This window comes from Athene noctua, chromosome 3, assembly GCF_965140245.1.
Source record: "Athene noctua chromosome 3, bAthNoc1.hap1.1, whole genome shotgun sequence".
NCBI classification, from domain to species: Eukaryota; Metazoa; Chordata; class Aves; order Strigiformes; family Strigidae; genus Athene; species Athene noctua.
In genome coordinates this window covers 53,828,637-54,098,485 of record NC_134039.1, presented here as the reverse complement: position 1 = coordinate 54,098,485, position 269,849 = coordinate 53,828,637, and the positions used below count along the sequence as shown (strand labels likewise).

The following is a 269,849-nucleotide window of genomic DNA, read 5'->3' as shown; positions in this document are numbered from 1 at the left end:
CCTTAGTTAGCAACCAACCTGTGCAGGGCCATCCAAAGGTACAAGCTCAGGTCCCTGTGAGCTCTATGGCTATCTCAGGTCACTGCACCTGAACAGTTAGCCCTGTTGTTCTGAAGGGTGTTACAAAGACACAGTGTAATACTGGTCTGACTAGACTTCAGAGGCATCTAGTACGTTTGGGTGTATTTTAGTGCCTTGCAAAAGGCACATGAAGGAATAAACACAGATAGCCCAAATGTCCCTCCTGGTGTTTTGATGGATCCAACTTTACATCACAAAAATATCCACCATCTCTTTGGAGAAGTGAAACAGACAATTGACAAGACCTTTCCTAGAGACTTTGCTGCTCCAACTTCTGTTGTCTGATGGAAAGATGTACTTTATTCAAACTACCTACTCATCATATTGCTCTTGTTACTATTTATATCACAGTAGCATGTAAACACCTTAACCAAATAAGACTAAAAAGATTGAAAAGGAACTACTTGAAGAATTTGCAATAAAAAAAGACATACAAAAGTAGAAAGTAATTAAAATGCTAAAACATGAAGTCACTTGCCCAAGTTCCCAGAAGTTGGGTATCCCACTGCTTGTCTATTTTATTAGGACTTTGGCTTTTCAAGTTTGTTGCTGTCAAATATTTTATTTTCTTCATGAGATTCATACACACACACGGCATAAAACATCCCAGGAACAGGATTAGACAACATCCCAGGATTAGACATATTTCACCCTGGCATATATTCCATCTGGAGAAATGAAGTTTTTAAAATCAGAAGACAGTTTTGCTAGCATCAGACACCCATTTTCTCCTGCCATGAAAATGCCTGCAGGGTGACTTGTAATGAGAAGTGGAAATAGCTCACTTCTTTCTCAACTGCCTTCCGGAGTTTGCTGATCTCAGTCTGGGTTTAGACATTGTGAGTCTGGAAAACAGACTTCAACAGTGCTTCAGATCCAGTGAGTAACATGCAAAGAAGTTACAAAGCTGTTCTTTTATCCCCCCAAATGTTGACATCCTATTGTTTCTTTGGAAATGATATTTTGCAAAAAAGAAGTAGTTAAAATACTTCTCATAGTAAATGCAAGGACAACCAGTGTTTATGTGATGGCAGCTTCAAACCTTATATGGGGTTGTGTTTTTCCTCCAGCTTTATCAGGTATCACTGAGAATCAGGGCTGGAAGTTCCAAAGACAAGCAGTGAAAAATATTCTGTTCCTGTCATATGTGTTGTGAATGCATTATTTTTTTCTTGAATGATGAAACAAGGAGACATGTAAAACAACAATCTATTTGTAATGGGATTCTGGACATAGCATCCTGATATACAATCTCGTCTGAGATGTGAAAGAGCTCTGCCAGTGTCAGTGTGATAAATACTATTTTTAGGGACAAGATGAGGGGAAACATTAGCCTGGTGAGAGCACATGTGAGCAGCAGAACATGGCAAGTGCTGTGCCGTGTCTCAGCCTGGGAGCAGCCAGGATGGGTGTTTTGTCAATCAAGGCCAATCTGTGCACACACAGGTGTGGTAAAAGGCAGGCGGTGGGAAAAACGCTGCATTCCCTCGATGTGTCATGCCACATGGCGCTGGCCACGCACCTGGGCAGCTATGGAGATAGCTGTGGACATGCAAAGCCCTGGGCTGCGGCTGCCTGGCAATTTGCTGCTGAAAGCATATGGGAAGTCACCACTAACAGACCTGCTGCTGCTGTAAATTGAAGTTGGACAGTGTAATTTCATTTCTAAGCAGTCCTCATGAATGGGAGGAGAAAGCCAGGGCTCTCTGCGAGCAGGGGGCCTGGTTGCAGAGCAGCACAATGTCTCTCCCAACAGCGGGCACCTGTCACCAGGAGAAGGGACATCACTCCCATGTCTCTGCCCTGGTCTGGTGATGGGGCAAGAAGGTGGAGCAAAGCTGCACTCTACGTCTTCTATCCCATTACTTTATGAGGCACAGACAGAAAAGTTTCTTTTTCCTGTGCAATTCACCGGTGAAAACTCTGTCTCATGCCAGTGTCAGCACACTTCAGCAAGGGCGAGACGCAACATCCCCCAGCATGGGGCCCTCAGTTCTGCAGGAGTAGGATGCTGGCACAGATCCTTTGCTCCCAGCCTGTCTGGTGATGGCTATTTTGGTCTGGAGACCAGGAAAGGCTTTTGGCTCTTGCCAAAAATAGCATGTCAGAAGGCAATGGTGCAAAAGTGCAGCAGGTGGGCTGGAGGTGGGGGACACTGAGATGCATGCAGGTGTTTAGTGGGGCCAAGCCACAGGGGTGAATGGTGGTTTCTTGGTCCTATAAGGGCTGCTGGGTATAGGAACAGATGTAAGGAAGGTGACCCAGGGGCACCCGCTGGTCTTCAGCTCATCTTCCCCACTCCTCACTGTCCTTTCTGTGGAACAAAATGTAGAGACACGGGGTGTGGGACAAGAAGGTTCTGCTTGCGTGCAAGCGTTAGTCGAGGCCACAGCTGCACAGTTAGGTGAGTCCCACCAGATGACTGCTGCAAGAGCCCTGCTGTGGGATTGAGGTTGTGCCAAGGGGTGATGGAGGCCAGCTGCCCTGCCCATGCCCCCTGGAGAGCCTGGGGACAGGTGGGAGCCCTCAGGGGGCATGGGCAGGGCAGTCCTCCTGGAGTGGCACCCAATGGGACAAATCACAGCAGCAGCCTGCTGCAGGGCAAAACTGCTCAGCTCATATGGATTAAATCACATCAGGATCAATGATTTATTCAATTAACAACACCTAACTGGCCAGCAATCAGTGGGCTATACATTCAGTTTTGATACCAACAATACAGCAGATAAACCACAGTAGTAGACACCTAGTAAATGTTTATAAGCATCCTTCTAACCCCAAAACCATCTGGTCGTTCACACTGACACACATGTGTGCATGGTTGCAGTGTGGGCTATACGCATATCATGTCCCCAGGACCAGATGCTTTTTCAGCTTGCCCGGTCCCTCTGCATGGCAGGACAATTGCCTGCTGTCCCAGCCTCCCCCAGCACCACACCACCCCCCTGCTCACTGAGGGTGTGCTCTGCGTGGAGCTGTTTTCCCATGGACAGGAGCAGGGCCACCCCTTGGGCCTGAAAAATATCCCCTCTCTGCCTGGGGCACTGCTGAGTCTCCTGCTCTTCCTTATCCAGTTATCAGGTGTCAGTTTAACAGAATTATGGGCTCCCCTTATGTGCCTTCCTGACCTTGGGCTTTGGCTTGTTCCCTTCTTGTTTTGGGAATCGCTGGAGCGTTACTGCAAAAGCAGGCTCCTCCTGTGAAAGCATACAGCTAGTGTGTGTGTGCAGAAAAATCTTTTATTCCATGGATCTGCTGGCAATTGCTCCTGAGTCAATCTCAGAAATGTCTCTGTGGAGACTCACCCCCTTTGAGATGTCACCTCATTTCATACAGAGTCATTGTGCTCTGCTCTGCAGAGAAATGCTCCGATGTGGCTGCTATGATGATGGGCACCCTGCCCATGATGGTGGATGTGGTACAAGAAAGGTCAGAGGTGCCTACCAGCTCATACCTGAATGCCATGATTTTATTTTCCATGAGAGGGCTGGTGACAGGCCTAGGCTTTGGCAGAACCAGCACAGCGGTAACTCTCATGGCCTCAAAAGGAGCTGTGTCTGCCTGGAACTCCAACCTTGTCACTTCACTTTGGTCTTCCAAGTAGTGGTGTTCCCCCCCTGCTGCTGAAGCCATGATACAGGACAATGCAGTGTACATCAAAAACAATGTTTCTAATGTCCTGCTGGCAATATCTGTCATGAGGACAATGGTTTCTCCAGGGCAAAATATGCCCTTCTCCAGGGAAATCTGAAGAATCACAGAGCCATGGCTGAAGCAGCAGAAATAAACTACATCCTTTCTAGCTTCCACCACCACTGAGGCCTGCATGGAGAAGATGATTGGAGAGCAAAGCATGGTGAGTTCTTGTTGCTGGATACCAGGTGATTCCCAAACTCCTAACATGCGCAAACTCCTAATGCACAACAGCTGAGGCTGTTCAACTCTCCCCACAAGCCCCACCATTAACCCAGAGGACAGTCTTCCTCGCTGCACCAAACATGATACGGCTGAATTATCACAATCCTCCTGAGCATCTGTGGAAAAAAATCATGTGTACACATGTAAATATTGTCACCTCTAGCTATCCATACCCAAATTTAGACAAAGGCCACAAATTTGTTAGAATCATCATGTTCTGGCTCTATTGATGACCTTTGACTGACTGTCCCAGTCTAGGTAGAGTTCAGTGAAAAAGGCACCTCTTATTTGGTGATGCTTGCCCAAGGCTTAGACTTCAAAACAAGAGAATAACCTCCTTTTTCCCTCATCCTGGATCTCAAAGCACTCCCTGTATGTCACTCTTGAAGTCTTACAATGCAACTTGTACGCTAGAAAAGATACACCTTTGTGCAAGCCCTAGGACAAAGATGACAGAAGATACTGAAGTGTCATTTGGATGCTAAAAAGAGGAGGCTCAGAGCTAAAAGTTTGTGGACACTCAGTAGTAAGCAGTTACAGATCTTCATGAGAACAGGGTAAGTCTGTGTCTCCAACTCAGATAGCTTGTTCCCCGTACCTTGTCTTTCACATGTCTTCTGTGGTCACCAGCAGTTCCTTGCAACAATAAACATCTCTTTAGCTAAGACAATTTGGCGGCTGCAGCAAGTCCCTTGAAGAAAGTAGGAGATGCAGCCAATTTTGCTGGTGAATGTGGAAGGAATACTTGGAGGAAAGCAGAAGTGGAAGTCAAAGGTGTGGACCCCAGAATCCAGGCAGATATCTGAAAGTCAAACAACACGCTGCTATCAGAAGCCTTTTAAACATTGAGGATTTTGTACCTTACGGTAGGTAACCTTGATGTTTCGCCCAGAATGCAAGGTGTTCTCACCATCTGGTATTGCACCCGAAGTGCCATAAAGGCATGGTATAAGGTGGATTTTGCAGGTCAGCAGGAGATATGGACCCCTACCAGTCAGAAGTGAGAACTTATAATCTGCCTCATTTTAACACAAGGTCAGCAAACCTGCAGTTCCTTGCAAACCGTTTAGGATTTTCACCTATCAAAATGGAGTGCCACAGGCTTTTAACTTTGCAGATGAGCACTAATAGGCTTTGAGGGAGTAAAGTGGTGTAATACCTCTCCTCTTATCATTGTCTACAATACTTGTGCATATGATCTGAAACTTTTGTTTCACCTGTGCAAAAGACCCCACTCACAATATTTGGCACCTTTTCTGCACAGCTGTGAGACAGGAAAGTTACGATTCATTCCTTCTAATGTCTTTGCTTCTGTGCCACTTGCTCTTAATCAAATTTAGTTTTGTGTGGGTGAGGTCCCACTGACTGTAATGAAAGACTGTTCCACCTATGCAAGGATAAGTTTGGCCCCTTCTGACCAGACAAGACCAGCTCTAGACTCTTTTCTTCATCAAAGACCTATTTCTTTTAAACACTTTTATCTGTTGGCAGCTTTATCATCCAGACTTAAGCTTTCCTTCCTCCTATTAGCTTGTGCCAAAACTTCACTTTGAACAACAATATTAGGGGATCTGAGACCGATAGAATTTTGTCCTGCTGACTGTATCCTTTTGCAGATTAATTCCATGATGCCTCAAGTTTTAATAATCTAAACTGGATGTTCTTGTTGTCAGAAGAGCCTGGACATTGTTTTCTCACAGCATGGGAGATTTACCAGATGGCGTAACAGCATTTTCAATCAGAGTTGTAACTCTGAAGAAAAGAAGAGCCTAAAACAATCTGAAAGGGAGGAAACTAAAATTCACCAGCATCTTAGATAACTGCAATATAAGAAAGTCATGTTCTTTATTCTGACAGTTTGTAGAAACCTGATATTCCCAGGGCCTTATCTCACATGATGTTGTCTTTAAGTTATTTTGGCAATGTTCCTGTTTTGTTAGAAGGAAGGACTTTGAACTGTGAGCAGATCTGCAATTTAATCTTGAAAGAAATCACTGTTCACCTCCTGGAATGATCTGCAGTTGGGCACTGGCATGAGTGGTCTGTTTCTCAGCCCCAGCAGTGTGGGGAACTACTGAAAGAGTTCAGATTTCTTAATCCCTGAAGCAGGTATGGCCCGAGAGCCTGACTTTGTGTGTAGGGCTGAAAGAGGCCCTGTGGTGCAAGCCTTGGCTTGCAGATACTTATTTCATTCTATGTACAGATTTAATCTCACTTACTTTGACTTGTTTTGCATCACTTCTAAAGAGACCTCTCTGAACTTTGCCCACTTGCTAAACTGTGCTTAACTTTCCACACAGGTCAAAAGGACAGCAGCCTTAAACCCTGGAAGTGAAGGTGCGCTCACTTTACTTTGCTCCCCATGGCTGCTGAATGTGAGCCCCATTGCACAGGAGCACCAGTCTTCTCCAAATACCTTATTCTCCTGAAACCATGCAACAGAATTAATTCCACTGGAGAAAGTTTCCCAGCAGCTGCAGGGGTGGGAGGGTGCTCCCAAGAGTTAGCTTCCCGGAGGCACCCAGGGATACCACACACTTGGTTTTCAGCAGAACTTGGAAACTTTGGTCCCACTGAGAAAAGTAACTCAATTTCAGACAATTTATTGTGTTACCTAATTCAAAAAGTGTTCCATCTTGTATTTCCCAGCAAGGGAGATGATACCTGCAGCTGTGGGGAAAGTGCGAAGAGGCTGCTGTAGGAGTGACTTGAGTGGTGGCCTTTCTATGAGGGACACAAGGGATTTCCTGGGGTGTGACTGACGGTACATAGCAGTGCTTAAAGAGTTTCAGACTGCCCATGGTGTTGTGAGTTCCTGCCTCTGGTTTGCTCAGACTGGGGGGTTTCTGTTGGTGATGAGGATAGTTATCCCTGGTAGCACTGAAACTCTTTTTTTTTTTTTTTTTTTTTTTTTTCTGGATCTAATTATCCTACAAGTGTTACCAGTCACATTCAATGACTGCCAGGAGTCAGTTCCTCCAGCAGGCCTCCTCTCACAGAGAGACAATACTGAGTTTCTTGTGCAGTGGCAGGGTTTACCAGGGTTAAAAAGAAATATGCCAGCAGGCATCTGGATCCATGTATATACACTTCTTACACATGACCCAAGTAGGGCATGTGGTAAGATCAAATACCAGATAGTAACATGTTATCAAGAGCATATTAGCAGCTGAGTGTCAAAAGCTGCCACAGGCAGCAATCTGTTCAAACATACACTCCTTGTACGCCAACAGCAGTGGGGGGTACAGAGTATTCAGGGTAAGAAGGGTCAGGTCTGTATCTTCTTTCATGTTTTAAAACGGCTTTCTTGGACTTGTTAAAGCACTTCTACAGGGATGTAATCAATGCTGGAAAACGAGGAAAAAGACTGAGTTGCGGTAGTAAAAATCTGTTATTAAACTGCACTGCATTGGCAAGTCTTGATGGATGTGGGTGTTCAGCTCTTTTGAAAGATACGTGTAGGTGGCAGAACATGGATTCAAGTGTGTCTTTAAGCAACACCAGATTGAACTTTAGCCAAAAAGATCCAGAACCAAGGTGCTTTACAGGTACTTGTTCTTATAATGGCAAAAATAATTTTTCCAACACTCAGCCTTTCTCCCTCTTTTCCATCAGGGATGTAACATCTGGTAACCTACAGGAAGCATCGACATGCTGCAGTACATCAAGGCTAATAGTCTAATGCATGTGTAACTGGAAAATGACCTTTGGGTGAGATAGAGCCTTTAAGTCTGAGAGGAAATGAAGCCTGACTACTGCAGGTGGTAGCTCAGAAACACAATTTCCACACATTGGCATACTCTAACTTCAGTACTAAACTAATATAGGGCATCAACCACCGATGATTTGTAGACTAAATTTTCAGGATTCCGGACAGATCCTAAGATAAAGGAGCTGAGAACGGGGAGTGCACCTCCTAGGAGGCTTCTGTTTGCTTTCAGTATCCCCTGGAATAATTCACTGTCTGAGGTGGTCATTACATCCCACTGACTTTACTCTTTTTAATAAATCTGTACATTTTAATAATTAGCTCTGCATTTATGTGTGTGCATGTTGGGATGTATGATATCTGAAGAGAAGGTGCAAAGAAGATAGAGCCAAGCTCTTTTCAGTGACAAGAGGCAACGGGCACAAACTGAAACACAGGAGGTTTCCCTCTGAACATCAGAAAATAATTTTTCTCTATGAAACAGGTTGCCCAGGGAGGTTGTGGTGTCTCCTTCCTTTGAGACATTGAAAAGCCATCTGGGTATTGTCCGGGGCAACAGGCTCTAGGTGGTCTTGCTTGAGCAGGGGAGGTTGGACTAGATGACCTCCAGAGTTCCCTTCCAACCTCATCAATTCTGTGATTCTGTGATTCGCTGAAATAATAACACTTTTGCAGGTATTTTCAGTGTATGTCTCAATTTTTTTTTGTCTCTCAGTAAAGATATAGCAGTAACTCTTAATAATACTTCAACTATAGTTGCAAATATAACAAAGCCTTTATATGCAGTGGATACTTGCTGACATATAAGTCAACAAGAACACTGTAGGCAAGCATTTTAGATGACGAAATACTACTTCAGTGATGTGCTTGTAACTAAAGTTTTCTACCTGCTGCTACACAGGTTGTGATAGATTTCTATGTGACAAATATTCACTTCACAGATATAACCACCAACTAATGGGGGACTGCTCACGCTCACAAATACTGCTTTCTGTTCAACACAATCATCGCAAAGCCCTGGTTGCCATATGATGTAGTGACAGGGTGTATGCCATGGTATGGAAACAGTGTGCATGGGCACTGGCAAAAGGAAGACTTCCTCCCCACTTGAGAAGATCTGAACCCACCTTCCCTAGCCCAACACTAAGATGCTGTTCAGCTAACCAGTGCCTAATTCCAGTGTTTTACCCTCTATGTGGAAAGTGATCCTTGGAGACATGGACAGCCTGGTTAGTGTAAGGCATGCTGGTGTTGTAGTCCAGTTCAGGATTATCCTCCTCAAGCCACCTCAGAAAACCTCTTCCCACAAGTTCCACCTTCACAACAGGGTTCGCCAGATTACTCCTGAGGTTCAGAACCAATTGGCCATCTATGCTGGAGCTGGCCAAATACACCTCAATCTCAGGCAGCACCAGGTTAATTGCTCTCACTGTTGACATGGGGGGAAAGCAGAAACTGGGTGCTGCTGGGGTCCAAAGGCTGGATTGCAAGGTTATCTTATCCAACCATGGAAAACTTCAGGCTTCGTGAGGTCATGGCATGGGAGATGGGCACAGGGTGTCCCACAGGGAGACAGCTCAGCTCTGCAAGCTATGTCAGAGGGGATAGGAGACATTTGTCTGATTATTAGCAGCACCTAACTGGTAAGCATTCAACTACACATTTAGGGTCAGTATCAGCCACACAGCAGATAAACCACAATTCACGACACTTAGCAAATATTGATAAGCACATAGAAATTTCTAAGAGACTTTCCATGACTAATCCCCAAAACTTCTAAGCATGCACACACACACATGCATGGTTAGGTGCAACCCCCTCCTCTGGGGTGCTGGTTACCCAACTCATGCACCTCTCCTTGGGGAGATGTGTGTGCTCTGCATGCACCCTACCCACTAATCCATCCACCAGTGAGAACACACCCCACAAGCCCCCCACACTCCATCAATGTCAGCATGTTGGCTGCATGCAAGCTGCTCACACCCCCGGCAGCAGTATGCTTCTGCTGGCAGCACAAGCTCTGGGTTTGGTGGCTGATGTTTCCCTCATTCCACTCCCAGGCCTTGTCCTGGCCACAACCTTTCAAACTTCCTTGAGATTTCTTTCCAGGGTGACTCTTTCTACCCTCATAAATCTCCTGGTAATCTCCTGCCTACTGTTTAATTCAGCTGATCGTTGTCTCACAGTTCCTACTTTCCTCATGGTGTTACCAGTTTTGGTAAGACTGGTAACACCATGAGGAAAGACAGAATGAACAGTTTTGTGTATTGTGTTCACACCTGCTGTGCACACTCACCTCACTACTACTTTAGCCATTGTTATCTGGGAATGCTAACGAGAGGGGGCTGTGTGAACCCCACAACAGACTACTAGCAGAGGGTCATAGATGTGGCAGATATAGACAGCATAAGCAGTGGCCAGAAGACTACAGCACGTGCCAGTAAGATCTGAGGACAGCAGGGCAGACAAAGAGCCACCACATCACCCCTCTTGGCATCGAGGTCCTGCAGGTCTGGCTGAACCCAGCAGGGTCTTGTTCACCAATGTAGCGTGATTGACAAGATTTCATTGTAATGTAGGAGGCTCCAGTGAACATGGCTAAAGGCAAGGGACTGAGATGAAACTCAGCCCATTTTGTGTCCTGAGCTAATCTTTGTCATATCAGAGCAATTCCAGCTAGCTGGAGCTGCTGCAACTTGATCATAGCATTAACGGGAAAGACATATTCCTTCCAAAAAAAAACCCAAAACACTGTAAGGCTGATCTGAGATAGAACTGAAATGCTGTTGGACACTTGGACCAAACGAGTGTGCCATGCTCTGACCCACATATATGTGAGAAAGGCAGAAAAAAGATGCATGGGAGGTGAGCAAGACTTCTTCAACCAGGGAAACAGGGATGAAGACAGCTACAAGGGCTGCAGTGAGGACAGGTCTGTGAGCACAGAGTGAAATCACCGGCACCTGCTTTTCAGAACCCAACTCCAGAGGAGATACTCTCAGCTGCAGGTTGAGGATGAGGGCATGTACTGAGAAATACTGAAAATTAACTGATCGAGAAAGCCAACAGTTTAGGAAACAAGTCACAGCAACACACTGAATTTTAAGCCTTTCCTCCTCCGTATTAATCACTCTCTTTTTCCAGCATTGTCAAGATTCTCCCTCACAGCCTCTGTACCCCGTTCTTGCTTACAGTATTTTCAGGTGTTTCTTTTTTAAGGAGAAAGGTGTTGAATTAGCATGCTGACTGCAAACTGTCACTCAGTCTTGATTCTTGGCTGCTGCATCTCGTTCTCTGAGCCTCTGTTTGCCTTGCCTTGTTAAACATTTTGGGAAAAGAACTGTTCAATGCCCTGGGTTGTAGTAGAAGGAACAGTTTCTCAACTGGGCACAGAATTTCCAATAACAAAAATATCTTTTTTCTTATTTATGCTTGGCAGTTTTCAGCAGTCATCGCCTTGTGCACAAGTTGTGTGGTTATGGGTGGAATAAATAGCTTATAGCTGCTTGCATGAGTGATGATATACCGTCAAGTAAAAAATTATAATTAGTGATAATATATGAATTGATTTCTAGTCTCCCATGGTTTGGTGCTCAGGCACTGATTTATGCTCTACAAAAATAGCTTATATCTATGATCTACATGCTGCCGTTTCACCAAACCAATATTTCATATCAATCTGTAAATCCCTTGAGAATTTTAAGTGCAATCTGGACATGCAATCGTCCAGAAAAGGAGGAAGCATTGCTTTAATGTCATGGTTTGTGCTTCTTCCTTAACTCCAATTTCTTTCTTGAAGTTAGACCAGCTACAAATGAGTTCTGCAAATGTTGTTTCTTTGCACTTTGTGACATCTCTGACAAAATGATCTTTAAATTCCATTTCCAGAGGAGTAGTACAGGGTACTTTTAACAAAAGTAGGCTTCCAAAAGTACAGTGGGGAACATTATATTCTCTCTTTGTCTATGTTGATGCGTGGTGTCATTGATTTTGAGCTTTCAGTTGATATCAGCCAAACCAGAACTTTTCGTGTGAATCAGCTACACTTCAGAAGTTGCAAATGGAAGGAAAAGGGAACCATGCCTCGCTATATTTAATTCTGCAAACCAAAACCTGCCTTCAATAGCTTCCCCTCAGTCATTTAAAAAGCTTTTTGCAGTCCCACTATGTTTCATAGTTTTGTGCAGGCATCAGGGAAAACTGTGTCATTGCTCCTGCTTTCATTCTCTGAGACTCACATGAACATTGCCTTAGGTTTGAGCCTCCTGGTTCCAGCTGAAAATTTTGAACCTGAAAACTCAAGGGGAAATGAAGGGCCAAACTCTTGAGCTTACAGAGTTGCACTGTACTAGAACACATTGATATAGGGTTGTGCTGATGAGGCCCCAGAGTAGCCAAACTCAGCCCAGGGGGGTGACGTTGTCACTCTGGGTCTGCACAAGGACTGGCTTCCCCAGAGACTTTGAGGTCTGAAGGAACTGGATGTGCCAAAGCAGAGGGAAGACCCAGGCTTTTGGGTTCATCATAGAACTTGGACTGGTTTGCACTTTAAGAGGATTTAATATAAAATGTTGCACAGATCTCGTTTGTATTCTGCTGCTTTCCACCACTATATGAAGGGCCTGCATTTGCACACAAATTCCTTTTGTGAGTTGAGCTGCCTCTGTAGCTCTCCTGATGGTGACATGAGGAAAATGGAGTACCTGCATTTGAATTTTAAATTTATTGTATTACAGGGGAATTAAGCCGTACTGATGATAGTGCTTTAGATGCACTAAATCCTAGCGCTAGCTTTCTTGAAGCCAACTTCACAACCATCTCATAGGCAGTGACACAGCTATGAAGAAACTGTTACGGAGGACTCTTCATACACTCAGCCCCCATTAATACAGAGGTCTTACAAGAGAGCATGAATCAGGCAAATGACTGCTACTTCTTTTGGCCAAGCAATGTCTCTCTATGAAAAAAATAATGTGTAATAAGCACTGTGAGTGGGATGGCCAAGCAGAGCTAAATAGATAATTCTTCTTTGGCATTCCCTTACAATGACTGATTCACTTGGCAATCACAAGGGCCAATTATCTTTTAATACTCTTTTTGGATGTGTTTATGATATATTGTGCATACAAGTAGAAAATCAATGCTTTCACTAACAATGCTTTTAATTTTATTAGGGAGTGCATTGAAAAATACAACTTTTTTCAGGTCTCTTCTAAGTTTGAAGATGTTTTTATATCAATGTTAGTATTCTCCCTAATCCTGATATCAAAAATTACCTGTTATTTTAATGTGTTCCATGACATCCACAGAGCAGAAAAACACATGGTTTCTACTGCCACTTGGTTCTCCACCAACAGATATAAAGAGCTGTGCCATACAGCCGTACAGGGAAACTAATTTTGTCAGAGGGAACGGAAGTGTAGTTGCCAGCTTTTTGCAAGCCAAAATCCCATGATGCATTTTTTTTTTGTGAGGATCAGCATAAGTCAAGCTGACCATAAATTCAGAACATCTCCTTTATTCCTTCGCTAATCTCAATATTTAGCAAGCACATGCAAAAGAACCACTTTAAGAATTTATAACTGTACTTGGCAAGTGAGGTGGAGTAAGAAATACAGCAGAGCCAGCAAGACTTTAAAGGTCTACCATGATAGATCTTACCTGGAGAAAGTACTGCAAAGCTGTCGATAGCTGCTTGTAAACAGTAGAGCTTCAAATAGGGAAAACATGTTTCTTCCCTGTCAGAATGGCACAAGGTCTTGGCTGAAGCCCTTGCCTGGCCTATCTATCTGGTTGATGTGAGAAATGAGATATCGATTTTTCATATACCATACGATCGGAAACTTAGAGGATCCACAAAGCTAGCAAACAACGCACAGTTTATTACACGCTAAGTGAGATGTTGGAAAAATTTTGCAATACACATCTTTCTATTTACCAAATGCAACTTAATTCACATTATTAACTGAAGAAATATAGAACACACACTGCTAGATTTGCTTCTAGTGAGAATTGATGTAGCCAGGAACTGGCTTATGTGCAGCAGCTTTCCATGTTACAGATGATTTGTTCACTAAAAGGTAATAATTCCTTTCTTAAAAATAAGCTGTAAATCTGCAATTTTTCAGAATCACCACATTAAATTAGAAACACAGTTGCCACTCATTTCAAGGAAATGTGTGCATCCAAATCCATTCTGTATCCTTGGAATTATCAATCTAAGCTCCCAGAATGATCTCTTGTCTAGAAAATACATGAGGAAATCACAGTGGAAAATTTTATATATCATATATTGTATAATATATATATTAAAAGAAATTACAAGGTAAAGTCAAGAGTACCTGTAGGTACTTGCATGAAATTAAGATCTCAGTATACAACAACATAAGATACTGATTTTTTTCTACTCAAAGTCACTTACCTACAAGAGCCAAAATGGAGAAGTCTGAAGATCCAGAAACATCAGTGGAAATGAGAAAGACAGGCTGCTGGCTACCATATTTGGCATCAATAGCAAGTTTGCATTATTTTACCCCTGCTAGTGAGACACAGTAATTCAAAACTTTTTTAATAAGCCAAAAAGTCCCAGAGGGCTGCAATTTCCCATAGGAGGTCTTTTAATGATAGACCAGCACTCACATCCTAAGCATCTGTTCTGCTGACTGCCATTGCTGTAAACAGCCACTGCATTAATCTGTCTGCATTTAAATAAGCAAGGGGATAAATAGGCCTATTTCGATTTCAGAGTGTTACTCGTGAGGTGGACAAAACACCAGCGGGTCAGCCACAGTGAAAATCATGAGCGCAGGCCCACAGACCTTGCTCACCTCGTGGGCTGCATGCTGTGAGCAGCTTTGTTAGGAGCACAGAAGAAAACATGGTGCTGTTCCTGACGAGTGGCTTGCTGGGGTTTGTTTCAAAGCAAGCCAGTTCAGAAGTGGGAATGTTCCACAATACTCCCCATAAAAACCAAACAGAACCATAGAGTAAACCTGACTCTGCAATCATGAGAGGAGATATGAAAATCCCAAGCCCTGCAATTAACATAACCCTCAGAACAAAAGCACAAGAAACCAGCCTCTTCATCTACACAGGTATCTAATGTGAGGAAAACATAAAAGACAAAGTCCAACTCTTGACTAGCACTAAGCTGAGCCTGCGGAGTGTCTGCAACCCCCTTCTCCATGCCCCAGAGGCTTTTGGTCAGGGCTGCGTACCTCATCCTGCAGCCTACGCTTCCCAACCAGGGCCTGTGGGTACCTCCTGGGCACATCATGCAAAGAGCTTCCTTCCCCTGCGATGTTGTCGGAAAGCCCACTGTCCCTTCAGACTCTGTGCCTTTTTGTGCTGGATGTCGCAGGTATGTGCCCCATGAACGCAGATGGGGACTCCCTATGCCTGTACTGCCCTGGGAATATCCACTCAGCAGCGGTTCACAGGCAGGCATGGGGGCTGAGCTACCTCTTCTTAGCTGGATTGCACAGTTAGAATGGATTTTTTGGAGGTAGGTCCTCCTGTCAAAGCCAAGGAAGACCAAGGGCATTCCCAGGAAAAGGGGGATAGAGTTGCTCTGATTTTTACCTGAAATAGTGTGTCCAAAACACTTGCTGCATTGATGAATACCCCTTCTACTCTGTTTTTCTGTTCAGGAGAGTGTAACTGTTTTGCTACAACTTGCTCTGTCCTGGAAAGCTCTTCCTTCTACAGAAGCATTTCCATTCTGCTTTAAATACTCATTTCATCAATGAGACGTACATAAGAATGTCTTGTCTGGCTAATTGTCAGTGCTATTGGTTGTCAATACAGTTTATTACAACTGACTCCCAGTGAGAGCTGTTTGCTCCAGAATCCCCACTGGAAGTCCCTCTGAGCCAACAGTCACCTAGCATGCTCTTGGATAGTGGAGGGTAGGAAATGTTGGATTACATGACAAAATCTGCACACACACCTCCAAAAAACACCAGAGCTGGGGGAACCCCAATGCTCCACTGCCCAGCTCTTCCTGGGACCTCATGGGGGCCACCAGCCCATGAAAGGCTCATCCCTACAGACCCAGGCATGATGGAAGGGGGGAACCCAGTGTCCCAGTCAGAGACAGGAGCCCTGGATGTGCCAGGGCCATCCTAGGGCAGCCCCAGCACCAGGAGTCAGTGGGGCCGTTCTCTGAGTCACCCCAAAGACCCGGGACACTGCTCAGGGATACAGGGCTTGCTGTGGTGCGCAGGGAAGAGAATTTTAGGACTGCACAGGACTTACTGTGGGATATTTAGGGGAGGTAAGGGAAAGGAGGGATCATGGTGGTTTGGGGAGGAATAATTGTGGAAAAACAGAGGGAGCAGGGGGGAAAAGGAGTGGTCCTGTGCAAAGAGGCACCGACCAGGATGCAGTCAGTCCTGAGTTCTGATTAAACTCCATATCTAGCGACTTTCCCAGGTGCAGGGCTCTCTGGGCTATGTGCATGTGTGTATGGGGATTCTGAATGCCAGTGTTGGACCAGGGGTGGGAGTCCTGTGTGCCCATGGTGCCAGCATGGGGCACAATAAGAGTGTGCTGTCAGTGCATGACCCTGGCCAGCACCAACCTAGACATTTTCCAAGCATATCATCAAACATAACTGATGAGTTGTTTGTTTTGGCTCCCATCAAGGCTTCAGCAGGAGCAAGGTGCTGAGGTGTCTAGCACATCTAGTCCAACACAAGTTAACCCAGTCTATTTGTTTGAGAGGTATGCATGTGTTTGCGTGTGTCGTAGCTGTGCATCCAAACAGCATATTAAAAAATACATCAGGATGGTGTAGTTTCAAATGAACATTTCAAACAATGTAAAGAAAGCAAATGCTTTACAACTCTATGACTTGTGGTCCAATGAAGGCCTGCCAGGAAGATATCTCGGTATTTAAGGGAGCCTGTATTCCCCAGACTGTTGTTGCCTGCTTTTATTGATTCGTGATGCCATTTTTTCTCTTTTAGCTTTCAGATTTAGGCCTAGAAGTATATTTGTTCAACTAGGTTTAGGGTCATAAATAATTGAAATGCACTAAGAAGTGGTAGTTTTGGTTGGCTGATTTATATAGTGAGGAGAGAAAAGTGTCTGTGACCTTCTGGGTCTACCTTTGACAAGCATATAATTGGATGACAAGAAAGAGGCTCAAAAGCATGCCACTACATGGAAAACAAGCCACTTCTCCTGATGAAGACATGAGGTTGTTCTTCTAAAGTGCCTCTCATTTATGCAATGCATGGTTTATATATTTGTCTTTTAACAGCCCTGTTGGCTTTTCCAGAGGTGCTGCATATTTCTGAGTGTCTTGTTTGTTTACATTTGGTTTTAGTGGTCAGAGAATACAAAAACAATGCAAGCCTAATGAGAGAAGTCATCGAACCAGGAACCTCAGGAACACAGAAAAGCAAGAGCAAGGAAAGGAAAAGGGAGGAGGAAAAATGCCCAAGCTGAACCTTTGTTTTGTTTTTCTGTCTCACTAATGAAAGAAGAAATGCAAGAAATTGTTCACACAGAAGTGAAGGGAATATGTTCCTTTGGTTTAAATATGGTGCAGAATCAGTTCCTTTCTTGGTCACTTGTGTTGCCTGTGTGTGTTCATGCCCTCTGCAGGGTTCACTGGCTTTAATTCTTCCATGTCAATGTAAATCACTTGTGATCAGAAAAGGAGGACCAGGTTCCTTACCTATCTGTTATCACCTAAACATGGGAGGGACTCTACTGTACCATAATACACTGTTTCTGCTCATCTGCACTGATCTAATGCTTTCAAACAGTTCATTATTTATGGAGACAATTTTAGGTCTAGTGTAAAATATGTTGTACTTTTTGAAAAAAATCATACCACAGTATATTAAGCATGAATTGTATGGAATTTTTTATATTGTTAGCTCTTGATGCATACAAGGAAGTGCACTTTGCATCAGTTCTTGCAGTCCTTAGTGTCATTTTTTTATTAATGCTTCCCTTGTATTTCTGTATTTGTTTCTAGTGTAGAGGGGGATAAAATGGGAGCTCTTCAGTGACTAATATGACATTTTTGAATTTTCATGGATGTTAACAAAAGACTGTGCAGTCCAGTGAATAAAAGCTACTTACTAAGTTAAAAATGACAGTGAGATTATAACCCATGTGGATCATTGTTTTTATTAAAAATTATTCATTAAAAGCTTGTTACTTTCCTGTAAGGCAATATTTCAAAAAAAGATTTAGCAGTCCATAAATGAAATGGGCATGTTCATGATCAGTTGTCATTCTGTTATTTGATTAGCTCTAAATCTGTGTGGGTTATGAGCGCTGACAACCTGTTATCACCAGGCCCTTGGTCTGGAACATTCAGCTTTCTGTCTCCTAAGAGGCACTCACTAAAGGACATTTGAGAGGCCCAACTGCAGGGCTTGGGAGCATGTTGATGGTGGGTCCTTCTTCTCACCCATCCCATGCCTTGTGGTAACTGGCCATCCAGGAATGCAAGGGTCCTGGGAAAGAAAAGAGACCAAGCTAAAGACAGCATGGTGAGGCTCAAGGCTACAACACTCAGCTAGGAAGATGGATGGCTTTTTTAATTGGATTAAAAAGAAGCATAGGGACAAGGTGGGGATGAGACCAGAAAGGTGCAGAGGGTAAAGGCAATTGCTTCCTGGGCAAACGAAGAGGAAAAAAGAAAAGGGTCGTATAGTCCAGGCTCCTCCATCCCAGAAGAACACTGAGACGTGCCACTGCAATGAAACTCAGCTGAGTACAGCTTTTATTTAGGGAATTAATTCTCACTTGTCCCAAGGAGCCCTTGAAATCAAGCATTCACCTGATTCATTAATGCTCTCTGAAAATTTACAGTGTTGAAGCAAATATTTCAGCAAAAATTTCTCAATTTCTATTCATTTCTTTGGGCTAAACATTTTCTGATATATACCTTACAAATTCAGGCCGTGATAAATGGCGTTCTTTAAAGATAGGCTTTGGTTTGACATATTATGTCATCATCCCCTGTCAAAAACATCACCAGTTCTAACAATACACGTTATCTAGTGAGCTTCTATGTTTTCAGTAAATACATTGAAAATATATTTGTTGCTTTAATAGTGTACATATGTAAAACTATAGCATAGGCCAAGTATGAAAGAAATACAGATTTGAGGAATTGCTACTGTGCAGAACTAAAGGTTAAAGTGATTAAGAAGAAGAAATTATATTGAGAGCTAAAAAGCAGTTTTGACCCAGAATAAATACAAATGAGCTTTCCACTGCCTTAGGGTTTTGGTTTTTTTGTCTGGGTTTGAAGCTACTATTCTGACCATAAAGGAGGGAAGGAAATTATATGCAGTTGTACAAACAGGATCAAAAATTTGTTCCATTTGAACTTTAGCCTACGAACTAACTACACAGGGTGTGGATTATCTCAGGCTGCAAATCTGAGCAGCATTAGGAAATGTCAGCTATGTTAATGAGCAAGCGGACATTTATCAGGGAACCACTGTGAAAGTAATTTTTTTGCTAAGCCGTTGAAGATACGCCAACAAGTTGCATCTGTAATTGGGGGCAAAAAGGTGCACAACTGGACAGACTGGATCCCTCTTTTCACAGCTGTGACGTTTCAGTGACACATCTGCAGGTCTTTCTTGTTCTTTGTGTCTATAATTTTTTCCATCGCTGCCCCTAATTGTGCACCCTTTGAAAAGCTGCCCTGTATTGAATGGATCCTTTCCTTTGCAGCTCTTCAAGGGGCACAGCCAGGGCCTTCCTGATGTTACCAGCCCAAGCTCCCTCTCAGAAACCAGAGTAACTTTAAAACAGATTTGACTTTTTTTCTCTTTGCCTCAGTCAAATAAAATAGACTAACTTTATTTCTAGTTGACATAGTTTTCAGGTTCATATATATTTATAGCTTCTTTGAACTTCATCCCTGTGGAGAAAGGGATGGAAGAGCACATCTGCACTGTGTCAGATATGATGAGTAAGTGCTCCAACGCTACCAAAACCGTGGGTTAATAGCACTCTTTCATTTAACATGTGCATAAATATTTCAGGGCCCGAGTCCTAAGATGAAGGAAAATCTCTGCTGACTTCCCTGGGCCTATGATCCACTCCGTGATGTCTGTTTGGTGTCTTCTTGGCCAGAGGTCATCCCCCCTCAAGACAGCAAGCTAATGGCTGGCAGCGTCTTTGCCAGCTCTCCTACGGCTGTGATGTCTCCATAACAGGAGGTTTCTTTCAAAACTGGGTGCATTTAACCTGAACTGGTACTAAAAGTATGGCTAGACAGCCATGAGTAATGACAGGAATAGGAGTTGACCACCAGCACAGTAGCTGTCGTGTGCCTGCTCCTAACCCCCTGTAAGGAGAGCTACAGAGGATTCAGCACTACCACAGCAGAGAGGAGGTGACAGCAGCATACCTGAACTTCTCCTCCATTATCATCTCACCATGTGTTCAGGAGGCTTTAATCAGTTGTGCAACATAGATCTAAAGCGCAGCACTTTTCAGTCCAGGACACCTTTTCTTCCCGAGGAAGTTTTTTAACAGCTGACCAATATCTGCACTATTCATCCAGTGCCGTCTCGTGTAGAGCAGTACAGCACTCAGTAAATACACTATAAATTCACATCTAAGATTTCCTCTGATCTTGCTCTCACTAAACCTGGGGAAAAATTTATCACCGAATTCACTTGAAGCCATTCTGTATATTTATTTTTGTACATGAAAAGCATTTTGGTTACAGTGAAATCTCTGCTTTTCTATATTGTTACAAATGTCCATGTGTCTTAAGTTTTGATTCACACCATGCAGGCAATGGCTGCTGTTGACCTTGTACTGATTGATTGTTCAGAAATCCAGGTTTATACTTATAGACTAGATTAATGCAAAACTGCTGCAACACAGCTGAAGAATGTAATAAAACACAGAAACTATTTCAAATACTAAATCAAACAGAAGTTTGCCTTCACTATTATGTGTGCTGGGCCAAAATCTTCTCTCTGTAGGATTTGGTTCTGTTGAACAGGTGTACACAAGGATATATTTCATATATGAACTTTAAATTCTAATAGCTCAAGAAAGTCAAATGCAATAGCTGAGGAAGATTTATGTGCAAATAGATATTACCCACAAGAAGCAATTCAAATACATGAAGCATGCAAAAATCATTTGAAATCCACACAAATGATGAAAACTTGCTATATAACAAATAAAATGATCACTTCAATGGGCTATATAAATGTCTGAATATCTATAGCTTTGCTGGGAATTGATGAAGCATTTTAAATTTTTGTGTGATTCAAGAATTTGCACCTGTGAGCACTGTGGTGCAAACTGGCCTTCTGGGCTGCAGATTTTGGAAGCTGTTAAAAAAAAACAAACAAACTGGATCCTTGGTTTGCTTTAATCCTCATTCAGAAGAAAACCAAAGATAATTAGGGTTTCAGCAATCACTTTGTCAGTCTGGTTCAAGTCCCAGAGCAATATGAAATACAGATGAGTCTGAACAATGAAAATCAGGACTAAAGTAAGAATTTGACTCCAAATTTACCTAAATTCAGTGATGATAATTTTACACCTTCCTGGGAACATATAAAATGGGAATGCATATATTTTAGATTTTATAAAGAGATGGTTAACACCGGCTGAAACCTCTAAAGCAACACGAGTGATCTCTAGGAGTAGCATATGAATAAAATACCAAGCAGAGGGTAACGTATTTGAAAAACCCAGTATGTTGTCCTACCTCCAATCTATTTTCAGCCAGAGAAAGCTAACCCAATAGTTTTGTGATGAAGGAGTGAATTTCTTATGACAGGGATGTTAAAAATAAGTGCTCTTGCTGTTAAGGCTGGAGGGCTGACCCCAGAGCAGGCAGGGACTGGTCTAAGTGCCATGTGTGTTTCTGCTGAGTTGTGCTGGTTTTGGTGGGCTCACAGGCTCAGTGGGTTGCATCTCTCCTTCCTTTGAAGGCAGCAGCACCTGAGCAGCCTCTCAAGTTTACCAAGTGAGGAAAGAATTATTTCTTTCTCATCCACTGTGTTCTTCAGAGGAGCATCAGGACCCATCAAATGTAATTATTACCCAATGGAAACCTGAAATGGCAAAACAAAGTAATTAAAAAAAGATCATTTAAGCAATATCAGTATTACCCCTCACCTTGCCACTGGCAATGTCTGCAAGGCCAAATTTTCACACCATCTGCATTACCTGGGCTTTGACATCCATTTGTCACCAGCCCGACGTGACTGGGCAAGGGAAGAGGGGCTGCCCAGTCCAGGCCCTGCAGGCCCCAGCTGCACAGAAACATCCACAGGCATCTCCCTGAAATGCTGGGGTTTCAACCCCAGGTCCCAAATTAAGGTTGACATATGGGTGATTCCCACAGCCCTTTCCAAAGGGGGGGTGAGTTTGCCTTTAGGCTTCCCTCCAGGGTGGTGCCGGCCCTGCAGGGAGAGCCTTTGGGTAAATGAGCCCCGGGTGTCCCACATTAAGTAAACAAAGGTCAGGTGTCCCACTTGGGGATAAAGGCTGGGACCACTTGCAGGAGGGGGCAGTGTCTGTCTGTGAGGTGGATGCACTTTGCAGAGTTCCCTGTTGGGGAAGGACCTCCTGCCTCCCTGGGACTGGCCTCCAGTCAGGTCTGGCTTTTGTAAACGTGGGCTGTGTAGAGATTCAGTATGTGGCTTCCTTGGTCTTATGTGTTTGGCTTGTTGGCTCAGTTGTCTCCTGTCCCTTCTCTGGGAGACTGCATTTCACCATTTATTCCACCCATTGTTGGTTGTGCGGTGTCGTTGTTGGGGTCAGTGGGGTTGATGTTGATTATGTATAATCTGATTGACTTGTTTGTACCCCCAGTGCTCACCCATGTACTGACCCTTTTATACCGAATACAATTTTGTTATTGGTTCATCTTTATGCTGGCTGTGTCCTTTATGCTAGGCCTAATAATTGGCAAAACACTCCCCAAAAAGGTCCTGCAGAGGGAAAGATGGCTGTGGGAGGGGGCTCGCTCTTAATTGACTAGGGTAACTTCTGCAGAGCCATATGACCACAGAACACCAAAGTGGTGACAAGACTGCAATTTGAGGGGTGTTTGTGAGCTCTCATGTTTTGTCAGTGGTGATGAAGTGAACACAGTATTTTTGCCTTGGAAAGCAAATAAAGGGCCTGGCTTCTTGCCTCTTCTCAGGAGAAAATATTTTTCACACAATAAGACCTTTTTGTTTCTGACTTGAAAGCAGACCTTACCTTTCCTGGGCTGTGGGCTGCATGCCTTGGGGTGATATGGTAGCTCCTGGGACAGTTCCAGTCCTACCCCTGCATCCCTTTGCACTGACAAACCACTTGACTTGCAAAATCCATGTAAGGCAGGCAAAAGAGGAGGTTTTGCCTTGCACGGTTGCAAGAGGAACCTGCTGAACTGGGTCATTCTAGTCACAGCTTATGGAGGACCCAACAACACACAGCTAATAAAATAGCAGGAGTGCACACAGACACCTTCAGCTAGGGTGCTGTTCCTGCCACGTGTGGAAGTGGTGCCTGCAGCTTGCCTGAGGGTGCAGTACCTAACTTCTTTGAAGTGGGCCAGTCCCAACCTTGGGAAAAAACTGCTTGCATTGTGATAGTCCTAAGCATTTTTTACATTTTTACCACGAGCACTAAGAACATAAACAGGAAAGAGCTGTGGCCTACTCAGTCAAATGAAATACTCAAAAGCAGCATCAGTTGAGCAGCTTCTTGTAAGAACTAAGGTAGCCATGCGAAAGGCTGCATCTACCTTCTTGTTCAGATCGGAAGTCATTAAAAGAGGGACAGGATCGAGTTAACAACAATAGGATTGCTGTTTTTCAGTTTTATTCCCCTCCCCCCTCAACGAAATAGCCCTCCCCGCCACAAAATTGCACTTGAGTCAGTACTTTGGTTCTGCTGTTCTATTTAGATGGATGCTCTACCTGTGGTGATGCAGTTCTAGGGCTTTTTTTTTGTTTTCAAATACAACTCAGTCCTAAAATAAGCCCTTAAACAATTTTGGTTTATGGTTCCAAGCAATACTGCTGATACATAAATGACATCCTGGGAGTTACATTTGAAATCTAAAACAGTAAAATGCGATTACAGATAAAAACAGATTTTTAAGATGAAGCATAGTTATTGAGTTTGGCTCTTTTATGGATGAAATATTAGGTGATCAATAGATTATTATGATTTGTAGTAGTTAAAGTTTCATGTTATAGAAATAATCTATGAACAGGTTAGTAGAATATGGGGTTGCAAATCTCCTGTTTTAGTAAACAATGCCTGTTTGGCATTTTACAGACTGTGTAAACTCTGGCAATAAGAAAATACTGATTAGTGCAGACCTAAATGAGTAATTGATTTTAACAATTGATTTTTTATTTTTATCATTTTGCATTAGCACCATACTGCAAAACCAAAAAAAAATTAAATACACTGATGTGCTAGTGGCCACTCACATAGCTGATGAACAGACACAGAGATCTGAGAAACAGGGTTTTTATCTTTTCTGGCCCTCTCTAAACATTTCTTACTCAAAAATCCAGTGGTATGCTTTGTATTTTCTCCGAGGACAGAGATTTGGCCACCATGCTAAAGCAACAGGTTTTAAACTTTTAATTAGAAATTAAAATAGCAACAGAAGAGATGGCCAGGATTGTGACTTGGCAAATACAGTTGTGCCTTGGGTAGAGAACATGACTGCAGTGGGCTTTACTGGTGCACTGAAGAAGAGATGCTTCTCCATGGGGTCACCCACTCAGGAGATGCCAGAGCTGCTCCAGTCTTCTTACTTGTATTACTCTGAAACATTTTCTTTATATAGTTGGCAAAAGCTATCTGGTGATTTTTAACTTATTAACTGGTTTGAGGACAAGATAAACTGCATTTGCCTGTAAGTAAGTTTCACTATTAAAAAACTGATAACTGAGCCCTCCTTTAAAGCTGCTGCTTTTTTTTTTTTTTTTTTTTTTTTTTTTAATTACAGAAACCAAGGGAGTCCCTGCCTGTTGAGAGGCCATGTAAGCTGAGCACCATCACTGTGCTGCAGCAGGAGTCTCATCCACTGTGGTGGTGACCCACGAGTGCTGGCCCATGCAACCTACTTCACAGCTGAGCACTTCCACACAGCAGAGACACAAGTGACCCATTCAAGGTGAGACTCACCGTGTCCGTGGAGGAGGACATGCCAACCCAGACACATCCTGCATTTGAAGTCAGCAGGAGCTGAGATCTGGGCTCTCTGGTTGTGCTTCTCTGATGTGCCCCACGGTGAATCTGCTGCAACACAGTTAATGGCAAGACCTCATGCTGGCACTGAAGGAGTGCACTTTTACAGCACTCCCTGCATAAATACCCACTTTTATACATTATAGAAAAAAGTAATGGCTAGTATTTCAGCTATGACTTAATGACCCTATTTCACCTGTTGCACTGTTAAAGGTGGAGCTCTCACAGAAGGCAAAGATGTCCTTAGACATAAGGAGGACTGAGGCAGCCAGCCCCCTGTACTTGCCCATGGAAATTTGGGAGCACCAGAATGTGCAGCTGCACAGTTAGCTCCCTTTTCAGTACTTTACTTTTTGTAGATTTGTTTCACCATAGCACTGAATTCAGCATTGTAACTGAAGACATCTCTGCTTTTATATCTGTAAGTCTATTAATGTAGGGTAATTACTCTGCAGAGGGGTGACAATTCCTTTATGGAAGTTATTGAATTCTGCTACTGCAAACAGTGCATCAGTAATGAAAGGCCAGTACGAGAGCACAAACGTACCTGCATCATACAGAAATACTTTTTTTTATGGACTATACCATCTGACAGATAATTTAAGTCTGAAAATTAGACATCCATTTTTAATAATATTTATTTTTCAAGGAAAATTAAAAACATGAGCCACAAATTACTGGCTTGACTGAACAGAATGGAGATGGGAAGAGGAGGTAAAAGGGAATGAAAACAAGGGTCACCAAGATGTCTCAATTGGAGTTTGCTGACCTTTAGAATAACTTGCAACTGATTAGTAACATTGAACATTGATAAATCAGATAATATTCAACTCATTCTTGTTTTTCATTTAGCAGAGAATTCTGGCTTTGTTCAGCAGTATGACCTCTGCTCTTTACATACATGTAACACTGTCTCTTCCAAGGATTTGATTCCAGGCTTGGCTATCACGTTCTGTCTCAATTCTTGGCTTTTTAGCCTGTTTTGTAGTCTATTGCACTGTGCTTCACGAACCCACAATAGCAGAAAGATTCTATGACACTCAGTTCTGAGTAGGCAACAAAAGGAAAGACATGCTGGTTTTCCATCTGTACGCCATATTAGTTTTGATTAAAAACTGGGATTAAACACCAATATTACTCTGCCTTTGAGAAAGGATTGAGAAAAAAAATAGAGATAATTTTCCTTCCAGTTCTCATATTTGTTATAGGTCTAAATCCGATGCCAGTGGATGCACTGAACCAGATTAAGAGCAGGGACATTTACTGTACACTTATCTATCCATGGACCCAAAATATGAGTGCTTACCACTGTTCTGTGGATATCTGCCCTTCTCTCTACCAGTTACATTACTTCAATTCAGAGCTTTCCACAGCCTCTGCTAGAGCCTGAGGATTCTGCCCTTAAAAAATGTTTGCTCTTTTCAAAAAAAGAAGCCTGGTCTTCAGGTATTTCCTATGTCTATTTTATACCTATTCTTGAATGAAATTGAAGTACAATTCTTAAATGGCAACACCTTCTGCTAAACCTTCTAGAAATAGGTATGCAGCTCCCACTGAAATCCACTGGAGATGTGCCTCCGTGTCCAAGGGGAAAACATGACCTCCTGATAATTAATAGCAGGCAAGAAAACACTACAGAGAAAGCAGCTTCTTTTTCAAGGAGCTAACACTCTTCTTTAAAAACTTTTGATTGCATCTTGCCAGGAACTGGACAATGCAGTAAAACCCTTGAGTACCTGTTATTTATGGACTTGGTGAGGGAAAAGTTTTATTTGGTCTGAAAAGCTTCATAGCTTTAATGGTCCAGTGTAGCCTAGCGGTTTGGGGCATTTTGCATTTTCTTCAGATTTCTAGTTTCTTGGTTTTGTTTGTATTATTGGCATTCAGTGGCCTGGCATGTCTTGCATTCCCTACTCCATAAACATGCCATACTCAAGCAGGCACTAGGGCTCAAGGGAATACCTACCAGATATATGCAGTTGCATGGCATTCCTTTAATCTCCTGCTCTAAATGAAACACTGTGAAGTAGCATCTGTTTGCAGGAAAATAATTCTGTTTTGTAAAAAACATATACATGGACTTCCTTATAACTTAAAAATACACAGGAGTAATATTAATGGAAGTTTAGACTATCCAGGTTGCATGATAATCTACTGAACTGGTAAGAGAGATGCTGAAGAGCAGCAAGGCACTTTGAAAAGAACATGAGTACAAAGCAGTTTTTAAAGGATGCTGTCATCTTGGGCAGTTTCCTCATCTCCTATTTTGCCTCCACTCTTCATGATGCATTCCTTAGAAATTCAGCCTTTTCAGCCCATAATTTGCAAGCACTGCTTTATTCTTTATTTCTCTTCCAGAATAACAGCTTCAGTCATGTAGCCGCTTTTATTTATTGTCCCAACACTACAGTAGTGAAACCAGGGTTTGCATACTGAAGTGATACCCATGCATTAAGATACTTAACACAAAGAACAAAGCAGTGGAGCTTATAGAAAGACAAACCAACCCGGGGCAGCTGGAGAGAGGAGGAATCTGGAGAAGACCCCCTGTCAATCTGAACAGATGCAAGTCACACACAAATGGCCCATACCCACTCTGAGTGGCAGCACCCTGCTGGCACATAGGGTCTGATCTTTAGGCACATAAATTCTCTGTTCAATCAGCTGTAATGACTCAAGATGTATGAAGTTAGTTATGTTCCAGAAGAATAACAAAGATAAGACATGATAGGCATATGGCTGCAATGGGCAGAAGCTCCCATACGGTAGAAGAGCTGGACAGACCTGTATTGCCCAGCTGCCCAGCACGTGGTGAAGAAGAAACAGTAACAATACACATGAAAATTACATCCTTGAAAAGGAAAGATAGCACAAACAGAAACTTAAGGTAAGAGAAATATTTATTTAAATTTGCACAATAACGAGCTTATACTGAACAAATTCAATCAAGAAATAATAGTAAGTGCAGTAAAACAAGGAAATATTGATGACTTTTCCTATCAGAAAACATTAAGAAGCCATGCCTGTGCATCACGGTTTTACGGTTTTTCTTTTTGGGTTTTTTTTACAATAACTTCTATCTTTTTTTAGCGCACATACTGTACATATCACATCTTAGCTGCTAGGTTCTTTATTCCTGAAGTCTTCATCCTTTTACTCAAATATCTGCTAAATTCTGCAGTGAGCAATCAAACGCATTTTTGCAGTTCCAAGTATGATTAGGTAAAAATCTCTGCATCTGGTCAAGTGTTGGGACTTTCAAAGCTTCGGAAGACCCTGTAAGAGCTCCTAGCTGATTTTGGATCTTGACATCGTTATGTACAGCATTACAATGTGTCACTTTACACTAACCTAAATATTCTGCATAATCATGTCAGACAGACAAAGAGCCAGAAGATTTGGGCCTAACTTCATATGAAGGTTTACATATCTGAGCTTGTCTTGTGTCCCATAAATTTCACTCTGATTCAGGTAACTGAGTTCATCCTATACCTGCACTTCAGATGGACAAAACCAATCTAATTTTAGTTTCAAATTTGAACAATTTTTGGTCTAAAGGGTTTTTTTTGTGAAGGAAAATTCTTTAACCAGAAACTGCTTGTGGGAGATGGCTGTTGGTGTCACAGTTCCTGAAGGCACTGTGGGTCCACTGAGCAACAGACGTGGCCATTCTAAAGGAAGGAAAAACACAAAGAATTGAAACAATTAGCATTTTGTACAAACAAAGTAAATTTAACAGCCATTTGCAAACACCCATCAAATCTGAACATACAGATTTGTAAAATACATGACATGTACAGATTTTGATCGGATTTATGACACTGTCATCATCTCCTTCCTTTGTCAAAGGGAACAGGCTATTAAAATTCCACTAATTGGTTGGTTTGCTGTAGTCTGTATCCCAAAGCTACAAGAGTCAAACTCAAAGAAGTTGGTATCAGTGGAAGAAAAGCCCCTGACATAAAGGTATCAGGCATCTGCTCAAGTACACAAAGCTGTTGAACAAGACACTTGGGAGTTTCATTCATATCAGGCAGAAGGGACTCTGGGTTTTATTTAGCCCTGATTGCTTCAAGTTAATACGTCCTGGCAAACACACCAGCAAACATTAATCCATAAAGTTCTTCCTAATAGTCCTGACGTGCTTCTGAGATTATCAGCAATTAAGGGAACAGATTGCCTATGGACATCATTAAAGTACTGTAGAAATTGTTTTCTGCATCTCTACTACTTCTTAAGTCTGATTCTTACAGTGCAAATAAAAGGTGTGTATTATTTATAAATTACTCCAAATACATTCAGTTGGCTAAACTGCCAGGACTGATTAAAGACCAAGGTCTGAATCATTCAAACATTTTCTTTCACTCCTTCTGTTACAGGGGGTTAGATAATCCTACTGTCAACCTTCTTCACTTGTGATGTGAAATGGTTTTGTGGCTAAGTCCGCTTTAGGTTTCTGAATTCTTAAAGGATTTGTGTAAACCTATTTTACTATAGCTTGCTTAGACTGGAGCTTTGACCTTCCATGTGATGTTCTGCAAGAAAAGAGTGGGGTGACACAGGATGAATGAGGCGGAGAACTATACAAATTGAGCACAGCATTAACCTGATTGGGAGGGAGCAGGCTGCGTGTATGCAGAACTACAATATTAGAATGCTGCCAATATGAACAGACAGTGTATTTCAAACAGATAACCACTCTATAAAGAGAACTGAGTAAGATTTGGCTTGCTGAAGGATAAAGTGGTACCTCTTCACTGTTACACAGATTCACATCTGAGCCATATTAAATCTATGGGGTTTGGCAGAGTATCTGTTTTAATCTTACATTCACAATGCAGCAATGGATTTTATTCATCTGTGTATGTGTTTACAATGAATACAAATTAGTTGACACTTAAGGTTCAAACTTTGCTTAAGAGAAAAGGGCAGATGGGAGCAGCACACAGGTGGCCATCAGCAGAACTGATGCATAGCTTCTTCGTGGCCATTGATTAGCAGTACAACAATGTGAACACATTTTCCATCACTGAATCCCGAAAGTGCTTTAGAGAAGAATCACACATAACTATTTGTTTTACAGATTGGGAAGGTGAGGCACATAAACCTCAGCAACTTGCCCAAGCAGAAAGTAACTTCTAGCACTGGAATTGCTGTAACCAGCTATGGGCCCCAGAAGTACAGGTTTCTGCATGTTTCAACATCCTTTGGGCAGCAGCTGACTTTCTAACTATTATCCACTCTGTCAGGTCACACCATTTTCTTCTAATCACCAACCTGTTTTGACATCAAGACAAGTGCCTATGCTTACACAGCACATATCACTTCCCTTGTAAAAGAACTATGCCTCGATAGCAGCAACTGCTGTTGCACACAGTATTGCGTCAGGCAAAGTGGAGGATGAAGGTGGTTCTTGACAGCTTCTGCTACTCCTCATCTCTCCCAGAAGGAGGTGTTGAAGTTAGACTGTTTTTGAGAAGCACCTTTTCAAAGTAGCTAATTGTAACATGTACTAGAGTTTGAGAAGTATCTTCCTTGAGAACGACATAGGATAAAGATCAGAATCGACTGTGAATTTCAGTAATAATTAAAGATCTCTGGATGAATCCTGCTGTCTCTCCCTGGCTACTGCAGAAACACTCTTTGTCATTCTTCAGTACTGGATGACAGAAAATACAATTCCCCATACAGGCTTATTTTGAATGGAAAAACTTATTTCAACGTCCTTTTCTTCTGCATCTTTAAAAAGAGACGCCAGAATTCACATAAGCCCATAGTCATTAATTCTTCTCCTCAGACAATTAATTCCTTTAACTACAAAAAATATTAATTATTCTAAACACTGTATTGTGGCATTATAAATAAACATTGTATTAATTTTAAAGAAAGCAAGCTATGTAACCATGTAACTAGTCCTTTAATTTTCAAAACAATTACTATTCTCAAAAAGCAATTCAAACAGTTCTGATAAAACCATAGTATCACACAAAACAAATTCCTTGAGTGATATCTATTTGTACATACCTATTCATTACTGCATATGTTTCCAAGATAGCATGAAGCTATATAGAAAAAACTGTGATCAAAATTCAATTGAGCTATCCTGGTGGAAAAGCAAAGCCCGCTACCATGCCCACAGCACACTGAGCAAGGGCTGTTGTCCTGTTTCTGCTCTGCTAGCACATTAAACTATCCTTCTAGCACATGCAAGAATAAAGTTAACTAAACTGAACAGTTTTACTGTCTTAGAACAAGTGTAGACACCAACTATCCACTGACTGGACTCAGTGCATTAATATTTATGTGCCACACAAGAAGCTGGGAAAGAAGCATCTCAGCTTAATTTTTATGCTCTTTACCTTGCACTGGCAGAGGGTGCACTCTGTGCCATGCTTAATCCAAGAAGATCCAGTGAAGCGAACAACATTGGTTTCATCCAGACAGGTTTTAGTGATGTCATTGCGAACAGTGTCTGCTTGGCAAGGGTCAGTGACACAGCGTGGGCAGCACTCGTTCTCGGGAAGGATGCTGAATTCACAATCCACCTCTGGGCATGGCAAGGGCCAGCAGTCAACTTCGCCTTGCTGTTTACAAATATGACAAGAATGACAAGAACAAAAGAAGATTATTAGCTCTTATTTTCTTCCATTACCCATTCTTCTGACTCAGCATTACATTTCTTAGATGGCTAGTTTTATCCATCTGGTCCTATCCAGATGTCAGGGGAGAGAACACTGATATTCACTGCCTGTGGAAGACACAGCAAGTTGGACGCTTTTTTTTGCTTGCAATTCAGGAAGTGTATTAGATTTAACTTATTTCAACATACTCTGCATCAAGCTGCAGCCGAAAATTCTCCATAAATGTCATGCAATACAGACTATGGACATATCCTTGTGAGGTCCTACTTCTGCAAGTGACAGAAGCCATAATAGGGTTGTACTGCAAAAATCTCTGGTTTCACCTGGTTCTTACTTCTATTTGTACTGTTGGTTCACCATAGAAAGCTCCCAGATTAGCTCTGGATGGGCTAAAGTTTATCTTTGCCACAGTTACAAATGCACTGGCTGCACTAAAGGTATCAAGCTACCAGCAGTCCAGTCCAGCAGGGGACACCAGCACATTTTCAGTGAGAGGACCTCCACCCATTCACCCTACATTTAGATGTTACAATCAGAATACATGAACTTCCAAACTCAATCACACTTTCTGCATGATGGGTTCAGTACAGTCAGGGTATGAAAAGGTTAAAAGAGAGACTTGTGTTGGCCCAGAATATTCTTAGGAGCAGTTACTGTATTCCTGTACACAAATCTAAAGATGTCTATTTGTGTCAGTTACGAGAAGCTGGGGTCAGCTTCCCTTCAACTCTGGATAAGGGCCAAAGTTTCAGATCTATCGGTCAAAGAAAAGACTTCATGGAAGTCTCTTATGGAGCAAGTCCACCTCTGACCTCCAACTTCTTCAGCTCACTTGAGTACAGACTGAGTAGTCTGGATTTAAGGAAGAAAAAGCGAATAGCATTTGGACCTAGAAAAGAAGTTTTTTCACAAATACTGTATCTGAGGCTTTGAGAATTATTTCAATATCTCCAAAGCAAAAGCTGAAAAAAAATTCCCAAGGATTTTCCACAGCTGAAAATTTACTCCTCTTGTTAGAGAAAGTATTGTGAAGTTACTTTTTTACAAAATTCTCATCTGGGTCAATTTTTGTCTTTTTCATTCACATGAGATAATAATGAAAACAATCTCAAAACTAGCCACTGATCCTGATATTTCAATTTATTTTTTGTAGTGATGGACAGTACAAGGAGTAGAAAGTATGCTGTCACCCAGAAAAATCCCTGACAACTGAAAGAAAGCAGGCTTTAGTTATAGAAGTAGCATCTTGAAAAACTGACATCTATTGAGATCCCGAGCTACAGCTGGTGTTGGTTTGGTTTTAAGACATTTAATGAAATACCTGGGAATCTGTTTCACTGGATTTTAGCAGTGGTAACACTGAAAGCACAGTGTCTACAGAAACTGGTTTCTGGCTGTTATTTCATGATACTCTGACAAGGGAAAGCTGCTAGATGGACTAGACTTTACACTTGGAGATAACCTGTGATAAAAGTTAGTTGTTTTTATCTTGGGATTTTTTCTGTCACAGAAATTTCCTGAGTGGCATTATGCAGAATAGTTTTTTCTCAGACTCTGAAAGACATGCCTAGGAAGAAGGTCACAAGCTTTAACAGATTTTTTTTTTCAAATCTTATTTCCCTATTATGAACAATGCATCAAGTCTTACTATATTTTCTGTTACTTGGAATGTCTGAATGAATAGACAAATTTTAGTCTATCAGCATCTTTGAAATTATCAACTGTGATAACAAATACATATTTAGAATTTCCTTATACAACTTCATCAGTCTTTGAATGAGTGAACACATGAGCGTTGCTGTGTAGGTGCCATATCCAAATGACCTCCACTCTTTGCTAAAACTACCTTCATGATTAAATAATTTCTATTATGTCTATTGTGTCAAAATGCATTTTTGACTGGAACTTGACAATACTGAAAAACAGATTTCAATTATATACATACTCCAGGGGAAATTAAATGGATGCTAATGCATGAAAATTAACTACTCATAGATCAGAGTATCTCATATCCTTTTCCCCTCCTGCCTCTGCTGCTGTAATCAGAAGCCTTACCAAACAGCGACACTGCTGACAGTTCTGTATCCAGGAGTCACCACTGCTGTAGGAGAGCTCGCCGCTCTGATGTAAACATTGACTGCTGAGCCTTGGGTCACATTCAGGACAGCAAAACAGGTCAACAGTGGGATTTTCACAGTCACAGACCATTCGCCGGCACATCACATATCCACTCTGTTGTTGAAAGACAGGCATAGAGCAATGGCAGAAATGTGACCAACTCCAGCAGTACTTGTACCCAAATTAATTTTTTTGGCATGATTCTAAGCCACTAGCAGTTCACAAGCTTTTCCACTATACAAAATCTTCTTCAAAATACAATTCAAACAGAGGCAGAAACCAAAAAGTTCCCCTTGCTGTCTTATATACATCCTTCATACAACCAACCTTCAGACAGCTCTCATCTAAGCTGATGAAACCCAAGGGTGTCTTTTCCCAAGGGTCAAATTTTAATGGATTGCACTAAGTTTATGTCATTCTCATATGGATGCTAGTCGAGTCTTGCTTTAAACTTCCAGATCAATCCCTCTCTTCTGTAATTATTCACATAAGGATGATGATAGGTAATCTGAAATTAAATTCATGCCCATTAAACTTGAGCTGCTGGAGTGCTCAGGACTTTGTCAGTAGTGTATTGGCCTTCAATCTCCATCAGTATTTAGCTGGGATCAAGCTTCCCACAGTAACATTTGAGAAAGTTAAGATTAATTACTCTGCAGATACACAACCTACTTCTATTTACAGCCATCTGCTAGAGACACTAGTGTCAGTCACCAACCCCAATATCTGTCTAGACAGACAGTTTCTTAGCATGAAAATGCTTTTTACTCCCACCCAGAAAACACAGGTGGTATCTCTGCTAGCAAAACGGTACTATCATCCTTCTCCCAGTATCATATAATAAATATACCACAGAAGTTCTACTCACGCAAGTTGGAGAGACAAACTCTCCCCTAAAACTCTATAAAATATGTAATTCCATTTTTCTGTAGCACCGCACGCACACCTGAGAAGGCAGCTAAAATGGGAATTTCACTTGAATCATGATGCTCTTCTCTTCATCCCTACCACCATCTTGCAGAAGCAGCTACTTCTACTGACCTGGCATGAGCAGACAGAGCATCTGTCATTCTCCAGCACCCAAATCTGACCGTTGTGCTTGATTTTGTTTTCATGGATACAGTCTCCTGTGCAGTTCTTGCCATGGGGACATCGACAGTCATACCCACCATCCAAGTTAAAGCAAACAGTGTCATTGGCACAGCTATGCCTTCCAGTTCCACATTCATCAATGTCTGCAAAAACATGCCATGTAATGCTCTTAGACCACATTCAATTAACAAAAATGTTCTTGTGGCAGTCAATATAAATGATTCTTGGCCATTACAGCCTTCAGCTGAAAATTAATTTGCACTTCAGCAGAACAGAGAGAAATACAACTTACAAGTTCACAAAAAATATTTTTAAAGTCACATCAACTTTTAAAACGTTATTTCGAGTTTTCTTGTACATCTTTCTAAATGAATGCTTCTATGTAATTAGAATGAAGAAATCACAGGAAACATAAGAACAAAGATAATTCTCAACTCCCTAAAGAGCATTAGTGTGTGGCAGCCATTCATGAGACATGTTCAGTGAAAACAAGAAAAGCTGCAGAATCTTGTTTTGAAAATGCTTGCTGGCTCTTAAATGTGCTCGTTTGAGTTCACTTGCTGAGAAGTTAATGTGAAAGGTAACATCTGACCTGTAAACTCATTTAAGCAAGCACACCATGCTTTAAGTTGCATCATTTACTAGTGTGCAAACTAGAATATTTTAGTTATTCAAGTTGCAGTGACAACCATAGCCCTTGTGTCTAGCACAGAAAATAAAGAAAAAATATTAATGTCTACAGTGAATAAAGGTAAATGACTTCATAACAATCATACCTCAAACAATTCAAGGGTATCTTTAAAGGTCTGCTTCACCAAGGTACACACAATTATTTTGCAAGGGCAAACTAGGAGCACACACTGCCTTCTACTTGAATAGCCTTTATTTAGCTTTTTCAGCTGTCCACATGGAGGAAAGTTATCTGGGAAAAAAAGCTTTGAAAGGGGATGAAGTAAACAGCAATATGAGGTAAAATGTGGAAGACACTAGAAGAGTGAAGACTAGTTCTATGGTGATTGTAAATATCTATACACTGAGTTCAGCTCTAAATACAATTTCATAATTGTCTGTCCCAAGCTCTTGATTAGAGTTCATTAAAACGTAGTGTTGTGATATTTAACTGTCCAACAGATCAGTATAAGACAAAATAGGCAATATGGTCATGCATGTATCTTTCACCATCAGCATAAAAATTTAATAAAACACTCAGCTTTGGGTTCAATAAGGGAAACTAAACCTCAAGCACATTCAGTTTAAAGCAAAATAACTCAATTATCATTTCAATTCCAAGTGTGGCTGCCATTCAGAAAAAGTAAACTAGTTGCTAACATGAATATGAATTGGGATGAAAAACAGCAGGGAAATTAATTGAATTCCATTGTATAAAGCAGCATTGTGGGTTTCCTTCAAATACTGTGCACAAGAGTGGCACCATCTCAAAAAAAAAAGTATTGCAAAACTACTAAGGTGTATGGGAAGGATAAGGCAAATGTCATTTAAGAAGAACTGAAAAGAAATTGTTAATCTCTAAAAGAACATCAGCAAGAAGGGATATAACAAAAAAATAGGATACTCCAGAGGAGACATGTTGAGAGCTTTTGTTGCCTAACACACAAGATGGGACAGTCAATGAAACTGAAAGACAACAAATTTAAGCCTGATAAAAGGAAAATAACTTCTTCAACAATGCATAAACAAACTATGACACTCACTGCCACAGAATGTTAAGAGGGGAAAAAAAATGCACAGCTGGAAGTGTATAAGGCTAGCAAGAATATTCAATTTGCAATGCTAACAGATTTTGGAAGACAGATTACATTTCATGCATTAGGGTCTATGGTGCCTTTATTTATATATCAGATAATCCAGAACAGGTGAATCATCTCAGATCTCCACGTCTTCTACGTCATTATCTTCTGAAGCATCTGAAATCAGGCTCTGTTGCAATGGGGGCAGAAGGTAACTGGGATCATGAACCTAATTCAGTGTGGCTGTTCGCATGGACCTGAACAGCTGTAACGTCACAGGCACATCAGACAGGGAAACCCACCTGACAGGAAGGATACATAATTAGCAGAGCAGACAGCCCTGCAGAGGCTGTCCAGTTTCTAGCCTTGAAGGTTTTTAGATGAGTAGGTATTAGGAATGGTTTGAGGAATGCTGGTCTGGGCAGAGCAGAGGAATATAAGAGATGCTCTCTATTTTCTCTTAAATCCATAATGAAAGTAATACAATCTGGCAATTTAAAATTAAAATCTCCATATACTCAGTCTAACTGGTTTTAAGTTATGCAATAAAGAGAAGAAACACAAATTCTGTTTAAATATAATGATTCAGATTAACAGCAGGATTCTTTTTATCATTGAAGTAATTTTTAATAAATTATCCCCACCACTTGTGTTCATTTGTTTAAAACATTCTTTTGTATAAAGCTTTCAGACAGCTAGTGTCTTAAATGAATAACATCACTTCTCAACAACCTGGCCTTTTAACTGAAAGCAGCCATATTTAATGAGATACTTGGACAAAGCTCAGCTGTCATGCAAGTAAGAACAGTTTCCTTTAAACAAGTGGCAACCCTATAAACATTAAATCTGCCTTTGACACTTATGCGCAAGTGTTATTTCACAATTTTCCCACAAGAAAAAGGCTTCTGGGGTTTGTTTTTCAACATGGAAACGGTTAGTGCACCATTACTGAAAATAAGTGAGGTTTCATCACTGACTCAGGTATTGAGCTGAGCTTATCCAACATTGAGAACGGATGAAAAATCCCAACCTTGGTTATTTCAGTTTTTTCATTCATGCAAATAAATGTTCTGGATAGGGCAATTTAAATTATCACTGGTCAAAGCATGAAATTCTCATCTACATTATTCATCCACATCCAACTTCAGGCATTATCTGCAAAGAACTTGCACACAAATCATCCATAGCAAGCAATACTTTGTTCGGCTTTTTTACTTTGGATTTGTAATGGATGGTGAATTATGTTACTGACATTTTGTTTACAGCCATAACTAGCTCTCCATTTCTATAACCATATGTAGAGGGTACACTGGCCCCTGCATCATTTGTGTCTGAAAAAAGGAGAAGATTACAGGTTGCATATTTCCAGTATATCCAATCATAGAGGCATGTTATTATCGCTCTCATATTGGTGTTTTCAAAACAAACAACAAATAATTCACTTTAGGCTATTTACAACACACTGCTTAGGAATCAAGCAGCATGAATGTTATAACATTCGAACATTAAGTCTCAAAAGACTTGGAGGTTTGCCTCAGAAAAAAACAGAAACAAAATGTAACTACTTATCTAGTGCTAAATTAAGGATCTGTTCTTATTTATCTATCACACACTAATAATTACAGCAACTTTGGTATGTCACACTTTTAAGGATTTTCTTATCATCATCCCTGGGTACAACTTAATGTGCAAGGACAAAGGAGTACCGTGGTTGAAGAAGTAGTGATATATGTTACAGAAAGCTAGGAGTTAATTGTATCACAAGAAATTTCATGTCTACACAGGAAAAATACTGGACTAAAGTCATACAAAATGGTGACTGTACCTGGAATGACTAAACTTCATTTATAATATTTGAGACACTGCAAAGGCAGTAAACTCCATAAAAATGGGAATTTCAATTACCCCACCAGGTTGTGGCCAAGGCTGTATTTAACAGATTTACTGACTGTTCTTGCAACAGATAGTGAAAGAATCCTAAAGAGACAAAGCATCATTTGACTTGGCCCTGAGCAGTGCACAGGCTGGGATTCAACATGTGTCAACTGAGTAACTACTCTGTATTGGTGACCATCAGTAACCACAACGTATGAAAGTTTAATATCCTTAAAGGAATTTAAAAGGCTGCAAAAAATCTCTGTGGTAGTGCTTAGTTTCAAAGAGGGAATAATGTTAAAATGAAGTTTTAAAGATGAATTAAAACTAGCAACCAAAAGGATAAAATGTCTTCAGATAGAAAGAAGATTGTTTAAAGATATTATATTATAGATTCAGAGTAAATGTACACTATGCTAATTAAAAATACTTTAAAAGGAGGATACATTTAATATGCTGTAATACTTTCATTCAAAAACTGCATGAGCTCCCTTGCACGATACATGCTCTTAAAGCAACTGTGTGCCATGAAATAAAAGAGGTCATTGACTCACAGATTAAGAGCAGGTTAATTAGTAAGTAATAAAAGGCAGCAACAAATGGTCAAGTTGTCACAATGAAGACTTGTCACAGGGAAGTCCCCAAGAATCTGTGCCAGAATGTGTGCTGCCCAATATACTTAGACACCTAAGGGGAATGGATGAACAGTGAGATCAAGAAGACGGTTGAAAGAAGTATTAAAACAAAAAAATTGACAGTGAAATATAGACTTATTTCATGCTATTGACTGAGTAAACAATAATATGTCAGATGAGATTCAATTGCAAGGTGCATGGGGAAATACGCATTCAAAAATCAAATCAGTCTTTTAGATCTATTCTGGAAAGAGATCTTGGAGCTACTGTGGATAGCTCTAAAAAAATGACAGGTCAATAAAATTTTGGACAAAACCCCACAAATACAATATTGATAATGACAGACGAGAAAGCTCGCAATAAACTCACAAGGAACATGAACAAGGCACAGTTAGAAGAAAACACCTGTGTACACCTTGTTAGGAAACGACAAAGGGCTCAGAGACCATTCTGATATAGCTGATGGAAAGTTGCAAATTTCCCTCCTCTGATGAGCTATCCAGATTTAAAGCAGGACATTCAGATAATGCCCCAAAGGTCTTCCTCAGACATGATTTCCAACCAGAAATATTCTGATATCAGTCAAGAGTGTCATCTACATAAAGAAAAGATGAACATTTGTATCGCTGAGAAATACACTGCTGAAGAGATGGGTTGGGAGGGTGGACAGTTCCTTTGCTCTGAAGCAACTGAAGTTTCTCAGTTACCTTAGCTCTGACGAATAGCATTAGCTCATCAAGGTGACAGCATGAGGACACCTGAGTACTTTTACTTAAGGCAAAAAAAGAAGGATTGCATTGATAGGGAGCCCAAGCTCTTCTGAGCAGAGTCTGGTTTCTGTTCTTCTTTGTCCTAAGGAAATCTATTGGCTGATGTAATCATTCTTCAAAGAGCAAGTGAATTGTGAATAATTTATTCGTGACTTCATGCAAGCCAGCTGTCAGAGTGCTTTAGCAGATGTGGAAGATGAAGAGCTTAGACTTCAGATGCCGGCAAAAAACCGTTGTTTCCTGATACAGTAAATGTGTTCAAATCACTGTCTTATAAAATGTAGTGGTTGAGTTTCTGTTTTATTTGTCCTTTTATAAAAGATGAGAAACTCTGCCAGTTTGTACTCTGCCCACACTCCATAATATTTAAATACGAAAGTGTCTCCATGTCTGCCTTCTGTTTGGTGATGCTTAAGTTGGGTTCCCAAACTCAATAATGAAGCCTTAATGACTATACCTCTGTTTGGAATGGATGGAAAAAAAGTCACTTTATTTGTTGACCTTTTATGATCATGAATAAAAGCAAAAGGATTTTGATTGAGCTTTGTGAGTGCTAGTAAGATTTCCTGCTGGAGTAGTGATTCTTTACTTCCTGTCTCCTTAAGTGCTATCAATAACAAAGCTTCTGTTAAACATTACCAGCACTGTAGAAAGATCTAAGTGTAGGACTCCAAACTGGCAGCAGTTCTTCAACTACGAGAAATTTCATGTACTGGTTAAAATACAGGATGTACTGTGAGATAAATTCAGACAACCTGACCGCCAGCAATTCCTCTGCCTTCCAGATCCAGAGACATGGATGCTGAAGTGACCATTTTGGACTTTGTTCATTCATTAGGGCTGTGGAGGCTTGTAATATGCCTCCACCCCTCATTATCTTGGATTGTGGAAAATACTGTTCAAGTAGAAACCCAGCCCTCTGTGTTGTCAGGCAGCCTGCTCTATCACACAGAGAGGGAAGCAATTCTACTTCTTGGAAGCAGGATGTCAGAAGAAAAATACAAGACATTTCAAAACAGAAATCCTAAACTGTGAGTCCACATACAGGTAAATCTTCACAACCAAAAAAGATCCTGTTCGAAATGAGCATTCCAGACTGATGCTTACCAATCCTTCCATTTGCATGTCTCATTTAAAGAATATGGCACCTGCTGAGAGTGAAGGTATGTTGAGCTCATACTCTTGTATCAACAACAGCTGGTACCTGCCAGATAGATACTCTTGGTAAGTCCTAAGGGAGCACATTAATTAGGTGAGCTATTCTTTGGACGTGGAGGTATGCAAAATGTCCAACAACTGATGAGGTATAACCTGCACTATTCTGGTACAGACCAATACAGCCTCTCTCTTCAACTGATTTTGGAAGCTTTTAAACATTGTAGGGGACAAATTCAAAGGAATCAGGATCTTACACAGAACTGCAGACCAAGTTTTAACTGGGTCTGAACATTCTTATTTTAGAATTTTACGCTCAGTGGTTCCAGTTTTCTAACACAATGAAGCTTGAGACTGCAAAATCTGCTATCTTAGCCTATCTCTCTTTTATGAAATGGTACATGAGAGACAACCTTCAGAGCACCAATAAGACTGTGTAAAGAAACTATAAAGAAAAGCTGTAGGGGAACAAAGAGGAAGGTACCAGGTAATACACCATGCTGAATGCTGTATTTACATATATATAAAATGTAAGACTTCCCAAATCCATGCAGTTCTCAAAGACTAAGGAGCTGGTCTTTCACTACTTTTCTGGAAATATGATAATAATTCTATTTCCAAGGGAAAAGCAGCAAGTGCTGGTAAGAGGTTGAAGCCCTACAGCTGCATTTCCCATCATTATTCTCGGTTAATTGTTACAGAGGCCACAGGTCTACCCAGCAGTATAATGTGTAGCAAAACTAATAGCAAAAGAATCTCTAGATCTTCTATTGCTTGTAGGTACAATAATATGGGATTATGAATTTCTGTGTTCAAATACATTAGTCAAAATACTCAATATTCTCCGTCATGCTGAAGAAGCAGCAGTAACTAAGGTCAATATATGTGTAAAAGAGGCAATTCAGCAACTCTTCTTTTATTACCAAGCACTGACAAAGTCTAAAGATACCAAGGAGTCCACCTCTAGCTAGGAATACTTAGTACAACATCGTAATGGGACCATTTTCTGCAAAATGGGTAGATTCAGATTTGGTATTCTGTTAAAATAAGGTTTTTAATGAAATGCTCCTGCGCCTCTGTGATCTTAACAGATGTGTTTCCACCTGAATTTTTAGAATTGAAGGCTTTGCTGCAGAAAACAAGTAACTGACTAACACTGATCACAGAAGTGCTCTCTGTCGTACTATCAGCATGTGTCCAGGGGACACAAACAGACCCAGATTTGAGGCAGACCATATAGAACAACCAAGAAAGAAAAGATTTAACCCACAATGCCTTGGATTTTAAAGGTTTTCTCCACTGAAAGGGGGAACTTTCTTGAAAGGAACTAAAACTTACAAAAGATGAGCCAAAGACAAGCCTAGGAAGCTCTCTCTATAAAACACTACTTTGAAGTAGTCCTCTTAGAAAGCAAAATGGACAAGCCCTTGAAGTACGTTTCCTAATTCTCATGAGGTTTAAATTCTTTGTTCCACTAGGACCTAAGTCAGGGCCAGTTTCTCTTCTGTAGAATTCTTCACCATTCCTTCTACAGCTCTGCAAGCTGTAGCACTTGCACAAACCAGAAAGTTTCAGAGCACGCTGGTCCTGAATACAGCAAGAAGCTCATACAGATGAAGGGGAGAAGTGAAGAACTAAGATTTGAAATCTGAGATTAGTATAGCCTGGAAGCTGCTCCCCCATTACAATGAGTATCTAAAAGACTATCCACCAACAGCTCAATCTAATTACATCCAACTAAGGGATACTGAAGAAGTGCCAAAAGAAATAAATTTTCTTATGTCTTTAAAACCAGTAGGTGAATCACTCACAGTGGAAAGATATGACAGCAGAAAAGCCAATTGCTTTTGTGCTACTGGAAGTTCAACTTTCCATACTGCAATGGATTTTAGGCTGTTTCTTCATACCTTTTTGGGTTTTATTTTCTGTCTGAGACACAATGTCACAGGCTTTAATCCAATAAAAAATGATGTAGTAAGACTAATAAAATATCTAACCTTCCTCCCCATCTCAATTTGCTATGCATTCCAAAATTTGGAGCTGCAATCAATCAAACTGAAAATGTTCCCCTGTTAGTGACTAGGGTTATCAGCAATGAAGATAAAGTTTCCTGGCATCTGTGATTTAATTCTAATTACTTGTTATCCTCTGTGTATGTTTAATAAAGAGCTGCTGGTGCTTTGTGGAAAAGGTCAAAACATTCTAATAATTGCCACTTCTGCATACATGTAGCAATCCTCATATTTCTTCTTCCTTTGCTTTTCACTTGCTTAGAAATTACTGCCTAATTGTTGCTTGTTTGCACACATCTTAACAGTGTCACTTTGTATCACCTCTATCTCTTGAGATACCATGTGGCAAACCACTATCTTCAACCCACGAGACAAATGTTATACTGACATTGAAGATAAAACTTGGGATATTGAGAATATTTCCATAAATGCCTGTCTAAAGTATTACCTGTGCTGAAAGTGACAGAAGGACAACTATAATCAGAGAGATCACAACTTCTTCTTTGCACCTTCTTGTCCTAACACCTGGCCAGCTAACATTGACATTTAGTTAGTTCTTGACAAAGAAAGCTTGACTTATGAAAGCAGTGGCTGACTCAAATCGCTCATTCCTCCTGGGAATACAGGCTTTCAGCTGTGGTGAAAATGTGTTGAACTAAAGTATTGATGATGGGGATACCGAAAAGGTCATTCTTGTTCCTGGAGAACTGTCTGTGTGTCTGCCTTAGTGAAATTAATTCAATTGCTTCCCTTTGGGACCAATGCAGCCCACCAGTGTGAGTTTAAACAGCAAGGTAGGAAAGCTTACACTGTCTGAGCACTGAATATTTCAGCACTCAGAGACAGAAGGGAGAAAGACTCCTAATTTTGCCCTGAGTAGTTCATGGTAAAACAGACTGGTTTGTTCTCTTATTTAAGAGCAACAGCATGCAATATCTTAAGAGCTGAATAACATTCCATACTAAGAGGTCTGCATCTGAAAATAACTGTGCTCTTACTAACCTGCTGTTCCCTCTAACATCATTCATAAACAAAGAAAAGCTTCCCATCTCCTTGTTCCCTCCATCACTCTTTTGTCCCCTGCACCTTTCCCCAGCCCTAAACCCACTGAGCTTCCTAGTTTGTAAGGTTGTTCTTCAAACTGAAACTTTCTACAAGCAGCCAGCCTATGCACAGGAGAAGCACCAGAGTATTAACCCAGCTGTGGGTAAGGGTGTCAGGGCTTCATAATCATTCTTTGCAATGGGAAATATTTTAATCACAGAATATTTCAGTGTATGAGGAATGAAGTGGAGGAACTGAGGTCTGGATTGAGGCCCATTTTGACATATAAAGAATCTGACATATAAACAGGTTACTGTGGAATGACAGATTACAGTGCATCCTATCAGCCCACGGGAAATCACTTATGCAAGGGCCATGCAAAGAAACATACATAGGGGCAGAAAAACTGCATTTTAAGCACCATGCCTGACTTCACATATTGTCTTAGCAAATCATAGAAATGGCCACTAATGCTCCATCCATACGTTAGAAATACCCACACTTTATATTATTTTGCCTTTTGTTTACAATTGCTTTTGGTCAAGGTTTAACTTTCATTGATACAGTGTCCAAGACAATACTTGACCAGTACAATCAGAGATACTAGACATTATTGCAATGCGAGTCATAACACTACCCCACCTTTTTTAGATACCGACCTTCACAGGATTCTCCACTTGGTGAAAACATCCCATTGTCATGGTAGCCATCTCTGCATTCACAGTGGTACCAACCAGGCAGGTTAATGCAATTAGCACGGCTGTCGCACTGAACAAAGCCATCTGAGCATTCATCAATGTCTGTTTAGTGAGAACAACAAAAAAGAAGGAGAAAGTTCACACAGAGGAAACCGATATATTAATCCGATGGAAAAACAGCGTCTCTGGTATTCCTGAGTTGCGCAGAAGTATTTTCGTTACTGACACTGGAATTTCCAGAATCATTTGCAGTAAGGTTTTGAAGCATTTCCATAGAAGGACTTGGCTAACGGTGTTGGCCCTGCCAACAGTAGAAGTTATGCTGATCCCAATTTACTGTTTACATATCAGCAACTCATTTTGTCACAATACATGTTAGGTAAGCTGACATCAGTGTAAGTTGCCCACAGTACGAAGAAAGGAATTGGATCCCAGTTCAAATAATAAGATGTTAACCCTCTGAGTAGTGCAGGCTGACTGATAAACAAAGATTGTTTCTAGGGGCATATCAAAATGTTACTCACTCTGGTCCTTGCTTATGTTCTTGGTGACACCGATTTTAGGTTAGTAGGGCTTCCCTATCTTGTGGAGTTCCTACTGACCTAAACCAGTGCCTCTGATTCTCAACATAACTGACAGCAGTCTCACTGTCCTGGGTTGCAGTGTATTCTATTACCATCCTCATGAGCTGTCGAAATCAGGTGGGGCAGTGTTTCCTTGCTTTCCCCCCCCCCCCCCGACTATCTTTCTGCTAATGGCCCATCAGTGCCATGCAGCATTCCATCCTGGATATAACCTGAGATTATGAATACCAGAGACGCTCTCTTTTCCACTGGATTTCCAGAGGACAGGAGCTACTTAGCCACCACTGGACTTTTCTGAGGAAGAGCAGATCTTTTTTCTTCTACAGGATCACTGCTTCGGGGGGACTGCAGCCACCATTATACCAGACTGCTACCACCACCCTGATTAACAGGGTGTCAGGTTGTATCCTGACTCTGTCAGTTTAACCCAGTGTTATTTGCCTTTATAAATTTTTTTTCCTTATTAAATTGTTATTCTGACCTGGTGTCTCCCACTAGTTTGTTTTCAAACTAGTACACTCACCATCAAAGAGAACATCTGGATTCCAAACAAATGCTTAGACCCTGAAGAAGAAATACAACACATTCTCTGCCTCCTGTTAATCCCTTTGGGATGTGTGTTTCTTAAAAGATCAACTTCCACTGACTAAACTTTACAGTAACAACACACCATGGAATGGATTTCTGGATGCACTTGCTAGATCCATAATCCACCAAAGCATGTCCTGCAGACATCCGAACCCATGAACTTAGCAGAGATGCAGAGAACTTTGTGACATGTTCACTTCCAGTGCCTTCAGTTATGCAGTAAGCCGTATTAAAGAATAGGTCCAAGAGTATGGGTGTTGTTAACAGTTAGGGAATACCAGGAGTATGGAGACAAACAGGGTTAAAAATGTGTCCTTCCTTATCAGATTCCTCTCATTATCACTGTGTTTTATAGCAGAGGTAGCATACCTACTTGACCAGCAAAGCTGACTGAGGGGTGACTATGGAACTGGCATAGAGGGAGACATAACATGTGCAAACTGTCTTCAGAAACAAAAAGCTCTAAATCTCCCCACCATGAGTTTGAATAATGAATAGACCCTCAATGTACTGGCCATTCTGGCCAAAGTAGGGATTCAACCTTTCTTTAAAAGGTTGAATCTTTAAAACTAAGAATTAAACCAACAAGTTAAGACTCAAGACTCTTAAAAGTACCTCAGCAGTTGACCTAATATCCTCGAGAATGCAGATATGAAGTACAGGTGTGATGTGACCACTGAGGCAAATGTAAAATATGTCAAAATTCTGCCCATAGTCCCTGTTAGCTCCCATTTATGTCATCTGTTATTGTCATAGGAGAAAGTAGTAACTAACTCAGAAAATCAATTGTGAGCTGCAGTAAGGTAACAGACCTCTTTTCTGAGAATACTAATGTGTGCATAAAGATATACTCACTCTAGTCTCTTATGAAATCTATTCAAACACAAACATTAAAAAACCCCAAGGCTTCCTTATCCATCGAAAACACTTTGTTCCACATTTGAAGGTAAGACAATTATTAAGTACGTAGGGGACACCTACATATACTATAAGGTATCGTCAGTCACCCACATTTGGTTTTGAGTTGCATTTTTCTTATAAATGCCAGGGAGTAGGTGGAATGTGCTCTGGGTATTTTATTTACATGCTAAATAACATGACTTTGGAATCTCTTTGGAATAACCATACAACCAATATTAATATATTTGTTTTTAAAAGCTTTACAGATACTTACTGACATTTCGCTAGAAATTTTCATTATTATATCTCAGTCTGATTTTCTATCAACAGTCTCTCTAACCAGGCATGCCTGGTGTACATTACCAGGATTTATGATGATGCAAATTACCATACATTACTGCTGGAATACTGCACCAAGCATGTATTTTGCCGTTTTGTGTAGCACAAATTAAGCCGTAAGTCTCTACTGGTTTAAAACACAGGATTTTCAACTCCACTATGAATTCCAGGATAATCATCTAAGTAGCCCTGCTGCAGGACTGAGAAATGAGAAACCTTTACAATCTTCTGCTGTTCAGTGTATCTCTCTCTAAATCAGTATAAACTCTGGCCTTTTTCTTGTGAGCAGCCAGGAGCCAGTGGGACCTCAGAGGTGTTTGAGAGATCAGAGGAAGATCAATGAAAATTATGTTGCTGTAGTGAGAAAAGGTTGGTTTGCAGTCTGTGCCTTATCTACTGCTATTCGCTCACATACCTGCAGATTACTTACAAAAAAGGAAAAGAAAAGAAGAAAGGTCTGCAATCTAGAAGTTCCCTTACCACTGGGCAATGTGCTGCCTAGGAGAAAGCATGCCTGGCAGAACAGAATCTAAGTGACCGTGCTAAGCACTTGGGATCGTCTGGTCAGGGTCAGTACAGAACAACAGCTTGGCCAAAGCTACAGGTCTCAGACAATCAATGAACCATGTAAACTCAGAGTCTGAAAGAGAAGAGCTGTTGTTCAGACTCAGAATGAATCTTCATACTGGCTACTTAATAATGTGCATTAAGATACTGGATGCCATATATTTCTTCTCTGGGAAAGCGGAATGTATTTATTGCTGATGAGGTGAAGAAAAGTGTAATTTAGGTCAAAGTAACAGATATGAATTAAAGAAAGCCTGTGTTCCTCTCTTCAGAACAATTTATTTCTGAATCTGTAAGTTTTATTGCAGTATTGCAGGCACAGGCTGAATGCATTCTGAGGAACTCAATGATTATTCAGGAAAAACAAGCCTTGAATGTCACATCAGCATTGGTAAACTGAGAACAAAAGCAGCTTTTCTGTATTTATTTGCAAACTAGCTGACAAACCTACATCGCAAGAAATATTACTTAGCATGATATGCTTTTATAGATGCCAATAAACAAAGAAATACATTCTTCTGGTTTTGTTATGGCTGTACGCAAAGTTGAGTGGAGTTATGTAAGAAAGCCTATCATAACAAGCATGGATAGAAGCATGCTGCTGGTCTTTAAGAAACATTCTTGACAGATTGTCTTGCCTGAAACCATTGCATTGGAACCACTGCTGCATCAATGCTGAATAACGCATTACTTCTTACATGATTTTGCAGCAAACTGAAGAAAACCAAAACAATTCTCCTCACCACTAAGTTTTTAGGCAAACAACATTTTACAGCATGTGCCAGTGGGTTTCAAAATACAGGTATCGCTTAAGCACAGAATTTTGTGGTACATCTCCCAGCTAATGCTGTTCATTAATTTTAGTAGAGACTTGCTCTGTAACGGGACAGAATACAACTGTTGCAACTCTGTTAAACAAGAAAACACAGCGGAAATGTGTCTTGTGGAGCCAAAGCACTGATTTTATGGAAAAATTTATTGGATAAAAGGACTTCTATTTTCAAATAGGCATAGCATGGCTCAGGAAGTGCTGCAAAATATCTACAACTGAAATTATCTTGGTATGGGAAAAGCAGCCAGAAATAATTTTTCTCTGTCCTATGGTGAAACCTTCTCTGATGAATCATCTTGCAGTTTCTCAGTCAGAGGTGTGAGCTGACAAGAGAAGAAAAACTGATTGAAGTTTTGCTTGGCCAGTGGCTATGGTATATCAGTGGCCTATATGGAACATTAACAGCACTAATGAAGTCCTGTTTGATGCTGCACTAAAAAGGCATGAAAAATGAAATATACTCTATAGAAGGAAGTTACTGAAAGGCTTTATATTTTCACTTATGAAAAAGTTAAACAAATGTTTAAGTACAAGGAAAGGAGGGAATGTGGATTTTTCAATAGCAGGTGATGACATTTTTAAACAAATAGACCAAACACACATTCTGAATATGCAAGTTCCACTTTTTAACGGCTGTAAGAGTTTGTGGCAAAATGGGGAGAGAATGAAAAAAAAAAAAAGAAAAAGAAAAAAAAGAAAGGATCCACATCCAGGAAATAAAATGAGTCACATACATGTGACGGACCACAGCCAACAGTCTCAGACTGGCCTTGCTCCCATTTATGGCAGAAATCCCATTGACTATCACAAAGGTGACATTTTATGTTTTTCCTTTTCAAAAAAAAGAGCACAATCGTACATACCAAATCTGCCACCCCACTGATACGAGCAGCCAGGCCTGGAACAGAAAGCAATACCAAGACAGACACTGGAAGTAACCTTCACCCTAAGCTGGAGAACAGCTGCACCACTGTACTGTAGCACTTCAGCACCGCCTGCTCTGGGTGTGCTTCCATCCTAAGGCATTTGTGTGGCAGAAGATTTGTGATTTTGGCTCTTGAAACACTGTGGCTGCAGAACGCATAAACACCTGTGAGAGCCCACAAAACACCAGGAACACAGGGACTCTCTCTACCCTATATAATTCATGGATGTGCTCATGGCAATACTGTACACACCCTATTGCCACAAAACAGGTGAAACCAGGACAACACAAGAACTGATTATTACACACGTATGTTGCACATAATTTGGTTTTCAAATATTCAGGTTTTCTCCTGTGCATTTTTCTTAAACTGAAATTAGTCATCCTGCTTATTTCCATATTTTGTTACCCATTTTCCAAATGGAAAAAAAATGTTGTTTTTGCTAACTGAAGCCTCACTAATAAAGTAGACACACAGTCACAGACATTTTGAAAGTAAGTACTGTATACATTTAGCTCCCCTTGACATGAAAAATCCTCGCTCGTTCAAATCAAATTCTTTATACCTCAGAATCACTCATTTCATGAACTGTGGCAATAGTTTTAGCTATTATACCCCTTGCTCTTGGGGACACCAAGAAAACTCTGCTCCTTGAAAAGTAAAATAAGATCATTAGCAAATTATCCACTGGTACAGTAAGAAAAAAGGAAAGCTAGCTGTCTGATGAATATTATTAGAGAATTTCTGTATAATAAGAGCTTTTGAAGATTGAAAGTGGGATAAAATTGTCAATTTGAAAGATAGCAGTGCTCTTTCATCCAGCAATAGGACCAAGGTCTCTAATGTGGTCAAGCTGCACTCAACAAAGAACCATGGTGTGGGGAGAGGGGAGGTTTTCCTCCATTTTAGATTACTCACTTCAAGACTGAAATATCAATCATCAAATCCTCCTCTCAGAAAAGCCTGTATGCCACTATTATGCACAAAGTTATAGAGACATAGAGTACACCTTACTCCAAAAAGCCCTTTATAAACTGCTTTATCCAGGTCAATACAAGCCAAAGCCCCAGCAGCCCCCTCCTGTCAAGAAGGGAACACCACAGATTGGCAGCTGTGAATACTTGGAATTTAGTTATTTCCACCCTGAAAGTTTTTCTGGGACAGTATACTACATGGCACTCAGCTAAGACTGCCCAATTGCAAGAATCTGTCCTAGTGCTAATTGTGTCATTATCACCAGATATTTTTATAAAGGTAATGAGAAGCCAGTAACTTCCATAATGTTCAGTCACTACTACTGACTTAGTCTAAATTTGAGCTCTCATTTCAAAGGCAACAGCCTTTCCAGCCTAATGCTAACCTCCAGGGCCACCCACATCCCAGGCCCATATACATTATAAATAAAGGGCAAACACTGAAAGAAAAGTAATTTCAGAAACAGAAAGAAATGGTTTAGGGGACTATGTTTAAAAAGATAAATCTTCAATTTTTTTTTTATGGATACATTTGGGTCAGACTCTAATATGTCTTTGCATATGTCAATACATTTTCAAGGATATTATGTCTGGGTTGGATATAAAAGACCATGTCCCAGCTATTGAGACTTATGCTCAGATAACAGAATGCCCAGTAGGATTAAGATGATGTCTGGGTTATCTGATTTTAGTAAATACAGATGCAAGGGGGAAAAGGCCTCCTTCATTAGAACAAAGCGGAAGTTCACTGTACTGCATACGTATCTGCTGTTAAAACTCAATTTTATGGAGTAGTTTTGAAAAGGGTTCGGTATCTCTAGTGCAAGTTCTAGAGTCCCATCTCTCACATTTAAGAAGAGAAAAGGGTTTGTGTTGGTTTCATGTGACAGCACATTTCTAATATGATGATACTTGAGAAGACCCTGCTCTTCAATCAGACCTTTGATTTGAGATCTCAAAAACAGGTCCCAGTGGAGAAATGTAAGAGCCTGAAACTAGTTCAATATGCTGGAGCTATCTTGTTAAAACAAAGTATCAGCTTTTGGGATTTCCATTCCACTGCATTCCCATATACCAGATGCATATAAGTATTATACAAAGGAATAAAAAAAAAAAACAAGAATACAGAAGCTGAAACTGCTGAAATAATCCAGGAAGATATCAGTTATGACAGAAAACCAAAGTTGTTTGGAATGCCTTTTAGATCTGTTCTGTAAAGTCTGATCAGCATCTTTTTTCTCAACACTGCTGCTGATTCCCAAAGGAACTTTCTTCCTTGGTCAATAAAAGTCCTAGAGCCTGGTTTTGTTTACAATCTCTGATTTGTTCAGCCTCCAGTAACTCTTCAAAGATATGATATCGCTTCATGAGTACTAGGACATGCTTTTCCACTGTATGGGTTCTCACATCAAGGTTTCCATTAAACCACAGAATATTCTTGATTTTAACTGTATTCATGTCCCAACATCTCGTTCAGTTACAAGTTTAAGTCTGAAGGGCCAGATTACAGCTGTCCTGTGGGGCAGACTAAAAAGAGCCACACACAATTTTAACCTAGCATAACACAGTTTCATGAGCAAAAGGACTTAATCTACACAGCATTAGAAACATCAGCTATATAAGATACAGCCTTCAGAGAAGAGTGAAGATCATGGCCTTTCCTCTCCCCACTCCCTTGGATAATGAATTAAGCCTATGATGCAAAAAATGCATTTTGAATGCATTTGGAGTTGCTGCTTCAATCTCCACACCTACTAGATCTAGCAGAAATTCTGGCTGAGTCACTTTAAAACCATAATCCAGCTCAAAGGGCAGGAAACTGGAGCTGGCACTATAAATGTCATGTTAAAAATTGCTTCAACAGGTTGAGTCAGTGCTGCAGAGATGTTCTTCTCTGAAAATTTCAAACTGTCATGTTGCATGAAAAAATAACTGTTGTTAAAACTGGTCTCCTTTTTTTTTTTTTTTTTTAAATCCTAGCAAGAGCATGATTGCATTTTTTAAAGTACCTTGTCCATGGAAAACTAATTTAGTTCCATTAATGAAAAGGAAGCAAAATGTGATTGAGGATGTAATATGGAATTATACTTCATTAATTCTTCAAGTATGTAATTTTCCAGACTCCTGATCCCCCATTGATTTCTGCACACCCCCATAGGTCCTGCTAAATGCCAGCAAAAAGAAATTCAATCGTGTTGTTATTTCATGTGTGGCAGTGGCCGGTGCTCCAAAATTAGATAGAAATGTTATGAAAAGGATTTTTCCACTGACTGCTTCACCATGCAGCCCTGTTAACAATTCTTTGTTGTCAACGACTGATCAATCACAGACCCCGCCAATAACTGAAACTATGACAGTCTCTCATTACACACCCAATATCATCAAAGGATGTGGTATTTGTAACAATTGAAGATGATAATTCAAAACACCTAATTAGCCATGATGAACCATGAATACTGTAAAAAACCGATAATATATTTTTCAACAAGATTCTGTGAAACTCATTGTGCCAATCTCCATTAGAAAGACTAATTGGGAGGTATTTGGCCTCTATTTCTAGTCGTTGACAAAGATTTGATTTTGATTTCACTCTGTCCATCACTCTCAGTACAGCACCTCATCTTAACTGTAACACATGCTTCTGTTTCCTTGTTATCCCTATTTTGAAAAAGAAAAGTAATTATTTTCTTCAAGATAACAAAAGCACTTTTATACCTTGAAATACACTAACAAACCCATTTTAGATACCTACCAGTGTTTGAAAGTTACATAGCTCCATTTGCACATGTCAGAAATAGGATTAACACACTAGTGCTACTCACTAAAGGTGTCAGTTGTTGGGTAAGTAGCCAAGTCCTAAACAAGAGAACTAATTTGTCTGAAAAGAGCTAGTTTGGCCAGCTGTTATCTCTTTTCTAACAGGTGGGAAGGAAGGCTTTACTTGCACAGTGTATTGGTGTATTGACCAAAGATCTTGAGTTTCCTCAAGTGAGAAGTCAGTCATAACCATGAGTTATGACTTTTACATGTATCAACCAACAATGCAACCAGCAAATTCTCAGCTTAGTTTGGGTTCAGCTTTGCAAAAAGTTGTTACAGATCAGCTCCGATATGAATTACAGTAAATTTCCAAGTCTTTAGTTCAGAGGCTATTTAAGGAAAACAAACAAAAGAACCCACAAAGCAACTCAAACAAAGCTTTGGCTAGGAATTAATTTGACATCCTGATTTGAACTTGGTCTTCTGCTGTGGTCTTCTACCCTTTGATCAGGATATCACACATATTATACATGTGCTTAAGTTTAAAATATTCTTACCCACATTTTCTTGTCAGTGGCTTGTTATGACTCTCAGTCCATCGACTAGTGACCATTAATTTACACTGCTGCTCCTGAAGTGTAAAGTCATGTAGAGATTTTTACAAAATTGCTGAAGCACAAAAAAGGAAGAAAACCACACTATTCTTTTGCTTGGGCTGTAAACATATCATTGGCATACATCTGCAGAGACTGCAGATTTCCTTATGTTGACAGCAAGAGGAAGGGCTCCATAGGGATATGGGGCAATGATTGGCAGTATTATAGATTTTAATTCCACTAATAGTTGAACGGCTCGTAATTCATAAAAGAGCTTACAGTGAGTGATGAAGGTCATCCCTATCTCCCTTATATAACAGAAGGAAATTCTATTATAATGCTGCCCAGATGCACTATTCACATTCTATTTATAGCCCACTGTATTTTAAGAACCCAACTGAAATTTTAGTTTTCATATTTAGTAAAAGAGGTTCTTTCCTGTAGGAAATAATAGCTAAGTAGTGGATGAATTTTGATGTTTTTAACAAATAACAAAACCCCCCTGTTTTCTCAAAGCTCTTTTGTAGCCCTCTCTCTTCCCTGGTTTCTCTCTCTTTTTTTTTTTTTTTTTAAGCTGCTACATATAGGGTTGTAGTGTTGCAACGAGCTAAAGAAAATATAAAGAGAAAAAGGTAAGTACTAGTATGTGGCTCTTCAGCAGAGAAAAAAATCTTTTTGTTATTTAAAATTGACAAGGACACTGAGGGAGGAAAGTAATAATATGCACCCAAGAAACTGTCTCAGGCAAGGAAAATGAAGGGAGAAAAAGACACAGAAGGATGAAGCAGCAAAGCATCTTAAGCTACAAAACACGAAGAATGAGGTAAGTAGGGTTCATGCCTAAATCCAGAAGGCTCACCAAACTCAGTATGGGCATTTTTTGCTTGATTTCTGTCAAAGATTTACTTTGTGAATAAATTTAACTAAAAAAGTAAAGCAAAGTAAAACATTCCGAGCTTCTAAAGTCACCAGCCCTTGTCTCACTGCTCATTTTTGAGCTTATTTTTCATATATGAGAAAAATTCAGGTGATAATGTGGATTAAGGTCACCTCCCTTCCAGACGCTGCAGCCAAGCAAAAAGCATCTCATCTGCAGAATCCCAGCTTTCTTTTTGGCTTGCTGCAGATCTCATTTGTTTACTTTCATAGACAACTTTTAAACATTTTTCTGCAATTTAATGAGCTAGCCATTTTAGAATATGCCCTTTTTGAAAGTCAAAGGAAAAGTATTTTCTTAGGTTTTATGAACTGGCTGCACTTCCCACTCAGAAAAAATATGATATAAACCCCATCATGTCTTCTCTCAGCTACTGATGTATTTGAAGAGATGAGCAACAAGAGCAGAAATGAGATGACCTATTCCTTATCTGGACTTTTGCCACTGCCTTCTTACGTAAACCTTGTCACCTACTAAACTTTCCCCAAGTGTTGAATTCCACACCTGTAAAATGGGGAGAAAGTAATTCTACCAGCTCTCATTTTTTGTAATTAAACAACTCTAGGTGAAAAAGTTTAAGTAACAGTTCTGATTTGGTAAATACCACATGTGATGATGCCAAGACATGGTTTGGGAAACAGCAACACACTGAGAAGCAGAACTACAGAGGCCAACATGTTTTGGGGAGAGGTGAAAGGAAGAGCATTGAGCTGTAGAGATGGATGCTCCCTTGCCTTTTCTCCCTTGCCTGCTTTATTTGGTAGCACAGACAGATCATAGAAGTCACAAGGACACTCACTGATAGTAATTTAAGTCTTGCATTATTTGTTTCAAACAGATGTCATGATGCAGAACATGAGTGTTGCTTTTTGCAAAAATATAATAGTCTCCTGTACAGTTCTGCCACACTCTAAGGACCTTTACTTTTTATGGATATTTGAAGGACCGGTTGGATGTAACACCAGCACATGTAATTAACTTCATATGATTATACATGTTCAGGGAAAATATTTGGAGAAAGGGAGGAGCAGGAAGCTATTTCGTACACTGGCACACTGAATTTCAGAATCTCACTTACAGCTTACCTATATCATACATGCCATGTTTGTAACCCATCTGCTGGTTGCATATGTCTATTTTTCTGTAGCCTGAATCAGCACTTGGAGCGTTGTTAAAACTGAGCATTCCTTGCAGGAAAGGCTCGTTCTCCAGGGGTTAGCCAAACACATCTCTACTGCAGTTTCTGAGACTGCCAATCATGTTTTCTTTCTCTGGTATGAACTTCCTTGTAATAGTAAATGTGAAGACTTGGCTTTTACTGGCACATGGTTAGCTGAACTTTGCTGGAATTATTAATTACAATCACAATTCAAATGACAGTCATTAATTCTTTGCTAGATTTTTATTGGTTTTGTGGAATAGGCAGTATTATTTCTCTTCTCAGCAACAGTCCTTTCTGAATCTAAAGTTATTCTTGGACTGTAAATATCACATGCCCAAGTTTCTTAAGCTTATTTATGACTACAGTCCTTCAAATCCATTGATTTTTTTCCGGGGAAAAAAAACCTTATGCAGATGCTCTTGGAGAAGTTTCAGCAGAAACTCTCTACTAGAGTTTCTTGTTCTCTCTGAAAAGCATCTTCCAAATTCTTTTGGGCTGGGGAAGGACAAATAAACATTAACAACTTTATACCTTTTATACAAATGAATGGAGAAATCTCAGACAAGACAAAGGGGACAGAGGTGTCGTATTGGGTTTGTATGGCAAAGTTTTGGTGTGGGAGGGCACTACAAGAGTGACTTCTGTGAGAAGCTGCTAGAAGCTTCCCCCATGTCCGACAGAGCCAATGCCAGCGGGTTCCAAGATGGACCTGCCGCTGGCCAAGGCTGAGCCCATCAGCAACAGCAGTAGCACTTCTGGGATAACATATTTAAGAAGGGGGGTGGGGTGGAGCTGCTCAACAGCAGCAACTGCAGCCAGAGGGAGGAATGAGAGTATGTGAGACAACTGACTCTGCAGACACTCAGGTCAGTGAAGAAGGAGGGGGAGTTGTTGCTCCAGGCTCCGGAGCAGAGATTCCCCTGCAGCCCGCGGTGCAGCCCGTGGTGAGGCAGCTGTGCCCTGCAGCCCGTGGAGGCCCATGGTGGGGCAGATCTCCACCTGCAGCCCATGGAGGACCCCACGCCAGGGCAGGTGGATGCCCCAAGGAGGCTGTGACCCCGTGGGAAGCCCACGCTGGAGCAGGCTCCTGGCAGGACCTGTGGCCTCGTGGGGGACCCTCACTGGGGCAGTCTGTGCCTGAAGGACTGCACCCCCTGGGAGGGAACCATGCTGGAGCAGTACGTGCAAAACTGCAGCACATGGGAAGGACTCATGTTGGAGAAATTGATGGAGATCTGTCTCCCATAGGAGGGACCCCACACTGGAGCAGGAAGAAGAAGCAGCAGAGACTGTGTGATGAACTGACTGCAACCCCCATTCTATGTCCCCCTGCAACACTCAGGGCAGGAGAAGGTAGACAAAATCAGGAGTGAAGTTGAGCCCAGAAAGAAGGGATGGGTGGGGGGAAGATGTTTTTAAGATTTGGTTTTATTTCTCATTATGCTACTCTGATTTGATTGGTAATAAATTAAACTGATTTCCCCAAGTCACGTTTGTTTTGCCCATGATAATTGGTGAGTAATCTCTCCCTGTCCTTATCTCAACCCATGAGCCTTTCGTTGTATTTTCTCACCCCCATCCAGCTAAGGAGGGAAGTAACAGAGTGGCTTTGCTGGACACCTGGCATCCAGCCAGGGTCAACCCACCACAGATGTGAGGGCAGCCTGAACAGCCTGCATTTGTAACCCAGTTCCTACCAGATTATTGCTCAGATTCTACACAGGGTTTGTAGTTCATCACTTTCCCAACTGATTAAGATCCCCATCAAATCTGGGTTGTTCCTCCCACAGAATGTAATCATTCATGAGCTTTCATCTTGTGTCTGGATGAATTGTCCTCTTCCTTCAACCTTCACCTTTTCGTTTGAGCATATTTGTTTTAGATGGAGTGAGGGATATGCCCTTTGCCACCTAGAATCTCTGGGAGCAAAGATGCTACAGCATCATGCATTCCACACAGTGCTCTCTCTCCCTTGCCTCCACAGGACTTCAGCATTAAAGGAGAGGCCAGTTAAAAGAGAGGTACAATCAGGAGAGAGTTAAAATCTTTGTCACTACTTAGCTTCTGTTGGTGTTGCTCTCATCTGTCTGCCTATGTTCATAAGAGCAACTGAAGCCAATTAAAAAAGTGGAGATTGCAGTATTTGCCTCTTTAGTGCTCAGTGTTCCTTAAGATGTAATATATCAAACGTTTTTCAATGACTTTAGACTTAAGCAAAGTCAACATATTTTTAATGAACTCATTTAAATAGCTTAGAAATATGCATCACACTTGAGATCATTCTGCGTGTCCTCTTTTGAAATCAACCTATCTTGACTTCTTCAAACCATGGTACGCCGATTACTTCCACAGGTACACACATGAGTAGCAACTTGTTTTATTTTTATGCATGTTGGACTGGGAAGGTATTCATCTAGAATACTAACTAGTTGTGGGGGAGGCAGACGATTTATGAATAAAGCTATGAACACACTGCATGTTCTAGTTCCTTCAGCTGTACTCTAACTTAATGGGATTCCTGCTCACCCAAGGCCTGACTTCAGAAATGCATTGAAGAGTGAGACTACAACAGCATGGTTCATGGTTCTTGTTTTCCTTAGGGTTGGTCAGAGATACCAAAATGGTCCTGACCATCAGTGGCAGAGACATTTTTGCATCAGCACAAATGGACATTTGTGAGAGATGAGAAACCAGGCCTGTGAGAAACTAAGAAAAACAGCCTGGGAAAGCAAAAGTTGAGGCTGATCGAAGAAATGCCTCAAACACTCACAAGACAAAACTATGAGTCACAGGGTGCACTCTGGGTGTCAAAGCTGACAACACTGCCTGAATAACACAAGATGCATCTGGAGGAAGGAGTCCTGTCAAGACAGGACAGCTCTGCTTTGGGGCACCTGGGCAAATTTCAAAGGCCATCTGTCCAGTGAATGAATTTGGCTTCATTATCAACAAAATGCATATTAAAGTTAACACCCCTCAATATGCTAACGAAGGCTAACATGATCATGCTAATTACATCATCCCATGGAACACCTTACCCCTCCCCATACATGGGATACCTAGGTATGTGGGTCGACCTAGGGGATGGACCCAAGGAAAGTGTGTATAAACCAAGGGGGGGAAGAAAGGGGGGCCCCCGCCCGCCCGCCTGGAGAGGGCAGTGAAGCAAAGAAGATGGATGCAAGCGAAAAAGACAGCCGCCTCCTGGAACCCTCGCTGGCAGGATCAGCACAGGAACCCAGACTGGTGATCTGTATTCCCCCATTCCCTCTATCTCCCTCTTTTCCCTTTCCCATTAAGAAACGCAAGGCATATTGTATTGCTCGCCACAACTTGCTATACACTTAGCCAATTATTGTGTGTTCAGTGAGTACATTGTGGGTAGTCAATGAATGCTTGGACTTGGACACTTGTTGTTCGCTCCATTGGGGATATGTGAATCTGAGACTTGTCCCCCTCATCTGAGCGGGATGTGACAATATTTTAGAATGACTCATTACAACTTGTTATTCTTGCTCCTTAATAATAATAAACAAGATAAACTGTATCATATGCAAAGGCAGATCATTAAAAGCACATAGCTGTGTATGCCACAAAACTATATCAATTTGTACCCGTCGAATACAAGGTCCAATTTTGGTGAAATGAAAGCATGAGAAGGAGATCAGTTAGGAAAAGTTATTTTTATGAGGTTTGTCTAGAAACCAAAACAGATGAGGAGAATGTCAAAAAATAAAGGCAAAATAATCACTAATTTTATATTACTGCAAGATGGTTCAAAAATACATACTTTTAATAAAATACATAAATTATACTAATAAAATATATAAACTACACTTTTAATAAAATATCTTTGCCTGACTACATAAGATCATAACTAAGGAAAATAAACTATTTCATCAGCAGAATTCTACAGGACTTTCAGTACCTTTTCAGGACTTTCAGCAGCTTTTCAGTAATACCCATACAGCTTCAAGCTGTGAGGTACACAAAAAGTCCCCCCCTTGCCCTGCTCAGTCTTGGGGAACTGAAAATGCATAAATATCAAGGCCATAATTTGCTTGCTTTATTTTCTTTCTCTATTTCACCAGATGTATCATATGAACAAAGCTCCTGACCAGAACAGAAGCTGTGAAGATGGTGGCTCCTAACCTCATGATTTTATGTAAAGCATATCAACAGGAGTGCACAAACAAAAATATAGGAACTAAAAGCTACTTTGCAGTCTCTGCTCTAGAGCAGCCAAACAAGATTTTTCAGAGACTTTCTAAGAATTTCAGATTTGACAGTACAAATTAGACCTGACTGCCTGGAACAGTCACCCTCTATTACTGAGGATATTTCTCCCTATTAATCATCAGTCAGAAGCAGATACAATATATTGTGTCCTAAGTAGTTCATCAGAAAACTATATTAACCGAAAAAACCAATGCAGAAACATGTAAGCAGTGCAGAGGTCTAAATTCCTAGAATTCAAAAATTAATTTATTTGAAATTGAGGTGAGCCAAAATAATGGATACACTTTCCAAGTACTGAAAGGACTTGGGGACACCACCTAGGTCCTGGATTAGATGGTTCACTCGGGCACAGTTCAGTATTTGAATCATTGCTCTTAGGGACTATTTGCCTACAGTAGCTCAGAAGGTAAAATTTAATAGCTTTCACTCTGGGCAACAAGGAAATTACATTAAGTTGACCATGCAAATTACTGTGTCAATTCTAAACTACTCCTTACTAGTGATTGTTAAAATCTCTAAAGTCATCTTATATATTGAAAACATTTAAAAATTTTGAAACCAGAAGAAGAGCAGAAATGTTGTCAATCAGATGACTGATAAACTGGTATGGCTTTGTAAGGAAATAACTCATATAGTCATTTCCTGCTAACTTCTCAAGTCACCAAAAAAATTCTGTATGAAGAAGCTTGTTTCACATTGCATAATAGTAGTTCAGTGATAGGACTGCAAAACAAATAACATCTTTCAAAATTCATTATTAGGGTTCTGTATCAATTTATTGAAAAATTATCAGTGACATATTAGTCTTTTTAAGTTGAATTAGCTTTTATGTTTAAAGAAGAAATAGAAGCTGACATTGTAGGATGCTTCCCACAAGTTTGCCCATGATTCTACTATCTGCTTTTCCTACAGCAAGACAGCATTTAAAATGGAATAATAGAGAGCAAGATGTAGCATCACTAAACATACTAGTTATATGCATTACCTCAATAAACTAAGGCTAGCTTAAACAGCACTGGTCTTGCCTCTGAAATCAGTAAGTGACATTCAAAAGAGCCATCTTTGAGAAGGCCAAGACTGACACAGAATGCTCATTACTCAGCTTCTGCAAGCTGAGTAGTGACTTCATATAGCAAAGCTGCAAGTTATAACGATGTTTCAGCATACTCAGCAAAATCATCACATTATTTTTAGCAGCTGGGTCCTGTCTCTTTCCGCTGAAATGGAAACCACAGAAAATATTAATTAAATGCAGGTGCATGCAGTAATTCAGAAGTGTTCTCATTTCAGAGATTCAGCTCCCGAGAATCAAAAGTAGAATTAGATATTTACTGTTAAAAGTTTAAGTTAAACTTGTTTAAACATGATACTGAGAACTCTGTGTCTCCACCTACGTTTGAGCTATGGCTGGAAAGGCCAAACGTATGAACCCAACATGTCACACACGCAAATTTCCATAGGGCAGGAAGCCAGGAGAATTGTCAAGTAAATGGAGAGCACTTGGAAGGACTCAGAGAGGAGAAATGACTGTGGTTCCCCAAGGCTAAGGTAGCTAAGTCCAGGGATGAGCTGAGCATGTCAACTCCAGCATCCATGCCACATCTCAAGTGCTTGCAAGCCACAATTTAGCTTCTTTGGGTTTTGTTCTGGGTGATTTCTTTTTTGCTTGCACCCAGGGAAAAGTTTTGAATAGCCTACAAACTTTTGAAGTTACTAATGTTGAAATGCCAGACTCGAGTGATTCTGAAAGGCCTGTCTTTCAGAAGATGATTAATTCCTACTGCACACTGGGATCTATTAAAATGTTTTACACTGCAAGTCATGCTCAAGTACTATTTGTTTGTAAAAATTTTATCCAGGCTCTCAACATTTTCTTATTTCTGTGAATTGAAGTCAGCCCTCTAATGTAATTAAAACATCTCCTGATGAAAGTATTCTCTAAGTCTCAAACTTAGGACCCTCCCCAAAAACGGGAGCCTGAATTCTCAGGACACCAGGATCCAAGCAAGCTAGGTAGGCTGTGAAAACTAATGACCTATGGGAGTCATCCCTTCTTCCTACAGCTATTACTCTGGACAGTCCATAGCTATGTTGCCTTCACGTTTGCTCCACTTTTCTCTTGCTCCCTTCTTTTAGTTCCACCTTCACTAAAAGGCCCAGAAACCTCTTAAGGATTTCAGAATATAAAATTATTAGCCCTAATATGCTCTCTGCCTAAAGAGTTTGTGTGTTATATTACTCATTTATCTCCGTACACAACCAGCTTCCACAGGTTAGATTACAAGTACTTACTCCGTTAAGTACTCGCAACACACTATTTTTGTTTGAGCTTCCCATATGTGGGAATAAAAAAAGGGGGAAAAATACAGAGAAGAGCCAAATAGTATATTTCCCTTAGATTTGGCTATTTCTGATAAGAGATCAGATAAGAGAGGGTGATCTCACATACCTGATGTTCACCTTTTTTTCATAAATTCAGTTACACATTTAATTAAGCCAACTGTTAGTACTAATGTATGGCTGAATTAATGTAGAATCTGTAAGCTAGCGTTCTTTTCAGCAGTTCCTTTCAAAAGTAACAGCTTTGTGTATCAGTTATTTTCAGCAGTTTGCCACAGATTTTTTAATAACAGGTGGACATGATTCCCCTGATATCAAAGGAAAGTTCATTATCAGGAAATGCAAGTTACAGCCAATCATCCATAAAAAAGCCATACACTTCCAGCCAACCTGTTAACAAGAACTACATCAAAACACTACTAGTAGCAAAACTCCGCTATTTGATCTCATGCATAATTAAAAGCGGTCCAGGGGAATAGTCAAAGCACAAAATGAGTGTAGGAACTCAAAAAAGAAGCTGACAAGCAGCAAAAATGCAGTAACCTTGTACACATGCACTAGCAGATATGCATATATAGCAGGAGAACAAATCCACTCTTCAAGCTCTGTCATCAAATTAAAGGGGAGTTACAGTATCATCGAGATCTAACAAAGTCATCGTGTGCTGGATTCTAAAATAAACCACTTTTCAAACACAATTTAAGATAGCATTTAAAAATACCCATTGAAGGATTCATGATTTTGCAAATAAGACAGTTTTAAGTCAGGTATTTTTAAAAAGTTTAACAGGCCCAAATATATTTAGATTGTCTTGACAGTCTCAGCTCTCTACATTGCAGGAGGCTGCTCTACTGGGTTAACTACTACTGTGCCTTGTAAGACTTGAAAATCATTTAACACATAAACCCCACCTCCCTAAGACAAAAAATGCACCCCCAACATTAATAATGCCTCGATCCACATCCTTTGGGAAGAGAAGTAGGGATTATCCCACATGTCATTTTTATGTCCTATTACCAATTTTTAAAAAAAAGGTGCTGAAGGTTGATATATCTGCATTCTTAGATCTGCTTCCTCATTGCACTGATCCATTTCCACAGGGCATGGGCTATCATTAATCTAAAAGGCTTCCAACAGACCATTCTAAAATGCTGCAATAGCTCTGTTACCTGCAAGGCACTCCACAGGAAATACCTGACTAGCAGGAGCAGTTGATTCTCCTTATGTTTCTGTGGCTCCTACTGCCAGCCCAGAAGCACCCATTTGGAGGCAAAAAATTTTATGAAAGACATTATGCACTTAATCACATGGGGCTTCGCTTTCTCTGCAAAAGCTGCCTATTTTGTTTAGGAATCTGACATAGCCTTTCCATGGCAGCTGACAGGAGTTATAGCTGTGCCCATAAATGCATGGAAGTTTCTAGTGCTAATCCACCAGAACCAGGAAAGCTACTTTGAGTTCTGCCTGAATGGGTTTGCCTTGAAACCATGTTTCAATTTCAGGATAATTTTATCAGAAGACTTCTGACCAATCCCATCAGTAGCAGACTGCCTGCTTCCTACTCAGCAGTGCCTTATCAGTCACCGTTTCCACTCATTCCTGTTCCATTGAAAGGACTGAAGGAGCTGTTAGTCCCATCACATGGAACAGCACATCTCCCCAACCAACCAAGGAAACAGTCAAAGGTCTTTGCCACACAGTAGACAGCCTCATCAAAAATTTAGGGGGATGCTCTGGACACCAACAATCCCAGCTATTTCTGCTCCGGTTTATTCTTGTTCTTGGTCAATGGCTTGTTCTACAGCATGAACCTAGCTCCACTGGCAGGACTTACGCATGGACGGCATCATCCCTCGCAGGCTTTGGGAGGAATACAGTGACACTGATCACATGTGCAGGAAAGGACATGGAAAACAGTGAGGTATGCAATGCCTTCTTCATCTTGGTCTTTACTGGTAAGATTTGCCTTCAGGAGTTCCAGGTTGCCAAGACTAATGGGAAAGTCTGGAGCAAGAAAAATGTACCCTTGGTGGAGGAGAATCAATATCTAAATAAATTGGAAAAAACACAGGTCAATCAAACTTGATGGGATGCACCCAGGAGAGCTGAGGGAGCTGGCTGATGTCATTGTGAGGCCAACCTCAATTATCTTTGAAAGGTCATGATGACTGAGAGAAATTCCTGAGAACTGGAAGAAAGCAAATGTCTCTCCTATCTTTCAGAAGGGCAAGGATCCAGGGAACTACAGATCAGTCAGCCTCACCTCCATCCCTGGGAAATTGATAGTATTGTCCTGAATACCATTTCCAAACATATTAAGGACAAGAAGGTGATTTGGAATAGTCAACACTGATTTATTAAGAGGAAATCATGCCTGACCAGCCTGAGAGCCTTCTAAAACAAGATAACTGTGTTGGTGAACAGGAGAGCAGTGAATGTGGTTTATCCTGACTTAGTAAGGCTTTTGTTCATAGGCTCGCAACATCCTGAGACAAGCTAAAAAGTGCAGGCCAAAATAAATGCACAGTGGTGTGGATTGAAAACTTACTGAACAGCTGGGCTTGGAGGAATGTGATCAGCCATACAATGTCCAGTTGGAGGCTAGACACTTGGTGGTGTATGCCTGGGTAAATTCTGGGCACTGGGCCAGTATTGTTTAACACCTGGACAATAAGGCAGAGCATACCCTCAGCATGTTGGCAGACGATACAAAATTTGGAGGAGGGATTGCTACACCAGGTAGTTGTGCTGTCATTGAGAGGAACCTCAATAGGCTGGAGAAATGGGCCAATGGGATTTCCTCAAGTGCAGAGGGAAATGCCAAGTCCTACAGCTTTTAAAGAACAACTCATGCACCAGTAGAGGTTAGGGACCAGCCAGTGGGAAAGAAGCTTTGCAGAAAAGGACCCAGAGGTCTTGGTGGACACCAAGTTGAACATGAGCCAGCAATGTGCCCTTGCAGAAAAGGCGGCCAACAACCTCCAGGGCTGCTTTAGGAAGAACATTGCCAGCAGGTCAAGGGAGGTGATCCTTCTCCTCTATTTCATACTGTTGAAATCACATCTGGGGTTCTGGGACCAATGCTGGGCTTCCTCGTATGAGAGACATGGAGTAAATCCAGTGCTGTGCTGTGAAGACGATCAAGGGACCAGAGCATCTGTCATATGAGGAGAGGCTGGTAGAGCTGAGATGTTCAGCCCGGAAATAAAAAGGCTGAGGGGGATCTTATCAATGTGTATAACCTGACAGTGCTAGGGGAAACCAGACACTTCTCAGTCATGCCCAGGAAAGGGACTAGGGGTATGGAAAACTGTATTTGAACATAATGAAATTTTTTGTACTGTGAGGGGGATTGAATACTGGAACTGATTGCCCAGAGAGCTTGTGTAGTCTCCAACCCTGAAAACACTGAAAATCTAACTGGGCACAGTCCTGAGAAACCAGCTGTATTTGACCCTGCTCTGATCAGGGGGATTAGGCAAAATGATATCCAGAAGTCCCTTCCAACCTCATCCTCTGTATGATTCTGAGAAATTATTTAAACAGAACTATTAAACCACCTTTTACAGAACAAACCAGTAAGAACTGGTGATTGTATTTTCTAGGTTATTACTGGGGTTTGGATTCAATCTCCTGTTAATTAATTCATAGGTTCAGCAGCTGCTGACAATTTCTATACAACTGTATGTTTCATTTTAACTTAAAAATGCCAAGATTCTTCAATAAGCAGTTTTTAACTATATGTAGCATAAACAGAAATAAGTAACATGTGATTTAAAAATAGATTTGGCATCTTTACATCAATCCTCCTCCTTCCTTGTATGTGATTGTAACTAAAGATGTCTGCCTAGAAAATATTACACCACCTCTGTAGATAGAGTGACTGTTCAAAACGGGACACTTCCAGCATAAATTATCTGTAGTATGAATGTCCTGAATCACTTCAAGCCTAACAAGAAATACCCTCAGGAAACTGTTGCATTCATTGGGAGTGAATATGTACTGTCTGAAACTCAGGTTTTCTTTTATGGCTGCATGCAGCACCATTTTTCTGACAATGCAGTCTCAGAATGAACCAGCTTATGTTCTTTACCGGCAGGATACCTCTTCCATTTGCCACTCTGACAGTATTTCAGACTATGTTTCAAAGCCACGTGCAAGTAGATTACAATCCTACTCTTGCACATTAATATCCAAATGAGGTTACCAGACTTGTACCCCTGTGTCTGATCTCTAGCATTACTTATTTCAACAGTAAGAAATGGTATGATGTCCAGTGGAGGTCCACCAGGACAGAGGGGCTTCTTCTTGCAAAGCTGACCTAGGAAACTGGTTTGAGCCTGGCAAACTGGATTCAAATCATAACAGCAATATCACTAGCTATGAGATATCAGGTCACTACCGTACTAAGCTTATGTTAAATATTAAGATTGGATATTCAGAAAGGCATCAGATCTGGTCCAAGTCTCTGTCTGCCCTCCCATATATTTCCTGAAGGGCAGGAAGGATAGGCCGTTGGGCCAGCAGTCTGTCTGCTTTCAAAGGACGTTTGGGGCTGAACGTACTTAAGCTAACTTAGTTTAAAATGTCTTAACTTTCTGAATTGGGAACAGAGTGTCCCTGGGTTCTCCTCTAAAGAAGGAAGCAGAGGCAGGACATTGAGGGGCAATTCAGAAAAGCCAGTAAGAACTCTCTCCGATAGCGGCTATTAACACTGACTATACATGGAGACTAAAGCAAATATGCTTCTAGACTACACACTTCAGATAGGAGTACAAAGCTGGAAAATATGAATGTGGGCCTTGAAACGACACATGTTACATGTAGTTGGTAACATCAGAATGCTGCAAGGGGTATGTAAGATAGATATTACTAAAACAAAGTAACTGTTTTAGTACTTGAACATTATCTTAGCACACAATTTGTTCCAAGCAAAAACACAACAGTGTTCCATTGAAAAGACCTTGGTGTTCTGTACCATGTTATTTGTAGTCTGTGAAACAGTGAGGAATACTTGAAAACTTGCTCTTTTGGCATTTTTCTAGAAGTAGATGAACAATCAGCATACTACTTTTCACACAGCATCCCTCTTGTGCACTGTGGTAATAACTGTGCAAACACAGAAGAATGAAAACAATCACATTTCTTCCCTCTCAAATGGTCCAGATAATACAGAATTCAGATCAGTCTGTGTTTTTCATTAAACTGGACATGTTTACAAGTCAGATGAAAGCAATACTTGCTCAAATGACCTCCTTTCCTCTGTTTGGAAGATTTATTGAAGGCAATATAGAACAGCAACGACAGTCAATCATAGGTGGCAGACTGCCCTTTTATTAGGCATACTGAAGCCAATTAATTTAAGCGAGCTTTCGCCCTTTACCTCCTGGAGGCATGTACGGTTATAGAATGCATTTAAAAATTCTGCAGCAATAAATAAAGGTGCTGAAACTATTCGTTTGAACTTTGAAAAATTATTTACAGGTATGTGAGATGCTAAATATTAACATTCTGCATACTCTACTCAGCAATATAATTTGACTAGATCCAAGACTTAAAAAATAAAGTTCTAAAGCAAGGCTTTGTGGTACTGTCATCCTCAGGGGTAGCAGGAAGAGAATGGAATGCCTGTGAAAGGAGGTAGAAACCATAGGTAGGAAGACTGAAACCTGCCTTAACACTGAGTAAAGAAAGTTGAATTAAACCAAAGTCTTCAAATAAGGTTGCAAGGGAAGGTGGGCTACTGACCCTGTGACACATTTACAGCACAGAAGTAATCAATTATTGGAAATTATTTATAGATGTTAGATTATCTTCAATTTATAGGAGATACCAAAGGCCATTTGAGGTGAAAAGCAAGTTTATAATAATCTTAATAATTATGAAACATCAAAACCCAAGATGTCTTAATTCACGTACTCATTTTTGCAGAGCATGTGCTTCCAATTAGAACTGCTGTAATATATTCTCTTGAGAGGCATATAAGAAAAGTGAGTAACTTTAGTAGCAGCTTTCTCTTTCAGGGTATACACTTAAATCATCCTTTATTCTTGGATACCTCAGATATCTTCCTTGGACTACCTTCATCGTAAATCAAGTTATAATCTTACCAGTTTCACAGCTGGGCCCAGTGAAGCCTTGTGGGCAGGCACACACGTTGGAAGCAATACAGGCTCCTCCGTTCCTACACCCATCTTTGCAAAACGCTGCAAAATGAAAAATCACAATATATGGGTAACAGAACTATACATTCAGCAACCACACAGGTGGCCACAGGCTGCTGGCAGGCTGATATGAAACGCAGTCCCTGCAACACTGAGTGCAGAGACTGCCTTCTCCTAAGGATAGAGGTCACAAAGAGATGGTTTATGGCCCCCCTACCTCACTGGCCAGACGGGCTGACAAGCTACAGAAGGAGATTAGAGTAAATCATCTGAAGACAACAGCGCACAAATGTGCTCCTTCACATGCACTGGGAAGCAGTGAAAGGCAGCATCTTCCCTGGGAAAAAACTTCCTAGGGCAGTGCTGGTCTTCTCTGCTGCCCAAATAAAGGCCTGGGCATAACAGACACAACTGAATACTAAACTGTCTGGCTACCTTATTTAAGCAATTAGATCGAAACAATAAAAATAGTAATTTTGTCTCAAGGGATTCTGAAGAACTTAAAAAATTTTAGCATTTACAGTTTGAAGCCAATCCCTGGATTTATTCTTTGGTACGCTGCAATCTGAGAAGCTGTGCTGACGTATTCCGGTGCAGCATTCTCCAGGTACAGTTGTGAATATGTGTATAGTTTAAAGAGTCCCTTCTGTGGACACAGAAATGTAACCAGCTCTGGTAGAAAACACAGTAGCTATTAATTGCTTTGATTTGCATCTGCAATATGGAATCAGAAATGCTCTGGTCACAAGAAACTGTACGCGAAACTAGACAGATGGAAGTTATCACCAACATAAAGAGTTGCTCCAGGGCACTCATCTAGCCCTGCACTTGTAACCAGCCACCAGAGATGCCAGGCTTTGGTTTGCAGCTGCTCTGTGTAACAGCACCACTGATGAGGTCTTAAGGCTCATCTGAAAGAGAACATGAGTGTTATTGATCTGAGCTTTTCAGCTCTCAGTTTCCAGGCACCAGCCTTGTGGCATGAGACCCCTAGCACTGAGTGAGACATCTAAGCTTCCCAGTGCAGGATGACACGGTGCAGAGGAGCACAGCTGGCAGCACAGTGCAAGAAAAGCTGCCAAAGGCATTGGGACAAGAGGTACATCCAGTTCTATCTCAAGGACACTGGCATCCAAGCCAGGGTTGCAGAGAAAGACATTTCTCAGACTGGGATACACAGGCTCAGAGCCTTCTCCTGCATACTGTCTTTTCAGTACTGAAAAGGGAGGGACGGAGGGATGTACTTTTCTTTCACAGTGGGGATAGGTGGCCTCTGAAATATCAGATCTGCAGTCAGAGCTCTTATTTAGTGAACAGAAGAGATGAATGCAGTGCTCTAGGGTTATGCACCTTCCCTTTGACCCAAAGAAATCTCAATTACCTTTTTTTTAAGCTGACCCACCTCCAGCAGAAGTATTGGGGAATATTCCCAAGCACAGAAGAGGAGTGAGCTGTGCAGACAGAGCTCACTTCTGAGAGGAGTGGCTCTGGGTTTGAACCTCCTCAGGCTAAGACTTCTTTCCCATTCCCCAGAGGAGGCTGTCCAACATAAAGGGGTATATTTGCTGACATCTCTCCCTCTACCCATGCGTATGACTGGAAATGGACTAGGCTGCCATGTTTTACAAAGAGCTTGTTCATGTTAGGAATATTTAGAAAAATTGTCCCGTGACTCAGGTGAAGGAATAACCAGTGCTAAGGTCTTAATCAGGCTTAGCAATTAAAGAAATTCTGGGTTGCTTGGCCTTGATAATACACAGCAGCAGAACTTATAGTATAGAAGGTATAGCACAAGTGTAGTGAAGACAGGGTGGAGTGTCTTTGTGTTAGAATCAGGGGGAAGGCCAACAGGGCTGTGGGAGTCTACAACAGGCCACCCACCCAGGACAGAGAGGTGGATGAAATATTCTGTAGCCACATAGGAGAAATCTCATGATCGCTTGCCCTTGTTCTTGTGGGAGACTTTAACTTCCCAGACATCTGCTGGCAATACAACACAGCAGAGCGGGACCAGTCCCCGAGATTCCTCGAATGTGTGGCAGACAACTTCCTGATGCAGCTGGTCAGCGAACCAACCAGAGAAGGTGCCCTTCTGGATCTTCTTTTTCTGAACAGAGAAGGACTGGTGGATGATGTGGCAGTCGGAGACCAACTAGGGCACAACAATCATGAAATAATAGAGTTCTCTATTCTTAGAGAGGCCAGGAGAGGGGGAAGCAGAACTGACATCCTGGACTTCCAAAGGGCTGACTTTCACTTGTTTAGGCAACTGCTTGACAGAATCCCTCAGGAGATGATCCTGAAGGGTATAGGGGTCCAGGAAGGCTGGACACTCTTTAAGAAGGAAGTGTTAATGGCACAGGAGCAGGCTGTCCCCAGGTGCTGTAAGAGAAGCCAGCGGCAGAGAAGACCACCCTGGCTGAACAGGGAGCTTTGGCTGCAACTCAGGGAGAAAAGGAGAGTTTACAGCCTTTGGAAGAAGGGGCTAGCCACTCACAGTGATTACAAAGATGCTGTGGGGCTATGCAGGGTGGAAATCAGGACCTCTGAAGTCCAGCTAGAAATTAATCTGTCTTCAGCAGTCAAAGATTACAGTAAATGTTTCTATAAGTACATCAACAGCAAAAGAAAGACCAGGGAGAGCCTCCATCCCCTGCTAGACATGGAAGGAAACATGGTAACAAGTGATGAGGAGAAGGCTGAGGTGCTTAATGCCTTCTTTGTCTCAGTCTTTAATAACAAGACTAGTTGTACTGAGGGAATCCAGCCTCCTCAGCCAGAAGACAGAGACTGGGAGAACGACCCCCCCACAATCCAGGAGGAATTAAGTCAGTGACCTACTGCATCACACAGACACACACAAGTCTATGGGACTGGATGGGATACACCCGAGGATGCTGAAGGAGCTGGCTGGGGTGTTCGCCAAGCCGCTTTCCATCATTTACCAGCAGTCCTGGCTGACCGGGGAGGTCCCGACAGATTGGAAATTGGCCAATGTGACACCCATCTATAAGAAAGGTCAGAATGATGATCTGGGAAATTACAGGCCTGTCAGCTTGACTTGGGTGCCCGGGAAGCTGATGGAGCAGCTCATCCTGAGTAACATCACACAACACAGTGGGACAACCAGATGGTCAGGCATGGGTCAGCATGGGTTTATGAAAGGCAGGTCCTGCCTGACAAACCTCATCTCCTTCTACAACAAGGCGACCTGCTTACTGGATGAGGGAAAGGCTGTGGATGTTGTCTACCTTGACTTCAGTAAGGCCCTCTAACACCATTTCCCACAGCATTCTCCTGGTGAAACTGGCTGCTTGCAGCTTGGATGGGCACACGCTTTGCTGGGTAAAAAACTGTCTGGATGGCCGGGCCCAGAGAGTTGTGGTGAACGGAGTTAAATCCAGTTGGTGGCCGGTCACGAGTGGTGTCCCCCAGGGATCGTTTTTTGGGCCACTCCTGTTTAACATCTTTACTGATGATCTAGACGAGGGGATCGAGTTCACCCTCAGTCAGTTTGCAGATGACCCCAAGTTGGGTGGGAGTGTTGATCTGCTCGAGGGTAGGGAGGCTCTGCAGAGAGACCTGGACAGGCTGGAGCCATGGGCTGAGGCCAACTGTGTGAGTTTCCATAAGGCCAAATGCCGAGGGCTGCACTTGGGCCACAACAACCCCCAGCAGGCATTGGAATGGGCAGCCCAGGACAGTGGTAGACCTCCCCATCCCTGGAGGTGTTTAAGAGTCACATTGACATACCATTTAGGCATATGGTATAGCTGGGAGCAGTCACTGTTAAGTTAATGGTTGGACTGGACGATCTTCTGTTGGGATTCTAGAGGGCTTTCTGTGAGAGAATGGCCATGTGAGCAATCCTGCGTGAGAACAAGAGTGATAAGAGCCTCAGCCGAGCAAGAATGCGATAAGGATGTGACCCTGAATGAGGGGGGAGAAACTCAACGAGACAAACAACCCCCGGAAGGGGTTGGGGCGGAAGAGGAAGTTACACCAGGCAGGAAGCCTGGCAAGGCTGATGTGGCACTTTTTATCCAATCATAAAAAGGTTTAAAGCGCGGGCTAAGTTAACTGTCCAATCTTGAGGACTTGTACTGCATGTTACTCACGTGTGCGGGAGAACATTATAAAAGGGCTTTCTTAGCTGTAATAAACGGGCATTGGTTGATCACATTGGTCGTGTGCGTGCTCAGCTCTCCCACAGTCTTCGAGGTCTTTTCCAACATAGATGATTCTGTGATTCTGTGTCTATGGTATATTCCCAGTGTTAACTCCAGCCCCTTAGATCCTGACATGTAACAGATCAGGAGGACTGAGGCACAATTTCAAGGAATGCTGGGTATGCTATTGCTGCAGCTGGACCACTTCTCTTGTTTGAGCCGGTTCCCCTAGAGCTATACTACTTTTATTTTCAAACATCCTCTAAATCCCATGCTCAGAGCCTGAGGTGCTCCAAGAATTTGGGCCCAAGTACCAAGTATCATCTCCTCTGATGTGAAATGCAACGGGAAAAAAAGCAGCATTGTTTCTCTGGGAAAGCATCTTTCTAAGATGAGAAGTGTAACCTAATGTTTCCTAGTGAATGTTAAAAAACAAGGCATCACTTCACATGCAGCAAAGTTTTTGTACATGCATATCTACTGTTCTTCTCATTTACAATAGAAAGACACAGCATACCAAACAACTTCCAGTTAATTCAAGCATAATAACAAGTGATTGACCGTGAACAATGTAGATCTGGCAACATTTTCACATCTGTAACTGTTGGTAACTGTGAGCTTCCCTGAATGGTGTAGCATGTATGGAAACTGTTAACTTGACACAAAAATGAAACATAACTATTACAAATTTTAGAGCGTGCTATCTATGCATACATCATGCTCAAATTACTGTGAACTCCGCAAAGTCAGTGTATATCTGCCTATGAAAATCTTATAGGTGTAGGACCCAGATGCCTAGCCTAGCATTTCATATGTCTTTCTCAAGGCACATGACCAGATTTGCATCAACTATGACAAAGCATCTCACCCAGTCCAAACACTGCCAAACTCCAGGGTTTTCATGGCTTACCTTTGCAGATGGTACCATTTCCCGTGTAACCTGGTTTGCAGACACAGTTGTGCCCACCCACAGTGTTGAAACAGAGAGCATTTTCATCACAGTTGTGCTGGTTCGTTATACATTCGTCATGCTCTGAAAAAGGAAACAAGAATGAGACAGTCCTGAGTTTTTAAAACACAACAAAATAAAAGCTTTATATATGTTTCCAGATTAAAAAGAGATAAACACAATAGTAGTTACTGACAATAGAGCTATGTGAGCATGTAACCATGGGATAGTCAAGGTATATATTTTTATCATACCAGTGTACGTGATAACCATGCTGCAGCATAATTCCACTTTCATTAACAGAGAGCCACAATCATTACACTTTCGATGTAGGCTACAGTGTTCTCATAAATGTTTGCCAAAAAGCTGGCTAGCATACAGAAAATCCATATGCTAGTTCTACTGTATAATTTATTCATGCAGGTTTATCTTATGAGGGATTTATAGGGTTTCCTTTACAAAAATGACTAATGGTGTGAGACACATGCTTCAAACTGCAAAAGATACAGTTAGCAGAAGGCAGGACTTCAAAACATAGCCCTTCAGTGTGTACGCAGCACTTTATACAGATGAAACAAATAATCCAAAAAGAAAGGTCTGCCTGCTGTTCAAGGGACTTTTAGCATGGCACTTCCTAGCACTGGAGTGCAATGGATGAGACTCCCCAGTCTGGTGACCTGATGTAGACATACTGGGAAATACTCCTTTTGAGAATAAATGAAAAGTCTGGACAATATGATTTTGTGTTAACTTGCAATGCACTGTTTAATCTGAAACAAAAAGTTATTGTATAAATGTTAGGTTACTGAACATTTTAATAGTTTAGTTTGTGATTTTTAATAAATAGAAAATGCAATTTCAAAATAAAATGCTCTAAAGTATAATTTCAAAATGCTACATGAAATGCTTTGCATTTTCAAAATGCAAGATCTTAGTCTGTAGGCATCAAAATGAAATGATTCTGTCTTCTGGAAATATTCCTTGCATTTTCTTTAAATCAACAGTATTCATCTATCCATAAATCATTTCAGACCCCTGAAATTTCAATTTCAGGAAAACCAACTGTTGAGGAACATGAAGGCACCTAATTTCAATCACCACACATGGACTAACCTGCACGTGAGCTTTTCACCATCATTCTGTGCAGGTTTTAGCAAAATTTATTAGGGCAGCTTATGCCAGTTCTGGCTGACACAAACCTTAAATCTGGAATTGAATGCTCTTTCTTCCCCAGATTTGGGTATGTCATACTGCTCTGAATCTTTCCCTTTATAAATAAGGAGCTGAAGTCTGCACATACCCCACAGAGTTGTCAGGAAAATTAATTTCTTAACATTTGCAAACCACTATGGATACGTTCAACTTGCTATTTCAATAATGGCCATAAACTGTAGGAGTATAAAACTGACAGAATGGCACATCTCTAATCCATCAGTAGATGTAAATTGTCCTCAAGTAATGGCAAGTACCTGGTGTTTAAAAGGGGAAAAAAAGTCACTGCAACATAACTAATCAATTTTAAACACTACACAGGTTTAGATTATTTTTTTGGTGGGTTTGTTGTTGTTGTTATTTGTTTTTTAATAACATTAATCTAATATCCCTCTTCTAAATAAGCACTTACATGTCTCTCACATCACCAACAATGCTCTCAACCCTCAGCACCGAGGCACCAGCATTTAGTGAGCTGGGTCTCTCACTGGATATAGCAGAATATGGGCTGCAGGCCTCTGCCCTGAAGCACGAGATTTAATTACTTTGCTCTCAGCATGAATAACTAAAATTATTATTGTACACCAAATGATCCAGCCCCTCTAAAATCCTATTACAATATTTGACTCTGACCTCCTAACATAGTGAAATTTCTTATGCTGGCTGAAACAGTATTTGTGCTAAATCAGTTCATGAAATAAAAGAAAAATAATAAACATGTAAATTAGGTAAAAAATGTTATCTGTACTGTAACAATAGCCTGGCTTTCTTAGTTTGTGTTAATATTATGATATTGTTTAAATATAGTATGCTATTTAAATATTAAATATAAATTATTTTCTCATTTTTAAAGGTTCTGTATAACATACAACAGGAAAATAACTATGGAAGTGTGTAACATTATGCATTTTGCAGGCCAAAATATCTTGCAAAGTCATTATCTTGGTATCTCAGGAGGTCTGTGCAACAATACATCACACTGGTAAACTCAGCTCAAATAACTTAATTTAACAAATTAAGCATCATCCTCAGTGAGGAAGTGTAGCCATCCACCCCATGCCTTAGGAATGCAAAAGCATCCCTGGCATGTACGGCAGCTCTTTGTTAGGGCTAAGAGTATATTAGAGGAAAGCAGGTGATCACAGACTGTCACAATAAAAGGAATGGCTCGATGCATGTGGCTGGAGCAGCTCTGAAAGCCCACCAAGGCACCCACTGGCAGGGCAAGTGCTGTGGCCTCTATGCCAAGCAAACCTGCTATCAGTATTCTGCTACAACAAGGTATTAAACGTATTTCTAACACCTTGCAGTACTGGGGCCTTCAAGACCATTTGCACAGATGTATGTCCTTCTTATAAAAAGATGACTGTCACGCTTGAGTGTGCCTTCCTAACATTTACTCTCTGGGCTACTGAGTCTTTTGGATTTTTCTTAAAGTGTACAGTATCAATAAATTTCCATCAGCTAAGTAATGGAGCTCGGATTCAAAGATAATATGCCTGGTTTCTTACCCTACGTAAGAAACTTCAGTGTTTCTTATCATCCTGCAGGAAAGTTCATGGAGGATGCCTGCTAACATTTCAGGAAGAGGGTCCAGCACATAATCCAAACTGTCTCAAAACAGCCAGCACTTCTACTTCTGTGGTTATCTGCTCAAACTTCAGGTCTATTTTTATTTAAATCAAATATTAGTGACTCATGAGATACTCACAGGTCTGATAAATGATTTTTGGACTGAAGTTTACATGTCATTTTTTAGGAGGAAAATGTCAGATTAAGAGGAAATTTTGATTCAGTTAAAGAAGCAGAGATTTTTAAACAATACGGATGGAAAAAATCTACAAAAAAAGAATCAGGATGTTTTACAATCCATCTAGATTTTTTGCTCTGTATCATCTGATCTTGGCTTCAATAACACAATTAAAATCATTGAAACATAGTACTTCTTTGTATTCCTTCTTACAGTGACACTTGAACAGAGCAGTCAGCCTATACTTCAGAACTAGCTCTTTTATGGACTGATTACAAATGGTTAAACTACATCCAAAAAAATGCTGTACATAAAGCATCTTACTACATTCACTCTTCCAGCACATGGCACACTATCCACACCAACTTACAGAGACCACCAGAAACAGCTTCTTACAGAATTCTCTATTAATAACAAGATAGACTGTCCAGCTTTATTAAAGATAGAAATATTTATTGGTAATAAAAAGGGTGGTGCTCTGTTGGTAATTCTTCATTAATTCATGCTTATCATTTTGGTTTCTTTTTTTAATCAAACACTTGGAAAGTCACCTTAAATAAGGAAGACACTGCAGAGACTGAGTTCAGTAATCTTAAATACCAAACCAGGAACTGTAGAAGCAGACAGGACCGTGCATTACAAAGAAGCAAAAAGGCAATTTATAAAAGAATCATTTAAAGAGACCAATTAACATGGTTGTTAAGTTCAAAAAACAGTATAGAAACATTATTTGCATATTTATAAATGTCAGTACTGCCCAAATGTATTTCTGATGCTGCAAGAAGCAACGCTGATTGCATTTATTTCAAGCACCTTTAGAAATCATGTGACACACATTTATCAAAAGTTTTATACTTATTTCACTGCACACCATAATGAAGATGGGGACAGGCCAGGTACAATAGTATTACAGAGACAAAGAAATAAAAATTACTTTTGCAAAGACATTTTAATGTTTAACAAACCTGAATTTTTATAAACATATATAAAGACCAAATGCACTGGTTTCAATGATTACTTCTAAAGCTTTATTATCTAATATATCTAAATTTCATATTGCACTGTTCAGGACTCTATGCTCATAAAATTCATAAAACCTCTGTTCTGGGAAACAAGTTTTAAATACAGTATTTATGTTGACTCAACTATCTCTGGATTAAGGTCTTTCTAGATAGAAAATAATTTTTAACTTCAAAATTTGCTATTGTTCCATGGTAATAACAACAATAAGTGCTTAAATAATTCTTTTGACACAGATGACTTAGAGATGCAAAAATTATGTAACAGTGCAATTAATTCACTTATGCATATTTGGGTGTGCAGCAAATAGATTAAATACACACAAATATATATATACACATACATACATATATATATATATGCACATACAGTAAGGGTGATGTACTTAATCTTACTTTGGTTCATTTTGAAATACTATTCTAGAATATTCCATATGATTTGCTTGACAAAAATGTTGTTACTTCAGAGGGATATCTCGGGTGAAGTAGTGCATTTTAGAGAGACTGATAGTATAAACTGATCAGGACCCACTTCACCCTGTGATATACCTTAATGTAATGACAGCTGGGGATCTGTCTTATCAAGTTTATTATCTGCGCAGAGATTCTTGCAGAACTTAGTAAAATTTAACATGCTGTCCACAAGGTGTGCCACCTGCCTCACTGTCATCGTCCTAGCACTATGCAACATCAGTCCCTATCCTTCCTACTGTGTATTTCATGATTAAAAATAAACAGAAGTCCGTACATTTCCTACTTGCATACTGCGAGCCTTCCCAATATTTGCCGTGCACATCTAAATTCTGCAAATTACTAAGAAAAAAAACAAATAACAGAATCCAATCCAACAGCAAAAAGGAATGATGACTGGGTTGCATCACTTACTTATGGGTAAAGAATATTATGCAAATAGTTTTCCTCAACTATCCATTACCAACACTGGAAGATAAGAGCTGAGATCACACTTGAGGCACAGGAATGCATAAAAGTTCACAAAAATGTAAATAAAATACACCCCTTCAATTGTAACCTTGTAACACAATGCAACAGATATTCATTTCTGAGTGAGAAACTTGTGGACCGGGATTAAATTAAAATATATTAGGTATTTTCTTCTTTCGATGACTCTGCATTCTTGAACTCAAACTACTTTCAGCCTCCTGTCTCCTTCCCACTGATATGGTATAGAACTGTGGTGACCAGATAGCCATCTGATGTGGCAGTGACAACAGGTAAGAAATACTTAAATTATCAACAGATGACATACTGAAATGCCCACTTACAGTTTATTTTAATTACAAGCTTTTTTCCCCTCATATTGTTCACGTACAAGACAAAAATTAGTAGTAATTATATGGGTAGTTTGGAAGACTTATTCCATTAAGATCATTTGGGAAATGACAGATGGTTAATTTCTTTAAGACTTCATATTAACTAGTTTAAACTCTAATTAGCAGGGTTACTTGAAGTCTCATTATATGCACACTATTTTCGAAGAGCGAACACTGTAAATTTATTGACTTATACTATTTGCTGGAGCATGTCCAAAGAAGGGCAACAAAGCTGGTGAAGGATCTAGAGAACAAGTCTTATGAGGAGCAGCTGAGGGAACTGGGGTTGTTTAGTCTGGACAAAAGGAGGCTCATAGGAGACCTTATTGCTCTCTACAACTACCTGAAAGGAGGCTGTAGCAAGGTGGGTGTCAGTCTCTTCTTCCAAGTAAAAAGCAATAGGGTAAGTGGAAACAGACTCAAGTTGTGCCAGAGGAGGTTTAGATTGGGTATTAGGAAAAATTTCTTCCCTGAAAGGGTTATCAAGCATTTGAACAGGCTGCCCAGGGAAGTGGTAGAGTCACCATCCCTGGAGGTATTTAGAAGATGTGTAGATGTGAGCTGCAGTGCTTAGGGACATGGTTTAGTGGTGGACTTGGCAGTGTTAGGTTAATTGTTGGACTCAATGATCTTAAAGGTCTTTTGCAACCTAAACAATTCTACGATTCTATGTTTTCCATATATTTATGTTTAATTTGTGGATTGAGATTCCCCAATTCATGTATATCCCAATTAATTTTTCAACAGATATTCCTTAATTCAAATGCAAAATGGAACCCATGCTTTAATTACTCATAGAGTTACCATCACACAGTTTACCATTAGTTAACGCTTAAGTCATTACTCACTAATTAATGACCACCAGCAGCTGTCCTCAGTTCAAATCTGGGGATATGAAAAGCCAGGTCTTCCTAGAACAGTTCATCCACTGCTAATACTGCTACTTAATTGATTTTCACCTTCATCCATTCCCATATATACATGCTGCTCTTGGTCTTCATTTTCTAATTCTTTCTTCAGTGCAGCCATAAACAATTTCTGTAGAACTATGTCCAGAATTTTCCTACTTTTTTCTTGTCATTATGTTGATGATAAAAATAGCTCTGGCATCTGCATGTTCTATTTTCAAGGTCTGTTTAGAGACAATCCTGCTTTCTGAAATGCTGTTTCTGTCCGTACTTTCTTAGTCCATTGTTGTTCTTCGGGGAGAACAGCTGCTATCATCTTCTCTTCCAGATGTTTACTTCTCTTTTTTATCTATTAGCTTATTTATTTATTCTATATTTGGTGTTAATATGATACAAAAGGAAAACCAATAAAACCTTAGGAAGAAAATCCACTTGGGGATATGACAAAAATCCAGTGTTCCTTTTCATACTCATTATAAGAAAGCTCCAAGACTACATCTTAGTTATACTACTAAGAAAATATAACAGGAAATCTATATTACTGGCAATTATTGAGGCAGGATTAAAAGCAGCTGAAAAAAACACTTTATCAAGAGAAGGAACAGGCACTCACTCTCTTTGCATCTGCTTGTAAGGCTGGGAGAGCTTTGGAGAAAGCACTGAGGTGGCTGTAGCTCTGATGAGACTCTAGACAGTCATGGACTGAGTTGGACTTTTGGAACCGATATAGTTTTACAAGACAAATCCTGACACTGAATATGATGATGAAATCCATCCCTAAAACACCTCCTATTTCCAATTGCAAAGTTATTTTCTCTCATAGAGAGCCAAAACTTTTAATGTGTGCATGTTCTTTACCAATGTGGAGAGCACAAGAAAGAACCTGGGACCAAAAATTCCTAGAAAAATACTGCATATTTATATGCAAATATAACTTCCAAAAATACGGGACATTGTAATCCTAGTCAACACTAGATTATCAAAAGTTGTTCTAAGAAGATTTTCAATTTTACATTTTATTTCACAACAGACTTCCATCTAAAGAAAACTATTTCACATGCCAAAGCCAAAGAGACATATACTTTTTTTTCCTACCCTTTAAGACTTTTTGCTTTACACAAAATCTCTTTTATTTTTGGGTTATTCCTGATCTGGGTTTTTCTCCTAGACTAAAGGGATACATAAATCTTAGCTGAATTGTTCACTAGTAATTCCAAATTCTGTAGCTCTAATAATGGATTTTATGGCAGGGTACACTCTCCTCAGCTTGAAAAGCTGAACACTCAATTTGAATGTTGACCGGTCCACACTTCCTGTGGTACCTGCTCACCAAGAAGCCTGTGCCAAGATCTCCTGGAACTCAGGGAAGACAAAGATATTCTCAGTCTCCATGACAACAAACAAGTTGATGGATAAAATACATATTTCAAGGCAGGCCTATCATTACTCCCTCCATCTTCCTTCACAGCTCTTCAGCAAATTATTTAAACTTTCTTAAACCTACCTAAGTTTCTCATCTTCAAAAGGTATTGTAATTGTGATTTCCAATTTCATGGAACAAGACATTTTTGTAAAATACTCACACTCATCTCGTGGAGGCTTCTATTGTCATTTTAATCAGTTACTTCATCTAACATCCTGCAAATTTTTACACTTTTAAACCAGTTAGGCAGAGGAAATATATTGAAGATTATTTAGTATGACATCTAAAGTTAAAAAAGCTTCAATTTATCCCCACTTTCCTTCATGTGTGCCATTTTCTATATTCCTTCTTGAACAGAAAAGTTTAACGGAAGGATTTTCTAAAGCACTTAACATAGGCCTAACTGTTTCCCCTAAAGGAAAATCTGTAACTCCCACTGATTTCAATGGCAGGACTGTAATGCAAATGCAAAATGATTTTGAAAATCCCATCTTAAGAGATTTCAGTCTAGACATAAGGTCTATGACCTTGTCACCTACTTCTTTCTTGCCTTAATACAAACTGATCTCTTAGTATCTTGTCTCTTTTACCACTGACATTTTAAAACAAGGTTTCTATCTTTTAAAAGGTATTTCATTATGTAGACTTTCTCCATAAATTCATCTTTTTTAAAATCTTGCCAGATGCATTATTTGTTCCTAGGTAAATCTTTTTAAATTTCAACTTGCATTGTGCACAAAATCTCACAGGCACTTACTATAAACTCATGCTTTCAAAATCTTCTATTATGTTGTCAAAAGTGGCAATGATAGCAAATTCTACATCTATAGTAGTGCTCCCTACTTTATTGCTAGTAGAATTGCCAGACTAGAGTTGTAACTATGCTACTCCCATTTCCTCAGCCAAGTAAAAAGTGTTTATTTTACTACTTCTCCTAACGCAAATCCTTTTAATTTACTGCTTCCTTACTAAAAGGCTCTGTGTTATACAAGTCTGCCACCAGCAACAGATATATGTTGGATATATGGCCTCCATCCTACACACACTTCTGTCATACAAAGAAAGCAGTAAGGTAGCTCTCCAACTGCTGCTGAGGCTCTTAATTTGCTGCGTGTTCTCATATTTCACTAGTAACAACTTACAGACCATCTACATAACCAGAGGGCTACATAAAAACACCTCTGAACAACACTTTTTCAGCACAGAGTTAACAAGATGGATATACAATGGGACAGCAGAAAGATGTCTCAGCAATCAAGTACTGGCCAAAGTTGGTTTGATTAAACATAGACGTATTCAAAGCTCTCTAGAGAGAGCTGGTGCCTCTCCTATTTTGGGGGGAAAGCATCGTGATCAGGGTTTGCCAACTCATTCCAGGGCCTCCTAGGAAATCACAGTACAACATGCAGCAACATTATCAAGGACACTGCTTGTCAGGTGAAGAAAACAAGAAACAACACAGTGATAGATGAAATGCTGCTGTTGCTTTGATCTTGGTCTTGTCTGCAGGAGTCTGGAGCAACTTACCTAATCATAAGTATTAAGAAACAAATGGGTTTTCTGTCCTCTTATGCAGCAGAGAGATTTCTTAATGCATGAGATGGTTCCTCCTACTTCCCTGGCAGTACTGTGACACAGGCACTCAGATGACTTACTGGATATCAAGTAAGACAGTACTATTTTTGATAAGACAACTGTAATGCTTGAGCTCTATGGAGCAAGGAGTCCTTCCTTCAGTGTTGCTCACCTGATTCTGAACAGGGCTCTCTACTTGAAAATGGGGACCAAAATACGTTTCCATGATGGTAAAGCAGAACAACATTGATGCTTTGCCCTTAGGTCAGCCTTGATACCATCTCTAGTGATGCTCCAAATTTTCCCTAGGGTGCATCCTCCCTGATAGTTTATGGAGGCACACCAAAACAGCACAGCAAACGTATCCTTCACAAACTCTGCCACCTAAGCTGCCTGCCCTGGAAACAAAGCACTTGGGGAGAATGGTACAGACCGTTCACACCACAGCATAGTGTCAGGGAAGAGCTAACACACACACATTGCCTTGGAAGCCAGCAAGTGCTCCTGGCTTCTGCAGTTCAGACATGGTACTCAATGCCACGAGATAATCTGCAGAGTTGTCCGCACTGCTTCTAACACAAAACAGCACAGCACAGTAATGGAGATGCAATGAAACTAGCTTTCATCTTTCCTTTCCCACCTTGCAATGGTACAAAACTTGACCCTGGCTAAGTTACTTGTTTCACAGGTAGATTTTCTAGCTCACACTATGCTTTTGTTGCCACAGTCCAACTGCTAGGGCAAATCAAGCCTTCCAATAATTATTTCTGTGCTTACATATATGGATAATTATGTGCAATTTATACTGATAAATAAATATTTGCATAAGCCCATCTTAGCAAACTTTACATATCTGAAAAATTCTGCCATGACATTCGCTCTTATTTAAGAACACCATGAATTGCTCTAATAAGCAGAACCACAGATAACATTGTCTTCAGTATTGTTCAGGTCTCAAATACTCAAAATATGAATTTAGAATCAAACTACAGAGCTAAGAAAAAAGCAAGCCTTGACCAGATATTCAATCTTCCTAATACTACTGTCATCCCAGGATGACTTCATTGGTGTAATTCTACTTCAGAATCACAGAATCATCTAGGTTGGAAAAGACCTTGTAGTTCATCTAGTCCAACCATTAACCTAACACTGACAGTTCTCAACTACACCATATCCCTAAGCACTATTTAAGTTGAGATGCTGAGATGGAGGACTTCAAACTAAGATGAAGCCCACTCCATGGAAGGTGTACAAAGTGAATAAACACAGAGTATTCAAAGCAGATTGGAATATCTGTTCAGGCTAGCACCAACCACAGTCTTTATTTACGTCCCAGACACTAAAGTGATGTAGACAGAAGTTAAGCTGAATTTTACATCCATTTTCACCTTCTGAAGGCTAGGAATAAGGTAATCAATTCTTCTCACCAAGCATGTGCACACTCCAGACTTGTTAAAAACATGGGAAAAAATTAAAACAGATTATTCTTGATGGACCCTTACTTACCCAGATATCAAGCCTCTTATCTTCAAAAGAATTGGTCGTTTATGCCTGCTTTGAACAGTGTGACTGTCATTAGAAGATTCTACCACAGGTTTCTAAACCCTGAATATCAAAGTTAACACTGTGTGACAGCTGGTATGTTCCAAACTCATCGTATTTACTGGTCTGTAACAGGGTAAATGACACAATTACCTGCTGTAATTACTGTCTCTGACAATATATTCTCCCTGGTGATTGATCTGTGTGACTCAGAGCTGCTTATCTTTGTCACTCCAGTCCAAATCTCCATTTCCATGTGACTTGGACATTAACTTAGAAAGTATTTACAAATTAGCCCGAATATCTGCCAAGACAGATATTTGGGATAGCATAAATTCATCTTTTATTGCTTGATTAAACAGTCTACCACTCTAATATTCTTTTGCATTAGGAATGAAGTTTTCACAATGAAATTCTGTTCCCCATTTAAATCAAATACACATTTATTTTATTAATATATTGGAAGGGAAACACACTGAAACAGATAAATAAAATGAAGGAATAAAATGCAAATAAATAAGTACATTGACATTTTCACAAAATGCTCATTCCCAAACCAAAACATGAGATAAAAAATATTAAATGATAAAACATCAAGATACTTAATTCTCATTGCCTTGTTGTGACAATTTTAAAGAACACCTACAGAAAACAACAGTGACTTTTGATTTAGAACAATGTGAGTTACAGACCAATCAAGCCAGCTGACTGCAAGGGTTTCCCTGAAATATCTTTTACTTTTAAAACATAAAATAGATACAACTCCTTGCACCATTTCTCCTAAGAATATACTTAAGATTATGTGAAAAGATTACAGCATTTAACAACAGTAGGAAACAGCTACAGCCATTTTAAGATGATTTGGAAGCTTGTCAGAAAGAAAAATACTCCTAGAAATACTCCTACAAACCATTTAGGTAGAGCAGCCTCCTATTTTATTGCTAAGGTTGTTGACAGAGTTCTTGGTTCTCAATAGAAACATCGAGATTTTCACAGGTTTTTGTTATTTGATGGGGATGGCCTCAATTTTTGCACATCTGACTACATAAATTGTAAAGGGGACTGCTTTCAAGAAAGTAAATTGATTACCATTTCTGAAAATAATTTCTGTTTTCAGTTTTCTACTTCAGCCTTGAAGATGCCTCAAAACCACTAGTGTTTTCTTAAAAAAAAAAAAAAAAAAAAAAAAAGACAAGACAGAACAGTTCTGTATATTGAGAATGTCCTCAGGAAAAATATCAAGTATCTTTTATAGACACAGTAGTTTCAGAAACACTCTCACAATATGTAACTTCACTAAGAAAAGTGAAATTTCACCCAGGAACCTTAGGATTATGTTGTACAGGAGCACAACATAGACAGCAATGCTGCCCTTTGTATCAGTGTGACTTTTCAAATTAATGATGATTTGGCCAGTCCTCCTTGGGGCATCAGCAGAACAAAACCCTAAGGATGGGTTCCAATATTTTCTCCATAGGTAGTATTTGTTACTTCTTGTTGGCCTGCTCTTTCTGAATGCTGTAGAGAGGTCCTGCCACTCTGTCTTCTTTATTTATTTAGATGAGCTGGCAAACACAGACAGAGCAAATTTGGGAACTGAAACTAGTTTTAGACAAAATTACAAAGGCAGAAAAAGTGTGAGTTTAGCTTCCATGCTACGCATTCATGCAGGACCAGACACAGCCTGGTTGCAGAATTGTCAGCACATTTCAGCGTGAATCAGAAGTTACATGCAGAACTAAAAATATAAGCCTTTCTTTGGGATAACACATAGGAACACAGACACCAGATGAGTCAGTGAAGCGGATAAGCTCAATATGTTTACTTTGCGCACCAATGCATTCCAGGGTAGATTTCAGCATAATCTATGTGCAAAGAAGGACTAGCAAGGATGCAACTCCTGCTGTGGTTGAGGGGTCTGTACCACAAGTAAGGCCACTACTCAAGAAGAATACCTGGAAGAGAGAGTTGCAACCCAAAAGGCCACTTCTAAATCATTCTGGCTGTAGAAATTAATTTCTTATTTGAAGAAGCAGTTTGATGCAGTGAAGTATGGTTTTGTAAATCAATAATCATAAGTCCGAAAGACTGACAAAGGGGAGTAATATTGATAAAGATTTATCACACAGACAAACCCAGGAAGGAAGGATTTGTCAATTAAGATGATAAATACTAAATTATAGTAACTGACAGTATAAAACAGGAGCTAAGGAAACAGTCTGTCATTTAACATAAAGCAGGTTTATCTCTTATAAACATTTCAGAAGAAACAAAGGACACTTCTAAGTTGTTTCAGGAGTCAATGATTATCGGACATGCCATTTGGCATGCAGTGGGAATCAGTTTATAAAGAATTAAAAGTTTCCATGCTCATAGATTGTCTGAACAGAAATAATTCAGGGATTCCTATCTGTCTAAATGAGAAACTTCCATATTCATTCAAAGAAAAAAACTGCAGCTATAACATTAAAAGAAAAGGCTTCTGAAGCCCTGGACAAAATTTAAAAATGTTATGTCTCCTCTTATGAGCCTTGACAGACAGTTATCTTTCTTACCATCTGCCTTTTCTTAAAACTGTGTTATCTTAAGATTGGAAATGTTTTCCAACAGTAGAACGATGATAGACAGACATTATATCCATATACTGCCAGCTGTATTCACTACCCTTAAAACCTTGCTAATTTATATCATGCCCATAGTCACCTTGATTTTACTGTGAATGTGTAGAAAACTGCTGACTTCAATATTGCATGACCACATAGCCTTAAATAACTCCACTATTCCTTTTTTTAAAACTGTCCTGCTTCATACAGTAGCTCCAGTTTCTCACTGACCTTGGCTGCAGTCCCTCGGAAAACAGGCTATGCTCTCCTGGCATGGGACAATCACCAGCTGGCGCAGACACGATAGATGTGAGCTATCCAACTTCCTTCACTTCTGGCTTGCTCAATGAAACAGCAGCAGACTCGCATCTCCTGAGCCAGAAAGATCCTTACAACTTCAAATAAACTGTTCTCCAGGCTACCTACTGTGTTTCCTGATCTTTGCAGTCTATCTTTTACAGTCTGTGATCATCCACAGAAGGATGGTCCACGGGAGGCCCAGCCGTGAAAGGATGTCATGTTGCAGTTAATTAATACCAGCCATCCTCTTGCTACCATCATCCTAATTCACACAGTCCACAACTACCATCCAGTATTGGGATGAACAGATGAAGTTTCAATCAGATAATACCTCATGTACTCTACAGTCTTTTGTACATAAACTCTTCTAAAGAAAAATTGCAGCTGTTTGGTTTCTGGTAGTTCTGGGTGCAATTCAGCTCCAGATTAGGTATCTAAATTCAGGTGTCTATGTGCATATTACTGGTCAAGATTCCACTGCATAAACATATACCTAACTAACAAGTCACATCTGACCTGGCACCTCATGGATATCCAAGACATCAGCAAAGGTTCTAACACAGGGCTCTACAGGAAGCCTGTAACAGCAGTTGGAAAGCAAGCAGGACACACCACAGAATCTAAAAAGGCACTAGACCTATAATTAGGCAACCAGATCTTGCTATAGATATCTAAATTCCCGTTTCCGTCAGTGTAACCTGCAAAACTCCGTAAGTGTAAAATATATACCTAACATGGGATTCAGTTGCTCACAGATAAGGGGCTCAAACCTATGGAAAGAGGTAACTTACTCCACTTCCATCCAGCAGAACTCAAAAAGTGCAAGACCCACAGCATAGGTCTTGTGTCGGATCTGCTAATTCTGCGATGACAACTGCCTAGAACCTGTAAATAGACAACCAAGTTGAGTCCAGCTGAATCCTTGACCTCTGCTGATTACAATGTGAGCTTAGATGAAGACTCTACATTGGGGGTGTCCTAACTGCAAACTGAATTCCACCTCCTGTGTAAAATTCTAACTTGAAGAGTCAATGTAATTAGCTATGGAAATGAATAATTCATTCAGTGCTGTATGGTTTGTTAGATTGTCTACTTTTACAATATATTCAGTTAATTTTGCTTTACCTCCACCTTTCTAATTTCCAATCATATTGTACTGATACAGCACATAACTGCACTGTAGAAGCTGTCAAGGGATGCTCCATGCTTGAAAGCCACAGAGGGTTTCAGAACACTGAGAAATAGGAGGTACACTGGATGTCTGTCATAATACTGTAAGATAAACACTAAGCAATGCAAGTGTTTGAAAGTGAAAGTACTGTAATTTCAGAATTTTTACATGAAAGAAAAATCTCACTCTCTTCTGAGGTATTGTTTCAAACTGAGTATATTCTCAAGTTGATAACTGTACTTCTTTTATATATTGAAAAATTCCTCATTGCACTAAGAATGAAAAATATATTCCTTGTAAAACAAAATAATCAATTACGATATCTGCTTCTGCAGAAAACTAGATTTTAAAAAGTACACAGAAACTGGAGAAATGCAAAATAGTTAGAGACTTGCTTTTGATATAATACCTTTTACCATCCTCAGGCCTAAGGCCAATAAGGGAATCCAGCTCCGTAATGTATTCATAGATAGAACTACATAGATACACATATACACACATATACCAAATATATATACACTTGGTAAAAGAATTATTTCTGCAAGAGAATTAAGCATCCAGTACTTAAGATCATACATTCATGTTTGTGTCAAGGGAATACATTCCCTCTTTAACAACTCAAATCATATTCTGTCAGGGACTCTTTAAAAATGTGTTGGATTTTGATCAGCTGAGAAATCAATCTTGCTATAATTGCATATCCAGGTGAACAGTGGTTATGAACTGGGTCAGTAACCAAGGAGGAAATGGGACCTAAAAAGTATCCTCTAGAAAGTAAAAAAAAAAGTCTCATTCCAATTCGAAACCGCCTCAAAACTAAGTTGTCAACAATAACCCCCTTCAATTCAAATAAAGCATAAATGAGTTCCACTGTATAAGATACAGCAGATAGATAAAAATGACTTGTGTTGTTATCTTAGTAATGCGGTCGCATAGCAACAAGCTCAGTTTGAATGATCATTCCTTTATTAGCTTTGTGAATTATCTTACAGCTAGAAAGTGGATATTGAAGAGAATTTATGAAAGAGGATTGAGAGCTTCACGTAGGCTGACATACTATAAAGCAGAACGGAAACTGGGCCAAGTGATTGAAATCAGAATCAAATAGGTTTTGAGTTTAAAATGCTCTGTGCATACAAACTGACTTCTAGAGCGTTTATCCCTAACAGCAACCCTGACAGTATAGCTGGACACCATTGCCTCAGTGGAGTTTGGATTAGACTGTGTGATAATGCATGTGCATGCATGTTACTGTTAATATAGCTGAGAGAGGATCACCAAAATCAGAGACGGAAAAGACACATGGTTCACCTTGCCCACATCATTACAAATCCAGAACCGAATGCTTTCTCTGGTGGTTTGCTGACTAAAACATCTCCCATTTCAAGCCATGGTATGTCACTCCAGTGATGGCAGAACAAGCTCCTGTCAGTATGCTTGTTTATTGCTCTGTCCCTTGCACCATCCTGCATGATTGTTCTGTCTTTATTCAAGCAGAGTCAATGAGCTCAGCTATTGAACAAGCTGCAGAACTTCAGGAAAACTTGAAATGTTCCTAAATTCATCAAAATAAGTCAAGGGAAATAAACAGGAAGAAATTAGCTTTTTTATTGTCATAATGTCTCACATTACCATAGTTTCAAGTAACAAAGCTGGTATACTATAAGGATATGAAAAATCTGAGGTCACAGACTTTTTTTTTTAACTTCTTTGCAGCAGTGAAGGGTAAACAGTATATAGCAGTGCTGAATAAAGTTGTATCTTGTGGCCATATTTAGTCACTTACTAAAATGTGGCCTCATTTACCATTGTACCAAGTACTATCAGCTCTTAGTGTCTTCAGGATGACTTGTGGATGCTCCCGTGTGTCTGAAAAAGCAGGCCGATTGTATACCGTTAATTAAAATGAGGACAAGCATGCAGCTTTAAACACAGAAGCTGGATGGTTTCATTCAACTCTGGATTACATCAGCTTTACAGTAGCTTTCCTTCATGAAAACTCAGGCAACTATACCACTCTTAAAGAGGATGGTGCAGGTGCTAAAACACAGCCCACATCCCTCACATGTAAACTAGATTTTATTCTTAATCTTAAATAAGGAGAAGAATTCCCTTTCAGTTCTCAGAACTCATTTGTGGGAACTGAAATGTACAGTTGGAACAAAAATAACTACTAATACATGATAATGCAAAATACCCACACATCGCAGCTAGCTGGAATCCTACCAAAGTACACTGGTGCACACCCATTTCCTGCCCCACATCAGAACCTATCAATGAAATTTTCCTGAATATCTGAAAGGATGTATTGAAAGTCTGGAATTTTACATAGTTTGTGCCCTAGGGATTAAAGATGGATTTTACCTTCAGCATCCTCACAAGCAACCCAGCAAAACTTTTTCTCAAGAATCCCTGCCATTAAACGTCACTTCTGCTGCACAGTATAGAAAAAGAGACTTCTTAGACTACTGATGTCCCAAACAACTGATGGATTTACAAGTCAGAAATAAACCACTGAAATCTACACAGAAGCCAACAGGCAGATGCACTTTTATGAACTTGAGTTTCTAGATGCCAAGAGGAATCATTTATCGAAAGTGTGTCAGAGTACTATGTTAATAAATAAAACACGTGACAGGAGTGTATTCCCCCCCCCCTCAAAAATATCTGTATCTTAAAGAAGCAAAGGGTAACAACTGTGCAGCCAGCAAAACCCCTGATAATCTGATATGAATCATAAAATATCAAAGTATATGAGCTACGTTTTCAACAAAATCGCATGGCATTTCAAGTCCATCCAGATACCAGACTGGTGATTCTCACAGTGGGGGCATCTGTGCTTGAGGGATAAGGGTGGGCTGCATTAGCATTGTAAAAAAGCTGCCTCTGTTTCTTCATAAGCATCCTCAGAAGACTTACACTAATGAAGGAAAAAGAGGCAAGAGGTGGCAAAAAGGCTGGCAAATATGACACCCATCTACAAGAAAGAAAACTATAGACCTGTCAGCCTGACCTCTGTGCCAGGGAACGTCATGGAGCAGGTCATCTTGGGTGCCATTAAAAGTCATATAATGGACAACCAGATGATCAGGCCCAGTCAGCATGGGGTTATGAAAGGCAGGTCCTGCCTGACAAACCTGATCTCCTTCTACAACAGGGTGACACCCTTATTGGATGAGGGAAAGGCTGTGGATATTATTTACCTTGACTTCAGTAAGGCCTTTGACACCACTTCCCACAGCATTCTCCTGGTGAAACTGGCTGCTTGCAGCTTGGATGGACACACACTTTGCTGGGAAAAAACTGTCTGGATGAGAGTTGTGGTGAACGGAGTTAAATCCAGTTGGCGGCCGGTCACGAGTGGTGACCCCCAGGGCTCGGTTTTGGGGCCACTCCTGTTTAACATCTTTATTGATGACCTAGACGAGGGGATCGAGTGCACCCTCAGTCAGTTTGCAGATGACCCCAAGTTGGGTGGGAGTGTTGATCTGCTCGAGGGTAGGGAGGCTCTGCAGAGAGACCTGGACAGGCTGGAGCCATGGGCTGAGGCCAACTGCAGGAGTTTCCATAAGGCCAAATGCCGGGGGCTGCCCTTGGGCCACAACAACCCCCAGCAGCGCTACAGGCTTGGGGAGGAGTGGCTGGAGAGCTGCCAGTCAGAGAGGGACCTGGGGGTGCAGGTTGACAGTCGGCTGAACAGGAGCCAGCAGTGTGCCCAGGGGGCCAAGAAGGCCAATGGCATCCTGGCTTGTGTCAGCAATAGCGTGGCCAGCAGGGACAGGGAAGGGATCTGACCTCTGTCCTCGGCACTGGTGAAGCCGCCCCTCGATTCCTGTGTTCAGTTTTGGGCCCCTCACTACAAAAAGGACATTGAATGACTCGAGCGTGTCCAGAGAAGGGCAACAAAGCTGGTGCAGGGTCTGAAGCACAGGTCGTACGGGGAGCGGCTGAGGGAACTGGGGGTGTTTAGTCTGGAGAAGAGGAGGCTGAGGGGAGACCTCGTCGCCCTCTACAGCTACCTGAAAGGAGGTTGCAGAGAGCTGGGGATGAGTCTCTTTAACCAAGCAGTAAGCAATAGGACAAGAGGGAACTGCTTCAAGTTGCACCAGGGAAGGTTTAGACTGGATATTAGGAAGCATTTCTTTACAGAACAGGTTGCTAGATGTTGGAACAGTCTGCCCAGAGAAGTGGTGGGTCCCCATCCTTGGAGTGTCTATGAGTTGGGGTGACACAGCACTTAGAGATATGGTGTAGTTGGAAACTGTCATTGTTAGGTTAATGGTTGGACTGTCTTTTCCAACCTAGATGATTCCGTGATTCTGTGAAGACCCAACCTTTGGCTATAGACCATACCAAAAATCACAGATGTGAGTTTATTTCCCAAGCTGATAGGATAGTGAGAACTGGGCACTGGCATATATAAAGCAGATTTTCTTATTGTAAATAATACTGAGGCTTCCAAAGATGGGGACAAAAGAGAAAGAAGCCTCTAAAGGTAACTTCATTTTCTATATAGACTATAGGACTATAACTATACTTTCAACACTTCATGTTCAAAAGCAGTGGAGGAGGTTGGGCAATTCTAAAAGAAAAGAGTCCATCATTCTCTGGAGAACATTATTAGCCTGTCATCTCCTGACCCAGCACGAGCATGGATATAGAAGCATTCCAGAGATGTTTCTTGAAAATCCTTCTTCATACACACACACATAAACACACACTCAAAATCCCCACCATGTATCAAAGTTTAGCAATACACCAAACTAACAGGTATCTTCTTAAGTGGGGCCAACTTCAGTGACATTAGCTGAAATTTAAGCAGGTGTGTAGTTTGTTTGGTTATCCACAAGAATGGAACTAGCTATCCACAAGAATGGAACCAACCAGAGGGCCTAGGAAGGACACCAGTTTGACTGCTGTGGGCAAAGCAAATGCAAAATAAATCATAAAGAAGTGGCCTGTTGGGAAATCAAAGTGGGAAAACATGAATGGCTGCATGGGAAAATAAGCACAAATATAGGTGAGAGAGTATCAGAGGCATGAGTGCTGAATGGGCTAAACGTGACAATCAGTCTTCTATGCACTATGTTGAGGTGGATTTGTTTTGGTGACCTCACAGTATCATTAAAGATCAAAGAACATGGGTCAGACATGAAAAACTAATGTCAAAAAGTACTGGCCTGAAGTGACTCAGGCCTTTCCCCTACATTTTCCCCTTTACTATCGAACCCCCCCAAGTAATTATTAATTAGTATTATTGTTATAATAATTTCTACTTTTTGCACATTCATCATCATTATAAATGTGTCTTTTTCTCCTTAAATCTTTAACCCACATGTCCAGTCAATCTCCCCAGACCCTTCATTATTTTAATGTTGGTCTTGGAATTCCTTTCAATTTGCAGCAGATTTGTGATTTAATTTGAGTTGAAAAATATGCAGATCTGCCAGTATTCCAAAGAATTAACATTTCAGGTGTCACTCAACTTGCTACCTCCACGTTTCTTGGTAATTTGTGTGGAAACAATTATTAGACTTCAGTTTAGTGTGAGAGACTATTGCAGAAAAAAATTAAATGCTGCTGAATGCATTGACACCATTTTCCGAAAAATATTGTTAGAAAAATCTCTGAGACTTAGGCTGGGGTGGAGGAGGAGGGAGGCCTAGCAAGGTCCTGTTGGATACACCTAAAGCCCAAGGAGTTCAACTCATCACTCATTGCTTTGAGTAGGCCTTCCATACAGCCAAGTCAAAAAGTCCAAAGACCAAAGCCATTTATCTATTCCACTCAATCCTTTTATTTCTAAAGAAGTACTCTGTATCCCTTCCATTTATTTAGTCTCTGAAGAAAAAACCCTGCAAATGTTCCCACCAGTCATGTTGTGTTATATAAAAATCCTTCACAATTTTATTTAGAAGTCAGAAAACAAACCCAGGAGCACGAACGTGACAGTACCAGGCTGGAATGCAAAATAACAGCCTCACAGACATAGAATCTCCACCTATTTTGCCATCTCCTTTGGCTTCTGAGCTATTTCTTTCTAAAAATAAGCAGCAGCAAAAAATCAGCATGACTTGGCTTAAGTGGAAATGAAAAGGAAAGACAAAATTTTCTGTTATGGATTTAGCAAAATGGTTATGAAAAAAGTTACAAGGTTGGCATGCATTTAAAACATGTACGTGTGTGCCTAACTCTGCATGAGGGAGCGGTCCCACACAGCTGCAGACATTGCAGCTCACGTGGCTGGACCACCACACTTGGAAGAAGTAGGCCACGATTTGCAACATGCCTGATATGCTTTTAATAATTAATCAGTTAAGAGTTCACATGTATTTTCTGCTGAAGTACAGCACAATTGTAAAACCTCACTGGTGTAAGGGTACAAAGTTGTAGATTACTCACTTCTCTCAAAACAAAAAATAAATAAAAAAAATTTTAAAAAGAAACAAATAATAGATAATTTACTAAACCACATAGGTGACAGTGTGTACAAATATTAATTCAGAGTCTGGCTTACATACTAACACAGTTCATACTTAATATGTCTGTCTTGCATTCGGTCGTTTATCATCTTACCCAGACCACATGTACAGGGAGAGTCAACTGAAGACACCATCCTAGGGTACCCATGGAGAGTCCCAACACCTCCCTCTGTAATAGCGCTAAGTGTGAAACATGAAACAGCTCCCAGGGAGGAGTTCTCTGTGAGGGTAACATCAGGTGTGTTACCTTCCCCGCATCATCTTGTGGATTTCCACCCACAAGAGAAGCAGAGCACACCACTAGCATTTCCATGTCACTTCCCTCTTTTATGCTGACTGGAAAACAAGTAAGAGAAGGTGGCCCACGAGACTGCACAGAAACAGATCTTTAAACATCATCTGGGGGTCAGAAAATCCATGGCTTCTCCAGATCATGGCATGCATCTTCCTCTGCCTTAATACAATCTAGGGAGGAAGCACTAAATCTCACAGGGTCTTCTTTCTTCTGTTCCATTTTTGATGGGTTACGTAGAGAAGTGAGTGGTCCCAATGCAGGAAACTAAAGGCATCTGTTCAGACTAAACTTGATTAACCATCCACTGTGGCTAGGCAGAACTCCTCAGTGTTAGAGCCAAGCATGAAAAAGAGAGAGCTCTCATCTCTCATTTCCTAACTTCTCCCTTTTCCGTTTAAGAAAAAGAAAAAAATGAATAGTGCAGGGAAGAGCATGTATTGTGCTGTTCAGAGCACAGCTACCAGCTGCAATTACACAGCAGCCTGAAAGACTGAAGGTGACACTGGATGCATCCTTGTTCCTAAAAGGAAATATGTTTTCCAGCCAAGAAAACAGTGCATGCAATTTTGTAATCCCAGGTATTGTAAGGATGTAAGTGTTACTATTCCAGAAAAATAATAAGGCATTCAGATTTAATCATATCTAACAGTGATAGTGAAACATACTGCTACAACATATAAACTACCCCAGCAGAGACTCATGCCATTTTCTGCTTTCCTTCCCCCAGCGCAACACCATTACATTTCAGGTTCTGTGAAGCAAAGTGTAAGGGGAATGAGACAATACCAGTGTAGGGAAAACATGGTACCCCAGGGCATATTTTTTATACCTTTAATTTGCAGTTTGTGCACCCATTTGGCATATGGGTGCATCTTAGGACTCATTTCTCCCCTTCTCATAGCTATGATTGATTTCTGAACATAAAATCGGTCACGAACAACAGATTTCTGTGTAAATACGGTTGTGACTAACTCAATCTAACCCTGTGAATCTTGCTTCTAAGATGAATACAAATAACAAAATCTGAAATTGATGTCTTCATTACATCCTTTGTTGAGAAAATCAAAATGTAATTCAGATCTATTGTAAAACTTGCAATAAACATGCCAAGGAAGAAAGAGGCTGGAGCTGTTCTGGAAGCAGCTATATGCTGTCTAAATCAGTCTTTTGTGCCCAGGACTCTGACAGAGGTAGATAGCACAGATTTCTTTTCAAATGTCTCATGCAGGAGAAAAACCTTTCAATGTCACTGATTTTATGTCTCTTTTCTATTTTGATCAATGACTGCTAAATTATATATGTGTGTGCAGAATTGAACAATAAGGCATTTTATGTTACTCTGCCAGCAAGTTGCGTGGACATCACTCACATCATAACCTGCCTAATCAAGGTTCAGGTATAATTTTTCAACATCTCCTTCCTGTGCTTCAGCTATCCTGTGCAAACAATGACATACTGCACATGACATATGTAGCCATGCTACAGAACATCTTCCTCCTGCTTAGTAACATTCCCAAGGATGTGCTACCAGCTTCTGCTCCAGTTTACACTAATCAGCTATTTTATGCAAAGCTACAGTTCCATAACTGGATTCAATTATACAGCATTGCAAGTACAATGCAACCCGAAATATATTTTTTAAATTTAACATTTAGTTACACGTGAGGTCAGTTGTTGATTGTTTGTCCTAATCTTGTTATTCTTGAACTGGTTTAAAAGTCTGACTCCTTTTCAGTTTCATTGATATTTCAGCCAGCGAGTTAAACACAGGATTGTCAATGAGGAGATTTGCCAAGAACTTTAAATTCTTCAATAGGCAAAAGAGGATTAAATGACTAAATTTAGTCGCAAACATTGGCAAAAACCAAAGTGCATCGGACTCTCTGTACATGAGTACTGAGAGGTTTGAACAGAATTGCATACCATACAATCACACCAACTTAAGTCCTGGAGTCTTTGGTAGTTTTTGTAGTAAGCTTGCAGGACCAAGGTGCCCCTAAAATACTCAGGATTGCCTCTGCACACAAGAGATGTGTATGAGGCTTCCACAGTCTGGCTCTTGTGAGTAGCTGGCAAGAGGTATCTTTATAATACCCTTCTGCAGTAGATGAGAACTGATGCTATCAAAGCTGATGCAACCAGCTATCTCAAGGAAAATAGAAAAGAGCAATGCAGAAGTTATGTCCTACAATACCCTCTTTTTACATGATTTACATAAAAGAGAGACTATCCAATGTCATGAATGTAAATATATTTTGCATATCAGTGTTTGAATTAGTTCTAAAATACCATTCTTTTTACAGACATCTTTCCCACTTTTCATTTTTGCCAGACGTAAACATCAGGTTTTTGTACAGACTATGGAATACATCAAATATTCTGTGCAGCTTCTACAATAAATCTAGTTATTAGATCAAAAAAGAAATATGGAAAACCCTGAAAATTCTGTTAAGGACAGTGCACAGCCTTAATTTCAGAGACATGCCAAGTTAAACAGGGTACTCTTCACAAAACCTTTCAAAAACATCCTTAATTAGCAGAGTTCTGTCTCTTTGGTCTACCATGACTGGTTTTCTCCTACTGTCCTGCTTTTCTGCCAGATAAAAAGGCTTGGTTTATGCCCTTGACTTCAAGAACTAGGACCGTCATGACAAGAAAATTGAGCTTAACCAAAATAAATCCCAGCTGCAGTGAATGGGCCATGAGCTCGTGATACACAGCGAGGTGTGCTAGGCACGGACAAGGTGGCATCTCGATTCTCAAAGCACAAAGATTTTTAGTTGCTGCTTTCTACAATCATAAAAGGCAGATTACATTGGTGGACTTAAACAGATCAGATGCAAGATTGGCTGAGACAGGTTGAGCTCCCTAACACACTTTACTGCCTTGATTCTCTAAACAAAACATATTTGGAAAATACTTTTCCTTCTCAAGTCCTAGAGATCATTTGTTTAGTTGAATGTCATTAAGGCATCACTTAAATTAAAAACAAACAAACAAACAAAAAAAAAGACAATAAAGGGAAGTATAATGAGTTCTCTTGTAAACTACTTGCTTTAAAATATTGCAGTATGCTGTAAGAGAAAATCATGCTTATGAAAAGTCAGCTATACTCAAGCATAACAGCCTAGACTAAACCTCTTGGTCTGTCTGCAGGATGGCAAAGTACTGTCATTAGCATCATGAACCCCTTCCCACTGTTATTTTGCACTGATTTATTACCATACACATCTTTCAGCAATGTCCTGAAAACACAGTCTGTATTTCTACTACACCAAGCTTCTGCTGGTTCTCAGAACAGAGCACGCCTCTTAAGGAAAGACAACACTAAGCTATCTAGTAGCTCAAAACTTCCACAGACTCCATATTAAAGACACAGCAACATGCCCTCTCTACTTGTGTTCACTTTACCTCTTAGATTTATTTCTGGGCAAACAGGTAGACATGAAAGTCTCCAAAATCAGGAGCTTTAATAGATGGCAAAACCAGCAAAGAGAAAATAATATGCTGAGGGACAGTCTCATGTACAAATATATACGCTTGCCACCTGTTTTAATACAGTACTATAATGTAAATGTTCTCAATGTCACTCATAGAGACTAAAACTAGCATGAAATTCCATTTACTGACCAAAGCACATGACTTTGAATGTATCTTGTGTTTCCGTCTATTTTTACAACATAATTAACCTTTCACTCACTAGTTGTTTGATGGAAATATCATGCAAGAGTCTCGTAAGTCTATGCACTTCAGTAACTGACCAGTGCCTCCAGTGGAGGTGCCTCACACTAGTTGTGGAACCAGAACAAAAATGCAACTGTTTTGTGACTAAATTATATTATGTTGCCATTCATAGAAATTCTACCACCCAACAGGCACTGCATCCTTCTGGTTGCCTCTCAGTACCCAAAATTCACTATAATTTTAACTTCAGAAAAACTCCAGGTCCCAAATAACAGCGAGTGGCATCACTCAGACATACAGAAAGTCACTGCATGACTTACAGTTCATCTGGCCTAGCGAGTCTTAAGATTTGAAATCTTACAAAACGATTTCACCTACTTCACTTCTTTTTCCATTAACTTTTCCCAGCTTGAACAAGAGAAGGTGGAAAAGAAATAATTCATTTTGTCACCCATCAGGCTGATTTCACAGGAAACTACTATTTACAAATGTGGAGTCAAACTCAGTTCGGAATTTGACATCTGTAATGGATTTCCAGCAAGTTTTACACCAGTTTGACTGTCCAGAGCTCTTGAACTACACTGAATTTCACAACAGTACATACATATCAGCAAATAGAAGGAATGCACTGTGTGTCGAATGGAGTGTCGAGAAATACCTTTATTTCATTATAGGCACTGAATTACCATTTGGAGAGTTCAATCAGAACACACGTTAAGGGAAGCAAAGCAGAAAAAGTATCACAGTGATTTAGATAAAGCCAATCCTAAAATAATCCCAACATTCACACTCAGTAGGTAGTGAAACAATTGCTTTACTCAACTGAGAGTGTGGGAAACATGAGAGAGTGATCAGAAACATACTGGTTGCTTCAGAAAGGACGTGCTGCAAGCAGCCTATAACTTGGTGCTTCAAGAACTGGCTTACTGCAGTAAAATAGTGCTTGCCAGTGTATGTGAGAGGAATGTCAAGTACAGGTAAGACAGTATACACAAAAACCACACATACGTGGTTTCAAATCCATGCCCCTTAGTGCTGTGCATGTTTGGTCAAGCAAATTATGGCAGTTTGTGAAGACGCTGTTTCTGTACCAAGACATATCATTGATGCTCAAAAATGCCAAGACATAATGGACAGAATTAAATAAATTTAGAAGTGAACTTCTCAGTGCTGTCTCCACATTCTGAATACTCTCATCCATTTACAGCCAGCCTTACTGTTAGATAACATGAACTCCAAATTTTAGTGAAGAAATATATCCTCTTATAGAAAGCTAATGCGTTCCCCTGTGCACACAAAATAGTATTTTGTTTACACATGTTTTTCTTCACTGAGAGAATGTGCCACATCTTTGAATCCTATTTGACGTATCTGTCTAGTAGGAAAAAATACATTCCTCCCAGGAACATTTACAGTCAGTCTGGCTCTGACACAGAAGGCTGTTTTAAATGTTCGGTTTTCATTCCATAACCCTGAAGTACCTTACAATAAAAGATGACTAGAAGACAGAAGGTCAGTATGAACCCAACTCCTCCTCTAGAGCATCCACTGGCAGTAGAGCAAAATGGAAGATATAGAGATAAGACCGTTGTTGTCCAGTGGCTCAGGGCAGGCAGAGCTCCTGCCCTCTGAACTCAGGATTCAGTTGAGGAACCTCCCTGATGCAGGAGAATTCAAAGTGAGGAAACAGTCACTTCTAATATGCAGTAAATTTAACTCCATCAAAAGTCTGCAAAAGAGTCATTATACTTCAAGTGAAGTTGTATTGGTTTGCCATATGGAAACCAAATAACCCATCGCACTATTTTTGCTCTCTTATTTTTCCCTTCAGCCTCCTCCCTTCACCTTTTCGATCAGCTTGCAAAACCAAGCAGACCTATGAGACAACCCAGACTGCCTTACAATTTCAGGCAAACAATACAACATACCCATAATCGGTAAAATGCATTGGCTTTTCTGCACTGTATTCTTGTAACTATTTTGGTGTTTATTCTGTTTAACATTTCACGTAGACATTCTGTGACTCTAACAAAGATTAACTTTAGAAGAATCATAACAGGTGCTCCTAAATAACCATCGTCCTGTTACCCCCTTTCACAAATATACAGCTCTTACCTGTACATGAATAATCATCAATTCGTATATATCCTGTCTTGCAGATGCACATAAAGGATCCTGGTGTATTTACACACATGGTATTCTCACGACAGTAATGCCGTCCTTCAGCACACTCATCAATATCTGTGAATAAAGAAAAAAGGAACACAAATCAAATTCAGCTGTGTTCTTTGCAGTCTCTCATTACACCACTATTCACTCCCATCAGTAGTTAGACGAGTTACTTGAACAATGCATTTTGTAAAGTTTTTTTGGCTTTCTCCTTTAAAAAAGCTGCTTTAAGTGTTCAAACAAGAGAAGCAGCATGAGCTTTCTGTGAACAGCTGTTAGTGGAGTTACAAAGAAGATTACACTGGCTTACATCTTTCCTTTTGAAGTGCCTATGATGTTATTCCTATGACTTAAATAATAATTAAAAAAAAAAACCTGAGGTTCCAAACAGCAGACCAACTGCCTCAAGCACTGCAATTTCATCCATCATTGTACCTATACAGTCACTGCAGTCATCAGTATACAAACACATTACTATATGCATACTATATGCCTTTGATCTAACAGGTACTGTTGTTTGGGAAGAAACTGTAAGGAACATGGTAAGAACTGAAAAGACACCAAACTTATAAGTTTCTCTTAGAAATATAAAGTAGCCAATCGGTAATTTTAATAAAAACATATATCTATATCTATGCATATCTACATACATATATATATAGAGATACATATACACGCATCATATCTGAAAGGAACCTGAAAATCTGATTTATATAAAGACCTGCTCTGACAGGAAAAAATTGCAACTTGCTAAAATACTTGTTGGATTGGAATACCTCCTGCAGTATAAAGTCTCAGAGCAAATTCCAGACATAAATCACTGTAAGCATGGACTTCAAAACCTGATTGGTTTTGGTACTCCCTTGGGCTGCAAAATTATACCTATTTCTTGTAGCAGGTTGTACTTCAATGGTAAGACAGAAAAAGCACCACAAGTAACAAAAAAACTTCTGCACACTATTATTTTGCGACAAAGAAGGAAAGCTAATTTGGAAGCGCTTAATAGCACACTGTTCCTGTAATACTAATGATAAAGACAGCATTACTGAGATGCTCTGTACATCTAGTTATATTGTCATCCAATGTGTCACTGAACCTTGCTACAAAAGTATGTTAAAAAACAAAAAAAGGTGGATCGTTGGCTTGGTTTTTTCTCTGCTCATCAGTTTTGATTTCCTCTCTGTTTTTAATGATGTTTACAGCTTTCGGAGTTGAAAACAGAATCTGGATGGAAAACAGTGTTGTGTTCCAGAGTCTGATGATAGTTCAAAACGATAGACTGGATAAATAAACTCAAATCAGGGTTGACTTCTTAATGCTGTGACGCTAAATACCACTAGCATTAACTTCTGTACTTCTGTTTAGGTTGTATACTTACCTCCCAAAACTTCCTCTTCCCAGTGTCTTTAAATCAACAGCTACTTACCAACTGCACTCATTGCCTGCCTTTTTTTTCCCCCTTTACATTCCCAGACGAAAACTTGCCTTCCAGCACAAAACAACGTGACACACTGAATATTAGCAATTCTGTAGTCATTTCCTAATTTCATTCAGTTTTGAAAAAAACTTCTGTTTTTCCCAGTCTCTCTCTCTGTTCAGTGCAACTGTTCTGCTGGATTCTGCTGGAGAAGCTGGAGGCGGTTGGCTACAAACCATGAAGCTGTCCACATCAAATGCTCAGGGTGGTGAGCCCAGCCTGTTTTGCACAAATTCAGTTCCTAAGAGTTTCACAGCCAATATACTTTGGCTGGTTTCCTTCCCTGCCTTTCCCTGTAAGCTCTGCAGGCATCAAAGAATCGTAGCTCTATTAGGGTGTTGGTTTAGAAAAGCTAATTTTGTAATTTTCATGCACATACACACATACACAAATAAATGTGTATTTACAGTGAGCACAGTAAGCATACTAAGGCTCAAAACACATTTTGTGAAATTCATCTGAGAAAGCAAAAAAAGAAGTGAAGCTATCACAAGACTACCACAGAGGCAGCTGGTTTAGAACAGAAAGTGGAAAACGGCACTGATGTACAGATGTTCTGCAGAAACTTAAATGTGCAGTTCACAAAACCAGTTAACAGTTACAACATATGCCCCAGCTACTACCACAAATGATGCAACTTGTGTTTTTCATAATTTCAGTTCACAACTCCGTCTTAAATTAATAGTGTTGATTTGTATTTAAATAACAACATCAATCTTCAAGTAACATTCTTGGAATCAACAGACTGCCTAGGAGCTGCCTTTGGCACCCTCAGAAAATTCTACTTACAGATCCAAAGCCTCAAAAGCATTAAATAGAACTTTCTGAAAACTATATTAATTATTGCTTTGGTAGGTAAATAGCCACAGGAGACCCAACACGCTAATGGTTTTCATTTTGCAGTGAAAAACTTAAAGCCAGAGCTACTTTGATTCAAACCTTCTAATTTAGAAGTGTTCTAAATAAAAGCTTTCATTCTGCCAACATGCCACATATTGAGGCTTTGCAAAATGTTTTATTTATAATTGCCTTTATTTCAAAACCTTGCTTGTTCAACTGTGACAAAACAAAACAAAAAAACCCCAACTCGCAACTGCTCAGGTTAACTTTGAAATGTTTTATTTGAACAAATCTGATTTTTTTTTCGAACCGATTTGCAAAGATAATATCCACATTTTTTAAACGCTCACTGAAAAACAAAACTCTTTTCCACCCAGCTCTCTAGAAAACCTATTCAGAATGCAAAGGAATTAAAGTTATTATTATTGCTACTATCACATTATTGTATTACGCTGGCACCTAAAGACCCTAATCAAGTGTCAAAACTCCATTGCTCTACACCATGGGTGCACAGCTCGTAATAAGCTGCTTTTAGAAACAGTTTGCAACTTTAGCACTAAATTACATCACCACTGGATGTAAAAGATAATTAATACAAAAAGGATAAAATGACAACTAGTTACACAAAGACTGACCACACTAAAAACATGAGATTCCATTCCCCCTTTATAGCACTCCATATGCAAGCTTCGTATACATTAGATTAAGGTATTACGGAACAAGGAAGACTGAACTGGGGCAGGGAAAGAGTCCAACATCTGTTCTTTTTCAAAGTTACCAAAATAAAAGCCTTTTCATCTTGCTTACTCGACAAAACATGGGTGTAGCATTTTATTCACCTTCAGATACAAATGTACTAAGTACAACAGAAAACCTGATGCATTTCAATATCTAAGAAAGCCTACAACATTTATCTTAATTTCCCCTTTACAAAAAGCCTAGTTAGCATATTAATGCACATTAATGTCTTACTGTTTAGCCAGTAAGATGCTGAAGTTAGTTCAATAGGATGAATGCACCACTCCAATGGTTCTACATACACAACAATAAAGACTTGTGTGCTTGAAGTCTGTGATGTGATACTGAGCCACCAGCTGTGATGTACTGACAACAATGTAGTCATGGAGATCATCAACCTGCTCTATTCCCAATGGAACAGATAAAAGAGGCATCTCTGGGAAAATTGGTTAGTGCAAAAGTGTTCGGAATCTGCACTTCAATGACTTATTTATACTTGCAAAAACATCAAAACAAAAAAAAAAAAAAAACAACCCACACAAAAAAACCGCTTTTCTTTATCTCCCCAAGCACCAAAACAAAATTTATGCAAAATATATAACCCAGGAAAAGTTTCCCTGTATCCCTTCCTCCTGCACCCTAATGAGTTTGCTTCCCCAGAGTGAAACTCCCAGTTGTGTTTTACAATTCCATTAATAAGAAAAGCATTTGACCTGCAATCTATAATTCACTGTTGACCAAAGACTTGCACTAACGAATAAAGTGTCTCCTACGGCCTCACTATTCATCATTGCCTTTGTCCACCACAAAAGCCTGCCAGAACAAATGAGTCTGGTACTAAGTCAGTAAATCCGGGATGTAAAGAGAAGAGGCTATTTCCAGAACTGCGGATCCTTTATGGATAGTGTCCTGCCTCCAGCTATTTCCTTTAAAACTCAATGGTATCTAGCATCAGTGATCCCCTGGTTACACTTACAGAGGCATATAGTGAGCAGGGAGATGCTTTTGCAGGATTTTTGCAACAAATAATATTAAGTACCTAGAAAGAGAGCAAACAGGAACATAAAAAGATTTATAAGAATTTATTTCTTAAGTGCATCAAAAATTACCCTGAACACAAGATCAGATTAGATTAGACCTACAAATTAAAACCAAAACAAAAAAAACACCCTTTTTTTTGTGTTAATGAAAGGTTCTGTCTTCACAATCCATAAATATGAAGCCCCACATTTACCTGCTGAAGAAGCTAATGCTTTTTCACCTCTCCCACATAACTTTATCAGCAAATCTCCATCCTGACCCAAGGGCTCCACTGCTAAGAGCAAGGATATCATTTACCCACCATTCCTGTGACTCTTGGACCTCTCCGCTGAGAATCCCAAGGATGAATGCCAGTAATGACGGTCACCATAAAGGGCCTTCAGCCCCTTACTTTTACCACTACTGAACAGACTCATACAGAAATAGACAAGATGGGAAAGGCTGAGACTTTCTCATCTGGTCCCTGACCTAGAAAAAGGGCATCACAAGATCAGCAGATGTTCCTCACCAATTAAGGGACTATGAAAGAGAATGAACAGTGATCAATCACAGCAACAAATACCACTGAAAAAGGTAAATGTGGATTTACAACCAACACAACCTGTCCTGCATCTTGGACAGGGTCACAAAGGAAAAAAGGTTCTATCCATTCTTCTTTCTCTCTGAATTGCCTCCAGCAACAATAGCTCTTCTTTTTGCACTTTCTACCTCTAACATCAAGCTTCTCTGCTGTTTTCCTCCCTCACCCACTTTCTACCTAAGTTTGGTCCTGTCTCCAGATCTTAGTCACCTTGTCTCTCCTGTCTTCAACCCATCCCCTCACCAGCTCCTCCTTAACAGAAAAAGGACAGACCATAACTTTGAAGCAAGCTTACACCAGCCTACCCATCTGTGAAAGTATTAGGTTTTTTCCTTTCACCACCAAACACACTAACTCATCCTCAAACTCTTCCTTCCCAATTGCTCAAGTGTTTAGTATATTAAAACTTCCCAGCCCATTGCTCCAACAAAAATGCTCTTAAATAGAGTCTCTTCCACTTTCCTGACCATATTTCTGAGCTCATATTATCTCCAGGTTCCCTTCACTTTCAGCTACAACCTGGTTTCATTAAATCACGTACTTCGGTTTCCACACCCTTCTTGCGTATACCTTTACTCACTCGCTGAGGATGAAGTGTCTTGGGGCTCTGGCACAGCCCTTGCTCCTTCTCCTTGCACTACTACTTCCAGGTTGTTGATCACCAGGGAAGCCTATGGTTTAACTGCTACTGTTTCTCCAGTCAGTCACAAACCAATCACTGCAATTTTGTTTTGCTTTCCTCTACCAAATCCAGTGCAGCAGTTTTTTCCAGCTGACATATTCCACAAAGGATTCCATCAACTTCAACCAAAATTGTGTATTTTATCACAATGTCCCATGTTACTTATTCCAGCTGACTGCACCATCACAGTTGTCATCACTCATACCCTCTATAATCTTTGATTTTTCTTCTTAAATATATATAGTCCTGCGCCTTCTGTGTTACCAATAGCCACTAAAAGGCCTAGCCCCAACAGAAAAATTACCCAGTGGTCATGTGTATATGATCTGCCTCTGAAACGGAGTTTTTTGGTTTTGGTTTGGTTTTTTTTTTATTTTTGTCTACCTTTCTGCAGTTATGTGTCTCTCCTCCCCCAAAAGAGAAAAGCAGTAAAACCTAAGGAATCAAAATATAACTAACCTTGTGAACCAGCTACAACATACCCCATGTATTGAGTTAAAAGACAAAAATAACCTCAAGCATACACAAAGACCAAGGAGAAAAAATGAAATAACCTTCCACCATCCCCATCATGCTGCTCCCAGCAAAGAACCTGGGCCACTAACAACTCACTGTAGCAATGCATAGGGAGGGTAAAGAAGAAATGGGCAGCTACTTAGGTCTATTGATTTTTATTGAATTATTAATGGACCTTAAGAGAAACTGGGTGAGTTGGATTATAAATGTTAGCACTGTTGTAATTGAACTAATAAGCAGTTGTTATATCTTGACTAGACTGCTAAAGCATCGATTAGACTAAAAATAAATTCTAATTATTGGATCTTCACACAAGGTATGTTCTTTCCTGGCCCATAACTAAACTGCATTGGTAACACATACACACATTGTACACATCTTGGTGCTTTTCCCTTCATATTATTTTAAATCTCTAATCTTTGCTTAAGTTCATGATTTCTCTGTCCATCTCCTGCAACCTAAGAGGAGGCTATTAGGACAAAAATGAATAGGACTTAAATAAAAGTAAAGTCACTCAGGGTCTGCATTCCTTGACAGAAGCTCTATATAGCTTTCAAAGAACACTACAACATTAAGCATTTCAAAAATATCATTTTTAAGAGTACAAAGAGTTGTCTTTATTTCAACTTTCCCTAGTTCTTGGGAGACAGACTGTTGAGATAAAACTGCCCTTGTTAAACATGCAGTAGGAGATACTGTTCATTACCTGTGCAAGTGAGAGTCTTAGAAGAAAATGAAATCTTCATCTCAGCCACATGAAAACATCACTGGACTCCACATATATTATGTAGTTTTAGATATATATATATATATAGATATATATATATATATATATATTGCACAGGAAATTTTTGAAAACAAATATTGCCTGCCATCACATAATGTTTTACTTGGCAAACTGCATCTTCTTACTATTTAATATCTTATAATTAATTCATATGGTAGTGTATACATGATAAAACACGTAATTATATATAGTTATCTGTCAGACATGAAAGCATCTCATGGGGCCTTTCCTTAGGCACCAAACAACTAGTCTGATATAGCTGCATACTGAGAATAAAAAGGATGTTGTATATGATTAATTAGTGAATTCCAAAAGTCAGAACAGCTTACTGAGAGTCCAGTTCATGATCCACCCTCCTTCAGCACTGCATTCGGTTAGAAATAGGTCTTTAAATTTGAATTGCAAAATCACCTTTTTATTTCTTTTTTTAAAGTATGGTAGCTTTTCATCATTTTGAACTGTGAATGTCAAGAATTTAGAAATACTTGCCACTGTTAGTGTTTTTGTTTTCACCTACTTTAAAAGTGGAATAAGGAGCATTAATATTTTTATACAGAAACTACAAAAATATACCAGATTCTCCTCAGAAAGAGCCGGCACAGATTGTACTGCATGTGTGTATTTTAAAATTCCTTGTCAGAAGACAGATGCACACATAACAGGAGAGTACCTGTAAGCTGTAGTAAAGCCCCTGTGGTTGGGTTAGACTGTATTTAGAGTTTGCGTAAGGTCTAAAGGATGTAGCATATTCCCACAAGCTATCCAGTAGATTACTGCCTGTTCTGCAGAAATATGTGACAGTATCAGCTGTCCCTCAAACGATGCCACACTAGTTAAAAGTACCACAACAGATATAATCACTGTGGCTGCTATTGCTCTGCACTCTAATGCTGAGCATTTCTGTGTCTTTGTTACAGCTCTTGGGGATACAGCCTCTACATATTGTTAAGACCTGTCACACTTTTGGCCTGAGGTTTTGAAAGTTACAAAAGAAAACCAACCAACTGGCTGTGGTTACTTTTCAGCACAGTGACACATCTAATTCTTTCAGTAGAGACTTCCCAGCTACTAGTGAAAATTGGAGAGAAAAGAAAACAAGAATGAAATTAAGGCTTTAGTTTCTTTTGTCTTTTGGTTTGAGGTTGCAGATTTCAGCAATTTGTATGAAAAGCTTCACCTTAATTTCTCATTTAAAACCAAAACGCAACATATGCTTTTATTGCTGGTGGAAAGGGCTGCTCTCAGTACAATAAAGCATCTCCTTAACAGGCACTGGTAGCACAGAGGAGTTTGAAAGATTTTCCATTAGACTCCCTTTTATGAATAGTTTCAGCTGTTTTTTTATAGTAGTAACATCACTCAGTCCTGGCCATAGGTGGATGATAGAATCAGTCTGAACATACTTCCTGTAAAAGTAATAAAAATCAAATAACACTGAATCACATCCTGCAATTGTACATGAACAAACTATACCACTGCTACAGGTGGTGGGACTATCTGTACCCCAGTATGCACCACGCTTTATGAACTGGTGTCAGGGATACTACTTGTACACTTTAAGTTAGGAATATGCTTTATTATTTTCCTGAATAAGAGTCATGGCAGACAAGAAGGATTTGGCCCACTCTGACACATTGATACATTAGAACTGGCCTGATAATTCTTCATATTTAGGTTTCTCAGTAACACAATGATGGAAATAAGATGACTCTTACTGCCTTTGCTGAGAATAAATATTAATAATTGATAATTTAGTAATACTGTTGAATATTAATGTTTAATTTTAATATTAATAATGTTTAATTACTTTTTAATAGCGATTTGGAAAAATAACATTCTGCCCTCCTAGAGCAAAAGTTTATCCTTCTGCTTTATTAGATTTCCAGCCCAACTCAAGATGACAAGGTAATGACTCAAACACTGCCAGCTGATGGAGATGGAAATCTTTATTTCTTAGGTATAAGTGATACTATTGCCTCATTTCACTTACAGAAAACAATTTATGTATGAAGAGAGAAGCTTGGGTAACCTTCACAATTTCACGGAACTGACAGTACTTCAGAGCTCCTGAGTAGGACTCTCACCCAAAATATATGATGCATACCACGAAGACAGCAAAGCTAGCAAATAGCACTGGTTATTAATGACCCAGAGGACTTAATATAATGCATTTTAAAACTCTGGGGTTTATCTCCATTACAGAGATCTCAATCTTACACTCTTCCCACTATCACACTTAAAGAAAAAATATGTTGTTGATTACTGTACTTGGCCAATATGTTGCAACATGTATTCTACTGAAATTTTATTATTAATGTTTATCTTTTGTAAGGTAAGTCTTCACTGCAATCTGTAGAAATCAGGCTCCTTCTGAAAATATACTTGATTTTTGTAATCCAGTAGTTAAAAACAAGATTAACAGTAAGATTAACAGATTGTAGTAATTAGGTAAGTGAAGAAATGTAATGTTTTTGTTGTTGGGGAAGAGGGTTGAATAATGCATTAGTAATTTCACCTAAACACAGGGATAAATTAGTAAATCTTTCATAGCAGAATGACAACATACAACTTTGAGCTAAGGTAAACCTGATGAGGTCTAACCAAGTGGTGCTTCTGACACACTTCAGGCATCTACTCTGGAAAGAGACAATTCATCTTATAAGACTACTTACTTCCCTCCACTGACAATGACTCAAACCAAAACAGCTTATTCAAAAGCAGATTTCTAAACTGAAGACTTTATCCCATGGAAGGACAATCATCAGTAAAGCTGATTTAATTCTCAAATGTAGACAAATATCTCACAGTCTTTGGTCTCATTTCAGCTGCTACACTTGAAACCGGGACAAACATGGCAACAGCAGAGAAACTAGGATAGTTACTGAGGAAGAAGGATTAATTAGAATAAAAATGGAAAATGGTTACACAAAAGTTTGTTAAATAATATTAAATGATCCGAAACTGTTGAGACAATTCAGCTAGGTTGTGTACTGTGCAACTAGTACAAATAAATTCCCAAATATCAGAAAATAAACATTCTGGTCTACATACCCATAAGGTAAATTTGCGATGTGTGAAGCGTTGACCCTGGTCAGCAATTCAGCACCTACCAGCTGCTTGCTTGCTCCCCTCTCCAGTAGGATGGGGGAGAGAAAGTAAGAAAAAAACTCATGGGGTGAGATAATGACTGTTTGATAAGTGAAGGGAATAAAAGGGGGAAAAAGTGATTCAAAGGCAATCACTCTCCAGCTCTTACCAGCAGACTGATGCCCAACCAGTCTTCATGCAACAGCCACCTTAGAAAGAGTACCCCCATTTTTACTGATGAGGAAAACATTGTATGGTCTGAAATATCCCTTTGGTGAGTTGGGCTCAGCTGTCCCAGCTGTGTCCCCTCCCAATCACTTGCCCGTCCCCAGCCTACTCACTGCAGGATAGGTGAGAAACAGAGATGGCCTTCACACTGTGCAAGCACTGTTCAGCAATAGCTAAAACATCCCTGTGTTATCAACACTGTTCTAGTCACAAATCTAAAACACAGCACCATACAGGCTGCTACAAAGAAAATTAACTCCATCACGGCCAAAACCAGTACATGATATAAAACAGCCTCTGCATCAAGCAAAATCCTCTTGATAAAGAAGCAAATAACCTGTTTTTCTCCGATCTTGTGCAGTCCTGGTGCTTACAAAAGATTACTGCATTCTCCTGTCTTCTTTCTTGACTCTCCTCTCTAATCATCAATCCTTGGCAAGAATTCTGAAGTAAAATCACATTTTGCACAGAGATAGTTAGGTGGTATTATTAAATCAGAAAATCAGACAGGCAATCCTTCCAACTGCAGTCTCCAAAGGGTGAAAGTAACACCTTGTCCCCAAACTCATCTTTTGAGGACCGCCAAAAGCGCAGACATGGTGCATGAAAATGGCTTAGGTTCAAGGATCCGAGAAGAACACCTAAAAAGGCCACCAGCAGACTATTTGCAAACCCATCTTATTTGAAATATGTGTATATTTCGCTCCTCTACATGCATCAGAGTATCTAGATAGCCGAGAGTCACAAATTTTATGCTTAAAAATTTTATCAGCCTAACTCCACCTCCACAAATGTAGTAGGCATTGAACACTATTTTAAATAGATCCCTGAGGGCTATCATCATTTTGAGAGCACTGCAGGTTGTTGCTTTGGGGAAAAACTAATTACACTTCATGAGAACAACTGGTATTGTAAAATGCTGATGTTAGGTGGGCTAAACACCAAGGATACTATATTCAAAAGCACCTTCACCTGGGCAGCACAGCATAATCCATACCCAACCTGCCCACAAGGTATCTCAAACTGCATAATAACCTGAGGCAGAAAATAGATTTCAGAGTACTTGGAATAAAGCTTAAAGCATGTAAACGAAGAAATCCCAACTGTAAGCATTGCTTTAAAGAGTCGTCCAAGGGAAAGGTAAATGTGACATAAATATTAACAAATATTATTATTATAAAACAGAAAGGTATCCACCATAACAGTATCTAGAGACATCACATAACTTTGGAAAAGCACCAGTTCTTTCTAGGACAGAAGCCAAACGCTTCCATTATTCAGATTAAATTTATGCAACTTTTCCAGACCTACATTGAAACCAGCTTTGAGTATTTTTATTTTTCTTCTACCTTAAGGAGAAGTTCTGCCAATGGGAGCATCATTACTTCTGTTTATTCTTTGAATTTTGACAGTGCTAAGGCACAAATCAGGATTGTATTTAGTGGCTTGGCTCTAACACAGAATCAATGACATCCAATTTTGCAGTATATTTGAACTTTAGTGAAGTGCAAACGTAGAAACAGCTATCATACCCATGAGCAGCCAATACAAAAAGCATTCTCTGAAAGGTTTTGTGTTAACTAGACATTTCTACACTTGGCATTGCTCATAATTAAAGCCATAATAATGGCACAGTGAAGAAACGGTACGTGCTGAGAAAGGGAGGTTGGGACCATTTCAGCCTTTCAAGATGAAGAACAGGACTCTGAAAAGACTTGGTATTATACTATTGCTATTGTGCCCTTTGCTGTTACTTTAATATTAAGGCAAGAGACTTTCCAGAAATAAAAAACTCAGCACTCAAAGAGGCATTTGGACTAGAAAAAGGGATATAATACTAAACACCCAATTCCGAAGAAACACGGGTATTTTAGTTCCCTTCTCCTCCTCTTCCACAAAAACAATCCTAAAGTTTCCATGCCTAAACTTATTCCCCCTCATTCTAGCATATGACCTGCACACTCAGTCAGGGACAGCCGGCCAAGGCCAGGTCTGGACCCATGTACCAAGTATGCATAGTTCAAGTGTGGAGCCTACACTGCAGCTACAGTACATAACCAGCGGCAAAGATAGGCTGTTTTGCCTGCTGAGTTAACATTGCCTGTGGCTGGAAGAGCCTTATCTGGCAGGGACCCAATCTCATGAGCTTTGCTTTGCTCATGTGGGCACATCTTCCTAATGGAACTTACTCCCGCTATCTTCAATGTGAGCAAGTGGTCCTGGATCAGGCGATAAATCATACACATTAAGAGATAATTTAATGCATCCAAACATAGCAACATGTAAAATTATGGTTGTTATGTAAATAATGTGTTCCAACCTTTTATTCACTTATGCAAGTTTTTTGAAAGCACTTAAGTAGATTGATAATTACCATGAAGAACAACGTAATTTGCCCATATAGAAGCAATCGGGCTCAAAAAAATCATCACACTGAATTCAGGTACTGCACAAACCGGTAAATCCATTTATAATATGAATACATCAGTCTCAATGCTGATCAAAAAGCTTCTTTTGTTTTTCATTTATGACATGCCTGGCAAATTCCACACAGAGCAACAAACGCTAATTTGAGTGATGTGGAGATCACTAAGAAAGTGTAACTTGTTTTTCTGCTTTCATTTAGCAGAGTAACAACAGAGCCGCAGAAAAAAAAAAAACCTTCTTAAAGCACCTGATCTCTCCGTAAATCCACTGCTCCAGTGATCCCTTCAAATAAGAAATGGCTGATGAGTTCCCAGAAATGCAGATCTGCAGCCTATGCCTTGGCATAGTCTCCAGGGACTATGGGATAAGAAGCGGCTGATGCTGCAGAACAGAACAAGCTATGTAGCAGGTCCTGATGTCAGATGCCTGCTGGGACATGTTTCTGCATGATTTTTAGTTCTACTTTTCAAAATAGGTTTCTGTCAGAAGGCTTACCATAAACATTAAGCATAGGTCTGCAAAGCTGAATTATATGCTCCTTTCATGACAACAGTGACAAATTCTCAAATCTACATCTACAAGATGAGCATTCTTACTGATGTTAATGCAGCTACTAACTCAAGTAAGCTGTAGGCATTAACTTTTGCAAAGTTCAGCCAAAGCAACAGTCTTAAAAGCCCGTGATTCATCCCATTTAGTTGTGCATCGCCAGAGAACAATCCAGGTATTAGGTGGAACTATAGAGTACCTTAGACTACTCATAGATGCTTGACTTTCAATTTAGCAGGCTAAATCTGAACCAAACTGCTTATTAGTCAAAGGCCATCCTGCTCCAACACTTAAGCTTTATTGTAAGAATGGCCTGACAGTACACAAGTATTATGTGTTTGCAGAATCACTGTTTTCATGAGGAAGAGCAACCGTTAAAACAAAAGCTAAGAGATTGTGCAGAGGACTTTGGCTCTCACTGCTACAGTCAAGATGGGGTTTTTCACAGGATTACGCTAGATTGTGAAGGCACAAATTACAGAGGCTTCTCTTCCAATTAAGTAACTTGTTGCTCCCTGATACCAAAAGAGCAGCTCAAATAATAAACCATTACTCAGTATGATTAACAATACTAATATCTAGACTATAGCATTTACTTCTTTCCTGGGGAGTGAGAATGGGAACAGGCAGTTTTACTAATACGCTATTCAAATGGTTGACTTTTAGGTTGCCTGAATATCTGAATACCATGAAAAACAAAGGAAAACTTTCCTATGGAAGCATGTTTCTAATTGAAGAACTCAGCCATACTAACTTGCCACTTCAACATTGACCAGATTTTTAATTTTTTTTAAAGGACTTAACTGGAGAGATAATTACTTTAGTTGATTAATACGCTGCATATCTAATTCATTGCATTTAATAGGCCTGTCCCTTTGACAACCCATGAATCAATACATTCATCCCACAGTAATTTAAGCAGTGGAGCTAAGCATCTATACAAGGTATTACCTTCACAGTAGGCACTGTCCTCTCGAAGAGCTCGGAAGCCATCTCGGCAGCTACAGACAGCTCTGTCTTCTAGGTTTCGGCAGACAGAATGCTCCATACAATTATGTCCTTCAGTGCAAAAGTCATGGCCTGTACAGAAGCAAATATGATTGAGGGTTAAAAAGAATCCAGGGAGTATAAAACATTCCTGTCAAAGACAGTCCTATCTATACCTCAGTTAGGTCAAAGAATACATTTCGATTGTCCGTGAGATATAGAAAAAGAAATTGTACCAAGCATGAAATTGATGAAAGGAGTAGTAAAGGCCACAGGAACAGACTGTCTTTAGGTCTTTGATTGAATTTCAGGTTATGGCATTGATCTAAGGCAGCTAGATTGGAGGCTTGCTTAAATCCCCTTACTGTCTCCTTGTCATTGTTAAGTACTTTTACAGGACACTTCTTAATTTTATATTTTTCTTCATTTTCTTCTTTTTTTTTTTTTTTGCTTGGACATTTATAAAAGAGCTCAATAGCTTATACACTCAGTAGCTCATTTACTACTGGTATTACTTTTTTTCCTAGCACTTTTTGTCCCCAGGTGTATTTATAAAATCCTTACACATTTAACTGAAAGTCTTTGATTAACATTGACTTGTTTTGCTTTTCTCTTCCCCCTTATCTCTTCAAGCTCCACTGACTGAATACTCTTTCCCGATTGCATCATCCTTTCCATTTCAGAGAACTTTATTTTTAAAATCTCACCTTTTAGGCATCCCTGTTTCCTATTTACCTATTTTTCTCTTCCTTTTTTCCTGAGCACGACTGTTTTCCATTGCACCTTAATTACAGATTTTTAAAATTCTGAAGTTCTTTTCCGGGCTGGAAAATTTAGATTGAACTTTTCAACTCAGTATGTTTTTTTTAAATTCCTTCTGTTTGCTCTCATGTAATCTAATGCTGTGATGTTGCTGAACACCATTAAAACATCCTCTTTTATGCTGAATTCAAGCTAGTTGTAGTAACTGACTTGCAGCTTCCACAATTTCCACATCTGTCAATAAAGGTGTGGAGCTTGTCTCCATTGTTTTCTCAAGAATTGCTTTTGTTTAAAGTTTTCATCTTTAACTGAAGCATTAGAATTTATCAAGCAGCAGTACTTCACTGTTGCTTTCCAGTAACTATTTTCTTCTCTCAAAACCTCCCACGGTAGAACTGGGGAATATGGTCAGGCTCAGGGGACCAGGACTGATGTAACAGCAACAGCTCCCGAATGCAAGCTGGCATCAGGCTGCAACACAGCTATTTGTTGGCAGTAAAGTTTATTATTTTATCATTCCACCTGGTTTCTGCTTCATATTTTGCTATGAAAGAGCTTCTACCTTTAACTTCACAGAAGCCAAGTTAAATGAGCACTTCAAGAAAGACAACAGCAGAATCTGCTTGGAGGTCAGGACAACGAGGTGTTTTGCACTTGGGCAGCTCATGAACAGTGTGAAGCAACACAAACAAGCAAAACAAGAGAAACAGAATGTTTTAGTACTGAGACCCAGTGACATGGTCATGATGCAAACATCACAGACCTACTGTGATACGAATGGCTGATGTTCTCCTTTCTCTCTTCCTGCTGTGCATTGTCTCCCTGTAACCTAGAGATACGCTTAGGTAATGTTACTTAAATATTATAATTCACCGTAGCGACCGCAGTGCTGTTATCTAACATAGGACATTAAGAATCAAAAAGCTTTATGCTTTTACTAGCATCAGAGGATCTTCAGTGCTCATTGATGACAGCAGAAATGTATGTGTCAAGAGCAACCTCTGTCCATGGTCACATCTACTCTTTGCCTTTTTTTTGTCTTCCTCATCAAAGCCTGAGTTAATGACAAAAGCAAAAGTCTTATTTTTGGATTTCTTGGCCTGGATTTGTTTCTATCAGATTTTGGCACTAAATAACTAAGAACATACATGTCATTCAGAAAGGGTGGGGTTTTTTTTACTGATTTTTCATTATTCTAAAGACTCTCAGCACTTACATATGAGCTGTATTAATAAACAAAATACATGCTGCTGAATAATAGCATACAGCAACTTTCTGTTTAAAGAATAAGCTCCATAGCTCATGAAGAGGCCAAGGTATCCTGGTTCAGAAAGGATTAAAAATGTTCAGAAAGCATTCATCTGACATATGTTAAAATTTTCTAGCTATACCAGGTACAAGAAACAGAATTCTTTTCTCTAAGCCACTAAGGATTCTATAGAAAATCATCATTTAAAAAATCTGTTTTTACTGTGACAGACTTTGAAACCTATCAACTTCTCTTAAGTTCTTTTCTTCTACTTTCTTATCTCTCTGCTTGATGCCATTAATCATATCCTTTGTGTTTGCACACAGAAGTATACCTAAAATCAGCCCAAGAGTCTAACATCTTCTTTCATGCCAGGTATCAATTTATCTGATTTAGCTATAGAAGAAACAGACATAGCCACTTGAAGATGCAATTGCTCATAGCTTTGAAGATAACAGTATTAGTCCAGATCAAAAGAGTGGGCTCAAGACACAAAGCACTTCCTGCACCTCTCTGCTTTGGTGAGGATCAGACTGGGTGTAACACACAAAGGTACGCAGCATACAGAAATATTCCCCAAAGCTTCTGCTTCTAAATGCAGACTATAAACCCAAACAGGTAAACTAGTCACTCCAGCCTTTGAACAATTATATAGCACCAAGTTCTCTGAAAGAGACATCTCAAAGTATCTCAGAAAGATGCTGGTGAACATGGACATTTCTCCAATCTCATTTTGTTCGACACTGGAGTGGGTGAAGTGTAGAATATCACTGAGTATGTATATAATTTCTTTGACTTTTCACCCATTTTTAGCCAGAATGAAACACATAAACGTTTCACAAAATGTACACTATTAGACATTTTACAAACAATTTTCAGATGTCACAATGCAGATGTTATCCATTCAGCTTTTCAAGATCTACAGTGTTTACCATGTGTAGGAGTGTCCTATTCAAAACGATCAGAAAAAAGTCTTATATAATCTGTAAGAATGGACAATTACACTCAGCATGCACACATCCTGCTATTACCTTACCTTTACAGATTTTGCAGCAACTGTGAGATAAGGGGATCTGTTGAGACTCTGGGCAGTTCAAAGCTGTACAACTGTCTTTTGGAATACGCTGCATTTTGTGGTCCTATTAAATTGAGGTAATCGGTTAATATTGTGAGATGAGAAATAAAGATAAATGCAACTTTAGCAGAGTTTTAGCATTCTAATGTAAAAACAATGTAACTAATGTAAAAGCAAAAAAATGATCAAATTCCAGGTATCTTCAAAAATCATTTGAAAGGACAAGTAGCACAACAAAAGCATCAGCAACTCCCCTATACTCAAACCTTTCCAAGCAAGCAAAAGTGTGACGACAGCTCTCATTCTTCTCTTATTTTAGTGGCTGTCAAGCAACTTGCTTCAGGAGTTTCTCTTAAAATTATGCCTGAAAGAGCAATGATTATATCTCAAAAACTGAGGCAGCAGATTCCGGAATCAAGGGTAGTCATAATAAATACTCTAAAGCAGCTTGTTATTTATACAGCAAATAAAATCAAACCTGAACATCTCTAAGCTCAATGCTGTGGTAGTAACACTGAAGGAAACTGGCACTGATTCCTTACAAGGAAGGTTTCTCAGCTAAGTTTGAATCAGGTGCCTGGTAATGTCCAGTACCAAAATGGTATCTGAATATCTTCAGGCACTTAGTGCAGGTCACACACAATCACTGCAGTATGACCACATGAAATGCCTGCCTTAGCAATACAGCTACCGCAAATGTACCACCTTTTGCCTCCCTTGGGCCCTAATTAACGTGTCTTGCAGTGCTCTAGTCATGATATGGCAGACAAAAAACAAAGCAAACAACATGTTCCTCAGAGGCATCTGCCCTAAAATCAGCAATCTGGTTAAAATGTAAGCTCACTGAACTCAGGTCTCAGGTCCCTCTATTTCTGCATGAAGGAAAAGTGCTTAAAATCACACAAATGCCATTGCATGTATTATTATTATGGGTCAAGCATTTTATTTTAAATCCTCTTTAAACATGAAATATAAAGATGAAACATGAACACAATGGCCAATATCAAAATTGCTGCTTAAACCTTACCTTAAACAATCTTGACAGAAACCAACCCTAACCTGATAACACAATAAAACAAACCAGCCACAGATATGTTATATGCCAGAACAACCACAACCGAGTAATTTCACCAAAAAATAAAGAAAAAAAACCCTTTGATAGAAATAATATCAATTAGAGTATTCTGGGTTCCTTTTAATTCTTTTTACAAATTCTAATTTGGAAGACAATTTTTCATTCACTTGTTTTATGATATTCAAACAGAAAAATTAGTCCCTATAGCAGGCACAACTGCAGCAGCCAAACAAAACAAAAAATATACTTAGAATTACATGCAGACAAAAAGAAGGAACTCCCTACATTGGCTTGATAACATTGTTACAAGCCTTTAAGCATGAAATCACTATTTGTGCCACTCCTATTAAGTCTCTCTTGAGCTGCAGTCATTAATTACATCATTTTATGAGAACCCTGGTAGTGATAAGATAGCGCCCACCTATGACCAACAGAGTATGTGGATTTTTTTCTCTGAATTATCATTCATAAGCCTGTTCAGCAGAAACTGTATGTACTTTGGTCCTTGAAAAAGCAGAATTTGAAACGGACAAAGTTCCTGCTTAATATTTCTACCAGGACAGTCAGGCGACCCACTAGCACACAAGTATCACCGAAATACAGACTAGCACCGCCAACAGAGGCATTTTGTTCATGCAGTATCGCACTTGCCAGCTGCAAGATACATGAGGCAACATCACATAACTTTTGGCGGTTGTTAATGATATCCATTGACTAATCACAGAATTCATGTTCCAAGTGTCATGTCAAAAACTCGAGCTCCCAGTCCTGAAAAGTGTACAACTGAATCCAAAATTATTTCTAGACAGCTTCTCCTTTCCTTTCTCAAAAGGGTTTCAAAGCACCTACTCCAGGAAATAAGATTAGAAATCGACAGCAGTAAGACAATTGTCCCCAGTTCTACCTTGTAAAACACACTTTTTCACACCTGTATGAAGATGTTTTGAGATTTCCAGAAACTGGTCCAATAGATAGCTGTAGTGTGGCCAGAGGAGTTGCTCCCTTTCTTTCTCTGCCCTAGAAATGCGCACCCAGGTTTTCAACTCCACCCGACAGCATGCAGCTCTAACCAGCTCTCCCCATCCCTCCCCCAAAGAGACAACATGGGACCCACTGCAGCAGTTTGTAATTCTGAACCTGCAGCCATCCCTGGGGTCTATTTTGCCCTTAAAGTGCATTTGTGCCCTGAAGAACAACTCAGTTCACGCAGGAGGACAAGACCGACCCAGCATCAGGCATGTTCTGCTTACAAATAAAACAATGACCATACCCCTTTTCCATCACTAGAAATACCAGACAGCTGCTGTGCCAGCTCTTTTCCTTCTTCTTCATCTAGCTTTTCCTCTAAGAATCACCCTGAATTCCAAATTATGTACCCATCATGTTCATGAATCTCTTGTATCTGATCACATAATTTTGAACGATACTACTGCACGTGTCAATGGAAACATAGTCTGCTGGGTTTTTATTACTGATGATGGAGACGATATCTAAGGAGGAAAGAATGCAGCTTGACTACTGAGCTGTGTAATCAAATCTTCCAGCTATGCAAAGTGAATTTATTTGCAAAATTTGATGTGGAACTCAGTAAGACAAACACAGGACCCCTTAGATGCCTTTTCTGTTGCCACATCCTAAGGTAGTCCTGTCTCTTACTTAAACAGTTTCTTTCAGCAGGACTTTGATATTTCTAACATGCAAGAATTTTCTTCTATCAACAGTATTCTTACCTTGCACTCAAACAGAACACAATCCCCTGAGCTTGAATACACAGTTTCTCTTTGTCCTTCAAAGTAGGTTCTGCCTTCAAATATGCACACCGCTTCAAGAGAAAATAAAAAAAAATGTTTAAAACTCCAATGATTTCGAAAAAAGTGTTAGTACTCTGCTTATAGAACTGATACATTTACTAAAAGATAACTGCATTTTAAAGTGAAAAGATTGAATCAGCTGTAAGAATATTCTAAACCTTCCAGATATCACAAAAAAAGATCAGAGGAGAGAAAAAAAAACACGAAAGAACCAGAAAAGCACTTAAGTAGAAGGTGAAGGATGCTGATGCAATATGGAGTACACATAGCTACTGAGAGGGCAGAAGAGATGTGTCTCAGACCACACCAAGGAATGTATGACTGCCTGCAACACAGCTCAGGAGCAAAAAGGAAAATGGAGCTGTGAGAGCAGTGTGAGCGACATTAATAAATAAACAGTTTCTTGAAGAGATTGCATGATGAAGTGTAATCACTGAAGCCACATATTTATTTGTTATCACAGCCCTTTTGATGTTCATCATCCCACACAATTATTTAAATGTTATGTATTTGTATCTTGATTATTCCAGTTATTTATCATTACTGTTGAAGTATATTAGAGCATATGGATTTTATTGTACAGGACTGTCTTGTCTTTTTTTTTTCCCCCAACAGAAGTAGGATCAAATCTCCAATGATCAAATGATAAAATGACCCCCACAGTATTGGTGTTTCTTATACCATGACCTGGCCTGTTGCCAATCTTATGCCCTGGCAGTACTGGGTTTACAGCAGGGTGCTGACACAGCTCATACTGGATTGCGCACTAAAGTTCCTATCCAGTATTTAAAGTTTACATAAAATATTTTCACAGCATACTGTCTTACTTTTTTTTTAAATGGGTCCATTGCAATTATGTTATGCAAAGTATAAAGGCTAAGTAATGGAACTGCTAGGTATCAAAAATCAGATGTCTGTCTCTGTTGCTTAGGACACAGTTAAGGCTCATGAGGCAAGCATAATCACGAAATAACAGGAGTGGGTTACCACTTTCAAGTTCTAGATTACATGTTAAGAGGTCTAATTTGATAAACATTGATTTGGAGATGTAAATCAATCACAGAGAGATTTATCTATTCTGTTTCAAGTACAAGACTTTTTGCTGCGTGACCTATATTAATCATCATTACTGCTGTTATTTCGATTCTCTTTTACTTGTTTTTTTTAAACTTGCAGCTCCTTCATTTTACAAACTTATTACTGTGTCACCATGTAAAAAGTCAACTCTTGGAACTGATGTTCAAAAAGATGTGGTGGGCATAGTGACAAAAAAGGTTTTTTCAAATTCCAAAATATGAGTTTTAACATCTTATAAAATATAAAGTATCTTGTGTGATACAAGCCTGCACAGCACTTTCAAGAAGTAGTATTAGAGCACACTGCAACACTCCAAATCCCCATGAATGGCAGTTTGCAGTCAGACATAATAAAGTACAGAAAAGAGTGACAGGAGAAAGTCCAGGCAAGAGTCCTAGGGCTAACAGAAGGAGAAAGTTTGTACAACATTCACAAAGGAAGGTCACAAAGAGTCAAAAAAGCTCAATACAGTGCCTCTCTCCCAGAAAATAAGCTCTTTTAGAAGGAAGCATGTGAAAAAAAATCTATATAAATCTTTAATAGGGACTAGCAGATCATGAATTCAGACAGGACGAGGCAATCATCCAGTCATATATATCATCTCCTGTGTATTACAAGCCATAACACTAAACTGAAATATTCATATATTAAGCCATTTCCCTTGCCCCATACTTTTCAAGCATCTAAGAACAACTACATGTGACACAAAAAAAAAAAGTATAGCGGTGCCTGAGGACCACACAGTGGCGATGGACACACCCTCATGTTTCCAACAGGCAGACAACTGCCTGTTCAGAAGAAAGACAAAAGACATCAAAATCACTGTCATTCTGTCTTGGAAGAAAACACTCTCCTAAAGCCAAAATACTTTTAACATATGACTAAGACCACCCAACCATCCTAAAAAAAAAAGTATCCATACTACCCCAAAGTCCACTGAATCCAGTCTCCTCATCAATGGCAACAAACCTCTGATTCTTCAGAGAAACTTAGAAAATAATGTACACAGATCAACCATCATAAGAACACATCCAGGCTAGCATGAAATCATTAAACCATCTCTTGATTCCAACAGCCTATCAAATTCTTGTAATGCAGTGATGCAGTATCACAAACACTTGCTTTCAGCAAGAAAATCAAATCTTCTCCATAAAGCCTTGGGAAAAAGAAAAACTTATACATTTGGGGCTGTGAGAGATGGTTCTGCCCAGACAGCCCTTGCCCCTTTCCCGTATGCCTTCATGCACTCAAAGGCTAGAGTGGCAGCAGAGTGCATGTTTCAAGCCACCTGCTTGTGTGGGTCCCAGAAATTTCAAGCAGTGCTCACATCTCCACCTCCACAGACTGGCCACCATGCAGCTAAGAAAATTACCTTTCGTTCATTCAATTCCCCTAAATAAACATTTTCAACTAATGGATTTTGCACTGGCTTTGTCACCAAGGTTATAAAGCCCCCAAGTATCAAGGGGGCCTATAAAGACCTGCCTATACAGAGTGACCAAACTATGTTTAAGAAAAGAGAGAAAACCCAACAATAAAAGCTCAATTCAAACTAAATTAAAAACCTGTTAACCTGAATAATCTGAACACAAGTCCAAGCATACCTTCTCATGGACTGCTGCTCTCACTGTGTTCAAAAGGAATATTTCTTCTTAAAGTCATCAAAATCAACATTACCTAAATTATTTCTTTCCTACTAGTGTTCTCTAAAAAATGAAGGATTCCACCATCTTTAGGCAGTTCCTTCCATTAAAAAGCAGCAAGAACTAAGGTACAATCTGAAGCTCTAATTCAGAGCACTATCACTTGGTTTTTCTCTTCTCACCTACGCTAATCTAGGCAAACGAGTTTACAAAAAGCACATGGGCACTTCATCTACACCAGTACCACTGGCTCCACATTTATTTAACAACAGATACCAGTGGGTTTAGTGATGATCTAAGTTTACCAGTGCACACTGTCTTTCCTTCTCCAGTACTCCCATAAATGCTTTTGTCTCTTTCCTGTTCTCTGTCAGCCTGACTTCTTCCACTGCCCACAGAGGAGGCATCCTGCTAGACAGCAAAGGGCAGATTTTCATCAAGCTGCCTGAAGGCTTCTAAAAACTTTACCCTAAGGTTGTCTGGTTAGGCGAGCATTGAGCACACATGTAAAGATTTCTAGAGAGACAAAAGTACTAACTTTCTTCTGCCCCACTTTCCTCCTATGACAGCAGGACCCATGTCCCAGCCAGTGTGGAACAGAAGGTTTCTCCTGCCTCCTAACAGCAACCATCACAGCTAGTATACATCCCATGATGGTGGTCTTCCACGTCTTTATTTTCCTTCAGAAATAAAGATATTTCAACAACATGAACATCTGGACTAGAACTGTGTAACTGGCAAGTCTGGCTAAGATTTAATTTGTGCTTGGCTAGATGCTTCCCAGGATACTGTGATTAGTTTGCGATCAGTATCTCTCTGGGGAAACATATCATCTTTCATCTTCCTAAATCCTTTCAGTCAACAGACTGAGTCACAGTCAAGAAATTACCTGATGATTAGTTGTTCCAAAACTTGATAGTTATTGCCTATGTAGGATTTCATCTATAGCTGATTACATCAACCACTTCCTCTTGCCATCAAACATCCACATCCCCCCAGTACCTAAAACAACGTATACTATTCAAAACAGAGTTTTCTAAGATGAAACAGGAAGTCTACAAACCCTACCAGGCAATTTGAATACTCGATATATTTGTATGCAAAAGGTGATCAACTATTACCATTATATTACAGAGTTAAAAAAAATTATTAGCAAAATGCAGAGTCTAAAAAATATAAGGTAAGCTTACATATCCACTACTAGTTTACACAGTGTACAGGTTTAGCTCCTGCCGGGATCGGAGAGCACGTTGCCGCTGCCCCTCCCCCACCCGCGGCCGGTCGGGCTGGAAGTTAGGCACAGACCCGGGCTAAAGTAACAAGGAGTTTAATACAACAGAGTGATAGGACAATCTGAACAACAACAGTAGCAATGATAACAACAATAAACAGCAATAACAGTGAACCAGACAAAAGATATACAGAGAAATACCGCTAAATGGTCAAGGAGCAAGCCCGCCGCATGTATCGCAACCCCCAAAACCAGAAGCGAAAGTAAAAAGGTTCCGCCCCTGGACCTGACATCAGCATGGTATGAATAACCCGGCTGGAGATCCCTTCCCCCTCTCTCTCTGCTGGGGAAAAACTTGACTCTATCCTAGCTGAACCAGGACACACAGGTATAATACAACTATTCCCTGTAGCACCATTTAACACACTGTGATAATATGGCATCTTCTCCATATTCACCCAGCAAAACAAATCTTTCAGGAGCCCACAGGCTGTTGTGTTCACTCAGTGAATTATCAACGGTTTGTCAAACCATCACTTCTCTTTCACAACCCTTTCTTCTTCCCACTGCCCTCCAAATGGCACTTTCCTTCTGCAATTCTTAAAATGTCCATGTGAAATCCATGACCCAGCTAACTCCTGCCTTCTGTTCACTGAGTTCACAGGATGCCATTTAGTACATTTTCTCATGTCTGTATTTAACACCTTTGCTATCTTCATTGTGTATGCCTTCCTCTGAGAAATGCATGTACACTTCACTGTGGTATCTAAGCTGAATTTTATTCAGACTTATCACCAAGAGAAAGCAGAAAGTTTAGAACACTGGTGAATTCCTCAAACCATTTCATTTTCTTGTATTCATAATTGCCCTATGAGTGGCAGATGTGACTTGAAATTTTTGAAATTTGTCAGCAATTATGAATATAACAATTTTAATCCAGTAATTAAGTCTATGTCACTGCATTCTTTGTTGACATATGCTGGTTTGTGGGAGGAAAAAAACCCCCCAAAATTGGCATATAAAAAACCCCAGTCCTGTTTATTTAATTTTCCAACTTCCTCCTTGGAATCTCCTTGATTACATTTTCCACTGTTCAGGGATGAAGGCTTAGGCATTGTATAAATCCCATTAATCCTACTTTGCAAGCTTACATAGTGCAAAACCTCTGTCTGGCTTTATCCTTAGAAATATGCACAGAGATAATGATCACCTTTCATGAAGTCCCCTCGATTGTCACACCGTTATTAGGCATTGTTCTCTCCCCCCTTTCTCATTTATCTTTGCAGAGATTTGGGCATTATTTCTTCTTTGCTCATTTTTCTGGAGAGCACAAGTTCCTCTGCTACTGCAGTCAGTGAGACTGGAGACTTGCTTCATTTCATGCCGTCTCCCTCAACTCAAAATTATTCCAGACTCCAAGCTGGAAAATATATTGCTAATTTTTCCAGTCAATCACTGTAGAAAAGCTGCATATAGGGGCTTCTGCTTTCTCAGCTGAAAAAAGAAAATCTGATTTGAAAACTCCTAATGATAAGGAATCAATTACTATCTGTATCTTATTTCTTGTTAGCCAGAAATGCTAAATGTCTCTATTACACTGAAAACACAAAGTTGTCATTCTACAGTACTTTTATGATCATTTAACAGCATCTGCATGTAAGCCACCTCCAACAACCCTAATGGGTTGTTTAACCACATTGGCAAGGAGTCAATCTAAAATTCGAAATTCTTTCACCTACCTCTCATGTGTCCTATATTTCCATCAATTACTATGGGGAAATGACATAATTCATCTATCCCATGTGTTCTTGCTGAGAAGTCTTCTGTAGAATTCATCTGAGCCATAGAATGAAGGCTCCTTGAGGCATCCTTAAAGACTAAAAAAGCAATCTGAACACTGAAAAAGCACATCAAAATGTGTCTAAAAACGCTGCTGATAGCAGTTCGGCTGAGGCAAATAGACCTGACAGATTAAGTAGAAGTTTTAAAGTAGGCTGCAGGACAAGGAGCCTGGGAAAGAGTTCACAACCAATGAAAGCCAATGGACATAACATAGCACAAAGTGAGCGTGTGGCTGTCTCCAGTTAAGCAAAGATCCATCTGGACAATGTGTCTGATGTCAGCTTCTCTTAAAAATGGCATTATTGCTACCCACACTGCAACTTTAGCTTGGTTAAATATGGCAGCCAAAATATTTCTACCAAAAGACATGCACAACTTTGACTTTAGAGCAATGGACCATGTTCTGCTTGTCAAACAGAACTGGAATGTTCTGGACTCTAAACACTGGATTTTGAAAACTTGGGCATGACTAATGTGATCAGAATGCCCATCCATTTTATCTGGAATTAATTATGTTGGCATCAAAAAGTTTCACAGCAAAATGTCTAACAAATGCCAAGACAAAAACCTTAGAGGGTGTCAAGAGAAGAAAAGCAACTAAGGTTAATATTAATTATAGACCACTGTATTACAATGATATTAAAGTTTTATAAATAGCACAACAGTCTGCAAGACCAAAAGAACTCCAATGCAAACATTACATGACCACTTAATCTTCATGAAAGTGGGATTAGACATTATCTGATGGACTCCTTACGTAAGGTATCTGGAACAGTAGTGACATAGCTGTATCTTAGTAAAGGTACAAATAGATATTTTATCAAATGCTGGCAGCTACTAACAACAGGGAAATTTCTGCTTCAGTTCCACCTTCTCTCAGCTGGACTGCTGGGCTAACCGTAAAGGGTGTTTTTCTGAAAACTTTGTTAAGAGAAAAATGGTGCAGTGTAGAAAAAGAGAAAAACACCGTATCTGCTTGACATGCTTAAACTTGTACATACATTCATCAGATTAGGACTGAGTGTTGGGAATTTCTGAAAGTAATGAGGAACTGCTATACCTGCACACTTTTGAGTCACTATTTTAAATCTATGAGAGGTAAACAGTTATCACCCATCAGCATTAATTTACTATATAAAAAGCAGGTTGTGCTCTCCATTGCTATGTTGTAAGTTAATACCACCTGTGGACATGACAAGGGAGGACACCTACTCCTGCAACAGCCCTTACACAGGGTAACCACCCCACAGAGACTTCAAACAGCGCAGGGAGGAAAATAAAGCACTTTGGGATACTACCCATATTTTTGCACAGATTTGCCATGAAAAAATAGTGTACACCAATTATGCATAATTATTCCACATGACTAGTGAGATAGATGCTTTCTGCAGCCTTGTGGACAAGATCGCGTGAGCATATTCAGTGAAAGGCAAGGCAGTGCCTTCAGAGATTTTGACAGTATTTCATTTGGCAGCATTAAAAAACATCCTATTCCAACTGCAAAACTATTCAGTTCACTGCAAAACAGTAAAGTAGGCATTTATTTGGGCAAAAATAACTTGGAAACAATATTTCCATGCTCCCAAGCCATAGAGGATCCAAACAGCTTCTGCTCCAAAAATTTACCATGTTACTAAGCATCCACAGACTGCACCCATATCTGAGTGTCTATCAAGGACCCTGCTGATGCTCCCATTCTCAACCAGACTTTCCTTAGCCCAGAACAATTTCCACAGACACCTAGAAATTCTGTACTGTGACTTTGCTGCATGAGCCTCCACGGTGAAGGCATGACCTCTTGCGATCTGGCATCATGTAGCTCCATTTTACTGTATTTACTTTCCTCCCAAATCCAAGTGCTTTCACTTCCCCTACAAATGGCAGCCCCTCATTAACTTGGATGATATAGTAACAATCACATATGCCTTATTTGGATTATGGCACAGGCCATTTTAATGTGTTTAGATGTTCCTGAGAGTGGATTAGTGCACAGATGAAGCACCACATCTATTGCTCTTGTCAGACCTCTGTTCTTTCAAAGCAACTGCATCTAAGTCTATAGCGGAACTGAACAGGGTTTAACGCTTCCAACTCCTCCTCCACCCATTTTTACTCCCACATAAAGGAACTGCCCATCCTTCCATCCCCCTTTGGAGACCCATCACCTTCCTCCCTCACTTCAGCCAGAATGACAGGATTAGTTGGCACAATCACAAACACTCCAGAGAACACTACTTAACATTCTTAAGCTTAGTCCTTAGCACTAGTTCAGTAAAAGGTTTTTAACACAGAAAGCAATGTAAACACATTCTTGGAAATTTTGATTAAAGTCAGTTACGCAAATTGGTTTTCCAAATTTTTTATATATTCTCAATATTATCAGATAGCATTTAATCAAAAACTAATCTAAAAAAACCCCAGGTGCTACCAATAGTGCTGGAAATTTTCAAAAGACAGCTTTAAATAGAAACCTATGTACAACTAACATCATGCCCATTTCTGAAGGCTTCTAGAAGGTAACACTATACATTGTGCATTCCCAAACAACACAACACTTCATGTCTATGTCTGAAGTCAGTTCAGGATTTGAAATAATAAAAAACGTAAAAGTAGCTGGAGCAGATGTTCACAGATTCTGCTTTGTCATAGCTAATTTCTCCAGAGTGCATCCGCTGATGCTCCAACTCAGTCAAAGAAAAACAGTAAGCTGGAGTTCATAGCAACTGTTAATGTGACTATTCCTTTTTTGTTTGGGAAATACATCAATGAAAGAAAGCCTCAGAGTCACTGATTTAAAAAAAAAAAAAAAAAAAATCCTATTTACCTATCTATGTTAATGCTCCTACTGTCTTCAGGGGGACCTTTCCAGGCATTAGTCTCGAACTCTGCATGCTAGTGCAACCAGGTGCATTGGCCTATATGGGGCTGTAGCACATCACTCTCTAGGAGAGCTGCAATACTTTCATCCTACTGGTATGTCAGTCAACTCACTTTTTTCCTTTTCCTTTGTCTACCACCACATTTATATGGAAACCAAGACTCAGAAATTGCAGCTAAAAACCCCCTTCATTTGTAATTATCACCTATTAGCATCAAACCTGCATAAGGCAAAGTATAATTCTGCAATTTCAGTGGAAAAGAAAATAAAAAGATACATCTTTAACAGTAATTAATTTCATTATCAAGAATCTCAGAAATTACTGGAATGGGTTAAATAGCATTAAGACAAAATACTTAATGAATTTTATGAAACCCACTCTCAGTGTTTTTCTTTTTTCAAACTCTTGAGAACACAAGATAAAAATAGCAGTTTGCATTGATAAATTCATCAATTTGTTATCAGTATATTATTAGCAAAGACCTTGTTTTCATTAGCTGCAGAGATCTAGTATGAATATTTAGTAAAATTATAAAGGAACAGCGGACTTATGATCAAACTTGACAGATAAGAAATTTGGGGTGTCTTCCTGGCAAGAACAAGTACTATCTTTCCTGGTTTTAACCTGGTTTTGTTAGATGAAACCCTACTGGGATTGAGAAAACTAATTCACCTCCTATTACCTCTCATCACATCACCTCAATACATGGTGAATACTTCAGTATTTCCACAGGAAACGCGAGAAGCAAATAACCACAACGCTAGCAATGTGCTTTGAAGACATAAGATAACCTTATTACAATATTGAATTACATCAAAATGTCAAATTAGCTTATCCTTCCCCCTCCATCTAAATTCTATTGTTCTAAGAGCTAAAACAAGGGGAGTAAAATATCTTGAGAGAAAGACTAAAGAAAAAATTTTCCCTTAAATCTTGAATATCAGTAACTCAAAACATCCATTTCCTGCAGGACACAATCTTCAATATGAAACCAAGACATAGCCCACAATGCCAACAGCTCCAAGTCAGCACACATGAACAGCTAGCCAGAAGCGCACAGTCACACCAGAGAGAGAAGCCTAACAGGAGTGTTTTATCTCTTCTTTTACACTCTAAATTGTCAAGACCTCAAGAACAGAGGACTGTCTTTTGTGTATGCAATAACTAGACCAATGTGTCTTCGTAACAGCGGGGTTTTAAAGCCACCTTAATACAAATAATTACTAGCAATAACAAGCACAGCTCTTTAAACGAATTTGCTCACTGCATCTCCCTACTTGCAAGTGAACCGTGGTCTTCTAAGAACTGCACTCTAAAAGGCAGCATCCCTTTTTTTTTTTTTTTTTTGCAATATGACCTTCACAATTGGAGGGAAAATAGGCAAGGGCTATCATTCTCCAAGGGAGAGAATTTCTTCTGTTCCACAAAATATTTCAACAACTCTCTCAGGATTTTATTTAACAGATGTTGACATCTGTCCACATACATTTAGAAGAGGTTTGACTTCAAAGCATGGAATTTGATAGGAAAGAAAAGACAGGGCTCTTGCTGTCTATGATCAATTGTCAGCAAGAACAAATGACTGGGATTTGCTTTAAACAGTACTGGTAAATAGCTTCCCAGATGATGAAAGACTGTTGCAAGGTACACACAGACTAGCTTTCGGAGTACAGCAAAAGCCAAGGTGAGGATTTTTAATCTGCTTGCTCACACTGCAACAATCAACCCATTACTTCCATTGAGTTTTCATAAGGTTCAAGATGCCATACTGGAAACAGGAGCAAATGTGTAAATGTGTCAATCAAGACGGCTGAACTGATGCATAAAAATGAGGCTGCAATTCCTTTATTTGTAGATATATATTAATTTTCTCTTTTTAAAATGTGTTTGTTTATTTCCACATTTCTTCATAGCAACTCCAAATACTGCAAAATTAGTGCAATTAAAAATTTGTGGTTAGGTGCTTACACCATACTACCAACTCTGCACATACAGAGAGTCGCCGAAGACCATGGACAAGATTTAAGCATTCTAAAATTGTATGCTACTACTATTAAGAAGCCTGTCTGAGAACTTCACAATAACCACATGCAAGATTGTTAACTCTTCTATACTATACTCAGATTTGATTTCTCATTTAGGTGCCCTGAGGATCTACAAAGTTTCTGGATACAGCATGATGAAAAAATACACAAAACAAACTCCCTCTTTACAAGCTTGTAAAATTTACTTAGAGAGGACGTTGCACTTTGGGGAGTATGAATATAACCTAAAGAGACATCTTAAGGAAATAATACCTGAATTTACATCTCTTTGTCAAAGTAATAATGATATAGGGAGAATCACGCCTGTTCGTCTTCCCTACCTTCGAAGTACTTGAAGCACTCACTTGCTAGAAAAAACATGTGCCTATTTTCCAGATGACTTACACATATTTTCTTGCTTTGCCTTCAAGATTAAGGGTAAAAATTTTAAAAATCTGAAAATGGAAACCAGGTGTTTTCTGTCTCAATTTACTACATAAAACAATGATGTCACTGTAATACCATTCCAATACTACTATAACTGGACATCAGAAATGAGCAAGTAAAAAAAAAACGTTCTTCACCGTAATAGCTTATGACAATGCAAAACAGCAAACCTAACAATATCTTCAAATTTTATTCATGGTAGAAAATAAAAATCTACATGTCAGATAATTTTAAGGGATTTTCACCAAGTGTCACCAATTAAAAATAACGAGTCAAAATTATACTTGAAAAAATTTACATAAACTTTTTCCAAGACCAAGCAGGGGAATAACAGAATTTTCAGTTACAAGCATAAAGTAAATAATAAATAATTTCAACAAGGAAAAAAATACTAGTCAGCTACTCTGTACAGAAAGGGTTAGGATGGTCAACTACACTCCCAAACAAATGGACAGAGCTTTCTTAGTGGAAACTGGTACCAAGTAAAACCCTGCAAAAATGCAAAAATCAGTAAAAACACTCTCTATATTGGCCAAGAGGCAGAACTATGATACAAAAACATAGGAATCACCATAGCTACAGTCCTGTGTCTGGTTCGCTGACAAAAAATAGCAGGAACTCTTCAAATAAAGAAGACTGCAACAATTATTTTGAAGGGAACAGATGAGGAAAGTGTAAGAAAAGACTGTTACACCACATCTGTTGAGATTTCAATTTTAAAGTTGTGTCTCACATGGGACAAAGTGGTCATTATTTGAAGCCAAATATATTTTATGAGCTGACAGATGTAGAAACAGTGATCAATAACAGCCTGGAGGTCTATAAATCACACTTCGGATATCTGCAAGTGATGGCTAAGAGAAGTAAACTAAGCACTGGAAGGGTTTATTCACTACACGCTTACACTGAAAAATTTCAAACTTCTGCAGTCTGAAAGACTAAAAGCTACTTGTTTAAATCATTACCTTTACAAAAAGACAAATAAAGGATAATAGTATATATCATTTTATATTAATCTCACTGAATCAACTGCAATCATATTTTACCATCCCTTCCTTAGGGGTGGGGATCAGAAATAAGATCACATTATTGACGGTTTTGTGGTAGGGTTTTCTCAGTATTTTATTTATTGAGTTTCAACCTTCACAGCCTTCCGGTTTTTCTGTTTCACATGACACAGGCACTGTCAGAAAACTGTATGTGTGCCTTCTTTTGCATTCCTAGCAGTGTCTCTCCTAGGCCTACTTTCCACCCAGATGACCCTTGTCAATGTGGCAATCCTGTTATAAATAAGAGTATGTCAGTTGCAAACTGGTCTTTGGAAAACTGCACAGGTCTCAACAAGTCATGAATCTCTTGTTTGGTTGGTTAAGTTTTGGTATCTATTCAACTCCATAAAGTGCTCTCTACCTCCAGCTTTTTACTTTTCTGCTGTTTTGGTGTTTTTACCTGAAGTCAAATTCTGTTCTTTTCGTTGTTTCAGGTATATCAGAAATTTGCAAAATCTATAGAGGAAAAGCTCAAGGAAAAAACTAGAACATCAGCTACAAGCTGATGATTTGGCAATATGCTCCTGAATATGGGACTGAAATAAAGAAAACAAAACCAGAACACCAAACCCCAAAAGAAACCTAACCAAAAAGAAAAACCCTCATAATCCAATGATGCAGGTGCAGAGTGACACTAGCACATGTGTGATAAGAGCAAACATATTGAAATCAATGCACAGCCATGTGAGCACCCACATATGCTAGGTGATTTTTGTAATTATAAGTAGAACAGATTATTGTTATTACTATTTCGTTACCACCTGACAAAGCAAATTCTGGTGAAATCAGCATTACTAAAGTCAGGATAGTAACTTAATAAGAGACTGGAACACTGCCAATCTGTCCAATCCCAAATGTCTGAAAGCCAAAATATTCCTAACACATGTTAATGTTTTATTTGCACTGGAAATAAAACAAAGTCATGTTGCAGGTATTCTACATTTTGTGAAGTCCCTAGTAAGAACGTAACGAAAAAGGAATGGAAAAGTACAGGTTCTTTTCTAAGACATCCTCAACAAAATAGGTTATAAGAAGAGCAGGGGAGAGCAGAACATGGCCTACAGCAAAATTTCCCATGTAAAAAATGTTTTTAGATCTCTATCAGTAAAATTACCAATATTATGTTTCCAATTTCTTCTTTAGTGTAGACTGCTATACACACAGTGTAATGTAGTTTAATGAATCAGGATTTTCTTATTAAGCATATTTTATTTTATAATTCATTCCTCAGGCACACAGTAAGACTAAAACTAGATGACTTTACAATTAACAAGAATTCTCCTCACTGATACATTGCCTCCAGATCTAGAGTTTTCCAGTGGCGTTCCACAATGCAGGTGGTCCAGAATAGCTAAAACACCACTCGCCTAGGAGGGAACCACACTTTGATGCATGAAAAGTCTGACTGAGGCACAGCACACCAACTCCTCCAGTCCTCCTCTGATAACATGCAACAATCAAATTCAGAGGACACAGGGAAGGAGGAAAGGAAATGTAGGAGCAAAATATTCCAAGAAATCCAGTTCCTGTAAGCTGTATTTTAATTTACACACAACAACAGACATACGAGGGGTGAGTTTCCTGCTCAGAAGGGAACTACGAGTGAAAAGACTCACCATTTCCCTTCTGATGGAAGTACACTGCCCATCTTATAAAGAAAAATGGTCATTCAAGACTACAAGGCTCTACACCGAAAAGCCCCTGATAATTCTGCCATTGGATATAACATATGTCAACCAAATATATTGCAATGGTGTAAGAGTAGTTTGAAAAATTTCTGAAGTTTTACCATGGAAAGTATAGCAGAGACCACGCAGCTAGGGCCAAGGGTGAGGTTGACCCTGCCTACCAAAGCCAAGGGGAGTCTTTCCACTACCTTCAGCTGGTTTTGAGTTCAGCACAGGAAAGGCCCCAAAACATTCTTAGAGTGTCTCAGGGCTCAGCTTCCTGAGATGTCATGCTTCTCAGAGAAGAGAAGTCTCTAAGGAAATCTTCCCAATGTGTGCAAATGCCTGATGGAAGGGAATGAAGAAGAGGGAGGCAGACTACTCTCAGTGGTGCCCTATGACAGAGAAAGAGGCAACGGGCACAAATTAAAACACATGAAAATCTATTTGGACACAATAAAGCACTTTTTTACCGTAAGGGTCACCAAGCACTGGCGTAGGTTTCCCAGAGAGATCGTAGAGTCTCCATCTGTGTAGATATTCAAGTCATGGGCAACCTGCTCTAGGTGGCCTGCAACCTTTCTGCGAGACTGAGACCGAGACTGTAGGAGCTATGCTGGAAATGATACATGCATCAATTATGCTTTTCCACTATAGCTTTGCAAATCTAGAATAGCTCCACTGATTTTATTGACCTACTTAAGTTCAAGGATGCATTTTTCTCCCTTCAAAAATACTTCTTTAGAAAAATTATTTGTGTCCTATTTCTAAATTAATATAAATACGGCCTTTCTTTTGAAGACACAGAGTTGCTGAAGTAATAAGATGGTATAAACAGCAGTAAAGTACAGCATAATTCATCTCAGTAGTACAAGTGTGTATAAAATGCTTTTTATCTGTCATTACAATGTGATACTATCATTGTATGTGATTCAAAAGTCTGAGAAATAAGGTTGATGTGGATCATTTCAGCACAGAAAATCCAGAAAGCAGAGGCTGAACAGACACTACTCTGCTAAATGCTTAAGAACATTCAGAAGTTTTGCATGCTGACTACAGGAGGTTGTAATAAAAAACATGGCTCTAGGAAATAATCCGGTACTGGCTATATTCCAGGTATCTTTCAGTACTATTCTGAAGGAGGCTAATTTATCTGATTATTGAAAAAAATCTCAAAATAACGGAATTTATGCTCTATTTGCACTTGTACCTTTAAAAAGCCACATATAAATATTTATAATTAAAGAGCAACTAATCTTTTGCTTTAGCCAGAATGTTGCTGCTTCTTTATATTCTGAAGTGTGCATTTTTTTAAAAAGCTATGAAAAATGACTAATCCTTGCTTCGCTGCTAAAAGCTGCCTCTTCTTCCTCCAGTGCCAATGCCTGCTCTGCCCGCAGCCTTCAGACCTATGCCACGTCCCTTGCTGGACCTGCAATTTGGTTTCCAGATTACCCCTTCTTTTGATTTACTGCAGGGATAAGATGGCCTGTTCAGCCAGCGCTCACTAATCTTGTCATACAATCACTTCTCTGAGCTGCAGCCTCTTCTCTGTGCCACACTGAATGCAGGAGGAGCTCCTCCAACACTTGGGCAAACAAGGCAGGGGCTGGCATGCCACACTTCCACTGATGGGCTTCACCAAAGCCAAGACAGTGCCACTCCTTGGGCCTGAAAAAAAGGTGACAATTCTGTGAAAAGATTAAATTAGAGAGCAGCACATGTTTAAGTCCATAATGCTTCAATCTACCTGGACAAATGATGAATTTTAGAGGAAGCTTAATCAACATTCCCTAAGTTTCTAGATAAAAATTTTGCACTCTTGCTGATGGTCAACTGCTGTGGAAATGAGAAGCAGATGGGCTTTTACAGCTCCTTCTCTCTGTGTCATGGTTTAAACTTTGCCAGCAACCAAACACCACGCAGCCGCTTGCTCCCCGTCCTGGGGAATGAAGGAGAGAATTGGAGGGGTAAAGGTAAGGAGAATCGTAGGTTGAGACAAAAACAATTTAATAACTGAAATAAAACAAAACAATAACAGAAAGTACAAACAAGTAACGCACAACGCAATTGCTCACCACTCACCGACTGATGCCCAGACTGTTCCCAGCTAGCAATCCCAAAAAAACCCTACAAGATCCCGAAACCGCAATCCCAAGAGCAAGAGAGAACCCCCTCCTTCTCGGCCAACCCTACTTTATATACTGAGCATGATGCTACATGATATGAAATACTTCACTGGCCAGTTTGGGACCAGCGCTCTGGCTCTGCTCCCTCCCAGCTTCTTGTACACCTGCACACGGAAGGAACCGGGGAGCTGGAAAGTCCTTGATCTCTCTACAAAAACTGAAAACATCAGTGTTTTGTATGGCATACATTCAGTATGGCATTCTTCTCATACCAAATGCCATCCTGAATCCAAAACACAGCACTATTCTAGCTGCTAAGAAGAAAAATTAACTCTATCCCAGCCAAAACCAGGACACTGTGTCAGTAGGCTAAAAGTGCTGGAGCTTTCAGAACAGTGTGTAGCTTTGGGGAAAAAATCAGTGCATCATGAAGAGCAAGAGGGGAAATCCCCTTAATTTTAATTATAAAATTAAAAGTTTCTGTAAGATAGCAAGACAGATCACTGCATCAGAAACCCATGCATGTTATGAGCTACCTTTTGTTCTTATTTTTTTCAAAAATCCTTTCCAAGTTATATAACAGAAGTGTGAACTGATCCAATACAGCCCCATGCTTCTCATATATTCTTTAAAATACTTGTGTTAGAGTGTGGATTTGACTACAATGCACCAGAAAGCCATTGAATGTCCTGTTTCAGAAAAAAACCCACAGCCTGTGCATTTGAACATAATGGCTCAGACCTTAACCTCCACTGAAATCTGTTGGGACAGATTTAAACAGTTTGGGATTAGGTCTATAAGTATCTGTAGTGTCACTGGGAGGAGGAGTACAGTGATGAGAAGAGAGCAATTTCTTCCTGGAGATCAGTCTTTGGCGATGGGAAATATTGCTGTGCCAAATACTGTTACAAATATCACTTCTGGCCTTAAAAAAACTGAAAATCAGCTACTTTGTTAAAAATATACTGGCTCCATTTAAAAAAACCCCAAACATTTATCTCATAGCTATTGGAAGTGATGCCTTTGTGTTAATATACCAACTAATAAAAATGTTACCATAAAAAGATTTGCTGAGCATGTACCAACTGTCTCACCTACTAAGACATTGGCAATCCTTCCACAATTCACTTAAGCTAAATGAACTCGTCCTTGTTCATCTGAAGACAAGTCCATGATCTAAAGCATAGGGTTAGTAGGGGAGCTTAATCGCTCTCTGATTCCTATCAGTGACTATCATCACACAATACATTTGTCTTTGCAGAGGAGAAAAGAATTCAATGATCTTTTGCACACACCTTCTCAGATAGGTTTAAAATTGCATTGGTAATAGAAAAGAAAGCAGCCCCTGCTTTCCATCTCCAAACAATTCTCTGCAGGAAGCTCCCACTGATTTAAGATGTATGCTTTGGTAGCTGGACTGAATTTTGCGTTGAATAGCTTGTCTGCAATGCCTTGGAAGATCATTGCTTCTTTTACCCCCATTATGGCTCATAGAAAACACAATTATAATTTGCATGCACTGCCATTCCTTACGCTAGCAGCATCGACCTTCACTCATGACAAAACAGAACAAGTTATCTGAATGTCCTCAAACAAAGGTACAGGGTTAAGGTAGAAGGTCAGGGTTTGGGTGGTTGTTTTTTTTTCTTTTGGCTTACAAGAAGAAGCAAAGTCAAAGCAATATTGGTTTAAAAAAAACAAACAAACAAACAAACAACCTACAACATTCCTTACTAAGTGTTATTCCCAGAACTAAACATTTAAGAAAAATAAAGAGTCAGTTGTGCTGAAATTTCTGAAATGTTGAAAATGTCATCAAATGAGATATAACAAAGCTGCACTGTCCAATACATAAATGCTGGTCTGGGCTGCAGTTCAGTTCCTAGGGCTTGGCAGTGTGGTAGGCTCCCACAAGTCTCTGTCAGAACCAGGCTTAAAAATCCAGCACTTTCCATTCCTGACACACCTGATATTCATTACAGTAACTGATGGAAAGATAAACTTCACAGCTTTAGCTGTCTAAAAATTCAGTATCGTATCTAATCTAATCTAATCTTCTGGACTCCCTATACAGTCCATGGAAAAAAAAAGTCTGCCTCCAGAAGGCATCCCATACCTTCCAGCCCCCTCTCAGCACCAAGTGCCCTCTGGAGGTGCCAGTCTCTTTCACTGGCTATTAAGACAGCCTAACTGGTGATGTCCATCACTAGTAAATGAAACACAACAAGTAAACGAAACAGTAAATGACAACAGGCTTGAAAACACTTAATTACAGTCTGTAATTCTCCATGCAGTTTGAGCATTAGCACATGTCACGGCACCATTTTGCCCTGTACCAGCCAACATGCTCTGAAGCAATGCCAGGCATGACTGGGGGGACAGAACTTATCAGAGCCCAGTCTGTCAGCCATCTGGATGTAGATACTCTGTTGGGGGGAAAGGGGAAGACCGTTTAGCCATGTAGATGTGAGCCACAAGTGCCACCTAGCCCCAGGGCCACAGGACTATGTCTGCCCTATATTATTTATGAGTGTAAATGAGGCCACTTCAGATTATATTCCCAAATTTGACATGCCTAAATACAGAATGAATCCACCCTCAATCACTCAAGGGGGAAAAGCAAACAAACAGTATAAAACCAAAAACGTGGGAAGCCTGCTTGCTGGTGACTGTAAAAGCCTTAAGGGCAGTACACTTTTACTCTTCTGTTCCAGCTGTCATTAAATCAGACTCCACTCCTTTCATTTTTGGTGTCTTTGTTCAAACATCTGCTGAAGAATGGGAGAAGTCTGGAGGGAAGCACTCAGCCCTGGGTGAGACACAGCTGCCACAACTACCACCACTGCCTGGGCAGTTATAGTCACATGACAGTTTAGCAGAAACAATCATCATCTGGCATGAAGTACCACAAATACCAGGAAGGAAACAGATATCCATACATGTTCTGTCTTGAAACAAATACTAAACACAGCTAAAGAACAGTTTATTAGCGCCACTTTTTCTCAGCATTTATGAGTGTCCAATACTAAGAATAGTTATTCCTTGAACTACACACCCTAATTAGCTGTTTTCCCAATTATAAGCCATCTGTGTTCGTTCTACATAATCTAGTCAGATGCTACATCCCCTGATACTGTTCTAAGAAATGAAAACAAATTATTCTAAGAACCTATCCAAATGAAGGAACTCATCTTTGACCCATCAAGCAAGAACTTGTCACTGAGCACACTGACCTCAGTCAATTTAGACCTTGTGCTGAAGAGATCAAGAAGACAGGATACAGCTGGAACATATATATATGAACTCAGTAACAACTCAGTATTTCCACCAAACTGGCCTGGAGAGTAAGTGAGGGTCCTGCAGTCTCCACTGCCTTTAACCTCCACTCTTTACACTCTTCTACCTGAATAAGTACCTTGTCAATACGACCCCAATTTGCACTCTCCATCCTTTGATTCCAAGGATTTGGCCACTTTAAAAGTTGCTTGATTTTTTTTTTTTAAATGAACTTTAAATAACCTAGATGAATTTAGGAATAATTTTTCAAATGTAATTTTTATTTATATTTTTTGATCTAGTAATTTTTCTAGTAGTTTGTCAAGAAAGTTATATGTGTGCATGTAAGTTATAAACATCAAAGTAACAACACTGGAAGCTAAAAGGCTTTTGATAATATTAAGAATATCAAAAAGGCAGTATCAGAGTAAACTGCACAGTGTGCTGTACCAGAACTGTATCTTAATTGGAAGGAGAAGTAGCAATGTTGTATGACGAGGTCAGTGTCCATATACTAACTCACATTTCTTGACCTTTGTCAAGACTCCCCATAAAAACAACTTCGTAAGAGGTCATATGAAGTGAGGTGCTTTCCCATTAACATCTCGATGGAGAATTTCAAACTCAATTCACAGGCAGTACATTACAAAAACATACTTCACAGGATCAGGTTTTCAAACTCTGCCAACATGGTCAAAGATTCAAACAGAGGCTTGAAGTCCACATGTCTCACATCCTTGAATTAACAGTTCCCTGAGACATCTAATATGCATGGAAATTCTGTGTAGCTGGTTAAAAAAAAAAAAAAGCATTTGAATTCTCATTTCCTCTCAATTAGAATTAATCTACTTGAGTAAGTTAATAAGGTTTCATAAAATGGGATGGTTTGTGTAACTTCTAACACAATTAAATATTAATAAACTCCTGTGGGAGCAAGATCAATGGAGTACAAAACGTTTTTCTGAATTTTATCTTACAACATGTCATTTTAACCAGTTATATATTTCTTTATACTCTGTAATAAGTTTTATACAGCAGCAGAAGAGCAATGAAACCACACAGAAAAATCTCATCATTTACAAAATAAGTGTATTGAGCATGTCATGCTCAATTTTAAGAATGGATTCCACCATAGCCTAAAATAAGTAGACATCACATATGCGATACACATCTGTAATCAACATATATAGACCATCTAGATAGTGATTAACCTAAAATTCCCCTTCTCTGGCCCTATGTGCAACAAAACCAATATGCTATAAACCCAAAAGGCATTCACCTATCTTAAATGATAATATTAAATTACCTCTATCCAGTTTCCTGTATAATTCTGTCTGACCTTTTGTGAAAGAACATTTCTAGGTGTCTGGTTTTTGCTGGTCTCTTGGGTCTAGTATGAGTTTTCTCTTCCCTTAATTACAGAAGAAGAATCATAAATCTGAACCTCCATTTCTAGCACTACAACATAAGGTTGAAAGTACATTACTGTGATAGAAGTGTTAGAAACACTGGTCAAAACAAACACCAGGCAATCGTTCTTGAATTTCTAGCAGTTTGGTCTAAAAAACAGACTATGAATGTCTGCAGAAAGTTTTTTAAATAACTTTTTTTCTTTTTAAACATTGATAAGAAACATAGCCAAAATAAACATAACTAAAATAAAACGAATAAGCATAAAGTAAATGTAATTAAAATAAAATACCTGCACCTGAAAAATTAAAACCTTCTGGTTACCAATTCCCTAAAATATTTCAGAGAAGTCTAAATACCCCGATTCCTTGATCCAAATATTTCATTCCCTGCCCACTTTCACTGACATGTTTACAGAAAGGTTCATTTTCTTTACAGATTTCAAAATATTCATTAGAAGGAAGCACCACAGTAAAACTTACATTGACACTCTTTGCAGCACTTGCCATCCACATACGCCAGGGCAGAGTTAAGCGGGCAGTCAGAGAGGGGGCAAATCAAAGCCTCACACTGCACAGTACCATTCTAGAAGAATAAAAAGTCCTTAATTGGTAGTTATATTTACCAAGAGCAGAGATGTTCTCAAACACAGGCACTTAAAAATCTATTTTTAAATGCAATAAACTCTCTGACAACACCCAAAAAGACATTTGAACACGGTTCTTTTAATAACTACGAGAAACTATACCTTTAGAATATCATGCATACAGTATTTTAGACATGTATGATCTGTTCTTTGAGATGATTGCTTTTTTTTTTTTTTGAGAGGCAAATCTATTTGGAAGTAAAACATTCTGCCAATCAGCAGCAAATTGACAGATTAGTGTGAAATAACAATCTCACAGAACAATACTCTGCCTTTCGATTTTTATATGAGACAATACATTTCTAAAAGGTAGTAATATAATAGCTGCAAGAAAAATCTGAGACAAAATTACATAACGCATTTAACGCTAAATTCATATAATTTTAAACAGCTATCAGCCGGATTTGATACTACAGACTAAGTCTTCTTCTCGTCAACCACAAAACACTACAAGCAAAATTAATATCCCTCCAGAAATATAAAGATCAAAACCATACCAAGCTTAAGGAAAACTATTTAGCAAATTATAGATAGCAGCAAATCAATCTAAGGTGTCACACAGACAACAACAGTCCTTTCACCAATTTCTAATGGCCTTCGAATTAGGCATTTAATGAGTTCAAATGGAATTAATGAGTTTTACATGAATGGACAATAACAAAGATGCCATTGTTCGGTACCTGAAAGGATACTTGCAATCACTTCTAGAGTTGCGATACCTCTGGGAATCTTCTATCCACCTAACAAATCTTTTTCATTTGTGATGTAACAGAGCATGCATATGACCCTGACATTTTACTCTTTCTTACTTCTTGAGATGTAACCAAAGGCAACCAAAGGGAATCAGACACAGGGGATCTATTCAATCATTTGCTAAGTAAAAGGCTGTGTTTATAGTGACAAAAAGCAGGGAATTAATTATCAAGAAAAACCATTTCCAGCTCAGGGCATGGGAATAACATGATAGCTAAGTATATTGCATAACTTCTGCGTATGGTGACATGAAATACAGGAGAGCCACACATGCCGGCCCTGCTGAAACAACAGAAAAATGTATTTATTAATAGTATTGGTTAGATTTAGAAAATGTTTTCTAGCACTTGGTTGTTACTACCTAGCATACACCTGGAAGTCCTCTCATTATCTGCCTGAGTAAAATGTAATCAGAGGAAACACTAGAGTTCCTGAGTCTCCACTCAACCTGTAGCCATACCATGCAAGTGCAGTTCTTACAGCCATCTGTCCAAGATTCAAACTCTCTGTAAGTCGTGCCTTTTATTGTGCAGGTCCTTTCACAGTAGCACTGATCCAACTTGTTCATCCTCTGCTCGGCTTGGGACAACTGTTTTTACAGTTCACAAAAAAAGTTTCAAATTTGTAAATGGTTTCCACATTAGTATAAACATAATTGAAACTGTCCCCCTTATCGGCAAGCATGAAGGTGAGAGAATACATGTAGGAAAACGCAGTCAAAGATAATAAACAATTACTGTCAAATACATCATGATTAAACCATCAGAGATGGAAATTAAGAAGCAAGATAAAATTTAATTCATCCTTCTCTAGCATCAGGGACATTATGAAACAAAGTGAGTAGGCTAAGATGGGTATGGCCCCTGGTTTCTCATGTTTCTATGTGTGAACTAAGAATCTTGCTCTACATAAACTACTTGCAGACATTAGGTTATGTGCAAAAGACCTGAATCTGAGTAGAGGCGCAAAATGGGAGGTAAAGCTCAAAATCAACATGTTAGCAATTGTTTCTCCACTTCAGCCAAGGCATTTTAACATTTATGTATCAAATCAGCCAGGTAACAGCATTCCTGCAGACATCTGAAGAACTGACATTTAAAAACAGAAGACTAGTCTATGTTGACCAGCAGACATTAATGCTTTTGGTGTGATATTCTAGGGGAAAAAAAAGAAGAAAATGCTGCTTTGGATCCTTAATTCCTTGTCCTGCATAAATTCTGTCTTAACAAACCTTTGGAAGCTCAGGTCTAGAAAAGTCTTCACCAATAAGTTTTGCTGCAATAGGCACTATAAGCACAGTAACCTATTTCATTCTGGGTTTATTGACTTGTTAGCCTAATAGATTGAGCTTGAATATTTACGAGCCCTTTCCTTGCTCAGGGATTTGGATTCTGATCACTATTAAAAGATAGGATTCTATAAAAATATTAAAAAATAATAAAGCTCTCTGAACTGGAATTTTTATAGACAATAGGCACAGATATGTAAATACAATCATAAACATGTCATGCAGGGACGTTCTGCACACACACACATGCAAATCCCCACATATGCACAAATAATCTAAAATGACAGCAGTTAAAGACTTAAGAGTCCTCATTTCTCCCATTCCATGACTCCTAGTAAACATTACCTTAGCTGATGTTTTGGCTAGAATGTCTTGCAGTTCCATAATTTTCTGCACAAGTCCATGGAAGTCATTACAAGTTGGACATGCTAGAATAAGAAAATATGCATATTAATTTAAAAAGTGTATACACAACAGGTTCAATCATGTCAGAGTTGACAACCAATACACTGAAACTCAAGGTTTTAAGAAGGTTTGTAGGAGAGAAAGTAGGCACAAAGCACACCTTTCATTTTACGGTATAAGAATTAATAGACTTACTGCGATTAAGATCTGGGCATTGAGAAATAAATCCTTGAGGCATGACAAGTAATTGCACATCTTGCATTATGCCCTATGTGTAAGTGGAGAGAAAAAAAAAAGGATACATTATTTTTACCTGTCAAAATTATGTTTTCCATTCACCATGTAAAACATTAAAGCCCACACAGAAAAACTGCCTGATAAAAACAATACTTATGAATACACAGCTTCTTGTCTAGACCCAGTGCAGTGATAGAAGAAAAAACAGAAAGTAAAATAGATAGATGTACAAATACAAACCTACTGAATCATTTTTAAAGACATAAGATTAAATGTCAAGATGTAATTATGTGGCAAGAGTTTGGCTGTTTTGAATTGTTATTTTTAGTTAGCCATTGCAGAAAAGCTTGAAAATGACCTTTAAAAGTACTTTGAAAAACAGCTGCAGTTTCAGTCACTTTGAAACACTCTTTTAAATAAAATGCAAATTTTTTACTAAGCTATAACTGTCAAATAGAAGTGAAGATTAAAGAAACTTGAGTAAGGAAAAACACATTCATGCAAACCCTTCATGATTACAATCGGGATCTTTCTATAAAGCATGCAGAATGCCGAGAAGCTACATGTCTGTTACACAGCTGCAGAGTTGCATGTTGTGAAGAACTTAGGGGAAGTTTAGCATGAAATTCAACTACGCCATCTGGAAAGGTCTGGTTTCACCCAGAAGAACAGATCCCATGCTTGAAGGCAGAATTTGCATGCATCCTTAGTCATTAAGATATAATTAGTAGCCACTTTGCTGCTCTCCAAAAGCAAAGGCCAAATAGCAATTTCAAACTGAGCCATCCTATCATATTCACTCCAGATGTCTCATCCATAACTCGCTCCCTGCATTTCCAAAACCCCTTCTTTGGAGGAAAAGCAAAATAATTACAACATGCTTCAGTGTGCTCATAAAGAGTGTGTTTCACGACACTAAGAACACAATGCAAACTAAATGCTGAAATCCACATTTCATCCACATACACAGAACATTCAATAAAAACGTTGCAAAGTCAAAGAACCACAATTTTGACCTCAGGTGAATGACTTGGGGTGACTTAGCAACCTAGGTGACCTACAGAGAAGAGCAGGTGTCAGTGGAGAGCGACTAAGAGGGTACTGAAGTACCATGCCTATGTTTCTCCCTTAACAACAAACCTACAATCTAGGACAACTGGACCCTCCCCCACACCGTGCAAGGAGCTGCAGTGATTAGCTAAAAAAAAAATGGTGGGCCTCAGACAGAGCTCCACTTCAGGACTTCCCACAGCACATACTCAGGAAGTCTGGAGCAAAGACCTCTTTGAAGAGCACACCAAAAAGCTCAATGTATTAATTTCTCTTCTTTTCCTTCCTCAGTGTCATCAAGTTGAAGCTTATGTCAACCCAAGTTAAGGCATTTTAATGAAAAGGAGCAATGGCAGGGTCCAACCCATTCAAGTTTAAAACACTCTTCAATGAACACACAGGCAAGTACCCAAATAATTTAGCTATTAACCAACAATAAAGCTCCTCCAACTATTTAAGGAGCTTTATTCATCATACATCAGCTATGATGTGAGCTGGACTCTGCCACTCACCAGGAGTCCAGGTTCCTTCTCATTCTCCCTGAGTAACATCAGGGAGCTGAGACACCTAGCACACCTGGGCTCCCAAATCAGAACCTCCTGACAGTACATTAGAGGCTCTGAACAGGCTTCTAAAGAACATGGTGGTTCAAATTAACACGACGCTGGATGCTGGGTACTGAGAGAAGTTACATGGTACCAGAAATCAGGTAACCAGAATTGCGCTCTCAGACTTCAGATCTTAAAGTGAAACAGGTACACATATATCCCAGTGTGAATACAACTACTGGCACATTGGTTTAGTGCAGCAATATCAGGTTCCAAATCAAATACAGCCAAATAAAATCTTTTCAGAGTGACTAATGATTTTGAGTACCTTGAGCCCTCTGGACAATCCATTTAATTCTCTCAAAGGAGCCTGATTTTCAGGAGGGGCTAAGCACCTGGTCTTCTCAAGATCAGATCAGCAGGAGCTGTCCCACAGTGACTGTCTAAAAGTACAGGCTCTCCAAAACACTAAGCATTGAAAGTCCTCATCTTCTAAACTGATGAATCCCCTGTACAACAGTGTCACATTTTCAGATGCAGTTTGACTCTTGGTACTATATTACACTGGTGAAATCACTTAGCACAGTATATTTTGGATATATCGATGTTCTTTTAAAGCTATCCATTTCTGTATTTCTGTTAAGCTGGTTTATATTTGTAACTGAGGTAAAATTCTCCAGGGATTTTGTTTAATTTTATCTTTCTTGAAAAGAAAGAAACAAAACCAAATACAGTCCACTAGTGGAGTATTTATTCTACAGCTAATGAGCAGTGACTATGAGTTGGCAAAAAAAATATAATACAGACAAAAACTGAGAAGGCACAAAAAGTGAAAAGGAATATTAATTCTAAGTACGTAGAATAAATGAAGCATATCAGAGATCAGTTTAAGCAATGCATTGATATTTTCTGTTATTCTTGGAGTCAACTGTTTATTTAACCCAGAAATATAATTTTGCAGCTTGTTTAGCAGACATCCTTTTAGTCTTTTGGAGGAAAAGGGAACACAAATTGAAATATAAAAACAAAGTCATGCTTCAGTTTTCAAATCTGAGTGCCCCACTGGACCTCTGTACTTCATATACTACAAGGATATAAATTATCATCTAAGTATAGCCAACAGTATTTCAAGACCCAAAACATGATTTTAACATAAAAGCACAGAACTTGCTGTGAAAACCATAATGAAAGTGGTTTATGCTGGAAAAAAAAAAAAATTAGCAGGCCATATTTTAAAAACTGATTGGGTCTGTGATCAACATCATCAACTCTATTTTGCAGCACAAGTAGAGAGATGCCTGCTGGGAGGAAAATGGGAGTGAAGTGTGGAAGGCATCCACAGGGATGCCATCATTTGTTAAAGCAGCTCCAGAGAAGACTGAGGCCAAACCACAGATAGCAGCTGTGACCCATAAGTGCCACATGATGGACTCAAATGAATCAAAATTTACACTCCAGTTCAAAATGGCATTCACTTCTTCAGTCTTGCTGTACACCAGGTGCTTGCTATACATATACGGTAAAGCAATAAGCATGTATGCTATGAGCAAAACGTATGTACAAATATTCTTCTTCTAAGGGCAAAAGCTTTCTCTTCACTGATGCTAGTCATCTCATTTATTTCTGACTCAATAAGATATTGTGAAGAAATCTAAATCCTACAGAAGCAATGAAATTGGAGTTCTCTAGGCTGTAGTGTTCTGTGACACACAAAAACTGCATCTAGCTATGAAACAGACAATAACCTAACCGCTTATTTCCTGGAATTCTGTTGCACTCAGTCATTTACCTTTCCCTGTCTTTGGGTGCTGTTGGCTCTGTCATTTGGTGACACGGAGCCCTATGCATCTGGCTCTGCAACTTAATTTAGTGAAGTCCAGTTTGATGGAAACACAGCTCACAGCATCAGATATACTGATACACAACACACCACAGCCCAAAGAACTGTGTTATAAACCAGTCTGTATAATGAACACAGACTGGTTTATGTTGGGAGACAACTCCTGAGACCATCTACTCCAACTCCCCTGCTTAAGCAGGATCAGCCACAGCAGGGCGCCCAGGACTGTGTCCAAATGGCTTTTGAGTATCTCCATAGCAGTCTTACTCTGACCAACCTCACAGTAGAACTGTTTTCTTATGTTCAGATGGAATTTCAGGTGTTTCAGTTTTTGCTCATTGCTTCTGTTCCTATCAGTGGGCACTACTAAGAAGAGTCTGGATCCTTCAACTTCATTCTCTTCCTGCCTGCCCCCTTTCAGGTATTTATACACATTGATGAGATCCCCCTGAGCCTTCTCTTCTCTAGGCTGAGAAATCCCAGCTCCTCACATGAAAGATGCTCCAACCCCTTAATTGTTTTTATTCAAGGGAAGGCATACCTTAAAATAACCATGTGCATTATTCCTCTGTCCCAGCCAAAAGGTTGTACCCAAAGGTAAGTCCATGAAGGGCTTCTCCACAACTCTTTCATAAATTCTGAAAAGGAAGGAAAAATATAGTCCCAAGTTGTTATAATGTCACTTATTCAGAGATGGAATGTTCCAAATATGACAACTTCTTATAAAACAAGACTCTCTACTTACTTATTGCAGTCCACATGTAAAATCAAGTGAGAGGCACTGATTGCTAAGGAAAGCCTGTGCCATTTATTGTCTGCCAAAATATATGGGAATACTTCTGTGTGGGAGCGATGACTGCCTGAACGATAATGCAACCTGATTTCATTTCGATGACCGCTGCTTTCCAGCTCCAGGTACCTGTACCATAAATGCATCATCATGTCATGAACCATTCTTATCAGCACAGCAACATTTTACATAACACAACTTTTCATTATCATGCAGGAGCTATCTAAAAGAGGAGGAAAGGCAAGCAAGGAGATACAAAGATGAAAATAGACACTTTTCAGATTTGCATTGCATCCTTCTTCTCAAGAACATGTAATAGTAGTTTCCGATTTTCGTGTAAGTACACAAGATCCCAAATATTTTTTTCTTCTAGCAACACTATTTTCCATAACATGATCTGATTGGAAATAATTACCCTATTATGAATAATTACCTCATATCCTGAAAGCACAATAAGGATATTCTGAAGGCGTGGATGCACAAGACAACACCAAGTTCTGCGATAGGCACATCATTAGCCGTTACTAAACAGGGAAGTAAGCAAGCAGTGAGACTGAAGACTGCTTCATTTGCTTTCAGATATACTTTTAACATTTCCTTTCATTTTTCATAGTCAATTTTCTCCAAAGAAATACAAAATCAAGATGTGCTAATTCTTTGGAATATGTGTACATATTTGCAATGTTAAATAGGTATGAGTATTTGCAGTGTGTGCGCATATATACACATATGTATATGTATACACATATATGTATATACATGATAAAAAAACCCCAGCATTGCAGCTGTATGAAGATACGTGCACGATACACCAGATTTGCAGACTGCAATCACAAACTTTGCTGGTGAAATTCCAGCACACCAATTTAAAAAGCACCGCATAACCAAATTTGGTACTTAGGCCTCTTTCTTGCATATCAGACCTCTTCTGGGAACAAGTTTGGCAAACCATTTGTCTTCTAAGTTTTGCATTTTAAAGTCTCACCCTAAAATGCTTTCAAAACAGGAAAGAAAATCAGAAACGCAGATTCTCTGGTAATCATATGCAACCTACAGCTAAAGAGCAAAGAAAACAACATAGTATGTGGTGAGATTCACAACTGCAAGAATGGGCAATTCATTTTTGTCTATTTTTGCTGCTACATCTGCAATCAGGCATGACAGTGGTTTGTCATCTAAGTGCACACATGTTTTAACATGATGTTGTTTACTTTAACAGGCTATCTATATTAAAGAACAGACAAGAGAATGACTGCAGTTTTCAAGAGTGAAGATGAGACCAAATCAAAACCATCTTGTACAATCGTTATCCCTAGGAGGAGGTTGGGCTCACTGCACTCTCCTTCCTTTAGGGTGGTTCACAGTGGAACATGCCTAGTAGCAGCACAGAAACAACTATCCTTTTGCAAAACTGGCAAAATGCCATTTCTTCTTCCTCCTCGGTATTAACAAAGCAATTAACTAGAGTCAGCAATAAATTTTATAATCTGAGATAATTTACCTCCTCGTGGCCTCAAAATAATTTTTGCATTGGCAAGAAGTGTAAACTAATTGAAGGCCTGGCTGGAAAAAAATTGGGCAATAGTGGCAGGACATCAGTCAACATAACAACCTCCTTCATAACTCAAGCTTCAAGGATAAAAGTAAGGTCACTCTCAACTGAACAGAGAGCAGGAACATTATGGAACTGGACTCCTCTAGCAAGTGTCTACACACAGTTTCAGATACAATCTGGAGAAAAAAAATAAAAGGCATGGATATGTGGAAACATTATCTCCTGGTAGAACCAACTGTTAGCTCCTAATTCTTTTCCAAGCCAATGGCAGAACTGATGCAGGCAGGCAGGGAACAGACTATACCAGTAGACATACAGTCAGCACAGAAGATATAAAATGAATACTCATGTTGCCCCTTATGCAGGTGAGATAATGAAATCTCTGAGAACAAAACATGGATTTCCCAATAAAAAGAAGACATCACTGTAAAAATTTCAGGAATTAAGAACTGCTGAGAGAGGATGCAGACATTCAATGACACTCAAATAAGCAAGGAAATCTTCCTACACAAAGCTGTGCAAAAATTGTGGACACTTGGGATTTTGTTTTAACCGTGATTAACACAGTTTTGAGATCCACAGGCAATCTCTTTTGTTCTTCCATTTGGTAAACTAACAAATATATCTACTTTCTAAAGGCTTGATGATTGTTAAAAAAAATGTGTATCAATGAAAAAGAAAATAATAGCCATTAGGAGAATTATTAGGAGTATAATTTATAGTTTACTAATAATCTATAGAGGCAGTAACAAGAAGTAATTAGAAAAGCAAGGGGAATGACAGCTGGAACAGTACTGCCTTCAGCTTGAACTAACACCATGACACAAACACAGGGAAGTGAAAGTGAGTAATTTTCACTTCATTTTTTACCATATACTGTGCTTGCTATTTCACTTTTCTAGACTTGTTTAAACGTCTGGGCTTAAATGGCTCTGGCTCAGTCTCGGGAGTTTCAGAAGATTGGACAAGCCTCAGCACTGACAAACTGATAAGGGTGGAGATGCAAAATCTGGCCACAGTGAGGCTTCTTGAGCTGTCTATATGAGACTGTCCCAGAGGTTTCCAAAGGTTTGGAAGAGTCTTTGAGAAAATAAGCTAGGCATTAACAAACACACCTGGATTTTAAAAATTCATTTGTAGCAACAAAACCACTCTACACTTCTCTGTACACTTGGGATTACTAATCTTCTGAGAGAGAAAAGATGGTGATCGTGGTTCCTAAAGGACTTAGTCCCTAACTGTATCATACTGCAGTCACCAGCCAAGAATCTCATTACTGAAAAGTTTCACAGGGACCTCATCAGCTGAATCACTGGTTTCTTGTCCACACCAGTCCAGCCCATGCATCGCAAGGAGAGCAGCAGTCAAAGATGCCCTATTACTAACATCACTGCTGCTTCTCCCAACAGCTCCAAGGTGCTCATCTGTGCTACAAAAGGCAAACAGCTCTTGGAGTGAACAATAAACTGCAATGAGAAATACAGTACAACAGCAGAACCTACTTCCCCCTTTACTAGCATTCATGATCTCTGTGGTTGTTTAATCAATACCAGCCTACTTCATCTTAACCCCCCAAAAAACACACATGCTTTGGGTCAAATGGATTTCACAGGGAGACAATACGTGCTTAGGTTTACTTTATTTGACATAGAGAAAAGAAAATGCCAACCTGAAAAAAAAGATTGTTACATTTCCATAGACCACTTTGTGCATGCACAATCATTGCAAAGGCAATATCCAGGGCCACTGTAAGATCAGCTGCTCTGCTTGGAAACCAGCCAGACAGAAATTCCTCATGTGCTAAGGCTGAGCCTATCTTCGCAAGAGGAAGAAATTTGTCTCAAATGCCCGAGAAGAATTTGAGACAGAAAACAGCAATGTTTTTGACATTTTCGCTGCTGCCCAGCGCTGTTCTATTGTAACTGCTGGATAAGAGTTAAGAGTCAGCAGATCTGCTCAACTGTCTCAGAGAAAGTCTCAGCTGCTACCAACTGTCCCAGAGAAAGGCATGTGGCCTGCACGAACCTGAGCAGGACCTGCTCTTCAGGCCACAACAGACCAGCACGGGGAAGACTGTGGAAGTAGAAGTCAGGATGTACAGCAAAAAGCTGGAGATTTAGGAGGTGAAACGCCAGGTGGTCCTGGTGGATGCAACAGCAGTCTTTGAGAAGAGAGAGGTACGGCCCTTCCAGCTAATGGCCAGTGCTGGCAATGCCAAAGCCTGTCACAGCTCTCTCGCTCATTTGGCACCCGTGCTCACGCAGCAAATGTATACTGTAGCTGCCCACTCTTACTCCAGGCAACTAATACAAACTGACTTCATTTTACAACATGTAGACAAAGTTAAAGGCAAGATAACATGTCTGCTGCTTATGAATTTATTGTAGTTCGGGGGCTTTTTAAAACTTTACTACACACATTTACAGGTATACTGTTAAAACAGTTTTGCATGACTTTGATCTGCTCTAAGAAGAAAAGGAAAAGCAATAAAATTAAGGAGGATATGTACTTAAATAAATTAGAATCCTTATCTCCATTACATACAAAAATCTTTATCTGAAGATTCTTGATACAAAAGTTCTGGCTTTTTTGTTAAGTATAATTACATAAAGTATAAAAAAAGAAGAGATCCTAATCAGTAGACCCTATTCACTGCAATCTTGACTACAATAGCAGTAAGCAGTTCTGCTGGGTGTAGATTATGAAGATGTAAAAGCAATTCATGCTGCACACCCACCACATTCAGCAATGCGTTATTTGCTATTTTCCACGGTATGATGACCGGGCAGTCAGGAGTGCAAGCTTTATTTTTCTATTTGGAAATAACACTTCAAGTGTTCTGAAACATTAACTAGGAGTTTTTACTGCTTGGTGCATCCTCTAGAACAATATGGCATCAAAATATCCCCAGATGGATACTAAATGCCAAGTAGCAACTGCACTCTAGCTATAAAAACCTAGTCCCCACCTCTCACTTACACTACTGCTTGGCCATATTGGCTTTTCCCTGACTATCTAAAGCTCTGCCTAGGCAAGAGATGACTGGTAGTTTTATGCTAAATAAAGGGAGTGATAAATAAAAAAATATGGTCTTTACTCTTCTGGGTAAATTGGTAGCACTTAGTGCACAGGGGGGAGGAAAGCCACCAGTTCAGTCTCTGTCCCTTTCTTTTTCTGAATATAGTTTTAGAGCCAGACAAGAATTTTCTGACATAGGATATTTTTGTTCAAAAATGCTGCTCCATTCACTAAAACCAAATCTTTTGACAGAAACACACGTTCTCACAGCAAGGCTTGTGGGGTCCAGGATTAAATGCTATCTAAAATGAAAGACAGGGAGAGCAAATCTAAGACTAACAGACTTTCTCAAATACTCTTTAATGCTGCAGTTATTACCTAGTTGAAAGCAGAGATACCAAGTGAAGAGAGGTCAAAATCAGAAGAGGGTATTTCCCATATCAAAACAGAGTGCACAAACAATGGGACAGTAAAACCAATCTCTCAGGTCAACCTGATGAGGCTCTTCCATTACATAGGATTCATTAACCAAAAAGAGTAAGTCAGGTACAAGAACAACCTAAATTCAGTAAGTTGATCTCAAGTCCTATACCTATACTAACCAATAAAGCCAGCAATGCCCATTCCCTGGCTCTGAGGACAAATATTAACAGTGGTGTTCCCCTACAACTCACACTCATATGGGTGCTCTCTCCCATTCTTTCCCTGAAATGGGTGGTTTTTTCCCACACTACCTGTTGGGAACAGGTCCTGGCCAATGCTACTCCACAAACAGTGTCCTGACATCACCTGCAAGGGTCCTAATTGCAGGAGACAAAAGCACACCAAGAAAGATGCTAACAATTTTGCAGAATGGACAACAGTGAGCCAGTGTTGCAGCCTGGGCCTGGGCACTCTTTCGTTTACTAGCACAGCCCTGTCCAGGCACTGCCAACAAAGCTGTTACTGCATTGGGGGGGGGGGGGGGGGGGGAAGGAGAATGGCACTCCTCAGGACACTTGTCTCAGGTGGAAAAGAACCAAGTTCAAGTCCCTGCTCCAAATCAGGCAGAGCAGAGATTAATGGGGCAAGGAAAATGCCTCTGAAGCACCCCAGCCAGCAAGCTACTGAACATTCTGGCACGTACATCTTTTCTGCTGTTTATTTTCCTCCACCACTAAAAAGGTCAACCACTTCAGTTTTGTTCCAGCATGACACTGCTCATCATACTGGACAGCTACAGAGGACAGCTGGGGGGGAAGACGTGTGTATTCCTGATGTGCACAGGGGATGGAGCCCCATGCTGGGACATGCATTGAGGAACACTTCCCACACTGGGATGTTCACAGGAGAGAACAGCCAGGTGACAGATGACTGGAAAAGCAGAGAGACAACATTCACACACATTCACCTGCACAAACTACAAGGTACTGCACAGCATTGCAGCTTCTCTCCAGCCAGAAGGAAGCCACAGCACAAGGTAGCAGCTAGGAGAGTAAGGTTCCAATGCCCTAATGTGGAGGAGCAGGCTAGAAAACAAACGCAAGTGAGGCTCTTCAAATCCTTTTCATCTCTGTCCCCCTCAGTGTCTGTACCCGATTCAAACTAACAAAGCATGTGAGAAAAAAATAGATGTCAATAAGATATTGTTTGTATCAACATTTTGTACCCCCTCATCTGATTTCAGTGATCTGGAAGCCTCTGCTGGCTTTGAAGGCAAGAATTTGCCTCTCACCTGAGAGATCTCTCCCCTTACCTCCCAAAATTTGAGCTCAACTATGCACCTAAATCAGGAAGGCAAAATCTTGCCTTCCCCACCTGCAGAGTCTGCATAACTTCTGCTGAGTTTAGTGATATGATCCAAGAGCCCCTGGTCATCACAGGAGCAAGATATGCTGAACCCTCTAATGTTACTACTCCTGATGACAAGGCAAGGCTTCCAGCCAGCCTTCCCACAGTGCTTGCTGGAGCTCAGCAGGAGCTACGAAGCAGAAGCTGAGTTCCCACCAAGCTCCTCGAAGCACTCCAAGAAGACCTATTCTCCCAAAAGGTCCTGGCTTGGTCTTGGAAAAACTCAAACCTGGTATTATGGCACATTGCCCATGCCATCCCTGTTCAAGCTGTGAATATGAAATCAAAATCCCAAACTAGGAAATACTTTTTGAAACACACTTACTGCCTTTGAGCAATTGTTCTCATTCCTCCCATCTCTCTTGATAACCCTATTTATCAACATATTTATTTCCATTTTGTTCTATCACACAGCCCCATTAATATCAATCTTGCCTTCCTGAAGCTTCTTCCTCTACTAAAAGTCACGGAGTGAAGAACTTTTTCAGATCAAACACTGTAAAAACAAATGGCATAAACCATCCCTTTCACTCTCTTTCTTGACAAAGGTTCTCCACAGAGAGCAAAAGGACTGAAAATACAGTAAACAATTTTCCAAAATATATATATTCATAAAAGCAAAGGCCAGTTTCAGCCTAACTTCTGTTTCCTACCCTGACAGAATACAGCTTTCTTTGTTATTTATTTGTTAATAGAAGCCCCTTCAAATAACAGTAGAAGAATAACCATATCTGTCAAAACTCACATTTCAGCTGTTTCAGTAGTGGTTTACAGTGTCATAGGCAGGGACAAATCTTTTGTCTCATATTCAAGCAGGTCTGTCACTAGTCTCAACTCAAATTACAGGATCCGGGCTCATATGAGCAACCCTGGATTAGTTGGCACTGCTATGATTTACATCAGCAGACAGGCTGGCCTCACTTGATTTAATGAAAGTTACAGGCAGGTGTTTTTAAGGTGGGTGCATTACAAGAATTTACATCCTATTGGAACTTTTTTTTTTTCATCATGAAGCATAAACTAAATCAAAGCAAAAAAAAACCAGGCAGTAGTGACAAGGCATCAATCAATTTAATAGCATCCCTTATAATCAACACTTAAACTGGTAATTCCCAACATTATAAAGACATTAAACTGAGTATAACACAAAACTACTGCTTTACAAATATTTCCATCCAGCCACACACTCAGGAATAGTAGTTAACCTCCCAAACCAACAGAAACAGGGAACTTTTCTCTCTTTTGGGATAAAGAGCCCAGCCAAGCTGTCAGTGTCTACATAGAGAATCCTTTGTCCCACAGAATCTTCTCACACACTACAAAAGTGGTGAATGAATGAAAAAATACTTTTTTTTCCTGACACTTTTGATGAAACATGCAAACTGCATCAAAAAAAAAGAAGGCTAACAACAGAGGAGTTTTAAGTTGCTAGAGGAAGTCAATCCAAAAGTAATTGATTGTTATGAACAAATTTAAAGGGTTCATAATTATTGTCAGACCAGTAAGAAACATCAACAAAGATTTAAAACCAAAAAAACAAAATATGGATCATTACAATCCTCTAGTCTTCCAGCAAAGAACATGAGTGGCTTAAAAATAAGGTACTACTTCTTTTGGCACAGGGAACAACCACATACATCTTTTAACGTTTGAAAATTACTCCCATGTTATTCTTACCTAACATCTGCTCTGCAAGTTATTGATGAGGAGGGGGAGAGCACCCCTCAAAGAAAACCAACATAACTCTACAGTATTGGCTTAGGTGGTAAATATTGAAAGTTTTTCTCAGCATAATGTGTTTCCAGCAGATTTTGTGGTGTCAGAGTCGAGACCATGCTGCAGTCCAGAAATACTGACACTCACACATCAAAAGCAGGGAACATGCAGTTCCACCTCTATTTTAATACAATGGTCAAATGATAGAACAAAATTCATTCACCAGGAGTTCACCTCTGGCAACTTACCCCCTTGTAAGCCTAAATCGGTAAGAGCGAAACTGTCACAGATAATTTCCTCTTAGATACTGAAAGAGGTCTGAAACTGCTGTACAGTACAACCCATTTGACAGCAGATAATCATAGAATACCAGCAGCTGTGAAAACAAATGCTAAGTAAGGCAGAAACTGAATAAATTATTAGAGATAAACAATTAAGTGTAGGGAATGGCTGTCCATAATATTCTATTGATTTTGCTGCTCTGTTTCAGGATATAAAAAGCATTAACTGGGAGGAAAGCATGGTTAAACTACAATTCTTCAAGGGCCCTAACACACAGTATCTCAAGAGATACAAATATAACATCAGTTGCATAAAGCCATCTAACCATGACAGGAGGAAAAAGCTTTATTACATCTCTCCACTGTTGCCAGTTAAATGAAAATATATGATGGAATAGTGAGACCAAACACATATTCCAACCCCATCACAGATTAAAACCATCTCTCTGCTGATTCTTCCATCAAGAAGAAGGTGAGACAAATTCAGAAGTGAAATGAGGAGGAAAATACAGCTTAAACTAAAGGCTGAGAGCAAGCACACATCAGTGTTTAAGTGCTTCCACTCAGACTTCAGGTGTCACTTCACTGAACACTATTCCAAATATTTACCTTGTTATTGGAAAGTACAGTGCATTTTATGCAGGGTGCTCTAGGTGGTCAAGGTGATACTCTCATGTATCTTTCAGATATATGCCATACATAAATATGCCCAGAAATATGCATTCACCTGCATGTAACTCATCTGAACCATTACTGATCTGTAATTTGGAACTCCTGACACCACAAGAGTTTTCTTGACAGTATCACTTCCAAGCTGTAACCAAAACTACCACTGCTTGCGCTCCCTGGCTCCTCTAGTCAGTGGGGAAAAAAAGCAATCTTTGTAGAAGAGTATATGCAAATTAGAAAGGGATAGTTACAGGTATCCTTCAGATTCTTCCATTTTAAGATCAGTTTTAAAAGATTTGAATATAGTAAATACTAGAGAAAAGCATAATCATTATAAAAGGCAAAGACAACTTTGATAACTAGGAAAACTAAAAGCAATTAAAAGAGTAGAAAAAGATTACTGTATCTGCAGAAAATCCTTTCAGAAGCTACTTTTTGTCATGACAGCAACAGCCCAGCCTCACCAAATGCCCAAGACTCAGATTTACATGGACAACTTCTGCATCTGTCTGATAGCCTGGGGACAGTATTCACCACATGACATTAGAGGGGAAACTTTGGGAGAGCAGTCCTGTCAACTTCTTAAGACTCAAAGCCTTAAGTAGTTACATGACTGTATCTCAGTGCAAGTATTAATTTTTGATGTTCCTCAAAAGGGAACAAGCAAAAAAGAACAAAAAAACCCTCACAAAACTAAACACAGACTGAATCAGTAAACTCTGAATCACGTAAACTATTTTAAGTATCTAGTCTTAAAGAAAATTATAAAATTTAAAAAGTAACCACTATTTAGAAAACATCCTCAATTATAAAAGTTTAAACAAACTTTTTGATTTTCTTGTACCCTAGAAATTCTTTTACACTAGAACCATTAGTTGTTATGAAAACTCTGTAAAATCAAAGATATGAAAATTTAACTTGTGTGATAACTGATTATTTGCTTCAGTTACTGCCACCTCTGTAGTTTCCCCTGTGTAGCCATTTCTGCAGTTAGGATTGGAAGAGCTAGTACTGACTTTTCTAAACTAACAAGGTGTGCTGCAAGGTGTGCAGCAGTTCAACACTAGTGCAACTTTTCTGACATCAAAGCTGCACAAGGCTAAAGCTGGTGCAAAGGAGTGGAATCAGATCTGGCATTGCTACTTCTCTTACCAACTATGATGAATGCTGTGACACACAGTTCACAAGAAGTTGTTTAATAACTAAAGGATTGTTACAGACAAGTCCCTCATGAGAAGTGGCAAGGTCAGAGAGACAGAAAACCAGCACTGAAGGAGAAGTTATTTAATGTAATCCATCCAAATACTTCCTTTTAACTTCTACATTCTCTTGTCTTTATTGTCACTCATCATAAAAGAAAATGAAAACCGTAAGAGATACTATAGGAGACTCAAGAGATGCTAGCCTAATTCCAGTATTATCCACACCTAGGTCAGCCTTCATTTTAGCACAATTAAATTGAGCAAACACTACCATGGCACACAGACATCTTTCTGTACATCCTAGCACAAAATAGACCAGAATGTGTTTATTAAAAGCTTAAGAGCATATCTAAGTTAATAGCCACAAGTTCTTCCTGGCCATACTATTGTTGAGACTGATTTTACACCTGCTGAAGGTAGCAAAGGTTTTCCCTGACTGTAAGGGGATCAGATTAGGCCTAACAGTTTCAAAACAAATTCTTTGTTTCTTTTTAAATAGATTACATAATACTCTCCCACAGAAAGCAATGAAATATTCATAAATAGATTGCTCTTTAGCTGCTTTATCCAAAGCTGATCTGATGAGTGACTCTACTTGCCTAAACAACCTAGAAGGCTTTTTTATTTCCTCTCTGATTATCCAAAGGCTTAGAGGGACACCCAAAACCAAACATAAAGCATAAATACCTACAGAAAAATTGTAAACATTAAGCATCACTTAAGAGAACATAGTAAAATAAGGAGGTCACATTGGCTGAAACGGTGGTAGGTTTCTTTCAGCAAGGCATGAATTGGGTATTATCTTCATTTTTCACAGCTCTAACATTGTAACATTAGAGTACTAAAAATTTCCACAGTTAAAGAGAAAAAGGGTCTCAAAAACACTCAGTAATGCCACAAAATTATGCATCCACAGTTAAAAGACACATAATGCAGACTTAGATTTCAGCTAGAAACCTTGACAAATGCTTTCCATTGCAGTTAAGACAGTTTAGATTCTGATACGCAAATAAACAGAAGATGGTCAAAATGTAACAATAAAACCTGCAAATATTTAAGGTATGAGGCAAATTTCTTGAAAAGTATAAATGTTATCAATCTATTGTTAAAAATCTAATCACCCATCCCTAAAAATATAATATAAAATAACAGGATTTTCAGAGTCCTGTCTGTAACCCTTTTACAACTGTATTTTATATAGGCATAGGAGATGACATGGATGAATCAGATTCAAATAAGATAAGCAGCATTATGTTTGTACGGCCACATGACCTCGACACCAGGCACTGCTCTAACACTTCATTGTCTTTGCTCTGGCTGATTAGAATCAATTGAATGCATTCTTATTCACATAAGACCAACGGCAGGTCTACTTGCCCAGCTTTACTCACTTCAAGAATTAATTATTTTCCCAAACAGTATCTCAAATTCTTCTGTAACCTGTCAATGAAAATTCACTGCACATTATTTTTTGTACATTTATCATTCCTTATGTTCACTAAGTGGCAGTGTTTTCTCCCATCTGGCCACTCTCCAAGTTACTGTTTGCTGAGTTTTGCTCAATTATACACTACATATTTTTTCTACTTTCTATGACATGTCTCTTTCTTCATGCCATTCCTGAGGCCAGGAAAGGTTTTCTAGCAAACACTGCCTCCTTTCGGAAAAGCTATGGCTGTTCTCTTTTCCGGAGTCTGAGAGTTGCACATCTCTGCCCACCTATGCAGCTATTTTGGCACATGAAAGTTTCACCTCTAATTTTGAAATTTCAAATATTGTTGCATTAGCCCTACCAGTAGCCCCACCAATCCATGTCCTTCCTACAAACGTAGAAACAAGCTTTGTCGGGGCACAGCTGGCTGCGCAGACCTACTATCTCATTTGAGACAGAATAAACTTTTCCATCTGTGATTATTTGCACATATGGTGGTACCGTCTGAGTTCAAAACTTAATAATCACAGCTGCCCAGTTCTGTCCCTTGCAAATTGCTCACTTCTGCAGATGAGAAGTAGGTAACAATTAATAGAGAAGCCCCTTGGGTCTTCGATGATACAACATCTGTAAACATCATCCAGGAGGCATTCAACCACCCTCTTGCAACGTTTAAAGATGCTTTCATAAACTTGGCATAATGATCCTTGTGAATGTTTTCCCTTTAATTCCTCTACTTGCTTGATTTGTGTTTTGGTTTGTTTTTATTTCTCTTAAATAGGTGCAGAAGTTGGGGACTCTGGGAAATAGAATAAAAGTAGAATTGGAGCATCTTCCAGCACAAAATAATGTTGCCATGCCTACTAATGAAAACATGTATACTCATGTAAAAGAAACAGACTTTTTGCTTTGCTTGAACATCTGCTTTACCTTTTTTTTTTTTCCTATTTTGTAGGGAGACCATCAAGAAAGATTTTTGGGATTGTACACAGGAAAATAAAAAGGACTATGAAGGTAAAACAGAGATCATCTGTTGCTTGTGCTAACGACAGCTTAGAAAGTGCACATTTTAAAACTCCTTTCTACTCTGTCACAGAATCATATGGTGGTTATCTTTAATATCTACTACTCAGACAGATATATAAAGAGTATCTTATTTCTCTAGCAGTCGTTATCTATCAAAGGTCATTATCTTATCTTTAAATGCTCCATGTCATTCACTTTAGTTTTTTTAAGGCTGACAACATTTTGAATAAAGTGCTCTGCCATTCATGGGAGGTGTAAGACCATAAATGGAGGATATTTTTGCTTTTTTTTAAACTGTTTGCAGTGTTAAAAACCAACTGGTGAAGAGGTGGATGTACAGGGCCAGGCTTTGTGAATCAGTATAGCTATATATACATGACATGAGAGTTTTACAACAGCTGAGCATCTGGTCCTTACAGTTACGAACAAGAGAGAACTGGCTTCTCATGCCCTTGGTGGCAAGGCACATTTGAAGAGTAGCAGCTGTTCCACCCTCCTTTGGCTGATTTGGACTTGTGAATTTTTATGAATCTGCACAATACACGTACCCAAACACTATAAATATTTGCATGTCTTATAAATATTTGCATGTCTTACAAGGAACGGCTGAGGGAACTGGGGGAGTTGAGTCTGGAGAAGAGGAGGCTGAGGGGAGACCTCATCGCCCTCTACAGCTACCTGAAAGGACGTTGCAGAGAGCTGGGGATGAGCCTCTTTAACCAAGCAACAAGCGATAGGACAAGAGGGAATGGCCTCAAGTTGCGCCAGGGAAGGTTTAGACTGGATATTAGGAAGCATTTCTTTACAGAACAGGTCATTAGGTGTTGGAATGGGCTGCCCAGGGAGGTGGTGGAGTCCCCATCCCTGGAGGTGTTTAAGGGTCAGGTCGACAGCGCTGAGGGATATGGTGTAGTTGGGAACTGTCAGTGTTAGGTTAATGGTTGGACTGGATGATCTTCAAGGTCTTTTCCAACCTTGATTCTGTGAAATGACCTGCTACACAACATTTTTGCCCTAATTTATGTTCAGTTTTTGACTTGCATTAACTAGCAGGTAGCAGTACTTACCTGTGATCTAAATGATGAATAGAGAGAATAACCCCTGAATTCAAATGGGCTTGTTTTAAGGTAACCAGGATTGTGAATTCATATTTATTTCTTAACTTCTGAAAAAAGATTTCAGCTGTTTCTGGAGATGCTTTGACACTTCTTGTAGTATCTAAAAAAAAAAAAAAAATCACAGAAAAAAACACTCAGTATAAAATCTTATTTTACTTTACATCCTCAACTCAAAGAGCTTACAGAATAGCAAGCTACTCCTGAGTAGCACAACTGAACAGACAGGTGAAAGCAGGGTCCGAAGTATTTCGAACACCAGCTTTTACATGCAATAGGAGCCGTTTCAATGAAAGAGAACACATTTTCTAGGACACCCATTCTACTTTGGAGGGGGGGGGGTGGGGGGGGGTGTTTTGCTTTTCAGGCGAGGTCGTAACTCTTCTACTTTCTCTATGGATGGCCAGATGGTACCTTCAATATCTCATCCAAAATATGGACTCACAAGCAGTAAAGCTCAGAGTGACAACACTGGATGTGAGCCTAAGCTGTGAAGCACAACCTGAGCAACTTTTTAATGACTTCTACAAAAATGTTATGTTTGATAGCTATGCACAATTAATTCAAAATAAAACAAAACAAACAATAAAAAAAAACCGTGAAGAGCAGCATCTCTTTAAGGACAGTTTACTGAGCTTAAGTAACAGTTTAAAAATTATCCTAAAAATTCACCATCTTTCAAAATATATTGTCACTAATTAATCACTATATACTCCAGTTGTGCAGTATATTGCTGCTGCTTCTTGCATGGGATGACATGAACGTTTGTTAGAGTAATTGCACACACGCACAAAGATTCTGCTTTTAAAAACCCACACACAACCAAGACCGAAGCAATGTTTCTGCTGAATTTGCACGGAACATATGTAGAAAATAAAAAGGCCCAACCTTAAGCCCTCTAGAGAGATAATTTATAAAATAAGATGTCAAATATGAGAAAAACAATTCCCAAGGTTTTCCATAGTAAGTTATACTAGCAAATAATTAATATATATTTGTAATTCACAAAATCAATTCATTAGCGCGCATAATCAACTGTGTAAGAACTAAATCAATTCACAAGCTTCTTGTCATTGCGATTTGACCATCCTGCTCTAGCTCAGGGACATTAATTCAGGGACAGCAACAGCAGCAGCAGAGAGATAACTGCAGTAGAAACTGTGACTTACTTTTGGCAGCACTGGACCTGAGCTCTCAAGTAAGCTTACACTGATGTTCTTAAAAACAGGTTTATTCTTTAGGCTGTGCCTATGAAGATGCTACTCTTTATTAACAGTAAACAGTTTATTGGAATTTATGGACCAGGAATATTTTTTCATATGTGTTTAAGAAATATAACAACCTGTACAACCCCGAAGTCCTAACCAAGCTCCTGCAGAGTGTCACACCAGGCTGAATTTGATTCATTTTTTACAAAGGGGAATCCAAAAGACAGAAAACGAGGGGGAAAAATAGAAAGAAAAGATAATTTAAAGCTTCTTTTTGTGAAACATCATGTCTTTTCTACTGTGGATTGCATAACTCCCTCACTGTAGCAGACATTCATGGTATTTTAATGGAATTGTTAATAAATCATAAAGCAACTCAAATACAATTACATCAAAGCATTCATTTTTAGCCAAGGGACGCTAACAGAGTGGAATGACATAGGTTTGCATGCTGGAAGATAGTTTTAACTGCATTAACAATTTCTAGCAATATAAACAATCTACTCCCAAGAGACAGAGCAGAGGAAGGACACACAAGGAACATATTCTCTAATCACAATCACAGCATCTTCATGCACTGCAGTCCTCAGCAGCAACTTTCCTACCAAAATACAGAAGAACACAGGAAAATACAGATGTGGAACCCACTTAGAAGCCTATAGAGTCCAATTCCAAGATGCAAAGCATGTCCTCCAGTTCTGTTTGCAGTGGGGGGAGCCAGGTTTCTCAGCTTAGAAAGCCCAGCCAACATCCTTTTCTACTTCAGGTTCATTATCAACAGAGCATTTACAGAGTGATTTTGAGCCAAAAAAAAATCACTTTACAGAGTGATTGTTGAGCCACAAACATTACAAGTTTGCACTGAAACACGTTTACACTGAAATCTCATTTTGATTAATGACAGCAGATCTAAGGAGGTATCATCAAACTGTATTTGTGTAGTCAAAAGAGTGTCTGCCCTGAGGGGCAGAACTCCCCTGCCTGAAGGGCTTGCAGCCTCAGAAGCCTCAGTCAGGATGAGCAGTGCAACTTAAACTGACTTCAAGTAGAAGAACAAAACCCAGAGCAAGGGGAGACCACCAGAATGCAGGAAGTCATGTTGCCTGCATACTAATAATTTTTACTGCTTTGTAACAATACTCTTGTCCCTCCAACAACCTTTTATACTTCTTTAAAACTTTATTGGTAGAGACATTTCACTTTGATTTCAGTAGATGATGAGATTATAGAAACCAATATATACCACGAACACCCCATGGTTTTTCAGCCATATTAATTCATGCTGATTCCCTCTCACCTGAAACATTGCAGGAGTTGCTATGAGGAAAGGGAAGGGTGGAGAAAAAGGGCTATGAGGATGATTTCCACATCATCATCTCTCAGCTCCCAGCCCAGTACAGGGCTGATAAAGTACACATCCACGTGAACATGATAGTGAAGAAGCTGCATAGGTCCTTCATCCAACAGCTTCTGTGTCTGGTCACTCCAGTCTCACTCTGATTTAGAGAGTGAGTGCACAGGAATCCATAGAGGCATTAAGGTACTGAACAGACACCATCAATTTCCATTGAGCTGGGCACACAATATTTATGGTTTAACAGGGCAGCAGGAAAAGGTAGGAGGTATACATATCAATGTGAATTCAGTGGGGAGATAGGAAGAGGGTTAGAGGGGAAAGAAGTCAAGCAAGACAAAAAAGACAACATCATGCCAGAATTGTGGGAAATAGCAGAACTGCAGAAAATTTCCTGGCTGTTCTTGTTCTGCTCCCATTATCTGCAGTGCACTTCTTTCAGGTTTCCCTCAAGACAACAAAATGGTAGTAAGAAGGAAGATGAGAAATGCAGAACAACTACCTTCTTCCAAGAATCCAAATTTTCCCTGCACAGCTCTGAACGCTGTAAGATGCTGGGGTGCCTCTCTCTCCCAATTACCCTCCAGTTTATCCCTCTACATCATTCCTAGTTTTAACTACTATCACACCCTCCCAGTGGAAATCATAACGGCTCTATGCTGGAAGTGGAAAACAGACCATGGAGACTATGCTTAACAAAAATAAAGTCCACAACTTTTCAATTAGAAAGAAATATTAACTTCTACCAAATTCCTATGATAATCTCATTAGCAACCAATGAAAGAAAGTATATGCAAAACATCCCTACCATTATACAAGGTCAGTTCCAATCACATATAAATAATTATCTCCCCCTCCTATGTGCACTTTTATGCTAACTGGAGCTATTGGGATGCAAATACTGCGCTACAGATGGCCTGTGCTTTAGCAAGAAAACAAACCCTCACTGTTGCACAGAGCTCTCCAGAGCTCCCCCCCCTCCCCATTCTCATTGCCGTACTGACAGGTGGGGGAAACACAAAGCTGCCTCCATGCCTGAAAGAGAGCAATCTTTTTTGAGGTCTACTCATGTCAGCCATGTGAATCATTACTGGATCACTAGGCTGGATGCGAGTTTTCCATACTTTTATCTAGAAAACCTTAAAATCATTCATCATGGCCTTAAGGCTATCCTCTCGAATACAGATACAAAAGTATCAAGACCTGATTAGATCATGCTGAAAGCCTATATATTATCATCACATTAACCGCTAGAATATAGAATTGCCAAAACATATGGCCATTCAGTTTTGGTACTGCAAACTGGTCAGTTCATAGCTGCTGTACCAAACAGCTACAGAGCCTTTTAAATTATTACTACTCTGATGAAGCACAGCACCCTTTACTCAGGGCAGGCACCAGGTGGATTTCTTTAAGACCTCTGAAAGGTCCTTGATCCATTAGATCCATTCTTTTTACACTAATACAACAGTGCAAATCCCTCATTCCAATTGCCTTTGAACACTAGCAGTAGTTGCTTGACAGATCACCAGCTGTGCTCAATAAATACTGATTCAGGCTTGTTCTTGACATTTGGCTTCTAGTAATCATTTTAAGACCCAAGGAAAATACTTTACTGGAACTGGACTTCTTCCATAATAGCTTAGAAAATCAAACTGGTATATCTCACATAATAATTTGTGGTTTCTCAACAGTTACATAGAAGTCTCATACTGTGAGCATTTCTAATACACAAAATCAAAGGCATAAATCTTTTTATATTAGAGTGTAAAAATAAGGAGAACTATTAGTTTGAATGAGAAATTTCTCTCTAGCCATGATATCTATACATTGGGTTTACTTTCCTAGAATAGTGCATATGTTTGGTTTGATCACACCATGACAACTCACAAACCCATACTGTCAACACTCAGTCTTTAAATTATAGAAGAATGAAGTTCAAAGTGACAATGCAAGAAACAAAAATTCAAACTCAAAGCAAGTCCTTGTTCAAGTCAAAGGTTATAGAATGGAAATGCCCTTAGAATCATAGTATCACATAATCATAGAATCATTTAGGTTGGAAAAGACCCTTAGATCACTGAGTCCAACCATTAACCTAGCACTGCCAAGTCCACCACTAAACCATGTCCCTAAGCACCACATCAAGGCAACAAGGTCTCCCCTGAGCCTCCTTTTCTCCAGGCTAAACAACATCCATTCTCTCAGCCGCTCCTCATTAAGACCTGTGCTCTAGACCCTTTATCAGCTTTGTTGCCCTTCTTTGGACACACTCCAGCACCTCAATGTCTTTCTTGTAGTGAGGGACCCAAAACTGAACACAGTATTCAAGCTGCAGCCTCACCAGTGCCGAGTACAGGGGCACAATCACTTCCCTAGTCCTGCCAGCCACACTATTTCTGATACAAGTCATGATGCTGTTGGCCTTCTTGGGCATGCTGCTGGCTAATATTCAGCTGGCTCTCAACAAACACCCCCAGGTACTTTTCCTCCAAGCAGCTTTCAGCCACTCTTCCCCAAGGCTGTAGCACTGCATGGGGCTGTTGTGACCCAAGTGCAGGACCTGGCACTGGGCTGAGGTCAACTGTATGCGGTCCAACAAGGCCTATTGATCCAGCCTGTCCAGATGCTCCTGTAGAGCCTGCCTACTCTCAAGCAGATCAACACTCCCACCCAACTTGGTGTTGTGAAGAAATAATAACGCTCATGTGGTAACACATGTGGCTGGTTTGAGACATGCAAGTCAGCAAAAGTACTGAAAACTACAGAACAGACTGGGTAAAGGAGGCTGGAGGAAGTCAGAATTTCTAACCATGGTTGGCAATGATAACAATTTACAATGACACAGATAAACAGTAGGTGGTGGTGAACCTTCAGCTGCAACATCTAGTTATGAGGTGATCAGCTGGCCACAGGTGCAGAAAACCAAGTCTCTCAAGATCTAGCATCAAAAAGCAATCTGAAAACCTAGTGAAGAAAATCACTAACTGTAAGACCTGCAGGAACTCAGCTCTGCAGAGGACAAACTTAGTGGCTGCCTCTACCCTGTGCATGCAACAGCCCTCACAACTAGGACACATTTTCCCCTCTCAGAGACAATCTGCAGTCTCAACTTTACAGCAAACACCAAAGCCACACAAGTGTTTCCTGGAGGTGTCGAGTGCAGACTTTGTCATTTCCTGCATGCTCATGAGATGGTAATTTCTGCACTATAACCAAGACAGTGAAGTGCTAAGGCTTGGACAACCAGCCCAAGCAGAGTTGACCTGTAGATGAATCCTGTATATTTTATAACTGAAAACCATTGTGCTAGTAGGTATTATACTAAGTTATAACAAACCACTTATGCTGATGTAAAAAGTTGAATTACTGAAGTTGAAATACTGAAGCCTGAAAAACAGACCCCAAGACGAAGCTGCTAACTTAAGTCTGTAATCATTAACAAAGTGTGTAAGCTCGCTAGTGAAAGATGAGGCCTAGAATATAATCAGTGGTGAGCATGAAATGCTGAATGTATCCAACTTGCCTTGTTTAGCCTTGTTCAAGGCTGAGAACCCACGTATTGGCCTTGTTAGAAACTCCCTTGCTCTCCCCCCTCCGAGCCCTGGCCAGGCTTTGGGTGGAATCCAACAGGAGAATGAAACCAGAAATTTTCCACTCAAAACAAAGGTGCCAGCTATTCTGGCTTGTCGATCTCTGGTATACAAGGCTGGGCCCGCTCACAGCGACTTTGTCAGCCTCACCTATGTGTGGACGCACCGCGTAGGATTTCCCCCTTGCCGGGACAGGCTCTCCAAACCCTCGCTGTAACCGGGGCTGCCCAGCCACTGCGGGGCTGGATGATGGTAACGTGTGCAAGTGGTGATGTGTCTTTCTTAATCACTGTTCTCTCTCTCTCAGGTAGTAATGATTTGATGCATTACCCTGTATTTTCCTGTTTGTTGCTTTAGGTGCACTATTCTGCATTTTCTTACTGGATGTTTTCTGTATTACACTGATACATTACTTGGTTATCACCTATAAAACACACCTACTCTTTTCACTCTGGTGTTTAATTGGTATCCATAATGAGCCAAATAGGCAGTAAGCCTAACTTTAAATAGGACTCACTCAACAGGTCCAAAGGCCAGCCTAAACCGATGCTGCAGAAAGACAATTCTACCTTTTGCTCTGCCACCAGCTTTTAATTTCTTCTTATCCCTACAGTGACAACTGCATTCATGCAAACATGAGGAATTGTGAGAGAAGAAAAACCAGGCTTGCGAGAAACTAAGAGAAATAGCCTGAGAAAGCGAGAAGTTGAGGCTGATCTAAGGAATACCTCAAACACCTGCAAAACAAAACTATTAGTCACAAGGTGCACTCTGTGGAGGCCAAAAGCTGATCAGGCTGCCTGAACAGCACAGGATGCATCTGAAGGAGGGAGCCGTGTGGAAACAGGACAGCTCTGCTCTGGTGCACCTGGTCAAATTTCAAGGGCCATCTCTCCAGTGAATGACCTTTGCTTCATTATCAACAAAATGCATGTTAAAGTTAACACCCCTCAATATAGCTAACAAAGACTAACATGATCATGTTAATTATTATACATCATCCCATGAAACACCTTACCCCTCCCCATACATAGGTACGTGGGCCAACCTACGGGATGGACCCAAGGAAAGTGGGTATAAACCAAGGAAGGGGGGGTGGGCCCGGAAAGCACAGTGAAGCAAAGAAGACGGCTGCCTCCTGGAACCCTCACTGGCGGGATCAATGCAGAAACCCAGACTGGTGATCTGTGTTCCCCTATTCCCTCTATCTCCCTCTTTCCCTTTTTCCATTAAGAAATTCAAGGCATATTGTATTGCTTGCCACAACTTGCTATACACTTAGCCAATTATTGTGTGTTCAATTAGTACATTGTGTGTAGTTAATAAATGTTTGGACTTTGAGACTTGTCTCACCATTGTCTGCTCCACTGGGGATTTTTGAATCTGAGTCACCTGTCTCCCTCATCTGAGCAGGACGTGACAGGAACCATATCAGATAAATGATCCAGCTTTAACTAACCCACCCCACCCCCCAAAAAAAAAGGTGCTGGAAGCAGCCATGAACAAATTACTGGAGATGATATAGAAATATGCCATACTGAGCACCAGCAGCATACTAAATTGCACAGGGGAAAGACTACATGCAAATACAGTTTAGGACAAGCCATTCATTACAGATGCTTTCCAGTCCACAATAAAAACAAGCAGGTATTGGATAACTTGTCTTAAGAAAGGATGTGCTCTTAAGTTTCAGAAGTATAGCTAAAGCTAAACATACAGTATGAAATGAATTATAAAACAAACTCCTGCAGAAGAGTCTTTGAAGGAGGCCTTGTAATTAATTGAGCTCCAGTTTGTTTCATGTGCACATAATCAGCTTTTAATAGCACCATCTATAAATCAATTCTGCATCTGACTGTAGGTTTGCTGAACTCTCCAAATTAAATTATAGTGGTTTGTGAGAAAAAAGAGAAGGGCTGCAGGCTAAAGAGTCTTGGAAATAAAATAGGGCTAGTTCAATTTTGTTTCATTTTCCTACAGTAGTTGGCATCAGTGTCACAAGCCTATATGCACATCATGTCACTTCTCCATATTAAAATTTTTGGATTATCTTTTTCTTAACTAGGGATTTCACTGAGCCTACAAAGGGCAACAATATCTGAAACTGTTTATATTGTTCTTTTAAGTAACCAACATGGGCTAAGCTGCTTCCAGCAAACATGGCAGCATTCAAAGCCAATCCAAAAGCAGAATCTTTACAAGCTTGAAAGGGTGCAGCAGGTTTTTAAGCAGAGCACAGTGCATTCAAATCCAGGAGTTGCATTCCTGTAGTGAAACATGAAGATAGATATAAAACAATCTTTATTAGACCAAAACCCTGCTAGATGTGTTATGCTTTAGATACTTCAGTTGGAAGGTTGATTTGTTTGCCTCTTTTTTGCATACACCTGACACATAAGATACTGGTTGATAAAACATTTTGAGCTACTTTTCATATATGTTTCTTCATTCCATCCTCACAGATTCCCAACTGTTTCAGGGAGACTAGAAAAACAGGAGCAACTACAGTCTTCCAAACCCACATGAGCCTGACTTGGTTTCTCCAAGGCTGTAGGAAGGACCTCTGCAGGAGTCTGGGGGAAGGTGCTGCAGTTCCACATCAAGTTTAAAAGACTACAAGATATAGAGTAAATACTGACCCTGTAAGAGTCCCACTGGGGCCATTACCAAATAGTGTGTGTGACCTGCAGGACCCAGGAGCATTGCACAGTTCCCAAGTCTGGGTAAACACCAGGACTATCAACTAATTGTCTATCAAGATCCAAGTGGGTACATCTAGACCTTTATGTACCCAAGTGCTCCTTACAAACTGGGTACAACCTGCTCTCACCAGAAAAAAAGCCTCATGAATGCTGAGAGCAAGGACACTAGTAAATCTCCCAACTTGAATGATCAGGACCTTGGGATACCCTATAGATTGTTTAGGGTGGATATCCCATGAACTGCCCTTGTAGTTTAGACACCACCACACAGTGACTACCAATTCCTGAAGCACAACAAAGATGCAAGACATATGGATGGATCAGTAACCGTGGTAACACCTGTGAAAGCTCAGGCTGGACTTAGCACCTCTAAATGCAAAAAGGCACTGGGGACATCAGCCCATCTGAAGTGCATCTATACCAATGCACACAGCATGGGTAACAAACAGGAGGAGCTTGAAGCCACGATGCAGCAGGAAAATCATGATGTCGTGGCTATCACAGAAACATGGTGGGATGTCACCCATGACTGGAGTGCGCCAATCAATGGCTACAAGCTCTTCAGGAAGGACAAACAAGGACAGAGAGAAAGTGAGGTGGCGCTGTATGTTAGAGACTGCTATGATTGCTCTGAACACAGGTATAGTGAAGTGGAGTGTCTTTGCATTAGAATCAGGGGGAAGACCAACAGAACAGATGTCAGTGGGAGTCTATTATAGGCCACCCAACCAGGACAGAGAGGTGGATGAAATATTCTACAGGCACTTAGAAGAAATCTCACAATCGCTTGCCCTCGTTCTTGTGGGAGACTAACTTCCCAGAAATCTGCTGGAAAAAAAACACAGCAGAGCGGAACCAGTCCCAGACATTCATGGAACAGCTGATGAGCAAACCAACCAGTGAAAGTGCTCTCATGGACCTCCTCTTCGTGAACAGAGAAGGACTGGTGGATGATGTGGCAGTCGGAGGCCGACTAGGGCACAACAATCATGAAAGAAGAGTTGTCTATTCTTAGAGAGGCGGAAGCAGAACTGACATCCTGGACTTCCAAAGGGCTGACTTTCACTTGTTTAGGCAACTGCTTGACAGAATCCTGTGGGAAATGATCCTGAAGGGTACAGGGGTCCAGGAAGGCTGGACACTCTAAGAAGGAAGTGTTAATGGCTCAGGAGCAGGCTGTCCCCAGGTGCTGTAAGAGAAGCTGGCGACAGAGAAGACCACCCTGGCTGAACAGGGAGCTCTGGCTGCAACTCAGGGAGAAAAGGAGAGTTTACAGCCTTTGGAAGAAGGGGCTGGCGACTCACAATGATTACAAAGATGCTGTGAGGCTATGCAGGGTGGAAATCAGGAGGTCTAAAGCCCAACTGAAAATTAATCTGGCCTCAGCAGTCAAAGATAACAGGAAATGTTTCTTTAAGTATGTCAACAGCAAAAGAAAGATGAGGGACAGCCTCCATCCCTGCTAGATGCAGGAGGAAACATGGCAATGAGTGATGAGGAGAAGGCTGAGGTGCTTAATGCCTTCTTTGCCTCAGTCTTTAATAACAAGACTAGTTACTGAGGGAATCCAGCCTCCTCAGCCAGAAGACGGAGACTGGGAGAACGACCCCCCCACAATCCAGGAGGAGACAGTCAGTGACCTACTGCATCACACAGACACACACAAGTCTATGGGACCAGATGGGATATACCCAAAGGTGCTGAAGGAGCTGGCTGGGGTGCTCACCAGGCTGCTTTCCATCATCTACCAGCAGTCCTGGCTGACTGGGGAGATCCCAACAGATTGGAAATTGGCCAATGTGACACCCATACAGAAGAAGGGTCAGAAGGATGATCCCTGTCAGCTTGACTTTGGTGCCCAGGAAGCTGATGGGAGAAGCTCATCCTGAGTAACATCACACAGCACATGCAGGACAACCAGATGATCAGACCCAGTCAGCATGGGTTTATGAAAGGCAGGTCCTGCCTGACAAACCTGATCTCCTTCTACAACAGGGTGACCTGCTTATTGGATGAGGGAAAGGCTGTGGATGTTGTCTACCTTGACTTTAGTCAGGCCTTTGACACCATTTCCCACAGCATTCTCCTGGCAAAACTGGCTGCTCACAGCTTGGCTGGGCACACACTTCACTGGGTAAAACACTGTCTGGATGGTCAGGCCCAAAGAGTTGTGGTGAACAGAGTTAAACCCAGTTGGCGGCCAGTCACGAGTGGTGTCCCCCAGGGATCGGTTTTGGGACCACTCCTGTTTAACATCTTTATTGATGATCTAGACGAAGGCATCGAGTGCACCCTGTCAGTTTGCAGATGACCCCAAGTTGGGTGGGAGTGTTGATCTGCTTGAGGGTAGGGAGGCTCTGCAGAGAGACCTGGACAGGCTGGAGCCATGGGCTGAGGCCAACTGTGTGAGTTTCAATAAGGCCAACTGCCGGGGGCTGCCCTTGGGCCACAACAACCCCCAGCAGCGCTACAGGCTTGGGGAGGAGTGGCTGGAGAGCTGCCAGTCAGAGAGGGACCTGGGGGTGCTGATTGACAGCCGGCTGAACAGGAGCCAGCAGTGTGCCCAGGGGGCCAAGAAGGCCAATGGCATCCTGGCTTGTGTCAGCAATAGCGTGGCCAGCAGGGACAGGGAAGGGATCTGACCCCCGTACTCGGCACTGGTGAGGCCGCCCCTCGATTCCTGTGTTCAGTTTTGGGCCCCTCACTACAAAAAGGACATTGAATGACTCGAGCGTGTCCAGAGAAGGGCAACGAACCTGGTGCAGGGTCTGGAGCACAGGTCCTACAGGGAGCGGCTGAGGGAACTGGGGGTGTTTAGTCTGGAGAAGAGGAGGCTGAGGGGAGACCTCATTGCCCTCTACAGCTACCTGAAAGGAGGTTGCAGAGAGCTGGGGATGAGTCTATTTAACCAAGGAACAAGAGACAGGACAAGAGAAAATGGCCTCAAGCTGCACCAGGGCAGGGTTAGACTGGCTATTAGGAAGTATTTCTTTACAGAAGGGGTTGTTAGATGTTGGAACAGTCTGCCAAGGGCAGTGGTAGAGTCCCCATCCCTGGAGGGGTTGAAGAGTCAGGTTGACATAGTGCTTAGGGATAAGGTGTAGTTGGGAACTGTCAGGTTAACAGCGGGACTAGATGATCTTCAAGGTCTTTTCCAACCTAAATAATTCTATGATTCGAATTCTGTACGCTTCCCTTCCTTTTTCCCATTAAAGAAACAGCTCAACAATGATGTAAGCACAAACTGCAATGGAAGGGGAAGGAGGAGGGCAAAACTCACTTCAGCTGAAACTAAACAATCAAAACAGAAACTGACTTGAAGCCAAATCATTAAATCAAATAAAAACAAGGGGGAAAATGTCACAGTTTGTTCTTGCAGCATTTGGGGAGGTTCCAACTGACTTTGCTTTGTCCCTTTCCCCATTCTGAATGTCAAGTACAGCTTTGGTGTGTCATCCAGCAAGGGCTTTTCTCCAGCTCAAACCATTGCAAAATCCCACAAGTCACAAATGACTGACACAGGAGACTAGAAGAAGGACCCATCTCCAAACACACACATTTTTCCCCTAATTATATTGACTGTTCACACTTATATCCTCAAAAAGTGTTAATCATCTCACTTCTGGCCAAAACTCTGGCTCACTTACAAGCTACATACTTGTGTGTTTAAAGTCATTTTGGCACAGCTGAGAACACAAATCCACAGTGGGACAATAGGAGAAAAAGGTACTGAAAGCCTGGACACATACACTTGAATACAGCTGCAATGTTTCTGATCTGAAATAGCCAAATCATTATTAAGGACCTAACTTGCTTGCATAATCAGGAGTAGTTTATGCATTTGCATAAGTAATCCTGATTTCATTCAAAGTGCTTTCTTCTCCATGGTCAAAGTCCCCAGGGGATTTTTGCTTGGTTTGTTAAGCTTGTTTGCTTTAATTTTTTTTTTAAGCTAAAGGAACATTAAAGATGGTCAACTATGGAAATAAAATAGAACATATTTAATAGCAGAAAACATTTCTACCCTATATGATAGAATGAGATAATTGTGCAGCAGCAAGCCCTCAACCACTTTTGCCAGCTCCTGGCACTGTCTTGGATGACTCTTTAGAAAAGAGTTTGCAAATCCAAGACTGTCTGGGGCAAACTACAGCTGTAATACATTATGCATTCACTGTAAATTGACAATAATACCACTGAAATCTGTCTAGAAGCATTCTGCAAAAGAGATGATACAATGCTATTTTGAGAGTGATTATACTAGTGGCTGGGTTAAGCCTCTGAGCTTATGTACTGGCTGCTTCTGGAAACCAAGAAAAGTCACATCAAGCTGAACCTTTCTGTAATGCTAAGCTTACTTTCCACAGCCTAAGTACTGACTTCCCCTGCTGAAACAGTCTCCTTTGAGTGCCTATGAGCCTACAAAACAATTGTTCAGGTGCTAGCCACTAAAATACAATCAAGCTCTTTCAAAACATGGCCAAGCCCCTGAGATAATCTTGAGATTGGGGCTATGAAGTAATTCTTTGTGGAAAACAAGTACTTAACTAAACCATGCTGTGTGGAATGGGGAAGGCGGATCTTTCCTTCCAGCCCAACCACCTACTACACAAGTGGAATCCAATTGCTTCAGTGAAGCTCTCAAATGAATGGTGCAGCTGCTCGGCATGATTCCCCACCTGGATTGCCGATCATGGAAACATCCTTTCAACGGTGCTGTGTCTCAGTTTGTCAGCAGCACAATACAAACAGCCACAGATAGCATCTTTGCTTGGTTAGGTCTGTACAACACAGGGAAATAGGTGCAGAAAGAACAAGCAGCAGATTTACACCACTATAAACTTCCATTTGAGCATCAGGACTAGGTATCATGGCTGTCAACCTGTGGCTTAATTTGCCAGAGCACAATGCTAAAACATCTTTCACCCTCCCTTTGGCTGTGGTCCCTTTAGCAAAGAAGGAATTTGCACCAGGATTACAAGTGAGAACCATTTACTGTAAGGTAAAGCAGCCTGGCTGCACTGCAACGTCAGGTACGCTCTTCCAAAAATACGTAGGGTCCATGAACAAGGCTTTCATGTCTTTTGGACTCAGTAGGTAAAAAAATAAACATGAGGTAAATAAATGCAGTAAAGGTTATAGTCACTGTATCTACACTAGCATAATTCTGACAATTTTTCAAACTTTTTGCAAATGAAAGGATAAGAAACCTAATCGTAGAAAAGCCTGAATTTTAAACCTGTAGGGCTCCAGATTAGAAGTCTGTATTCTTAGCAGAGGAGGCTGAAGCAGCTGATTTGCTTAACAAACAATACAGGTCCTACCACACTAGATGTTACTAAAACAACTCCCACCAAACTGCCGAAGAAAATGTGAATGCACCCTCCTGAACATTTTTGAAGAAATATAAGGAACGTGCACATCAACGCAGAGGGAAGTACGTTCACAAAAAGAATTATCGGGAATTTTTAAAGGCATAATGATACAGAAAACCATTGTTTCTTGCTCACAAGAACTACTACCCCTTTCACTGTAACTATGTCATCATGCTAGATGCTATCACCAGGAGAGAGGGTGCTACTCAGTGGGGACCTATTGCATAATAAAAAAGTGACAAAGATAAAAGATGACTTCTGTTCTTGTTACAGAAATCCCATTCCTAGGAAATTAAAATGTGTGCTGTATGGTATGCTTTGCCCCATTTATTATTGTAACACTTTCTGGTTATTTATAGGTTCCAGGTTATCAATTGTACGATGCAACAGCTTTTTTGATTACCAGTTTTCCCTAGTCTATATTCCAACACAATTCTCAATTCATCTTTAAATTCTGAAGACACTTTGTATGCGCTCCCTCATAGATAGTAGCAAGTACTGCTACTTATGAGGATGTTGTTTAGGTTTTTCATGGCCAATACCACTATAAAACCTATCATGTTTGAACAAGGACACAGGTACCATAGTGTGGGATTTCTGTCTGCTTCTTTATTTCAAGACAGGTTCCAGCTACATTTAAATTGTTACAGCTACTATAGCTTTATAAATATCTGTGTGTATATATATGCACACACATGCACACACACCCCTTTAGGCACCAAGCATTTTTCTAGAAGCTGCTTTGAGATACCTTGAAACCTATAGAGAAAAATCAAACCTGTCTTGTTTTCCTTGCTGCTGCCATCTGTGGCATATGCACCTAGTTATGCTTGGCTGCATACTGTCATATAAGCACTTTGTGTCAAACTGACCTAACAACAAACAAAAATATCACACAAAGAAATGCTGTTAACACTGGGATACAGAATGAAGAACACAAAAATAACGCATCACCTTTCAGCCCTACTGGTATTGTAATAAGGGCATGATACACATGAGAACGGCTAAAAGACTGAATTTATTTCCAGTCCCTAGTTGTATAGCATGGTCAGGATTTTAAAAGTTATGCAAGTCATACCAAGAGGGAGGATAGGAGGAGGAAGCAGTGTCGTCAGCCTTTTCCAAATGAAAATCCATGCTACCAAAGGTAAACAAAGCCTAATCAATTAAAACCAATAAAGTACAAGCTTAATAGCAATAATAAACCGCACAAGCAGATTATGCTAGGTGTAGATCAAATTGAATAGTTTGAACTACCCTCCTCCTAAAGACAGGACACAATTCAAGCTTCTCAAATGTATCAAATTCCAGTGGGGAATTGGGTCATATGATGACTGACTGTAGAAGACCAGCACCTACCAATGCACCTCTGGGTTCCAATCGTGCTGTGTGTAGATACTCCTATGTCCTCCAAGCAACACACCACATCTCTCCCTCACTTGGTTCTCACTGTGCAAGTGTCAGTAAGACCTACACAGTCTCTGCTCAGTCATTTTATCTCAAAAACTTCCTTTCCTCATGACCAGTATGCTGCTTCAGAGGACCTACCAGCATTTAACAGAATCATTTAGGCTGGAAGGGACCTCCTGAGATCATCTAACCCAACACAAATCATTTGTTGATGCCCTGGAGGGTTTAGCTTTTTCCCCATTAAGGATCTGCTTCTCCCTCTTTGCAGTGGTTTGGATTTCTCATTCTAGTTTTCCTTCAACTCTGGCTTCCCAGGGTATAATTTTTTTTTTTTTTTTTTTTTTTTACACATATTATGATTAATTGCTTCCAGCTTACCAAACTTCTAAGTGTTAAAGCTGATTTATTTTCATACAACACAATGGTGAGCTTAAGAAAGCATTAATATGAGATCCATCCTAATTTCCCAGACAACTACAGTGATGTGGCCTGCGTAAACTTCTGACTCAACAGAATGGTCAACAGTTACCAACTTAGAGAACTCCAGAAAACCCAGACCTTCATTCCAACAGCAAAAACAGCTCAGCAAGGCAGGGTGAGGAAGGCCACCACTGGAAAAAAATGCACCTGAAGCATACCAAGCAGATCCAACAACTCTGTTGCTAGCCACAGGTCTCCAGAGATACCAAGGCATACCATACACACAGCTCACCTATGAGCAGGGCAGACAGACAGCAAGTACATGGCGGACTCAAACTACCAGTGCCAGAGGTCAGGAAAGCTGAGCAGGACCAGAGTTCAGACACTCCTGCAAAAAAATTTTCCTTTTAAATCGGGTATTAATGGAGTCCACGCTTCTATGAATGTGCCTGCTAGCCCTGGTGAATCAGCTACAGGTTTTAAACACATGCACAATTTATAAGCTTGGATGAGGTAAAATGAGAAATGCTTCCAAACCCCGATTTCCTTGCCCTTGTAGGCTTCTTTTAACTGAGTACCATTAAAATAATACTTAAGTGCACCAAAGAACAGTTTCAGGGAGAATTTAAAGGCACCAGTTTGATTTTAATGAGTATTAGGTGTTTGACATCCCTTTCTGTCTCAAAATCTCTCCCTCTACTAGAACAATTCCACCAACACCCCAGATTTCCAGAGTACAGAAAAGACTTGCAGGGTCATCCACTCCATCCTTGTGTGACTGAATGTCACACAATGACTACAACATAGCATGAAATTTAAAAAAAAAAAAAAAACACACAAGGAAATATCAGCTATCTTCTACAGTATCAGAAGTCTGATGATTTCCACCACTTCCTTTCAGTAGCTATTCCACAACCTCAACCAGTTCACGGTGAAAGCCTTCTTTTATCTTAAATCCTCTCCATTTATAATATCACATTACTCTTACCTCTAGCTTTTTGAATACTAAATAATTCCTTCATTTTAAACCTCTAAGAATCTTCTAATGCTAGACACTTATCATACAATGCTTTTGTCATTGCCTGGACAAGCTGTACATACTCAAGTTTTTTCAAAAGCTTTCTTAGTAAGCCAGTCCTTTTTACTATATAATCAGGTTTGCTGTTGTTCTCTTCACTCCCTGCAATTCATTGATATTTTTCTGAAATGGAGAAACCCAGAGTGAATGCAGTAAACCAGATGCAATCTCAGTTTAAAAAAAATTCAGGTTCCCAGATCTTACTACAGTATGCTTTCCTTGTGCTTCAGATGCTAACCATCTATGCAGAGATTCTCAAAAAGAGCACAACTGAACAGGGTTCACAAGGTTTTCCTCAATTCTACCCCACTCCTTGAATGGGTGCTGAGCAAATCTGGGGACTGTTTCAAGTTCAAGGGATATTAGGCAATGTTACCGGAGATCTTAAAGAGTGCCTTCAGAGCAGCCATGGCCCAATATGCAAATGCATGCTTAGCGAGTTATTAAAAACACAGACTGACCTCAAAACCACAAAAGCTCCTTTAGAACCCTTCCAGATCATTACACAGCTGTATTTAGAGACTAAATGGGACTTCCAGCCATGGAGTCAAGGCTAGCACATGTCTTCTTCCCTTGATAGGATAAACAGTATGGCTATTACCACCATCTAATTATACTTAAATAAGCATTTATGCTGGGGAAACCATATAAACATTGCTCTGTCTAACGGAGAGAACAACTCTACAACTGGAGGTCTTTTTCTTATTGTACTCCCTCTATGTTTTCAGAGAGAAATTGCCACTCAAATTCCACTAAGAGAGTTCTCAGTTATGGATCGCTAACAATATTGATTGTAACGGCTCCTTTGGAAACATTACAGTCTATCGTAGCAATATAGTTGCTGCTGCAAATATGTTAATCTGCTAAAAGCCTTCTGAACACTGTCTTCAGAAGTCTCTTTTAGCCTACTCATCCTTTTAGACCATGCCCATTGCTGCAGCACCTTGCAACAGCACAGAGCTGTGATTGGCATCTCCCAAGATGGCTCAACACAAAAGTCAGTTTTCTAAGCTTTCATTTCTCTGATGTCATCAGGTTCACACACTCCCAAGAAAGTACGCACCAAAAAAAGCAAACAAAATGTTGTTTAACATAACATATAATGAGAAATTTTTGCTGTAAAATTCTTTCATGTTGAAAATGACTACAGCATTTTTTGCCATCCAGAAAAAGAAAAAAAGAGAAAAAAATTACTCCCTAAATGGGACCATAACTCAAATAACTTATTTGCTACAAGTTTGCTTTAGAAGTTCAGTAACAGCTACCTGAAATATCTGAGTGAACATTTGTAATGGGTATTTATCATTGAGAACATGACCAGACAAAAAAATGAAAAACTAAAGTAGCCTTTCATATCGTATTTCTTCTCAGATTTTCCTGAGAAGAAATCTCTTGGACAATGCCAAAATGGAAGAATTAGTATTTCTTAAACAGACAAAACATTGAGGAATTTAGCCAAAATAGATGGACAGAAAAAAGAAAAAAAAAATTTCAGCCTGTATTCAGCTGTACCTTAGCAGTGCAAGTAGAAGGATACAGCTGCTCTGTGGATCTACACCTTGGCATGCGACCAAACAGGACACAATAGGGAACTGAAGAGTCACTACATGGAAGTACAGTTTCCCATGACAGCTATATATAATCTGCAGCTCTTATTCACTTGTTTTAAGTAACTTACAAGCTCAGTTCTGTACCTCCCTTATGACTCAGCGGAAGCAGTGAAGTTAAGCATTTTTGGAGTCATTTTTCCAAGCCAGCACCTATATGCCCTGGAGGATAAGACTGGAAGAGCATAAGCAAGGGGGGGAAGAGTTGGAAACCTATTTCCTATATCTTATAAGCAAACAGCAGCAGAAAAACAGACATTACAACTAATCTAGATGAAGGGATGTATAGGAAATGCTGCTGTCCTCTGTGAAACCTCACTGGAGAATGAAGCAGGCTGCAGTGGGGGAAGAAACCATAAAAAAACCATTAACCTAGCTAGTCACAGTCATGAATGACTACAGAACTATGTCACAGTAAAAGCAATTACATATGGGTAGCAAGACCTCATTTTCCCATGTCACCACCCCTTGCTAATGAAATCCTCCCCCAGCAATATGGAAAGACATGCTCAACAGCTACCCTGAAGAGTCAGTATCCCCCTCTCAGAGCACATGTGCTGCAGGTGCTGGGTTCTCTCTAGCATGCAGGACAGATGCTGTTCTGCTGTCAACGTCCCATCTTTAACTTCAGCTGAGACCATCGCCCCTTGCTACTCTGCCAGGACAGGCTGTCAAGTGAGCATCCGTCTGCGTTTGGCTATTCCTGACAGACAGCAACATGGAAAGAGGCCTCCTTGGCCTCCACTCCTCTGACCATCCTGCCCCTTCTCACAGCACCGACCAGTGTTCCGGCCCATATCACCACACTGACACCATCTTCATGCAGTTTCCTTCCATACATGCCCCAGAGCTGCACACTGTACTCATCTTCAGCCTTCCAACAAATATACCAGGTTAAACCCTGAGGTAGTACCAGACTCAACGAGGGTTTTGTACTTGCAATAGTTTAGAGGAGGCCTCACTGTAAAGGCAGGAACAAGCAAATGCAATTCTATTAATTGGTATGAATTGTTCTGGGCAAAACAAAATGTATAAACAGAACATGGTTATTTCAATTGACCTGAACATCCAAATGCTCATTTAAAAAAATAATGTTTTGTCCCAGTAGAAAGCAGACCCCCAGGGACTTCAATTTACCACAGATACTAGATGCAACCTGGCTGTGAAAAGCACCAGGTCAAGCCCATGAGCACACAATAAAATATGACATTCCTCTAAATGGAGTCACACCCTCGCTGATTAACAAATGCAGGTACTAATTCACTCCAAAGGCTGAAGTAGCAGAGGCTGAAGACTTCAGCTGTCCCACCAGCCCAGGCAAAGCCATGGAAATCATGCTGCTTGGCACTGTCTCCCAAGGGAATCTGGGCAGGTAAGGTATGGTGCCTACACCAGCAAGCAGGTATCGTTTCCCTCCACACACTGTAGCTTCTTCCAGAATCCATGTTCCTAAGAACTTAACAGACTGAGATGTGACAGGAGCCCCTGTCAAGACACATGGCAAGAGATTTGAGTACACACACAAAAAAAAAAAAAAAAATCAAACCCCAAAGGCTATGAAAAATATTTAATTTCTGCTTATCTCCTTTCCCCAAAAAAAAGACTGCTGTAGGAAAAAAAAAAGAAAATTTTGTGTAAAATACCTTTTCTTGCAATGAACAATGTATTTTTTTAGAGACATACTTAAAACATTCTTGCTCTACACTTACACCTTTGTGACACTTTATATGCTCTGAGCAACGCTATTTATTTGATACTTTCAGTATTAAGACATTTGCAGTCCACAAATGCTACAAGCCAAGTTTTCTGTCATTTCTTAACACTATTTTGTTTTCAGCTATGTCCTAATGACTATATATAGGGATTACAAGGTTCTCTGGAAACTTGAGTTTCCTTCATATTGGCCATATATTAGGTCCCCATTCACTTTCCATTTCTCAGCTCTACCCTCTGCTATACCATTACAAGCATCAATCACAAGTCTGCAATATTTAATTTTTTTTCCTCCCATAACTTTTTCCCCTTCTATTTTTCAGATAAGTTAGCATGGCAGTAGTTAGCAAGCAACATAGTCTCCAGTACTAGGTATAGTTATGATTATTCAGCAGCATATGGTTATACAGTGGGTAAGAACATACACGGTTCTCCATGCATGGTAACTCAGCATGGTTTGGGATGGGAACTGGATGCAAGATTCTCACATATTACCTCCTCCTTTTTTAAGACAGGCTCTTCAATCAGCAGAAGCTTCCCAAACACCTCGTCTTGCCACCACTGCCAACAGGAGGAAGAAGATGCTGAATATTCAGCTTTTCTGGAACAAGGGGATGCCTCTTGTGCAGCAGTCCCTGTTCTGCAGGCCCTAGCAGAAGCAGCCCAGCTCTTTGGGGCTGTCCTTCAATATCCAGCCTGGCTCCCTAGCAGCATCAGTCACTACCCTGGTAATGCCGTACCATGATGGCTACTGTTTGCATGGGTGCAAAAGTGACTTTGAAACATGCCAGAGGTGGAAGGGGATGGGGGCAGTGGGGGGAAGTGTAGGCTGTTGTTCCAGACACACCAAAATCTAGACCTCTCTGGCTACTATGTTGTCATACAGTAATTGCTTATACTAGGCATTTCTAACACTGAAAAAAATAGTCCAACACTTACTGAAATTAAATTCAATTATTTCAGTCTTTCTGAAAACTAAGGGGTGAAGTGTTTTCTTTGTCTGCTTGAAAAATTCTGGGAATCTCTATGCTAGACGTCCCACATTGAGGACTCAGTAATTCTGAGAGAAACCAGCCTGCATTGAGCACAAAAAAAGCTGCAGATAGGTATTTACTCTGCAGTCAGCCATGCCAGTTGGCAACATTAGCATCCTCTCCCCCAGCTGTCTGTAACCACTCCTCTGGGAGATGAGTACAGCTGGAGAAAGGAAATTTTATGGGACTCTCTAATCTATGTCACTGCAGTCAGCCAGGTTCACTTCTGAAGCTGGCCAACCTTGCCATCAGCAGACATGGGAACGCTCATATGATCTCTTGCTTTGGAAAAGTTGTGGGGATGGTAACCTCTAACTCCCAGGCAGTGACAAGCAGCTGGAAACAGTAATATTTTCAGCAGGCTCAGCTGGAACCTGGAGAAAGCATCTGTCCATAGTTTCAATGACAGGTGGCAAGGAAAAAAGTGTGTGCGAAGTGCATAGGCAACGTAAATCCTACTTCCATGAATGAAAGTTTACTTGCATCTAGTTATAAAACTAAATAAAGGAGCTAAAAATAAAGCAACATCCAGACTTCATGTCATGGACCAAAAAAAAAATAAAGTGATCTTTCCAAAGAGATGCAAGATATCTATTACGTATATACAGTAATACTGTCTTGCGAGCATTTTAAAATAATGGGCTAGTGATCCAGTCATGCAGCAACAGGTAACAAATCATTTACACGAAAAGGCCTATTTTAGGGTTTTTTTTCTGTCAGCAGTTTGTGCCACCAAGCCCAAATTCAAAGAACAGTAGTGCTGAGTTTTTATGCATCCCACTGACAGATTAAATAATTGGTGTTTTATAGTATGTCTTGTTCTCCATCAGAATATACCGTATCTTGCCTCTAGAACTATCCCTCCTCATCAGAAGTATCTACATATTATCTATAACCATATTAAGAGTTACATATCCTAACTGGCAAAAAAAAAGCTTATACTCTGAATGAATTCCAAGTTCTGCATTCAGATACACAGGCTCCTACATTTTTGTGACTGACATGCTCTTTTTATCTTTTCCTTAAATACATGTTCCTGTGCTTGTAACCATTTGATAGCACTCTTCTGTTCACCCTTTAGCCTCCTTTTTGAGGAGTATATACACCTTTTGATGGTCATATACCTCCCTTACATATCACTTGGCTTTCATTTTTGGTGCCTCTAAATCACTTAATTTACAGTATACCTTCCACCACTCTCCACTGCTGCTGGAGGCAGTTGGAAGGTGTCTCCATTACTACATGTACTCTCTTTGGACAAAAATAATCTGATGTGTAGTATTTGCTCAACAGCAAGTAAGATCCAGAAAGACTATCAAAATAATATATCTATAAAAAATGTTTCTATAATGCAGAGTCTAAAGGAAGTAGTGAGGGTGACAAAGTTACTGCCTAGGGGAGTGCCAGAGGAGACCAAATTACTCTTCGCAGCCCTTATTTAGACTGTCACATCTCAGAACACTATTTCCTATTGCAAGCTGAAATACCTGGCTTCACTGGGACCTCGCATGTGGCTAATGTTAAGTCTCCTGAGCACAGAGTTAAGTCAGATACGCCTGACCCATCCAAAACCCTCAGCACCTCCCAGCCTCTGTGGCTGTAGTTTTGTTTGCCTTTTGAAATTTTCCTGCAGTAACATATCCAACTCTTGCAGCAATACGATTTTCATAACTGCATGGGAAAATGGTTGTATTGACTTTCATCTCCACCGATCTCCTCAAATGCAGTACATTTACAAAAAAGCAGTATGACAACTGGTATCTCTCCAAAAGCCTTCAATTACGTTAATTATACTTCAGTCCACCAAGGGGAAGTGAAGGTATTGAAAGTTTCACTGACTTACGTAAACAGTCACTAACAGAGAGAAGTTTGTGGTATAGATATTCTGACTTCTATTCTGCTGCTCTGACCAGAAGAGGAATAATTTTCCTCTCAATATATTTTGACATAATATCTGTTGTTGGCTAGGAAGCACTGGCAGATGTTCATATATAGCAACACTAACATTGTGGAAGATTTCCTCCTGTTTCTTATTCATAATTGTATCTTCCCACTAGCTACACTGGAACATTTTACAATTACTTTGCAAATCACATTTCCAAAAAGAGAACAGCCAAATTACAGTAGCATTCAGGTGCTACTATCCGCTATAGCCAAGGAGCATCAGGCACCTAAAAAGCTTTAAAAATCAAGACCACAGCATCTAATCTTGCTGAAGTCGGTGGGAAGAGTTCTCTTTCCCAAATCTTATACTTTCTGTAAGATCTGTAGAGTGACAGAGCAGATTGGTACACAAAGAGAAAGTCCAAGTGACTGCAAATTTCAAATGGCTATAGTCATTTCTAAATCAAGAAGTGTATAAGGAGGAATCTAAATGCTCCTGAATGGACTATAACAGACTAAAACTACCTCCATGGAGTAACTGCTTACTGTGTTATATGGCCTAGAAATATAAGTACCTTTGAAAAATCAGTTATGCAAAGAAGAACTTGTCAGAACAGCCAATTAGATGTTAAAACCCTTGTATGGAAAATTGATGCTACATCTAATTAAGCAGTCAAAACTGACTTTTTGCCTAGAAACATAAGGAAAGATACTACTCTGCTTTAGCTGCATGTACAATTTTCCCATCGTGTACCTTTAATAATCTGTTACCTGTTGGCAGTTCAACCTGCCACTTTCATAACTTCTTTCTAAAATAAAGAACAGCATTTACGCTTTCTGTATGTTTTAAGCATATGTAAAGTAAGGCTTTACACCCACTCAAAAAAGGCAACATACATATTTATGACATTTTAGTATATGATTCAAAAAAAGATTCAATATCTGAAGAAACCAAAAGGCAGAGGATCACAAGTTAAAGATTCTGGAGTAAGTTCACAGATAGTTTAATGATTTTGTGTCCTTTTCACAAAATCATTTGGGTCTATGACTTAGACTTTAGCTGGGATAAGGAAAAAAACACACAGGCAAAAAACAAATTTAAAGTCAGAACACACATGTATTTGAAATTCACACACTGCAAATGCATACATTGCAGCAATTCTCCCATGGTATGGGCATTAAGAGCAGAACAAAAATGACTAAGTGGACCCAGTGGTCTGATCAAGGAAGGAAATTTCTCTACTTTTAAATGCAAGTTGGAAAATCTGTCTGCTCAGTAAGGACCCCATTCACCATAGGGCAAATCAGCAGTCATCTTACAGAGTAGCAGGAAAAATATCTCCAGTCCTGCACAACACTGAAGACTTCCCAAGGGATACCGAGTTACTTCAACCACCATTTAGACTCAAGTGATTTTGTCCTTGTTATTCCCTCTGACTCCTCTCAACAACATAAAAAGGTTGATATGAAAATGTAAAGCTCCTATCTCCTTTTGTTATGACTAAACTGCTACCCATTTAGGAACTATGTACACTCATAATTGCAAAGAGAGAGGAAACAACTTGAAAAGAATTCTTTAGTAACCCAGTAATTTTTTTTCCTGACACTGGGAAAATAAACAATAAGAAGTCTCATTCTTACAAACCTCTAATCCTGTTACCACTAAACTCAAAGGGAACTTTGACTTCCCCCTCACCCCAACCCATTATAGCACAACAGGGCCTCAACTCAGAGCCGTACCTTAAAAATGACAGCTATTTTAGTACACGAACCCCACAGCCACACAAACGTGTTGCCATTCGAAGCAGCCACAAGCCCATCACGGATGTTTAAAACCGGCATGTGTCAGGGTTTCTGAACGCAGATGCCCATGCGGCCAGAGTGACACATGCTGGCTGTACTGGGGAAGAACACCACCAGAGAGATCACCTTAAAAAAAAAAGGCAGCAAAGCCTTTGGCAACTATTAGCTTCTGATAAATTATCTCATTAATGCAAACATGAAAAAGAAACTCCTTTTCCAGATCTTATCTCCCTTGAATTATAACTCTTCTGTACGGGAAACACAGCCTCTTGCCTGTTGCAGTAGAAATGCTTTCACATCCGAGCTGAAACTGCTGGCACAACACGAGCAGCCGGCAATGAAGCCCCCCTATTTCAAAACTACAGACTGATGCAGAGATTTGCTCTTGCTTCACCAGACGTTGAGCCATATTCCTTGCTCTGGTTTAGTCATGTTTCCAAGGAGCATTTTATCATCCTTCAGAGAAGGGACTTGATTCTAAAGGCCATTTTTAGGCTTTTTTTAATTAGAGCTTTTTTCCCCTGAAAACATTCTTGACTCCAGCTCCATTTAATGTATCAGTACATTATTAAAGTGTAATTCAAAAATACACTGATAATAAAGTGTAGGCAATGTAACCTACACCAATAAATTCAACTAGCCATTGAGAGTTAGCCTTTTATGAGTTACAACATAAAGAAGGTTAATTATTTTTAATAAGACTCCTAAATGTATGTTTGAAAGATGTAGCAAGACTACTAGTTTATTTCTAGTCCCAATATGAACAACAAAAAAAAAAAACACCACAAACACAAGCACTAAAAGAGACTAAAACTCATTCTTTGTTTCTAATGAGCCGTATGACATAGAAGCTCACAAGGGCCGCTTTCCTGTGATAAAAAAGGTTATTCTTATTTTCAGCATCTCACGCCTCGCTCCTCCAGGGCGCTTCATTTCAGTGTTTTGCTCGATTCACATGAAACTTTCAGTGAGCATTTCCTTAGCTGGAACTGGGGTATGTTTAGCGTTTCCCAAGTAAAGCAGAAGAGTGGGTGGTGCTATTATTCATCACTGCACCCCACGACTCACAATATAAGCCATCTGCCATCCCCGTTCTTGCTGTACTTTAATTAAGCGTCTACCAGGCAAAGGAAAAAAATAAAAGGGGGGGGGGGGGGGCGGAGGGGAAACCGCGGGGGTGGGAGAAGAGTGGAAGTGGAAGAAGAGCGGGCAGGAAGGGCAGGGAAGGGACGCCGGGCGCCTGGGGAGCGGGCAAGCCGCTCGCTGTGCGGGGCGGGCGAGACCCCGGGCGCGGCGCGGGGGCCCGACGGCGGGAGTTGAGCAGGGCCGGGCGGGCCGGGGGCGGCCGTACCTGGGAAGAGGAAGGCTTTGCTCCCGTTGTGCAGCCCCGGCACCTGGCGCACGCCCTCCGCCGAGCCTCCCAGCTGCAGCTCGGACAGCACGTCGATCCGCAGCGAGGGGTCCACGCCAAAGCCTGCAACTGGCCCACAAAGTACCGTTACCCCACCCGCCGACACCGCAACTTTCCGAGCCTCCCCCTGCTCCCCGCACCTGCGGCCGCCCGGGGCCGCGCTCCCCCGGCCCCGCTCCCGGGCGCCCTCCCGGCGGGTCCGGCAGCCGCCTACCTGGCCCCAGGCAGAGGAGAAGGCAGAGCGTGATCAAGCGGATGCCGGACTCCATGGTACACCGGTGCGCTCAGTCCATAGTCCCCCTCCTCCGGCTGCTGCGGGTGAAAAACCTCCGGGGCAGAGGCTGGGTCCCTCCCCGCCTCTCACCGGGAGGAGCGGACCCCCCGCCGCCCCGCAGCGCGCATCACGGCGGGCGCCGCGCCGCCGCCGGCCGGAGCACACAAAGGCGAGGGCGGGGGACGGGCGGGCAGGCAGCGCAGCCCTCCGCCCGCGGCAGACAATGAGGGGAGCCCGCCGGAGCCTGCCGCCGCCGCCGTGCGAGCGAGGCCGCGGCAGCCGGAGGCGGCAGCGCCCGTGTCCCGCAGCTCCTCGCCCCGCCGCCACCAGCGCGGCCCCCCCCGGCTGGAGAACCGCTGCAGCCGCCGCCCGGCCCCCGCGGGACCGCCGCTCTGCTCCCCGCCGTCCAGCGCGGACAGCGGAGCCACCGGGAGGGGCCGCCGGTTTATGCCGCGGCCGCAGGAGCCGCCCACCGCCTCCGCCGGGCCGGGCAGGGCCGGGCCGGGGGGAGGCACCGCCCCGTCCGCCGGGGGGTCGCCGGGCGTGGGGGGCAGAGGCACCCGCCGTCGGGGGGGCTCTGGGCGCGCCCGGGCCGCCCCTGGGAAGTTTGAGGGGAGCTTGCCCGAGGCTGGGGGGGGCGGGCGGCCCCGCGGGAGGCGGCGGGCGGGCGGCGCTTGCGGCGAGCCCTCGGGGCGCTCCCCCGGCTGCCGGCGGCGCGGCCTCTGCTCCGGCCTCCCGTCCGCCCGGGTTGAAGTCACCGCTTGAATCCCCGGCCACAGGTAACGCTGTCCGGGCTGTGGAGAAACCTCGGCCTGACCTCTGAGCACGAATAAAGATAATTCGAGGCGGGCGGGCGGGCGGGGGGGACAAGAAACCGGGACCTTCCCAGTAGCTGACTGAGATGGAGCGTGCGGAGCTAGCGCAGGGCTCGCAGCCGCAGGTTCCCGTTTGCCCTGTCATGAAGGACGATTTTACCCAGCGGTCCTGTCCTCGGTTCCTTGACAAACCCTCCTCCCCCCCAGCAAGTGACATTTCCGTGCCTTACTTTGTGTGCTATAAAGGGGGCTAAGAATAGCCTTATTCTTCCCTTTCATAGACTCCCAGTGTGCCAGCCAGAACGTCTTGTTGCCAGTTTGTCAAATTCCGCAGAATAAAGGATTGAGTTTTTAACTTTTTTTTCTAGTTTCACATGCATGTCAGTAAGACCCTAATGTCAGCTGGTGATTACAGTACTGTTTATTGACCTCCCCCAAATTCATCCTCCACAATCTTTACAAATAATAAAATCTTTACAAGTAATCTTTACAAATTGTTCCCAATAAGAATTCCAAAGCTAAAAAGAAGTGGGGATTTTTCCTTTTTTTTTTTTTTTTTTTTTTTTTTTTAAAGACTACCATGGTAAATCTCCTTTCCAGGCCAGATTAACCAACTGAGATCCTAAGCAACATACAAAGCAAACACCTTCTTTGCTGTAAGAAAAAAAGGAAAGAGGAGTATTTAAAGATTAAAGTGGGAAAATGCAATCCATCCCTCAACCCAAATCCACGGTGCAGATGTTAGCACACAGTTCTAGTGTGCCCCACCACCTGTGTCACCCTCGGAAGAGCTACAGGCCGCTTCTCCCAGTAGTGGAGCCAGCACAGCCCCCTGAGTGGTGCTTTTACAGCCGCTTCCCACCGCAACTGGTCTGGAAACTAAAAAAGGAATCCTGCTTCTGGAACCGGCTGTGTAACTGGTCACATAGTGTCCCCGATCTTATGTCTTGCACAGACATAGGAGAGAGTAACATCACACTCCCTTCACACTCAGCCTAGCACCTCTTGTGCCCCAAAGCTTTGTCTCTACTGTTGGTGACGTGGAACTGTGCTCTGAATTCATGAAATCCACTGGCCACCAGAGCAGTCTAACAAATTATGTGTTTCCTTGGGGGAGTTACTGGACAACAGCCACATGTTAGTTATTGTTTTCAGGCTATTTCAATTACATTGGTTACAGGTAAGTGAAACAGAATCAAATAATTTGAGAAGAAAGAGGTTCAAAATCTAGAGCAATAATGGTGCATAATGAGCCCCACAACCAGTTGAGTCAGGCACACAAGTGAACAAACCAAAAAAGGCAAACACATGCCTTGCAAAAGAAGCAAACATCTGCCTTGAATTCTTCGCATCTGCCAGCAGCCACTGACATTTTCCATTAGCTGGGGCTGCCAGAGTGGAGTAAGCGTGTAAATCAGATGGAGTCCGTGCCTTTGATAATCCATTTCTCTCTCAATAGATCTCCAGGGAGTGGCCACTCATCTTCATGTCACATACATGAAAAATCACTCAAAACGCCATCCCACCTGCTTTATCTATTCCTTCTTATCTATGTGGAGCCCGGGGAAGACATTATACACGTTACACAGAGCTGTGTTTCTGCTATGGGAGATGTCAATACTGACATAATTCAGCTAACTGAGAAGTAAGCGAACAGCAAAATGAGAATTTCTACTGATAGAAGGAATGTGATATTGATGATTAGATCTTTCAGATAGTTGGCTAAACCTAATGCATACTTCTACTCATGGAATTACTTTCTGATCATTCTAGAAACATACAGTTTCATAGTCTTTCTTAAACCTGGATATTATGAAAATACCTAAAAGAATTTTTTTTTTTTTAATGCCTTCAGCGGCCTGGAATGCTCTTCCCTTTTAATGGAAACCATGTCTTTTAGCCAAGAAATCTATGTACACTTCATACTGAGGCTTAACATAACCTACTCCACACATGGCAAAGGGTGACAAACCTAAGAAAATTGTACCACGTATACATATCTATAATAATCATGCATTGGTGAAATCACAATATTCCAGTGCTTTCTGTATTAAGCAAGGTCTCTGTCTAAAGAAGCCCATTTCAGATATTAACCTTTACATCTCCCAGCAATTTTCAAGGGTCTCCAGAGTCTAGATGTCTCAGAGGTATCTTTTTTTTTTTTTTTTTTTTGCAAGCTAAGCTAGTTCTGATCCCTACAAACACTAGGGGTGGGATTACTCAAGGAAACATCTGGAGAAGAGTAATCATTTGCACTGGCTATGGGAGTTCTCCTTTGACTTTCTTTAGAATACCACCTGGTCATACCACATCTACAGGGAAACAACCTTCTCTTTACAAAACCTCTAGGATGAAATGTAATGGATCCTGTAATTCCACAGCAATGGACATGTTGCCAGTACAACACATACAGTTTGACCAAGTGTAAGTGAAAAGGATTTCTGAGGAGCTGGCCTTGGACTCGACCACCAAATCTCCTGGAAGGGGGAATGGACCTGGCGGTGATATCACTGCCTGACAGGCAGGTGAGCCTGCCATGCTCTGGTCATGCTAGCAGAGCACACTGTGTAAGATAGCTTTAATGCTCTGTAATACAACTGACTTATAAACAGTTTTCTGGTCATCTGTGTTTCAGTGAGATTTTTGGATTAAATAGATATCATGATATTGACACTCCCACCTCATCAAAACCCCTACTAGACCCTAAAAAATAAGTAGGTCTTCTGAATAATGACTAATATTCACAACAATTTTCATGCCAAATGAAGAGTTAAGGAATGTGTTACAAGCCCCAAATTCATGAATTATTCCACTGCAAAGGGAATCTCATATTAATTAATCTCATATTAATTATATGCTAATAAACTGAACCACATAAAGCTCTTAAAGCATGCATATGGCAGATGACAATCCTGCACTGGGAAACTCTTACTGCAGCTTATCTGGGTCTATTTATTTTTAAATAAAAACAATAATATTTTATTCACAGAAGTTTTATCCATATATTCCTGTGTCAGAACCTGAAGAGTCCATGTGAATTTAAGAAATACATAAGGAATTGTCACTGACCTACTTACAAAACAGTGATGCAACTTTTTTGTCTGAGAGTATAGAAAAGTGTTCGTATATTGCAAAGCACACATAGTTGTTTATTCAACATTATAGTACTTTAAGGCATCATTTATACAGAAAAATATTTGTTAAACATGATGTTCTGTAATACTTTTGAAGTGAAACAAGAAGAATTGTCTGTTGTCATAGAGAAGCAGCTTTTTAATTTGAGTAAATTTGATACTGCTGGGGATGAGGGCTTTTATTAGTTACAGCCAGGGATAATGCAGCATATTATGCTGCAGCAGTTAATACCCTTCAATGTGGACTTCTGTCTGCACCATATCATTATGATCCAGATTTTCTGTCTATGAAAACAGTCGTGTGTAAAAACCATACGGTTGTGGTGTGACGTGTAAAATGCCATGTGGGACTAAGGTGAGACCACCAAACTAATTTTCACTTTATTTTCTAAATGATGGCTTCAGCTGCAAGGAACAAAGCTCAGGTGCTGTTCTTGAATAAACCTCAGGTGTTTATTAGATAGTTTTTTCTTGCCAGCTTCCTGACCAGATCTAGAAACTTCTCCTGTGGCACCGTCTGCCTCCAACACGTACACACCTCTATTTTTTCCTGTAAAACAGGAGGATTCACTTTTGCTTTTTTGGTAGCGTACTCACAGTTACTCCCTTGCATAGTCCTCTGATTCCCCACATACTTTCTGCCCTTTTTCTTTCACAGATTCTCTTTCCCCCTTTCTCACACACAAAGATGCATGCACCTCCACTCATTTGCTCATCTCTTTACAATTTGTCAGTCTTGCAGCCTCCCCTAGGTGAGACCTAGTATCTGTATTAGCACCTTGCACGCTGCAGGTTTCCTGTCTCAGAAATGCACTCTGCCTTTCTGACCAGGAAAGCCTCAAAGAACTTGGGATTTAAATACAGTACTTGGCAAACACCCAGCAGAGCCTGTCAAACTGACTAAGCTACACACCCAACCATGACAGTACCAGCCCTGTTAAAAAGGTTTGGCATCAAAGGTGTTCCTCTCAAGCATGCATCAGCTGAAGAGACATCACCCATTTTAGTTACAGTTATGAATGTTTCATACAGAGTTGATATTGTCCCACTTGTAATTGCAAAAATTACTTACCATCAGAAAATAGAGCTGCGAAACAAAGGCTATAGCTATTTAAGGAACACACTTTACATCTCAAAGTTTTATGTCTTCCTGGGTTTTTATGCCATCTTCACTTGAGGGTATATCATATCTTACACCTGAGGTTGCTGCTCCACAGCTGGTGCAGTCAGCAGTGGAGAAGCAGCACTAAGAGTGTTGGAAATTTCAAGGTTGTTGTTACAGCCACATTCTTCTGACCATGGAAAGATAAATAAATTGAGGCAATTACATTAATAAGAGGTAGAGATGAAGGTATTTTTCAGAAGTTTTCCCAAATATTCTTGTTTGATTCAAGGGCAAGGAAGGAAAGATGGAAGTGTAGGCTGTGCTCTCATTTTCCCAAATTTGAACTTAGTATCTTCAGATTTGCAAGGTGCCCACATTAACCTTCCTTGCTAGAGCCTTGTTTTTTGTACTAGCGTTATTTTCTTCTTCCAAGAGGGTGCACATCCCTTTGATGTAAGGTAGAAGTGATAGACTGCCCTGCTGGCAGCCTTCACACATTATGATGCCTAAAAATGTCTTTTCACAGAAAATGTCAGCTAGGAGTGCTGGCGTATTTGGCACATAGAACCATATGAAGTAAGAAGAGGATAGTTCATGATCAGGATTTAATTGTCTCAGTTCTGTCAGTCCATACTGCAATAACAATTAGGCAAGATTAGAGTTAAATTGCCTTGACCTAAGCGTGCTTTGTGTTTTGATCATTTTGCCATCCAAAGTATTATCCCCAGTTAAAAAATGGATCAGCATATCCATCACAAATATTTATGATAACAAAGATGGCATGGAAAATCTTTAATCTGGTATGTTTTACTCTTGTAATAAAGAAAAAAATCTACACAACCCTCACTGGAGACAGATGCTGGCTGGAGTATGAGCCCCTGAAAGAAGGTGGGTGCAATATTTTTCTTCTTCCACCGTCTAATGTAATATGGTAATTCCATCTGCAGTTACAAAAATGGAGAGAGGATTTCTCATAGTAGAAGTCTCTCTACTGTAGAAAACAAAGGGAAAACAAATTCCAGTGGCTGAGAATTGAATCAGAACAAATCTATACTTGCCAGCAGAATTTGTTAATGACTACAAGAAGCTCAATGAACTCTTCAGGCTTTATTTTCATTAAAAGCAGATGCCATTTTAGAGAACGTGCGGGTTTTACGGGTTTGACACAGACATTAGGGGATGACATTTACAGCTTGCAGTGGTGGTCAGAGTCAGTGGAGAGATTCTAGGCAACTTTGGATCAGGGACCAGATACAGACCCCGTCCCCAGACTCTGCTCACTTGGAAAGAACAGCAGACACTTGTAGGACTGGGGTCTGCTTTCCTTCTTACGGGCACAAGCTGCCATATCAACAAATTCCCCAAATCCAGCACAGATAATTTGAAAGAACTCATCTGTTTTGTGTGTCATGGGTGGGACTGCTGTGGAACAGAGTATTAATACCCGTTGTATATCCATTTAGTTTTCAGCTGAGAAAAGCCAGATTTTGGCTCTTGCATTTTAGAGAGAAGAAAAAAAATAGTTTAAAACATGCTTGTGACCTCAAAGGTACAAATTTAACAGTTCCTAGTATAGTCTAATTACTTCTGCAATATCTGAAGAGGAAGTATCACAGGATCTCTTACACTGCCTGGCAAATAATAGGCTCTTCAGATTTGGTCTGTACAGTTTTCATACCCAAAGGTGTATTTTGGAGGCAAACTGGAATAGCTTCAATGATTCTATCAGTCTAAATTCCATTATTCCCTTTTTGAACAAACAAAAGGAAGATAAATATTTGGGGCCATATTTTCTTAAAAATTAGCATCTATAGACAAATTCTAACGCATATTTTAGATCCCACTCCTTGTCCCCATAGTAGCAAAAATTCACGTAGATCTAGGAGGGCCAGGTTCAAGTACCTGCTTCTTCTGATTACAACATATGCTTCATCCTGGCTTATCTCTATTTCTAGCAAGCACCCAACTCTTGAGTTATTTCTAGCAGAAAATTATTTCTCCGTAAAATACTTGATTAGGCCTAATCTAAGTGGTCTGTTTTTCAAAAATCTGAGCACTAGACATTTCTCATGAACATCACTTGCAGTTTTGCTCCTTGCTTGTTCAAGCACATGTAAAGATAGAGAACCTGTATTTTAACATCCCTGCCTGGCTACAGGAATTAGACTGTTAGTGGGGACAGATGGCAGTCAATAGCTTCAGTACTTAACCACTGATGGAAAAACAATTTTAGAAGCTGGGAATTCCTTGCAATGGTGTAACCTTGAGAGATAAATTAAACATCTAAAATAACATCTTCTTCCAATATTCTTCTTGGATGGAGAGGAGGATTCAGGAGCCAGGCATGTTAATCACAGGTGTGTAAGTTACAGAAAGGTACAGAGATAAAGGAGGGGAGGGTTATTAGTGGTTGAGAAACCACTAATAAGCTGGGAAGAAATGAAGCAACTGTGAAAAAGTAACTTTTACTAGAAAATAGCAAAAGTTGTTCAGTGATGATCAGGTATTTTAGAGAATAAAGGTAGAAGTTAAAGTGTGCCACCTAAAGCATTGAGGGCAACTCAGAATGTGTAGGAGAAGCTGACAACGCACAAATTGTAGATCCTAGAAAAACAAATCCAGTGCTATAAACACACCACATACTTGTGGATCAAAGTTATTAAGCATGAAGAAATACTATGTGTAATGGAGCTCATTAGCTTAGTAACAATAGGGTTTGGTTCAGAAAGTATGGTCCCAAGTACAAAAATTACAGTGAGAATAATTTTAATATCCCTATTTAGATGACTATTTCCCTTTGAACTTACAGTATTACAAGTATGGCTGAATGGAATCATGTTCAAGCTAAATAATTTAAGGAAAATATTGGCATTTTAAAAATAAAATATCAGCATTTAAAACAGGGCTTTTTCTTCCAGATAAATAATTATTTTTGAAAAATGTGATTCATAACTTTAGAGTGGAAGCTATTTATAACCTGTGCTTTAGCAGATTTCCACAGTTCAGAACAAAGAAACAAGGGAAGGCACAGGATAATTAAACAGTAAAATTCAAGGATTAATTTTGATCCCCAGAGCACCTTTCAGGAATGGATACCCAGTTAAAGCAATGCAAATAAAATGGAAGATGTGGCAGGCGAGATACAACTCATACAGTAAGACAAAGCTCAGAAAGTACACAAAAACAATAAAATGCATGATGACAAGTGATGTAAGTAAATCACATATGGAAAGCTGACTATTATACTTAGGCTTACTAGACCATTAAGTGTAAAGGAAAAGGGCACAGGGTAAGAAAAGATTGCAGTGAAGGTAAATGATTTATTTGTGTGTCAGAAGAAAAGGGCTGGGGGTGAATCTTTACTCTGAAGTTACATGTAATGATGTGAAAGCCCTGCTGGATAAAAGATATTAAAAATATCAGTGGTGTAACAACTCCAGAAATATATCTTCCAATAATTCATGGTACCAAATGGAATTCATCAGAGATTCTGAGAAAATCCTAAGAATGAAGCACAATTTCAGCCTACCATAATTTATCATTAAAGATATGTAATTCATCATTAAAATGGCCACTCTGCTGCCTAACTGGAAAATGGCCAACATTATAGCAATCATTAAAATAGCTCTTACGACTGACCCTCAGAACTGAAATCTAGAGAATCTTCATTCATTAACAGGGAAAATAGTTGAGAAAATAATTTAAAATAGTTCTAAAACACCTACAGGTGATAGGGAGAAAAAATCAGGATGAATAAATTGCCAGTCAGCACAGATCAAGAGAGATAAATTGATATACTTATCAGTGAGGATAAATTGTGCTTTCCTGACCTGTTCAAATGTTATAAAGAGTTAGCAAAATATTGACTAAAAGAGAATCACAGGATATGCATTTACAAAGACATTTGATAATATCATTCACATGAGGCTTTTAAGGAAACTCAGTAACCCTGGGGTGGGAGATAAGGTCTTTGTTACAGGTTAAAGAGAGAGAAAAGGATGGGGATGAATAGCAGATGATTGGGATGAAAAGATGGTAAGAGTGTGATGCCATAGGGACTGTACCAGAGGATCACTGCTAGGATTACTTCCACTCTTTCTCCAGCCCCATCTATTTATTAATGACCAGGAAGAGAGCGAATACAATGAGATGGCAAAAGTGCTGACAACACAAAGCTGTTAAATTAGGTAAAACTAAGGTGTCTGTAAATAACTCTTGGGACTTGTTGCAAAGCTAGCAACAGGAAAGGCAATGATGTTCAGCATAAGCAACTGCAGAGATATGGCCATATAACAAATGGCTTAAACTGCTTATACTCATTAATGGGTCTGAATGAATTATGGGAGAGCCCTGCTGATTTGCATTTGGGAGAACTACTACATTTTGTTTCTTATTTATGACTAGAGGGATTATTTTAAAATAGCAGATAGTACAAAGTACTTTCTGTTCATCTATTTAAACTGTTTGGGTTTCATTTTATTTGAACCCTCCTTAATCTCTGAGTAGTGCTCAATACATACGGTGACACACCACCGCTGAGAAGGGCAGTGTCTGCCTCTCTCTTCATAGCTGAGAAATCTTGGCAAGCAGATGGCTCTGAACGGTGGGGTCAGCTAAGCAGTCTGTCACAGCCTCATTCCTTCACCCAGTCTCAGAGCCAGAGGACTCCTGCTGCGGGAGCTTTTATATCTCTTCATAAAAAAGACCGACGACATGCTAAAGATAGCCTCTGCTTACAAGGGGTGAGCCAAACTGTGCACAGAGGAAAATGAACAGCCTGTCCTTATTGCAAGATATTTTTCACAGATTACAGTGCTGATGGGAGGGCGTTTGCTGAAAGCTCCCATTGGCCAATCCACCAAAGCATCTCCTTTCCTCCTTCTGGCCCCAGATGGGTCCAGAAAACATGAAAGGCAGGAGGAAGAGGAGGAAAATGAGAGGAGTGCACTGAAAACCTTACACTAGGCTCAAGACTCTTTTTTTCCTTGCACTGATGTAAATGTGGAGTAGCTCAGAATCACAGAATTGTCTAGGTTGGAAAAGACCTTGAAGATCATCTAGTCCAACCATTAACCTAACATTGACAGTTTCCAACTACACCATATCCCTAAGCAATATGTCAAACCTACTTTTGAACACCTCCAGGGATGGGGACTCCACCACCTCCCTGGGCAGATCTTTCCAATATATAACAACCCCTTCTGTAAAGAAATGCTTCCTCATATTCAGTCTAAACCTTCCCTGGTGCAACTTGAGGCCATTACCTCTTGTCCTATCACTTATTACTTGGTTAAAGAGACTCATCCCCAGCTCTCTGTAGCCTCCTTTCAGGTAGCTGTAGAGGGCGATGAGGTCTCCCCTCAGCCTCCTCTTCTCCAGACTAAACACCCCCAGTTCCCTCAGCCGCTCCCCGTACGACCTGTGCTCCAGACCCTGCACCAGCTTCGTTGCCCTTCTCTGGACACACTCGAGTCATTCAATGTCCTTTTTGTAGTGAGGGGCCCAAAACTGAACACAGGAATCAAGGTGCGGCCTCACCAGTGCCGAGGACAGGGGTAAGATCCCTTCCCTGTCCCTGCTGGCCACGCTATTGCTGACACAAGCCAGGATGCCATTGGCCTTCTTGGCCCCCTGGGCACACTGCTGGCTCCTGTTCAGCCGGCTGTCAATCAGCACCCCCAGGTCCCTCTCTGACTGGCAGCTCTCCAGCCACTCCTCCCCAAGCCTGTAGCGCTGCTGGGGGTTGTTGTGGCCCAAGGGCAGCCCCCGGCATTTGGCCTTGTGGAAACTCACACAGTTGGCCTCAGCCCATGGCTCCAGCCTGTCCAGGTCTCTCTGCAGAGCCTCCCTACCCTCGAGCAGATCAACACTCCCACCCAACTTGGGGTCATCTGCAAACTGACTGAGGGTGCACTCGATCCCCTCGTCTAGATCATCAATAAAGATGTTAAACAGGAGTGGCCCCGAAACCGAGCCCTGGGGGACACCACTCGTGACCAGCCACCAACTGGATTTAACTCCGTTCACCACAACTCTTCGGGCCCGGCCATCCAGACAGTTTTTTACCCAGCAAAGCGTGTGCCCATCCAAGTCTCAAGCAGCCAGTTTTGCCAGGAGAATGCTGTGAGAAATGGTGTCCAAGGCCTTACTGAAGTCAAGGTAGACAACATCCACAGCCTTTTCCTCATCCAATGAGCAGGTCGCCCTGTTGTAGAAGGAGATCAGGTTTGTCAGGCAGGACCTGCCTTTCATAAATCCATGCTGACTGGGCCTGAGCATCTGGTTGTCCTGCATGTGCTGTGTGATTGTACTCTAGATGAGCTTCTCCATCAGTTTCCCGGGCACCAAAGTCAAGCTGACAGGCCTGTAATTTCCCAGATCATCATTCTGGCCCTTCTTATAGATGGGCATCACATTGGCCAATTTCCTGTCTGTTGGGACCTCCCCGGTCAGCCAGGACTTCTGGTAAATGATGGAAAGCAGCTTGGCGAACATCCCAGCCAGCTCCTTCAGCACCCTCGGGTGTATCCTGTCCAGTCCCATGGACTTGTGTGTGTCTGTGTGATGCAGTAGGTCACTGACTAACTCCGCCTGGATTGTGGGGAGGTCGTTCTCCCAGTCTCCGTCTTCTGGCTGAGGAGGCTGGATTCCCTCAGTACAACTAGTCTTGTTATTAAAGACTGAGACAAAGAAGGCATTAAGCACCTCAGCCTTCTCCTCATCACTCATTGCCATGTTTCCTCCTGCATCCAGCAGGGGATGGAGGCTGTCCCTCATCTTTCTTTTGCTGTTGACATACTTACAGAAACATTTCCTGTTATCTTTGACTGCTGAGGCCAGATTAATTTCCAGTTGGGCTTTAGACCTCCTGATTTCCACCCTGCATAGCCACACAGCATCTTTGTAATCATTGTGAGTCGCCAGCCCCTTCTTCCAAAGGCTGTAAACTCTCCTTTTCTCCCTGAGTTCCAGCCAAAGTTCCCTGTTCAGCCAGGGTGGTCTTCTCTGCCGCTGGCTTCTCTTACAGCACCTGGGGACAGCCTGCTCCTGAGCCATTAACACTTCCTTCTTAAAGAGTGTCCAGCCTTCCTGGGCCCCTATACCCTTCAGGATCATTTCCCACAGGATTCTGTCAAGCAGTTGCCTAAACAAGTGAAAGTCAGCCCTTTGGAAGTCCAGGATGTCAGTTCTGCTTCCCCCTCTCCTGGCCTCTCTAAGAATAGACAACTCTATTATTTCATGATCTTTGTGCCCTAGCTCAGCAAAGCCCAGTAAAGAGACACCTCAGCAATAGGACTGCAAGGGAGAGAAGCATGTGGATGGAGTAGCACTTGGGTACCGAGCTGTCATTGCTGGTAGCCAGCCCCACAGCGTCGATGCTGCTGGCATCTCCTTCACTCCTGGTGAGCCCTGTGGGTCAGTTCAGCCCTGAGCAGGTGAAGAGGATACAGCTGAAAGAGGTGGGCTGATTTCCTGGGACTACGAGAAGACTCTAAATGCTTGTCTTAATATCCTGCTATAGCCAGCCTCTAATGAAAGAAAGGTAAACTTTTTCCCCTTCGTCCATAATGAAGTTATACATCAGTGGACTGTTCAGGCAACTGGAATATTCCTTAGGGAATGGGAATAACTCAGTAAGGACAACATAAACACAGAGCAGCAATCTTGTATGACAGCTTGGGGGGAGGGAGAAGAATAAAGTGCACAACACAGAAATGATAATCACTGCTACCCCATCTGACCTTTCCTACTTGTATATATCTGTCTTTGTCTGCATTTGTTACAGTTTAAAGTATCTTTTGAACACAGGTGAGCAGAAACACATATGATCTTCTGAGCCCAATACTTTTTACACTGCTACTAATTCCTTTCCAGTTCTGCTGCATATTCTCGCCAGGTACATTTTGGAGCATCATTAGCTGTTTTCACAGCCATATAGCACAGAGGGGCTCATGGCCATCCTATGGTCAATCAGTTTGTTCGTCTCCTTTCTCCAGTTCACGAACCCCTTTCCTACAGCAAAAGTTCTGGTGATTAGCCTTCAAGGGCATGATTTTGCACTTTGGATTATTAAATTTCATGCTGTTTCTATTCTGCTGTTCCACAAGGTCATCTAATTTTTCCTGCATAATAATCAAGTCTTCCTCTGGTCTGTATTAGCTGTACGTACCAGCTTTGTGTCATCTGCAGATTTTGTAAGCACACGTCTAGTTCTTGCACCAAGGTCATGAAGGAAAACATCAAACCAGATTGGGCCCAAGGCTGCCCTCACAAGGAATATAACTATTTCTCTCTACTCATGTAATTCAGCAACATCCTCTGTTCTACAATGTCAGAATTAATCCTCTGTCATCTCTTACTCAAATATTAGTTCCTGTTAGGCACACCCTGTCTCAACACTTTCCTTAAATCTAGATAGATTCAGTCCACTTTTTATTTGCTTCTTCATCCTTATTTATTCCCTAAAATCTTTTCTGGGGTTCATATAGAACAAAATCCAACTGAGCTGTGATTATCTGTATCTCCTTCCTCCACTTCTTTTTTAAATTTTGCTCATGCCATGAAGCAGCATGTTTCTCCCTGGAGGTGGCAGGAGAAGAGGTGCCCACAGAAGACAAGCACTCTGCCAGCATCCCCTGGGGAGCAGGTGAAGTGTCAGGATAGAGAGAAATAATGTTTGGGACATCACCTAGTCCTACTTTTGGTTTTGTGGTGGTTTATTTCACTAAAATGGGGGTGGGGGTGGGGGTGGGGGTGGAATTTCTTTCAAAGACCCCGAGAGACTCTAAATGAAGGGAGAGAGTGTTGAGAAATATCTCCCTGTACTCACAAGGACTTCGTATAGATCCTGCCTGTCCTTGCAGCTTTTCTAAAACAAAGGAATGCTGGAGCATGGAAGGGGGGTTCTTGGGAAGGGAGGGCTGAAGGCCAGGCCATGCCAGAAGCAGGGTAAAACTGCAGATGGAGGATGGACTTAGAGAGCAGAAAGGTGATATGTTCATCCACCAAAAAATGAGCAGGAGCAGCTCAAAAGGATTAGCTCCCACATCCATCAGCTTCTCAGCTGGAAGAGGGATTCAACTGGGTTGCCTTTCACATACATGTGCAGGGTTCTGACAGCTCAGAATTTGTGGAGTTTTTAATATACATGCAGCTGCCTCAGTTTCTATAGAGCAGGGAAGCATCAGGTCTCTGGGCACCTCACTACCCCATTTTATGCATCAGCTTAGCACCCAGCAAACACTTCTCACCTCACTCATCACAGCAGTGAAGGAGAAGGTGTAGTCAGGATTATTGCCAGTAAATTATTTGAAGTGTTTGTCCTGCTCATGGCAGATTGCTCAGGTTTCCCCTCTCAATATGTTTAAACCCTACAATAAAATTTCTGTTTGGTTAAGGCCATCTGCCTAACTCGCAGTTTGGGATTGGGGAAGTGTCACTTGCTGCTTGCCCAGACTGGAACCGAGTTTCCCACATTTCTGAGTGGGCGATGAAGCCTGCCTTACTTCAGGTTTTTACTAAAGATGGCTCAAAACTGGATGAGGCCTTTCAAGCCACCAATTGGTGCCAGGTGGAAGGGCTGCATGAGAGCTATGTTTGCTTTTCCACAGTCATAAGCCTTGGCAGCGGAGCATGTTAGCCTGCTGCCAGCTTTGCCCTGATGCAGCTCAGCAGTGCCTGCTCCAGAGCTGGCTTCCACCAGCCAGGCCATAGCAGCGGCGGAGCTGCTTCACACCTGACCGCAACACACTGTGCAGATAAGCCTTCCGGTTTGCTTTTGCCTTGGGAAAGGATGACTTCCATCACCCCGCCATCCTCATTCACATCCCAGCACTATCCCCTTCCCAGATTCTGGGACTGGGATTCATTCACTGTTGGGCCATACCTGGATTAGCCTTTAATTTCTGTCTGTCAGTCAGCAGTTCCCATACTTACCTTCTGTTCTCTTTTTATTTCAGAGGATACAGTATCTCCTGCTTTGTATTTTAATTTTCTTCATTAGGTGTAGCTCAGTGAGGCTTTTGAACATTTTCAGTTTATCTCTTCATTTTCTGACCTTTGAGACCTGTCTCTCTTAAGTGTCAGATCGTTTTCTATTAGAGACTGGTTTCTGCTCACTTTTAAACACTCTGTGGGTGATTATTTTTGCCAGGCAGGTCAAGTTTTCTTCCCTACCATTTTTCCCTTGTGCCTTAAATAAACAAGAAAACTCCTAAATAATACACACTTCTAGCTTGAATTAACTCCAAGGCTCCTTCACATTAAAATTCTTGAGCTCCTCACTCCACTGAGCTTTATTTCACACACACACACAAAATTGCCATTCTGAATTCAAAACCTTAGTTACAGACCTGTTTTAACTGATTTATAATCACCTGATCAAAGATGATTTTTGACAGCCAGTTCCTTTGTAATTCTGTAATGATCTGAGTTTAAAGCAGGATCATCTCTGGTTGATATAGTAACGCTATAACAGAACATGCAGATTGTCTTATCCAAAAACACCAGGACTTTACAATTACTGGTAACATAACTTTTCAATCTATATATACAAGTTAAAAACTCCCACTAACAGATAATTCTTCCATCATCTTACAGAGATCTCCACCCATATCTACAGCTGAGTCTGGGGAGATCCACAACAGATGGCTCTGACAGAAACATATTTTCTACTCTGTGCCTTCTGTTCATCAGAAAGCTTCTGTTCCTGTACCTCTTATTCCCACCATAAAGCCCCACACGACTTGCTAACACCTTTTCTTGCCCTTCATGATTATGCAGTTCCCCCATAAAAAGCCTAAAAAGCAGAGAAGTTTTGATGGCTATCAGCAGCACTCATATTTCACTTTGACTGTTTGCTGTTTTGCTGAAGGCCACAGCTAGCAGCAAGCAATTGCATGAGACTATCGACTTTCACTGAAGAGAAAAAAAAAAAAAAAAACAAACCAAACCATTCGTCACTCATGTTCATAGATAAAAACTTGAAAATATGACTCAGATGCACCTAAACACTCTGAAGCAAAAAAGGAAATGAGAAGATACCTGAGATGATTTAAAAAAAAAAAAAAAAAAAACAACAGTGTAAGCAGTGTCAAGAGTTTTGGAGTCAGAGCTGCGGTTTTTGAGCACTGAACTTGGTGGCAGTCCCATGTTAAATGGATGGAGAGACAACTGGAGCCAGCTCAATGCCTGTGTGCACTGTGGAAGAGGAAAGGGGAACCCATGCACAGAACAGACCTGCAGAAGCACAATTCTTGTATTAAAATTGCAAATGTCCTGTATCATTTCCACCAGGAACTGTGAAGTAAAGCAGATTTCATAACCTGGAAATCTTCTCAAGCAGGCAGGAAACTGGTACAAAACACAGTTTCACATGTAATAGACTTAAAAATATTTTATTACAGATGCAATGATGTAGAAAATGATGTAATCAGCTACTGTATGCTCCTTATCTAGGGAATGTTTACCATACTGTTAAAATACTTCAAAATAAGCAACATGGACCATGTCATCCTAATAGTGAAAATGCTAGAGTAGTCCAATCTATGAAGCAAATATATATTAGAAGGAAAACCTTTCCTCTCTGGATCTCAGAGTTCTCTGTGATACACTGTATTTGGAGCCAGTAAAGGCAATACAAAATTTGCAGTGTTCATTTTTGTGTGTATTAAATAACCCCGAATAAAATCTGTTAGAAAAAGACACATTAGCATACAGTAGGTGTTACAAGAGAAGCGTGTGAACTTCTGACAATTAAATGAATTACACAAATAGATCTTTAAAACCTTGACAACTAAGAAAGAGCTCATCCAGACACACAGCAGTAACAGTCTTCCTTTAATTTCTGACCTAATTTTGAACATGTTCTTTCTGTCCTTTGTCCTGCTTTTTATTGTTTTTCCCATCCTTAGATGTTAGTAATACACTTGTGTTGTTTTTCAGATGGATGTAGAGACCATGTGGATGCCATCTCATCTTACTGTTCACAAGGTTATTGTAAATAAAACAACACAGAACATTAGTAAGAAGCAGAATAACATGTAATGTGATCTTGAAGAATTCACACCACTATTATTCATCTCCTGTGACCATTTAATATAGGAGATGTCTGAAAGGACAGATGGGAATTGAAAGCAATGCACTTGGAAGAAAATGGAGATTACAACTATCCCTCCAATAATTTGAAACTGATTCTCAAGCTTCTTCAAAACTAAATGCAGAGCTCAAGGTCAGAAAATACATTACTTAGAATCAACCATTAGAATGCAGAACAGCCCCATAGCAGATTTTGCTGTCTGCAGATATCCTACATTTGTCTTCATCAATAGTGGAGTATCTAGGTTACTGCAAGTGTTTTGGAGTACTGGGCTCAAGTAGTTTATTGATTGCAATGTACAAGTAGCTATGCAATGGCAGCAAAACTGCAAACGACCTGTCCACCACACACCAGGTCACATGTGCCACTGCTGATGGATTCTGTATGTCTGCTCCACTGTTTGGTAAGCCACATCCGTAAGTGCTGGCCAACAATACAGTGGGGAAATGTTTCCATGACAATAAGCATCAATCCTTTCTCTCCCTCCACTCCTACTTTTTCCTACCTCCTCCTGGCTTGCATTCATGATAGATTGCTCTGCGACAAATCAGTAGCACATTGAAGATGCTTTTGGATTCTAGGTTATGAGGCACAATAACTCTGCTCTCTGGGTGACATGCTGTGGGGGAGGTAGGCAACCACGGAGGATCTCTAGTCCCCTTGGAGAAGGCAGCCAAGATGAAACTACTGCGATGGTTGACCTCAGAAAAGTGGGGAATGAACTTCAAGCTCTTCAACTCATAATTATCCCATACTTCAGTATCATTCAGAATATAATTTTTGAACAGCTTACTACACAGCCTTGCTTTCTCCAGAATCATTATTGCATTCCGGTTTTAGGAGAGAAGCTTGTCTTCTTTTGGATTGCTCAGCATATTCCTATCTTGTACTGATCTGTCATCTGTGGTTTTGACCAGCAGTAGTGTCTTTCTTACAGCTCTGTGGAAGCAGATGGCAGATCTAAAGTTTCAGCTGCCCCCAAATTGTATCATCTCCTGTGGGAGAGGGATAGACTGGGAGAGAATTTGCATTCCCACTGCTGTTGCTTGTACAAAGCTAGCAGCAGCTTCCTTGGCAAAGGGTCTTCCCTAGCAGTGAGACACTCTGACACTGAATATAGAAATGGGGATAGGCAATAGCAGCAGCTTTTCAAGTCCTACTTCTGCCTTTTTATCAAGATGCAGCACTGCATATTGACCAGATGCATAAGAAAAAGGCAAAAGTCAGGGATGGATTTTGCTCAGTCTAAGTCTCTCCTTGCACGCCCTGGACCAGCTGTGCTGTGACCCCCACCTCCTCCCTCCTCCGCTGTGTCACTGCCTCACAGCCTGGGCCCAGTTGCTCTGCTGCTGATTGCGAGGGAGGTACAGAGAGGCCACATCACTACTGGGAGACTTAGCACAGCAGCCCCAGTAAAGTGTGAAGGGGAGGGAGAGAGAGGATAGGGAGACTGATTATGCTCTGTCTCCCTTTCAGCAAGGAGAAGGCGGCAGACCCCATATGGGCTGTTCAAAGGAACCAGAGAACCACTGCTCTAGGATTAAACAAAGCAACCAGCTGGAATTTCAGGACTGTCTGCTATTGCTTGACCCAGAATACCTTCCTGCCCCATTTCAACCTTCCCTCATGCCCTGGGCAGTGGCTGCCTTTGCTATTTAGACTTAGGGTCTTTAAAAGTGTAAAGTGAAAGGAGGCCAGATGTAATGCCAGCCATTCTTTCAATGCTGCTAGTCACGATCACATGTCTTGATCACAGGAGCCTGCGGGGCTACCTAGGTGTAGGAGGACGTCCAGTTTAGCAGAGTACACATGCAGTTTGGGGTCCAGAGTAATGTTAATTTACAATAAAAAGACATCAAATGGTGAGGTCTTGATGATGCCTGTTACAGGGGTATTTCAATTATATTATGACTCTAATCCTAGCTTTCTTCTGTGTAACTCTAGGACTCATTTCCCACGCTCAGGTGGGATGAGCACCAAAGGATGCTACTGAGCTCCATTTTGTGAGTCTCTGACACTAGCCAATGTGCAGCAGCTTCTCTGAATAAGAAAGATTCTTCTTCCTCTTCTTCTTCTTCATATGAAAGATTATATTCTTTCATCTTCTGGGTGAGCTTTAAAATTTCAACCTTGATCCCCCAGTACTTATTCAGACTAGTTCTATCAATCGTGTCTTTCCAAACAGCCTGTTAAGAGAGATCTAGAAAGAAGCCAAACATAGAGCAGGCATATAAAAGTCAAAAAAAGAGAACCTCAAGGGGTACTGAGCAGAATAGCAGCAGACCATAACAACAAGGAAAGGAAAACAAAATTACCTCAAAATTAAGTTGGGTTTGGAGAATTTGCCTAATTTACCCATTTCTTACAGCTTTACTAAGTAGCTCACACTGTCAGAAAACAAAAATCAAGTTGTTCTCCTAGAAACTAGTGGGTGTGAGGAGCAAAGCCCTACTGTCATTCTGTGTAGCAGTTACACTGAAGAAAGCTGTTACTGAAATAAATATGGGGCCATATCATGCTGGTCATATTTATTTTGGCAGTCTCATGGAAGTTGATGGTTTATGTGAATAAATGAGAGGGATCTAGCTTGAGGTGACAGCAGGTAAGCCTTCAAGCAATGGGTGAATGGAAGTGAGACTGCCCAAGATTAGAAATCTAATGTTCTCCCTAGATTAATCTAAATAGGGAAGACTGAAGCTGTGTGGTGTTCAGCTTACTGTACAGCAATTCATCATTAAAAATAGAAGAGGTGGAGAAGAAAAATAAGATGAGAAAAAAGTAAGATTTCTCTGTAGATAGGTTTCTAAAAGGTACATTTCTCTAAAAGAAAAAAAGGTTGCAAGGATTGCATTTGCATGTTTAATCATTGCTTTTTAAAGATCTTTCCACTTCTTTGAAATTTCAAAGCATAAGGAATTTATTAGTAAAATGACATTTTGTATTGAAGTTGAATATATTATAGCTTTGATGATAACCTTTCTACAACAAGAAAGATTTTTTTGGATGTACTCTCATTTAAAATTAATAGATATACATTCTGTGCAGCCAAATGTTTAATTTGCTACAAGTACTGCTACCATTTTTATTTCTTGTAGAAAGGCTTTAGAACTATGCAGGCACAGCATGGCCACCTTTGTTAACCTTTTCATAAATAAGCAGTCTTGTTTCATGTAAATTTTTAAAGGAAATTTGGTCTTGCACTATGAATGTTTGGGGTAAAAGATGGAATCTCACAAAGGCTTCAATTCACTGGTCCACACCAATACTTTCGAAATACATGTGAAAATCTATAAAGACACCTGTGACTTTCCTGTAATCAGTTTACCACATTACAAGTATAGTGTTTAGGCATGTTGTTCTATAAAGGGCATGGGAATTAGTTTTAGATACCTTATGGTAACCTTACATGGAACAACTGAGCCACCTTGTAGCCTGTCAGGTTCAGTTCAAGTGTGCATAGTGTAAATTATATTTTTCCCTTTTGCTATCTATTCCCTATAGTCATGGCAGGAACAGCTTGCACCAAAACTGTCAGTTTTATAGCAAAAATCTGTCAACATGCAACGCATATTCTGTGCAAAAATGTCAGGGTGCATTTTCCTGATGTGCATGTCATGCATTGTTTTCATCAATCTTTTATTTTTAGGAGAGCAGGAAAAAAGCTATTTTTTCCTTTGCAGAAGAGAAAAAAAAGAAAGCAAGCACAATCTAGTTAACATTCCACATGACTTCTATTTTCTTCAGGAAGGCAGAGCTTTGTTTCATCTTCTAGTATATATTCTACATGCTGAACACTTGTTTCTAAAAATATTTTAAAAACCACATCACAGTATCAACTGAATGTCCAGAGTTTTGTATCTTAGATCTTCTGTCTGACAGCTAAGTGTCTCTGCAATTACCCATTGTTTTTGCCAGCTTTCTACCTGCTTAGACTTCTGTGTCATACAAATGCTGCTTGTGAGAAAAAGAAGTATGTGCCTTGGAAAATTACTCAGAACTAATTAAAAACCTGGGGGGAAAGTTAATATTTTTGTGGAAGTTTATAATGTTTCAAATTGGATAATAATCACTGCATGCAATGGGGCTGATAGATGCCACAGTGGCACACTTTGGAGGTTGAAACAGGTAGTCTGACACTTCATTTGTATGAGTGTGGGGTGAATATGTTATGTATAAAGACAAGTGGGTGACAGACATTATTCGTTCCCTGAAAGAAGTATTTCCCCCATTGCAGTTGATGAATAGGACACTGTATTTTGATATCAGCTCTCATTCAGATTGACTTGCCACTGATGAAAGTGAAGCCGGTATGGATTTATTGGATGGGGAGAAGGAAAAGTTCAGAGAGGCTCTAACCCCATTACCATCAGCATGACCTACTACATCACATATGTCCCTCATCTCAGGATATAAGATATTGTGACATAACACAACTTCCCTGCCTGCACTTGATTGGATTGTGGCTTTATCTTCCTATGGAATAAAGCACCCAATTTTTCTTCAGTGCTTTTCTTGTCACAGAAGAGATGATAAAATGAATACGTTTTTGTTAATATGGACCACCATTAACAATTCAACAAGGCGTTGTTCAAGATAAACTGTATCATGCTCCTTGAAAAAATAGTTCAAGATATCTGAGATTTGAGCACTCTAAAGAATTAAGATCTTACTGCTTTGACAACTGATGTTCTCAGACAGACAGTCCAGGAAACATGGCCCAATAGAACTAAAGAAATTCAAGGTAAGGTAGAGATTGAATTCTTCTTGAGAAAGCTTCTCAGTCTTCTACAGGACAGTCCAGGAAATAAAGGTGGATAGGTAGATTCATTTCACCTCACTTAAGACATTTGCTATACAAGTGCTTCCATCTCAGCTTATCATGCTTATCCTTCATCTGAAGGAGATACTTCTGGGTGTTGATTCATCTGACCCATTTTAGATATTGGCTTCAAGGTGAGATAATAATAGCACAGAAGACCCCTTTCTCTCTATAAAGGAAGTCTAGATGGCCAGCTCAGACCTAGATGTGTACCAATTCATCACCAAGCAGAGCAAGTTTTTCACAGCATAAAACAAGTTAGAAAATTGATCCAAGTTCTACCACCAGCTTTGCCTTAGGCAATGACACATCTGTACTTGCCAGAGATTTATGGGCCTGTTCTAGAAGTGTCATTTTAAAGGGCTTAAATGGAGCTTTTATCAAGCACACTGAATTGTCTTAAGAAATAGTATTTGCTTAAACTGAGGTCAATGAGAAGTATAATACTAAGTTCCATTTCCAAGTATCAACTTCTGTTCTTTTGCTGGAGTTTGGCTAACAAGTGATAGTTCAAAAAAGATCCTGTATGAATGCTTATTCTGTTCAGTTTTGCCCCGTGATCGGGACAGTCACTTCTGCAGCCCAGTTACCTTTGTGAAACCATGTTTTCTGTCTTTCTCACCATGAAATCTCCAAAGTTTTCCAAGCAAACTAAAGTCCATGAAGCAAACGTAAAACTAGGTTTCTCTTACTAGACACTGATGAATCTCCAAAAGCTCAACTTTCCCAAATAAGTCCTCTTAGAAATCATAGCTGGCAAAGGGTATGTCCATGGTGTGACAGAGATGAAATGGCAGGACATTTAGTTAAATCCAAGGCAACGTTAATCTGGCTACACAGAGCACCAGTAGAGGCAAGGCTCAGCAAAGAAGGTGAGAAAGCTGAAGCCTGAGTAAACTCAAGCACATTCACACTGCATTTTAAAGAGTGGTCATTTGGAGACTCCACTTACCTCTAACCCACACTGCTAAAGCCTCAGCCAGAGCCTTCAGCTTCTCTTAGCCCTGGGTGGCAATTCACTGAGGAGCCTTTTGGGCCATAGACCAACAGGGAGGTTACGCACCATACTGTTGACAGGGAAGGTTTGCTAAAGCTTCTTCTAATCTGACTTAAAAACCACCTCCCACAAACTGTTTGCTTTTTGGGGGGCTGCACAGCATATGTTCACCTTGGAAGGAGGTTGCCGCAGCAGAGAGAGCAGCTTCTTCGCCAGTCCTTCAGGCTTACACCCACGAGTCCCTGATTTTTGCCACTCTCCATGATCCCTTCCCCCACACCAGCTATTTTTATTCCACTGAAAATGTCATCTGTGAACTAACTAGGCCCACTTTCTGAAGATCTCCTTTCCCATAGAAATGGTAACAGATACTGTACCTAAACACTTACAATTCATTCAGTGAAGGATTCTCAGCTGCAATGGTGAAATGTCCCAAATGATAAATCACATCAGCAGAATTCATATCATAATTTCTAATATGCTGTTTGAATTCTTTTCCTTCTGGTGTATTTACTTTGACTGATTTGTCCTCTTGCAGCTGCCTTTTCTTTCTATACTTGTGCTCATTTCAGTCATTTTGGGTTTTATGCTTTTCCCAATGTATCCCAAATGAAGATGGTGGAAGAGAGTAGCTGAAGAAACCATTAAGTGGTGCAGACATGGAAAAGTGAAGTGGTCAGATGTGTTTTTTCCAGCTTTTGGCTTTTGTCTTAAATCCTTCTGATGGTTAACCATGAGCCTAATTTTGTTCTGCTGCCCTGATGCAAGGGGAGGGCTTGTGGATTTGGGTTTTGCCCGGTTTTTTAAACTTCAGCAAAAGCAAAGCAGAGAGTCAGTATGTATTTCTCCATTAGTGAATACCCTCTTCTTTACAACTCCCTCCTATTTAAAAAAAGCTGTGTATATAAATTCCTGGATTTCTACGTATTATATAATCAACAAGGATTTTGTGGCTGCATTTTCCAAGCTTTTATTAGCAGGGGTGACCACAGCCGGTGCTGGAGCAATGTAATTACTCTGGTTCAGGGAGGAAAGATGCAATTCCTCAGAATTTAATTGACTAAGCTGAATTAATGACCTTCCTGCACCTAATCGGAAACAATGCAAAGAAAAATTAAAGCAAGAATTATCAATTTCCTGCAAAACCTGTCCAAATGATGCAAACACAGCCATTAACTGCTGAAGCCATTTTATGACTGGACGCACAATAAAACACTTATAATTTTAGAAACATTTACTCACTGTCTCTGCATGTTTATATCATAGTACCAGAAGCTCCTGGTAAAAAGTTTATCTGCTAACACGGAAGGCGCTCACAGGTGAGAGAAGCAATAACAACCTGACTAAGGTCACTGAGTGTGAATTTTCAGCCTCCGGTCATAATAACTTTGTTTAATGCAGGTTTAGGCCTACAAGAACCATGGGTTTTTTAAGCAGAGATTGACAAGAAACAAAATGGAACAAGAGCTTCTCAGGAGCCTCTTAATCTGCATAGCTCTGCTGACACGGACTCTTATTTAAAGAGGATGATATTTGATGGGTGGCATCACATCTTCCAGTCTGGGCTGGCTAGTAAAGACAAAAGACCAGTAACTAGTAAGAATCATCATATCACATGCATGGGGGTGGTCTGGGCCCTGGTGAACTTTTCATTATTGCTTGGTAAATATTTAATAGAAGCATAAGGGAAGGAAAGTCATTAGTGAAAACAAATGCACGTTATTTAAATCCAATCCTCTTCTCTGTGGGTGTTTTCATGCACAGTAAACAGATATTTTCAAAGCTCAATAAGTTTCTGAATATGACAGTTCTTTACACCTGCTTAGACTCATTCCTCTGCATATAATGTGTATACAGAGGGGATTTTTGGGAAAATCACGGAGCAATCTGAGGAGAGATGTGTTTGGGATGCCTGGATGTTTATTCAAGTGCCTGACAAGGGGTTGGTTGAAGGGATGTGAGATACTGCCAAGCATCCGTGGGCAGTTCATATGCAGCATGCACTGCTCTGTGCATCCAAGTCCTGTAGAAGGAAATGTCAGAAAGGGGGAACGAGTCTCAGAAAACACAAGTAACACCATCTTGCAGTGTTCTGTAGCATTCTTCAGGAACAAAAAAGTCAGAGTACCTGCAGGGAGTGAGGAAACCTACGAAGATGGGGGGAGGAAACAACATGAACAACCTCATACCTTTGGAGCAGAATCTTGGAGCTTGGATCCAAATTTTTCCTTTTCTGTCAGGTATGATGATGCGTGTGTTCACCAAAGAGCAATTTTTCTAGTTTTAGTAGGGGCAGGACTGTGTTTTGTGAACTGAGCTGGATAAAAATTGGGGTCATTGCGGAAATTCTTGATGCCCCAACCAAAACATAAGGCAGATTCTGGAGTGGAAACTACCAGACTGAGTGCTATGAGCTTGTCCTCTCTGTTCCTAAACTTCTCAGAACCAGTACTTTCATCTATAAGCTTTCAGGCTTAAAGTCTTCATCTGAGGAAGAGGATCCTGATTACATCACTTACACACATCTCATGGGACTCTTGTGAAGATCACTTTGCATTCATTGGATGTTCTGCTGTGATAGTAAAAGCCAAGATGGAAATGAGTAATTGTCCAAGAGGGGTTCAGACCTCATCTGCATGTATGTATTTCTCCCTCCCTGATTAATAATTTCTTCCCTAATCTGAGAAACATCTCCTTTGGATTATGGTATTATGTTCTCTTCTTTTTTCTTTTTTTTTTTTTTTTAAAAAAAAAAAAAGGGAAATTAATATTGTGTAACAAAAGTCTGTATATTATAAAATTGGTAACAAGCTTCCGGTGACATTTATACATATTATGAAGATGTTTGCTATTAATCTTAGAGTTCCCCTCCCAGCATAGAGGATATGTGACCTTCATTGACCATTTCCTCCAAACTTGCTTCTGAGCAGTTGTTTTCCTATCCTTATTCTCAGACTATTTCTTCTCCAGCACTTCACTAACAAGTGCAAATGTTTTTGCTATTTCTGTAGCTCTTTCTAATTTGCTCTCAAGATTCTTTGTCAGTCTCTTTCCTCTCCATTCAGTACAATAATGTTTTCTTTCATAGAAAATCTGTATTTCCACATATCAAGTTTGTTATCTCAGGGCTAATTCTCCTTCCAGAAGAGTACTTTCCTCCCTTCAATTTCTCTCCAGTCTCTCTCTTCCTGACAATACCCAGTCTCAGTCCACATTAGAGTCATCCGAACTTTTCATCATGTCCTTTCTTCCTCATCATTCTCTGGCCCCCTTCCCTAGGCTGCTGGGCAAAACAATCTCATTCTCAGTGAATGGCTGAGCTGCTTTAGTTGAAACTGGTAAAATAATTTTGCTGAGAGGCTATAATCTCAGTATGGACAATTTCAAACAAAACAGACTTTAGCTTGATAGTAACAATTGGTTAAAATGTTCTTTTATAATCATTCAGGCTTAGTGGTACATGGTGCTACAGGCCCCAGTTATACTAAAGAGTCAGTTGTCTAAGACCACTGAAGCAAAGTAATCTATTAAAAGTGATATACTGCACGGGGTACACTTATTCCAATATATAAAACAGAAAGTTTCATGGCCAATATTAATTCTCTTTTGCTACAATACACAGTTTTATTTCATGCTTCATTAACAAGTGTAGGTGTTCTTGACACTAACTCAGCTCTTTCCAACTAGGTCTCATACATTTATGCTCTTCTTCATACACTGCAAAATGGGGGGGACAAGGTGACTGCTAAGAAAAAAGGGGTATCAGTTATTAGTTGTAAGTCTGAGAATTTTTAATTTCTATTTACAAAGCAATCCCAACTTGGCAATTTCCTTAAGACTGAGGTGGTCACCCTGCAACCAACCAACCAACCAACCCAGCATGTCCAGCACCCACATCCCTCCTCCTTCCAGACCCTCCTTGGATAGCTGTTCCAGAGCAAACACCTTGTTCTGGAGGTGGCACTGGGTCGCTGTGTCTCCTGAGGCTTGGCTGCCCCATGTCCTGTCCATCCCCTGTTGTGGCATGGGGTTCCCAGGAAGGTACAGATGGACCAACTCATCCATCACACAACCTCCGACCTTGCACAAACCAGTGGAATGGGGAAAGCTGGGAAGGAACCCTATGATAATTCTACCACTAACAAATCGCTGCTCTCTGCCTCCTTTGACAGGATCAGTCTTGTGGCAGCAGCTGGGGTTTACCTGCACGTGCCCACAGTGGATCCAGTGAATGCTGCACCAGGCAACTATAGGGTATATGTCAAGGAGATGGAGGACAACCACAGGGCAGAGACTGCAGCATCTGGCTCTTGCCAGCCACTAAAGGAAGCTTTGTGGCCTGCTTACCTGGAAAGGTTTAATCTAGATAAAATTGTGGCTTTCATGCACCAACAGTGCATTATTTTTATGAACAAAGATAAACTTTATGAAAGCAATTCCCGCAAAGCTGAACTGTTTTATCAGTTTTAGAGCATGTAGTAGACTGCAGTCCTTCATGCACTTGTCACTGTAGCTCCTGTTAACCTCACTTACACCTGTCCTGACTGTTGATAGTAATTCAGCTAAATAAAAACCTGTTTGTAACTTTATACTGTCAGAGAAATGTGCTGGTTTTAGAGCAAGATGATGAGTTGAAGTATTCTGAGAGAAAAAAAAAAAATCTCCTTATTAGCAAGCACCTAAATAAGGACAGTGTATAACACTGAACTGGTATGATAAACCCATCAGAAAATGTCTAATCTAACACAGGATTGCCAAGTCCCACCCAAGTTTAATTCTTACAATGATAGTACATTTAATTACAGTGTTAGCAGTATCACAGTAGTAGCTAGAAGATACAATTTAATAGAATAACTTTTGCAAATGTACAGAAAAATAAGCATTTAAATCACTTATATTCAAAATAGGTGGGATATCCAGATGAGAAAGTAGGGATGAATTGCTTTCAGAGATGAGGACTGAGACACTGAGAAAATAAACTACTCCCCCTGTTCTTCTCTGCATCTCCTTGACTCCAAGGTCATGCAGAAGCATGGCAGTAAGCAGAATTGCCAAACCCAGATTTTAACCATGTCCTACCTAGAGCAGCTTTTGCAAGTCAATGCAACAACAAAAATGAGACATTTTGGCATATGTTATTATACTTAATTAGACAAATATGTGTCTCCTTAACTGCCTTTATTATATGCTGATTATATACTGATGGCAGGCATTGTGGTTTAAATACTTAACAATGAATCAGGTTTTAAGTTAACTTTTTCAGATTATCTTTCAGTGCCTTTGGCTGTATGTAAAAAGAACATAAAACTCCTTCAAGGATCTTTACAAATCATACAGCTTACTACAGCTCCATGAAGGAGGCATTACTACAGCATTTGGAGGAGTGAACTGTGGTCCTTGGCTCATCTTATTTTCTTACCTTGCCACCTTTGATTGATTCTCTGAGCTGAGATTCTTCATTTCTTCACAGAATTTATCCCAGCTGGTACCTAGACGGAAACTTCTGGGCCATTGGCAAAAGAAAAAACAAAACCAAACAGTGTTCTTGCAGTTAATTTTACACTGCGGCAGGGAGGTTGGGGAAGCTAAGGAAGTGCCAGACGTCAAGCTAGAAAGTGGTCTAGGATCTTGTTACCACAAAGCACTTAGGCACATTCTGAGATCCAACTTTCTTCCAGGCAGCAGGAGATTGCATTTAGGCACACGCAAAAGAAATGTACTATAATAAGCCATCCATATATTGCAACCATCTGGGATGCATATAAAGCGTATCGCCACAAAATCCCCCATTTGCTGTACAAATCTATTTAACAGAACTAGTTTTATGTGCCCCATAATTTAACAGCAGTTGTACATGTTCAGGCACAGGGTGAATTATTTTGGCCATAAAATAATAAATAATAACACTTAAAACAACTGCCGTGCCCTTTTTCCTTACACTCTAAAATCTGTTGGAAACAGCGTGTTCAAATCGTTGTTTTGTGAGGATGTTCTGAAAGTTTGCGTCTAGAAAGGGTAGTTTGGCATCGTCCCTCGTTGTTATCTAAAGGACTGCAGTGCCATCGTGTGGCAGAAAAATCCATTTTAAATAGTCGTTCGGTATCACTTCTGGCTGAAGGAAATGAAATAAAAAAACCTTAAAAATTAAACAGAAGAGCCAACTTAAGGAATAACAATCCTATGCTAGAGGTTTTTTAAAACGGGGTAGAAGGTAGTAATTCTCTTCACTCTTCATCACATTTTCACTGAGGGTTTCTTAAGTGCCTGAAGGTGGTCCCACTTTGTCAAGAGCTTCTTCCATTGAGTTGTGATGTCAAACCCACCAATAAAAGATCTTCAATACATTAAGCAGTGGAAACACACAACCTTCTTGACAATATCGGTAGCTTGAGGTACCATACCCTGAAGAGTCCCCACTTCATATCTTCAGGTGCTTTTGTCATCCACAGCAACCTCAGAAAGCCTGGCTGCTTTCAGAGCCCCATAAGCAACACCATATGTGTCCAACACCTGACACCTGTCCCTGACACCAGCCCCAAAACTCCTCAGCATATTCTTCTGTGTGATGATCCTGACACCAGCCTGTCTTCACACCTTAGCCCCAGCATTTCCACATCTCTTCCTCTCACACAGATGAAGACTTGCATTGGTTTAGGTAGGTTATGTTGATGATATGCTTAAGTTCCATGATATTTCCATAATGTACATCTCACAGAGTTGCTTGCATGGAATATTATGTGAAGAACCATGGAAAACTGACTATTATATTGTACTTACATTGATATATTTCCTGATAGTAATAAATTTTATTTTTGCTGAGTATTTAATCTGTTTCAGAAATACTGCTGCAACAGCTTCCGCTTGAACCTATGTTGGCACTAGGAAGAGATCTGCAAACTCTTCTCTGTGAATCTTTAAGTTAGAGGCACTCCCATGCCTCTCATGAATAGATTCAGGCTCTGGAAATTCCTGCTGAGCTCCCCTAGTATGTGTTCCCATACCTAATCATAACAGGCTAGAAAAAGCTCATATATACTGGTGTGTCATATCAGTGCTTCAATAAAGTAGTCACCATTATGCAGATATTATCAGCAAGAGTTAGTCCCAATGATAGAGAAAAAACAAAATTCACTTATTTGTTTTCAGAGTATTAGTTCTGATGCATAAAGTGGAAAAATCCTTAAATTGTTGAATCTTTTGTTTTAAAGGATCATAAATTTTATTTACATATTCAGTGGCTATTAGTCAGGTAGCTGAAGACATCATGGGTTTTTTGAGCATTCTAACCAGAGAGAACGGCCTAGTCCATTACAGTCAGTAACAATCAGTTTTTGAAAGCTGACTCAAAATATGCAGAGCAGATCAGGTTCAACACACACATGAGTCTCACACACATCTGAGAACCTTAATTGCTGTCAGATCTAATTCCAGCTTGCTCACAACCAGATAAAAAGCATTACACAATATGTTATTTGTTTAGATCAGTCTTAGTTCCCCTTACAGGTATTTAATGAGAGGATGGCATGTTTGACGAACATGTGCTAGAGGCAGAGATACTTACAGTACCTGATAATGAAAAGGAAAAAAGGAAAAGGAAAAGAAATAAAATAGAGGTAGAAAATGGGGGAAATGTAAAAACTAAGAGTAACATTGCAGGACTAAACTAACACGGATTGGGCAAGAGGACAAAATTGGTGATACAACAGTTGTAACCATTGACTTGGGAGATGTAGGGTGTATCATGTGATCATGGATAGAAGTACATCTGTAATAATGAAAGCCTTGAGTAGATCAGAATTAAAAGATCAGCAATCCAGAAAGCCTGTTAATCGCAAAAACATGTCTAGAAAAAAAAAAAAACACTCATGCTCTGATATTCAGTCAGTCCAACGGAAATCAAAGACAATGAGTAGAACTCCAGCCCTTCAAATATTTGTGTATATTCCCTAAAAGTTTGCATGATTCAAGGAGACAACTGTCAAACCAAAGTAAATAAAACTGAATGTCTTCATGGAAATACAGCTTCACAGGAAAAAAAAAAAAAAAAAAGATCTGTTCTAAATTTTCTGGAGTTTTTTTCCAAATGACAAAATAACCTCTCTCCTTTTATTTTTAGAGGAAGAGGGAGAGAAAAGAGGAATGACATGCATACTTTTTAGTGTTCACCTTGGCAAAGAAAAAAGCTTCAACATTAAAGGAAAAATGGTTTGCTTGTTCAGGAGGTTGGTTTTTTTCTTTACTCTGGGATATACTGTACTTTTACCAATCCTCTGTTAACTATCTACATATCTCTTTACAGGCAGCAGGCATAAATTTGCAGTGAAGCAACTCCTGAAGCCATGACCCTTTTCCCATCAGCCATTTTGCTTTAACTGCTATAGCTAGGTTTGAACTCAATTTCTCCTTTAGCTTTCTGTCTTTAAAAATGTATTATCAGTAACACGCTAGACATGTAGGTCACATCTCTGAAGAGCCCTCACCAGGACCTCTGCATTCATATCTGAATAAAAAGCAGAGTGATGACATTTAGTTCCTTGATTGCAAACACAAGTGTTGCCTGTGACCACAATGCAGAGTCAGATGTCAAAACACTGTTTCTTCTGCCATTTGGCTGAAGAGAAACAAGAGCACTGAACTGTTTAAGAATTTTTTCCTCTAAAAACTTTTCACACAATTTACAGTTTGTAATAATAATGACTACAAATGTTTTAATGTATTTCAGGTTATTTTCCCTATTGCACACACTGCTAGAAAAGCTCCCCCTCCCAACCTGACATTTTCCAGTGAATTATAGTGATTATGGAAGTGATAAGGGAAGAAAGTGTGGAGTTTTGTGAAGCTTTTAGGGAGCTGAAAAATTCTTTCTTCAGTAACAGCCTTACGACTGTAAAAATAATTTAAAATATTTTCCCTAATAGAACAAATGCTAAACTCTTCTAACAATAAAAGTGTTTATTTTGAAGTAACTCTTCACCTTCATACCTTTTACATTTCCATGGAAAAAAAAGGGGAACTTATATACACATTAAACTAAAACATCTTCTCCAAATACCACAGAGGCTTGGCATGTTTACATTCAATTGCAGGCCCAATGTTTGAATAGCTTTTTACTTCGGCCAGCTGAATCTTTGGATGTTTAGAAATCATACTGACTTATTCTTTCCTTTGCATCAGGAAACTGCCACATTTATTTGGCTTTCATTTATTCCACCTAGAAGGACCAAGAAATTATTTTGCTTTCAGCTGTTGAGTTCCACGTAATTTCAGTTAGCATTACATTTGTATTAAAATGTTGTGCAACTTTCATCAAAACAGATGGCCTACTGACTTCAGCAAGCCAAAACAAACATCATCTGTCCATCTCTAGTAATTCTGCCACTCTCAGTGACCCACTTGGCTCATAAGTGAGCCAGCCCTGCACTTCTCCATTTGCTCTCTCCCTAGTGCTCTTCTCTCCAACTCAGTCCACAAATATCCTCACAAATTGACTGAATGGCCCCATCTTTCCCCCTTGGGTTTCCATCGAATCATGTCCCCTTCATCTGCTTTCCAGAGACCATGCTGAGGAGATGCCTGTACTCCTGTCCTGTGTCAGGGTATCCTGATTGCTAAATGGTGCCACAGGGCAGACAGTCACACTGTTTGTTCCTCAGGGTTGTTTATAATTTGTCATCCTCCCTTCCCATTCCCACTATAGTTTTTTGCATCTCTTTGTTATTTTTCTTTCCGATGCTGCCTTTCATCAGCTTTAGTGTCACTGTATCCATTAAACTGCTCAGTACTAACACCAGATTAATCAGAGACACTTTGTCATCACCTTCAGCCGTGCCATCCTGGTCTTTGGTCCTCCCTAATCTCTTCAAATTGAGTGTAAAATGCTATGCCACCACTTTTTGCCCCCGGAGGCAAGGGCTGACTGGGGTGTGCATAACTGCTATCTAATGCTTAGCCATAGCTCTGTGGAAGTACCTCTTCTGCTGCCCAACACCCTCCCCTGCTCAGTTAACTGATCTCCTTGATTGTCCCTTTTCAGAAGTGTTACAGAGAATTTATCTGCAGAAGAGAGAAAGAAACTCTAATCTGCAAGGCAAAAGTATCAAACTGTTAGAGCTGAAAGATCTGCTGCTATAAGCAAATACAGCTGCACAGGGGTCAATGATGCTGTGTCAAATAAGTATGAAGAAAACTGAACTTACATTGAAGGCAACATATACCATGTACAATAGATAAGGAGCATGTTTGCTTTTGGAAAAAAAAAATCTAGTTACAACAAGATAAACCACTAAAACTATACTGTCTTTGGATTTATTGCTTATAATTGACTTGAGTCTGGCAGCCTTTGATAGTCTTAATTCAAATCAACTTCACTTTGTCATGTAACTGACAAATACCACAAATTACAACAAAAGCAGTAAGGCCAGCATCCAGCATCCAAGGATGACTAAAATTTAATTAAGTATAAAACTAAAATTCCCTATTGCCTAGCTAGAGGCTACTGCCACATGTCAAAATTAAGGTGAATTTACAGAGCAATGGAGATAGACCTTTCCTTCAAGACAGAATAAACCCTAGTAAAGATTATCCTTATTTAGCCTTGCATTATGAAGTGACTCATTCAATGCCTCCTAATCACTGAAAATCTACCACATGATAAAGACACCAGTCAAAAATTAGTTCCACATGTGTTCATGCTTGAAGCACACTTTTAATGATTTGAATTGTATGAGTCAAATATTCGCTAACTGGCAAAGACAAAATATTAACTTGTTAAACAATAGACTGAACTTCTCAGACAATAGTTACACATTACCTAAAAAACAATTTTAGAGAACATTTTCAAAGACCCTGACTAGAGCTAGCTCCCACTGACTTTCCCATCTCTTTGCTGTTCTGTTTTTGTCCCCTTGAAAAATCATCTGATAAATGTCAGACTACTTAGGCAACAATATGACTCCAAAACACAGATCTCTCCTATTAAAGGGTATGCAATGCACACTACAGAGAAAATATCAAATCAACCTATTCACTACCACTGTAGACTATAATAATCCTCATTCTAGTTAGTATTAGTTGTTATATCAACTGGCATTATAAAGAGTCATTACTTCAAATTAAGAGCTTCTTTAAAATCTTGCCTGAGGTTAGTTTTATATTAGCTCTGGATGTGAATGAGAATCCCAAGTACAAAAGAAAATCTCGGTTGTATTTATTTTCAGCTACCATCTCCTAAAATATCAGAGGTCGTTCTGCAGAGCTTCCTTATTATTGTCAGTCCTTCACACCACTGTAACAGGCCTAGATTCTCCACAGCTGCATAAGGTCTTATCTAACCCTTAAGATTTCAGACTTCAGTTCCAAAAGGTATTCAAGTGTAACTTTGAGTAATCCTGCAGCTGCCAGACTGATTGGTCCAACTAGCATACATTCATAGTCACACATATATATTCATATTCTGCAGAGCTGATGTCTTTAGGTTTGTTTTCTTTGACAGTTTTTCCGTTCTGAAGACATACTCTGCCACTGAAAAAGAAACAGACAACCACACCTTTTTAATTACATTATTTCAAGCTTACCTCTACTGCTATTCAAGCAAATAGCTACTATAACCCAGTATGGCTACTTGATCTCAAACTAAGTGCTTTGTACGTTTACATACACTTACATGGTAGACCTAACAGTGTGGGAGATCGAGAGGAAAATATTAATGACACATTAGGAGAGAAGAATGATGAAATAGCTATAGTTCAAAATCTATGCACATTTAAAAAAAACAGAACCATTCTTGCTAAGCTCTGGATTTACAGTATGATGCTTAATGGATCCATTTAAATAAGAAAGATGGTATGACAACCTACTTCCCTGCAAATGTCTCCCAGTATTTGGTTCAGTAATTCTAAACCAAATACATTCTTGGCAATTAAGTTTCATAGTCAACATACTCTGTATGTAATTTAAAGAAATGAGCATTTGCTAATGAGTCTGCCTGTAACAGTTCCTTCAGGGTTCACATGTTCCACTACAAAGTTTAGGACATTTTTCACTGATAGGACTTGTCAGTTCTTAAAGACCATTAATAGCTGGTGACACACAATTATAAGTTATTTCTTAATGCCATGTACACTTTTGCATGTGAACATGTGATGGTTCACTCCTTTCTGTAGAAGCAGGAACTAAAATACGTGCATACCTAAGAACAACTTAACTCCCATGACACATCCATTGGACAATGCTGACAAAAGCATAGTCTTGTTTTTTCTTTTTTTTCTTCCTACAGAAATCTTTACAGCAGACATTAAAAAAAAAAAATCAACACTATTAACAATCTACTTGTCAACTAAACAGCAAACATAGATCAGAAGGGATGGGAACACAAAGCTAATTCTGGCCTATCTCAGAGCAGAGGAAAACTATATTCACTATTCTCACTTGCTGAGTGACAGACCAGTCTGTGAAGTGAGCTTGAAAGGCTGAACGTTTTAGCCTCCCTGGGATCTTCTTGCTTCACCAGGGTAGCTAGCTAGTAGAATTGCTTCCCTTCCTATTTGTCCTATTCCTTCCAGGCTTCACATTTTTCTTTGTCATTGCAGGGAAAAGCTATTGAAGGCCATTTATGCAGGCAAGTCCACTAGTTCCTTCCAGATGGGCTTATGTCTTTTTAAACACTGTTTACTTCTTCTTTCCCAGGTTTTTCTCTTAGCCCAAGCCAATTTATACCATTACATTTTTTCCAACATGCTTTACCATGTTGGACACCCCATAAAAAAACAGTTACACAGATATGCCTTAAGGCTACTGAACAGCCAGCCACCTACACCTTAGACAGACTTATGAGCCCCTCAGAAAGGGATGCAGCTGAACAGGGTGTTGAGACCACATACCACACAATGCCACAACACTGGTTAGGCTTGGAGTCTTATAACATTGTGGAATTAATCAGAAACACAAACCACTACAACTCCACAGCAGGCCTTTCCTTGGTCACACTGTCTCTGCCCACGTGGTTCTTCCTTCTATTCTGTCTTGTGGTCAGGGATATCAGAGAGGAGTCAGGAGAAGGAGAAGTCTCCTACTTGGCAGTGTTGTCCTTGGCTGTAGACTGCTTGAAGCTGCAATTCCCCTTTCTTCCAACCGTCTCTATTGTGTCTACTGGCAGCTGGAACAATTCATCCCTGGCAGTAGATATGGACCAAGAGGTAATAGGGGGTGTGGTATGTAAATCAGGGATATAGGCAGGCATTTTCAGAAACATTTTGTGGGTAAGACCTCTTCCCATTACTTGTGATTTCAACTCTGTCAATCAAATAGCACTGGCTCCCAGCAGCACCAGGCACACCAATATGCACAGGGCTTTAGCGCTGATGGAACATGAGGAGTACCAGATGAGGACCAGTGCACAAGAAACAACAGTGCTTGGCCTCCTGTTCACATTGTGTCCTGGGCTTAGCTGGAGCAGGAAGGGCTGTTCCCAAAAGCTGTGGAGATCTTGGCAAGTGACATATTGGTCCCCACAGCACAGTCCAGAAGAATCCTGCAGTTGCACAGATCCTATGGTTCCAGCATGGAGTGTAGTAAAGACGATTGCTCCTTTTCTAAGAAATACACAAAGATGAGGACAGCAGACTAGAAGGCTCTTGCACTCTTGCCTGGTTATGCTTGGTCCAGAGTAGGAGGATTTTTACCTCTCTGAACTTCTTTCATACAAAGGTGAGTTACAGCAGAAACACAGGGGAAATAATATTTTACCTTGCATAACTGCTTCTCCCTTTTGGAAGGATATTCTGGCCACCCATTTTAAATAACTCCTGTCCTGGGAACACAAAGGATTATTAAGAAACACTGAAATGAAACTTTAACTTACATTACAGTAATTTGGTATTTAATGATTTTCTTTTACATGAGTTAGTTGTAAACATACGAGCACAATAATTATATATATACACAATTACTCATTCCAATTTGTTTTATTATAAGTATGTCATTTTTCATCCTTGTCAACTACAACACACAACAGGACCAGTGAGTTCTTAGCATTTGGAGTTAGGTTAACTTTTTTCCAAGGAGTTTTGGCAGACATATGAAAGACAGACACACATTCCATGTGACAGTAAATAAATTTAGAGACAGCAGCCTCTATAAATAATCTATGTTCATCATCTTACATAAGAAAGTGGAAGGTTAGCCACTTATTCCAATCTATTAAATGGTTTGCAGCAGTTTGGTAAGAAAACCTGCAGGCTTTCTCACTATCATTATGCTGTCACGTGGCTGCAGTCAGGGAATGACAGAAGAATAAAGCCCATAAGCATGTGAATATAAATGGAAGTACAAGTCAGTGATTTGAAAACACAAAAAAACCCCTCTAGAAAAACAACATTAAGAGAACAAGAGGGAACATTTTTTCTTTTCTGATTCTGAATAAATTGTCACTTTATATAATGTTTATTAAAAAGTTACAAGAGTATAATTTGGAACTTCCTACAGGCCATATAACATAAATATCAGAAGCATGTACACCAGCCCTGTCTCAGCAAGGAGCACCTGGTCTGTTCAGGGAAGGATTCCTAAGGTTAGATAAAGCACAGGAACCAAAAGGCAGGGGGTTTGTTCCTAGCCAGGAAAACTCCTTGCACCACCTTGGATAAGTCACTTTTTCACTCAGTGTTTCTTCCATCTGTGAATAATCAAAAACCACCTCCTAACCTCTAAGTGGTATAGTGCACACTGTTGGTATAGTATTTCCTGTGAGGAAGAGATCTGGTTCTCTGCCTTCTCTGACCCCTGAGTACTGCTGGTGTGGTGAGCAAAGACTAGAAAAGCCTTTGAGATAAGGGAACAGAATTTGTTCCGCAGAAGTCAGGTACAGGACAGCTATGAGCTATGAACTGTCATACACAGGTGTCCTGTAAGCTTCAGGGCAGGGAATCTTAGCAGTAGTGTAAATCCAGGAAAAACATTTGTTGAAGAAAACAGGAGAGACTGTTCCTGTGACAGGAGGTATGAACTCCGGTCTAGTCTACCCATGTTGAGGAAAAATTTTTTAAAAGTCAATTTTAACCTTGATTTTCTTTCTGCAGGTATAATGGAGCCAGTTGCCTGCTAACTCACTTGCATTCTTTCTTGGAATGAAAGAACTGGAGAACTGGAAAGAGGAAATATTTTCCGCACCTTGTTTCCACTTCACCCACACTCACTGGCCCACATACTGGCATCATAGTGGAGCTAAATAAGAAAACACCACTCATGGAAGCAGCGCAGAAAATCATCAACCACCCTTCCTTAAACAAAGGAAAAGCAGGGAAGGTGTCATGACTGAAGAGCATCCTGGATACGCAGCCTCCAAAGATGATTAGGGAACTGCATATTAAAAATTACTTCTCATCTTTTTCTGTTATTTTTTGTTGCAATCCAGGCAGATAACAGTGCCTATCACAAAGCAGGTTGCGTACTTTCCTAGTTCCTGATTCCTTATAATTACTCAAGCCTTGCTTTTTTAGATTGAAATGACCAAAAATTCAGGATCTACTGAAGGTTTATTGATTTTCTGAAAGACTTCAGCCTGAACCATTGGGGCTGTTTACAAATAAAGGGAAGGGGGGGGAAAGGTTGTTTTGTTTATGTTCCAAAAAGATCAGGCAACATTTGCTTTCTGAAATTCCAGTACTCTCCTTTCACCCTCCTCTTTCAAATTAGAGATTGGACACAGTATCAGAAGTAATTTTCATATCTGGGATAGGTATTTTTAATTATTACTCAAATCCACCCTCATATGGTCAAACTGTGACCCTTTGGAAAAGGAGAATACTATGTATACATGCAATAAAACCTTCTTGGTATTAGCTGCAAGCTTTCCATGTAATCCCACCTCCACTCAGCATCCTACATCACAGAGATGATGCAGCTCTAAACAACTACAGTATTAAAGATCTTGGCCATGACACTTGAATTCAGAGTATGCAACATCTCACCCACACTGCCTCTGCTTCCATGCTGTGCCCTGAAACCCTGGAAGAGGAATTTACCTGATTCAAATACGGAGAGGTTATAGACCAATCCCACATAGAGCAGTCTGGGAAGCAGAGGGGGAGGAAAGCAGGACCTGAATTTGTCCTACCAAGCTTCAGGTATGCCCTATCAAGTTTCAGGCCTGACTAGTGAGAATGCAAATAGAATGGGGCAAAAAGTCTGGTGCAAAGAGGGAAATGAAGATTAGGGATTAATGAACATGGGTTCTGGGGCAGACAGGATAACTAGAAGCTAAATTTGAGGACAGACTGCTAGAAGAGGTAGGAAGAAAGGATGCAAAAGACTGAACAGGTATCTATCTCACAACAAGAAGGCAGGGGAGAACAGGGGAAAAAACCCAGATACTAGGCATATTTGGTGAAGGGAATACTTATAGTGTGTCCATGTCTTAGTACCAAAGAGACAAGACTGAAATGGAGATCAGTTGCAGCTGACTACAGCACAGCACCTTTACAAATTATGATGGAACAAAATGTTCCCAGGTCTTACTTAGCATCACCTTAGTGTCAGTAAATATCTTTACCCTTTCCCCACAATTTAATGACAACTTACAACTGCTATCATTTTCTTACCTTAAAAGAAAAAAGTCTGAAAACAGACCTCAGGGTACCAAGCATTGCTGGGTAAAACTACATATTTTTTCCCCTATGGGAGGGGAGAACAAAAGCATCTTGAGAACAGCAGAGCTAGGCCCTAAACAAAAGATCTTTATATCTGAATTCAGTAAAAGCAGTATTTATATATGAAGTTTTTCATAATCTGCTGTGAGGCTATTCCTCAAGTACTATTTATATCCTTTGCATTGCAATTTGACTTTCCAAATGAGTATATAATTTTACTGTGCCTCTTTGCTTATCTGTAAAATGGGGTATGATAGCATTCCCTCACCTCAGGAATATGCTGGGATAATAAATCAGTTAATGCTTCTGAACAGACAGATATTCAAAAGCAATAGAGAGAATCTGGGAGGAAAATGATTATGTATTCAGAATGGGTTTGAACAGTGTGCAGTAAATAAGGCATGGGAACACACAGTGAACAAGAGAAAAACACAACTCAGTAGCTGCTTATTCAGCTGAATACAGTATACTAAACCAAGCAGAAACTATGTGAAAAAAATACCTTTCAGTCGTGTCATTAAAGGCTGTTATGCTTGTATACACAAGCAGTGCAAAGGAAGATTCCATAGCATACTTAGTGTTTTCAATTGCCGTAAGGAGCATTGTATAATAACAAATTTCTTAATAATATTTCAGAATATGAAAAGAATGTAGCAGAAATTACAAAGTATTTGACAAAATGGAGGACTCATATTTAAGTCGTTTTGCCCATGAGTTCTGCCATAAAAAAGCAAAGCATGAGATCTTGCCAGCTACTCTATGCTGTAAAATATTATTATGCCAGTGGGGAAGACACAGTTTGGCAACACCTGACGTTAGCCAGATGTTAAATGAACTGCAGTTAACTTGTGTCCGTACTACACTCATAAAAAACTTGGACCTTTGGTAACTCTGACATGCTTCTCTACAATGATGATTTCAATATGGTGGCAGATGGGAAGTCACAATTTAAACGAAGCATCAGCAGTCCTGAAAAAAAAAATGTGCATAGGGTAATGCTAGTGTCCTTTTCCTTATGTCACTAAATGCTCTAAATAATTTGATTTCCTAAACAGAGGACATACCATGCATTTTTTCCAGATGGGTATTACAGAACTAACCCCGGAAGTTACAGTTCATTTTCAACTGTACATGCTCATCAGTAATACAGACTCAGGACCTGAACCCCATCTCTACAACACCAGTGTGAACCAAAAGCAAACTCATCAAAGTTAGTGGAGCTCTATCATCATCATGGTCTAACCCAGTGTTTATTAGAATGAGCCAAGGCCAATGAGAGATTTCAGTGGGCACTAGGGCATCATCTTGAGTTTGCCTCCAGTGTGTGATGAAGATATCTTTATTTCCTTAAAATTCTCAGAACTGGGGTGATGAGTTTGTCTGAAATGTATCTCCAAATGATCATGAGCTAAAGAATGCATTTTTGCTTGATGCACTTACAAACATTAAATGTATCATTTCATCTTTATGTTCAAAAAAGTTTGCTCCAAATACAAGTCCATCGCCTTTAAAACTTAACACATCTCTTTATTATGCTACTGCTGATCCTGCTGACATAGAGAGAAAGATGGCTAAGCTTGAAATATTTAGTATTATTATAGCACATCAGAGGTACTATACAGACTACCCTGTATGGACATGGTAAGGAGTAGAAAGGACAGTGATGCAGTAACTTTACAGTTACGGTGTAGTTTCTTTTGAGAAGTCGAGCTTCTTTATAGCAGTTTAGAGGAAAATTAAGTTCCATTGAAACATTTTACAAAATCTGTAGCTGGTAAAATATGATACCTTATCTCTCTCTCTTTTTTAGGCAATGAGATAATTTGTAAATATTCAAATAGTAGGATTCAATAATTTATTTTTTAAAAATCTCTTTTTATATTATTTTTATAGTTTAAAAATATTTTACATTTACAAGTAAGCACATTTTTCAATGGAATTGTACATCCCAGAGTGCAGAGCTTATTTTTTCCTAGTTTCATTGTCTAAATCATATTCAATATTTTAATAACAGATTCTACCTTTCCTGTTCAAATTCGGTAGTTTGTTTCTCCAGGCCACATTCAAGTATTAAAAAATTGAAATATACAAATTCTATTATACAATACATAAATTTGAAACAATTAAATTTCACAAAGATTTGTGTAGAAAAGGATATAAAATTAAAAGTCAGGACCTTATAGGGCATATTACTCTTTAAGTTTCAGTGAAGATCAGAGTTTTTATAGAACCTATCTTTCCCTGTGATTGGGTCGGTCCCTCCAAATCAATAATATTAAGTAAATCTTCTATCAGGTAGAATTAAATTCACACATACAAGCAATCCCACTGAAGTCAACAGAGATGAGAATAGAAATGTTCTCCTTTTAAAAAATAAATAGAAACAATATTCAGAAGAAACATCACTTCATAAATAAAACATCATTTCATAAATAAAACATGGAGACATTGAGTTTCCCACTTGTGTGATGCTTAGTATGGTGGAAATCGTTGATTTACAGTAATATCTCTTTAATAAGGCAATTTTTTGCTCAGACACTCCAAATAGACCCTGGTCCATCCTTACACAATTGACTCTACCTCTTGTAAAAGGGGGTCCAAAACTTAAAGTACCTGAATTTCAACTGGGTTTTTATCTTCAGTTTTACTTAATCTTTATGTGCATACAGGTCTTCCTTAAAACAGCACAGCAGTTCACTCGGACAAGTAGTCAGCAGATCACCTAAGGAACTAATCTTCTCCAGAAGGTTGGAATAGAGCAGATATTTCAAAAATGTTTTTCTCTACTTGTGTGTTACCATCACTGTCACAAATAGTAAGGAGGATGTTTTCCTGGCTGCTAAGGACAATCTTTGCAGTCCCAGAGGGGGCAAACATGCAACATCTGTAACAGGCTGTCCAGGAGTAGCAGGAGGGGCAGTACTCCTGCTCCACTTGACGTGTCAAGCACATGCTCCACCAGCTCCTGGGCTACATTTGCAAACAGAAAATGAGATTCCTCTGCCCTAACTTAGTCTATACTCATCACCCTGAGCTCTCCTGACAATCAACAAACAAAACTAGGTACCACCAGAGATTAGTGATGGGCACCTATCTACATATGGACCTCAGAAGGTGCCCAGTTCTAAACTCCAGATGACTAAAATTGGATGAGAGAAATCCCATTCTGAATGACTGGAAGAGAATTGCATTGCACGCTCTGAACGCCTATTTCTCTTTAGTACTTTTGAAATGAAGGATGACAAGATCCTTCCCTTTATAAATTTGTCCCATAAAGACCTGGCCCTCCTCAGGAAAAGTTCTTATTTCAATAACTGGTTTTCCAGAGTGCTGACAAGAGAATCAGATATTTTTAAGATGTTATTCCTTGGGACAGAGTAAGGGCATAAGCAAGAGAATGCAGAAGAGAACAAGGCAGAACTGTGAAGGGGAGCTGAGGGTGCTACACTTTATTCCGTTGAACCATCTTCCCCAAATTAACATGACAAATGCAAAAAGCAGATGCAGCAGCCTAGGCCCATCTTCAACTGTTGGAGAATGGCTTCAAGAACAAGGACATGGCAGTATGGAAAAACTGTTTAGAGGTGAAATACAGGGTGATTTGTTACATCTGCACAAGATAGATGTTGCTTGAGTTGCTTAGCTACTATCTCCTGCCTGGAACTGAAGCTGCCCCCCTACCTGCGAGAATGCGTATGTCAGCAAAAGATTACTCCAAGAACCTACCCAAACTGGCTCAGCGGTTTGGCCTGGACCCAGGGCACAACAGAGGCTGCGCAGGACTTCAGGGTGAAAAGGTCAGCAGTGAGGAAGAGGAGAAACTTCCTCTTCACGACCACCAACCAGCCCTTTACGCCCCCTGCCCAGGACATTGAGAGCTCATTGCGCAGGCGTAAAAGGGAGGAGACCTAATTACAATAAGAAGCAAAGACAGGCGGAGATAGAACATAAATATGTATAGGCGTTCTATGTATATGCAATACTTAGTGGATATAAGGATGTAAGCAAACAGAATAAAGCTGAAGCTTGCTCTATCATTCACATTGAATCGACTGCTTGCTTCCTCCGCTCGTCGAAAGTTCGTGGACTACATTCAACCAAACTCCTTGTCTGAAATGCCATGGATGTGAGGCAAACACTTACCGGCATACATACCAAACAGACACATCTCCAGTTCAAGCTCTCTGAGGTGCACAGAGAATCAAAATAAAACGTTTTCAATAGAAGAAAAAGAAGAAAAAAAGAGGAGTTGTTGTTTCCCTTAACTCTTTTATGTTTGAACTGAAAGCCAAGCACCCAAAAGCACATGTTGAAGAGGCAATCTGAAATTTCTGTCTGGACATACGGAGACCAATATGGAGCAGGAAGGCAGGCCTCCAAGTAGCAGCAAGAAGCAGTGGCTGAATTTTTGCTGATGAGATTATAAAATGCGAGACAGACTCCTGTAAAGCCTTCACATAAAACTGCAGGAGATATAGGGAGGGTTCTCTGTGTAAGAAATTAGAGAAGCAGCAGGAGAAACAGTAAAGGGTATAGTTGTAGAAGCCAAAAGAAGACAAGGAAAGCAGGAGGCTTTATAAGAGATAACAATGGAGAACTTTGATTATAAAACATCATTACTGATATAAACAAAAGCAGATTCAGTGAAGATTAAAACAGAAACACGACTGAAAAGAGTTTAAAAGGGAGAGAAGTCTATCTAATGAATGTAAACAACTTCTCAGTGAGTGAAGAGTTATTAAAAGAGATAGAGGATGGGGAAGGATTTTGTTAGGAGAGACAAATAGAGTTGAGGACTGTCGTTTTAAGATGAGGGGACTAAAGAATGTTTATACTGTGGAGAGTGAGAGGGAGGGGAAGAAGAAAGATATAAAGGCAAGAAATACACAGCCAAGAGCAAGATGAGGTTTGCTAACAATTAATTTTTAAAAAATGGATAGTTGGGCAAACAGGCAACTTTTCAGATTCACTCTGAAATAGTTCATGTTTGCCTGAAAGCTTGTTTCTATTTTTCCCAGATATATCAGTTGATCCAATGAAAAATACTGTCTGTTCTTACTTACCTTGTATTGTCTATGTCTTTGGATTTTCAAGGCTGCAACAATCAAAAGCATTCCAAATCAAGACAAAACCAGTAAGTTCAGTGATTAGTACATGAATGCAGGTTGGGAGGTACTGAATTGGACACAGCTCTTTTCATGAGAGGAGAGAGAGAAGAGCAGTTAGAAATGACAAGACAAAAGCCAAACATTTCTACATGAAGCGGTAAAAGAAGTAGTATGCCTTTTTATTTACAGAACTAAGAAAAACCATAGATCTGAGATCCAGCCTTCAGAAAATGGTTGACTCCTTTAGGTGGGTAGTCAGCTCTTTTTTCATTTCACTTTTAAGATCCAGGTTACATCATGTCCATATTGTTTTATTCGAAAGCTCATTTTATCAGCTTTCATAGCAAAAGTGCGTGACTTGTCCCTTCTTGATCTGTAAAATGTGCCTGTTGCTATGTTATAGGAAAAAGGCAAATCAATAACAGACCATATTTGGTTGAAACAAACCTTTTTGTTTCAGCTTTTACTCCTCTGTGATGTAAATTTAGGAGTGATTTTGAATATCTAATGCACTCCTGTTGATCTTGCACTATAAAACTTTGTCAGGCTAGAAGGGGAAGAGGTCTGATGTTGCCCACCCACCCTCCTGCCCACAGCAGGATGAACACCACTGCTGACTCTCTGAAAACTGAAAGTTTATAAGAAAGGTTAGATAATGATGGAGCTTTCATGGTGTCCCTGAGCAATCTGTTCTAGTCCTTAACTCTCCTAACCACTAAGTTCTTTCTAATGTCTAATTTAAATCTCCCTTATTGCAGTTAAATCCCATTATATCTTGTATCTATAATGAATGCAGTGAATAATTGATTCCCTTCTTCTTTGCTGCTACCTTCTTCACATCTGAAAACTGTATCCTTGCCTTGTCTTTCCCTGCTAGAGTAAACAAACCCACTTCCTTCAGTCTTTCCTTGTAGGCCATGAGTTTTTTTCACGTGTGATCATTCCTGCTTTTCTCCTGTGAGTTTTTTCCATCTGGCTCTTAACTCTTTTGAAATGGGATGTCCAGCACTGAACACAGTATTCTAGGGGAGGTCTTACAAACGCAAGGTATGGCAGAACTCTTTTGCATGTCACACAGACAGCATTTCAAAAGACATACTCCCAATTGCAAAACAAATTAATAAATAAACACAAAACAACAGTAAGAGAATACTGACTTAGGTTCAACTTGTTATTTCATACAAACCCTGATCCCCATCTGTTTGACTGCTGCCTTGTTCTGGATTTGGACAGTCTAGGCTCCCGTCTAAGCATAGTACTACGTATTTTCTTTACTGAACTACCCTGTAGGGCCACTTCTCTTATTGTCAAGATCATGTTGAATTCTAAAGTGCAAGTGACTTCTTCCAGTGTGGTATCATCTACAAACTTAAAATATCAGTGAAGAGCCAGGAAAAACAATTCCTAAATATTGATATATCTTTCATTAAGAAAACTTCATTTATGTTAGAAACTGGAACCTTAAAAAAACCTTCATAATTTACTGTGGATTCTTTTCTCTAAGCTGTACTGCATTTTTTGCTGTGCAAGTCATTTACATCTTCCACAGTGCAAGTTCACAGCTCCTGCAAAACTCGAAAGTTGTCTTAACATTTAAAGGAACCTTTTCTAGGATAAAATTTGCATATTTCAGGATTTCTCCAAGACACATGAAAACCAAAAGAAAATGGCTATTGGCCAATAAAAATGAGTAACTGATCCACGTGCTTCCCATATGCACACTACCAATGTTTTTCAGATCCTGTCATATGCATGATTGCTCCTTTTCTGATAGTTATCAGAAATAATACTAATATTCCAAGCCTTCAGTTGGACCACAAGCCAGAAGTTTTTTATCCGCTACCAAACAGCTCGGAGCTATTGCCAAGGCTTACTGTATGATCCTCAATATGAACTGGCTCAGCAGCTCTAACCGCTGAAATTACCTGCATTGTTTTATTCATTGAGATAAAGCAGAGGTAGAAGAACAAGCACAACCTCTGCTGAATAGTGTAGATCATTAAGCACATGTTAATGAACTGCTTTTAAAACTAATTTTAGAAATTCAAAAAAATTATGTATAAAAAGTGTCTCAAGGACCCATTGCGCTATTGACCTTTAGAAGTGACTTTGGGGAAATTGAGAAAAGTGAGTGTGGTCTGTTGGGTTCAGACATGTATTGGTTTGAAGGGCTGGCTAAGCTGCATTTCTGGTAGAGGCTGAAGAGCGTGTGGACTACTTCAGTAGTGAGAGTTCTAGTATTTGCTTATATTGATCCAACTCTGTCAAGAAAAAAAAGTAAATTTTTTGGAGATGGCAGTCACTTAACTAAATCAAATCTAGCTAGCTCAGTGCACAACATAGCAAGAAAAGTTCCCTGGAAGGATTTGCGGGTTGCTCCCAGATAGAAATAATCTTCCTTCGAGATATCTGTATGAATGAAGGCAATGTAGATTGTGTGAGAAAGACATCTGAATACTCCTTCCAATGTGCTATCTTCTTAACCTTCCTTTGGGCAAAAGGAAATCAAAATCTCTTTTTTTCCTACTTAAAAATCTGTCCTGTTAACAAAGAGCCAAATCCTTAAACATGCAAACAAGGCAAATGGAACCTAGGCAGAGAGCACAAGCATGCAAACAGGAGGCCCTACTTAGCAACAACTTCTCCTGGCATTTTCAGCACTACAGGTCTTCACCTCTCAATATTTTCAATCTGTGCACGTCCCAAAATGTGTCAGCTTTGACAAGCTTTGGAGTTCAGTGAATAGCCATGCAGACACCTACTCAGAGACCAGAAACTGACACCTAACTCCTTGGAGAGCTCTTATTTTCAAAATGTGAATCCTTTGGAAATGCCACTTGACTTAATGCAGAATGCACTGGCAGATTAAAATTACTTCTAAGATTTTGCTAGAGAACTAGCTGCCTTTGCTTGTTTTCTACCAATTTTTTAGCATCCACACAGAGTATAGGTGACCAAGGTCAATTCCTCCTTGGCCAACACCTAGTCCAACTCACATCTTCCACCTCCAGAAGGGGTCCCAGCTACTCAGCTGTCCTTAAAAGGGGGGGGGGGGGGGGGGGGAAGGAATGTTCTTCATCATTCTGGTTGGAGGTACAGTCCTTCCGTTTTCCATAAAGGAAATTGGGATTCAGTGGCTAGAAAACAAATACATGACTCCAACATAGCAGCTGGGGTAATCACAGAGGAAAGATGACAATTTCACTTCAGCTGTATCCTCATGTCTAAGCAGGCTGCTCCCCTGGCAGTGAAAGAATTCTACAAGAAGGGCAGAGCTGACCCATTTTCCATGTCACAAGAGCCACCGATTACAGCAGTCCCTTGGCCAACCTCAGCTTGAATACCCGCAGGCAGAGAAGGTGCCTGATTCCAGCTCTACCAGACCCTGAGCTGTTCCCGTTGGATGTCAGAGGGGTAGGGTGCCAAAACGCAGAAGACACAGCACTAAGACCCTGTGCTCAGGTTCCCTCGTTGGTCAGCTTGAAGCAGCTCCTCGTTTGACATGTCAGCAGTCATGAGTCTCATAACAAAAGTCTCAACTTTCCTTGTATGTCTTGCAGGGTTGCTGAGGATCTCATGCCCAGAAACTGAGGGCAGCAACCGAGACTTGCCATGAGACTTGCACACCTTTGGGAATCCTGATCTGAGTGCTTCGCTGTGTGCCTCAACCTTTTAGCCATTTGGGATATCACCAACTTTGTGCAGGCACACTTGCACCACCAGGCGTGCAGCCACCAGCGATCACCCCTCCAGCGGTGTTACCCACCTGCAAGGGAGCGGGGAAGCAGGTCTGACCTTAACCGTGGGATTAGAAGAGATGGGTAGGAGAGGAACGTCCCGGGGCCAGGCCTCTCTCCTACCCGTCACGTTTCCCGCTGTCGCCCTGGTGCACACCCCCCGTGCCACTGGCAGGAGCCGCCCTCACACCCCTCCCCGCTCCCGAGGGTACGGACCCGCACACGCCACTTCTGTGCGGGCGCAGGAGCCGCCGCCCCGCCCACGGAGCGGGGGGCTGGGACACGGACTCGGGGGCGGCCCCGGCCCCACGGCGGGCGGGCGCCGCGGGGCTCCGTCATTGCTGCGGGGTGCCGTGGGTTGCCGGGCGGGGGGCTGGTCCCGCGGTGCGAGGGGCGCCCGGTGCCGCCCGCTGAGCCGGGAGCCCCGCTCCGGGCAGCTCGCTCACGGCGGCCGCGGGCTGCGCGCGTCAGGGAGAGACCCGCCATGGCCGGGAGACCCCCCCCCACGCCACGCACGTCCCCACCCGGCATATATAGGGGACGCGGGGCAACGCCGGCGCCGGCCGGTACCAGCCGCTCCCGCCGGGCAGCGGCCTCCGCGGGGCCATGGCCCTCGCCCGGGCGGCGGGGCGAGCAGGTGCGGGCGGCGGGGAGCGGAGCGGGCCGGGCCGGACCGGGCGGCCCCCCCGACATCCCCCGACGCCGCCGGTCTCTCCGCAGGTGCCGCCGCGGCGCTGGCGCTGCTGTGGCTGCTGGTCTGCGCCCCGGGAGACGCCGGCTGCCGCCTCCTGAGCGTGGCCGATCTCTTCGACCGGGTAATCCGGCACTCGGGCAGGATCCACAGCCTCGCCACGGCGCTCTACGCCGAGCTGGTGAGCGCCGGGCCGGCTCCGCCGCCCTGGGAGCGGCTGTCGGCGGGGCGGGCGGGCGAGGGGTGCTCTCGGTCGCTGCCTCTTTAGGTTTTTCTCCCCCATAGGAAAAACACTTTCCGCCCCGTGACAACGAGCTGGGGAAGTCCGCTCGGAAGTGCCACACGTCGGGGATGCTGACCCCCAACGGCAAAGAATACGCCCAAAAAATCCCGGTAAGGGAGGACGGCGGCGGCGGGCGGAGACGGGGCGGGAGGGGGCTGCCGCGGGCCCCCGAGGGGTTGGAGAGCTGGGAGGGGGCTCTGCGGATCACACCGCCTCCTTTCCTCCCCTGAAGAAAGGGGAAAAATGCCCACAACTGTCTCACTCCTCACCTGAGGTGGGGCTGGAGATAGGCAGAGAGGTTTTTATGCCTCCGGTGCTTCAGCAGCAGTTTGGATTGAAGAAGCTGATAAGTTTTGACCCCAAACAGGTGCACATCACAGAAGTATTACATATGAATCATTAGTTGGTTCTATTTTAAAAGCTGTATATGGTTACATATACTCAGATCGTATTTATTAGTTATAATAAGGGTATTGCAGTCGTACTTTGTCCAAATGACCGACAGGCAGACATCCCTTTGATTTTGTTGTGGCAGTCTCTGCAGAACAGCAACTTAGAAAACTGTGCATGTGACAGATAAGTTAAATTAATCAGTGTCACTGCAAAGTACAAAAAGCAATCGGGAGAAAGAAATAACAGTCATTATCTCTGAATCGGTAGTTAGGCATGGGGAAAAGAACAGCAGATTGTTTTAGACAGATGTAATGGCAAAGAGAAAAAAAATCGTTATTAGTTTAGAGAAGAGCAGGAAGAGTTTCTTTCGACAGAAAAAAAACCAGACTGTAAAGTCGAGGATACAGCAGTGGGAGAAACTTCTGCCTCTAGGAGACAGAGACAAATGTGAACATGTTGCTCTTTGGTTGTGATGGAGTGAGGAGCTTCCCACAAGACATTCAGAAGCTGCCCTGGAAGGGCAATGAGAAATGAGGCCCTGCCTGCTTTAGAAAGCTTTAACCAGTCAACCTTACTTCTGAACTTACATTGCAAGAGAGGTCTTACGGCCACTGAACTTCCCTCCGAGAAGCAACGGTCCTGACCACCAGGCACCTTCTGGGAAGCACGCCTGCAGCAAACCTCTGACACAGCTATGAACATGGCAAGTGTGAGGAAACACCTGCACTTCCATACCAGCAAACAGAGATGTCTAGATGAGGTTTCTTGGGCTCTTGAGACATCTAGGAGTTCCTAAAAACTTCTTCAGTAGCAAGTAAGTTTGAGAGGAATGTTACCATTTTGCTAATGCTGTATTAGCAATTTTAGGTATTGCAGAGTTTAGGAGTCTAAGAAAGCTGAAAACAAGACAAATACAACTTTTGGGTGCTGCTTACATATGAGCAAATAACCAGAGACAGAAAGGCCCTTAAATTCTGAATATTTGAAAACTACTTAATTGCAGATGTAAATCTTAATCCCACTGAGATCTCACAGTCAGACTGTCTAACAGCGTTCATGTGACCTGCTGCAAACTAACAGAGAAATTCTTTTACTGTTTTAATTTATAAGAGAGAAGAACTAACTCACTTGATACTGAAACTGTTGCAAGCCTGGAAAGAACCACTTTCCCACTTTAACCAGCGTATTGAGCACCATCAAGAGCTACCTGATGACAGCCTTAGCAAAGCTAAGCAAATCAGCAATATGATACATGAGCTGAAGACTGGGGTTGAGAAAGTAACAGAAAAGGCAAGATTTTCTATGTAGCTTTTATTTATACTCGTCATGTGGCACGAGTGACTTTGAGGGGGGCGGAAATGGCTGCTCTCACTTGGGCCATAGCCTTAATGCCAACAGAGGCTCTGACCCAGCAGTGCTGGACTTTGTTACGGATACAGGAATTTTTCAGTCAGAGGATGTGACTTAATTTATGGATTGACAGATATGTAGATGACATTAGATGTGTCCATGCGTGTAGAGCAGCATTTTATTAATACGAAATATATGAAAGACACAAGTACAAAGACTAGAGCCATTTTCAGCTTCATATATGAGCCAGGAATGACTTGACTTTTCTAGGGCAGTAGAGGAGATGTGGGTAGACCGTGACAAATACTTAATTATTGGTTTCAGTTTTATTTATTGCAGTCTAAGTAATTCAAGTATCACTGCTGTCTGCTGCAAAGAGCTCCTTCCTAAGGCAACAGTTTTATGCTGGGCTAAGTTCTTCCAGACAACAGTGGCATTGCTTAAGTCAGATGTCAGTCACAAAACAATTTCAAACCTCCATTCCAAATTCTGGCAGATGATATATAAATTATTGGCTGTAATTTTTTGTTATTTCCATTTCTGTCTTCTCATTGCTAGCTAGAAGTCTTGATCTTTGTATTTCCTGTGCATTCATATCTAAACTTATTTGGAGTCTGGCTAAACAAATGAGAGCTGTGTGTCCTTTCTCTGAAATGGCTACACTGCCAAGATGTCTGCTTCACTAAAAAGTTAATAATAAACCGGTATCTTACACTAGTAGATCACCTTTCAGTTTTATGAACACAGGTGAAGAATACAAGTTTTAAAATTATAAGCAGCTCATCACTAGAACAGGAGGAATTGTACCTTCCTCTAAAATGTAGCCCTGATTAGGGTGACTCAGAGCTACAAATGGAAAGTCCATCTTCCAAGTGCAGCCCTGGTTCTGGGCTAAAATGGCCTTAAAGTTCAGAGGTATTCAACCTGAAAGCTTGACCTGTGTTTGCCAAGCCATCACTCTAAACTAGCGACACAATTCTAGTATATTTACCTGATTTTATTTTTCTAAAACACCTTTGAAGGAATTACTAAAAAGGAAAGCTTTGAAATTTTGACCTCTCTGTACTATGGGCAAGAGTACAAGGTAGAGATACAATTTTTTAAAATAAGCAAACTATGTAAATGCATTCAAATGTTTTGCAGCCATAAGATGCTAATTCTAAGCTTGGCTCTGTTGTGAAGCTCCTACTCAGAGAGGTGATAACAGTCTGCAGAGTTCACCAGGTTAAACAGCACTGGTGTATGCTCATGATAGAAACTTCCCTTCACAAAACTCATTAAAATAAATGGCTAAAAAATCTCAAGACTGATTTGCTGTATTACTTCAAGAGGAAATAATGATTACCAAACAGGGGTTCCTCTACTTAAACTCAGTCTGAGTTATACCCCAGTGTTCTTGCATTGCTAGTATATCAGATCATTTCAGGCTAGTCTAGTGGTTGTATCAATACCATTATGATAAAAAAACAATGTTGTTCTATGTAAGAAGCTTTACATATATGTTCAATAAGTATGTGAAAGGTCTGGAGTCAAACAGCCCAACATAGTGATGCCTCCATTGACTTCTGCACTAGTATTTTAAAGATTTGTTGTACGTGTACTCAGGAGTTGTACTTCTTTTCCTGTTTTCAATACAGATGCAGTCAATGGGGATCATCAGTAATTCATTAAATGGAATGGCATCATCTGAAGCCACTGGCTTATCAATTAGTAATGAAGCAAACATGATGAGTGACTCTGACTTTATTCACTGTTTCAGGAGAGACACCAATAAAGTACAAAGCTACTTAAAAATTCTCAAATGTAGGATTATGCCAGAAAATAGTTGTTGAGTTGTAATCTCTTGACAAGTAGTCTTCAGCATATTGTTTATAAACATGAAAAAATAGAACTTATAAATTATCACTATTACAGTAATTTTAATAGGAAAGTGGTTTTAAAATTCTTCGGCAGCTACTTGACACAGTTGACCTATGTAGATGAAATATTAAATAAAGCGTCATGTGTGTATGTGGGTTAACACACCAGATAAAAAGGAGTACTTTAGCAGTAGACAAATGAATGTCCTTGCATGTTACACCGTGACAGACTATATTGTGGCTGATTCACACAATTTAGATACATAGATAGTTAAAAGTGAAATTCAGTTTGTTAAACCTTGGTACAAATACATCTATATACTATCAATAAACTATATTTTTATATCAAAAATTGTTTCCCCTCATTTCTACATACATACATACCTGCAGAATATTGCTTAACACTGAAGAGTGGTATTGCTGTCAATCAGTTCATATAATGGCAGAGCCTTATAGCAGACTTCTTTGTTCACATCATGCTTCTTACTAATTTCTATGGGCCTTCACATGTGCCCTGTAAGATCTAGTTCCTAGCACTTTTCTTCATTTTGAATGCTCTTTTATATCTGTAATGGCTTCAGTGATTTCAGGGGAAACTCTTAAAGAAAAAGCTTCTATATGAAAGGTAAGTCAGAATTCTGTTCCAAATACTATTTCAGTCTGAGGGCTAAGCATGGCTGATGTCACAGTAAATCTCTTTCCCATAACACATGCTGACACAGGGCTTGGGTTTTACAGTAATGATGACAAACTCCATAGCAAATAAAAATCTGAAAGCTGACAGATATTTTATAGCAATCACATTTTTCTAGCAGTGGGGTGGTGCTGATGGCCGTTCAGATCCTAAATGAACCATTTGAACAGGCATTTATAATCAACATGGATTTACTTTTAATATTCTTGACTATTTCATCCCTGAACGCTCTTTTTTGGCCTCCCTTGATCTTGATGGTTGTTGGCAGTAGCTGGAGCTTGGGCTGCCAAGAATGGAGACGAAAATGCTGATGATTATTTAATAAAGATACTAGATTGAGGCTAGAGAAACTCAGCAGGAAGATATTTCAAAAAAACATTTATGCAGAACAGAAGAACAAACTTTCCAGTTACATCTCCATAACTGCTGATATCCTCACATATCTACTACCTAGTAGGCAGCTGATGTGCTTTCTCAGCTAGAAGCTGTGAGTGTTCACAGTTCATATCTGGTCCCTGTAGTGCCAGGTATGGTAGAAATGCGAAGGGTTATGTAGTGCCTGCCCTGAAGAAGTTTCTAGCTGCAATTCCTTAAGCAATAAGACATTACGAACACTTAACGGAACAGCAGCATTCATCTGCAAATTTTGAAGAAATTCTGGAAACAAAACACGGCTCCGAAGAGAGTAAAGGAAGTCTCTTCTGGGCAAACAGACCCACAGAGGGCCGCGCTCCCTGCCGGCATCTGTCCGCAATCACAGAAGGGGATGTAGCACTTACAGCGGCAGCATTTACCCCATCACCCAGCGCGGTCGCGGCGTCTCTCCTGCGCCAGCAAAGGGAAAGAGGTACCCGCTGTCCCTGAGCTGCGGCCGCTGGGCCAGTCACGGAGGGAGGGTGTAACCCCGCTACCGCCCGGCACCGCACACCCGCAACAGCCGCCCGGCATCGGAACCGGGCAGTGACACCGCACGCACCACCCGCCCCGCCGGGGCAGCGGCCCTCCGAGCCCCGCACGCCCCCGGGACACGCCCCTCCCCCCGACACGCCCCGCCCCCCGGGGCTGACACGCCGCGCCCCGCGCTGCAACTGGGGGGCGCCGCGGGGCCCCGCGGGAGGCGGCCATGGTCCCACGGGTGGTGGCCGTGGCTGCACGGCAGGCGGCCATGTCAGCTCCCATTGCTCATCGCCCTCCACAACTCCCTGAAAGGAGGGTGCAGAGAGCTGCGGATGAGTCTCTTTAATCAAGTAACAAGCGACAGGACAAGAGGGAATGGCCTCAAGTTGCACCAGGGAAGGTTTAGACTGGATATTAGGAAGCATTTCTTTACAGAAGGGGTTGTTGGGCGTTGGAATGGGCTGCCCAGGGCAGTGGTGGAGTCCCCATCCCTGGAGGTGTTTAAGAGTCAGGTCAACACCGCGCTGAGGGACATGGTGTAGTTGGGAACTGTCATTGTTAGGTTAATGGTTGGACTGGGTGATCTTCAAGGTCTTTTCCAACCTTGATGATTCTGTGATTCTGTATGTCTCCATGGGTGGGAGGTGGCCATATCCCCACAGGAGGTGGCCATGGCCCTGCAGATGGCCACCATGGCCTGGTGGGCAGGAGGTGGCCACAGCCCTGTGGACAGGGTGCTTGGTGGCTCTCAGAGTGAGTTGCAAGGTGACTTGGAAATCAATCGTAATGGCCACTAGGAACTTCCACTGCTGGGAAGACACCCCAGGGGTTGTGGCTAAGGGTCAGGTGGAAAACATGTTGCAAATGGAGCAGATCATAAAAGTAATTCTCATCTCCTTCAAAGAGCAAAACCCTGGGAACATTTTGCTGTAGAGAAAAGTGAAAATAGAGAAAATGAGGAAGTGGGTGCCACAGGAGGAACAACAATGCACCCAAGTATTGCACATAGTCATTCATACTCATTAGTGTTACATTTCAAGATTTGCCTTTGGCTGAAGCCTTCCTGTATTGCTGACATCACCTTGCTTCCTCTTTTGGTTGAGGAAACAACTGAGCAGTGGGCTGAAGAGGACATGTTCTTCTCTGTGACCACTGATGCCTCAAACAGAAATATCAGTAATGGTTGCTTTTTACACTGGGGAATACTTCATCTCCTGCATGATTTCTCTCCAAGACAGCAGCAAAACTAGTTTTGAATTCAAATTCAAATAAGAATATTTGAAATTGTAAAATTGAGTGCTAAAATCAAATGCTTTGGAGTTTGAGAATGCATCATTTGCACCCGAGAATATTAGCTTAGGAGAAACAACTCTGTAAATTAATGGAAAATCAGGATTGGCTTTCAGTTAAGTGCTGGGCTCGTGCAACAACATGTTAACAATGTGTGTTACAGGTAAGTCATGGTGTAATTTCCATTGGCGGAACAACCTATTTCTGTTAACTTTCTTTGTCAGTCAAATAAATTTAAGAATTAAAAATATCTCTACTGTTCTTGGGACCTTAATCTGTGAAAAGTTGCAGGATAACCCCAGACATTTGTATAGTACAATTCATTTTTTCAGTTATTAGAAGTTGCTTTTGTACATTAGAGATTTCCTCATCATAACTTCCATTTTTTTCAGAATGATGAAGCATATGACAGAAGCTCTCAGTGGCTAAAAATTCATTTTGTTCCTTTCATAATGTGCTAGTTGGTTTTGATAGTGTATCTTAAATTTAGACTGAATCTGACATGTGCTGATGTTTGCATGATAGATTAAATGACAGATGTCACTTGTAGTTTAACTCTTATCTAAAACCACAATAGCAAAGCAGAAACAAATGGAAACACTCTTCTGTGAACAACATGCATTAGCATTCAGCTACTTTGTATAACAAATGTTGACATGGAAAGAAAAAATTACTTGCAAAAAACTTTAAGAATTCCTCAAAGGTTGGATGTTTATAAAAGGTGAAATTTCTGGGCGTCTGGGCGAGTACTGGAAGATCACTGTTGAGGTGTTGCCTTGTGACATCCCTGCCCACCATGCCCAGCTGCACTGTTTAGAATTGCAACCAGTACCTCGAGAAAACCAAGGAGTGGGAGTTGCCATTTTCTGGGCATTAATCTAGGTGCAAGTGCCCATGAAGAGGATCCCAGATCCAGGTTTATGTACCTCAGTTTATCTGACTCGGCAGCAGTCATCAGGTACACAACTTAGAAGCATGGTCATTAAAGACTTCTACAGTCAATGGCAATTCTGTCCACTGTGAACCTTTCTCTGAAGGGGCTTTTTGGTCTCCCTGTGGTCCAAAGCTAAGTCTCAAGTTAATTGGACCCTAAATGCTCTCAGGTCCTTTCTTAAGACACAGAATTTACAGCTAAACTTGCTTGAAATTGGTTTGTCTTTCCTTCTAGTTTGTGAAAATCAGTAACAGTCTTGTTGGTAGAGGATGTTGAAGCATGTTAATGTACTTAATTTATATCACTCTTTTGACTGTAGAACATACATCTGTCAGAGGAACTGTGTGACTACAGTCATGGCAACTGGTATTTAAAACCCAGTACCAGTAAATCAGAGAGGATAAAACAAATCTGATGTTTTACTGCAGCTGAGAAGTGACATTTGACAGTTGTACTATTGTTCTGACACTGAAGTTAGTTTTTGTGCCTTAAAGCAGTCCTGTTCTCCTCAGCAGATCACAACAACTAATTCCTGTTTGGCAAAGAAGCAATGAAAATGAGAGAACTTTTAGAAAATTATTTCATACTATAAATCCGTACAAGCGAAGTCTAAGTGCTGACACAGGTGTGCTGAGCACATCCAGCTGTTAGCAGTGTTATATGAGGTCCATGAAGGAGCTGGCTGGCCTCACATGTTCACAGTCTCACAGTTGTTTACATGCAATAAAACGCGACTGTGGCTGAGCCTGATGTAGACTAGCATAATCTGCACCATGTGTGACACACCTTTTAAAAGACCAAGAGCCAGACCTAGAAAAGGAATTCGGCACCTTCTTGTTAGGTATGAGAGAAGTTCATTTGAGTGCCTGACCTTAAGAATAGACTTTCAAGGTCTGCATTCAGACCCATCTGGAGGATCTCCAACAGCTGGGGTGAGAAAAGCCTCCGCTGTTCCTGAGGCTATTCTGTTAGGGAGCAGGATCCCTCTGTAAGCAGCACAGCCTGAGGGCACAGGAGTCTGCAGCTCAGGTAACAGAGTACCGAGTCTCAGCCCTTTCCCTGTTGTATTCCGTATTACATTAGCATTGATAAGTTGCCAGACTAAACAGAGAGGTGCCCAACGGGTGTAAGTATCTTCTTTGTTTGTGGCCTCTAAAGAGTTCGGTTTTTTAACTGCAGTTCACCATCTGAGGTACCTGAACAATCCCCAGCCCTAGGATCCTAACAAATGTCCTTCATAATACTCTACAGCCTGGAACTATAGTCTCAAAATGCCACATCTAAGAAATACCTCAAGATGCCCTACGACCATGCTGCAAGGTCATCTACTAGGTCATATCTTTGAAGTCAAAGTAATATGTTGCTGGTTTTAACTCTGAGGTGCCACTGGTATCTCTCACATCACTCCATAATACCAGATGCATTCTATGCATTACACCTCTGCAATGTGCCTGTCACAAAGCACTTCAAACATCTGCTGGGGATTTTGCATACAGTTTGTGCTCTCTTTGTTCTTTCATAACTAGTGTGCATACATTTTTTTAAGAAAACAAATACTTACTACTTGATTCTTCACACAGAAAAGACTGGCACTGTAAATATACCATATTTTTGTATTTATAATGGGTGCTGTTCCTCATTTACTGAGTTTTCACAGTATAGACTGAAGGGAAAGTTTTCCTTTAAATAGCTTAAAATGAGAAGAATGAAGGTTGTACGTGCCATGGGCCTAAATCCATTCTGACTAATATAATAGAATCAGACTGGTTTTAGTATAATTCAAAATTCACATGTATGCTTTTAGGGCTTTTAAGAAAGCTTGATCAGCATTTTCAAGTAAATAATGTTTTATCTGGCACACTGAAACTTTATTCTAAGCTGTGGAATAAGAGTACTGGTAGGAGGTGTTACGAGATTTGGAGGGCCATGTAATGGTGTAAGTTTTAGTAGGCCACAGTGAAACCAGAACTTGCTCAATTTAAACACATATAACATTGTAACTGTGAAACCAAGTCTGCCGTGAGCCTTGCTTGATCTTTGCCTCAATGAGACATCCTTCAATGTATTCTGTTTAGCACATCAGCTCAGAGTTTTGACAGCAGTTCACATTTGGTGCTTGCAACACCACCAACTGCAAGGATTTCTCAGGGAGCACTCTGAATCCCATATCTACTCTCCAGAAGTGTTTCTTCTAACACTGATGCTCGATTGACTTGCAGTAAAAGAGTATGAGCAGCTGTGAAGACTCTCTTTCCCTGAAAGGTGAGATGGGAAAACCCCAATCACCCCCACCATACACCAATTTCCTCCAAAACAGGAAGCACTTACGAATACCCTCATGCACGTGTACCTCCACTTGATCATTTGATGGTTAATTTGGAAATACCTGCACGCCTTTCATTGTAGGCAGACACTAGCAAATGCCATTTCAGAAGAATCTGTGTCACCAATACTTAATGGTCCTTCAAGTAGAAGTTAGTCAAACAGGGCAGGACTACGACTGCAACAGGACAATTGGATGGTAAGTTCATCCCCATTTGGATGCAACCTGTCTGTCCATCTCTAAAGGTTTTAAGAAGAATATGAGGGGGTTCTGGGATTTCAACTGAAGGATAGGAATAAACTTTTCACATTACTGAACAGCATATAACACATGGCATACTAAATGTGTTCAAGCGCCTTCTGAGGGGAGGTATCCAGGCAGCTCATGCTAACAAGGGTTTGTAACCACAGGAAAAGATGACTTCTTAATTTTTCTGTAATTTCTTTTTTCTTTAAAACAAGCATAGGAAATCACATGCAAAGAATGATATATAGTGCAAGACTAGGACTGCACAGTTGATGACTTAGAAGGCAGGATATGCGCAAGGTAAGATACAAAACTCACCTGATCATGAACAAAGTTTATGATACGACATTCATCACTGCAATCTCAAAGTTTTTTAGCTGCAAATGTATCTAAACTTCACATCCCAGGTAAGGCAATGTAACCAGGGGAACAGCAGATCATCCACCAAAAAGTAAAAATTTAAGTAACAATTGTGCAGCTTTTGGAAAGATGTACAATGCAGTTCAAAAAGCTTTGGAGCTCAAGGCAAGAATAATTAGAAACATTCATGGCATGCATGATGAGCGAAGCCAGACGAGGTTATCATCATCATCACTTTTGACTATAAAATATATGAATCTGCCAGAAATTTATTAGCCCCTATAACACCATAATGTTCTCCAAAAGGTTTTGCCTGTAACAAAATACCTTTAGTCTTTCTTCTCAGCAGATGCATTTTTAAATGATAAAGAAAAAACAGTTCTGCTCCCATTTTGAGCTACAAAGCCTTGCAAATAAACAAAAAATGATGCTTAAATCCATAGAGATTTCCTTAAAGTGGATGAAGCAAGCAAATAATTTTAAGTAAAGCAGTTTTAATATTATTTGAGGCTACTTGTACTACACAATAGTGTCCTGTCTTTGATACAGACATATGCTAATGTATACTTATTGGCACCAGTTTAAATAGGATGTCAGGAATAAGGCTACCACAGTATGCCATCTCCTTAAGTACTTCTCTGAGATGGCTGTAGTGGCAGTTTTTCCAATTATAGTTCTGTTGCTTAGTGCATTTGGGCTACAATTCTGCATATTGCTGTTACAGTTTTGAAATACAGAAGAGATCACATGAGATTGCACTAACAGTCTGACAAAAGCCACTGAAATGCAGAGTTAAGAATGCTGGAAGGCTCATCCACAGAAGAAAATACAGGAATTATTGACTTGTGTTTCCCAGTACGCATTCAAATCAAAGTGATTTAAACACAGAATATTTTATAGGGTTGGTTGGCTGTCTTTTAGTATTGCATACTTTACCAAGGTTATCAGCTGACCTGTGACCACAGTATTTAAAATTAGCTGAATACTGACACAGGTGAGGACAGACAGAGAAAGCACACTAAAAATACTTATGTTTGTCTAATATGAACGTATTGCATCATTTAATGAATTTCAAAAAGAACCCAAAGCAATTTACTGTCTTGCTGGAAACATAGTTATTCTTATCTCCTGTACAAAAGAAATTAATTGGTCTGACCACAATGAGAGGTAAAAGTGATTATCAGTGTGTTTTTAATGAATATCATATAGAGTGCAGATGTATAAATCAGAGCACAACTTCAGCTTCATGCTCTTCACTTCATTTTACTTACCATCAGTTCCTATTTCACTTTTAAGGTCAGTACAAGACTGGAAAAGACACAAGAAAAGACTGAGTATTGAAGAATACTTCTTAAATCATTAGTTGTTTGTCATTTTAATGGTGTTAGACTTTAGCAAATTTATGAGGCATAAACTAGTTAGCTTTACAATGTCCAAATACTGTTAGTCTTAGAAGACTGCTCATTTGAAGCCTGTGCTCTCCACTCAATTTACAAACTGCCCCTATTTCCTTATGCTGATGATGTAACTGCCTTATCTGCAGTATCTTGGTCAGGATACAAATACAGTGGACTCTGTGATGAATTTGCTCTTGAAGGTGGTTGTGTACTAGTCAGTCTTTCAGAATTTCCTGGAGAACTCTCCCTCCACCTAGGACTTGCCTGCTCCTGAGACACTTCCCACACAGATGGGCATGGAGAGGTAAAATTCATGGTGGATCGTGAGAGGTAGTTCTCCTGAAGACCTTCCTCTTGGAGGCATCTGTTCGAAAGCACTTCTTTTTCTTTGGAGTTTCGCCATTTCATCCTTCGATTCTGAAACCAAATTTTCACCTGTTTGCAAGTTAATGAAAGTTTATCATTCTTTTCTTTAAACAACTTTGCCCTAACAAGGGTTTTTTTCTTTCCATCCCCTTAGTTTCATATTCCTTCCTTACTCATTGTTGTAGTAGATCAAATAAAGCTGACTAATTGACATTATCTGAAGATTTTCCCATCACTATTTGCTACAGCTGGGCCAAATACTCTCTGTGACTTTCACCATCTCAAACAGGTGATTATCTGGCTTAGAAAGGAAAAAAAGGACAACTCAGTGGCTAGGGACAGAGAAATTTCCTATAGCAACATCCTTCCAGACAGGAAAGGATTCTCAGACTAAAATAGCATTGTCATTAACAAAACTAAGTGAGATATTACTGGAAATGTGAAGCCTTCTATTTAAAAGAGGCTCTAAGAACTATGACTGGCCCATTCACAAGCATAGCTAAAAACAGCCTGGCCACACAACTTAAAAAATGTGTTATTACATATGACGCAGTAGTGAGGATTTAAAGACATTTTGTCTGCCTGACTAGAATTTTCCAGGATTGCCTAGAATCCATGTGCTTTTGAGACAAAATCCATTTTTCAAACACCCTGAGTTGCAAAGCTTGATCACGAGTGTTCAAAGACATTTATGAAATTCTGGGAAAAGCTTGGGGAAATATACATCTAGGAACTGGTTTTACATAAAGAGAAGAAATGGTGGGGGATCAAAATATTCAGATTGTGTTCTATTTTCTCTTAAATATTTGCATTTAGTTCTAGTATGCAGATACTTAACATGAAGACAAAGGGGATATGCTTTCAAAGGTTTGAGAATCAATGCCTTAGATGGAAAGTGCTGCTCCTCCAGCACAACTGGTCAGAAAATTGAAGTAACCTTCATGGCAACTGCTCTTCCTCTTGTGAGGAAAAAAACTCCAAAACACTAATATCATCTGGTCTATCATTATAATGAAATTATTTTCCTGTAGTGGTAGTTGTTATCTATGTGTCATTTCATAATTTTCTACTCCACCAGACTCCCCTTAATATCAAGAACGCAGAAGACAAACTCAAGGAAACAACTGTAGTATTGGAAATTTGACTACATATTGGGAAATTTTTATGTAGCACATTGCTGAGTGCATTTGCACATTTTCATTGAAATAGCTTATCCTTGCAGAGATTACAGCTCTGTTCATCACACTGAAAAGCACTACACTGCTTCTTTTTCTGTTTATAGTTGTCATGCTTGCAATGGAGTCAGAGTCAGTGTCAGTCAGGTTGCAAGGAACCACTACAGACTACAAGATATAACCTCCTGCACAAAGTGGAGCCAACTGCAAAGTTAGACCAAATAGCTGAGGGCCTTATCAAGTTCTGATCATCTCCAAAGCTAAAGCTGATGAGAGCTCCCATCACCATACCCAGGCTTTTCTGACTCTCAGACAACTTCTGCCATATCTATCTTAAGGACTTTCACTCTTGCTGCATGCAAAAAAAAACCCTGTACTTTCACTCTCTCACTCTTTCAGCTGTACTCCAGAGATCCTCATCTACTGTGACACCTTCAGAATCCCACCTGCCAGTGGCTACCATGTTCATTTTCTGCTGTTTCATGCTACCACAAACATTTTTTCCAGTATCTTTCTGGTTTTGTGCTCTTCAAGCGAGGCATTTTTCCTTTATCTGCAGCTAGGTCAGGCCCCTGAGATTCCAGATTGAGTTACTGCCACTCCGCAGCACCATTAACCTGCTTGTTCAGTTAGAACAGCTCACTGGAGCTGTAAACTCTGCTAAACTCTGAAGTTCTGCAGTAGGCCAACTCAGACTCAGGTGAAAAATGCCATGACATGTGAAGTGTTAAGTAAAGTGAGAGCATTTTAGAAGGTTACCCTGCAAAATTTTCCTTCTACAGTTTCTCTGAGCATCTCTTTCCTTGTGCAGCTAAGCTTTCTGTAGGGATGGTTGCCTGTCTCTTGGGGCAGAATGGTTTCAGACCAAGTGCTGTTGATTGCCCTGTCACTAGCTGTTCATCTGCAAGTGCAAATGGTGCTCAGAGGAATGCAGGAGGGCTCTATGCTCTGCTGTTTTCTGCCTGGATCACTGCCTATCAGGCAGTGAGATGGAGCATAGTTCCCTACCCCAAAAGCTCCTGAGGGAGCTCTGCAAGACAGCAAAATGGGAGTTGGAAATAAAATGCAGAGGTTGTGTTTCTCCCACTTTGTGTGAAAACGCAGTGATCAATTTGTGAATGTACACCTTCAAGAAATAAACCAGGAAGCTCTTCAAGCATTTGTTGGTTAAAACTGCCATTGATATACTGAGGTCTCTGCTCAGTGAAGAAGCTCAGGGCTGCCCCTGTGCTGTTCAGTGTTCCTCCTTCAAAGCCATTTTAAAGATTTTTTTCCTCAAAAAGACAGAAAGTCACAGATGTTCTGTCATTCCTTACCTGAGACTCCTTTAGACCCAGGTTAATGGCCAGTTTCTTCCTGTCTGTTTTACTAATATACTTCTGCTTCTGAAATGTTTTCTCCAAAGCTTTCCTCTGGTCTTCGGAAAAGACAGCTCTTCTTAATATACCTCTCCGGGCTTTGGAGTTAGACTCCTGGGTCAGAAGAGGCAACACACTTTCCTCTCCTAGTAGAAATGGATGAGAGTTTCACATGATATCTAACACATACCAGAAAAATATTAAGTGCTGTTCATTATAATGCTAGCAGACTACTGTGCCACTCTTGATTTGTCGGTGTTGTGTGTCATAACACTTCAGTCATGTTCATTAAGGACTAAATCCTCACTTGGATCTAGAGGTGTTGTCAGTGATCAAGATTCTCTCCTTGACATGGTAAAAAGTAAATCAGATGAGTTCATAGGGAACACTAACACAGGGCCCATGCTACTACGAAATTCAAATATAGTCAGGGAGAAACTTCTCCACTTTCCTTTGCCTGTCATCACTGAGTAAACTGCAGTTAAAGTTTTCTGGAAGTTATTCCCTCTTTGTGTGAAACGTAGAACCAGATAAAAGTGGTCTGTAATACTAAGAAACTAAACAGGCTTTCTTTACTTTTGTTTACTAACAAAAGGCTTTCAGAGTGAACTGTTTCTCAGAAAATCCCTGGCCATTCACTTAGTTATTCTGGAAACCACAGCAATTTCTTTATTAGAGGATTTGCAGAGTACTTGGACTTACTCCTTTCAGCCTGGCTTCTAATCCTTTGACATCTCATAGCAAGTCTTGGGAGGGCAATTTTCAATGAGTCCAATCACATTCCCCTTGAATCATGTCTAGCGGGAACCCAACCCTGGAAAACAGCCTCAAAGCTGGGGGACAGCGCTGCAGTGGAGAAGTAGAAGTGTTCGCACTGTCCCTTCATTGGCCTCACAAAGAGCACAGAAACCCCAAATCCAGATAATCTCTTGCCTTCCTCACACCCAATAAAGCCTACAGTCATAGTGCTTTCCCATGATCCCTCTCTCCTAGGAGGTGGTGTCCCTGGTGAGGTTTGGTATGCCCCCAGCACTCCTAGCTTCCCCAAATGCTCACCCATGGAGCAATACCAGAGGCCAGTCGAATAGGGCCTGTCACCAAACACTCGATGAATTGCATGGGGCAGTTGCAAGCAGGCCAGGAAAGAGCTGCACGTGAACTCAGAAACCTCTGTCATAGCTCAATAGCCACTGATACCTACGATCTTTCTGTAGGAGGGCAGCCACAAAGGTGGCTTTGGTTTTTATCACACACAATTCAGACTCTAAAGCTGTCCTCCTCTTGTCCACCTTCCCACATACATGGGCCAAGATTGCTATCCCAGTATATAGTTCGAGCAACTGCAAAGGTGTACTGCTGTTCAACTTCTATTAAGGATCTGCTTATTTTCATATTGAAGCCAATGGCAAACTCCCCATGTAAAGATGATTCTCTAGAAGATTGCACATTTTTTCATGAAAAACTGTCTATTCTAGTCAGCTGTAATGGTGGGCGGGGATGAAATACATTTGTTCAATAGATATTAGCCTCTTGAAAGTACTAATTAAATCCAGATGCAGCTTCTACAAACGGTTCCTTGGGCGACACCACATTTCAACTTCTGTATATTATACATATATACACATGGGCATGTGTATCTTTAAACACCCACAGAGAAACAAACACACATATACAGAGGATACTGTAGAACAGTGTATGTATAATGATGAGAAACTGAAGTGCATATGTGCGTGTCTTGTAAAGTTCACTAAATACTTTTGTGGTACATGTGTGACGGATTGATATTACATACATTACCCCTATATCCTGTCTCTAGCTGTGACCAGTAGAGGAAAATATCAGAAACTGAACAATTGTACAATGATCCTTCCCCAGAATACACTGTCCCTGTGAAACATAACTCATATAGGGACCACTGCATTCTGCTAGACATGCCTTTCTTGAATTTTTCTATACTTTAAGAACCCATCTTTATATCTGTCCCTCATAACAGCCTGTGACAAAAAGTAATTATGATGATTTAAAATGTTACAGCATAAGTCTGAATTTATATGATGTATTTCAATTTTCAAAATTGTATCCGAGACCAGATACAAAATCATAACCTACCGGTTACTGTCCTAATACTTATCACACAGTGAGACAGTTATACTCCCTCCAAACCAAAATAAACTATCTGCAGAACAAAAGTCAAAAAGCCACAATGGAGGTTTCTGCAAATGGCAAGCCAGGTTCTTATTTCTCCGAGGAGTGCATAGGCCCCTCACAAACTCCACCCCAAGCTTCTATCCTGCCCACTAAGCTGTGGGCAAATACTGGCCCTTCTTCAAGCATATTTTCTCTCCTTCTTGCTCAAATTTGGTGAATATAGGTACCTTTTTCCAAGTTGTCCACAAGGAGTTTCTGATGAATCATCAGCCATTCTCAAGTTTACTGGAAGGTACAATCTGACAGTAGAAGTGCTGGTACCTTCTCTCATCCCCACCACAGGACAACAGACACCAGCGAGTGAAGAGGCGTAACAGGGCTGGTCCTTGCCTCCTAGCCTCCATGCCACAATGGAGTTGTCAGCCAAGGACAGAGGATACCAGATTATGTGACCCCTTAAAATTTGTCTTGCCTGGCTGGTTGTTAACAGTCAATCAGCAAAGAAACAACCTCCTGCTGGAGCCCTGAGGTACCAATTAATTCCCGTACAGGCAGTATGTTAGGATACAACTTAACACCTGTATTAGACTGACTTAATAGTGGAGAATCTACACACTCTAAGGCACAGTATGCGACTGATTTTAGAAGATTAACTAAAAATTTAATGATGAGCAGAATGCTCACAAGCATTAACAAACAGCCACTGGGTCAAAAAATTTGAAACTCACCCCCAGTTGACTAGACTAGAGAATGTATTTAATACCCCATATTCCAAAATGCATTCCAACTGCTCACACAAAAACTAAATTTTGGGTTGTAGATTAAAGGATTTTTCAGTATGGATGGATAGGCACTTTCATACATTTCAACAATTCCATCAAAATGAAATCAGTCAGTTTGCAGCTTCTTGCTCTGAATGTGCATCAAAAGGTTTAGTGTTCTGCTGACACAAATGTGAATCTGTTACCAACTATTTCCTATGTTGCTGGTTTGATTTTTGCTTTGCTTTGGGTTTTTTTAAGTCTTTCCTTTGTATCCTAATATATAGTGATAAATGTCCTCTTAATCTGTGGAACAATCTCCATTTGCCTTCATGGCAGAGACCACCTTGAAGGAGCAAGTAAAAGCTTTAGTCATGGTTTCCATTTTTTCATTTGAATTCAATACATTCTAGTTAAATGGACAATTAATAGGTCACTTCCAAAATAGTAGTGTATCAGTCCTGGTTAATAAACAATCCCCACAGTTGATAATGGGCCTATGTATTCAGCCAAGTCCCTGTATACACTCAGCTCATCCACTAAATCCCTTTTCAGGTAGACAGGGTTATATGGGAAGATGAGCTAGAATGAGTCTATAAAAGTCAGTTTCATTCACTGCTTTATTTTTCAGTCAAGTGCTTTAAATGGTGTCCAGAAAATCTCTTGGAATGTGAGACAGGAGAAAAGACTGGCACATAGAGTATTGCTTTATGGTCATACAAAAGGGCAAGTGACCCTTGCCCAGGCCTTTTCAATGTGAAATGGTCCCTAAAGTTCATCTGCACAGTGAAAAATTGTGGCGAGGTCGCGTGTGGATGAGTAAAGTGAAAGTGGTGATTGGTCATGGTGCTGTCAGCCATTGTGGGAGAGCCAGGGCCATGTAAAACGCTCTGTGGGAAAGTGTCAGCCCCCTAAAGAGGTGCTCAGAAACTTGCAGCTCATTAAACTGCCAGCATTTGCTGCCTCACTTGTCAAGAATCATTCAACTTAGCAACTGCCCTTCTGAAACATTCATAAAACACATGCACGTAGTCAGGAAGGGTTTGAATGCAACTGTGATAAAAAAGTATATGCTAGAGCATGCATAAACTCCAATTTCCATTTGGACTTGACACACAATTTGTGCTTTTTCTCTGTTTTGAAAGATGAGGAAATCTTTCTTCCATTTGTATTCCTGAGCCAATAAACACATAAAATCATGAACGTCCATTCTTACACTATGGCACACAAACTTCCCAATCAAGGTTAAATTTAGGTTTGGATTAAATGGAAATGCGTTCCAGGTCTTAATCCTGAATGTATAGTGTATACTGGTCAAACTTCTCTTCAACATACTTCTTCAGGTTTTTACATAATAATTAAAAAAGAAAACAAATTAAACATGTGCATGCATTTGACTGCTACAACAAGAACGACTGTTTTATTTAAATAATGATAGGGCTTCCTGAATCATAATTTATCCCTAACAGGCATTAAAATGCAGCATCCACTTTAAGATCTTTCAGCTCTTTTCTGATTTGCAAATGTTTACTGACACAGATTTTTAAGAGTTACTGATTTTAAAGAATCTTTTCTAGCAAACTGAAAACAAGGAGCTTTCCTAGGTTAGCTCTGTCTGGGTGTCTCAATGCCATTAGAAACCTCTCACAATTGCTCAGTGTACTTAAGTTTGATAAATCTTTGGAAACCCTCTGAATAGGATTGCTGTGATTTTACTAAGGAATTAGCTGCTGCCATTGCATCACCAATTAGTTTTCCAGAACACATTAAATCCTGCTGCTTTGGTTTACAGAATAACTCAAGCATTACTGATGAAGCATAAAAACTTACTTGGAAAAGCAGTGGGGGATGCAGGGTGCTGACAGGACCCACCACAGCATGCTGAGTAGAATGGCGGGGCTCGGAGAAAAAAGTGTTTGGAAAGAGCTGCAAAGAAAACATAGATCTAATTGATTAGCCATTGAGCTTAGGTGATATTCATAACAACAGTCCTCCAAAAAGTCAGTGTGTAAAGTCCTGCCCCAAAAGGTGTTTTTCCTTTTTTCAAGATGGTGATATTTTTAAGGCAAACAATGATAAACCAGGTAATTACTCTTTAATTGAGCAAAGTTATTTTACATGTGTAGCTTAACTACAATATGCAAAGCTCTCACTATATTTATAAGAATGAAACTCTGCAAATTTAAAATTTAATTCTGTAATTGCTATAAATATGTGAGTTTTCTCCTAAATATTGGGATTGAACATGTTGTTTAAATAGTATATTGTAATAATATATTATATATTGTAATAATAAGTATAATGCATTGGAAAAAGTTATTTTAAATAACTCTAGTAAGCATGATATCATAGAAAAACGGAATCTAAAAGTGAATCCCGTCTCTTCCACTTGTACACCAATGCTGTCATTAGTACTCGAACCAATAAGATATTCAATAAATAAGAAACTTTGATGAATAACTTCTATAAAATTCAATGAGACAATCCAGCTGAGTTCTACAGGCACTAACTACAGGGCCTGATTCTGCTATCCTGACAGTAAATTTGTTCTTGATGGAAAAGTGCTCTAAATTTAAATAAACCACTTGCTACAGAAGGGTCTGCTTAATACAACAAAAAAAAAATTGCAAAATGAAGCCACAGAATTAGATATTGGATAAAATTTCTATAGAACCTTTGAATCAATTAAACAAAAGTCTCTGTTATGTCTAAAAAGTGCTTCCAAATCTTAGAAAGGTCTTCATCATCTAATAATACCTTAATTTTTTTCTATAAAGCTCATGGGCTTTTCCATTAATCTTTATTACCTCTTAATTTCTGCTTGTACTGGTCAGCTATGAAACTTGGAATATTTTTTCCTTTTGAAAATAGATATATCACGCTTGCTTGTAAAAAATGCGATCAGCATCAAAATGTTTGTCACTTTGATTTTGGTGCATATTTAGATTTAAAAAATAAGAAATCAATAAACAGGATGAAAGATAGATAAATAGATAAATGTATCTATGCCACGTTGTTCATTTTTAAGGGTTTTTCTCCTGGAATTAAAAATAAAGACCACTCTAAATTAGGTTTCCGATTACGGCATCATAATAAATTTTCTGACTGTTAAATCTGCTGATCTTCCAAAGCAATAACCTACTGCTGTAGAAACCTAACTATACATTTTTTAAATACTTACCTCTATTTTTTATCTGAATTCATACAAGCTTAGTGAAAATTTCAACTGTAATTACAAGTTGATAAGCATTTTACTGCTAGAGCTTTTAATTGACACTGGTGTTTCTAATTAAATATAAATATACTCCAAAAGGAAATAATTGCCTACACTTGAGGTGTATACTTGCAAAACATTTACAAAAAGGAATAATTTACATCAGACAGTAGTATTCTAAAGCTTCTCTTCCACACAAGACCATCAAATGTGGAACTGTGTCCTAAGGAGCTTAAAACAGTCAAGAATGTGCAGCTAAGTATTACCTATCTTACATATGCAAGGGGCTTCCATGCAACTAGTAGGGTGTATAAATTGGAAAGGATAACTAACTGAAGAAGCACAGGAGATGAAGAAGGTTAAGATCTGCCAGATAATCTCAGCCATCCTCCTGAACCTGAGAACTTTTTCTTGACAGTGTCTTTTACCTGCTGCTAACGTCTTATACGCTGCAGTTCCCAAACTCCCAGGTGAAGAGCTTTTCCTCCCTTCCTTGGGAGCCATATTCCTCATGTCATTATCAAGTTTCCCTCACAGTCAGGTAAAACCTTCCACTGCTAAAAATACATCTTGATATACAGAAAGTGCCACACTCAATTCTTTTCCTCCCTTTTCACGTCTTAAGTATTCCTTGGCTGCCATAATGCCCTATTCCCTTTAATCATTGCTCCAGCACCTTACTCATGCCACATGATTTTTGTTGGACATGTTGGCCTGTCCTTGATATTCCTTGTTATGGTTTCTTAACTCTCTACAGTTCCTTGCTCTTTTTTGATAATGATATGTGATACAGCCAGGACATATTTGGGTAAATCAGAATTGAATAAGCTATTGCTTCAGACAGATAGCATGCTCCTGCAAATAAAGATAGAGGAATAGGAAAAGATAGGTTTTCTCCATTCACTAAATCTCTCAACAAGCAAGCTGCCAGCACAAAAGCCAGGAGATGGATCAGGGTCAAAACTTGAGACATTTTCCTTAAGGGAACTCCAAGCAAGCCACATATTTCCATGGATGTTGCTGGCAATGACTTAATGTTCTAGCACAGCACCATAATGCAAACAGTAGAGATCTTGGCACTAATTCCACTCAAGTTGATGGAAATCATGCTTCTGGCTTTCTTTGGTATTTTATTTAACTGTCTCGACTGATTGCTGTCTTTTCCGCCTGCATGGCGCATATCCCTTTAAGGCAGAATATTCGCTTAAGAAATAATACGCAGGTGATATCCTCATGTAACTCTGAACCAAGTGGTTCCTGAGACCATTTCTCAAGACTGATTTATTCTAGATCCTGTGGAATAAACAATGGCATTATGTCTCCCTACGCCTATAGCCAATGCTTATGTTGTTTATAAACTTCTTTAATGTGCTCCAACTACACTGATGCACAAGTGAATTCTACGTTAAGTATATCAAACCACATCCCCAGGTCATGTCTACTGAAGCCATTGCACTCAAACCAATATGTACCAGTTACACAGAGTTACACCAGTAAAAAAATCTGACATAATACAGGGATAGTCAAGTCTACCTTGGAAGCTCTGTGTAGAGAAAAAATGTTAATGCTTCAACCTAACACATCCAAATATATTTTTTATCTTTGACAGAAACAACAGAGAATATTCATTGCATTAAATGGCTTCCACTGTCTGCATGAAACTGCATTAACAGAATGAAAATTGCTCAGAGAAAAAGGATATATTTAATGTATATGCATTTCAGACTTAGACTGTATTTCAGCCTTACACTGTGATTGTACCTCTGGGAATGACACAATACCTATCAGTGCTGAGGACAATATATAGAAAGCATTGCTTATGCTTCTATTTTCTGTTCACAAGTATCATGGTCACTCCACCAATATTTGTTGGTCAAGACATCTCATGCAAACATTGTTTGCTGTTCATATAAGGCTGAAAATTGCTGAAATGTCAGAATATTAGTTGTGTATTTATCGGCCAGAATGAAGTACACAGTAATCAAAAACTAGCTGTTGTTTCCAGCCACATGGAGTACACATTAACCAGGGGCCAAATTCTAATAATTTGTATTCAGGATACTTAATTCTTCTTCTGCTTTGCATTCCCATTTCATAAAAACTGAGATTGTGTGGAACACAAGTCTGACTTTACAGGTTTAGCTTCACAGATGCATGAAAATGAGATGAAAATGAAATATTAGAGTATGGTATAAGTGCCTTCTGGCACTCCAGAAATTGTACTATAGGCTTTAAAAGAAAATTTATTGGGTCATAAATATAAAAGGATGAAATATCTAAAATTAAATAAATAATTTATTTTTTCACAAAAGATAAATTTTTTTGACACTGTTGCTGCATGTAAAATTTTAGTAATGGTCATTTACATTCAGCTTTGTGAATAAAAATCATTTTACATACAGACAACAAAATGATACTAAACACGCAAATGGACCTCAAGCTCATCTAGTGCTAAAACTCAAAGATGAGTTCAGATACTTACATGTTTGAAAATACTGTCAACTCTGAAGATATTCTAAATTCAAAAGCCCTCCCATACTAACATATCAGGCCAACAGTGGGACCAGAAGTTTTCCTTTTAACTATTCACCATTTTGAGGGTAGGGTTCCTAAGTACAATTCAGTTCAAACATATATGTAATTTTAAAATGGCTTATTATTAAAGATACTGTTTGCTTTTCCTAATCCTAATGCTGTGAAATGACTCAGGAAATAGTGTAGGCCATTAGATAGCAGGAAAGGGGGAAGAGGTGAAGGAAAAATGGCTACTGAGGAAAAGTGAACTGATGTTAAACCTCTGGTATTACCCATACAGGGCTCCTTCACTGCACGTGCTGTTAATTTGTTTGGGGTTTTTTAAAGCTAATTGATTAAAATGTGGTATAAATCTGTGAAGAGAGCTGAAACACCTCCAAAGAAAGATTCAGAACGCTGCCTAGAGCCAGCTAACAAGGAACAGACAGACCTCAAGCTGCATGAACATTTTAATTCTCCAAGTATTGCTAAACCCGCATGAACTGCTTTCCAAAGTGATGCCCAGGCTTCAGCCCTGGCAGGCAAATTAAAAATATTATCAGTAAAATGATCCCATTTCATCCAAGAACCTTGGATAGTTTGTGACCATGAAGTGGCCACAAGTAAAGTGCAATTTCCTGGCTACATCCATCCTTGGCAATGATTCAAGCAGGCTTTTGCAAAGCTGCAGAAAAATTGCATGTCATGAAGAGCTCCCTGCAAATAGTCTAGCAGCAGCTCTGCCAGATTAGTGGTCCAGCTGAGCCACATGGCACCATTTCTGCTCCTGAACCACAGGCCCTGGGGCCCTCAACAAACCATGTTTCTGTCCCCAGCAGTTACTGTGTTTAGAGTGCAATGTTTCAGCAGCAGTTGTGCACCCCCAAAACATTTCAGCCAGCTGAAGGGGAGCCTCTGGCCATGAGAAGGAAGCAACAGTCACTGCTATATCCCACCAAAGGCAATCACCACCACATGGACCTGGCAAAACTTACTGCAAGGCCGTGTGGTACAGCATCCCTCAGAGCTGGCCTTCCTACACTCCTAGTCTACACTACTCATTCATTCTGGTAAAACACAATTGCATGAATGCTCAAGCCAAAAGGGCAGACCAAACCAGCATACACAGATCAGTTTTTAAAATATTGGCAAGCATTCATAGAAAGGGTTTTGAAGTTCTAAATATATATTTTTTAATCCTACACAAAAGGTGGATGTGTATGGTGGGTCTCGGTGGGGCTTTCAAAAATTAGCATAGTTGTCATGCTAAAATGGGCTTGAAATGTGCTAACAGCGTGATCATCACTTCCTTACATCTATAGCAATGCAGTGGCTGACAGAGCCACACTGCAGATTAGCTGAGATCACATTAATCACCATCAATTTTTAGAGGCATTGTTCACATGCTCTATTACTAGGGCATGAATTGCTGTACCTTTTTCTCTGCCTGAGGAAACACGGGTGCCTCAGGCTGGTGACAATATATGGTCAGATTTCACCTTTGTGACAACCCAAAGCAACAACCAAACCTCACCATTTGCCAAAGACTCCATGAGTCTCCTGGTGTCAGCAGTAAAAGTGGCCTCCACCCTCTCCATGCCTTGTACACAGCCTTGCTATTAAGAAAGATGGGGATCTGGAAAGGTGTGGATTACCAGCTTGGTCTTCAGCTTTGTCCTTGTTCTTCAAGATGACCAGTGTGCCTCAGCACTTTCTGCTTACCAGTTCTTGTCAAAAGAGGCATTACTGTCACTTCTCTGTCTAAAAGTTCAGTGCATTGTCTAAGCTCCTTGTCTGGGCCTCCTGCACAGTCAATGAGAAGAGATTAGTAGCTCTATATAATGATTCATCACCTTAAAATAGACAGCTAAGAAGATATGTAGTGTCATCCTCTGGAGGCTTCTCTCTGTACTGACTACGGATTAGACAAGGTATTTAGACAACTAGATGAGACAAGACACCTATTTTTTATTAAACAGCTGAATTACTATGACATTCTTCTTATCCTTCATAGGTAACGTCAAACGAATACAATCATCTGTAGTCATAAAGAAAAGCTAAATTCTAAAATTCAGCCATAAATACACTAAAATTGTTTTATTTGATTTTCAGCATATTCCAGTTTGTTTAGAAATCTTTTCCTCAAGCAAGGCAAAGTTAGGGTCATATCCTGCAAGAGGACAATTCACTGGTTTTTCATTGTTGCAGACCCAATTAAAAATCTTACAATAGGCCAAAATGCACATATATTCCAATGGCATGCACTGATAAGCTAAGATTTCCTACCTGGATCAGTCTTGTTGCATTACTGCCAGCTCCAACCAGACAAAAGTCTCAAGATCAGCTCAACATTGTTGGAATGAAAAAATAACATTTTTTGAATTTTTTTCTTTTAAACACGAGGTCTTTAGTCTTTTTACATTTGTACCAGGAAATACTTTTTCAAGTTAAAATTCAAGATACGCACGTAGTGACAAGATTCCGGGGGTGGGGACCTTAATGAACAATATCTAATTGTCCAAGAGGAAGAAGTAAAATTCTCAATATACATACAAAATGCCTCAAGAGAATTATGTGCTATAACTTCAGAAAAAAGACAGCCTCTCAAGGGCAATTTTCATACGCTTTTCAGCAAAAGCAAAGGCCACTTCTCCAACATAATACTCACCTCAAAGAAACAGCCCAAGTTATTGAAAACATTTAGGTGTCTAACCTTATAAGGATCAGGGTCTATATATCTGACATCTGAAACAGCCTCCTACTGCTTTATATACCCACACTTGTTTTCATTTTGAAAAAATTACCTTCCCAATTCTGCTAAGGGTCATGACCGACCACAAAAGTACCATTTAGAAAAATTAGAGTAGGAGTTATTTTGCAGAGCTGCACTATACAAGAATGCATAACACCTATAGTAGACAATGGAGGCAGAGAACTTGCCTTCCAAAATCCATGGGAATTTGTAACGTAAAAAAAAAAAAATCACAGCACAATGAAACCTGGAACCTGCACTCAAGTAGAGGACTTGCCTGACAAGATTAATCTTTATCACATTCATGTGTTTTCTAAAAATATGAAGAATATACTACAAGATTTCAGAAGACCTGCAGTACAAAATATATTTTACAGAAGTTAATTTGCTAACTGTAGGCATGATTGATTCCATGGTTTCCCCTCAGTGAATTGATTTTCTACAAACCCCACCACTTGTCTTCCTAGCACCGCTCTGAAATCTTCTGCCAGTGCTTAAATCTTACTAAGGACCAAACTCAGGATCCTCTTCCTTTCTCAGAGACGGCACAGCAAGAGTCACCAGAGGCAAAAGCACTGTCCAGCCAATGCTCATATTCCCCACTGAGCCCAGACTGCCAGACTCGTGGCTGGGTTGAAGAGTAGCTGGCACTAGTCTAGCTCTGGCAACCTTACAATGAGGACAAAAATTTGTCCTTTAAAAGCCATTTTGCAGCCACTCTTAAGGTATGCTGGGCACCCCAAACCAATTCTATTAAGTGACTCACAAAGTTAACTGGAAGCAGGAAAAGATGCTGCACACAGTCTGTGATTTCTGATACTTAAACTTCTCTGCCTCCAAAGACAAACTTCTAAAACAACAAAAGTGTTTCTGTGCTCCTGGCAATCAATCAGAGCATAAGAAAAGATGCCAAATAAATCTCCTCACCCTAAAGAAACTTTTTTATCCCCAGAAAACACCAACAAAACTGGAAAATCCTGAGACTTGTTAGTCAGCTTGTTGTCTCAGTGAGAGTAGCACTTTCCACAGATTAGTGCACGCCTAGAGGGAGTTGAGATAAAACACTTGGCTCTTTCCTGCCTTTTATTTTACTGAAAGTTAGTGTTACATGTCACTTGAGGACACACTGGCTGCCAGTGGGTTCGAAATCAATAATTAAGAAGCATTTATTCACTAAGAGGGGGCCCAAAATGAAGGAAAAAATCACTTAATTTCAGTAATTCTCCTGGTTGTCATAAAGAGACACAAGAGGTTTTACTAAAAATGGGCAGTAAGCTGTATCGATTCAAATAAGAGTGCTGCAGGATAGAATTGCTGTCATCACCTGAGGGGGAAAAATCTGACACTGGTCCAAAGAGTTAGCCTGCAGAGGAAAGCTTGATTTTATTTCCCTGCAGTGCTGCCGGTTTTCTGTATTACCTTGGGCAAATCACCTGACTTCTTTTTGCTCCAGCTCCTCCTCTACACAGTAGAAATCTCTCCTATCTCACTGGCATATTGTGATGATAAACACATTAAAATGTAGAGTACTCAAATGTTAGAGAAAGAAAAGCTACATCTGTATCACAGAATGGATGGTTATTACTCTAAGTCCAATTTATGTTTATTATATACTTGTTCTAACTGCTTTCTTTTGTATTATATGTAGTGTACTTTATTCTGCTCTATTGTATTTTGATGCTTTAGGCAAAAATCCCCTAAACTCAATTTTTCAGCAAGTTTTGCAATGGAAGTATCTCACTTATGTTTATTTGTTTCATTGCACTTTTCAGTTTCCCTTCTCTGTTAATCTATCAAAATGGTAAGATTAAAGCAGAAAGCTAGATTTTTGCCACATATGACCATATTCAGACTGTAAAGGACTTACTGTTATCCTTCTTCAGAGCAAATTACCTGAGAAGAGCAGAGATTTTCAGAAAATAATTTCCGGTAGCAGAGTAACTTTGCATTTCTCAGGGAGGTCACTCTGACCTGGTGTCAGCCATTACTTCTGGAAACCAAGTCACAAGGAAAGATGTGGAGTGGACCTCTTTAAAGCACCTGTGCTGCAACAGACTGCATCTCAGCATCCTCCAGATAATATTTCTATGTCAGAAAACACTGAGGAAAACTGTTTTCTAATTTATCCAAAAGATAACGATAGGACTGGAATACAAGGAGGGACCAAATCCCAGATTAGTGAGCAGAAATTGAGGGCTTCCTCCACACTTAAGAGTCTATTAGTTTGCTCAGAACTTTTATCTGGAGTTTCCTTTATCCTTTAAGAGGCTGCACAAGTATAAGCTGCATAGCTGTAATATGTTTCACTGGGAAATGCTGCTTTACAAGAACACATTTTAAAGTTTTTTAGCCAGGTAGAACACAGTCTGGGCATCCAGTGTTTAAAAAGCAGAATCAGATTTTGCACTGCTTTAGCTAGTCAGGGCTACAAATACACAATGTATGCAAAGTTCTCACAAAGCAGAAGACAGCATTATGCATTTATTTTATCAAGGCAAAAGGTCTTAAAAGAGAAGAATCAGGCCCATAACACACAGGTTTGGAGAAATTCAGTTCAGTGAAACAGAAACTCGGCACTTACCACGCCTGCTAAAGGTGGTGTGCCCAGTTCAGTGTTCCATCATCAGTACTGGGGCTTCAGAGTAAGGTGCAAAAAAGCCTTCGGGAATCTCAAGCTGGTATAAACTGGCATACTTATTGCAGAAGGCAAGTGAATTTATCATATAGCAATAATGCTCCTTCTGCTTTTCCTTCTTAACTTTAATGTAACATGCTGCTTATGTGGTTGTACTCAAGTCAAAATAAGCTAAATTAATTTTAAAAATGTATGATTTGATTACATTTAACTTTCAAAAAAAACAAGTGTCATGATGAAAAGGGATTATTTGAATATTTTACTGACAACATAAAGATATTTATTTCAAGCCCACTCATTAGATGATATATCTAGGATGTGACTCAAAGTACTTGTTCAGTTTTTCATTTAGGATCATTTTTGAGAACTCAAAATACACATGGAGATAAGCATTTCAAATAGTCTAACTAAATCCTTTGAAACCTGTAAATTATGGGAATGGAAACTTGCTGATAAAACTCTGCCGCTGAGGATTTACAAAGGGAAAAGGTACCATGACCAGACGGAACAGATCAAGAGTGCCATCCCACCCGGTCTCCTTTGCCGTCATGGATAAGAGTTTCCCAGTTTACAGAAAGAATACAGATTTTCATTTTTTAGCGCTTTTATGGAGTGTTAAAAGATACCCTAAAATGGAGTACTTTCTTCATGTCTTTCCTTGGTAGGTGTTGTGGATACGTGTCGGTTTTGGAAATGTAAAAAGGTTCATCTTATTCACTTCAGTCCCTCGTGTGATTTTATATTCCTTCCTTTCTGATAACTTTTGGTGACCTCATCAGAATTTGGGACTACATGAGCAATACCAATTACTGATTCCAAAAAGTCTGATATTTCTTCAATTCTCTTTTCTACAGCTTTTTTTTAAAAAAAAAATTAAAAACCCCTGATTATGTCAAACTAGTTTTTTAAAGCACTGTTATTCCCTGCATGATCTATAAACCACTTACTAGTTCAGAAAGATTAAAAAAAACTATTGCTTTATCGTGTTAAATAGTCTTATTAAAGACTTACACCAAGATTTTCCAAAACGCCATGTGATTTGGGGTCTCCAAATAGGAAACAGTTTATTCCTCAAAAAACTTACAAAAATCAGTGAAAACTCAAAAAAATCAGTAAATTAAAATACCCTACCTAGTACAAATTCCTTCTTTAAAATACTTTCACTAATCCCTGAAGGCTAAAATTCTTACTCTGACAAAACACTTTTGCCCTATCACTGCATAAACAAGAAACATAACACACAGCCTGATCACCCCAGCTGTACTCACAAATGCAAGAGTCCAGTCTGAGCGGTTCCCCCAGCATACATTGAGAGAGAAGAGACTCCTCAGAAACCATAAATCGGGCTCAGCAGGACAGTTCCAATCTAATTTGCATTTATTAAAGTTCAGACACCTAAGAACCCTCATCACTTTAAGACATGTAAATCAGATAAGAATCAGCAGATCCCTGTCAGAATATATATATATCTTTGTTGTACATCTTCTAGATTCGCATAAGACTTTCTTTCCTGAGTGCATAATGCATGAGGAAGCCCAGTATTTCTCAGTGCTCAAATATAAGAGCCTGGTGCTTTTGCCCAAAGCTCCTTCCAAAATACCTGGGAGTTGTGGGATCAGTAGGACCGGACACCAAATCACTAGGCAGACCGGCCACACTTCGCTAAATTTATGATTACCACTGTAGGCCAATCAAA

General features: G+C 40.3%; 4 protein-coding genes across 6 annotated transcripts in view; 1 reads left to right on the top strand and 3 right to left on the bottom strand.

The window, feature by feature from the left end:
- Positions 1 to 3,399: 3,399 nt before the first annotated feature.
- Positions 3,400 to 9,147, bottom strand: ARRDC5 (arrestin domain containing 5). The gene is given in 5 exon segments (XM_074901677.1): positions 3,400 to 4,068; positions 4,598 to 4,649; positions 4,651 to 4,801; positions 5,714 to 5,751; positions 8,897 to 9,147. Coding segments are annotated over 5 exon segments (1,161 nt in total).
- Positions 9,148 to 27,810: 18,663 nt separating this feature from the next.
- On the bottom strand, positions 27,811 to 190,521 carry NELL2 (neural EGFL like 2). 2 transcript variants are annotated; one of them, XM_074903011.1, is made up of 20 exons: positions 189,999 to 190,521; positions 189,725 to 189,847; positions 163,145 to 163,295; positions 149,304 to 149,477; positions 149,100 to 149,196; positions 145,079 to 145,151; positions 144,824 to 144,906; positions 143,651 to 143,779; positions 142,274 to 142,376; positions 121,037 to 121,128; positions 118,193 to 118,295; positions 115,110 to 115,238; positions 101,153 to 101,278; positions 73,704 to 73,826; positions 68,571 to 68,666; positions 44,678 to 44,818; positions 34,729 to 34,922; positions 33,625 to 33,801; positions 31,288 to 31,512; positions 27,811 to 28,599 (listed from the first exon to the last, which is right to left on the bottom strand). In XM_074903011.1, exons 1-20 carry the CDS (start codon positions 190,051 to 190,053, stop codon positions 28,549 to 28,551), a joined length of 2,445 nt encoding a protein of 814 aa, XP_074759112.1. In that variant the 5' UTR covers positions 190,054 to 190,521; the 3' UTR covers positions 27,811 to 28,548. The 2 variants fall into 2 exon arrangements, with proteins under 2 accessions (XP_074759112.1, XP_074759111.1); XM_074903010.1 differs by having other exon boundaries at positions 189,725 to 189,853; positions 189,999 to 190,520.
- A 48,516-nt stretch (positions 190,522 to 239,037) lies between these two features.
- LOC141958674 (prolactin-like) lies at positions 239,038 to 243,373 on the top strand. The gene is made up of 5 exons (XM_074901535.1): positions 239,038 to 239,150; positions 239,234 to 239,385; positions 239,490 to 239,597; positions 240,991 to 241,170; positions 242,868 to 243,373. The coding sequence occupies exons 1-5, from the start codon at positions 239,120 to 239,122 to the stop codon at positions 243,060 to 243,062; spliced, it is 666 nt and encodes a 221-aa protein (XP_074757636.1). The 5' UTR covers positions 239,038 to 239,119; the 3' UTR covers positions 243,063 to 243,373.
- Positions 243,374 to 249,426: 6,053 nt separating this feature from the next.
- The window catches only part of DBX2 (developing brain homeobox 2), a 22,764-nt gene continuing 2,341 nt past the window's right edge, over positions 249,427 to 269,849 (bottom strand). Inside the window, exons 2-4 of one of the 2 annotated variants that reach the window (XM_074903009.1) lie at positions 258,869 to 258,964; positions 254,088 to 254,275; positions 249,427 to 251,647 (exon numbers count right to left, since the gene is read on the bottom strand). In XM_074903009.1, coding sequence (XP_074759110.1) covers positions 251,345 to 251,647; positions 254,088 to 254,275; positions 258,869 to 258,964 — 587 coding nt within the window. In that variant the 3' untranslated portion in view covers positions 249,427 to 251,344. Of the gene's footprint in view, positions 251,666 to 254,087; positions 254,276 to 258,868; positions 258,965 to 269,849 lie in introns of both variants that reach the window. The other variant, XM_074903008.1, reaches the window with a different exon arrangement.

Coding starts and splice junctions, on each gene's coding strand:
- LOC141958674 (XM_074901535.1), top strand. CDS start 239,120: ATGGCCCTCGCCCGGGCGGCGGGGCGAGCAG. Junction 239,386..239,489: donor CGGCGCTCTACGCCGAGCTG/GTGAGCGCCGGG, acceptor TCTCCCCCATAG/GAAAAACACTTTCCGCCCCG. Junction 239,598..240,990: donor AATACGCCCAAAAAATCCCG/GTAAGGGAGGAC, acceptor TTAATTTATAAG/AGAGAAGAACTAACTCACTT.
- NELL2 (XM_074903010.1), bottom strand. CDS start 190,053: ATGGAGTCCGGCATCCGCTTGATCACGCTCTGCCTTCTCCTCTGCCTG. Junction 68,667..73,703: donor AAATGGTACCATCTGCAAAG/GTAAGCCATGAA, acceptor TTCATTTTGCAG/CGTTTTGCAAAGATGGGTGT. Junction 44,819..68,570: donor TGGGCCCAGCTGTGAAACTG/GTAAGATTATAA, acceptor CTCACTAAACAG/ACATTGATGAATGCTCAGAT.